This window comes from Pleurodeles waltl, chromosome 5 (assembly GCF_031143425.1).
Source record: "Pleurodeles waltl isolate 20211129_DDA chromosome 5, aPleWal1.hap1.20221129, whole genome shotgun sequence".
Classification (NCBI taxonomy): domain Eukaryota; kingdom Metazoa; phylum Chordata; class Amphibia; order Caudata; family Salamandridae; genus Pleurodeles; species Pleurodeles waltl.
The window spans coordinates 174,257,789-174,546,146 of NC_090444.1; the positions used below are offsets into that span (position 1 = coordinate 174,257,789).

The following is a 288,358-nucleotide window of genomic DNA, read 5'->3' on the forward strand; positions in this document are numbered from 1 at the left end:
TGTGGGTAGGCTAGCCAGATCAAGCTCCATGGTTCCCTAGCTTTGTGTCAACAAAAAACTTTTTTCAAAAATTAGAAACAAGAATTTAGAAAAATCACAAAAATTCAATAATTAAAATTGATCGAAATTAAAAATTAAAAACTATTTTTGCAAAGGATTTTTAATTTGCTTTACTTAAAACTGTAATGTGATACTGAACACAAGTACAGGATCCCACCACTGCATACCAAAATTGTTGGCAAATAGGTTATTGGTAAGGGCAGGTAAATACCTACACTTAGCAATAGGCCACCAACCTCCACTTAGGTCCAGTTACGTCTCAATAAATTAAACCCAGCTCAACCCTTGGTAGCTTGGCAACGAGCGACAAGGCTTAACTTAGGAGACAGAGTGTAAAGCATTCAAATATCACAAAACAGTAATTAAACAAAACACAGGAAACAGTTTAAAAATCCAAAATCAATTTATAAAAATAGATTATATTTTTATCTTTAAAATTACACACAATTTAATAAAATCGGATAAGGGGAACCGGAGATATGAATTTTTAAAGAATTATTGTTTTCTAGCGCATAGAAACAAAAAGCGCCAATCTGGTCGCACCTCGACCGGGGCAAAGTCAAAGTTTAAGGTGAACGCAATGGATCCCGGCTCGGCTACAGCCTGCGGGAGGCCTCGGTCAAAAGTTTACCTTAGGACTTAGTCATTTTTTAAAAGATTTTCTTCAGCGGGATGAACCTGCCAGTCCAATCTGACCTCCTGGAACTCTTCCTTGGATACGTGTCGCGGGAGCCCTCTGTGGAGAATTTTACCTTTGGACTTAATCATTTTTTCGAGGTGAAAATCCTTCGACCGGGGCAAACCTGGATCTTGATCTGACGTCCTTAGAGCCCTCCTCGGATACGCTGGCTGGGAGGTTCCGGTCAACTTCCTACATTCGGACTTAGTCTCTTTTTTGGAGATTTTCTTCACCAGGACAAACCTGCAAGTCAGGCTGGGTCGGGGTTGAGGCAAGCCGGCTAGAGTTGCCACGGCGGGTCGGTCGCTCTATGGAGATTTTTTCCAAAAGTTCTCCAAACTTCTGGATCTTCTTCCAGATGTTCCTTTAAGGTTCTTTTCGGGTCCACAGCTCACCCCAAGGTTCCAGAAGCTCTGAGATGCTCCTTGGTGGGTGTGGACTACAACTCCCAGAATGCACCTGGTGCAAACTTCTTTTTTGCCACTGGACAGTGGTCAGCTGGTTGGTTTCTTCAGGAGTTGGTGCAGGGGACTCTGGTTAGCAATTTTTCACCTGTAGCAAACAGGGAGTCCCTCCTTGAACCAGTTGAAGCCAGGCAAAGTCCTTCTTGTGGTGAAGCCCAAGTATGCAGCTAGTGCAGTCCTTCAGAGTGCAGTGTTAAGGTGCAGGCCAGGGGTCCAGCAGGGCAGTCCTTCTTCTCCTGTAGTTCTTCCTTGTTGGAATCTGATGGGGATCTGAGGTGTGGGTGTAGGTCTGCCAGTTTTATCCCTGCTCCTGGGTGAAAAACAGGGGGGTCTGGTTCTCCAATCAGGTGCAGAGTCATCCCCCCTGTGATGACCACTTCCTGAGAAGGGTGGCAAAAATCAATCCCAGGGAGCAACATTCCTCAAAAATCCATCATGGCTAAAAGTGATTTTTGGAGGTTACATCTGAATGAGCCCACCCACTGGTGTGGCTAAAAATCCTAAACACACCCCTCTCCTGCCCTCTCCTAATCTAATCAAGGGGGCACCTAATTATCTGGGTTTGCAGGATGTGAGGGTGTTGCTGGGTTGCTCCAAATGTCCTTCTCTGCCTTTGAAGACCAATTTGGCAGCCCTCCCCCTTCCTGCTTCACCATCTGCTGAGGCGAGATCTCCTCCCACATGCACATCTCTTTGAGTGGAGCCAGGCCACTTCACACCTCATCAAGGCAGCCTGGCCAGGCTTCCAGAGCCTGGCCAATCAGGTCACAGCAGCAAAAACACTGCAGGGCTGAAGTTGGCAACTTTTCAGGTAAAGTTTAAAACTCTTTACCTGAACAAGTTATATTAAATCAAACAACTGGAAGTTGTGGGATTTATTATAACAATTAATTTGATACCAAACTTCTGCCATCTGTTACTTAAGGGGACTTTAAAATAAAATCTCCCCAGTCTAGCCTATGGAGGCCATTCACTACAATGAGGGAAAAACGAATTTGGCTGTTTTACCTCACCAGGGCTTATAAAACTATTTTTATAAGGTCCCTGCTTATAGTTACATGGCACCCATCCCTAGGGGCACATAGGGCACACCTTAGGGGTGACTTATATGTACAAATAAGGTAGTTTAAGACTTTGGAACTACTTTTAATTCCAAACTCGAATTTGCATATAACTTTAATTTAAAAGCAGCCAGCAATGCAGGCCTGCCTTTAAAATGACAGTGGGCACCTCAGCAGTGCACCTATGGGGGCACTACCTATGCTGGGGTCCCTAAATCTCCATGCCCTACCATATACTAAGAAGTTATAGGTAGGTTGACTTAGCCAATTATAATTAGCCTAATCTGCATACTGATTTTACACAGAGAACAGGCCCGGGGACTGGTTAGCAGTACCCAGGGCACCATCAGAGCCAGGAAAACAGCAGCAAAAAGTGGAAAATGGCGGCAAAAAGTTAGGGGGCCTCTGCAATCAGCCCTGTTCTCTCACACCATCCATATTGAGAAGTCTCACCTCACTCATGCTCAGATGTTGACGTTTATTGAGGCTGTGCTCAACACCACCCTTTCCACCTTCTGATTCAAGTTGGATCTTCTCCCTGCAGGTCTTTCACCTATTAGGCCTCGTATATCATCTGTGTCTCTCATGTGCCAGCGCGCCTGGTCCTTAGTATGTAAACTTACAAGGGGACGCGTATAGGCCAATGAACCTTTCGGATTGCATGGAGTATCCTAGCCATGTGGTGACCAGTGTCATCAATAATCAATGACCACTAAAAGAATCATTAAACATTAGACGATAAATCAACAATTCATGAATAACCACAACTCATTAAACGTTTTAACAATTTTTATTTCCTTATTAGTTACAATTATAAACCATTGGATTAATTCAAAACTTTATTCAATTATATCAGAGTTTATCCATTAGTGACCACCAATAACATAATCTAATCAGAACTTGGGAAAACATATGCTCTAATGCTTCAGCGCAAGCTAACAAAGATGAATATATTGACATTAATAGCCTAGTTCAGCAATCAGTTCGTCAATCATTTGTCACTGTCAACGTCACCTAAAGGAACCCTACCTAACCCAGATTAGCATGTGGGACTTCATGTGAAAACAATTTAGAACACGAATATAGAAAACATCTAGCTAAAAGAAAAACTATTTAAACAGCGCAGTTGGTACCTAGAAAGAAAGGCACAAAAAGTTAAGTCACAGTGTCATAGCTACCTATCCACAGAATGGATCAGCAAGAAAGTCAATCTTCATCCTCAGATCATCAATCGATCAGCAACGCATCAGGCTCTCAAGAGCACGAGCCCAGTGACAGAATCTCGAATTGCATCTTCTGACATCTAATATCTGCATCACCTATCCCCTCGCATCATCTGAAGTTTTTACCCTTTGTCATGACTTTTTATTAAGGTTTTCCAGTCCATCCCCTTAGTTCCTAATTGGTTAGTCAATCACCAGTTATTACTCTACCCAATAATATTAATTTCACAAATCTGTGAATTCTAATATTACGCCGTTTTTAGTTCGTTGATTGGTTCACTGTACGATGTCCTCATCATCCGGTCTCACCAGGTATCGAAAATGTTGCATCTTCTTCTCCAGTCAGTGTTTCTATTGTTCAAGTTCTGGGAAAGTACATTGAGTCTGTCTTACACCAAAATTGTTACATGTCTAGTTCCATCATCTCCTGTCCGTAAATTCTAGCTAAGCAGATTTTGTCACCATGCCCGGTTCATGGTCAGTTCAATGCACCAGCTTCTCTACAGTGCACTAGTAATTCAGCTTCTGCATGAGACCTGGTAACTAGGCCACAACTTTGGCTTAGTTAACTCTACAATATAATGCAAAACATAGGTTATAGATCTTAATATGACATATTACTACATTATTAATACCCTTTTTCACATTTTTAATCATTTTAATACAAGTTTGTTTAATCTGGCTGTCACTCTCCATGGGCACATTTTCAATCATGCACGTTAATTTCTCTACATTTAATTTTTGAATCGACTTCTTGTTAATCAAAACGCATAGACATTCATTAATTTCTAATTAGCATATCTGAGTCAGCACATGCAAGATGGTCGAATAGAGCACTCCACTGGTGTTTGGGGAGCCATTGGCTGCAACACCAAGGATGTCTCTTGGCTCAGGAGCATATTTTCCTGTGAGTCCACCAGGATCTGCACTGGTTGATGAACATCCCCAAGCTTCTAATGAGTTGCCTTGTTACCCCTCCGCCTCTGGCTATTGTGTTCCTAGATACGTCCCGGCTGGGCTGGGGTGGTCATCTAGGCAGCATGATGGCACATGCCCTTTGGTCTGTGACGGAGCAGTGTTTGCTCATACATATGCTTGAGCTGTAGGCTGTCCACATTACCTTGAAGGCCCTTCTCCCTTCAATCTCTGGGAGCAATAATCATATTCTCTCACACAATCCTTCTATCATCCATTATGGCAACAGTCAGGGTGATGTGGAATTTGTGTCCTATGCAGCAATTCACACATGAAAGTGTGCTCAGCATGAGGTCTAACACTCAGTGAAATCCACTGGAAGAACATGAGTAGAAGTTGCTCCCTGAAGTGAATGAAGTCTTTTTTTCCAGATTGAGGTTTCCACTCATGAATATCTTAGCCACATTCCGGAACAGGAAGTGGCCTCACTTCTGCACTTGGTTTTAATGCCTGGTGTATGTAGTTCTTCATATCCAACTCCAGTCATAAGACTGCGGAAGGTGCTAGATAATCAGGTGCATTGTGGATTATGATTGCCCCATACTGGGTGAAGAAAATCTGGTACTAGGACCTGTAGCCATTCAGCATTTGGTCGCCACGTCCTCTCCCTTGCGGAGGGTGCCTGCTGTGGTAGCAGGATGGTCAGGTCCTCCACCTCCGTTCCCAAACAATGCCGCTAAATGCATTGGAGATTTAGGGGTGCCTTTCATTATCCTAGTGAAGCTTAGGTTTTCTTGGTATGCAGTAAGCCTTCTACTAAATCCATCTATGCAAGCAGCAGAAGTAAGTTTATTCAATACTACCTACCTGAAGACTTCCTGTTAGTATTGTCCATTTTCTCAGCATGCCCTGCCATTGGATACTGTTAAAAGGTATCTGGTAGACTTGTTTGCTTTCAAATATCTTCTTCATAGACATATGAATGTTGTTTCGACATTCTTGAAAAAGAGTTTTGAGCCAAACTATAGTGGACCAGTTCGTATCTTTACTCTGAAAACAGTTTTATTGGTGGTGATTATTTCTGTTTGCAGGGTAGGAATACTTCGGGCCCTATCAGTTCGTACTTCTTTCACAGTTTTTCACTTGAATGAGTTGGTTCTTTGTGCCTGGCCATCCTTCTTACTAAAGGTGTTTTCTGCATTCCTTATTGAACAGATTGTTGCTCTTTCATATTTCATCCCTGCTCAACATCCTACTAAGATGATTCCTTGCTGCCAATTTTTCCTGCAGGTGGACCATCCTATTCCTTTAAAAAAGTGGCCAGGTGCTTCCAAATATTTAGGTGGGAGTGTACCTCATCCTCTTTCAGAAACATCTCAAGGAACTTATCCACACGCAATCCATACACTTCTTGATTTTCCATATTCCCCTTCCCCCTGTTAATCGGTTCCAGGTCATCTTGTTTTCCAGTAAGGGCCACATTTGGGCGGCAAGGTCAGATGATTGAAATTTCATAGGTGCGGATAGCGTGATCGCTGGCCAAAGTCATACATACTTCAAATTTGCATATAAGGTGAAAATGGGGCACCGACACCCAGATTTAGTCAAGGGTAGCCATTCTAAAGACCGAGGAGTGAGTGTAGGCCGCTGGGATGTCTGGTGCTACTTTGCCATTCATGATGCAAAGGCCCAGTTGATTTAATTGCACTGCCAGCTCTTTGCCTTGTTAGTCGCTCCTTTGATATTAATCGGTGGCTGAATGTCCCAGAGCTCATCAATGAATTATATCGGGCTCCTGTTCGGCTCTTCTGGCATTAAGTTGTAGTTGAAGTCTCTCATAATTATCCACAACTTCTCTGAGTAGGAGCTGCGAAGATCCCGCACAATTGAGAGCAATAGCATTAAAGATGCGTCTCTTCTTGGCCTGGAGGGCTGTAGATATATACTGCCCACAATAAGGGTTTTACTTGGACTCAAGCGCCTGCTACAAGTAAGGCTTATTTCAACATTAATGTAGTGCCCATGCCGTGCTTTTAGTACCTTCGTTGTTGCCAGTAGCTAACTTTTTACAAAGATTGATATCTCCCAGAGGCATGGCCCCCTACTTGTGAGGCCCTTGCAGGGGGTTCATGTACGATGAAGTCAGTCCAGGGAGAGGTGTTTATTGCCCATGTTTCTTGAAGAGCAATAATATTGTATTACCGCAATTCTTCAGTCATTTTTCCCTTGACTGTATAATTAGTTAGCCCTCCTATGTTCCATCAGCTTATTTTCAGGCCATGCGCACCTTGGAGTCTTTTATTCTTTTGGGGCCCGGTGCTAAGTGTTGGAATGTAATGCGCCTGGTGGCCACGCCCACTCCTTTGGGGCCTGCTGCTGAAATATGCATAGCAGCTCTTCCTCCGAGCACCTTGTCGAGATTGTTAGTTTCTTATCTGCGTGTTCCCTCATCCAGCGTCCCCTTGTAGTGCCTCGAAATACAGAGCCTGTGGCCAACACATTCCTGGTGTTTAAGTTATCCCTATGACCTGCTGCTTTATTCAAGCGGGCGTCTGGGTCCAAGAAGCATACGGTACTTGTTTGCCACGGACTAGATTCGTTTTATGCCCCATTGTTCAAACTGCATTTTGCATTCCGCTGTGCCTTAACGAAACTTGGGCTTTTGAACGTGATTTCAGTGCGCTCATTATTCTTGCCCCATCCTCGGGAGATGAAGGCTACACCTTCGATATCAGAAGAGCAGATTTGTTCCAGGCCTGCTACGTTTGCACATAGTTTCAGGACGTTTCCCCTATTGATGGTAACCCATATACCCCTTGAGGCATATTCTTGGTAGAGGATTATTGATTGTTCTCTTCCAGTTTTAGGGCCATATTTATACTTTTTTAGCGCCCAATTTGCGTCATTTTTTGACGCAGAAGTGGCGCAAAGTTACAAAATAGAATTGCATTTTATACGTTTTTGCCGCTATTGCATCACAAAGTGGCGCAAAAAAAGTATAAATATGAGCCTTAATTTTTTCTGCTTCTGGGATATGAGGATTCCTAGACAAGCTCTCATTGGGTTCCCCTGCCCATCTGATCACTCTGAGGCCGAAGCCCTCTCGCAGTGGGTGTGCCATCCCTCCCTGGTTCTTGTCACTGACTGTTAAGTCCCTCCCACTTGCTGAAGGGTGTGTTGTGGCAGCTGGAAAATCGTTGGCTCACCTATGCTTCCTGGGCATCCCTGGCCTTCAGCAGTTGGCATTAACTGCATTGTTTGGGACCCTATTGAGAGTCTTTGGGGGGAGCCGAGCTCGTTATCTTCGGCTGCGTTGCTTGATTCGGTTGCCATAATTGAGATTCAAGCACTTGCTTTGGTAGATTTGTTATTGCTCCATCTTTTCTTAAAATTACAGGTGCAGTTGGTGGTTTTGCAGACTCTTGTGGTTTCTCTGGGGCCGGGACCCCTGTGTCTGCACCGCCCCAATCCTGTGGGGGTTTACCTTTAACTTTGCTCTTTCGCGCCTCTGCGGGTTCTGCTCCTAACCATTGAAGGAGAGTTGACCTTCTGTTATTCTTATTTTTGTTTAATTTCCTGTCTTTTCTTGTTTTTTTTCTAGACAGGTGAGATAACCTGTTTGTGATGACATTGTTTCATTCTTTAAATCATTGTTCTTTGGTTGCGGAGACCCCTGTACAAGACTGATCTGATTCACAGTGCTGGCAGACACGGGCGAAGCATTGTCCTCCTCTAGGGTAGCCCCCCCAGGCATGTGATTGCACTTGTCGTTCCTATTCCCCCAGTGATTTGCGATATGCCCTTGTCTGCCTGTGTTTGCTCGTGGGCTGGCCTAAGATTCTTGATTCTTGCTTCGGGTCATCCTTTATATCAAGATCTAATATGCCCTAGCCATGAAAGTTCATCTGCACTGCATTCATGCCCATTCCACCTACAGCATAGCTGCTTCCAAAGCCCTTTCCAGAGGCAAGTTGGTTGCTGACATCTGCCAGTTAGGTACTTGGTCATCCTTGTTCACTTTTGCAAAGCACCACTGCCTAATGTTGAAGACTCGTAGTGGTGGACACTTGACCCAAGCTGTATTGTATGGTTTCTTTGGCTAATTGGCACTAATCGTTTATACCTTCCACAAAAGTACTACTCTGGAGCTCATTCATAAGGTGAGGAATGTAATATTGGGTAGTGACATTTTTTGTGGATAGTCAGTTTTTGTGAAGATTCCCCACAGCCCTTTGGAGCATGTGCTGAGTAGTAAGATCCAAAGCGATGCATGTTAATGGCTGTATTTGTCATAGTCCAGGATCTGCTGGTTCCTCGCTGCACACCTCAGTAGGGAGAATAAATAATATGTTTCTAACATCAGTCTGCCAGTTCGTGCCTAATATATGTCACAAGGTAATATAGCAACTAGAGCTGTAGAACGCCACCTAGCTGTGCTGGAGAGTCATTGGTGGGGAAAGGTGTCTCTGACCGGTTATGAAGCCTGGAAGGATTCATAAGGTGAGATATCTGCAGGAAGCTTATCTATCCATCGGCATTAATGTTACCAAAGGCAAGTAACTTTTTAGCATGTCCCTGACTCATTATAAGAAGAACATTTCTGTGTTACTTTGGTTTTGGGGCTTTTATTCCCTGGCAAAGCATTACTATGGGACATTATTTCTACTACACAGACAGCACTGTGCACAATACTACACAGAGTGGGATGTGTGTTAGCCCCTTCCTCATAAACTGATGACTTTCTAGTTTATTTCAATTTCTTGCTCTTTATGTAATGGTTTCTTGTGTTTGTTTTCGCTCCTGGAGCATTTCTTCGTTGCCCTGGCTTTGGACTGGATAAGGTGTATCCTTCCAATGCTAATATAATGGAACTAATTTTTTTCTTCTTTAGTTAATTTCTTATTTAGCACTCCATGGAAGTGCATGGCCTGCTCCTTCTTCTCTTGTTTCTACAGTGAGAACAAGCTAGCGCACCTTCCCTTGCTCTCTGCACCTGTATCACCCTGCCTCTTCCTTACCACATGTGGTCTTGCAGTGCTCCTCCAGGTCTTTCCATGTGCTGGCTGGGGGTCTTGACAATACCCTGTGAGTTGTTCCTTAGTCCCAAAACTCGCCCATCCCTGTCTCTTATCTCATCTTCCCTTCCAGTACTATTCTACAGTGCACAGGCACAGAATGACTGTCTTGGTTGTTATACGGTTCCCACTAAAAGGCAGGGCTGCATATTTGTGCAGCAGAACTTCAGAACGAGGGTATTGAGTCCTTCTACACCACCAGTAACTGCTGACCCAATTCCTAGCTAGCTCACAGTGCTTTACCTGGTCCCCAACCTTCCCAGGGTGACAGATGATTACAGCAACCTCGAACCTGACACAAACTCCCAAGGAAGTCTTAGGAAAAGATCTTTCATTTTTTACTCATTCATGCTCAGGGTAACCATAAGAATTATACAAATAAAGGTTTTCAAATATTTATTGAAACAACCGTATTCTTGCATAGAGAGAATGAGCTGCGATAATTAGACAGATGAAACAAAGCATTGTAACCAGCATTACTAACATGATAAAGAGAATAAACAATCCAACCATGATGATCTTGGATCTATATACTCCTACCTAGCGTTATCTACAATATGAGAGCATAGCGGGTGTACCCTCTGCCTAATCTAGGAGGATGCCCTGAGACCCACATACATGGAAAGCTGAGCCAGGGTGTTGGTCTAGAATGGAGTTGGCAATCCTTCGCTGCCAGATGGAAGTTCAGCAGAGCTGCATGTCGAACACAGCATTTGTTCCAGGACAGTAGTGGCCGGAGTGCTCCTCTGACCCCTTTGGGGCAGTGCATTGTTTATATAATCAAAACTACCCTGTGTTAGAGGCACAACTCTGATGCAATTATATTTTATAGATGTTAGAAGCTGTCTTTGAACGGGCAATGCAAGCATTAGGATATCTTGTACTGTGTTGCTAGTTTTGAACAAAGCGTACAGATTACATGGTGAGAAAGGCTAACTAAAAACAAGCAGCATGTACAATGTATTCTCGGAATAATATTGTGCAAGCATAAAATGTGTAAAATGTCGTTGGTAAAAAGAGGTCAGCCTAAAATGTGTAAAATGTAAAACTAAACTAAAATGGAGAACCAACGTTGGCCCAAGAAGGCCTTAAGACATGGTGAGCCTCTGGATGTTGTCCCACAGCATTTTACTTGACTCTTGATGCTCATATTTCTTAATCTTCTTTCCCTCCTCCACGACCCCTCACCCACTCCACAGCAAACTCGGCTATTGCCTTTGTGGCATGCTTTTAAAATGAAAAAGCATTGGCAAAACCAGGAATGTCAACCAGCTATCCTGAAAGTATAGAAAACATTGTTTTTGTGCTTTTAAGATAGCCACCAGGTTGCATGATGCAAAGGGATGATGCGGTAAGGTGTTCAACAGAAACAGGCCTGTATTTTCATGGTATATCACAGTGCCTACTAGGTCCAAAATGGATCCAGGAGAACGTGATTCCACACAGCCATCTTGGAAGTATAGAAAACATGCTTCATTCAGTCATTGTTTTTTACACTTTCATGATGGCCTCCACATTGTATTGTGATCCGTCATGTAATCTTAGCAATCATGATGGTATATGAACTTCGTTTTCTTGACTCTTAATTATAGAACGCAATTCATTTTTGCAATTTTAAGATGGCCAGTCCCTGCCATTGATTTTCCCAATGCAGTGGTTTATTAAAAGCATTCAGCACTGGCAAAGTCCAGGCAGTGACCATTGAAGATTACCAAGAAAAGCCAGACTGCCAATGCTAGTGCTTGTTTATTTTGCAATTCACCCAGTATGCTTGATACCATTACTCTGGCTGTCCATCAATGTTTCAGAACAACAGACATTAGGGGAATTTTAAGCAGTTCTAATGTTGTATTGTGCTAATGATTCTGATGCACTGCTTGAAATTGTGAAGTAATAAATGGTTTCTTGAAACCTTTATCAAACTTGCATTCATTTTCAAGTTTTTGTGCGAGTACTGATAGGGCAGAAAAGTATCCCCCATCACCAATAAAATTATGCAAACAATTTACCTCAATCCAGGTGACAATGGCAAATGAACCTTCTTCCTTTTTGACGGATCTTCTTTGAATTGTAGGCTGGGAAAAGGTAAAAGATTAACAGATTGAGGCAGAGAGAAAAATGTTTAATTAACCCCTGTATTCCCTGCATTTTCATCCACACCGCAATAAATTTGTTTTCTGGATGTGCCAAACTGATGAGAAGGTTTTAATTCTGTGGTGAAAGAATATCAAGATAGACATTGTCAATCAGTAGTCAAGTTGAGAGACCCTTATACATTTCACATGTTTACAGGCTCTGTCACTAGTGAAGGTTTAGAATCAGTTTACCTAGCCAGTTGTGTCTTAAAACAAACCATCATAAGTTGTGGAAATTAATTTAGTTGGATACAGGTCCTGTGGTAAAGCACGATGGAGCCTGCACAGAGTCATCATTTTAGATTGCACATTTTGGCTTGGTATCTTTTTCTGATGGTGACTTTTTACATGGTTTTACACCCATGTAATAATGTACTGAGAAAACACTGTACATGCAGCCTATTTCTCGTCAGCGCTGCTGCCATTCAGTCTGTATACTGCATCCAAGGCTAGGCACACAGAAGGCAATGCCCTGGTATCATTTTTGTCCATTGGACATATCATAGCATCAGCTGTGCACCTCTGAGACAGTGCAATATGAACATTGCTTTCATTAGAACATCTGCCTCTGTGCTGCATTCAGCAGAAGAGCACTTCTGCTGGAATTATCATGCATGCATGCAGTACACCAGACTGGGTCCCTAGCTTTCTGGAACATCATACCCAAGCATAGGGAGGGTTAGGCTATCCCAATCAGTCTGACAGAGGGTACTCTCCCTATGCCCTTGATAGTGTAGGTAGTAGCAGATAGGAGTGTAACAACACAGTAACATGGGTGAACAGTATATCTTTTTCACCGTTATTATAATGCTGGTTGCCACACTTTGTTTCATCTGCCAAATAATCACAGCTCATGCTTTCGATGCAAGAATACAATTGTTGCAATAACTGTTTGAAAAAACATTTTCATATATTTCATGTATCTTACCTTGGGCATGCAAAGTGACAACAATAAAGGTAGATGTATTTCACGATTTCCTTGGGATTCCAAGTAGTCATGTTCGAGGTTGCAGGTACCATCTGGTACCCTGATAAGTTTAGGCATTCAGATAGGGCACTGTGAGCTAGCTAGGTAATGTGTCAACATTCCTGATGGTATAGACTGGCTGATTCCCTATATCCTGAAGTCTATTTTGACCCAATACACAATAATACTTAATTTATAGGAACTGTATAACGGTTCAATTTTGTGGAAAATGTGCTATCTCTAAATGACAGCACCCGATTACACCATGCTTCCGATGCATACATCTAACCACAAATTCCTCACCTTTAGAATATTCCCTAGGCTGCACATTGAATTAATTAATTGATTGAATTAATTAAACTTTTTATAGCAATGCTCCTGCATGCCCATAGGAGGCCCTGTGTGACTCTGCATAGGATTTGTTCTGTCCTGGAAGAGACCGAGCGGGCCACATAAAAGCATGATTCACGCGTGCCATCACCTGCTTTCTTGCTGCACCAACAAATGGGAGCTCTGTTTCCACTTTCATCGATTTTTGATGAGCTCCAAAATCAAATCCAGTGTGCAAGGAAACGATTCTTCCACCTAAATCTAAAGGATTCAAACCATGCCATGAATTCAGAAAACAGATGTTGGTCATTGACCCGCATGAGGAGTGCCTCTGGGGTTTGGGACACAACTAAAAGTCATGCAATGAGTGCACCCTTATGCACCCAAGGACGAACCGGGATTGCAAAGCTGTATGTTGACAAACAAGGGAAGAAATCACGGTCTTTCACTTCTGAGACCACTCTGGCAAGAAGTTGTCTTCACATTTAAGTCTTTATGTAAATCAAAGTCCAAGGAGAAGCACAAGAAAGTGCAGCAGGACAACCCTATCCCACCACTCTTTCACATGAGACGTCTCTAAGGTATAAAGGTGACAATTGATCTCGCTCCTGAACTCTGACTGAGAGCCAATTCTGCAGTTGATCCCAGTGTGCCCCAAGTTCCATGGGTCATCAGCGATGCTGCAGCAGGTCGAGGCCTTCAAGGAGGCCAAGCTGTGTATGTTTCACACTTTTCTGGCTCCCTCCGAGCGCATCTTCGGGCCCCAAGGATCCACAGGGGCTTTTAGTCATATTACTGCCGGATGAGCCATCTTCAATGAAGCCTTAACCCGTTGGCTCGCTCTCTGGGCTCAACACCGACTCTGGTGCAGACTTGCACTCTGGGTCTGATACACAGGTCTATCCCTTCTTCATAAGTGCCGACACCACCATTGCTGGTGTAGAAGTAGGTACAGGCTGGGCATCAGCTCAGTTCTGACTGAGGTCACGCTTCAAACTCACTACTGTGCACCCAGTCCCAGTATAGCCTGGATCTGATCCTATACTACCACTACTGCAGAGGCTATGATTCTGGCCAGAGTTTACCACCTCTCAAATATGACAACGATGGGGATGAATTAACCCCCCACTATGATGATGACAGCCTTTAGATGGAGTTACAGCAGACCAGTGAGCTTGATAGTTCTCCCGATACAGAGCTGAATTTGACTGTTGGGCCCTAATGGGAGGGACTGCTTACTTTGCTTTGGTAATTAGATAAGAATCAGTGGTCCTGGATCAACAACGTCCTTCAGTAAAAGTTAAGATAAATAAGAAAAATGTCCTTACTGAAGTGCTACAACCTGGGCTAGCCTCATCTGAGCCCTTGCTACTATTCAATGAAGCCCTTACTGATATCCTAGTTGAAACCCTTTTGTGCCTGTCAGTGAATAGGCAGGTGGCCAGATGCCATAGGCCAGCCTCTGGTGCTCCAGACAGTCTGGTGGTTCAGGCTTCCACCAGCAAGAGAAACCCCAATTCACTCCTTTTCGCCCTGCACAGTGTTAAAGAGAATTCAGGTTTTCAGGAAACTAAAGTTCTCCTCAACCAGCCAACAGTGAGGTCCGTCAACGCTTTGAGGTGATGAGTGCACACCTTATGGGAGCAGTGAAATCTGGCAGGCCGTACCGGAAGAACTTAGGGCCTCCTTAGCTCAAACCATTCAAGATGGTCTGAATACGACCAAATATATAATTCATGCTATCCTCAATATTACTGCCTGTCCGTCGCCATGTGTCCATGCAGCTCACAACTTTCTCAGCTGATGCACAGAACTTTCTTATGAATATGATTTTTGATGGCTCGTGTCTGTTCAGCGACAGAGCTGATACGGGCCTAGAAACACAGAGATCTCTGGGTCTTTTGACACCTGCCAGATGGTTTCCTCAGCAGTTCAGTAAATTCTGAGGCTACTCCAAGGAGTCAGTGTATAGCCACACCTGTCTCCCCAGCTCCCTCTGCAGTCACTTCAGTCCTTTCATGGACGAGGACATGCATCCAGCAAGTACTGCGCAGGTCATTCATTAATTAATTCATGAGACCTTCGAGTCCTTCTCCACTGCAGCAACAGCCTGTGAGCTGCTTTAATTTTCTGTTTGCAGCCACAACCATCGTCTTAGATGCATAATGCAGTACTTTAACCCAGGGTGGTTATCCATCACCTTTGACACACGGGTCCTCCAGATCGTTCCAATTGGTTCTGCACTACTGTTTCTTTCTGACCCACCACCCTTCCCTGCCACACTACATAGGCTCTCAAAGTTGCAGCTGTCCATTATAAAGCAAGAGTGCCAAGCTTTACTTTCTAAAGGTGCCATTGAGAGGGTTCCAGTCTCAGAAATAGGGATGGATTGCTACTCTCGCTATTTCCTCGTGATCGAGAAGGATAGAGGCTTTTGGCCCATTTTAGGTCTTTGCCCTGTATGGTGGCCTTTGACCTGCAGCAAATGTATTTCCATAAACAGGTCCTGCTGTCACAAAGATGTTACTTGCAGTTCAAGGTTGGCCAGGAGCATTTTCAGTTTGCTGTGCTCCTCTTCTTCCTCACTAATGCCCCTCGGGTGTTCACTAAAGGGAGATTGTGGTCTCCACCCATTTAAAGATGTTAGGGATACCAGTTTTCCCCTACCTCGATGACTGGCCAACTAATTTTTGTAAACATTTTGCTGTGCTCATGCCTCTGAGTACATATTCAAAAGTAACCCTAGCTTTCTATCGACTCTAGTCCACTAAGGGTGACTACGCTACAATTATAAACTAATGCAGAACAATCTCAGTGCAAAATTAATCGGAATATGCGCTGCATGTTTTCAAACTGGCTTTTCCTTTCGTGTATGGTGACTTATTTCTACCTGATAACGTTACCCATCATTGCCCCCGCAAATACAAAATCATATCCTGTATTTTGGTTTTCTCATTAATGTTGGAGGTGTGCTAGAAATAATGTGCATTTATCTATGCTTTTTACTCAGTTTTGACCAACTTGTTCAGTGACTTCATCCAGATTGGAATGGGAATGAAAACATTCTCCTCAGAGAAAGAGCATCTATCAGTTTATCAGTTAACTGTTTTGTCGATAAGCCGCTCCTCTTTTTTTTGCGGAAAAAGTTAAATAGGCTTGGTGTTCTTTACGGTAAAATCATTTCTGCTTCAATTTTTTTATTTGTTTCTCTAAATATTTTCCAGAATTTAGTGAATTCTGATTTTCATTGTTTTCATTTTGCTGTGCTCCTCAGCGTCACTTTTTATTTTGTTTGTCTTAATAATCGTCACAAATGGACTTTCTCCTGAGAAAGCAGCCTCGTCTGATCTAGTGTGCAGACGTAATAAGATTGCACTATCTTCATTTGCTGTAAAATTATGCAATAATGTGTTTTTTTACTTGCGTAACAACCTTGCTCAAACTTTCTCTTAAACTCTTCTCTATGGGAATTTTCTCATGTTATATTTACACATAGGAAACTATTTTTCAGTAACATTGGAATGAAAGATCGCATTTATATTTTTCAGTGATAGCGCTAAATAATAAATCCCTACTAAATCTATTATAATTAACTGTGACTGAAACACCAAATTTGCAAATGAGGAACAATGTGAATGTTTGAGTTAAAACGTGGTGTTTTCTCACAGCAGATACGATTGCTGGACCCTCATGCTATAGAACAACGTGCATGACCTTTGGCCATGTGCAGCTTGCACAGTACCTATAGGAGCTCCCAGAACCCACTGCACACAAGCCAAGCATGTGCTCATTGGCTCTGAGGATACAAAGGCCACACACCCAGAGCCTGATGTCCTATCTATCTATCTGTCTTCTGTAAAAAACCAAAAAAACCAAAAAAAAAACAGTAAAAGGCTATAGTTCACTGAATCCAGAGCCGAAGTTCGCCAGATATGGTATGCATTCCATAACATAACGTACACTACTGATACAATGCAAAATACATAATATAAAGATATATATATATATATATATATATTCACTTAAACAACCAAAGGTTACATGGAATTTATAGTTAGGCTCATATTTTAATCGTATCAAACCGTAGAAATTCACCAATTACAGTTAGAGTTACATCAAATAACTGTAACTTGTGCCTAAGGTAACTATAACTCGTGCCCCAGCCATGCACAGTTTTTTTGGCAAAAATTTTACAGCAAATATTATCTTTATATTATCAATGATATTATGAAAGATGGCATAATTGCCGTAATTTGTGGGGTAATTGGAAGTGCGTGGCAAGGGCACGAGTTACAGTTACCTTAGGGCATGAGATATAGTTACTTGAGGTAGGGCTTACTATAATGGGTGAATCTCTATGGTTTGGTGTGGTTAAAATCTGAGCCTAACTATAATGTCCTTGTAACCTTTGGTTTTTAAATAAATTTCTATGTTTTTTTAAAAATTCTGTTGCCTAAATATAACGTCCCTGTAACCTTTGTTTTTTTCAAGGAGTTTCAATGTTTTTTAACATATTGTAATTTTAATTGCTATACGTTGATCCAACCACTGCCGCGCACGGCGGTTGGCCACAGGGCCTGCCGTGCGGCCAAGCCCTGAGACCAACTCCCTACAAGCACCCAACCTTGCATCGTGCACAGCCTTCATCCGTGCGCAGTGGAGGTTGCCCGCAAGACGTAGCCTGCAGCCAGTCCCTGCGGCTAACAGCCCCTAACCACCCAAAAGCATGATGTGCACAGCACTTAGGCCGTGCACGGCCGTAGTTGGCCGCGGCTTCTCTGGGTGTGAGAATAGGTGTGAGAAGGTGTATCAGGGGGTGAGCATGGCTGTCAGATTGTCTGTCTGGGTGTTTTAGTGGGTGCGTCAGTGTGTGTGCGAGTCTGTGAGTGGGTGCATGAGAGCGTCTGTAAGTGTGTGCATGAGTGTCTGAGTGGGTCTGTGAGTGGGTGCGTAAGTTTCTGAGTGGGTGTGTGAGTAGGAGAAATTGATTGAAAGAGAGACAGAAAAAGAAAGTGAGAGGGAAAGAGATAGAGGTTTTTTACACTTTAATATCTCATATACTTGAAATGAGATATTTGTGCTAGATTTAAAATAAAAAAAGATTTATTATAAAAAACAATATTTTTTTTTATTTAAAAAAAAAAAGATGGGAAATTAGTCCAGCTGGACTCGAACCCCCAAAGCTTAGTGTGAAGGTCTGTGACCTTCACACTGAGCTATGGGTTTTTTGGGGGGTTTTGTAAACCCCTTATGGGCTACCTGGGATCGCGAGGGAGACCTCAAGGGCTCCCATGCACTCCCTGTATATTTATTTGTGTGTTTTTCTTTTAAGAAAACAGTTTTAATAAAAATCCCTTACGGGCTACCTGCCACTGCGGGGGAAGCCTTAAGACCTGACAGCCTTAGGGTGGTCATCCCCCAACTTTTTGCCTGTGTTAGCGCGTCTGACCTTAATAAGTAAACTTACAAGGGGACGAGAATAGGTCGATGAACCTTTTGATTCGCAATTAAGATGTTCTTACCATAGCTCCAGTACATAATCAATAACCAATACACAATAGTCAGTAATTAATAACATCAATGATAAATGGAGTCAGTAATTGTCACACACCATGACCTTTCAGTCATGAATAACCACACCTTTAGTAAAATTTAGAATGTTTATTTCCCTATATCAACAATGCTAAGGTCATGTTAATTAATCTCAAAATCAAATGAAACACATACAGAGCCAATACTGGTTGACCAAAGTGGCGGAAGAAACGTAATCTAATCAAAGCTTGAACAATAACATTCTAAAGTTATGGAGCAAATCAGTAGCAAACTTAACTGCGTCAATGAAATGAAGTGCATGAAGTTTAGCAGAGAAAATTGGTCTGGCATTAGTCGCTGTTATCATAATTCAATTAGTGAGTATCCTTAACTAACATCAAATTAGCATCAGCATGTTGGGCTTCATGCAAAACAATTTAGTAACAAGAAATTGGAAAACATCTAACTATTTCTCTATCAAACAGCGCAGTTGGTACCTAGCAAACAAAAAGCAACTATGCATGATAATTACAGTTTTGGATATACCTATTCTCCGAGTGGATCAGCAAAGCAGAGTCAGTCTTCATCCTCAGGACATCAGTCGATCAGCAAGGCATCAGGCTTCAGCATCAGAGTTCAGGAAGGGCAAAGTCTTTAAGCATTAAAGTTAAGCACGTCTCTTGCCAAGATGCATAGGAAAGTAATAACCTCTCGGTCAGGAAAATTGTGCAGTGAGCTGTCTTCTCTCAGAATGACTCTCTTCCCTCTAATATTTCTCTGTTCACATATCGTTGATTGGTTCATCTAGCGATGTCCTCATCATCCGGTAAGTCAGATAACAATATTGTTGCAACTTCTACTCTAATCAGTATCTTCATTGTTCTTATCCTGGGAAAGCCAGTCTCACACACATTACATATAAAATGTTGCATTAGCAAGAACATCTCCTAGCAGTCGGTTCATACGAGAAGCATCTGTTATGAGCACATTTAAACAATACAATAGAAATTCACTGTTTAACTTTCTTGGTCAGCTATTTCATTAAACGCTAAGAAATACAGCTTTTACATGAGGCCTTGCAAGTAGGCTTAAGGCTTATAATTAATAAAGCTAAAGCTTAATTCATAACCCTTAATATGACTTATTGCTGCATTAGTCTAACGTATAATCAACATTTCATACCATTTAATCATTGATTAGTACACTTCGTTAACATTGGTGGCCATTCTTCAAAATCACATTTTCAAATGCGTGCATTATTTTTTCTACGGTATTTCATTTTCTACATAAACTCATTACTCAAAATACATACAGTCATTAATCATTTTTATTAAAACACCTGTGCTAGCACCTGCCTCCCTCCACTTCTCTGACACTGTTATTGCTGGTTTTAGAACTCTGAGCATGTTACCACTGCTAACCAGTGCTAAAGTGCATATGCTCTCTCCCATAAACATGGTAACATTGGTTCATACCCAATTGGCATATTTGATTTACTTAACAGTCCCTAGTAAAGTGCACTACCAGTGATCAGGGTCTGTAAATTAAATGGTACTAGTGGGCCTGCAGCACTGATTGTGCCCTCCCCATAAGTAGCCCCTTAACCATGTCTCAGGCCTGCTATTGCAAGGCCAGTGTGTGAAGTTTCACTGCCACTTCGAATTGGCATTTAAAAGTACTTGCCAAGCCCTAAACTCCCCTTTTTCTACATATAAGTCACCCCTAAGGTAGGCCCTAGGTAACCGATAGGGCAGGGTGCTATGTGTTTTATATGTCCTGGTAGTGAAAAACTACTAAATTTGTTTTCCACTACTGTGAAACCTGCTCCTTTCCTAGACTAGCATTAGAACTGCTCTCATATACTTTTTGAGTGGTAGATTCTGATCTGAAAGGGGTAACCAGGTCATGTTTAGTATGGCCAGAACGGTAATAAAAACAATCCTGCCTATTGGTGAGGTTGGAGTTTATATTACTATTTTAGAAATGCCAGTTTTAGAAAGTGAGCATCTCTTTGTACTTAAAAACTGTCTGCCTTACAGCCTGTCTCCAATCAACGTCTGGGCTGGGCTGGTTGACAGCTCCCTTGTGCATTTCACCCAGACAACCACAAACACAGGACACTCAGTCACCCCTGCACTCATCTGCATATTGAATGGGTCTTCCTGAGCTGGAAGGGTTGAGGGCCTGACGCTTACATTTCAAAGGCTAGTGGCCTGCCCTCACATAATGGACTGCCAAACCCCCTATTGGGACCCTAGCAGACAGGACTGCACTGAAAGGGGAACTTGTGCACTTCAAAACCACTCTTTGAGGTCTCCTCCACTTCAAAGGCATTTTTGGTATATAAACTGAGTCTCTGACCCCACCAGCTCAGACACTTCTGGACCTGCACATGAACTTTGTCAGTAGACCTGCCTGGCTGCCAAAAGGACTCTCTGGACTGCTTTGCTGCAAAGGGCTGCTGCCCTGCTGGCCCCTGACTGTGCTGGAAAGATTCTGCCTTACCTCCAAAGTGCTCTCCAAGGGCTTGGATTGAGCTTGCCTCTTGTTCTGAGGTCTCAGCTTTTTGCTAGTAAACCAACTTCAGCAACTTCGGAATTACTTCAGCAACGCCAGAGACACCGCAGCCTGCTCCCGCTCTCTGGACCTCTCTGCTCGCACCGACTTCTGTCTGCAATGCAAGTACGACATTGCCGCAACTCCGGTGACGTCACTCAGGGTCATTGCGACACTGCGAAGTTGACACATCACATCCTGACGGACCGGAACCAGCGACCCCACAGGGTCACCAGGGATCGATGCATCGCTGATGACGCATCATCATCTCCCCCTGCTTCCGGACGGAGCTGACACCGCACCTCCTCCTGCTGATTTGTTCCCCATTCTGTCCATCATCAGTTGTTTTTGCATTTGTTGCCCCCAGTGGGAAGGGCATGCCACCAGATTCAAACTATACTCACACAAAATTAGCAGGAAATTTTGTGTGAGTATTGTTAAGTTGGTATCCTAAGCAGGTAAGGGTTATAGGATACTCCCCCCTCTTTTTTTCACCAGATTCAAACTAGCCTGGCTGTTGAAGGGTGATACTCAAACCGGTCCCAGGATGCTTTTTTTCTGGTCCAGGGAGGATCTGGCCTGGCGGTTCGGGCTGAACTGTTCTCATGGGGAACAGGGTCAAGACTTATTTGCATATGGCTTGGTCCAAACTGGAATGGCATGGCAAGCAAAAAAACTGATGGATTAAACGCAGGTCTGTGACTGGGGTAAATGTTTGATTTGCTCTGCATTCCGTCCATTATGTGTTGTTTTTTAATTCATCCACAGAGGCACAAGTTATTGTCCAGTCAAATAAACTCTTTTGTAGTGTAAAATGTGTCTGCATATATTCCATTAAACCACATCTGTGAGCAACATACTCAGCCCTCACTGAGCTAGTGTTGGCTTCACGGGACAGGCTTCCCTCAATAAATACAGCACCGAAGTCTCCTGTCATTACCAGCACTCAGCCTGGCCTGTCTGGGTTAAAAGCCTTTTATCTTCAATTAAAATTAAAGCATTTCTGCCGTCCACACATTTCGACCCTTCACAGGTCTTTTTCAAGACAGAACATATTAGGAAACTATGGAAATGTTGTCACAATCATTGATGAATACCAAAGAAATATGTCCTGTTTGACAATCATAGAAATTGTCTTGCAACTTATCGACAGTGAAATATGCATCATACTGCGTCATCATTAAAGTGGACAACATCTCTGTCAAATCAATGCTTGATATATGTAGTATCTGAATAAGAATTTAAGACTGGTAGAATTATGGATAAAAGTGCTTTCTTTTTTAACCATCTTGTGTAATGTGCATTTTATTTTGGCTCACATGAGCAGCCTTCCGTAAAAGTACAGTAGGGCATAAAGAGAGTCTCAAATGTCTGAACAGCCCAACCCCCATACATCCATCGTTTACTCTGGATAAGGAGGAAGGATTATTTCAGCCCAGCGGGTCTCAAGTCTCCTTCATTGGATTGTTCCTGAAGTAACACAGGTGTGTTTCTAGCCAGTGAGTTAATAATCATCTCGTAAGATGAAAGACTTAAAATTCTTTAAAATATGAAAATCAAACTCGAAAATTGGACAGTAGAAAAGCAGTTTATTTGACACTGCTACATGAAACTGTGTTCGTATTCAGCTAGTGAACAAATGCCCTCTACAGAATTTAGACATTGTGTTATGGTTCAGGAAATACCCCACAGGTATATTCTGATGCCCTTTGGGGTCCCCAATGCCTTTAGCCACATTGGAACTCACATCGAACACCCATTGTGGGGTTCATTTTTTCCTCAGACCTTATTCGGGGCAATTTAAAACCCATTATATGAATACATTGACTGGGGAAAACGGATTCAGGTATCACAGTGGGGACATCCGAACTTAAGATGTAATACTAATGCATCTCATGACCAAAAGGCACTAAAAATAGATTTTGATATACGCCTTGAGAAAGAGGGTCTCCTCGAATAATGTACTGTCAACAATGCGTGAACTTTCTGTTTGATGATAATAACCAATCCTTGTGCCTCCAGTAGAACCAATTTGTAACTACTAACAAACTGGGAAGTACTGGTTTAGGGAAGCAGGTGTCAGGGTTGGTGCTGAATTTGAGATGGTGGGGGGAACCAGCACCTTTTTCACACATCCGATATTTACTGAGTGCAAGAGAGGGAAAGCACACAGATTGCAATGAAGAAGGAAGAGAAAAACAGCAAAACAATCAGAAAGAGACAAAGCAGGACCCCGCAAGAGCGAGAAAATTGGAGAGTATTTGATAGTGGACCAGTCTTGCTGTTCAGCGCACTGATGTTTAATTGCTCTGGCTGCAGGCTTCGGTCAGAGCTTTGGGCCCTAGCACTCCAGCTAAATCAAACTACGCGCTGGCCAGACTGTGCATCCCTATATCCCAACCGTGTGATGTGGAAGGGTGTGTGTTTACTATTAATAGGCCCTACACAAGCAAATGTGCAATCCACGAAGATGCCCCTTACTACAAAACGTCCATTGGACTAGGGCTCAGGTGCCCTATGCCACTGATAAAGGAAATAGGTTGTTCTCAAACAAAGTTCTTGACGCTGGTTACTGTAAAACGACCCATAGGGGTTTGGACAGTGATGGAAAGTAGGAGAGAGCAGATAGTAACAGGAAATAGACAAAACAGGAAGGACTAACTGATGGACTAAGTGGGGAGGAAGCAGGACAAAAGAGTCCAGAACCCCTTGGGATCTTATGAGGATGTAAGAATGAAAAGACAGAAGCAGCAAATGGGTGGGATATAGGGAAATATGGAGCACAGTGGAACCGAAGTAATCTTGAACAGGATGGAGAAGGAGAAGGGTGGGACATGTTGATGGGAGTACAGCAAAAGGTGATTGAAGGAGAATTCATAAGGTTTCCCCTTCATACCATTTTATCACTGTCCATGCATGTCAACACAATCATGTTGTTTATGTAGGGATCCACATGCCTCTCTCTGGATGTCTCCGAACCTGCAATAAGCTCTGTGAAGCAAACCAATCTGTTTTTTTCTCCTAAAGAAAGAATAGCATAACTTTCAGCAAAGATTGAAATGACACAACTAAGGTAGCAGGCATTAATAGGCCCGAACTGTATATGAAATTGAAAGCAGAGTTGGGTATGTCACTTAGGTACCAAACAATGGATGTGTAGTTAAAAAAAATAGATCTTCAAGGGGTCCTCTAACTGACATCCATCCTCTCAAGCTCCCTCCTCATTCTGCCTTTTAGTTCATTCCTTTTCAACATAAACAAATATAGAAGTATAGATGGCGAATAATGTGAATGGTTTTCACCAAGGGGTTCAGAGTGACATCAGATAGACAACGAGAGCAAGAAGTATTGCCCTCAAAGTAATGTTCCTTTGCTTTCAACTACTACACAGGGGCAGAAGAGTAACATGAGGTTATACATAACATGGGTTCTCCCCCCAGTCCCAAATGTAAAAAAAAAACAAGAAAAGAAAAAAAAAACTGACCTTAAGCCACCCATCTCACCACCCTCTGTGCCACCCCACACCCTCCCCCTCCGGAGCTGTGCCCTCCGTCACAGCAGAAAGCCAATCTGGCTGTCAGGCTCTTGGACAGGCCTGTTAGAGTAAACTGTAATGCCTTTATTTCGTAGCCACAGTTGATAACAACTTTTGTAACCCACTGTTGCTAGATCATAGCAGCGAATAACCAGATTTAGAATCTGATGTTGACGCTAGTTGCTCTTCGTGAGAGCCATACATAACATAGACAATCGTACCTTCTGCATCTTTCAGTCACTCCCTCTGCACACCTGACAATAAATGACAGGGGAAAAATGGGTGTGTGAACCCTCAGGCACTTTGGTATTATAGAGGGGATTGCAAACGCTTGTTTGGCCCCTTTTGTAATACTTATAGCGCTGGTGCCCATGTAGCACCAGTGCTTTCGTGAGCGGTTGTTCCCCCCAAGCAAATGAGGGAATCACTTTGCTTCTGCGCCGGCGCTGTATTAGCAATGCAGGTGCAGAGGCAAATACGCCTCTAGGAGGAGCAGTGAGAGTTTGCCACAAAAAGTGGTGCGTAGTCATTGTGCCCCCTCACATCCTCCTGCGGGCAACCCTCCAGACATCCCCCTACAGGCGGGTGCAGTCACTCACTGCACCCGCCTGCAAGAGGATCTGTGATGTCTCCTCAAAGTGCAGGCGGGATGCCCAGAAAAACATGGCGCAGCTTTAGCCACTCCGAATTTCCCTTGAATTTCCGTACTTTTGCGGCTTTCCCTAGGGAACATAACAGGGCTCACGTTCCCTGTTTTTAACAGGCACACCTGTGTAAAAGTGCGCAGTGACGCAAACAGGGATTGTGCACACTATTTGTAATAAGAGCCCATTTGCCTAAACCATGCAAATATTCAAAATGCATCAGGGGGCAATGATTATCTCGTATTTATTACATTATTTATTAGAGAATCTTGAAAAGTTGTCCTGTGGCCATACAGGGAGATGAGCGGGAGAGACGAGAGTTGTGATAGGCTTACTACATTACAGTGTGTTTTTATTCAAATCATTGTCATTTTCTCCTTCGGTTAATACACTATTATTCTATTCCCAGTTTATATCTATTTGCGGATGTCTGTATGTGTATTTGAAAAAAACGTATGCCATATAAGTGGTTGAAGAGGATTTTAAGTCCTTGAAGGTTTTTACTTTGTTATTTTCTGTAGGTGATATCTCCGTCAGTGGGTGGCAGAACCTGGTGGCAGGCCATGGCGCTATTCAGTGAGTGCGAGTAATTTGAAGGTATCAAGAAGGCTACGCGTTCAGAGAAGACACTGGGCCACAAACAGAGGGTGCTTTGTCAATAAATAAACATGTACGCTGTCAAAACACACACGATATATTGTAAAATAACGGTGGATTGCGCTTGCTTTAATTACCCTACCAACAACTTTATTATTTTACTGCGTCATAAAAAAATATTTTGAAATGGAATGCACACCGGCTGTCTCAGTATAAGAAGACAGTTGCAGAGGTGGCATGTCAATCCTCAGCTGCTTGTGATAGGGCTCAGGCAAGTCTGAGAAAAGAGACAAAAAGTCTGAGAAAAGAGACACAATGGGTCGGTACACCGGCAGGAGCGGTCGCCTGGTCCTCATGTGTTTTGTGAGCGCCATATTGTTTGTGGTCGAGATGGCAGTGGGGTACATCGGCAACTCCCTGTCCTTGGCTTCGGATGCCTTTGCTGTGTTGTCCCACCTCATCTCCATGGTCATTGGTCTAGTGGGAGTCCGCTACAGCCGGGTTGAGTGGCACAAGCGAAACACATTTGGCTTCCCAAGAGCAGATGTAGTCGGGGCCTTTGGGAATTCGGTCTTCGCCACGGCTCTGATGTTCAGCATCCTAGTGGAGGCCATCAAGAGGTTCGTAGGACCACAGAAGACGGAAGAGGCTCTGCTCGTTCTCATTGTCGGTCTCATAGGCCTACTTCTGAACTTCGTCAACTACGTGATATTTCTAGACTGTTGTTACTGTGATGCGACTAGCCTGGAAGAAGAGGTAATTGGAGGTAAGTCAAGCTCTTCTCGTGTAGGCCTGAATTCTTCTGATTTCATCTTTTTTGGTAAGTAATATTTCTTCCAGGCCTGAAGTTGCCCGTTGGCCTACTTTTAAGGTTTTTACTTTTTTCTTGAGTCACCCGCTATAGTTTGCAATTGAGATTTCAGTTCCTCCTAAGTTACTTCAATATTTTACTATTTTTTAAAGGATTTTCATACATCATAATGTGAAGTCTTTTTTGTTTTATTTTTTTAAGTGACTTAGCTATGGTACCGATAAGTCATATTTTGAATTTGCAAATATTATTGTTTGCTTTAGTAGATGAATAGTTCCTGTGGCGGCCTGGGGGTGCTTTGAAGGGAAACTCCGGTAGAAACCTTTACTCTTTCTGTGAGTCTTCTTGAAAAGCACATTGTCAAGAATGTGAAATATTAACCAGCAGTGCTTGGGGTCGAGACCGGGTCAGAAGCAGCATGTTTGCCCTGTCCTGTTAGTAAAACATTAACACCAAGAAGAAAACAATATTATTGGAAATTATACCAGTTCCACCGTGGAGTGTGTGATTTCTTTGCTACAACCCCAATGTAGTGTATTTTGAAGATAGTCTAAAAAAATGCTTCCTCTGTGGTGTAGACATACGTGTATGTCAAGCTCACCAATGAGGGTTCTGCTCAGATCTCTGTATAATGTAACAGTACCACTGAAAAGGCTATGAGAATATTATTTATTAGAACAGTTTTGTGTGGCATTTTGGTGTTAGAATTATAAACTGTAGAAATATAAAAAGAGTAAATTCAACAAAAAAATACAAATCTGACTTTAACTAACAAAAAAGGATGATGCTTAAAAACCTTGGACCAAAGAGAAATATCTGCCAAGAAGCAGAGAGCCAATGCAGATGAGTCCAACACAGTAGGGTCAGAACTGCGAAGGCCATGCCAGGTGCCTCTAAAGTGCGGGACAGAAAAGAGAAGTAATGCTTTAAGCTCTCTTATGGTAATTGTTTTCGCTCAGAAACTTTGCAAAAAATGTGGGTAGAGTTGAATGAATCATGGCTGTTCTCTATAGTGGTGGTGGAAATAGCAACAGAGTGGCCCTAAGGTCTGCAACTAGAGATGTCTCAAATTACAGAAAAATGAGTACGCCTCACAACATTCTTGCTAAAATAACACAGTATATGAAGTCTGATTTTTTTAAACAATGGGTGGAAAAACAAAGTTGCAAATGTAGATTTTTCAGGCAAACAAACTGCAAACTGACTTTTTGTTGGGTCATTGTTTTGTTTTTGGTAAAACATACATATTAAGGGGTTTTCCATGCATTTTGATTTCAATAGAGGTATACATGGATCTCTCTGTAAACAATTTGTAGTTCTATGAAATGTAAAATTCTGAACTGCGCAGTAGGATGAGCAACATCACTGACCTAGTCAATGAACTGATCTGCCTCCTCGTAGCTCCACTGGCAAGTGGAGCCCTTCGTTCCTCTGAACTCTGTCAGGAGTTCGAGGCCCTCCTCCACCCACAGGCTTCTGCCTGTGCCTTATCCCTGGTGCCTAGTGGGAGAGCTCTGCTCTTTTGCTAGGCTGCCCTCTGCCTCTTTTTCTCGTTTTTTCCTCTTTTTTCCTCTGTTCTGTTTCCTTTGGTGTTCCTTTTGTGTCCTTTGCTTTTCACACTTTTTCTCTCCCTCGCCTTCTCCCCTCACTCCGCTCTCTCTCTCCCTGCTCACACCCCCCTCTCTCTCTTACCCGCCGCTGCTGCCCCTGGAGCCCCGCCCCCTCCTCTCTCTCACACCATGCAAAACCGCCACTTCTCCACTCTGACCGCCAGGGTGGTAAAGACCGCTGGGCTGGAGACTTCGGTCTCCAGCCCAACGGCCGTCACTACACCGCCGGCAGTATCACAACCCCGCATACCACCATGGATTTGGTGGGGTTCTTTACTGCCACGCAATCCATGGCGGTAGACACTATCAGTGCCAGGGAATACGTTCCCTGGCACTAATAGGGGTTCCCCCCACCCCTCCCCCTCCCCAGAGTCCTCCCCCCAAACCCACGACCCCCCTCCCTACCCCCCCACATTGACACCCCCCCCACACGCACGCTCACACGACACCTCAACATACACGCACACATACACACAGACATACACACAGACATTTTCCATACACACAACACCCCGCATGCATACAGGCACTCACACACCCTCTCTACACACTCACACGCACACACCCATGCACTCACACAACACCTCCCCACCCTCCTACCCCCCTCCCCTAACGGACGATCACCTTACCTTGTCTGGTGATCCGCCGGGAGGAAATGGGATCCATGGGGACTGCTCCGCCGCCAGCTCCCCGTCACCAGAACACGGCCACACCGAATCATGGGACGTGATTCGGTGGGCAGTGTTCTGATGACGTGGCAGTGAAGTGGAGGCTGCTCCACCTCCACCGCCAGCATGGCTGCTGGCAGCTCTCTGTCCGAAAAAGGGCAGAGGGCTGCCAGCAGTCATAATACACTGTGCAGAAAACCGCCTGCACTGACGGTCTTCAGCACGGCGATACCTCGGCAATCTTGTCAAAAGACCGCCAAGGTGGAAATGGGCCCTATGACTTCCCATGGCAGGGGTGTAACAGGAGAATTGTTGCACATCGGGATATCTAATTTGCCATATGTCTCTTAGGTGGAGTTCTCTCATAAGATCTCTTAATGCCGTAGTCGTGTGTGGTTTGGTGTGGAGACGTTGTGGGAGATGATACCCTGTACCCTTCCAAAACACAGTTGTAGTCCCCTGCCATTATCACATTTGCAGCCAAATATGGGGAGGCAGCCGGTACAACCTCTGTAAAAAAACGTCAGGCAGTCATTGTTAGGGGAATAATCATTGACAAGGCAGACCTCCCTCCCATCCAGTGCACCATATAACATCACATAACGGCCCTCAGGGTCCAGTACGCAATGTCTATGCTGTAAGGGTACTCCGAGTGGCACCCAAATCAGAACTCCTTGAGCATAACCAGAAAAGGACGTAGCATAAAGCTGGCCCCTCCAGTGTCTCCTGAGAGAAAGAATGCAGCCACCCTAAATATGAGTCTCCTGGAAAAATGCAATAGATATTTTATAACATCTTAGATAGGCATGAGCCCTCCTCCGTTTCTCTAACTGGGCAACACTGTGGACATTCCACGTCATTAATTTAACTATAAAGTCAGTCATTATGTAGGTCTGTCTCCCTAACACTAGGGATTTAAGTAGTACGTGCCCACTTCTGTCAAGTAAGGCATTCTCTTGGATAAGATTCAATGTCACAATACAGAAGAGAAGACTATAACCTTTGAACAGTGTCAAATTCAGTAAAACCAACATTTGTTTCCAACTCCCCCCCACCCCTTGGGCAGTTGTGCTATATCCTCCCACCCAGTGTGCTTGCTGTTGGGGGATGGCAGCAGCAGCCCCATTTCCCAATATACCTAAAAGCAAACTTTAAACAGGGAAAAACATATACAATTTAAACAATACTTAAATGTGTTAGAGCCATGTGCAAGATATAGGGAACGAGGTAGTGCCCCTCAATCTTCCTGTCACTCCCACACTACTCTGTCCTATAGCCCCCTTTGGTCAATTGAGACTTAGTATTAACAGTGAAACCATATGTATATATTGGAGCCATCTAATAAATGTTAAGAAATATTGGATAATGTAGCTTGTGTGTTCTACATCAAAAGTTCCTCCAAGAGAGTGGGGCGACCACTATCCACAACCCAGCAAAGTCAAACAGCATTCTAAAGATACTCAGGGAAGGCAGGGCATCATATTCGAGGACTACCAAGTGATACCTTCCTTTATTCCATCTCTGAGTCGCCGCTAGCTGTCCCAGGTCTGGAGCCACTGTCCCGGAGCTGATCTCCATCGCCTAAAGTTGCATCTGCTGCCTGCAGCGTTCCATCTGGGCCTACTGTAATCTTGTCCACCTGTGAGACTGCTTCCCCACCATCTTTCCCCTTCTTCCCCTGTCAACCAGATTGGAGAGTCGGTCCCCGTTTCTGGTGGGATTGTCGAGTAGGGAGTTCACCAGTGTTCTGAGGTAAGGTGTCCATTCACTCATTTGCCTCGGCTTGAGTGTAAAAGAACCAGGCCGTTCCCCCATGCTGGACCCAGAGTTTAGCAGGGAAAAGGAGGCTTTTTTGAAAGTTGTAGTTTTGTAGCCTCTTTTTAACTGCCATAACTGTTTTCCTCTGTTCTTTTTTCGGATGGGTATAATCAGGAAAAATTGAAATACGCTTACCCTTATACGATGGAGTGTCCTGTGCCCTGGTGCATTACAATATAGCATCTCGGTCTTGGAAATTTAGAAAGTGGGCTTCTATGGCCTTCAGTGGCGCCCAGGCCACGGCATGGGTGCCAGTGCTGTATGGGCCCTTTCAATGGTAAAGAGGTTCGAGAGCCATTTTGGTTTAAGGGATGTTGTAATACACTCCTTCAAGAAAAGTTCAACAGAGGGCCCTTCCGCCTTCTCCTGAAAGCCCACAAAACTGAGGTTGTTTTTTCTAGATTGGCCTGGGAGTCTTCAAGGCAGTCATTCAAATGGCCTGTCAGTTTTTGTAAGTCCAAGACAGTGGCCCAGAGTGTGTGAACCTCCTGCTGCCCTACTGCAACATTTTCCTCTGCATTTATCACCCTTTTTGACACTTTGCATAGATCAGTCTGCACTGAGGTAACGTCTATTGCCACTGCCTCTATTTTATTGACAAGTTCAGTTTTAGAGTCTTGGATTTCCATCATTAAATCCACCAACAATGGGATGGCAGGTGCCACGCCCCCCTCGCCGGTCTTCCCCATTCTCTGGGTGGGTGGGGGGTGAGTGTGGTTGATTATCTTGTTTGTCTTAGCTGCCTTCAAATTCGTCGTTAACCATAATGCCCAAAGTTGTATTGTTCCCTTGACATCACTATTTTACAAGCTCTGACAGTAACAAAGCGGCGGTCTTCACTCTGAGTGCCCGGGTAACTAGAACTGGTAGAACAGGGTCATCAGCTGTGGGTCATCCCATAAAGAGACACATCTGAAACTGAGTAACAGCAGCAACAGGGACAACCAAGCGCAAAGATGGAAAGCCTTCCAACTGTCAGGGTGGTCTCGCTCCTATCCCTCCTCATATGCAGTGAGCACCAGACAGGTCCCCCTTCATTTGCCACAGATTATATTGGAGTATGAGTCAGGGGCCCTCCACAAGGCATCACTCCTGCAAGTCACTTGGTAGCACTAGGAGTTCATCAGCCCCAACTCCAGAAGTATTTACCAGATCCAGGCGGCCAGGAAAAGCCCCGCTCCCAAGGGCTGGGCCTCGCCACCGGATCCCACCTCAGTCCTTGGCCATAGCTGCAGCTTCGCTCCCCGCACTAAGATCCCTGGGCAGGGAGCGACTGCGCCCAGGGACTAGCAGCACCGGCCGATCCACCACCGCTCGCCGTTCCGCCTCCTCAGCCCCCCCTTTGGGCTCACAGGAATCCTCAGGCCCAGCAGGTAAAGGACCCCCTCCTGTCAGGGCTCAGCTGAGTCTGGCAGTGCAAGTGTTGTCTCATGTTTGTCAGCACCAAGAGCTCCGCCAGATGCCACTCACAGCTGCACCAAGCCTTGCTGGTCCACTCACAATTTATCGCTGTCTGCAGGTCCCCATCAGTGGAAATAGGCCACCCTCTATTGGTACGGTACAGGGGGACACCGCTGAGGTGTAGATGGCAGATAAAACCGAAGGATGTTGGCAGGATGTTTACTGTGGAATGGGAGCTGTAAAAGGCACATCTAGCCAGCCATCTTTCCTGGCCATGCCCCCGGCTTTTAACTTAGGTTCGAGTTTTATTAAGTAATTGCATTAAATAGGAAAAGGCTGGCGTTCCTTTCGTCTTCTGGTGTGTGTTACTCACACTCAGTCAAAATCTCGAAGGTAGGCAGAGAGGCCTTTGTGCATCATGCTGCGTTTGTGGTCACTACAAACATTTGTGTGAAAACACTATATTATAGTGACCCGATTGGCCTGTTGACTATTGTTTTTTTGCCAACCATGTAATTTTGCCTATTATTGTTCATGTGTATATATATCAAATTAAGTTGAGTTGTGCTTCACATACTAAATGCTGTAGTGTCTTTGATTGTTGCAAATTAAGCAGACATTGAAGTGGTTTATAAATTATAATGGATACTGTTAGGTCATTATTAGCTTGCAGCCTGATAGGTGGTCAATGTGATTTGGGTTGGTGGCTTCATTCATCATCACATTTAGTTAGTGGCATCCACCCACCCATCCTCCCTCATTTCCTGGCTTCCTCTCTTCCATGAGAGAGCAAACATGGCCCAAGATCATATACAAAGAACATAATCACAAGTGAGAGACCATACACTTAGTTAAAATCTAATATATTAAAACAGTACCAGTGTGTGACAATATAGTGGGAAGATAAGCAAAATGTAGTTTAGATTACAACTGAAGAATTGCGGGGCTATCAGCAAAGTAAAAACAAGTACAAATATAGTCAGACAAGAGCAGTGTGATCAGATCCTGACATTGGTGGGACAGAGATTTTATGGCACTAAAAGAAGACAACTTCCTGTTCTTTTCTGAATGTAGATTAATAATAGTGTGCATGTCTAGGGGACACAAGTTCCACAGTCTTGATATTCTTCCAGAGAAAGATTAAGGCACAGATATGCCATCATGAACATGGTGGATTTCCCCTCCGTTGCAATATAAGTGCAATATAACCTATAAGGCCCATCATTTTTTTTTGTTTGAATAGTGGTCAGGCTAGCACTGAATTAGAGCTGCATAGGGTACGTTGACCACCTGAGAATGTCAGCTTTTCAGTCAGATAGTTCCAGGTCGCTGCTTGTAGGGCTTTGTAGGGCTTTGTAGGTCATGCATGCTAACATGAAATGAGCTCTGGTTTCAACTGATTGTCCTTGTAGGGCTAAAAATACGGGAGTTATATGACCGAACATCTTGATTCTGGAGACAAATGGAGCTGCAGCATTCAATACTTCTGTGAGAGGGGCAAAGCGGACTCTGGATATAACTGTGAGCATAGAGTTGGTGTAATCCAGACTAGAGAAAACGAGAAGAAAACCTTTGGGTGTATCTGAATGTCATCAGCATATTGGTGATACAGGGTACTGTACTGGAGTTTTTGAAGGTGACAGCAAGATATTTTATCTGTCTTTCTGTGTATCTAGCTTGAATTTGAATCCTGACTCTCAGCTGCATCAGAGTGGTAGAACGGGGAAAAATATTTATGTAAACTTGCATGCAAAGCATGTATGTAAACTTTTCCTTTAGTTTTTCTTGTTTTTCTCCAATCTCACTAAATTGAGAAGACATTGGTTTAAATGCGTAACTATCTCTGATTCACGAAGGCATGCCCAACAGGTAAGCTTGCCCCGACCGTAGGGATGCAGTGGATGAGCATCATTGTAATTAAAGAAAACCTCTACATTATTAGGCTTAGAATTAAGAAGCACAGATTTCAGCTCTTTGAGGCCCATCCAATCCTCATCAGGAGACCCATGCCAATGAAACCAGAGCTCACAAAATATGCAGCATGTGTACAATCAATAAGTTATGTATGGAGGGCATCACTGCAACAGATGCACTTTCTCCAAGGCCTGGGCAGGGTTTCCACAAGAACCAGAAACACGTGCTAAGCCAAACTCTCTCAGACATGGGAGGTGAGGGCAAACTCATCACTTGAATTTACTCATTGTTGATACCACAGACAACTAAACGTAGAACTACAATTGAGTTAAGGGAAGGGGACTGAACATCTCTACTGGGTAACTGCAGGAGAGTCACATGGAATTCAAGATTGAAACGTAAACATTATAAATGCGTACATAAGAATTACATCACACCACAGTGGCTGTACAGACTAGATCCCTCAAGCTCAGAACAGTGCCCCAAATGCAGAATAACAAAGAGAACCAATATTACATGTGGTGGACATTCCCTGGTGTAAGTGTTTATTGGGGCGAAGTAATTAAAACTTTAAGAATGCTAAGCAAATTGCAAATTCAGCCAATGATACAGGTGTGCTTACTTGGGCTATTCACCCGCAATAAACACACTAAATACACGGAGAAGATACTCGATGTAGGCCTCACTGTAGCAAAGAAGTGAATAGCAATAAGATGGATGTCCAAACGACTGTCCACACGAAAGCAATGGTTAAGGGAATTCGCGAGGGGGGTACGAGCTGAATGTGGGGTACGTCACAGGTTGGTTTACAATGGAGTAGGACAGTGAGGAAGAAGGGAATGGGACCTAGTAGAAGTCTGGATACAACAGGAAATACGAGATCCTTATTTGGAAGGGGAGAGTTGATTAATACTCTTTGGGTACGTCCGTAATGCTGATCTGCTGTAATTTGATGCAGTAGTACCAATTATGCGGCTTAAGGGATCCAATGTTATGAATGGATTTATATTTATATGCACACTGTGTTACCCACAACTCTCTCCTTGTTTAGCGGATAGGGGGAGGGTGGATGGGGCAAGTTAATGAATTGTAATGTTATTTTGTTTTTTAAATCAACCAATAAAAAGTAATATGAAAGTGTATTAAAAAAAGGCAGGCCAATACCTAAGGGACAAAGGGGATGTAGTGGAGGCCTGTGGGCTCAGGAGAGGGGTTGCACCTATTATATATGTATTAACAATGGCATGGAAATTGGAGATTGTCAAATCTGCTGGTTGTGGTGTGTTTACTTTTTGTAAAAGTATTGTAATGATTAATAAAAACAGATTCTAAAAAAGAAAAAAAACTAGAGGTGAGGCATGAAATGTAACTTAATACTGACACAATGATACTTTAATTGTTCATTTATAGTTTTTATGTTTAGTAAGTGTTTCTTCTTGGATGCCTTCTTCCCTCGTTAAGATGCAGTACTATTCACCAATCACTCATGTGTGTTTTTTTTTTACTTTGCTGTCATTATAACATGTTGTTGGATTTACAAAGTATGTACATAGGCTTAATTAGGGGTACAGCATAACTATTTGCCCTTTGACAAAAGCATCTACTAAGTAATAATTTTCTGTGTTTACCCTATACATTTACAATTTAACATGCAAGCTGTATCTACTGACTTCGTCTGAACTTTCACATTTCCGAAAATCTTCTATGAGTGCTGGGTCAACATATGCACAAAAACATTACGACCTCCTTGGTAGGGGTCGGGGAAATGAGAGGTTGAGTTTGGACTGGCTTAATATGCGTCCTCCCGAACCACAGTATATACTAATATAAGAACAGATGAGACCAAAATGTCAGTGGTTATTCCCTCTGGAGTTTTTTCTAACTACTTGTGGCCAGACCTGCAGCCCTGTGTGTTTCTCTACATTAAATGACTAGGGATTCACACCGAACTGTATGGCATGGCTTTACATTCCCACCTGGGTGTCATGCTTCATCATGGGCCAGCCACACTCTCCAGTGAACGCACCAGTGGCAAATGATCTCCCTGCAGGTACCATGGAGTACTTTGTTGCAATAGTGGAATGTGGAATCCAGCATGTAGGTGTATAAAAATCACTGGCCCCTTCCCACTTAATTACATTTATTGAAAGGCACAAGAGATGGTTTAAATAATCTTGGTAATGCTTGGGCTATCCCAGCATCTGCCAGGTCGTCTTGTTTCAGTCCTTTCTCTTCCACATAATGGTGTCCCTGGCTTTCTTCAGGACCAGGATCCCTCTTGTACTAATTTAGTTTCAAACCACATTCATCCAGCACACAGACTTACAGTACCCACTTGTGTTTGTCAGCTGGGAATAGTTGGTAGTCGTCCTGGAGCACGTACACAAAGCCAGTTGAAAATCAAAATATGTAGTTGCAAAGGCATGACAGGACCTATATAAACATGCATATAGTGGAGTTGTGCCACTGCACTCACCACATGTGTAGGGAAACACTGCAAATGTCATAGTGAGTTTGATTCAAAATGTGTACAAAATATGCATGCCACATACAATACCCTTCGCTTACCCTAAACTAAATGAAGCGGGCCCATGAGTAGGCTCACAGGAGGGAGCTTGTGGTCACACACTGAGGAAAAAGGTACTATAATTAGAGAAATCCTTCAGTACACTAAAACAGGAGAGTATGTTTCTGTTCGGCTAAACCTCCCAATTCCCCCATACTTACTTCATCAAAGGTTCTCCCTAGTTAGAAACCTGTAAGTATCTGCGAACTCTCAGGGCCTTGCTGGCCTGTTTGTTAACTTACAGTCATCTGCGCTGTCATTGTGCCTGGTATGCCATGTGTCACTTGCCCCTGCTGGCAAATGTAGTTAACTGCAGATCTGTTCCATGGAGATATGGGCCACAGGCTCATGGCCGTACCTAAGTGAGAGCCTAGTAAGCATGGGGCGTGCATTACCTCTTGTCTGTTAGGAAGTGAAGTTCCTGACTGCATGAGCTGTTCAAGCTCACGATGAATTAAGTAGTGCTAGAACTGTAGTGCCATGAGTGTTGTTAATCACTCACTATCCTCATAATTGATTAGAGTACCACAACCATCACAATGTCAAGCGGTCTACTGAGCGGGTAATGTGGGTGGTCTGCTGTCCTAATTAGGTTAATAGGGTCCCTCATAATTACCATACATCTCATTAATGTGCTGTTTTTACAGAAAATATGTCATAGTGAGCAGAGGATAGCATCATTAATTACTTGGAGCCAAGGTATGTCATAATTGAGTCATTCAGTATGGTATGTAGACGGTATACCCATCTTTGGTCTTCTTTTAGTACCGTCTATAGTGTGCTGGTTTGTGGATCAGGCATGATCTTTTCAAGTACTATCCATTTGAGGATGTTTTCTGAGCGGTTAATTTCTACGTAGTGATTTGTCATTTTGGTGGTGTTCTTGCATCGTATTGTAGTGCTATGCTCATTAATCCTAAAGCACACTTTTTGTGACATCATTCCTATGTATCTGTGCTCACACAGGTATGTGGTCATATAGATACATTTTCGCAGTTGAAGTTGGTATGACATTTAATGATCCATGGTCAGTTTGCTCAGATGTCTATCTCTCTGGTAGTGGTTGTCAACAGGCATACATAGCATCTCCTGCATGGGTAATGCCCTGTGACTGCTGGCAAAGTCAACAAGGTATTAGTGGGTATTTGTGCAGATAGATCAGTTTTGTAAAGGAGGACAGAGAAGGCAATCAAATGCTGTCTTTATTTTGTAAAATATGGCAATGTCTCAAGATAATTTTCTTCACTGTATTAGACACCGTGGAGCAGGTAGAGCACAGGTTATGTCTGCCAGAGACAGGTCTAGGGTGGTTCTCAAGGAGACATTTCCTGTTGTTATTAAGTCTCCTTTTCATACTCTTTTTCGTAATCTTCCTAGGATATAAACGTGATATTAGTTTATATGTCAGGACTTCAGATTGTTCTTTGTTCGACAAATGTAGTAGTGTCAGAACAAGCTCTGTGTATACACGGATTGATCCAGGGGCAGGTTCTCCTGGAGGGATCGCGGATGAGAACTGTCATAACGGAGGATGACATTTTTGTCTGTTAGTTTCCCTCATACTTTTATAATTTTTGATCTCCAGCTCTTAATCAAGGAACGTAATTTGCTCCTTGCTCCAGACGTTGGTACTCCTACAGTTAAGATGGCGTCTGTATCTCTGCGCCACAATAAGGTCTGGTCTTTATATGAGAAGGTGCCAGAGTACATGTTGTCGCATTCAAACTGGTGGACTTTAAAGCAGGCCGGACATGAGGCGCAAGTGCTCCCCATGCAAGTGCCTGGATTTGATAGTAGAGTTTCTCATTGTGCTCAGACTATTTTTCATTGAGTGCCCTCCTAACACAATCCATTACAAAATGCACTAGGGTGATGGAATCCCTCTTGGTGTTCCTTAATATTGTTTCAATAACTGCAGGGTTCATTCTTGGGGGTGGAGGGGGTACATGTGTATTACGCCTCTGTGTCCAATGTGATAAGGAGATCCACTTCAGGGTTAACAAAGAGGCCTTTCAGGAAGCTATGAACATCCTGTGTATCCAGAAGTACAAAGGAATTTTAGTGACGAGATCTGAGGAACCAGTCACAAAATTGTGACAATGGCTCCAAATCAGAATTTTTATCTGAGACAATAGGTCTGCGGGGGAAGGAAATTAACAACATATACAGTCACCCTGCCATTACCAAACACTTCCACTAACAAAAAGCCAGCCATACTGTCTGTGTCAATACTTGTTTACCCATGTGATTTTTAAAATAAAACTTGTTTTCATTCCGTCAATGGCTAGTAGATGCAGCTATAAATCATCCAGTTAAAGTTCCTCTTCTTATATACCACTTTTCTTGGCCCGCATGAATCCCAAATTCCAGTCCCTTTTTTAAGTACTGTTTTGGATAGATTTATGTCACTGATGTCTTTGCATGCCATTACACTATGAATTGCATACATTATGCAAGGCCTATCCAATGGACCATGAAGGGCATTCTAATAAGGAAATAAACCTTAAAAACTATGTTTATTGTGACAACTGTTTACCTTCTCAACCTCATCAGCATTAAATGCTAGGCCTGGGAAAACATTATGAAACTTTATGAAGCTTGATTGACAGCTTACATTGTTTTATTTAAGATAAGTTATTGCACAATTAACCTTTAAATTAATTTGGTTTATGATAATTGCTCTTTAACCAGATTACCCTACGTTTCAATGCCTATGAAACGTATATAAACGTTTGTCTATCCATTGATAGCAGCTGTTTTAAGAGTTCATGCTGCAAGTTCTGAGTTAATATCAGTCGTCTGTCTTGGGACAAAAATGCCTCCTGGACAGGTGACTGTGATAAAGAGCCTCCACCTTGTGTGTTCTGACCTGCACTGCTTTTTTTTGCCCAGTGACCTCAAACGTCGGACCCACTGGTGAATGCCTCACAGTGATTTTGTTTCTTTTGTAGCTGAGGGATCGACTTTGCTGGACTGGGGGCACAACGAAGTGTAACCACACCATAGCAGAGGTTCAATAATCTCCTCCCGTCTGAGCCTAAGGAAACTATTGCTTGGCGGCTGCTCTTGGTAGGAAATGCACTAGATTTTTGCTGGCACCCCAGGGAGAGTTTTATAATATTTCTTTCAGAAAATCTGTGAGGTCACATGTAGCCTTGGCTCTTTGTTTCCACATGGTAGTGTATTGTGATTGTGTCTGTGTAAGGAGAATGAAGTTTCTGATCATTTTGAATGGGTCCAACAAAGGCAACCAGCACATAATGGTGGTTCCCTACATAGCTGTAGGGCCATTCTGATATCCCTACCCTTGCAATATCCTCTGAGACTACCTCAGTGAGCCTGTTGTAGGTTTGCCATTGTCTAGTTTATAGGTGCTATTCAAATTCACGCCAGATCTCTCTCAGGTACCAAAAGAGCAACCTGAATTGACTTACCTATTCAACTTTTCAAATCGGTGCCTTCTGGAGTATAAAGCCCTTTGACCACTTGATGCCCGCTCAATCCCTTTCTTCATAGAAATGACAATGACTAGCAACATGAACCCCGCACTAGATTGACAAAAGGTATGTTGTTTTAATGTTGTGCAACTTTAAATTGCCCGTTGTGTCCGACCAGTGTATTCCAAAACTGGATGCGCACTGGCCTTTGTACACCCATTTGTTCTATTTGCCTTGGAATCAAAGGTAGCTCTGTAGCTCCACACATAGATGGTGTGTTACCAGAACAAATAAAACCCACATTACTGGACTCAAAGGACACTGTTAGTTTAGCACGGAACAAGACCCTCACCAGAACTTGGAAACCCCCACACAACTGTACCCCACCAAGGCTAGGGCCAAGTCTAGGATACAAAATATATCCTGTGTGTTTGACTTCATGCTGCCCAGGCACAATGTCGTCATTCAGACAGAATATCGTTGTCATCAGTACAACTAGTGGGCCAATATGTAATATTTATAAATAAATAATTATTTTTTCTTTTTCATACCTTTTCTTTCATTTTCTTTTGTGAGTGCCCAATAGTTTCCCCAAACCTTTAACTTCGCACTTGTTGCAGCTTACAGTGTGCCACATCCTTTATTGGCACTATTAGTGGCCACCATCTTGGAAATGTTTTAAACATACAAAAAATACATTCAAACATGGCCACCCATGAGTGTGCATGCTATGGATGCACGAGCAGTCATCTTTGATTTGTTTTTCTTACACTTTTATTAAAAGCCATTCAAGGAAGAAGGTCAGCAGTGTATTGGTGGGCATCTTTAAATGTGCTGTATAGAGATGACCACACACACAGGTTGCCATATTTGAAAGTTTTTTAGTACAGTATAACAAAACAATTTATTACATGTCGAGCCTCTGTGTCCACATGCATGTTCACTCACGGGTGGCCATCTTTGAATGTTTTATCGTATACTTTCTGAAAAAGCCATTCAGAGTTAACAAATACTGGCACAGCTAATAGCTCATCAGCTAATACCAAACCTATTGACTTTTCAAAAGCTTGTTCCTTTTAGGCTGTTAATTTAAGAAAAATAGTTTATTAATTTGAGAAGGGGATACCTTTCCAAACTAATAAACACAATCTGGTTCGACCATAACACAGTTCTTAAGATACTCTCTGCTTGACCTCGGGTGGCTATGGCACAAGGTATAGGCAATCTCCAGAGGAGTGCATACTAAGTTCGTGTACGGGCAAAGTGTAAGTCGGGTACAAAACGGAAACAGAAAATCGCTGCATCGCCGCCCGTCAGGCACAGGCTCCCAGCCTGTCCTGCGGCCAATCTTAATGCTGCTCTCATGCTGCTGGAACCACCCCTCTCCCTCCCTGCCTGTCATCCCCAAGGCCCCACCCTCTTGAAAAATACAATGATAATAAATACAGTTTACTATCATTTTATTTTACAAGTTTTGCAGCTGCTGGTGGGGGGTGACGCCATAGCGGAGGAGCTGCTGCTGCTTTAAAGAGAAGAAAATGAAATTAAATTCCCACGACAATTTAGAAAAAATAGAGAACCGGTAATAAGCAGAAAGACATCAAATTGATTAAAAACTGATGAGGGGAACTGAAGTTATTATTTGTAACAATTTTAAGCCAAAAAGAGCCTATGGAAAAAGCACGTCTGAAAAATATAATTTCCCAGTTGACCAGGACATAGACATGACTTCAGGCTTATCAAGTGGAGGTCGAATACACCAAGTAGGTTATCCCGGTCAGCGTTTGTTTCTTCAGAATGAAACTTTTTTTTTCTGGAAATCTGGTACTTCCAGTGGGGCAGATCAAAGGATGAAGCTCAGGAGGGTTCCTTGAAGTCAAATACATTACTGCCGAACTCCCACTGAATACATTGGTTTTGATGCCAAAAGCTATGTTTGTGGCAAAGTTGGATTCCGTAGCCGATGGTTGCTTCTTTGCTTGGGTGGATTGTCACCTTGTCCCAGTCCAAGGTTTTACCTTTGGACTTAAGTTCCTATTTTGGATCTCAATATACTTCCGCGTGGCAAGCCTGGAAGCTGTAGCTGGGCTGCCTGAAGCTTTATGCCCTTACTGTGAAGTTCCACTGATACTGTTTTCAGTGTGGCAAAAAGATCTGAGCTGGACAAACCTGTTTTTGTTGCTTGCCTTGCATGTGCCATCCCTGGGCAAGCATCACAATCACAGTCCCTGTCAGAGTCGTCTGCCGGTGGAAGGTATTACAAAGGCCCACTTTTCTCTAACTGATGTGGACATTTTTTCTGGCCACTCCTGCATCCTCTAGATCCTGAGGGCAAGTTCCTAGATACTAAGGGGCATATTTATGAAACGTGGCGCTGCACCTAGTGCAGCGCCTCTTTTCTTGCGCCCCTTAGCAACCCCTAACACCACCATCCGCGTGGCGTATTTAATATACAGCACACCATGGCGGTAATTAGGGAACTAGCGTCAGAATTTTACTAGTTTTGTGCTTTGCAGGATTACCAGGAAAAAATTTGACACTAATCCTGCAAAACACAGAGGCCCATTGTAACCAATGAGATCCTCCTTTTAACGCCTGATCAGAGCAGGCGGTAAAAATGCCGAAAAAAATGACGGAAATAAATCTCTTAGATGTCTCTGCACCATATTTTCGCCCCCCCTAACAGGGGAACACCCCCTTTGCATACATTAAGCTAGGCGCAGGCATAATGTAGCGCAAAGCGCCACTTTGTAAATATGTTGCTGCAATTTTGACCATCTATCAACACATTAGCTTAAAAAATGATGCTAATGTGTCACTAAAATGTCGCTAGGCCCTTCCAACATCTTTTGCAACAGGACCTTCTCCTTACGAAATGTTCAGAGGAGCTGGTGATGTGGTTCCAGGTTTATTTTATGCACCAACCAGTGATTGGAGATTTTTTTCCTTCCTTCCTTTGGTGTCTGGAAGTGCTTGTAAGTCTAGAAGGACCCTGTGGGTAAATGAGAGCACATGCTTTCAGCCCCATTTGGCATCTACAACTCAAATGTGGTAGTATCTTGCAGGGCCCGCTTTAGGACTGGTGGCGCCCTGTGCGACAGCTTATTGTGGCGCCCCCCCAACCCTTGACCTCCTGCTCGGTTTCACTCACTACCACCCTGCAAATGTGCCCCTCATCTCTCCATCGCTCCCCTTTCACATACATTCATGTGTTTTAAAGCACTTGTAAAGGCTGGCTTTACTAATCCACTCAGCTAGCCACATAAAACATAGGGGCATATTTAAGAGTCCCTAGCGGCATTCTAACGCCACACTAGCTTCATTTTTTTACGCTAATGTGGCGTTAGAAGGCCAGAAACGCCATGCAATATTTTCAATTTTTTGCAAAGCGCAGAACTAGCGTGAAAAAATATGATGCTAGTACCCCTAACTACCACCATGTTGCGCCGTATTTTAAATACGGCGCATACATGGAGGCATTAGGAGGGTGCTAAGGGACGCAAGAAAAGTGGCGCTGCCCTAGGTGCAGTGCAGCTTTTCATTAATCTGCCCTACACTGTTTAAATTTGGCCTCGTGTTTATACCGTTGCTGTCATCGCCATTAATACATACTGCATCTTTTTAACAATGAAAACATCTTTTGCCAATTGCACAGGCTCTGCACATCTGACGTGTATAATCACAAGAAGTCCAATCATAATCAGGCACAAAACTGGACACCTCCTTGCTTCCTCTCTCAAAGATGACTCCCACACCTGACAAGCACAGGGCACCGTGGATGCGGAAGGGCATGAAAAGCTGCAGCTTTTAAATCGTAAAAGATCTTACACAATGAATGATTCACTTAAATGCATATTGTTGGACTTTTGCTTATGCAGGGTCATCCCCAGTCTTTTTTGCCTCCTGCCTCCTATTTTTTTCTGACATGTTGCTGTTGGCTTTTCAACTCTGAGCACTTTACCACTGCTAACCAGTGCTAAAGTGCATATGCTCTCCTGTTTAAATTGTATGTAAGTGGTTTATCCATGATTGGCATATTTGATTTACTAGTAAGTCCCTAGTAAGGTGCACTAGAGGTGCCAGGGCCTGTAAATCAAATGCTACTAGTGGGCCTGCAGCACTGGTTGTGCCACCCACATAAGTAGCTCTGTAATCATGTCTCAGACCTGCCACTGCAGTGTCTGTATGTGTATTTTTACACTGTAAATTCGACTTGGCAAGTGTACCCACTTGCCAGGCCTAAACCTTCCCTTTCCTTACATGTAAGGCACCCCTAAGGTAGGCCCTAGGTAGCCCCAAGGGCAGGGTGCAGTGTATGGATAAGGTAGGACATATAGTAATGTGGTTTATATGTCCTGACAGTGAAAATACTGCCAATTTCGTTTTCACTGTTGCAAGGTCTGTCTCTCTCTCATAGGATAATATGGGGGCTACCTTTAAATATGATTAAAGTGTAGATTCCCCTAGAGAGTAGATGGACATGTGGAGTTTGGGATCCCTGAACTCACAATTTAAAAATACATCTTTTAGTAAAGTTGATTTTAAGATTGTGCGTGTGGAAATGCCACTTTTAGAAAGTGAGCATTTTCTTGCTTAAACCATTCTGTGACTCTGCCTTGTTTGTGGATTCCCTGTCTGGGTCAGTTTGACAGTTGGGTTGTTTTTCACCTCACACCAGACAGTGACACAAAGGGAGCTGGGGTGTGATCTGCATTTCCTGATTAGCTATCTCTGCTAGGAGGGAGGGGTGGAGTGGTCACTCTCATCTGAAAGGACTGTGCCTGCCTCTGACAATGCTGTCTCCAGCCCCCTGGTGTGTGTCTGAGGCCTTGCCTGGGCAAGGCAGGATTTCACAAGAAGGTGTGAGTCCCCTTTGAAGAAAGGTGACTTCAAAGACTAAAATGGGTATAAGAAGGGCACCCAAACTTACAAACTTTAGAAACACTTCTGGAACCAAGAGGAACCTCTGCCTGGAGAAGAGCTGATAGCTGAGGAAAAAGTGCTGCCCTGCCTGTGACTGTGCTTTGTGGAGCTTTCCTGCAGTGCTGCTTCTGCCAGAGTAAGAGGGCAAAGACTGGACTTTGTGTGCCTTCCATCTTGAAGAAGAAATCTCCAAGGGCTTGATGTAGAGCTTGCCTCCTGTTGTTGAAGTCTCAGGGATAGCAAAGACTTCTTCCTGCCAGCACCTGGAGTCTCTGGAGAGACCCCTACTCTGCTCTGTGGTGCCCTTCCAGTTCCTGGGACCCTGAAAGGAGAGGCTGGCAGCCTAAGGACAAAAATACACGCACCGAGCGCCGTGCGGAGAAAAGATCGACGCGAATCCGATCGCGGCTGAGAAAACGACGCGACGCCGGTTCCGCAGCTGAGAAACGACGCCGCAGGAAACGCGACCGAAAAACCGACGCCCGGAGCAGGAGAAACGACGCGCAGCATCGCTGACGGAGGCTGAGAGATCGCACCCTGCGCCGCGGGACTTTCGGATCGTCGTGTGGCTGGCTTTTTCAACACGCACCGCCGTGCCGAGTTGTTTTCGACGCACACAGCCGTGCAGGGTTACTTTCGACGCACACCGCCCGTGCGGGGTTATTTTTGACGCAAACCAGGTACATTTTCACGCTAACAGCGCTAGTGTGGTGTTACAACTACCTAAAGACTCTTTTTATTTTAAACCTTTAAAAAATCATAACTTGACTTGTGTATGTTGGATTTTTGTCGTTTTGGTCTTGTTTTGTCTAGATAAATATTTCCTATTTTTCTAAACTGGTGTTGTGTCATTTTGTAGTGTTTTCATTGAGTTACTGTGTGTGTTGGTACAAATACTTTACACCTAGCACTCTGAGGTTAAGCCTACTGCTCTGCCAAGCTACCAAGGGGGTAAGCAGGGGTTAGCTGAGGGTGATTCTCTTTTATCCTAACTAGAGTGAGGGTCCTTGCTTGAACAGGGGGTAACCGGACTGTCAACCAAAGACCCCATTTCTAACACATATTATTAAACCATAATTTTAAAAAGTGAGGACAGACATACTATGTATTTTCCACTCGGCCCTCTTAGACAGACCTTCAAAATACTTCATTTAGGCCCCTGCCTAATTTGGGCTGGTATTTCAAGGTGGGGCCCACCACAGTCATTTAAAGGGACTTGGGTCCATATTTATACTTTTTGACGCAAAACTGCGCTAATGTAGTTTTGCGTCAAAAAAATTAGCGCCGGCTAACGCCATTCTGAAGCGCCATGCGGGCGCCGTATTTATTCAATGGCGTTAGCCGCCGGCGCTGCCTGGTGTGTGTGAAAAAAAATTACGTACACCAGGCACCGCCGGCGTAGGGGAATATGGAGCTTGGGCGCCAAAAAATGGGGCAAGTCAGGCTGAGGCAAATTTTTCGCCTCAACCCGATTTGCGCCATTTTTTTCGACTCCCAACCCCCATTGAAATGACTCCTGTCTTAGCAAAGACAGGAGTCATGCCCCCTTGCCCAGTGGCCATGCCCAGGGGACTTCTGTCCCCTGGGCATGGTCATTGGGCATAGTGGCATGTAGGGGGGCACAAATCAGGCCCCCCTATGCCACAATAAAATTAAAAAAAAAGACTTACCTGAACTTACCTTAATGTCCCTGGGATGGGTCCCTCCATCCTTGGGTGTCCTCCTGGGGTGGGCAAGGGTGGCAGGGGGTGTCCCTGGGGGCATGGGAGGGCACCTCTGGGCTCCTTCCGAGCCCACAGGTCCCTTAACGCCTGCCTTGTCCAGGCGCTAAAAAACAGCGCAAAAGCGGCTGGACGTCATTTTTTTTGACCTGCCCACTCCCGGGCGTGAATTTTGCCCGGGAGTGTAAATACGGCGCACATGCCTCGGAGTCAGTTTTTTAGACGGGAACGCCTACCTTGCATATCATTAACCCAAAGTAGGTGTCCACGCTAAAAAATGACGCAAACTCCATGGACTTTGGCGCTAGACGCGTCTAACGCCAAAGTATAAATATGGAGTTAGTTTTGCGTCGGAATTGCGTAAAAAAAAACGACGCAATTCCGGCACAAACAGAGTAATATGCCCCTTATTTTTCCACATCAGACCTTGACTTAGAGATAGAGAGAGAAAACACAAAAGAGGGAAAGAAAGAGGAAGAGAACAAAGAAACACACAATGACAAAGAAATAGAGACGGTTAAAAAAAGAGGAGTGGGATGAAGAGCTAGGGTGTGTCTGAGTGGATGAAAGAGGGATGGGGTGGAATTAAGACTGCGTAGCCTTGAAACAAACGATGTACTGGAGCCCCGATTTCTGGTCAAACCACACATTTATTTCTAAGTAAACTGGCTGCAGAGATAATAATCCTGGCGCATTTCGGCATTACTGCCTTGTTCACAGGTGAGTTGGTCACAGGTGAGGGATTGAGTATTAGACAGGTGCTTTAAATCCATTTTGATCACGTGCCATTATTACATAATACTTTAGTTCCTACAATACCTTAATATCATCACGATCTTCAAAACAGTGGCACAGTCTTTTAATAGTGCCTAATAGCGTCACCTCATCCAAGTTTCTTAATTTATATTCCTTATTTCGGTGCATGATTTTTCAAAATTAAAGTTTCTTTTTTCAATGCTGCCACACGAATTTATATTGTCTCTCACACGTGTGAAATATCCAAAAATGTGAAGGAGAGGTAAATTTCTCCCTTTCTCACCTCTATATCCATTATTTAAGGATGAATCCTTTCTATCATACAGAGGCGAGCGAGTCATGCCCCATTACACATGTCCACACTGCAGTCTCCATCAAAAGGAGGCCTCCAAGAACACTGAAAAGAGTATGAGACCAGACCCAGGAACACATGGAAGACTTAAAGCGGCAGTGGACACAAGGGGAGGGGGGAGGGATTAAGGGGAGGCTCCAGAGCAGAAGTATCTTCCTATATGACCATAAACATTACAGATCAGGGCCGGCTTTTGGGCGGTGCGACCGCACCTGGCGCTGACCTCAGGGGGGCGCTGTGTTTATCAGTAACTTCCGAAACTTGTGATTTAAAAGCACCTGCTGAAAAGTTCATTGTGCGTTTAGCCTTCAAGAAACAATTAAAATGTCAAGATGCCTCTTGTCATTAATGCTCCTGCTAGGGAGAGAGATGGGAGTTGTGCCTAGTGGCAGCTTTAACTCAACATAAAGTAGCATACAGGATTAATATGCCTGCTGCAAAAAAACAGAACTATGGGCATATTTAAGAAAAGTCGCTCTGTACACAGCGCTGCGCCACTTTTCTTGCACCCCTTAGCACCCCCCTAACGCCACCATGTGTGCGTCATTTTCAAATACAGTGCACCATGGCGGTAGTTAGGGGACCAGCATCTGACTTTTTTACACAAGTCCGGAGCTTTACAGGATTAGCATAAAAAATGTTGACGCTAATCTTGCAAAGCACCCAGAGGCCCATTGTAACCACTGGGAGCCTCCTTTTAATGCCTGCTCTGAGCAGGTTTTAAAAGTGCCGGAAAATAATGACGCAAAGAAATCTAACAGATTTCATTGCGTCATTTGTTTGGCCCCGCTCACGGGGAATGCCCCCTTTGCATACATTATGCCTGGCGCAGGCATAATGTGGCGCAAATGGTTACAAAGTGGAGCAATGCATGCATTGCGCCTCTTTGTATATATTGGGCAGCGATTTTGGCCTTCTAACACCCCATTAGTGTAAAACAATAATACTAATGTGGTGTTAGAATGGCACCACTGGGCTCTTAAATATACCCCTATGGCAGTGCTTAATTTGTGCTTGTTGTTTCCAGCGTGGAGCACCAGAACTTATTTTTGAGGGTCAGCGCGTATTTTTCTGCCTCAAGCATTTACTACGAGAAAAAGACACATTTGGGAAAGATGGAGGAAGAGAAAAACGAAAAAGCGTCACAATGGGAAAAAGCTGAAATCTGCAAGAGTGAGCTGAAGAGGCAGGGAGTTCCTGTAAATGGATTGAAGAGGCCCGAGATGGCTTCAGGATTACACTGCCTCTGTATTCCGTGTTCACACATTTAATTGCAGCAGCTGCATGTTTAAGAGGAGCGCTTTGGGCACCGGCATCTCTTTATTTACAAATTAAGCACTGCCCTATGGGGCATATTTGAAAAAAGTGGCGCTGCACACAGTGCTGCGCCACTTTTCTTGCGCCCTTTAGCACCCTCCCCTAACACCACCATGTGTGCATCATATTTAAAATATGGTGCACCATGGCGGTTAGCTAGGGGACTAGCGTCAGAATTTTTTATGCTAGTCCGGCACTTTGCAGGATAAGCATCAAAAATGTTGATGCTAATCCTGCAAAACACCCAGAGGCCCACTGTAACCAATGGAAGCCTCTTTTTAATGCCTGCAGTGAGCAGGCATTAAAAGTGCTGGAAAAAAATTACGCAAAGAAATCTGTCAGATTTCTTTGCGCCATTTTTTTGCCTCCCCCTAGCGGGGGATGCCCCCTTTGCATACATTATGCCTGGCGCAGGCATAATGTAGCGCAAAAGGTTACAAAGTGGCACAATGCATGCATTGTGCCACTTTGTAAATATGGCGCAGCATTTTTGGCCTTCTAACACCACATTAGCTTAAAAAAAACTTACACTAATGCGGTGTTCGAATGGCACTAGGGGCTCTAAAATATGCCCCTATTGGGCATATTTGAAAAAAGTGGCACTGCACACCACTTTTCTGGCGCCCCTTAGCGCTCCCCTAACGCCACCATGTGTGCGCTGTATTTAAGATATGGTGCAACATGGCAGTAGTTAGGGGACTAGTGTCAGAATGTTTGACGCTAGTCCGGTGATTTGTAGGATTAGCGTAAAAAATGTTGATGATAATCCTGCAAAGCACCCAGACGCCCATTATAACCAACAGACACATCCTTTTAACGCCTGTTCTGAGCAAGTGTTACAAGTGCCAGAAAAAAATGGCACAAAGAAATCTGTCAGATTTTTTTGCGCCATTTTTTGGGCCCTCCCTAATGGGGGAATCCCACCTTTGCATACATTATGTGCATGCATTGCGCCACTTTGTAACTATGGCTCTGTGTTTTTAGCCTCCTAGCGCCACATTAGCGTAAAAAAATGGCACTAATTTGGTGTTTGAATAGCTCAAGGCCCTCTTAAATCTGGGCCTTTGAGTTTTGTTTTGTGCATTAAATGTTAAATTGGAGTTGGAATCTTTTCTAAGTTCCAGCATCATAGCAGAGAATGCATTGGGTAAAAAAACAAGGTAGTTACTATGTTACGTCAGATGATGATCATTAATTTTCTGAATGTCTTTTGTAAACTGTGATCAACCCAGTAGTACATTATCACATTATAGAATATTGGAGGGTGTAATCCTTTTTTAAAGTGATGTGACTTATTTTACTTTTATAGGTACCTTGTGATGGTAGGACATGCTTGTAATAGGAAGAAGACGTCTTATTACAGACAAAGAAAGTAGTGATGCTGCACACACCTTTCACAGCTCATATTTCAGGGCTTGGGGCGGGGAGGTATAAGTTTAGTGTTGGAGCAGGGGGTGCACAGAGGACTGTTTTTAGTGTTTAGGGCAGGGAAAACCTTAACCACGTATATGCATTTACCATACAACGAAATGTGTTGTAAAAGCATGCGTGGTAAATGCATATTTATGGTTAGATATGCTGGGTCAGGTTATGTTGGGTGATAGCATTCGTGTTGTAACGCATGTGTGGTAAAGGCATGCATTGTAATGGAATGTGTTGGTCTGTCATACAACTAAAGTTATATATTATAAAGAATACAATAAATATTATTGTATATTTTGCAGTGGTGGTTTGCGGTGTAGAAGGGGTGGGGCGGTGCATGGAGGGTGGGGGTGGGGAATAAAAATGAAATTTAAAAAATTAAGAAAAAAAAAAGTACCTCCTCCGTCATGCTGCGCCGCTCCTCTGCCTCCTCCCGTCTCGCTGGTGCTGCAAGCACAGTCTCCGAGCCTGCCCTGTGGTCAATCGTGACGCTGCTTAAAGCAGCGTCAGGATTGTCTGGGAGCACCCAGCCAGGGTACTTCCAGACAGACTGGGAACCTGTGCAGGCTCTGAGAGAGCCATGCACACTTGTGTTTGGCCAGCCTGATAGCGCCGGCCAAACATACATGCGCAGTGAGAGGGAGTGCTGTGCACTCCCCCTCAGTGCACGTCACCCTCGTGGTCCCGCCCCTTTCAAAGAAAAGGATAATAAATATAGTTTATTATCTTTTTGTTTGAAAGTGTTTGCAGCTGCCGCTGCTGGCTGGGGAGGCGACACTCCTCCGCTCTAATGGAGGAGCCGCCTCTGATATTTTATGGGTATTGCAAGTCATTTCAGCGTTTTGCGACCTCAAAAAGGCACCCTTGGCCTTTTATAATTACAGAAATCTTACGGTACTGTTGCTATCCATTTTTCTAGCACTGTCAGACAGATCTAATAAAAACAAAACACTGTAATAGAATTAAAAAGGTTGCCGGAAGGTAATACACCAATAATTTAAACATCAAAATGAATTGCTTTTTCTAGCAAAGTTCAATAAATTCACCTATAACCTGTAACTTGCCAATAAATTCACCTAATCTTTAAAACCATGCTTTTTGTTCACATTGTTTTGATGAGAGTATTTGATTTTGACGAAAAATATTAAGTATGTCAGTGAACGCCGTAAGTTTAGTGGATTTGCCTAGATGTGGGTTGCAAGTCTGTTGTGATACAGGGACTTAGGGCCTTATTCACAAAGGTAAATGTACCCCTGTAGATGTACTTGTGTAACCCTACTACTGCACCTACGGGTACATCTATACTTGTTGGCTATTCACCATTTCTGAGTGTATATTTACACCTAGTTTAGACTTACTTGTCTCCATCCCCTGGTAGAGCCTCCTACAATAGGATGTATGAGTGAAAAGTTGCTGCTAGTAAGTTTTCACACATAAGTGGAGCTCTCTGTCACTGTGGCAGCAATTTCCCAATTTAAACATTTTGGGGAAATTTTAAAGTATTATTCTTTAACATAAATATAAACTGAAGAAGAACATAGAACTACTAAAATAAAATGTTACAGAATGGGGTGGGGGTGCAGTTTGCCGGGCGAAGAAAATGGTTTCATAAACTGAGTGCTGTACTGGCCGAGGAGTAAATCCTGCAAGATCCTGGCATCCTAGATGTGTGAAAGCACTCAAAGGCTCCTGAAATCCTTACTAGGACCGTTAGACCCCCAAAGTGGACTGTTAGCCCCCCCAGTTGCCGCTTCGGAACTGAGGGCAGTCGACGGGGCCTGGTTGGCAGCGAGACCACAGTGCTGAGGGAAGGGCTGACAGGGTGTCAGCGGGACCAATCGTGGCCCTGTGGATTGGCCTCCTGCAAAGAGCTAAGGTGGAGGCTGTAGGGGGCGGCGTGCTCCGGGGGCCCTCTGATACTGTTTGATGATGTGCAGGCCTACAGGGGTGGATTGTGGAATGGTGGTGACTGGTGCGGGAGGCCAAGCATGCAGAGGTGAGGGGGGGAGATGCACGCTGGGAGAGGCAGTGCAGGCCCTGAGTGAGGACTGCTTCCCATCATCACTGCTGTTCTTGTTCCGTGGCTGGCACCCCGGGGTGGTGCTTTCCAGAGCGGCACAACACCTGACTGGCTGCAGCAGGGACCCCAGCACATGCTGGCAATAAGGACTGGAGGACTGGGCTAGGCCCACTTGGACAGTAGGTACCACGTGCGGTGGTATGCGCGTATGGCCCAGTGTCCATGGGAGTGCTGCCGTCTAAGGGAGTGCGAGGCATGCCATACGCACAGCAGCGATATGTGGCTGTCTAGCACAGTTGTGCTGAGGGACCGGTGCACCTACCTTGCTGCCACACAGCGCTTTGAGTAATGAACTAGAGGGAGTCCCCATTGCTGAATCACATCACCTGCTCCAGAAGTGCAGGGGTTATCAAGCATACAGAACCTGATGCTGAATAATTTCTGTACCCACCCTGCTGCTGTGAATCACACAAGAAGGTCTTGGCACATGTCTGGGAGCTGATTGTAAAGACCCCAGCACAGCACAAGGCCGTGGAGTGCCTTGAGATAGTGCGCACGCTAAGAGTGTGCAGTTATGGGGAAAGCTGACAGAGTCCAAACTAAGCTGCGGTTCGACCAGCAGAAGACCCCAAAGACTTGTGGTGAATGTATGCAGACATCTGAGGAGATACAGGAGGGGGCCACTGTGGAATCAGATGTAGATTTAAAGCAGATCCTGGTCTCAATGCAGCACAGCATCTTGAAGATTGACGGGTGGATTGATGCTCTAATATATAGGATGGATTGTATGTCCAAGAGGCTTGACAAGCAGGTGTAGTGGCTCAACCTAGTGGAGTGGAGGGTGTCTGAGGCCGAGGGTGAGCAGAGTGCACCAGCAATGGCACAGAAAAAGGTAGACAGGCTACTTCTTGCGCTGCAGTCTAAAACAGGGGACCTGGAAGCGTGCTCCCGTAGGAATATTGTACGGATTGTGGGGGTAGCGGAATCCACCCACATTGACAATATGGAACGATACGTGGAACAATTGCTGATTGACTTTCTGGACAGAGAGTTTTTAGGCAACATTTTTGGTGGAACAAGAGCACCGCTCCTTGACGCTGTGCCCAGTCCCCCGGGCCCTTTTGCATCCCATAATTGCAAGATTACTCAACTACCGAGACTGTGATGCGGCCATCTGGACGGCTCACAAGTTGGGGACTCGGAGGCATGAGGGCATGTAGATCTTGCTAATCCCGGATTTCACTCAGCAGGTACATGAGGTGAGGCAATTTCTGCAGGGCAAGCCGCGACTCCAGGAGCTACAGATTGAATATAACATGCACTACCCGGCACATCTTAGAGTGATGGCAGACGGCAAAGCCCTGATTTTCACTGACGCTAAGAAGCTGCAACAGTTCATTGTGAGGAAAGAGGCACAAGAGCAGCAGCAGCATCTGCCATCACCTGGTGGAGGAGGGTCAGACGCTGTCATGGGGGTTTTGGAGTAATACTGTCGATGAACATGGGAGGGGGCACTCTGTATGCTTCCCCTGACTTATGGGGGGGTGATGGTGATTGGTGCCTTTCGTCTGTTCTGAGTTACTGCTGGGACCGCGGACCTCCTGGTCCTGGCTCGTCTGCACTTAGGCCATTATGTTCAGTGGGACCAGTCGTACTTACATTGTGCAGCAACATAAGGAGACTTATCGCTACTGAATAGCGCTCTCTCTGGTTGCACTGTGGGAGGGGTTTATTGGCCCAGGAGCCATTCACTACAAACAAACTAAACTTGATATTACTTACGAAGCAAAATAAATAATTTGGTGTTATTTTGGCCATTGTAGCATCTATGAATCACAGCACATGCTTGGCATATCGGTCCCCCAGTGTGACCCACCTGTTTGGCATATATAGTTATTGTAGAGTTTTTAGGGAGGGTTGAGGGAGGTGCTTTCCAATCTGCACAAGTTGGGGGGTAATGCAGTGTGGGTGGGGGGAAGTTGTTTGGGTTATTGGGGTTCAGCAACATGTTTGGCAGCATTATTTGTTCAGCACACACTGTCTATTAATTGACATATGGCGCTGATTCCATGAACTGCTAGTTAGCTTGGGGGTAGGAGCTCATGGGTTGTCACAGAGGAACTAGGTTAAAAAGACTACTCACTTGGGATGTTTGGGGGCTTAATGACAATCTGAAACTTCGGAGGGTGGTGGCCTATTTGCGCAGGCACAAGGTGGATGTTGCCATACTCCAGGACACGCACCTCACTCCGGACTGACATGAGTAGTTGCTACGCAGAGTGCAGGGACAGATTTGTGCGGCTGGAAATACCTCACACACAAGGAAGGTACTTGTTTGGGTTAGAAAGGGAGTGGGGTTCCATTTGTAGGAGATGTTAGTCGACACGGATGGTCCCTATATATTTCATGGATAGCCTCACGATACTGTTAGTGGGCAAATACGGTCCTAACTACGGTGAGCCAAATTTCTACCATACACTTAACGCTAAGCTCCAACAAAGTGGTAACCTGCCGCAGATATGGGGAGGGGACATCAATCCTGAATGGCATAGATCAAAGGGCCCCCTGTGGCTGCCCGAGCCATTATTGAGATCATACCATGCGAGGGAATGATAGATGTCTGGCCCCACAGGTACCCCACAGGCCCCACAGGATCACTCTCCTATCCTCCTGGGTCTGGATCTTTGCACTCCTCCCCCACCCGCCTTTTTGTGGTGGTTTTCTCCAAACTCAGTGTTAGATAAGGCTTTCAGAGCTGAGCTGGGCCAGGACATCGAGAAATGATTTACATTAAATACAGGTACAGTGGCAAAGTTCGCCACGGTCTGGGAAGTCCTTAAAGTATATATTCGAGCCGTGAAGATGGTGAAGCATGCCGGAGTGCTGCGGTCCCTGCGAACCCATCTTCGTCAATTAGAAGTCAAAATTGCAGACTGGGAGTCCAGTCTAGAGGCAGGAAGGGAGAAGACCGGTTTGAGCTCTCTTAAGAGAAAGTTGGTAGATTTCCAGGAGACAGCCCAAAGTGAAGTGATGCATATCGGGAAATACGCAGTGGCGCGGGTTTATGGAGGGGCCAGGAGCTACGCTGGCAACATTGTTGCACCCCAAATAAGGAACATTATGTGATTTTACAAGTACAGGATGACGCTGGCCGGGTTTTAAATGGTGCTGAGGCAGTGGTGGAGCACTTCTGTGGCCATGCGGATCTTTATAAATCACGCCTGCAGTTTGAAGAAGCCACAGTCACTGATTAACTCACTCATATCTCTGTGTCCTAGCTCACCAGTGAACATAGTGAACGATTAATGCCCCTGCTAGATCCATCTGAAATTAAAGACACACTAAAAGACATGCCGTCCGGCAAGGCGCCAGGCACTGATGGATTGGCTGTGGCCTTTTACAAAGCCTATCAGGAGGTACTGATCCCTCACCTCACTGCCTTGTTCAAGGACATGGCAGCTAAAGGGGGTATGCCGCCCACCATGCGTGAGGCGATGTTGACCATCCTATTGAAACTGGGCAAACTGGCAGACCAGTGTTAATTGTATAGACCACTGTCTCTAATGAACTTAGACACAAAACTATTAGCGAAAATACAGGCAAACAGGCTGGCTCCCCTATTGCCTGGGCTGATGGGAATGGAGCAAACAGGATTCGTTCCAGGGCAAAATGTGTCCTTTAATCTCTGAACCCTCTTTGGTGCAATACAGCACATGGATCCAGAGATTCAGGCGGTTGCGTGCTTTCTCGACATAGAGAAGACCTTTGACTCTGTGAATGGGGTTTTATGCAGGCGGTCCTGTATCGTGTTGACGTCGGAGACATGTTTCTCTAATTGGTCAAGGTACTATATACAGGCCGTGGCATGCCTCCGACTGAATTGCTTGGTTAACTCCCCTATTCCCAATGAGAGAGGGACTAGGCAGGGATGCCCCCTTGCCCCCTTCTATATCCCCTGGTTGCTGGGCCTCTGGACCGCATGCTGCGAGAATACCACTCTCATCGTGGGCTAAGATTCCCATTATACACTCTCATTGTGTCAGCCTCTGCAGACGATATGCTGCTTTATGTTTAGGATCCTGAGCGTAACTTGGCTCCGCTCCTGTAGGAGGTGGTGCTGTTTGGGAGTTATACTGGGCTCTTGGTCAACTGGGCCAAATCTATGATGCTCCCTCTCACTCCTGTTACTAAACCGATTCAAATAGAGTACCACCTGCAGTGGACTGAGGACCTGGTCTTTGGTACTAATCAATACGAATCCAGAAATAGTGTTGCAAGACAATTATGGGAAAATGATACAAGGCGTACCTGGAGCACTGGATCCAGCTGCCCCTCTCACTTGCGAGACGGTTGGCTATTATGAAGATGGTGGTGTTACCCAGCTTGTTATTCCTATTTCTGAACATCCCGATAATACTTACCCGGGCAGCTTTTCATAGATTGCGTGCCCTCATGTGTTGCCTAGTGTGGGTGGCCAGACTGCCAAGAGTGGACTGGCAAACCCTGTCTCTCGCATATGATATGGAGGGCTTTGGTGCCACCGATCTGAAGTTATACAACCTGGTCGCACAATCTGTTTGCGCATTACTGGGTGCACGGCCTGCTGGAACTATTGCACGTGCAGGTGGAGGGTGGGATGGCAGCACCACGCAGGCTGCCATGGCTTCTCTTCGAACTCCTGGTTCAGCGCAACAGGGTGTTTGACTCCCCAAATCTGACGTTATTTGCCTGGCACAGGCTCCTGGACTAGCAGGAAGGTTCACTACTTTACTGCCCAGCGGTGCCTCTAACCTGGTGCAAGTGGCTTCTGCTGATGCAAGAAGAGGGTGCTATAGTGGTACTACAAACTTTGGGAATTCATGTACTGGGGACCTCTTGGGGAATCGCATGTATGGTTGAGAGGAAGTACAAGAGCATGTACTGCGTGCTTCCCAGTGCTTAATTTGTACTTGTTGTTTCCGGTGCTGAGCACCGGCACTTATTTTTGAGGGCCGGCGCTTATACTTCTGCGTCAAGCATTTGCTGCGAGCAAAAGACACATATGGTAAAGACGGAGGAAGAGAAAAACGAAAAAGCGTCACAAAGGTAGAAAGCAGAAAGCTGCAAAGTGAACTGAAGGGGCAGGGAGTAGCTTTATATGGATTGAAGAGGCCCGAGATGGCTTAGGGATTACGCTGCCTCAGTTTCGGTGTTCCCACACTCAATTGCAGCAGCCGCGTGGTTAACAGGAGGGCTTTGAGCACCGGCACGTTTTTATTTACAAATTAAGCACTGGTGCTTCCCCATTGATGCAATTCTATTATCACAGGCTGTGGGCTGGGCGGCGCGCTCTTCTGGGGGAGGAGTTGCTTGAGGCTCCTGCTGTCCCTGCCGTGACTTCACTTTTGCAAACACTTACACCTTGCTGTATCATAGCAAGACACTATGCATTTGTGCAGGACGCACGTTGGCTGGGAGTGTTGCAGGCCCCTCTCGCATGGCGTCCTAGATATAATTATAGAAGATAAAAAATGGACGTACTGTTGTCTAGTGACAAAGACAATTTCCGTCAATAGCAGACACAGACATTCATTTCAGATATCTTATCCGGCGTATTACACCCCAGCCCGTTTGTACAATTGCGGGCTCCGGGATAGTGCAACATGCCTGTGATGCTCAGAGGAAGGGGCAGGCTTCTTACCTCTGGCTTTGTGCTGCCCGGGCATGCACAGTTTTTTGCAGGCGGTGTTCAAGGAGCTGAGTACCATTGTAGATGAATCACTAGATCCTGACCCCCAGTTGGCATTACTTGGTTATGACAGGAAGGTACGGACAACGGTTTGCTGCATGACAGCGATAGGTCTACTGATAGCGAAACGAGGGGTGGCTATGCGCAGGGGGAGGGTCCCCTTTCCGATGCTTAAAGAATGGGTCAGAGATATGACATACTGCAATGTACAATCCGCCACATATTGTTAACTTCTCTCCAGCTGTAGCTGTTTCAGGGGTATTTGGGGTCCATTTCAGACTTACCTGGTTGGGGTGGGAGCAGGGGAATGGTGAGGTCTCTTAGTGGACAGCCGACACCGTGAGAGTGTGGGGTGCCCTGCCCTGATGGTGGGGGTCGGCTGTGCAGGGGTCACTGACTGTTAGATGGGATCTGACATTGCACTGAACTTCTTTGTTAGCCCTAATGTGATTCCATAAATGATACGAATCCTGAAAGTACTGTGATGCTGAAATGAAGAATTGCTAATGTATACTGCCGCTTGTGAAATACTGGCTGATTTTGTTTGTCTAACTGTTTATAACATGTTCAAAACTAAATAAATAAAATAAAAAATAAATAAAATACAATGTTACAGAATATTAGAACATTGGAATGTTGAGCGCTCTATTAAAGACAGTGGACTAGCTCCGGGCACATAATGGCTGGGGCCCGAGCTCCAACATTCCAATCTCTTTATGTTCCTCCCTTTTAATTTAGAACATGCTATCTTCAGTGGGTGGAATGTTGTAATGGCCTTTTAGCCCTTCTGCCTTAGGCTACACCAGTTGTTAAAGGCCCTCTTCTGTGTTATATACAACTCTGATTCAGGGCTTTTAACCACCGGTACAGCCCTCGGCAGCAAGCTATAAGGCTTTATTAACTTCTTTCATTAACGTGTTTTAAAAAATTAATTAAAATATACTTATTTAATTGATCAATAATATTTTATAGAATAATTAAAAATTCCCACCCAAAGTAACATTATTGTTTAATGTAGCCTTATAGCCCACCGTAGCGGGTTATACCAGCCATTAATTACTCGCTCCAACGTTTAACAATGGAGCTGGCATTAAATGGCTGGTGTAGACCTTCTAGGGCAGGCTTTAAGCCTTTAAGAACATTCCACCCATTGAGGGCAGAATGGTCTAATTAAAAAGTACAAAGGCATCTCAGAGCCCGAGGGGGTTGAAGCTCCCCGCGGGCTCCGAAGCCTTTGATTCACAACTGTTGCTGTGAATGTTCTATAGCAAACAGCCAGGCACAGGCTGCTAGCTATTGAACATTCACAGAAGGAGCTGTGAAAGGGGGCTGACGTCAGCCCCTGTTTCTCTCCAGCTTGGATAAACTACTTTTTTTCATACAGCTGAGCCAGGGAAACCCAGAAGCTGAGAAGCACACCCCTCCCTCCGAAGCTCCAATGACTGAACTATGGAGGAGAGAGGGGAAAGGCTCTTGTGTGCCCTGCATTACAGCCTCTGCCTTTCGCTTTCCCCTGCCCACTCCATGTACAGGGAGTGCAGAATTATTAGGCAAGTTGTATTTTTGAGGATTAATTTTATTATTGAACAACAACCATGTTCTCAATGAACCCAAAAAACTCATTAATATCAAAGCTGAAATTTTTGGAAGTAGTTTTTAGTTTGTTTTTAGTTTTAGCTATGTTAGGGGGATATCTGTGTGTGCAGGTGACTATTACTGTGCATAATTATTAGGCAACTTAACAAAAAAATATATATACCCATTTCAATTATTTATTATTACCAGTGAAACCAATATAACATCTCAACATTCACAAATATACATTTCTGACATTCAAAAACAAAACAAAAACAAATCAGTGACCAATATAGCCACCTTTCTTTGCAAGGACACTCAAAAGCCTGCCATCCATGGATTCTGTCAGTGTTTTGATCTGTTCACCATCAACATTGCGTGCAGCAGCAACCACAGCCTCCCAGACACTGTTCAGAGAAGTGTACTGTTTTCCCTCCTTGTAAATCTCACATTTGATGATGGACCACAGGTTCTCAATGGGGTTCAGATCAGGTGAACAAGGAGGCCATGTCATTAGATTTCCTTCTTTTATACCCTTTCTTGCCAGCCACGCTGTGGAGTACTTGGACGCGTGTGATGGAGCATTGTCCTGCATGAAAATCATGTTTTTCTTGAAGGATGCAGACTTCTTCCTGTACCACTGCTTGAAAAAGGTGTCTTCCAGGAACTGGCAGTAGGACTGGGAGTTGAGCTTGACTCCATCCTCAACCCGAAAAGGCCCCACAAGCTCATCTTTGATGATACCAGCCCAAACCAGTACTCCACCTCCACCTTGCTGGCGTCTGAGTCGGACTGGAGCTCTCTGCCCTTTACCAATCCAGCCACGGGCCCATCCATCTGGCCCATCAAGACTCACTCTCATTTCATCAGTCCATAAAACCTTAGAAAAATCAGTCTTGAGATATTTCTTGGCCCAGTCTTGACGTTTCAGCTTGTGTGTCTTGTTCAGTGGTGGTCGTCTTTCAGCCTTTCTTACCTTGGCCATGTCTCTGAGTATTGCACACCTTGTGCTTTTGGGCACTCCAGTGATGTTGCAGCTCTGAAATATGGCCAAACTGGTGGCAAGTGGCATCGTGGCAGCTGCACGCTTGACTTTTCTCAGTTCATGGGCAGTTAATTTGCGCCTTGGTTTTTCCACACGCTTCTTGCGACCCTGTTGACTATTTTGAATGAAACGCTTGATTGTTCGATGATCACGCTTCAGAAGCTTTGCAATTTTAAGAGTGCTGCATCCCTCTGCAAGATATCTCACTATTTTTGACTTTTCTGAGCCTGTCAAGTCCTTCTTTTGACCCATTTTGCCAAAGGAAAGGAAGTTGCCTAATAATTATGCACACCTGATATAGGGTGTTGATGTCATTAGACCACACCCCTTCTCATTACAGAGATGCACATCACCTAATATGCTTAATTGGTAGTAGGCTTTCGAGCCTATACAGCTTGGAGTAAGACAACATGCATAAAGAGGATGATGTGGTCAAAACACTCATTTGCCTAATAATTCTGCACGCCCTGTATTTTGGAAGGGCAAGGGAAAGAGAAAGGCAGAGGCTGTTTATTAGGACATTGAATTGTTGAGTGCAGCGGGCATAACTTAGTTTACTTAGGTCACTGCTGCTTCATTGTTTTCAGTGGAGCTCTCAGCATTCCAATGGTCTAAAATGTACTACATTTTGTTAAGTTATGTGTACAATTAATTTAAAATATTTGACCCATCCCTGAACCATGAAAACTCCTTAGCACCCCCGAAAACTAGCCATCATCGAACTCTAAAAACTCTTTTCCACCCCACAAACCTTACTATCCCTGAACATTAATATCACCTTACCTCTCCTAAAAATGACCTAACCATAAAACCTGAAAACACATTACCACCCCTAAAGATGTCCTGTCGATGAACCTTAACAAATCCATCCTAGAAATCTTAGGGTGCTGTTGCTACTGTTGACGTGGATCCAAGCGGCAACAGCAATGATGTGATTGGCTGGCTGCAACCTGAAAGAAAAGGTGCGGCTGCAATTTTGTGAATCGGGACACGGTACCCAGGGGGGAGGGGAATAAATAGGATATAAGGGGTCAGGGTAGACTACACCAAAACACATACATATACTATACAATGTTATAGTTAAGTTATTTAAAGCTTTAAAAATTAAACTTCTGACTGGTAAAGTAAATGTTCAAAAACGTAGCTACAATTTAATGACTCCTGATGTAACTCCCATTATGTAATGATGTGCAATGTATGGCTTGTGAAGTTACAGTAACACACCACATTTTCTATTCACAATCCCTCCCTCTTGTGCTATTCTTTTAACAATATGTATTATTAAGTTTTACCATAAACAGAGAAGCCTAATGGGACCGCATAGGGCCCAACATTCAATACTATACCTACGAATTTGCCAAAGAGTTTATCGGTGATACATAGAGCAAGCACTTTCCCTCTCACACCATGTTTACTAATGTGCGGCCATCCCCCATGACCAACCATAACAGGATCAGACACTTCCCGCATTTTTAATTCCACACTTTTGTCTGCATGAAGCTCAGAAAGAGCATTTTACCCATCAGATTTAGTGCCCCAATAATTTCTGTGCTTGGATCCCACACACTGTCAGTGGCCCCTTGCTGTTCCAGTATTGATGCCTACACAATGCCCTTGGCGTGCACATCTGACTTGTTGTGCTGTTCTAGACCAGTGACCTAATCACAAGGTAACCAGTGCACCCTAGTACTGGTGTGGAAGGATCCCTTGCTTGTTTGCATCTCTGTGAACATCTCTCCCAGTTTTCCTCCATCTTGACCTGTGAGATCCCAAACACCGCGTGCCAAATGCTCTGTGATGCTGCTGGGCAGCATCACTACTATTCCATTGTTGAAACCCCACACAGAAATACAAACACACTTCAGATATGGTGGGCACCACTTATGATATTCTAGTACAGACAAGTGAGCCCACCTCTGTCAGTTCTGTTGGTGCTCTGTCTATGTACTTCAAACATCACATGCAGCACTCCTACCCTACAGTTACTGGCATCAGCAGACAGCTCTTGCAGATTACTTCAATCGTAACCTGCAGAGCACACCCTGCCCTTCTTGTACTCAGACCTACATCCAGAAGCATGGGCAATGCTCTCTAACTCCACCCGCCACATCTATGCCGGTCCTTCTATCCTCAAATGTTTATGACACGCAATTATTAAAGAAACTATGGTCCCTGATTAAGAGATAAAAAATAAATACATACGCATACGGAAGAACAATCATATGCACAGTCCAGTCAACACAATATAAATTTTATTAGTTACATTACACAAAGAAAGGTAAGTGGGAAAACATGTTCAATAATAACAGACTTCTATTAGGTCCTGTAAGAAAACAATGTTATATTTGCGGTTGTAATTAATGGACATAGTATGTGTTGCTATGTATTATTTTATCTTATCAGCTGTAAAAGCCATAAACCTTTCTGGCAAAGGATTATCTAATATGTTGAGCTGAGTGCCCTATTTGTATCTCTTACACACTGGCACCTATTTTTAGAGGTATGATATTTATTACGTGAATTGTGTGTTTTGAATGATGTGTCTTTTTATTGAACTGTTTCTTTTTTATGGATCATTGTTTATCTTGTGATTGACTTTTTAATTCTGTGATATTGTTAATAAAGGTATTGTGCAGTTAATGACTTTTTATGGCCTGTCTAGCTAAAATAAAGTTTTATTGATTGATTGATTGAACAGACTCAGGCAAATTTGTGACAAAAGTAAATACATCTGATAAGTCGCAATTCTACAAAGAAACAACTTAGCCCTTATACATGAAATGAGCAAGGGCTATGTTGGTGTCAAAGTCAACAACGTTTCCATCCTTCTAGAAAAACTAGGATTATCATCAGGACTAAAATAAAAATAAGCCTGAGGGCACTAAACATAAAAATGAAATAAAGGGTGGGAAAAAAGGAGGGAGAAAAGAGGAGGGAAAAAGTAGAGGATAAAAAGGAGAGGTAAAAGGAGGGACAAAGAAGAAGAGAAAAAGAAAGAGAGAAAAAGAAAATAACTTAAATCAGTTAAATTAAATGGACAACAAATCACTAAAATAAAAGTGCAAAAAGTAGTACCAAAAACAAATAGGAAAAAAACATAAAAAACACAATGCCTAAATTGTGAGCACCAACATGTGTGAAATTGTGGTTTAAAATATAATGAAAAAGAGAGTATATACCTGAACATTGAAGCGAAACTACATATATATGGGCTGATAATGAGTAGTAAAAAGTTCAAAAAGCACTGCTACTTGTTACATAAAACCCAAGAGAAAAAGAATAATAGGGTACAACTTATTGCTATAAAAAATTGGAGGTACTCCAACCAAATGTAGTCCCACATGCACCATAATAGAGGACATGACCAATAAACTTAATAGAAGGACTGTGGTGAAATTAACGCCGTCATGTCAAACCATGAGCTAGGGGAATAAAGGGCCAAAAGAACTGGTGAGCAGCCTTACAACAATAAGAAATCAAAAATATTGATTGGAATAAGGAAGTATACTTACCAGAATCGGGCATTGGTCAATGCTGTTGTTAACAGGCTAGGTGATCAGAGAAAATGCCGACTGCAAGTGTGCTCCATACATAGATTATGGAAATCAAAAAAGGACTACTAAAAAAAAGAGAGGGGGCAAAAAGAATTACTATGGTGGCCATATTTGAATGGAGTTAAATTACATAATCTATGCTGATTGAACAGAAAAGGAGGAAGAAGAAAATGAAGCAAGAAAGGGAGAGGGAAGAGGGGGAGGGGGAGGCCCCCAACCAGTAATACTCTGCAATATCAAGAGCAGTTGGACAGCCAACCAATACCACATTATATAATGAAAATGAAAAAGAATATACCTTAAAGCAAAAGAATTCCCTCTAAAGGATGTGAAAAAATAATTTGGAAAACTATTTCAAATCACACATATATTTTATGAGAAAATAGTTTCCAGCAACCCTGAGAACATAACAGGAAGACCTATTGCTAAAAACTTGCCAAACCATATATACACATACTGGAGGCAGCACAACATAACCAATGGCCATAATAAAGAAGTCCAGTCCTCTTTTCTGTTCAGACCCATGTGTAAGCTTTTTGTGCGAATAATCAATTTTAGTTCTTCTTATTTAAGAATTTTCGAAATGTCACCTCTTCTTGCTGTTGGTTTCACAACAGAGATAACTTGGTAGCAAAGATCATTCTCATTGTGTCCAAATTCAGAGAAGTGTTCATGAAGAGGGGCATTGGTAACCTTACATCGCAGTCGGCTTCTGTGTTGACAAATCCAGATGCAGACTTTTTGTGTGGTTTGGCAAATATACACACAGTTGCGAGGTCAAAAAAATAGCATGATCAGTTTGCTGGTGTTACAATTTGAAAACTGTTGTAAGGTCATCTTTACATCATAGTAAACAAATTCTTTGGTATCAAAAGTCAAATCACAAACACTGCAATTTCCGTATTTAAAATGACCAGTCAAAGGGGCGGGTGCTCAAATAGGTTTTTTTGGGGCCTAATTGGAGAAATACCAGCCCTGGCTAAGTAAACCTTGAGGCTACGACTTTTACGAAATGCAAAAAGTGGTCATCCAAGAGTGACCTCTCATGCATTTAAAGCACCCCAGTGTTTCAGGATACTTTTTTGACCAAATTAGAGATGAGAGAGAAAGTAGTGACAAAACTAATCTGTCACTATTAGTTTTTTCTTTTAGTGTCAAAAGGACCTCTTTGGGGCAATACCAGGCTCTCTTCACTGATCTTTTTAATAATGTACGTGGATACCCTCTGACAATAAGTCTGTTCATTAACGAGGCTGCCTCACTAAAAAAATCTTCTTTAAAGAAACAAATCCTCCTAACCCTTAAAAACTGAGACTAAGGAAGTGAATCTCTTAGTGCTCTAAGATGATGATTCATGTAAGCCAATAATTTGTTTCTTTCTGTGGGCTTCCTGTATAATGATGTACATTTCTGCATCCTTGATTCTGATCATAAGATCGAGGAAAGGGATCTCTAATTTGCTATATGTGAGAGTGAACCTAAGGCCCTTAAAACTGACGTTAAGGCACCCTTGGAATTCCAGCAGGTTGTCAATAGACCCATACCAAATAAAAAATATGTCATCAATAAACCGTTTTCGTATAACAATAATGTTGTGGAATGGATTGATGTTAGAAGGAATAGCTGCATTCTCAAGATCATCCATAAACAGTATTGCCAAATTGGGAACAAAAACTATAGATGTACCTTTGATTTGCTGATAATCACCATTAAACTCAAAGAAGTTACGGGTTAGTGCTAGAGTCGGCAATTCTATAACAAATGATACAGGTATCACATGAGGGCGCTCGCTTTAAGAATTTTCCGTATAAATAAAGTACTATCTTGCTGGGGAACATTGGTATAGAGGGACTTAATGTCCATAGTGTATTAAAAACAATCACTTGAGTCAAAGGGAAAATGTTCAACCTGATTTATTAAGTCCATTCTATCCCTTACATAACACGATGTAAGGGGAACAATGTCCTTAACAAAAAATCAAAATGCCTTCCTAAAGGTTCAAAAATAGACCCACAGCCAGATACAGTTGGTCTCCCATGGGGATGTTCTTGGTTCTTGTGTTTTTTTGGGAAGTGTATAAATGACTTGAGTACGAGGTGTGTTAGTGTTGAGAAATGCAACTTCATTGGGACTCAAAAAGCCTTCATTTTTACCTTTTTTTTAGTGATCTTAAGAATAGGATCCTGTAATTATCTGGTAGGGTCGGTATTAAGTTTAAGATAGTGTGTACTATTCAAAGGTTAACTTAAGATCTCATGCTTGTGTTGCTCTAAATCCTGAATAACCATGCTGCCACCTTTGTCAGCAGGTTTGATAATGAGGGACTGATTACATTTAAGATCAGAAAGAGCACACTACTCTTCTTTCGTAATTTTAAATGGAATTCTGACATGCTGCACCTATGCAATGGCAGGACTGGCACCACACTGACCTCTATCAATGCATTCCAAACCTGACATACAGCAACTACTAGTGTGCTAGTACTGGATACGCCCTAGAGGAGCAGCTCAATCCAGGCCACTGGTACTCATCCCATTCCAATACTGTGATCCACACACAGCACTTCCACTGCACCTTAGCACTGACAAACTATACCCTCTCATTGTGTCTCATTGTTGTGTTGCAGGACTCAGTCACGTCCTTGGCAATGCACTTGAGTATTGACCACAAGGATCCTGTGGCACTTTCCAATGGAGACACCATGCACCTCTCAATCAGCGCACCTCCACCCTTAACTGCTGCACCCCTGATTTTCAAGTACTGAGAACATATACCTCTTCAAATATGCCTCCATCCTTGCCCTCAGCTCTCACAGTACTAGGGTGCACACATAGCGTGCAGGTACACATTAATCTTGGCTGGCTGCCTGAACACTTCTCCATGGCAAGGTGAAGGCCAGGCCTTGTTATCTTTTTATGTGAGATGCTTATCTGATGCTCAGGAGATGCATACCACGCTGGAGAGGGGAGGGGCTAGGTCAATCACCTTAGCTAACCCTTCCATATGATGATCCTGCTCCTATGTGGCATCTCCAAGAGAGCAATAGGATAAGGTCTACGTGGCCTATGTCTAGAGATGGCTGTTTCAGTCTCACAAGCAAAGAGTAGCACTGCCCTTCTGTACAAGCCCAGGAAGGCAAGACTTATCTTCAAAGGATGGTCCCCTATCCACCAAATTGTCTCTGGATGTCAGCTGTGGGTGGAAGGCCCTTTTGTAGGGAGATACCACATTTGAATATTGAATTTCCTCAGATAGAGAACATCACACTAGAATCGAGTGTTTGAAGGAAAGATCCCACGACCCTTAAATTTAGGACATTGAGCCATTCATAAACACCTATTGGTCTGTTTGCAATTCTTGTGCAAGAATTAGAAAACCTTCCAACATGTTTCTAAAGCTGAAATTAGCCTTCTAGTCCATTGGTACGGTTTCATACTGTGTAAGGCTTAGACAGAATTAAAGAGAGTTATCTCCTGCCTGAGTCCAGTTGGGGTCCAGGAAGCTACCACAATTCCTCTGTCGAAGGTGAGAGATGAAGGAGAAATTACCTTTTCCCTGTCACTCTTCTCAGGTTGTGCACCCTGAATATCGACCCCAGATTATCAGTGGGACAAAATATTGAGGACAAAGTATAAAACAAATATTGACAGGTCGGTATGTCTAGATTTTCTATACCTAACTCCACCTATATGTACCTGTGTGGATAGAGCTCTTATTTACTTGAGGCGAAGCACCTCCACCTTTCTGCCAGCCTGGAACCGGACTTCGGTTGTGCACCCTTCCCCAGCCGCTCAAGTCAGATGAGCACGACTGGGATCGCCTACAGTCACCTGAGGCGAAGCACCTCCAAAACTCACCAACCCCTTGAAGGAGCCAGGCTCGGATGGGTATACACTTGCCAGCCACTCCAGAAAAGAGAGCACGGCCAGGAGGAATTACCATATTACTCCAAAGTAAAGTGCTTCAGCAATTATTTCTACAACCCCATGAATGTGTCTGTCACTCTGCTAATTAAATTATTATCGTGTTGCACCTCCTAAAGTACTGCTCAATTGAATTGTGATCCAATTACATATTCTAAATGTAAGGAAATGCCTCCTTGGCATGGTTGCCCCCTGACTTTTTGCCTTTGCTGATGCTATGTTTACAATTGAAAGTGTGCTGAGGCCTGCTAACCAGGCCCCAGCACCAGTGTTCTTTCCCTAACCTGTACTTTTGTATCCACAATTGGCAGACCCTGGCATCCAGATAAGTCCCTTGTAACTGGTACTTCTAGTACCAAGGGCCCTGATGCCAAGGAAGGTCTCTAAGGGCTGCAGCATGTCTTATGCCACCCTGGAGACCTCTCACTCAGCACAGACACACTGCTTGCCAGCTTGTGTGTGCTAGTGAGGACAAAACGAGTAAGTCGACATGGCACTCCCCTCAGGGTGCCATGCCAGCCTCTCACTGCCTATGCAGTATAGGTAAGACACCCCTCTAGCAGGCCTTACAGCCCTAAGGCAGGGTGCACTATACCATAGGTGAGGGTACCAGTGCATGAGCATGGTACCCCTACAGTGTCTAAACAAAACCTTAGACATTGTAAGTGCAGGGTAGCCATAAGAGTATATGGTCTGGGAGTCCGTCAAGCACGAACTCCACAGCACCATAATGGCTACACTGAAAACTGGGAAGTTTGGTATCAAACTTCTCAGCACAATAAATGCACACTGATGCCAGTGTACATTTTATTGTAAAATACACCACAGAGGGCACCTTAGAGGTGCCCCCTGAAACTTAACCGACTATCTGTGTAGGCTGACTAGTTTTAGCAGCCTGCCACAAACCGAGACATGTTGCTGGCCCCATGGGGAGAGTGCCTTTGTCACTCTGAGGCCAGTAACAAAGCCTGCACTGGGTGGAGATGCTAACACCTCCCCCAGGCAGGAATTGTCACACCTGGCGGTGAGCCTCAAAGGCTCACCTCCTTTGTGCCAACCCAGCAGGACACTCCAGCTAGTGGAGTTGCCTGCCCCCTCCGGCCAGGCCCCACTTTTGGCGGCAAGGCCGGAGAAAATAATGAGAAAAACAAGGAGGAGTCACTGGCCAGTCAGGACAGCCCCTAAGGTGTCCTGAGCTGAAGTGACTCTAACTTTTAGAAATCCTCCATCTTGCAGATGGAGGATTCCCCCAATAGGGTTAGGATTGTGACCCCCTCCCCTTGGGAGGAGGCACAAAGAGGGTGTACCCACCCTCAGGGCTAGTAGCCATTGGCTACTAACCCCCCAGACCTAAACACACCCTTAAATTTAGTATTTAAGGGCTACCCTGAACCCTAGAAAATTAGATTCCTGCAACTACAAGAAGAAGGACTGCCTAGCTGAAAACCCCTGCAGCGGAAGACCAGAAGACGACAACTGCCTTGGCTCCAGAAACTCACCGGCCTGTCTCCTGCCTTCCAAAGATCCTGCTCCAGCGACGCCTTCCAAAGGGACCAGCGACCTCGACATCCTCTGAGGACTGCCCCTGCTTTGAAAAGACAAGAAACTCCCGAGGACAGCGGACCTGCTCCAAGAAAAGCTGCAACTTTGTTTCCAGCAGCTTTAAAGATCCCTGCAAGCTCCCCGCAAGAAGCGTGAGACTTGCAACACTGCACACGGCGACCCCGACTCGGCTGGTGGCGATCCAACACCTCAGGAGGGACCCCAGGACTACTCTAAGACTGTGAGTACAAAAACCTGTCCCCCCTGAGCCCCCACAGCGCCGCCTGCAGAGGGAATCCCGAGGCTTCCCCTGACCGCGACTCTTTGAATCCTAAGTCCCGACACCTGGGAGAGACCCTGCACCCGCAGCCCCCAGGACCTGAAGGACCGGACTTTCACTCGAGGAGTGACCCCCAGGAGTCCCTCTCCCTTGATCAAGTGGAGGTTTCCCCGAGGAACCCCCCCCTTGCCTGCCTGCAGCGCTGAAGAGATCCAGAGATCTCTCATAGACTAACATTGCGAACCCGACGCTTGTTTCTACACTGCACCCGGCCGCCCCCGCGCCGCTGAGGGTGAAATTTCTGTGTGGGCTTGTGTCCCCCCCGGTGCCCTACAAAACCCCCCTGGTCTGCCCTCCGAAGACGCGGGTACTTACCTGCAAGCAGACCGGAACCGGGGCACCCCCCTTCTCTCCATTCTAGCCTATGTGTTTTGGGCACCACTTTGAACTCTGCACCTGACCGGCCCTGAGCTGCTGGTGTGGTGACTTTGGGGTTGCTCTGAACCCCCAACGGTGGGCTACCTTGGACCAAGAACTAAGCCCTGTAAGTGTCTTACTTACCTGGTTAATCTAACAAATAATTACCTCCCCTAGGAACTGTGAAAATTGCACTGTGTCCACTTTTAAAACAGCTATTTGTCAATAACTTGAAAAGTATACATGCAATTTTGATGATTTGAAGTTCCTAAAGTACTTACCTGCAATACCTTTCGAATGAGATATTACATGTAGAATTTGAACCTGTGGTTCTTAAAATAAACTAAGAAAAGATATTTTTCTATATAAAAACCTATTGGCTGGATTTGTCTCTGAGTGTGTGTACCTCATTTATTGTCTATGTGTATGTACAACAAATGCTTAACACTACTCCTTGGAAAAGCCTACTGCTCGACCACACTACCACAAAATAGAGCATTAGTATTATCTCTTTTTGCCACTATCTTACCTCTAAGGGGAACCCTTGGACTCTGTGCATGCTATTCCTTACTTTGAAATAGCACATACAGAGCCAACTTCCTACATTGGTGGATCAGCGGTGGGGTACAAGACTTTGCATTTGCTGGACTACTCAGCCAATACCTGATCACACGACAAATTCCAAAATTGTCATTAGAAATTCATTTTTGCAATTTGAAATTTTTCTAAATTCTTAAAAGTCCTGCTAGGGCCTTGTGTGTTAAGTCCCTGTTTAGCATTGTCTTTTAGAGTTTAAAAGTTTGTTAAAAGTTTGAAATTAGATTCTAGAAACAGTTTTAGATTCTTTAAAAAGTCTTCCAACTCTTAGCAAAATAATGTCTGATACAGAGATGAATGTGGTGGAACTCGACACCACACCTTACCTCCATCTTAAGATGAGGGAGCTAAGGTCTCTCTGTAATATCAAAAAAATAACCATTGGCTCCAGACCTACCAAAATTCAGCTCCAGGAGCTGTTGGCAGAGTTTGAAAAAGCCAACCCCTCTGATGATGACCTCACAGAGGAAGAAATTAGTGACTTGGAGGCCAATGTCCCTCCTGCAGTCCTAAATAGGGAGAACAGGACCCCTCAAGTCCTGTCTCCAACTGTGTTAGTCAGAAATAGTGAGTCCCTCACAGGAGGGTCCCACATTTCTGAAATCACTGAGGATGCTCTCAGTGAAGATGACCTCCTGTTAGCCAGGATGGCCAAAAGATTGGCTTTAGAGAGACAGCTCCTAGCCATAGAAAGGGAAAGACAAGAGATGGGCCTAGGACCCATCAATGGTGGCAGCAATATAAATAGGGTCAGAAATTCTCCTGACATGTTAAAAATCCCCAAAGGGATTGTGACAAAATTTGAAGATGGTGATGACATCACCAAGTGGTTCACAGCTTTTGAGAGGGCTTGTGTAACCAGAAAAGTGAACAGATCTCACTGGGGTGCTCTCCTTTGGGAAATGTTCACTGGAAAGTGTAGGGATAGACTCCTCACACTCTCTGGAAAAGATGCAGAATCTTATGACCTCATGAAGGGTACCCTGATTGAGGGCTTTGGATTCTCCACTGAGGAGTACAGGATTAGGTTCAGGGGGGCTCAAAAATCCTCGAGCCAGACCTGGGTTGACTTTGTTGACTACTCAGTGAAAACACTAGATGGTTGGATTCAAGGCAGTGGTGTAAGTAATTATGATGGGCTGTACAATTTATTTGTGAAAGAACACCTGTTAAGTAATTGTTTCAATGATAAACTGCATCAGCATCTGGTAGACCTAGGACCAATTTCTCCCCAAGAATTGGGAAAGAAGGCGGACCATTGGGTCAAGACAAGGGTGTCCAAGACTTCAACAGGGGGTGACCAAAAGAAAGGGGTCACAAAGACTCCCCAGGGGAAGGGTGATGAGACAACCAAAACTAAAAATAGTAAAGAGTCTTCTACAGGCCACCAAAAACCTACACAGGAGGGTGGGCCCAGAGCCTCTTCACAAAACAATGGGTACAAGGGTAAAAACTTTGATCCCAAAAAGGCCTGGTGTCATAGCTGTAAACAGCATGGACACCAAACTGGAGACAAGGCCTGTCCCAAGAAAGGTTCCACTCCAAACTCCCATCCAGGTAACACTGGTATGGCTAGTCTCCAAGTGGGATCAACAGTGTGCCCAGAGCAAATCAGGGTCCACACTGAAGCTACTCTAGTTTCTGAGGGTGGGGTGGATTTAGCCACACTAGCTGTCTGGCCGCCTAACATGCAAAAATACAGACAGCAACTCTTAATTAATGGGACTAGAATAGAGGGCCTGAGGGATACAGGTGCCAGTGTCACCATGGTGACAGAGAAACTGGTTTCCCCTGGCCAATACCTGACTGGAAAAACTTACACAGTCACCAACGCTGACTATCAGAGAAAAGTACATCCCATGGCAATGGTTACTTTAGAATGGGGAGGGGTCAATGGCCTGAAACAGGTGGTGGTCTCCTCAAATATCCCAGTGGACTGTCTGCTTGGAAATGACCTGGAGTCCTCAGCATGGGCTGAGGTAGAACTAAAAACCCATGCAGCAATGCTGGGCATCCCTGAACTGGTGTGTGTGAAAACAAGAGCACAATGCAAGGCACAGGGTGAACAAGTAGAGCTGGAGTCTGGAAGAATGGCCCAGCCTACCAAGAGAACAGGAAAGTCAGTTGGGAAACCAACTACAACACAGCAAAAGAAAGGGAACCTCTCTTCTCAGGAAGAAGTTCTGCCCTCTGAGGGAACTGAGCCTTTGGAGCTTGAACCTTATCAGGTTGAGCTCTTAGGCCCAGGGGGACCCTCAAGGGAGGAGCTGTGTAAGGGACAAGAAACCTGTCCCTCTCTTGAAGGCCTTAGGCAGCAAGCTGCTGAAGAGTCCAAAGGCAAGAAAAATGGAACGCATAGGGTCTATTGGGAAGATGGACTCCTGTACACTGAGGCCAGAGACCCCAAACCTGGTGCCACTAGGAGAGTGGTAGTGCCTCAGCTGTTCAGGAAGTTCATCCTAACATTGGCCCATGACATTCCCCTTGCTGGGCATTTGGGACAAACCAAGACGTGGGAGAGGTTAGTCAACCACTTCTACTGGCCCAATATGTCCCAGAAGGTTAAGGAGTTTTGCCTCTCCTGCCCCACCTGTCAATCCAGTGGTAAGACAGGTGGGCACCCAAAGGCCCCCCTCATTCCACTTCCAGTGGTGGGGGTCCCCTTTGAAAGAGTGGGTGTGGACATAGTTGGTCCACTGGAATCTCCCACAGCCTCAGGAAATATGTACATCCTAGTAGTAGTGGATCATGCTACTAGGTATCCTGAAGCTATTCCCCTTAGGTCGACTACTGCCCCTGCAGTAGCCAAGGCCCTCATTGGTATCTTTACCAGAGTGGGTTTCCCTAAGGAGGTGGTGTCTGACAGAGGTACCAACTTCATGTCAGCATACCTCAAACACATGTGGAATGAGTGTGGAGTGACTTACAAATTCACTACACCATACCATCCACAAACTAATGGCTTAGTTGAGAGATTCAACAAGACATTAAAAGGCATGATCATGGGGCTCCCAGAAAAACTCAAAAGGAGATGGGATGTCCTCTTGCCATGTCTGCTTTTTGCTTACAGAGAGGTGCCACAGAAGGGAGTAGGATTCTCACCCTTTGAACTTCTGTTTGGCCACCCTGTAAGGGGACCACTTGCTCTTGTTAAAGAAGGCTGGGAGAGACCTCTTCATGAGCCTAAACAAGACATAGTGGACTATGTACTTGGCCTTCGCTCTAGAATGGCAGAGTACATGGAAAAGGCAACCAAAAACCTTGAGGCCAGCCAACAGCTCCAGAAGTTTTGGTATGACCAAAAGGCTGCACTGGTTGAATTCCAACCAGGGCAGAAAGTCTGGGTTCTGGAGCCTGTGGCTCCCAGGGCACTCCAGGACAAATGGAGTGGCCCTTACCCAGTGCTAGAAAGGAAGAGTCAGGTCACCTACCTGGTGGACCTGGGCACAAGCAGGAGCCCCAAGAGGGTGATCCATGTGAACCGCCTTAAGCTCTTCCATGACAGGGCTGATGTGAATCTGTTGATGGTAACAGATGAGGATCAGGAGGCAGAGAGTGAACCTCTCCCTGATCTTCTGTCATCAGACCCAAAAGATGGTTCAGTAGATGGAGTGATCTACTCAGACACCCTCTCTGGCCAACAGCAAGCTGATTGTAGGAGAGTCCTACAACAGTTTCCTGAACTCTTCTCCTTAACCCCTGGTCAAACACACCTGTGTACCCATGATGTGGACACAGGAGACAGCATGCCTGTCAAAAACAAAATCTTTAGACAGTCTGACCATGTTAAGGAAAGCATTAAGGTGGAAGTCCACAAGATGCTGGAATTGGGAGTAATTGAGCGCTCTGACAGCCCCTGGGCTAGCCCAGTGGTCTTAGTCCCCAAACCTCACACCAAAGATGGAAAGAAAGAGATGAGGTTTTGTGTGGACTACAGAGGGCTCAATTCTGTCACCAAGACAGATGCTCATCCAATTCCTAGAGCTGATGAGCTCATAGATAAATTAGGTGCTGCCAAATTCTTAAGTACCTTTGACTTGACAGCAGGGTACTGGCAAATAAAAATGGCACCTGGAGCAAAAGAGAAAACAGCATTCTCCACACCTGATGGGCATTACCAGTTTACTGTTATGCCCTTTGGTTTAAAGAATGCCCCTGCCACCTTCCAAAGGTTGGTGAATCAAGTCCTTGCTGGCTTGGAGTCCTTTAGCACAGCTTATCTTGATGATATTGCTGTCTTTAGCTCCACCTGGCAGGATCACCTGGTCCACCTGAAGAAGGTTTTGAAGGCTCTGCAATCTGCAGGCCTCTCTATCAAGGCATCCAAATGCCAGATAGGGCAGGGAACTGTGGTTTACTTGGGCCACCTTGTAGGTGGAGGCCAAGTTCAGCCACTCCAACCCAAGATCCAGACTATTCTGGACTGGGTAGCTCCAAAAACCCAGACTCAAGTCAGGGCATTCCTTGGCTTGACTGGGTATTACAGGAGGTTTGTGAAGGGATATGGATCCATTGTGACAGCCCTCACTGAACTCACCTCCAAGAAAATGCCCAAGAAAGTGAACTGGACTGTGGAATGCCAACAGGCCTTTGACACCCTGAAACAAGCAATGTGCTCAGCACCAGTTCTAAAAGCTCCAGATTATTCTAAGCAGTTCATTGTGCAGACAGATGCCTCTGAACATGGGATAGGGGCAGTTTTGTCCCAAACAAATGATGATGGCCTTGACCAGCCTGTTGCTTTCATTAGCAGGAGGTTACTCCCCAGGGAGCAGCGTTGGAGTGCCATTGAGAGGGAGGCCTTTGCTGTGGTTTGGTCCCTGAAGAAGCTGAGACCATACCTCTTTGGGACTCACTTCCTAGTTCAAACTGACCACAGACCTCTCAAATGGCTGATGCAAATGAAAGGTGAAAATCCTAAACTGTTGAGGTGGTCCATCTCCCTACAGGGAATGGACTTTATAGTGGAACACAGACCTGGGACTGCCCATGCCAATGCAGATGGCCTTTCCAGGTTCTTCCACTTAGAAAATGAAGACTCTCTTGGGAAAGGTTAGTCTCATCCTCTTTCGTTTGGGGGGGGGTTGTGTAAGGAAATGCCTCCTTGGCATGGTTGCCCCCTGACTTTTTGCCTTTGCTGATGCTATGTTTACAATTGAAAGTGTGCTGAGGCCTGCTAACCAGGCCCCAGCACCAGTGTTCTTTCCCTAACCTGTACTTTTGTATCCACAATTGGCAGACCCTGGCATCCAGATAAGTCCCTTGTAACTGGTACTTCTAGTACCAAGGGCCCTGATGCCAAGGAAGGTCTCTAAGGGCTGCAGCATGTCTTATGCCACCCTGGAGACCTCTCACTCAGCACAGACACACTGCTTGCCAGCTTGTGTGTGCTAGTGAGAACAAAACGAGTAAGTCGTCATGGCACTCCCCTCAGGGTGCCATGCCAGCCTCTCACTGCCTATGCAAGTATAGGTCAGTCACCCCTCTAGCAGGCCTTACAGCCCTAAGGCAGGGTGCACTATACCATAGGTGAGGGTACCAGTGCATGAGCATGGTACCCCTACAGTGTCTAAACAAAACCTTAGACATTGTAAGTGCAGGGTAGCCATAAGAGTATATGGTCTGGGAGTCTGTCAAACACGAACTCCACAGCACCATAATGGCTACACTGAAAACTGGGAAGTTTGGTATCAAACTTCTCAGCACAATAAATGCACACTGATGCCAGTGTACATTTTATTGCAAAATACACCCCAGAGGGCACCTTAGAGGTGCCCCCTGAAACTTAACCGACTGTCTGTGTAGGCTGTGTCCAGCAGCCTGCCACACTAGAGACATGTTGCTGGCCCCATGGGGAGAGTGCCTTTGTCACTCTGAGGCCAATAACAAAGCCTGCACTGGGTGGAGATGCTAACACCTCCCCCAGGCAGGAGCTGTAACACCTGGCGGTGAGCCTCAAAGGCTCACCCCTTTGTCACAGCCCAGCAGGGCACTCCAGCTTAGTGGAGTTGCCCGCCCCCTCCGGCCACGGCCCCCACTTTTGGCGGCAAGGCTGGAGGGAACAAAGAAAGCAACAAGGAGGAGTCACTGGCCAGTCAGGACAGCCCCTAAGGTGTCCTGAGCTGAAGTGACTCTAACTTTTAGAAATCCTCCATCTTGCAGATGGAGGATTCCCCCAATAGGGTTAGGATTGTGACCCCCTCCCCTTGGGAGGAGGCACAAAGAGGGTGTACCCACCCTCAGGGCTAGTAGCCATTGGCTACTAACCCCCCAGACCTAAAACACGCCCTTAAATTTAGTATTTAAGGGCTACCCTGAACCCTAGAAAATTAGATTCCTGCAAACTACAAGAAGAAGGACTGCCTAGCTGAAACCCCTGCAGGGGAAGACCAGAAGACGACAACTGCCTTGGCTCCAGAAACTCACCGGCCTGTCTCCTGCCTTCCAAAGAACTCTGCTCCAGCGACGCCTTCCAAGGGACCAGCGACCTCTGAATCCTCTGAGGACTGCCCTGCTTCGAAAAAGACAAGAAACTCCCGAGGACAGCGGACCTGCTCCAAAAAGACTGCAACTTTGTTTCAAGGAGCAGCTTTAAAGACCCTGCAATCTCCCCGCAAGAAGCGTGAGACTTGCAACACTGCACCCGGCGACCCCGACTCGGCTGGTGGAGAACCAACACCTCAGGGAGGACCCCCGGACTACTCTACGACTGTGAGTACCAAAACCTGTCCCCCCTGAGCCCCCACAGCGCCGCCTGCAGAGGGAATCCCTAGGCTTCCCCTGACCGCGACTCTCTGAAACCTAAGTCCCGACGCCTGGAAAAGACCCTGCACCCGCAGCCCCCAGGACCTGAAGGACCAGACTTTCACTGTAGGAGTGACCCCCAGGAGTCCCTCTCCCTTGCCCAAGTGGAGGATTCCCCGAGGAACCCCCCCCTTGCCTGCCTGCAGCGCTGAAGAGATCCCTTGATCTCTCATAGACTAACATTGCAAACCCGACGCTTGTTTCTACACTGCACCCGGCCGCCCCCGCGCTGCTGAGGGTGAAATTTCTGTGTGGGCTTGTGTCCCCCCCGGTGCCCTACAAAACCCCCCTGGTCTGCCCTCCGAAGACGCGGGTACTTACCTGCAAGCAGACCGGAACCGGGGCACCCCCTTCTCTCCATTCTAGCCTATGCGTTTTGGGCACCACTTTGAACTCTGCACCTGACCGGCCCTGAGCTGCTGGTGTGGTGACTTTGGGGTTGCTCTGAACCCCCAACGGTGGGCTACCTTGGACCAAGAACTGAACCCTGTAAGTGTCTTACTTACCTGGTAAAACTAACAAAAACTTACCTCCCCCAGGAACTGTGAAAATTGCACTGTGTCCACTTTTGAAACAGCTATTTGTGAATAACTTGAAAAGTATACATGCAATTGAAATGATTCAAAGTTCCTAATGTACTTACCTGCAATACCTTTCAAACAAGATATTACATGTTAAATTTGAACCTGTGGTTCTTAAAATAAACTAAGAAAATATATTTTTCTATAACAAAACCTATTGGCTGGATTTGTCTCTGAGTGTGTGTACCTCATTTATTGTCTATGTGTATGTACAACAAATGCTTAACACTACTCCTTGGATAAGCCTACTGCTCGACCACACTACCACAAAATAGAGCATTAGTATTATCTATTTTTACCACTATTTTACCTCTAAGGGGAACCCTTGGACTCTGTGCATGCTATTCCTTACTTTGAAATAGCACATACAGAGCCAACTTCCTACACTAAAGTACTACCAACTGGATTATTATTGTTTTGAATATTCTAAGCACATAAAGATTCAAAATATTTTTTATAACACTGTGTGGGGTCCTATTTGTGGTGCTTACATTGTGTCACTGTGGGGGGCAGAATTGCACAACTACTTTACACATTACCTACTAAGTTAAGCCTGTCTGCTTTGAGCACAGGCCAAGTTAGTTGTGTATCTGAGTTACCCTGATTAGAGTGGGTGGATTCTGCTTGACTGAGGTACATACCCTAGTCAACCAGGGACCCCACTTCTAACATGGTGTCAAATAATGTATTTAAATGTCCTCTTTTTTCTAAATTGGTATGGGATTTTTCTTGTGTTGTGTTTCCACTTTATTACTGTTTGCATGCTGCATATTTACTTTACACATTGCCTCTAAGTTCAACGTAACTGCTTTTATGCCACGCTACCAGAGGGGTAAGCGCAGGTTAATTTAGCGACTTGTGGTTCATCCTGACAGGGATTGTGGCTGTTGCTCGAGCAGGGTTAACACCCCATTCAACCAACAACCCAGTTTCTCACAGAAGCATATTTAATTATACTCACGCTGGATCAAATTATTTGATCTAGTCTGGAAGCTTTGGTTTCAGCCCAGGATTTCAAGTCTTGCTGTCTGCAGAAGAGTCACCCCCTCCTGTCTTTACGTTTACTGTAAAAAGCAATGCTTTGTGTAGAGTTGTGTTTCAAGAGCATAATGAGTAAACTCTGTTCAGTAAGTTAAATGAAACCAATATGGTTAATAAATCAGATTGAATCACATACTATATCTACCTTGCACAGTAAAGACTAGATGGTGAGTTTGATGGATGAAGTACAGAGTACATTACCTCTGTCATCCTGACATACTATTGTCTGTCAAATTTACAGAAGACCTTCAGCCCAGCGGCTATCTCTGTACATTGAAAAAAAATGTGAACCTGATGTTCCTTTTGATGCACAAAATGTTTGGTGGCCAGTCTCCATATGTTTTGACCAAATACTACTGGTACCAAGCATGCTACAGGTGCACCTACGGTAGACCCTGGGACTCAGTTCGATGTAAGACCCCATGGCAGGTTTAATAGACAGATCAGGGGTTGCTGCTGGTAGCAACAACCTGGAAAGAAAGGCCACAATAACAAGCCAAGCCGAGGTGCACTGTGGCCTCCTGTCTTAAAACAGAGGGGCATATTTACAAAATAATGATGCAGCCCGGCGTCGCAAGCCATCTTGAAGCACCGAGCTGTGACATTAGGAAACTGCAGAGATTTATCATATTTGCAGCATTACAATGTATCCCTGTACTTTCCTCAGCGCTAGCCCAAAATTGACAGCCTAGTGCCAACGCAGGCAGCCTTGCACCATGGTGCAAAGGGGCCTGCGTTGCTGAGATGATTGTTTATATGCAGGAAGGGACACCGTCCTGCACATAAACAATCATTAGTGACATTTTCCTCCTTCTGTGTGCTGCAGTATGCAGCACACATAGAAAGACAAAAAAACAAGGAGAAATACAGATATTTCTCCTCATTGCGCCACTTTTATGCCACCCCTGGGGTGGCGCAGGAATCTGATGCATTCCTAGCCATATAAATCTGGGAATGCGTCAGATTGCTTGGGAGTTGTGTGGGAACACCCATGGAACACCCCTTTCATGTAGAGTAATGTGTGAAAGGGGGCCATATTTACAAGGCCATCAAAAGCCACGCAAGGTGGCTTTGCGTGGCCTTGTAAATATGGGCTGGTACACTGCACCACTGGAGTGTAAAAAAAGTGACGCTCCGGTGGCGCCAGGGGCTTGTAAATATGCCCCAGAGTTCAATCAACATTAGGTAACAAATAAAACCAGGAAAGCTTAAACACATCTAACCTCATTGTATCGAATCACCCTGAGTGGAGGAGCTAGAGATTTTGAAGGGGCAGGTTCACTAAATCTGGCCTTGGGAGAGATCGCTGAAAGTGTGATGACACTGGATTTTAGGGGGCATAGTGACCATTGTGGAGCTCCATGCAGGAAAGAAAAATGGACAAGAGAGGCATTACTGATGGGAGAAACATGTGAAGCCTTGCAGAGAGTATTTGTCCTGTGTGCTTCAAAACCCAGGAGGCTAAGAGGTATGTGCAGTACCCAACTGATCTGGTGGACTCGATATCTCCTTGTCGCTGTCAAATTAGAACCAATTTCACCAATACCTCTGGTAGCATTGTAAAGACGAAGAAGAGTGATAAGCTCTCTTTGCCAGCTACTTTAACCCTAAGGAGAAAAGACAAACATTGGCAAAACCAGTAGGCACGGCCTATGCAAATTATTCTCTTTGAAAATGTTTTAGGCATTTTGTACAGTAATGTGGTTGCTGTGCTCCCTGGCTGTAAGTGGAAAACGAAAGTGCTATGTTGTGTTATCCGCCCCCCCCCCTCCTGTCTGGTTACCCGCTTCTGTGTTACCTCCTGCTCTCCCTCCTGACAGCAATAGAAAACAAGCATTTGCATTGCAATGGGTTTCGCATTTGCTCAAGTTAGAGCTATTAGTTTTGTAAACTCCTAACCGGACTTTTCTTGCTACATAAACTGAAAATGAAAAGTAAAACAGTTTCACATAAGCGAGCCAACGGCCACCATGAGTGTGAAGGAGACACACAAAAGGAAACAGAAGTTTGCTTGCAGTCAAAAGTATCAGTAAAAGTGCAATTATCCATGTAACCTGCAAAAGTGCAATTATCCATTCAACAGGGTCGATGTCATGCAAATCGCTCGACTACTGCCCAGCGAGATTGCGCTGTGTAGGAACTAAAAATAAAAAGTAGTCAAGAAGCCATGGGGAAAACATGGCGCCTCCTATGTTTTAAGTAGTTTACCGGTGTTCTCGAGGAGGGCTATACACTGGAAAAGGCATGACGTATGCATGCCTTTCACTAATGAAATCAAGCAAATTTTAAAAGCCAATCCCAGAAACCAGCCAACCTGATTGGCTTGACATGAGCGTGGATAAAAGCCCACAGAGAGATTACAACAGGGGCCAGAGCGCTTGTGCGCTCGACCCTAAAAAGAGCTATGATACAACCAGTGTTGTCTGTGTCATAGCATTAAAAAAAAAAAAAAACAGCCAGGCTGCATAGCAGCAGCAAAGCAGTATAACATGGCTAAAACATTGACAAAGCCAATACCTCCCTTAGGCCGGATCTATTGGCTTTGCCAATGCTTGTTACACCTACCAGTCATATTACAGTATATGAAGTTGTGTTTGAAGCCTCCATCTTCCACTGTGTTTCGTTGTACATGCTGTTCTGTTACAGATATTTCCTGCAATTCTCTACTAGCGGGATGGGCACATTAAAATTCATCTTTCAAATTGAGTATTCGCATCATGAATTGAGTTTTTCATTGCTGTTAAAGTCGTTGTTTAATTAATATCATTATCTGCTTTTGAAAAATAGTTCTGAATATTGAAGATTTCCAGAAGTCCTCCTCTGCGACCCTCTGGTGAGGGGAGGCACAGCTCTGGTAAGAACCCCGGGAGAGGATGTAATGCTACGGTCAGAGCTGCCAACTTTGGAACGGCGTCAGCTCAACATTCTGTGATATTGGGCAAATCACGTACCCTGTCTGTGCTATAAAAAAATATGTGACCTTCTGTAATGTAACTTGTGGTCATTTAAAGTGCTCCAGTGCCCTTGGACCGAGTTTGTACCCTATAAAAATGTTGTATGGCCATAAACACACTTAGATTCCTTTAGATGCTTGATTGATTGTGTTATTGATGAAGTTAAACTCTACCTGTGCTCTGCTTGTCAAAGTTTATTGCCCCCTAATTTGCAATTAGAGGCGGTCTGCTCTGGCTTAATGAATTGCAAATTGCTCATGGAGACGTTTTGTAACTGTGCAGTCTAGTTTTGCTATTGCTGGGGGGCAGCAGACGCTTTGAAGCGGCCAACAGTGTCTAGCGTTTTTAGGTTGCAAAAGATTTCTTGGGGGCATTCTGAAAGCTGAACTAGGAATGTATACCATCCATTGCTTACCATTGGCTTTTTGTTTTTTTATTCACTTTTGTTTACTTTTTATTTTCCAGCCTTTGTTTCTTTTAACCCATCTGGTTTGTGTTAACCCACCTATAGAGCATAGCCTTTTGCCATTTCTCTGATTGGCTGCTTCTGTGCATTTCTGCCAAAAACAATCCACATTTTTTGGGAGTGGTGAGGACTTTTGTGTTCCTCGTCCTGTTTGTTTAGTGCAGTCCAGTCGAGCTTGGGGCTTTACGGCACTCAGTCCAATCCGATTGCATATATTTATTTTTGCTGCTCTAAATAGCAAACTCGACCCGAAGGTACTGGAGCAGTTACTTTACAAAATGCTGCATTAATTTTTTTGTGTTGAGCATAGAGAGATTGATTTGCCTAAAATCACAGGATTTTGAGCCAACACCAAGACTCAAACCTGGTTCCTCAGTTCCAAAGTTAGCAGCTCCAGCTGTAACATCCTCTCCCTCATGTGAATGCACTGCGAGTCTCGATCTGTGAGGCTGAAGCATCCACAGTGCAGGAGCACAGCCAAACTATCTAACTGTTATGGACTTTAACTTGTTCTTATATTTCTTTTGGCTAGTTCTGTGTTCTCCAGTTCCCATTTGCACCAGCAAAGACGTGCGTCCTGTGCTTGGGATGGATCTCTGCATCAATTTTTACCGGATGGAAACCTAAACGCTAAGGCCCATATTTATACTTTTTGACGCTAAACTGCGCTAACGCAGTTTAGCGTCAAAAAGTTTTGCGCCGTCTAACGCCATTCTGAAGCGCCATGCGGGCGCCGTATTTATGGAATGGCGTTAGACGGCGCAATGAGACCGGCGCTGCCTGGTTTGCGTGGGAAAAAACCACGTAGACCAGACAGCGCCGGCGTAGGGGGAAAATGGCGTATGGGCGTCTTAAAATGGGGCAAGTCAGGTTACGTCGAAAAAATCGTCTTAACCCGACTTGCGCCATTTATTTTCGACGCCCATCCCCCATCAACATGACTCCTATCATTGTAAAGATAGGAGTCATGCCCCCTTGCCCAATGGCCATGCCCAGGGGACTTCTGTCCCCTGGGCATGGTCATTGGGCATAGTGGCATGTAGGGGGGCACAAATCAGGCCCCCCTATGCCACAAAAAATTATTAAAAAAAAAAAAAAAAATACTTACCTGAACTTACCTGGGGTGGGTCCCTCCAGCCTTGGGTGTCCTCCTGGGGTGGGCAAGGGTGGCAGGGGGGGTCCCTGGGGGCAGGGGAGGGCACTGTGGGCTCATTTTGAGCCCACTTGTCCCTTAATGCCATGCCTGACCCAGGCGTTAAAAAGCGGCGCAAATGCGCCGTTTTTAGCCACGCCCACTCCCGGGCGTCTCTTTTGCCCGGGAGTATAAATACCACGTAAAGGCCTGGGAGTCATTTTTTAGACGGGAACGCCTCCCTTGCATATCATTAACGCAAGGAAGGGGTTCACGCTAAAAAATGACGCACATTCCGGGAACTTTGGCGCTATTCGCCTCTAACGCCATAGTATAAATATGGCGTTAGTTTGCGTTAGTTTTGCGTCGAAATTGCGTAAAAAAAAACGACGCAATTTCGGCGCAAACGGAGTATAAATATGCCCCTTAATATTTTGAAGCTCATGAGGGAAGACTTGTGTGAGGGATGAAAGAGTGAGTAAACCTCCCACAACACTTACTCCCCTGCTGGCATTCCCCATTTCCCAGTCCTTGAGACCAAGGGCCATATGTATAAAAACAGTGGTCGCAATTGGCCATGTAACAATATTGCGATTCGGAAATAGCGATTTCTTAAAAATCGCTATTTGTGATTTGCGAGGCCCATTTACAGAATCGCAATTTGCATTTTCGCAAATAGCGATTTTTTTGCGATTCGGTAAAAAATCGCACATTTCGAGAAAGTTCGAGAAAGCACACCTGGAGGAGCCTGATGACATCACCAACAGGAAATGAGTCATCCCAGGCAGTTTCAGGTGCCACACCAAAACCAGCATCCTTAGAGAGAGCAGCCCAGCCACACAGAGCAGCACTCAGAAGGAGCCAGCACACCTGAGCAAGGATGGATACCCCAGGCCAAGCACAGGAGAAGGGTGAAAGAAAGCGCAAGCTGAAATTCAGCGACCAGGAGCTTGAGGTGCTGACTGAGGAGGTGGTCAGGAGCCATGACCGCCTTTTTGGAAAAAGCTCACTCCAGGTGCCTGAGAGTAAGAAGAGTAGACTATGGATGGACATACAGTCAAAAATCTGCGCAATTGGAGTGGCACAGCGCTCCATCGAAGAAATCAAGAAAAGGTGGTATGACCTGCGGTCCTGTGCAAAGGAGAGGGTGGCAAGGCCAGGGGCACAGGAGGCGGTCCACCCACAGAGGCACCATCAACACCACTGGAGGACCTAGTCGAGTCCACACTCCTCCCTGAAGCTGTGACTGGGGTCACACAGATCAACACCTCCGGCACACCAAGTACCAGCCAAGGTAAGTGCAATATTGATTTATAACCCCATATGTGTATGCACAAAAGACCCTTAGGAATTAGCAAGTAATGTTATACAGTGTGAGAAGTAGTCCAGTCCACATCTTAGATGCAGCAAAACAATGCATTATGGGAGTGTCAGTCCACAACCCAGAACTGAAAGTAGCACAAACAATGTATTTAAGTAGAGTGACATCCAGAGGAACACAACACACACAACACCATGTAGAGAAGTACCTGTACCTTTATTACCATTGTCTGACCGTAAATGTGACATACATAACTGACCTGCTGCATATTGTTGTTGCAGGTGGGCCAGGCCCAGCAGCCACAGCATCAGCACGGGTAGGCGAGACAGACACCCATCTGGCCTCCGATTGAAACACCAGTGGGTCCCTCAACATTGCGACTGTACGACGCAGGCCCAGGGCACTGCCACTGCCAGAGCTCAGCAACGACTCCGATGAGCAGCAGGAAGGGCCAAGTACCCCATCAGCAACAGGCAGGCATAGCCAGATACAGGAGGTCAGGTGTCATCAGACCACGCAGGATGGCGATAGATTCCTGGGCACAGCAGCATAAGGCAGGTGAGGGTCCCTCCTTATTTGGTGGCCTGGAAGCTGCTATGTTGCAGCAGCAGCGTCTACAAAATAAGCTGATCCTCGCATTAGATAAGAACTTGCGCAAACGTAACCGCAACATGATGGGCCTGTATCGCCAACTTGACTCCCTCAATAATCACTGCGTGAGGGACAGGTGCAGGCATCACAGGACACCAGGGACCTCACAAGTGCTGTCCGTGAACTCTGCCAGGAGCTGCGCCATGAGAGGGTGAGCCAGTGCAGATTTCGTAACATGTTTGGCAGCTTCTGTCGTTCCTCTAACAGGGTGGCAAATTCAACAGCACTGATTGCCCGTCGTGCAGTGGCTGCGCAAATGGAGGCAGCACACAGCAGCAGGGACATTGTAAATGGACTTGTGCAGATCATCAATGTGAACGAAACATTATGGGACCAAGGTCAGCCACTCCGAGTGAGCTAGCACTGGGGGACACTGAGGACAGTTCCAGCCTCGCAGTGTTGCTGTACCAGCAGCGGACACCAGACGGTGCAGTGCCAGGCACAGCACTGCCACTGAGGGTGACAGTAGAGGTGCCAGTGATGTAACTGGGCACCCGAGTGGTGTGCGTGGGCGCAAAAAATGACTCTAGCTGCCAGTGGACTGCTGTTGACACTATGAAGTAATAGTGCATTACTCTGGTCCTTCATTGTTTTGCGTTTATCACATTACCTGTTTTTTGTTATTACTCACACATACATTACCTGACTTAAGGTAATAAATGTATTTCACTACAGGTACAGTTGTCAGAGGATTTGTGTCATTTATACTCACGTCTGAAATGGTTGTGTGTGATGTCGGCACGCCTTTGCCTTCCCTCTGCTGCACTGGTCCTGTCTGCTGGCTGTAGGGGTGGTATGGGATCCTCATCCTCATCTGATTCAGATTCACATATTTCTACAGGTATGCCCCTGGTGGTAGCTATATTGTGCAAGATTGCACAAGTAGCCACTATTCTACATGTCGTCTCTGGGCTGTACTGTAGTGCCTCTCCACTTTTGTGGAGGCACTGGAAGCGACTCTTCAGCAGTCCAAATGTGCGCTCCACCACATTGCGGGTTGCCCTGTGTGCTGCATTGTATCTCCGTTCAGCAGGTGTTGCAGGATTGAGGTAGGGCGTCATCATGTAGGTGCGCACTGCGTAAGCACTGTCTCCTGGAAGGGACAGAGGGTATGATGAGTAACTGAGTCATCTGACATCGGCACGCCATCAATGCGCCAGTGTACAGAGGGACAATACCTAGTAGATATCCTTCACCAAACTCCCCAGCTAGCAGTCGTGTGTGAATCCCTCTTTGGCGAAAGATGTAAGAATCATGTGTGCTCTCTGGGTACCTGGCCACAAGATCAGTAATGATGTAGGAGGCATTGCATATCACCTGTATATTCATGGAATGTTGGTATTTCCTGTTGCGGTACACATACTCTGTGGCTGATGGTGGACAGATTGCCACATGTGTGCCATCTATGGCACCTAGGACGTGGGGGACTGTGCTATCTGGTAAAACTCTATTTTTGTCTGCTGTAATTCCTGTGGGGTGTGGGGGAATCTGATGTACTGTTGTAGTTTGCTCAGCATGGCGTTGATGAATGCATTGAAAAATCTAGCTGCTGCTGCTATGACCCCTTGATAGCTCCCTGAGGCGAGTAGGTGGAGGGAGCATAATACCTGCACATGGGTGGGTATGTTGTGAGTCCTTAGTGTTCTGCGCTGCAGTATGGGTTGTAGCTCAGCTATCAGATCAAGTATCATAGCTGAGTTCAACCTATACCTCTCATATATTTCCTCCTCTGTCAGGTTAAAAAGTGTAATGCGCACTCTGAAAATGCGCTCCTGACTCCTCCTCCCTCTCCTCAAACCTGATAAGATACTCATCCTCCTCGCCATGACGTAGAGTGCAGCCATTGTTGAAAAGAGTTTGAGGCATTCTGGGCCTCTTTATATAGGTTGCACCTGGTTACCACCTGGTTTCAGTTCATGGTATTTTGCATGTGCAAAATGCCATTCTGCGAATAATCGCAATTTGTGATTGTTTGATGCATCTCTTTGCGACTTGGATTTTGCGACTCGCAATTTGCGCCTTGCAATTTCCTACTGGAAATACCGAATCGCAAATTGCGAGTCGCAAAACCAGGTTGCAATGCAAAAAATCACAAATTTTGCGATTTCTTATTTTTGGTCTGCGAATGACTTTCAAGAATCGCAGACCACTTTTTTGCACTCGCAAACGGCCAATTTTTGCGATTCGCACCGTTTGCGAGTGCAAAAAAGTTTCATACATCTGGCCCCAAATCCCCTTCATATTCCGAATCATGATTATTTACCAAAAACCTGTTAACTGTAAACCTTCATGAACTAGTGGCAAAGGGCTGTTTCTATGTTCAGTTTATTTACGCTGTTAGAACCACTGTTGCATTAAGTGTGTGCTTTCACAGTTACGACAGACCTTGTATGTTTAGTTTTCCCAGCTACTATTCTCTTTACCTGTTGCTCTCCGAATGGCAGCCTGTGGATCCTTACTATGCAACTTATGCAAGGAAGTAGCCAGAAAACTAAAATACACCCTCTTTGAATTAAAACTCTGATTGCACCGCAGAAACAAAGCAAGTGAGCCCTACCCTCCCTTCAGGAGCTCCCTTGTCTCTTCCATCCAAGCATTCTATCCATTCATCCTTTCACCCTTTCATCCACATGCTGCTTCCTTTTACCCTTCCATCCACTATTTCACTTTTACATTCTGTCATCAATTCATTCTTTCATCCATCATTCTACCATCTATCTTTCCATCCACTCTGCCATCCATCCACCCACTCTACCGTTGATCGATTGTTTGATCAATCCACTCTTTCATCCATCCATCCAACAATCCAGCACAGTGGGTCACCGGGTGTTGTCCCAGAGAGAGACGTTTCCGGAAATGATCACTTATGTCTTGTCTGTTATCTATTCATTCTTTCATCCATCATTCTGCCATCTATCTTTCCATCAATCCACTCTGCCATCCATCCACCCACTCTGCCATTGGTTGATTGATTGATCCATCAACTCCGTCATCGATCTATCCAACAACCCAGCACAGTGGGTCACCAGGTGTCATCCCAGAGGGAGACTTTTCCGAAAATGATCACTTCTGTCTTGTCTGTGTTCAGTTTCAGGCAGTTGGATCTCATCCACTTGGCAACATTGGTCATGGCATTGCTAAAACTTGCTTTGGGAGGTGGTGAGGTCCTCATAGAGGGAGAGGATGAGTTGCGTGTCATCGGCATATGAGAAGATGTTGAGTCCGTGGGTGCGGACGATCTCGACTAATGGTGTCATGTAGGTGCTGAAGAGGGTGGGGCTGAGTGAGGGCCTCTAGTGGATGTTGCAGGTGATGTTCTTTGGCTTTGAGGTAAAAGGAGGTAAGCGGATTCTCTGGGTGTGTCCTGTTAGGAAGTCATCATTGCACTTGAGGGGTGGTTCCTGATACTGATGTGGTGGAGTCGGTGATGAGGGTGTGATGGGAGATGGTGTTGAATGCCAATAAAAGGTCAATGAGGATTAGGGCTACTTTTACTCCACGGTCAAGGAGGGTTCTGATGTCGTCCGTTGTGGTGTTTAGGGTGGTCTCAGTGCTGTGGTTGGTGGGAAAACCAGTTGGGGGGGTCTCCAGTAGATTGTGTTTTTCCAGGTGTTTGGAGAGCTGTAGGTTAGTAGCTCTTTCAAGAACTTTGGTGGGGAAAGGTAGCAGTGAGATCGGGCAGTAGTTTTTGAGTTTGCTGTGGTTGGTGGATGGTTTCTTCAGGAGCAGTTTTACTTCTGCGTGTTTCAAAGCATTTGGGATGGTGGCAGAAGTGATGGAGGCGTTAAGGATGGGAGTAAGGGCGCTGATGATTTCCCTCTGTCACAGGTTGAAGATGTAGTGGGGGCATAAGTCGCTGGGTGATCTGGAGATGGTCGAGCTCATGAACGCTGCTGTTTCCCGAGTTAATAGCAGCTTCCAGTCGTTGATCACGTGGAGGAGGGTGGCATCTATTGGGGTCAGAAGTTGGTCGATGCAGGTGGGTTGAAGGTCGAAGTTGTTGCAGATGGCTGTAATTTTGTCATGGAAGTAGTTTGCCAATGTGCCCCAGGATCTGGGAGGGTTGTATTGTGTTCTCAGTGGCTGCCAGGTGGGAGAACTCTCTGACAATGCTGAGGAGCTCCTTGTAGCAGTTGGAACGTTACTTAATGTGGCCGAGCAGAGGGTCTTTTTTGCTATCCTGAGGTTGTGATGTTGTTTGTTGAGGGCTGCTTTGAGAGTGGTGTGGTCTGCTAGATTTTTGCTTGTGCGCCATCATCTTTCTAGTCATTTGCATTCTCTCTTTAGTGAGTGGAGTTTGGGTGTGAACCAGCAGGAGGGCTTACCAGAGCTTCTGGGGAGGGGGTTCCTTGCGGGAGCGACCTAGTCGGTGCAGTCGACAATCAATTTGCAGAAGTTGCGGGCATCTTGCTTGAGGCTGCTGAAGGGGTTGGGTCTGTTAGAGTTTAGAGCAGTAGGCTATTGGGTGTCGATGATTTTTTCCCACCTCCGGGGGGGGGGCGATGGTGCAAGTGCCGCGGTTGAGGTTCTCGTGACCAGCCCCTCGCCGTCTGGCTGCCTCCCTGCAGTGCCCCTGAGCTCTGGCATAGCACCGCAGTATTCCTGCTGACTACTGTAGTGGATAGCTGCAGCCCTCCCAGGCAGTTGCTTGTCATGCTAGTAATACTGTCCATTTTGCTGTTTCCCCTGTTTTTCTCTTGTGTCCTTCTGTCTATGGCCTGTTCTGCTGCCTGTGTCTGTTGCCTGTTGTCCTTCTGTCTCCCCACTCCTGTATTTATTGGTTTCTTCTTTCTCGAGGGTCCTGTTTCCTTGAGGCCGTGTCCTCATCAGCCCCCGCATCGCCTGCTGTTTTCTCGCCATTTTTCCAGCCCCACCACCAGCCTGCCCACTGCTACCCAGCAACCCTCCCTTCCGAGGACCCACTTAACGGAGGCTGCAGCACCAGGAACCCTGGCTCTTCCACCATCCGCAGATACACAGCCTCCGAACTCCGGGAACAGGCTCCCAGGAATCGAGACAACAACATCTGTAGCGCATCCCCTGGACCACAGTAGGACTGTTCACCTGCCACCAATGCCATTTCACCTACAACACTGAAGCCACAGCCAGCCGCACACAGCTGTCCACCCATCCTGAGAAACAACTCCTTTGCTTACTGCTCAATGCCATATCCCTCTGCAAACACGGCAAAGGGATATGGGACACTATAACCACCCTCAAACTGGACCTGTTGTTCATCACCAAGGCCTGGCTCACCTCCGCATTAGCACCGGACATCAACTGCACAATCCCTCAGGGCTGCAGACTGATCCATAGAGACTCCCACAACAAGCACGGAGGAGACATTGACATCATCCACAAGGACAACCTCCTATGCACCACCGTCATTCATAATGATGCCAAAACCACCATCTGAGGTTCCCTTGCTTATTGGCCCCCTCCCTGCTTTCTACAAAGCTATTGCAAAGTGAATCTCCTCCTGGCTGTCGACTCCAGGCACTACGTCTTCCTGGGAGGAGTTCAATTTCCACCTCAACGACCCCAGTGACAGCAAGTCTACCAACCTTCTGGGCAACTTAGCCAACATCGGACTGAAACAACTAGTCACCAGCCCCACTCACAATGCAGGAGATACCCTGGACCCCATTTTTACAGCCAGCGACAGGATGTGATTTTCCCACACAATGGAGATAACATGGACTGACCACCACCTCGTACGCTTCTGCATAGCAAGCACACCAGAACCTTCAACTGCAGTAACTACTAAAACAGGGGTTCACAACATCGCTGCCTCCCATCTTTTCCTGTTCTGTTTACTCATAATTTGTTCTTTCCTGCTCATCTTCATTTTGACGCTGTATTCCTTTATATCAACGATTATAAACTTTTGTCTGCAGAGTGGCAGACAGAAGAGGCCCATGAAAACCCCCACCGCCTGTGTAGCTGCCAAAGCGGGGGGGATCAAGACGCCCCTGAAAATATGTGTATGTAGATTGCAGTTTTTGTTAGTGTATCATGCATTTTGCAGCGATGTGCGTGCTTGTTAACTGGGCTCACCAATCAGTTCAAAACAAAATTGCAAAAAGCTTCCAAGAAGAACATGTTGTATTTCCACTCTGAAATTGTTGAAGTGTTCACCTATGTGCTTTGAAAACAAGTATTGGCAAATTCAATAGGTGTTGACTAGCCAACAGCTATTTAGTTTGGTTGTCAGCACTGGCAGTGTCAGAATGCTTTTTATTTTTACTTTATGCATGCTACACAACATGGCTAAAACAAATCGACAAAACCAATTGCTCCTGCAAAGGTGAGACTTACTGGCTTTGACAATGTTTATTTTCTATTGTTATGGTGGGTGGGCAAACAGATAACATAGGGATGGTGGAACTGGAAGGAGGCAACAAGGAGGGTGGGATGGGCAAGCAACAACCTAGAGTAGGCAAATAACAACAAAGAGGGGGCAAGCAGTGTGGACAGCGGATGGAGGCAGATAGCAAAGTGGGACAGAAGCATGCAGGTGAGAGAGAGCAACACAGAGTTGGGGAGGGGGCACATGAGGGAAACAGCTCACAAACTTACACACATGCACTGAGTGCTTCAGCAAAAGAAAAAAAGTAGGCAGTGAGCAGTAGGATGACACAAGTACTTGGACCATGCTCCAGGGAAGGGTCCAACAGAAGAAAAGTATGTGAAGCCCTCAAGAGCTGACCAAAATTAAGTACGCAAATGTGAGTAATGGTAATGATGAGGGCAACCAATGATATGCCATGGGTGGGCTCTGAGCCCATTGAAAGCTAACAAAATGTCTCACAGTGGACAGTGCATGCTCTGTCTCTTGCAAGACCTATAAAAGAGTCTGTTATTAGGACTGCCACAGAAGGCACAAATGTGAGCATATACTCATTGTAAACTGGGACAACCCTTGTTACTTAACATGGCTACAGGTCACTAGTATATGGTTTAGCAGATGCACTGAGGGCTGGGCAGTTAAATGTCACTTGTGGACTGCAGCATTATTTCTGCCATCCACAGGGTGGGTCTTGAAAACGTGACTTCAGGCCTATTTGTGTAGATTTAAACCTTCAGTCAAAATACGTTTTTTGTGATAGGTGGGACCCTGCTTTTAAATATTAATATAATAATGTAACATTTCTACTAGTATGAGAGATATAAATGTATTTTTTATATAGGAGTATTGTAACTGGTGTATTTAAATCTGCCTCATACTTTCTGTTATTTATATATGTTACACCAGAGAGGTAGCTGGTGATTTTGGGTTCACCTGTTGCCGGACATTTCACTTTATTTTTTACCTCATTAGTGGAGTAATTAGTGGAGTATTTTCGCCATAGTGTTTGTAATTACAGAATATTGCTGAACTCTACTAGGTTGTTTTGCTCTCATATTGTTGACTATTCTTATTTACACCATGACTATTTATCCGCCCTGAGGAATCTCAATAGGAGTCAAAGAGTTGAGACTGTGAATCCTCAGTGTACGGATGTCATCGGGTCTCTCCTGCTTACCTATGAAGAGGAAGGAGCAAGCCCAGTGGCACATTTGGATACCAAGACTCCAGCATACAAATATTCTAAATCTGCAGAGAGGGCATTTGAAACACAAACATTCCTTTGATGCTCAGTGAAGTAGAGCTCCTTGCACAAAGATGCTGACATTAACAAGACATGGGGTATGAGAAAGAAATCTTGAAAATAATATCATGGTTCTCTGCAAAGAGACTATGGGCCAGATGTACAACCTTTTGTTTCGCAACTCGCAATTTGCGATCTGTTTGGGAGTCTCAAATTGTGAGTCGCAAAACAAAATGTACAACAGTGTTAAGTACACTATGATGCCCAATGGGGTTGCAAATGACCTACCTCATCAATATTCATGATGTAGGTTGCAATTCGCGACCCCATTGGGAATGGCCGCACTCACAGGGATGGTGGCCTGCTCGGGACAGCAAACAACCATGTCTGTGACTGCTTTTTAAAGAAAGTGGTTTTTTTTTTTTTTTTTAATGCAGCCCGTTTTCCTTAAAGGAAAACGGGATGCATTTCAAGAATTAAAATGAAATGTTTCTGTTTCATTTTTCAGAGCAGGCAATGGTCCGTTGGACTACTGCCAGCTCTGAAAAAATGTTTGCGTCCCCTTCCCGTTTGCGAATGGGTTAACACCAATTTGAAATTGGTGTTAACTGCGATTGTTTTGTGACCACGTTCATGGTCACAAAACAATCATACATACCATTCAGATTTGGTATTAGCAAAGGACGCCCTGAACACACTCCTTACTAATACCGAATTGCAAAACCCAAACTGTGATTCAGTAACAAGTTACCGATTTGCAATTTGGGCTTTGTACATCCCAAAAAGCATTTTTATAGTCACAAACGGGCTGATTCAGAGAATCAGCTCCTTTGCAACTAGGAAAATGCTTTGTACATGTAGCCCTTTGTGTACGAAAGAACTCCTGATCGCACCATACTTACTTTCAGGCTTCTGTGATGTACAAATTAAATCAGGTAAAATTAGTTACTATAAAGTTAAGGAACTCCTCAGTGGCTTGACACAACCTGATCATGTACAACAAAGGTGTCACTTACTCTTTATGGTACATTTGCACATGAAGAACTATACGAGTATCAAGAAGTGTTCTGAATGGAGAAGCAGATTCAAGCGAGGATGGTGAGCAACAATCTTGTACCCCTTGCAGTTGGTGAGCAACAGTCATGAAGCTTAGTGAGTAACTGTCGTGTAAAGTGAGGCTTGTGAGCAACAATCATGGAGTAAAAAAAAACTGGTCATGGAGGCCGGTAAGCAACAGGTATGGTTGGTGGTCAACTGAGTGATCACCGCCAAATGGGTAGGTATTTGAGAAAAAACACATGGGCAGATCTTGGATGGTCCAGGTGAACAATTAGTAGGAGACCATTGGTCCATCCTTTCATGGAAAGAGGAACCAAGTAACAGAGAAGTTTAGTGTAAGAAAAATGAAGCATTTCACACAGAGAGTCAGCTGCACAGTAGAATCTACCACAGGAAACACACAATCTGCTTTGGGTATGTACTGATTCAGGGTACAGTAGGTTCCATAGTACAGACATAATGTGCTTTGAGACACACACAAAAAGGTGAATTAATCTTCGCCTCCCTGATGAGAATGTTCATCCCAGTAAACATTGCGACTCCATTCTTCCATCTTCGTAATGTGTAGTTTCAGCTAGTGAGATGAAAGCCCTTTCACTGCTGCGGCCTACACACCAAGACCTACCAAAGGAGGAAAAAAATAGAACCAGAAGAAGAAAGAGGAGAAGGAGGAGAAGAGTGTGCAGGTGGTGTCCCCTGTGTCCAGTGCTTCAGGCCCAGCCGCTCTGACAGCACGTCAGAGGAGATTGAGGGACTTTGGCTATGAACTCATTGTTAAGTGAACTGTACCACTTTTGAGAAGCATGGGCCACGTTACTACACAGCTGAATCCCAATGCCAGGAAATACAAAATCACATGAATTTCATCAGGAGAAGAACATTCCTTTGCATAGAGCTCCTCACTTGCTGAATTCCCTAACAATTTGATTCACCTCACATTCTAGATACTACATGGACTGCCAAAGGCCCATGTGACCTGGGGTCAGGGCACCCTCATGTGATCACAGATGTTGCTGGACTGATTGCTAATGGCATGTGTGTATAAAGCAAAGCAGTATAAAGGTTGGACCCTGTCAGATGGAAGTCACTGAAGTTTGGAGACGTCACAGAGCTGTTGGTGTCCAGAGAAGCAGTCTTGGGAAGGAATATAGGCCCTCATTCTGACCTTGGCGGTCGGCGGAGAGGCGGCGGTCGGACCGCGAACAGACCGGCGGTATTAAAAATGGCATTCTGACCGCGGCGGTCACCGCCGCGACCGACCGCCACTTCCCCACTCCGACAGCCACGGCGGTCATGACCGACGGGCTGCAGTCTGCGCACTCCGGTCCGGCGGTCGACCCAAGACCGCCAACGGTATCATGACCCTGCTTACCGCCGCGGTTTCTGGCGTTCGGGAACCGCCATGCGAACCATGGCGGTAGGCACTATCGGGGCCAGGGAATTCCTTCCCTGGCACTGATAGGGGTCTCCCCCACCCCCCACTGCCCCCCCGAGTCCTCCCCCCACACCCTCCACCCCCCTGCCACCCCCCAGAGGTGGTACGAACCCCCTCCCCACCCCCACCCCGACATGCACATACACGCACCCCGACATGCACACACCCCCAACATGCACATATACACACCCCCTACACACACACATACACAACGGGGACACATACCCGCACACATACATGCCGACATGCGCACCCGCCGAACTACACACATTGCCCATAGGCACAGCAGCACTCCCCGCCCGCATGCACGCACTCACACACCCCCTCTACACACTCACACGCACACCCCCATGCACGCACACATCACACAACACCCCCCCACCCCCTCCCCTCACGGACGATCAACTTACCTTGTGCGTTGGTCCTCCGGGAGGTGACAGGAGCCATGGGGAGGTGACCGCCAACAGAAGACCGCCAACAGAAGACCGCCACACAGAAATGTGGGTCGTAATTCTGTGGGCGGTGTTCTGCTGGCGTGGCGGTGGAGGTTGACCAGTCTCCACTTTCCCGCCGACCGCCAGTGTGGCTGCTGGCGGTTTTCCGGCGGAACGCTCCCAGCGGTCAGAATGCGCACAGCGGCATACCGCCGCGGTCGGCGGTCTTCACCGCGGCGGTAACTCGGCGGTCTTGCGAAAAGACCGCCAAGGTCAGAATGACCCCCATAGTCCGTTAATCAGATACTCAAGAAACCACCACAGACCCTACTGCTCAAAAGCCTACAGGCTAGTGACTAAGAGAGCTTCTGGGCAACCTGCCTACACAAGCACCACTGTCAGTGTCGGCCAGATGGTGGCTGTTGTTGATAGATGAACACTCAACTGCATGTTTGTTATAGAGAAGTCTTTTCCTATCAAATGAATGTCATATGGAGGGTAGATTAACATATTTATTTCCAATAGGGTAAAAATATGCAATTTGCTCATGTGCAACATGGAAACTATTCTATTAAGTGAAATACTCAAACTTGGCACATCTTGGATGGAACAGTGAAATTTGTCTATCTGCAATACTAAATGAAATGGGCAAAAAAAGGCAAGTCAAATGAGGGGGCAACCCCAAAAGAAACACATAGCTGAAATTCAGGTGTTGGTGGATTACCTGTGGTTGCCTGTGAGTGTGAAAATACTACAGACCTTTTAATATAACTGGGGAACAAGACACACCCACTCTGTCTTGATTTGTGGATGTGTAGGAGGCTGGTCTGGCTTGTAGTGAGTACCAAGGGGTACTTGCACCTTGCACCAGGCCCGGTTATCCCTTATTAGTGTATAGGGTGTCTAGCAGCTTAGGCTGATAGATAATGGTAGCTTAGCAGAGCAGCTTAGGCTGAACTAGGAGACGTGTGAAGCTACTACAGTACCACAAGTGTCACTTGCACAATATCATAAGAAAACACAATACACAGTTATACTAAAAATAAAGGTACTTTATTTTTATGACAATATGCCAAAGTATCTTAGAGTGTACCCTCAGTGAGAGGATAGGAAATATACACAAGATATATGTACACAATACCAAAAATATGCAGTATAGTCTTAGAAAACAGTGCAAACAATGTATAGTTACAATAGGATGCAATGGGGACACATAGGGATAGGGGCAACACAAACCATGTACTCCAAAAGTGGAATGCGAACCACGAATGGACCCCAAACCTATGTGACCTTGTAGAGGGTCGCTGGGACTATTAGAAAATAGTGAGAGTTAGAAAAATAACCCTCCCCAAGACCCTGAAAAGTGAGTGCAAAGTGCACTAAAGTTCCCCCAAGGACAAAGAAGTCGTGATAGAGGAATAATGCAGGAAAGACACAAACCAACAATGCAACAACGATGGATTTCCAATCTAGGGTACCTGTGGAACAAGGGGACCAAGTCCAAAAGTCACAAGCAAGTCGGAGATGGGCATATGCCCAGGAAATGCCAGCTGTGGATGCAAAGAAGCTTCTACTGGACAGAAGAAGCTGAGGTTTCTGCAGGAACGAAAAGGGCTAGAGACTTTCCCTTTGGTGGACGGATCCCTCTCGCCGTGGAGAGTCGTGCAGAAGTGTTTTCCCGCCGAAAGAACGCCAACAAGCCTTGCTAGCTGCAAATCGTGCGGTTAGTGTTTTTGGACGCTGCTGTGGCCCAGGAAGGACCAGGATATCGCAAATTGCGTCAGGAGGTAGAGGGGACGTCGAGCAAGACAAAGAGCCCTCTCAGCAGCAGGTAGCACCTGGAGAAGTGCCAGAAACAGGCACTACGAGGATGCGTGAAACGGTGCTCACCCGAAGTTACACAAAGGAGTCCCACATCGCCGGAGACCAACTTAGAAAGTCGTGCAATGCAGGTTAGAGTGCCGTGGACCCAGGCTTGGCTGTGCACAAAGGATTTCCGCCGGAAGTGCACAGGGGCCGGAGTAGCTACAAAAGTCGCGGTTCCCAACAATGCAGTCTAGCGAGGTGAGGCAAGGACTTACCTCCACCAAACTTGGACTGAAGAGTCACTGGACTGTGGGAGTCACTTGGACAGAGTTGCTGGATTCGAGGGACCTCGCTCGTCGTGCTGAGAGGAGACCCAAGGGACCGGTAATGCAGCTTTTTGGTGCCTGCGGTTGCAGGGGGAAGATTCCGTCGACCCACGGTAGATTTCTTCGGAGCTTCTAGTGCAGAGAGGAGGCAGACTACCCCCACAGCATGCACCACCAGGAAAACAGTCGAGAAGGCGGCAGGATCAGCGTTACAGAGTTGCAGTAGTCATCTTAGCTACTATGTTGCAGTTTTGCAGGCTTCCAGCGCGGTCAGCAGTCGATTCCTTGGCAGAGGTGAAGAGAGAGATGCAGAGGAACTCTGATGAGCTCTTGCATTCGTTATCTAAAGTTTCCCCAGAGACCCTAAATAGCCAGAAAAGAGGGTTTGGCTACCTAAGAGAGAGGATAGGCTAGCAACACCTGAAGGAGCCTATCAGAAGGAGTCTCTGACGTCACTTGGTGGCACTGGCCACTCAGAGCAGTCCAGTGTGCCAGCAACACCTCTGTTTCCAAGATGGCAGAGGTCTGGAGCACACTGGAGGAGCTCTGGACACCTCCCAGGGGAGGTGCAGGTCAGGGGAGTGGTCACTCCCCTTTCCTTTGTCCAGTTTCGCGCCAGAGCAGGGCTAAGTGGTCCCCTGAACCGGTGTAGACTGGCTTATGCAGAATTGGGCACATCTGTTCTCAAGAAAGCATTTCCAGAGGCTCGGGGAGGCTACTCCTCCCCTGCCTTCACACCATTTTCCAAAGGGAGAGGGTGTAACACCCTCTCTCAGAGGAAGTCCTTTGTTCTGCCATCCTGGGACAAGCCTGGCTTGACCCCAGGAGGGCAGATACCTGTCTGAGGGGTTGGCAGCAGCAACAGCTGCAGTGAAACCCCAGGAAAGGCAGTTTGGCAGTACCAGGGTCTGTGCTACAGACCACTGGGATCATGGGATTGTGGCAACTATGCCAGGATGGCATAGAGGGGGCAATTCCATGATCATAGACATGTTACATGGCCATATTCGGAGTTACCATTGTGAAGCTACATATAGGTAGTGACCTATATGTAGTGCACGCATGTAATGGTGTCCCCGCACTCACAAAGTCCGGGGAATTGGCCCTGAACAATGTGGGGGCACCTTGGCTAGTGCCAGGGTGCCCTCACACTAAGTAACTTTGCACCTAACCTTTACCAGGTAAAGGTTAGACATATAGGTGACTTATAAGTTACTTAAATTCAGTGTAAAATGGCTGTGAAATAACATGGACGTTATTTCACTCAGGCTGCAGTGGCAGGCCTGTGTAAGAATTGTCAGAGCTCCCTATGGGTGGCAAAAGAAATGCTGCAGCCCATAGGGATCTCCTGGAACCTCAATACCCTGGGTACCTCAGTACCATATACTAGGGATTTATAAGGGTGTTCCAGTAAGCCAATGTAAATTGGTAACATTGGTCACTAGCCTGTTAGTGACAATTTGGAAAGAAATGAGAGAGCATAACCACTGAGGTTCTGGTTAGCAGAGCCTCAGTGAGACAGTTGGGCATCACACAGGGAACACATACCTATAGGTCACAAACTTATGAGCACTGGGGTCCTGACTAGCAGGGTCCCAGTGACACATAACAAACATACTGAAAACATAGGGTTTTCACTATGAGCACTGGGCCCTGGCTGGCAGGATCCCAGTGAGACAGTGAAAACACTCTGACATACACTCACAAACAAGCCTAAAGTGGGGGTAACAAGGCTAGAAAGAGGCTACTTTCTCACAGGATGTTACTGCATAGAAGAAACTGTGAAGTTCTCTTTTAGGACATCAGTGGTAAACTACAGTATAGACTAGGGGTATCCAACCTTTTTTGTAGCAAGAGCTACTTCTGATCAGTGAAAATCATTGTGAGCTACCAAAAGCTAAACAGTTTGTGCATTATTACTAGACACCCCCACGCCCAGCTTCCTTGACTCCAAGCCTAATGTCTATGGAGCCTGATACTATGGTTTGAACAAAATACTTTGACTAGGGGCACTATGGCAGGGTTGACGTGTGTCAGTGAGAGTGTGGTCTTTGAGGATGTTTGAACTTGTGAGCAACTGAATAGGATATATGTGTATGAGTAACTGAGAGCCTAAGTTGTATGTACTTGTGGCACAGGACATACCTTTCGACATATGTGGCAGCATTACATGTGTACACAAATATACAATCATTTTTTAAATGGGAGAAATTTAAAGTGCAGAAATTTCGTAATGTGGAACATTTTTCTGTACTTTAAATTTCTTCCATTTAAAAATGTCTATTTTTTCAGTTAGAATATGTCACAGTGGTCTACTGGACACTGGGAGCAAGACGCCTGCTGTTTGTAAACACTTTGAAAAAAATTGAGAAAATTACAATGAAAAGGTAACTTTATAAGAAGGTAACTTTTAATTTTAATTTTATTTGATTTCAAAGCACTTAGAAACTTCATTTTGTTCTCATCTCCAATACTGAGTTGACAAGGACTTTTTAACAGTTAAATACCTTAGTGATTCACTTCTTGTCCTCTGCACCTCACCATGGGTCATAAATCTGACTCCAGCACTGCTCTTTATCAGGCCCTGCTATCTGCAGCCTGATGATCATAATGTAAAATAAACACAGCCTTCCCTCAACTTTAAAAGAAAAATGTGAACTTGTGCATATCTAAACATGAACTCCAGGCTGTGAGCTACTCTGAAGGGGTCTGGAAAATACTAGTAGCTGGTGATCAACTGGTTTGAGACAGCTGGTATTGTAATTGTATTTATAAAGCAGTTGTTACTCCGATCAGGCATCAAAGCACTTTCAGTGAGTAACATGCTACTCTGGAACACAAAGGATTAGTAGTGGAGTAGTATAGGGAAATATAAGTTAATTTGAGCAGTTGACATGTGTGTCAGTTAGTTGGATTAAATAGAATAATTGAGGGATAAAAGAGGGAAGAATCGAGAGTGTGTTAGTTGGGAGATCATAGTAGTAAGATGAGTTTTGGGATGAATAAAATGAGAGGTGGAAGAGTCTGTAGAAAAGGATTAGGGAGATCATAGTAGTAAAATGAGTTTTGGGATGGGTCAACAGAGAAACACATGAGGGAAGAATTTAGTAGGGTTGTTTAGGAGATCATAGTAGTAAATTGTGGTTTGGGGTGAGCCAGGAGGGATAGAGGAGGGAAAGATCTATGAAGGGTTATTTCAGAGATCATAGTAGTAGAATGAGGTTTGGGATAAGTCAGAGAGTGGAGATAGAGGATAGATTGAGAGAGCTCTAGGGAGAGACAGAGTAGTGCATTGGAGAGTGTTTTTTCTCTTGTACAGTAGGACTAAGGTAATAAACATATAGATACACAATTACATAGAAAGGGAATATATGTATAAGGAAGATAATCTATGGAGATTGAACGTTGTGTTGTATAAATGCTTACTTTCAAGTGTTGCAGTATTTGAAGGTCATTTATTTGTGTATTTTATAACAATCTTTTTTTATTTTTTTAAATGTTATCTCTTCCTCAATATTTCAATACTGAAGTGCTTGTAGATAAATAGTTATGATAATATTTACCTATTGTGATAGATAGATAAAACAGAGACCCATAAGCATCTAATCAATCAACTTATAAAATAAAACTATACAATGACCTATGAATGTGTTAAGCATATAATTATATACATGTATGTATGCATATATATATATATATATATATATATATATATATATATATATATATATTTATATGTTTAACCACCATAAGTACACTTGTTAAGCAGGCCTAAACAGTATCTATATATTTTAAACCATAGTTATTATACATAGTTGTACAAAGAAATACACATATCTAAATATATACATATAATTAAAATATAAAAAAGTTTACATACTCAAGGATATGCTATACATTTATTGTTTGAGTATGGTGGTTATGTTGGAAAGAGCCAACTCTTGAGTAGTCTACTCACTACCTAAGATAGGTATCCATGGATCTTATATTTGGGGGTGATGAATTCCATAGTTTGGCTGTTTGAGCAGAGAAAGATGTACCTCCTTTTCTATTTTTCTTGTATGGTGGGGTTTTGAGGCAAGGTGCCAACCTTGAGCGGAGATTCCTTTGTTGAATGTATTTGGTGATTTTATTCCTGATGAAAAGTGGTCCGATTTAACGTATTGCTTTGTGGGCGATACAAAGCAGCTTGAAGGTGGATCTTCTGGCAACCAGTAACCAATGTAGGGCCCTCAAGGCAGGGGAGATGAGGGCTTGTGCCTTTACATGTAGGAGTAGTTTGGCAGCAGAGTTCTGAATCTGCTGTTGTCTTTTCCTAGTTGATAGAGATGATCTGTGGTAGAAGCCATTGGCGTAATCCAGTTTCAATAGTACAAGAGAGATAGTAGCCTGGACCTTGTGTGGAAATCCTGGGGGGGAAGATGTGTCGCAGAGTTTTCATTGTGAAGAAGTTTTGTCTTGCTAACTTGTCCACTTGGGCATTCATATATATATATATATATATATATATACATATATATATATATATATATATATATATATATATGTATATATATATATATATATATATATATATATATATATATATATATATATATGTATATATATATATATATATATATATATATATATACATACATACATACACACTGTATGCTCCCCAGTAAATTCTTGCTGCTGCCACGGTCCCCAAAAAAAGGCATCACAGCACCCAACCTAAGTATTACCTACTATTATTATATTGAAGAAAAACAGTAACAGTTAATGGTACAATTATGGAGTTTTAAAGCGTCATTGGCCTTAAAAGGAATTCAAATCTGGATGACTGATTACAATCATGAAAACAGCTCTCAAAAAACTGAAATCATTTTTAACCTCCTCAAAGCCTTGTGACTTCCCAGTCCAATCCTGACTGAATACCTTGAAGGCTATCAACATTGTTTTGACAATCACTGCTACTGGAAAATGTTGTGCCCCCCTCCATTGTCACATCCTGCTTGGTTACTGGCACATTGCATAACTAATTAAGTCACTGCATTGCTGACTCCCCTCGAACAGCTTGCTACCAATGCTAGATGCAAATTAGCTTCTGCATACATGCTCTTTGAAATGCTATTTGTCATGCATATTTATTTTAACTAAAAGTATCAAAACAAAATCAGGATACAAGGGATATGTGCACTAAGGTAAAACCACATTGAAGAGGCTTCACGACTATCAGGAGAGTTGTTTCCCATGTGCAGTAATCGTTACATGCAATCTGTAAGGCAGTTAACAGTGTTTTTCTCAAGTCAGTTTTACTGTATTGTGGTAATAAACTGGAATTTGACTTTTTGCTGTAGCAATAAATGTGTGAATGTGTGTTTATTAGCACAGTCGTTCAAAATAACATATGTTATTGGGACCCATCTACTATCACTGCCATGGCATGAATACACACACACAGTGATTAAAATATTATGTGAATGTAATAACAAACTTAATTAAAAAAATACAATATAAAATGTAAAACGTTAATTAAATATGTAACTTTTAACCATATTTACCAAATAATACATGAAAAAAAGAATGTTTGTGAGGGGGATTATTTTCTTTTAAAATTATTGTTTAAAAATAATATGTATAAAGTAAATTATTATATTCAAATTATTTTATCATTTAATTTACATTTAGTTTGAGGATTTAGAGAGCTGTACAATTTTATTGTATTATTTCCAGGCTAATAACACATATTGTAAATTATTTTACATTTGACTGATACAGTAATATATGTCCACAATAAATGGTCAACAAATCACGGCGCACTCTGCTGTTGGTGCAGACGCATGGGGGTTGACCAACCCCATAAATATTAAAACTCCAAAAGAAACACTGCACTCCCAGGAACAAACATTTCCAAACATTTAATGGCAGTTGTTATCCAAATAAAAACAAACACCACTACCCACGCATTTTGACAGGTTCAGTCTTGTTCACTTTGGTTTTTGGCAGGTAAGTCATTACTCTCAATTCAGCAGTTTATATCCTCCATCCAAAATGAAACATTATGGGAACTTTTGTCCTGTATAAATGCTGACATTAAACTTATTTGCAAAACATTGACATGTTCCAAATCAGCGTGAAATATGCACTGGTAAATTGTCTCAAATTATATACAGATCATCACAGCTCAGTGCTCTAAAACTTTGATATCATAGTTAATCGACGACAAAGACTAACCTTTGTTCTTGTTCACTCTGTATACTCAAATGACATTGCGATCTTTAACACTTTTGTCTCTCATTTATTCATCTATGAATCTATATTTCTGTACTATGATGTAAATATTGCTAATATAAATGTATTGCTTTACTTGTAAGTTAATTACTTTGACCACTATGGTAGAAAAGCGTTCCTGGCCCCACCTACTGATTATCACTCAAGTGATGGGCTACATCGATCCATAGGATACAAATGCTCCTGAAATTATGGAGCTATTCGAATTACGTAATTGGAGTCCATGTCAAACCAGACTTCATCTCTATAGGTACACTAAAGCAATAGAGGCAAGTGTAGCACAAAAATGTACACTTAAATAAAATAAAATAAATGAAATGAAAAAATATGGCTTTAGGCACAGCAGACACTTATATAAAGAACACTTTATAAATGGTAAACAATATAAAAAAATAACAAAAAATACAGTCAGATAAATTTAGACATTCCAAACATACTTCCATATAACAGATAAACATACCAAATTACAAAGATATAAATTGATAATAAATTATAAAGAAGATGCAACTCATCTCACATCTCACACCACTCTACTCCTGCTCAAAGACACATCATAACACACTGCACAGCCCAAAAAGGCACACACATATCACTCAGCACAACGGTAGCAGATGTGTAGCATCCACAATGTCTTGCAAGAAGGGGGAAGAGGGCAGAGATCATGGTGTGGGCTCCATTTATGTACTTCAATTAGTAGCATTTGTAAGGTGTGCAGTATTTTCCACAGGTTATTCCTGTTTCCCTATTATTTTCAATTCATAGTTTTATATAGTGTAGTTGAAGATCTCCCTAAGATACATAGATTACATTTGTCAGATTAATGACTAAAATAGTTCTATAAAATGACTAGTAGTAACTTTACGGGTGTATTTTGAGTTTACCTGTCCCCACTTCCTCATGTAAGTCTGGCCAGTGTTTCTGAATAGCATCTATACACACACATTCTCCGGTGTAGGTTTACATCTTTGTCGCACAGTTTTCTGTCCGTAGGCTTACTTTTGTGAACTGGGTCCTTTATAAGACTCTCTTGTGTACTACCCATATTTTCCCAACCGCTGAATTGTAAATAATGCTTCAAGTTTCTTGATTTGCTGATCTTTATGTGTAAAAACATACAGAAAACAGCCAGTTTTCCGCTTCTAATAATTCTATGAGAGTGTCTCTATAATCTGTCAGTTGTGTGTCAAGTGAATACCTTAAACAAGTATAGAGGGTTTTAAAAAATGATGCGATTTCCTGACAAACCTTAAATAGCTGCAGATGTCCACATGTGCTAATACTAAAAGACTAAAGTTTTCAATAAATCTTATTTTGCATATGGCTGCTTTGTGTCCAGTGTATTTTCATGAGTTAAATAAGTGCACAATCTACAACTTAATTTTTTCACCCACAGAAAAATACATACGGATAAACACTGATAAGTTGAGATATAAATATAAATGAATGTGAATGAACATGTAAATATATAAAAACAATAAGTCCTGTGTTTCACTGAAAATGAAAAAGATAAATAAATGGGAAATAAATAAAACACAATGCACTGACACAATAAAACCAACCAAATACATAACACCCATCTCATGTAACTAAAATATGGTAATAGATGGCAATGTCATTTTTCACAGGAGTTATAAAATAGGTCAATACCAGATGCAGCTTTCACAGAAGCATTGGCAATGACCATTTGAAAAAATCAAGCGAACATTTAGTAAAAAAAAAAAAAAAAAATAGTAATAAAAGTTGAAATACACTAGGAGGATCATCTTTTCATAATTTCGCACTTACATATCAGAGAACGGCTGCACTTCGGTGGACATATTAAGGATATTTTGCAATGGTGTAAAAATCTGGGAAAATTAATTTGCACCAATATTGGCATTTGGAGCACGGAAAAACATGGTCAAACATATTTAATGTTAATTTGCTGAGCTTATATATTAAGGAATTGAGAAAAATAGTATGTCCGCTTATTTTTCAATTGTGAAAGATTGGAATGAGTTTGAAAAAATATCTGTTGAATTTTTCTCCAATACTACAATTAATTTAAACAAAATGTACTTATGGACTAGGATTTCTTTGTAAAGAAAATCTCCCCTATAAACATAAAATAGTTTAAAAGAAAGAAGTGTCATATATACATTCAGCAATGTTTACAGAGTCCATTTTGTCCATTTTGTACTGGTGAAAGACACCTTTTATCAAATGAATAGAGGCAAAATTTGTTTGCTCCATTCCGTCAAATGTCTGTATAATGGAAAATGTGAAATGGTGCAAAGTTTTCTCTCTTGCACAATGTTTCACTCATATAGCATTTAAGATTAATAGGGTTGTATTGTGCGTTTGAAACGAATCTACCATAAAGAGGCCCTGTCCCTAACTACCTTTATACAAACAATACCCAGAATTTTTAAAGAGAGCTTTATGAACGCTTCCTTCTGCAGACTAAGACTTTTGCAAGAGGGCGCCCGCCCTTTGCACGATGAGTGCTCTTGCATATACCAGTGATTGCACTGTCATTAAGATAACACTGTGTCAGTGATCTCTTTCACAGAACACCATCCATGGTTCATTGAGTTGGTGCTGGCAGCATTTTGAGGTAACTGAGTTTAAACAAACGGATCCATGTTTTAATGACAATCATTTCCCCTTTGTTGATAAGACTGGAAGTCAGAATGTAAGAAAGTCAGCATTTATGTAAGGGCTGACTGTGCAAAATGAGTCCCTGCTCTTTGCCGACGATACCCTTAAATATGGGCACATTCAGAGGCCCATGGAGGCCTCCTCGCATTGCTGGAGTAGCGTAATTTTTTACGCTAGTCCAGCTAAGCATGAGATTAGTGCCAACCGACGCATCTGAATTTCTGATGCCTCTGTGAAAACGTGCGCCATGGGGTTCTGTATTGTAAATACAGTGTATCCATGGCATCATCATGGGATCACAAGGGCTCATAAATAGGCACTGATCTGTAGTCTGTAGCATATAACGTGGCACAACTATGTCCATAGATGCGGCATAATGCTGGCTACATTACGCAACAGATTGATGATAAAATTATTTGCAGCAGGATAGGCATGTTCTGCAGCACTACCATAGTTAATTGCACACATATAGACTTATTTCGTGACACTGTCGTTGGCAAATTCTTTGATACGTAAGCATGCTCCTTAGAACTTCGATTGAAATATTCCATGGCACAACATTGAGCATATTCTTCTGCAGTACAATGGACCTGTTCTGTAGCATAACACCTGGTGTATTCAGCAGCATTATACAATCATATACTGTGGCACAAAATGTCATACTCTGCAGCACTGTGTTCTGTACATTTAGCAGACAATTGTGCATATTTTACATCATTATGAATGGTACACTCTAGAGTATACCAATCTGCATATGCTTTGGCACTATAGCTGTCATATTTTTGGGACAATTTCATGATCTTGCTGTTTATTTACTTTTGCCTTATATAGTGCATACAAAGTCAGGACGATGTAGAATGCTTAACAATTTACAAGAACAAAAAATAAACATTATGAAAACAAGTTGGTATTAATATATACGTATTTTGTTGTATAATTTCCATACAGGTCTGAATATTGTTTCTAGCATGAGATTTTACAGCTCAGGGTAATAATTATAATAGTATAATTTTATCCGTAGCTAATGAATGCCTCCATAAAAGAGATCTAACCAGCTTTCCACCACAATAGCAGCAAAATCCAGAATATCAAAAACTATTTGAGAAAATCCAAACCTCCCTTTCCCAACTTTACTCTCCTCAATAAAGAAACTATGGGCTGCAAATATGCCAATATGAAGTCAAAAACAACTTCATGAAAGAACTAACCAGCTATACTCTGAAGAATACACGCTCTGTTCTGGCAAAGGATAACAAACTCTTCTTCACGGGTGACCTCAGTATTAATGCCACTGTCAGGAAAATATGAGGACATTCTTACATTTACTCCAATAAAATAACTATCATAAGGAACAAAATTAAGCCTCCCAGTTGAAAGTGCGCTCACCTCCACCAAAACTAAATATTTTCAAGCCAGTTTAATCTGAAGACCTCCCAGCAATCAGTTAAAAGCTGAAACCCAGAAATTAGCATGACAACATATATTCCTCCATTTGGACAGAGAACCTTCACATCTTTGAGCCCATCTGGTCCAGGATGATCAACCTGTCCCTATCACAAGGCATTTTGGCATATCTTTTAAAATAGGACAAACAACACCTACCTTACAAAACCCTACCACCCAGTGTCCAATCTAGAAGAGTTGGGTAAAGCAATTACACAATGTGTTGCTATTTAACCTAGTGAGCGCATGGACAAGGAATACTTATTGCAGCTTATCAGTCAGGATATTGACATTCCCACAGCATTCAACCAGTAACTATAATATGAGCCCACAAAAATATTATGGTGCAAACATATCATTACAAAAACTCTCATTGAACAAATATTGACTTTTTTAAATATCCTATACAAACAACAAAAATATTGACCCATAAAATATCACTTTATACAGTATATTTCAAACAACAACATTAAGTAAAACAATAAAGGATCAGAACTATCAAAATGTGGAAATGAATTTAAATAGTCAATATATTGTGAACAAAAATAACAATAACCTAAATATTGTTATTATTTCATACAGAAACACATAATTACGCATATTACAACATAGCAAAATAAATATATTATTATGAAAAGTTGAAAACAATCTTAGGAGCAGATACGGCAGTACAATTAATGCCTACTTCAAGACGTACAGTCAAACAAAAAGGTTTAAAACTGAAACACTGACCAATAACATTCAAAAGTAGAAAATTTAGAAATTGAAAATGACAATCAACTATAGGTATGAATATAGGAAATGGCAAACAGTCAAACGCAGCTCAGTTGCCTAAGAAGAAAGAAGAGAACATATCCTCCAGCTCCAGGAAACCTCACTCTGCCCAAGAAAACCACCTTCTTCTACCCAAAAAAAAAGGGGCATATTTACAAGGAATTGGTGTTGGGTATTGCCGCAAATATTTTAGCTGCCCTACACCAATTCAAAAGGGCAATAATGCACCATACTTACATGATATGGTGCATTTCTGGCCAAGCGCACAAATTGCTGCCTAGCGCCAATGCAGGCATCCTTGCACCATGCAGAATGCAGCACACATAGAAAGAGGAAAAAACAAGGAGAACTAAAGATATTTCTCCTCATTGCACCTCCCCTGGGAAGGTGTACAGTTTTGTCGCATTCTCAGGTTTAGAGATCCTTGTAAATTTGGGAACGCATCAAAACCCATGGATGTTGCATGGGAACACCCACCACAACACCCATGGAACACCTATCTGACGTAGTGTAAGCCAACGCAGCGACTTGCGATACATTGCCTTACACCGTATTTATGAGTCCATGAAAAGCAAAGTGGCTTTGCCTGGCCTTGTAGATATGGGTCTGCACTATGGGCCACCCGTGTGTCACAAAAAGTGATGCACCACCAGCAAAATGTGCTTGTAAATATGCCCCTATGTGCATAAATGTTTTTAAAACGAATTTTATGTTTTTCAAATAAAATAAAAGATCCTAACACATTCAAAAGTGAACACATCATAAAAAGTAAAGGAACATGCAAGCATTATAACATGTCTGTTAAAACATTAAAGTAGTCTGCTTTCTCACAGTATTTGTAACAAATAAACTAAAAATAAAATAATCTTTTCTACATTTATGTCATTCACAAGTTCAACCAATTAAGGTACCCATTGGAAATGTATAAAATATTATTCAAGTGGACATTATGGTTGAGCTAAAACAGTAAACGACGATGTAGAAAATAGAAGAGAGCAACCCATCTGCCAAATATGGCTGAAACAGAGATTATAAATATTGTTCAAAACGTAAAGACGAATCAACAAATGTCTTTGCACCAACAGAAACACTAAATAAAGACTACATGCCAAATATCCCTGTACACGTCATAGGACAGATGGCTGCTATGCCTCATTTTAATAGGACAATACTCTGAACAGGAAGAGCAGAAAGAGATGATTATGCCTGGCTCTAGAAGACTTGCAGTTATAGACATTCCAACACACCTTAGATAAACATATATCAAAGAAGATTTTATTTTGGGGCAAAATTTAAACAATGATTGAAGGATAATAGTTTTCAGCATATCTGACTATCTACTAATTCTAACATAATGTAACATTTAGCTTATGGGTGGTACATTTAAATCCTAACTGATGTGATTTCGCCAGATACATACCACGCAGGGACAATTACAAAGCAATAACTTGCCATCAACCTATGTACGTTCCCATAATTAACAAATTAACACATCACAAATTTCTCTCTATGATATATGAATAAATAATTATTTCCCTTCCTAGACCTGGCATTCTTGGTGTGGTTTTCCCCCAAACATTTTGCCTTCAACCTTCCTTTGCTGACTTAGTTTTGCTGGCTGTAGGATTCTGCACACTTTACCACTGCTAATCAGTGCCAAAGTGCTTGTGCTCTTTCCTTACAACATGGTAAAATTGGCTTACATCCAGTTGGGTAACTTTTAAGTCCCTAGTAAAGTAGGCCTGCAGCCCTGGTTGTACCACCCACTTAAGTGTCTCAGTCCTGCCATTGCAGGCTGTGTGTGAGGTTTAAACTGACATTTCGACCTGGCAAAATAAACCTTTAGCCAGATCAAACAGTCCTTTTTAATACATATATGTCACCCGTAGAGTAGGCCCTGCACAATTCAGAGAGCAGGGTGCAATGTATTTCAAACGTAAGACATGCGCTTTTAGGTTTTACATGTCATGGTAGAGGAAAACCTATTTAATTCATTTTTCACTACTGCAGGGCCTACTGCTCCAATAGGATAGCATTGGAGTTACCCTGTTACATTTAATAAGCTGTAATTTCCAAATGGGAGAAGTTAACTAGTTGATGTTTGGTGTATTTGGAATTGTGATGAAAAAAAATCCCAACTTATGGTGAAGTCAGATTTTAAATTAAAAATTTGAAAATGCCACTTTTAAAATGTGTCACTTAAAAATGCTCCTAGAGGAATTGTTTAGATATAATTTGTGTACATAAGATCCAGTCTTCAATTAATGAATAAGACAACTCCATACTGTTCAAATCCAAAATATTAATCAATAGGTTTCAGGAAGTTAAAAAAAAGTGCAACAAATACAACAAATGTCCGTCCCATGGAGAACAGCACAGTATATAAGCTCCCTAGACCACAAAATTGTATCCCAACAGAAGATCCAAGACGGAGTTATAACCCTTCTCTTGACACAGTCCTGCACAATTATTGCCTGGCCTTCAGTCCCAGTTCAAGCAATATTCATGGTCTTTCAATTCAGCTTGCCAAATGAGAAGGCAATGTCGTCGTTTCGGTCTGTTGTGGCAGTCAGAGGTCCATCAGACCATCCTCAGGGCTCAGTGTTGTAAAATAATACAAATAAATAAGGTGCACTGTTCCAAAGGGGTGAACACAGGTTGAAAAGGCACTACTAAAAGTAAAAGTCAGTGCCCTCACACACCCAATGGGTGTCATGCTTCATCATATGGCCTGCTCCTCATCGAGCTGGCGCTGCAATGCCCGACGGGCCCCTGTGGGGGGCTCTTTGCCAGAGATCTTTTAAATGTGTGCTGTGGTTAGCTGCAGGAGTAGATTCAGACCTACAAGGAGACGTGAAAAGCTGCAGAGGGTACACTAAAATTGGCTCTAGACCCTACCATCAGTGTGTTTATTCTTAGCGAGGGATCTAGGTCAAGGTTAAAAAACATGAATAGGTATAGACCCTCCTATATTAGGGAATGGGCCCCTTGGGATAATGCGAGCCGAGGGGCTACCATAGCAAGTTGCAAACTGTAGTCCTCGCGCCGAGACTTACCCGGCGGCCGCAAACCTGGAAGTAAAATTATACAACAGGTTGCAAAAATAGACTCTAGCAACACACAAGGGGACTTCAACCTTCTAAATATGAGACCGCTAGCATCTGTCTCTATCCACATTTGCTCAACCTATGCGAGTCAGAATTAGAATGCTGGCATTTTCCTGCCTTAGCCATTTGGTGCCTGCAGCCTGTCCTGGATTTCATGACTGGGTGTAGTTGACAGTTGGGCTTTGTATATTGCTCCTAGACACACACAAAGGGATGGACCATCAGTGGCAGGATGAGAGGGAGGAGCTGGGCACAGCCCTATTACACTTTTTCCACAAAAAGGACTGAATACCTCCTGTAGTTAGTCTGGAGCCAGGGCCATGAAGACAGGGCACCTGTGCACTTCACAGGCAAGCATCTAGAAACTTCTCCCCACTTCAAAAGCACAACTGGTTGTAAATATTGGACCTCAGACACAAACTTCAGTGCAGTCCTGCTCAAAGGCCTGCCCTTCTGCTGGACTCCTGCTCTGAAGGACTGCTGAACTCCTGTGCTGGCCTGCTGTCCTCTTGCCTGAGTTAGAAGGACTGGACCTACATCTGTGGAACCCAGGACCCCAAAGTGACTCTAAAGGCTAGGTGGCTGGCCTCCTGACTTGATCCTCAGGTGCAGCGGGGCCCAAAAACGTTCGCCCTCAGCACTTGGCCTTTGATCTCTTTGAGTCTACCCTGCCTAGTGGTGCCACCCCAGTCGTGGAAAATAGGAAGTGGACCTAAGGTGCTCAACTAGCCTCTGTGGATCTATCAGTACTGATGCATCCCCTCTGCTGTGCAGCACAAACCCCAAGCAGAACAGACACATCACCTCTGTGCATGGTTCTTATCCATCGCAAAGACCTGCCTCGCCCTCGCAACCCACAGCCTAATTGGAAACACCGCTGCACGATGCATCCTTGCCACATTCCTCATCAACGGCAGCCTCAACCATGACAACAGATTCTGCATCACAGCCCCTCTGCTCCTCAGAACCGACACATCCTTAAAGCAGGCTTCTGCAATGCAAGCCCTCCTAGACAGGATCCTTGACAACAATGCAGGCCCTTGCTCACAGCCATGCCGGCTGCATTGCATCCAGCATGCCAATGATTTCAGGCACATCACAAATAGCAGGAGTGACAATGAGTACCCCTGTCAAGTTCCTTTCCCCAGCTTAAATGTTACTGACTGTTGCATTGGGTTCTGCCTGTTCAGTACACCCAGATTGTTTGCTTTTTTGATCACCTGGTTTTGGACTTTTGTACTGTGGGTGAGTCTCACTAACAGTGTCTCGCCCACAGTAATCACCTGGCAAATGTAGAGTATGTGTTTACCCCCAGTCCAGCCCGAACTGCCAGGCCAGGACTTCCCTAGACCAGAAAAAAGCATACTGGGACCGGTTTCAGGGTATCACCCTTCATCAGCCAGGCTAGTTGGAATCTGGTAGCATAGCAAGCACAGGACCCACGACTGGGCATACTCCTGGCACTTGGGGCAACAAATGCAAAAACAACAGATGATGGACGGAATGTAGAACAAATCAAACATTCACCCCCAGTCACAGATCTGGGTTTAATCCATACGTTTTTTTGCTTGTCATGCCATTCCAGTTTAGACCCAGCCATATGCAAATCAGTCTTGAACCTGTTCCCTATGGAAACAGTCCAGCCCGAACTGCCAGGCCAGGTCTTCCCTGGACCAGAAACAAGCATCCTGGGACCAGTTTCAGGGTCTCACCCTTCATCAGCCAGGCTAGCTTGAATCTGGTGCCATAGCAAGCACAGGACCCACGTCTGGGCATACCCTTCCCACTTGGGGCGACAAATGCAAAAATAACAGATGATGGACGGAATGCAGAACAAATCAAACATTCACCCCCAGTCACAGATCTGGGTTTAATACATCAAGACCATCTCCAGGCTCATCCTCCTGCAGAAAAGGCACCTGGCGTCTCAAGGTCAGGTTGTGCAACATGCAACGATGATGTGGCACACCTTCTTTGGTGAGTAGAACAGGGATCCACCTGTCAGATGGAGGCACCAGAACCTGGCCTTCAGGAGGCCAAAGGTTCGTTCAATGATCCTCCTTGTTCGCCCATGTGCCTCATTGTAAAGTTCCTCTGCTCTTGTCCTGGCATTCCTCACTGGGGTCAGTAGCCATGAGAGGTTGGGGTAACCAGAGTCACCTTCAAATATCGAGGGATATCTGTTAGACACACACTAACCCTTAGGGACAACCACATACCCAGACACAGACTTATACTGGGTGGTGACCTTGGGCTCACCTATTAGACACACCCGGTGCCTCTGGAGTTGGCCCATAACATATGGGATGCTGCTATTTCTCAAGATAAAGGCATCATGCACAGAGCCAGGAAACTTGGCATTCACAAGGGAGATGTACTGGTCTGCCAGAGATGTACTGCACATTCATAGAGTTATAGCTTTTTCTATTCCTGAACACTTGTTCATTTCTCCGGGGTGGGACAAATGCTACATGTGTACCATCTATGGCACCAATGATGTTGGGGATATGTCCCAGGGCATAAAAGTCAGCTTTCACTGAGGCTAAATCCTCCAGCTGGGGTAATACAATGTAGCTGCGCATGTGTTTCAGCAGGGCTGGCAACACTCTGGTCAACACGTTTGAGAACATTGTCTGAGACATCCCTGATGCCATGGCCACTGTTGTTTGGAAGGAACCACTTGCAGGAAATGGAGCACTGACAGGACCTGCACTAGAGGGGGGATACCTGTGGGCTGGCGGATAGCTAACATCAGATCTGGCTCCAATTGGGCACACAGTTCTTGGATTGTGGCCCGATCAAGTCTGTAGGTTGGGAATAATGTGTCTGTCCTCCATAGTTGCAAGGTCCATCAGGGGTCTGTCGCCATCTCATATTCATCCTCAGCGGAAGAAGCTTATGTAGGAAAACGGTGAGCAGAGGGTCTTATTCACACATCAATTGAAATAATAATGCAGCTTTTACTTTACAGAACCTGTATGTGAATCTGAGTGTCAGTTGCTGTGCCAATGTCTGGTGTGACGCAGTTAGGTGCCATTGCCTGTGCCCCCCTGAAATGGCGACTGCCTGACCTGTGAAGATGGACAAGTGGAAATGAGGTAATTCCGATGGCGTTGTGCGCAGTTGCTGTAGGCGGTAAACGACCGCAGCACAACTTTGCATTGGTTATCATTGGGCCCTATGGGTTCCAGGAGCCAATGGCGATGCACGCTGGCGTTGACGGTACGCACCGGCGTGGATATGACCGCATTTTCTATCTGTTCACTCACTTTCTACCTGACCTTCAACAGGAGAGGACCTATAATGCAAGTGCTGCTGTGACCTGTGTCTGGAAGCGACAATGGCTCATGTGTCTGGGGAAAGGGTCCCTGCCTTCACTGCGGAGGAGTTGGAGAAACTGGTGGATGGGGTCCTACCCCAGTACACGTTACTCTACGGTCCTCCAGACAAACAGGTGAGTAGACTGTGAGCTGGCCTCCCAATGAGGAAGGGGTACCTGTCGTATCCTGACCCCCCTGACGTTCCGCATCCTGGTGGTGGCCTATCCGGAGTTGGATGGGCGCTTGAAGGCATCACAGCAGCCACAAGGGGTTGAGTAGAAATTCAGATTCATGACTGTGCGCACGTTAAGGTTTACCTGGGTGGGGGATGTGGGCTGTGGGTGCCCCTAGGCCAGGGAAAACATGGCAGGATAGGTCCCTTGTTGGGAAAGCTCTGAAGCACTCCACCCCCAATAGTGTTAGTGGGCATCTACTACTGGGCAGGGTCCTGTGGGTTTCAGGTGTGCAGCTAATGGCATTAGGCATTGTACCCCATGGGCTGGTGACTATCTTAGTAACTGGTAGTGCATGGCCTAGTGCATAGGGCTGCTCCCTGTGAGTTGTCTACACCAATGGTAGTGTTGTTGCAGGCATTGACCAAGTGTATCCTCTGTCTCTCCCCCCCCTTTTTGTTTTGTTTCCCTGACCTTGTGTGCATTAGCATCATCTGGTGGAGGAGCAGAGGCACCAGCGATGGAGGGAGCTGCATCCCACATGGTCCTGGAGGCCGAATCCACCGACGGTGAGGGCACCAGTGGGACGAAGGGCGAGGGGAGCACCACGACGGGGACAGGAGGGGACACCACAGACAGTGACTCCTCCTCCGATGGAAGCTCCCTGGCAGTGGTGGACACCTCTGTGCCCACCCCAACAACAGGTACAGCCGCCACCCCCTACTAGCACCGCCCTCCCAGCAGCCCCTCAGCGTGTTTCCTGTGCCCGTTCACTCAGGAGGCTGGGCGTCTCCTTGCCTTGCCTCAGGCCTTGCCCCAGTCAGCCCTGCTACCCTCAGTGAGGAGGCTATTGACCTCCTGAGATCCCTCACTGTTGGGCAGTCAACCATACTGAATGCCATCCAGGGTGTTGAGAGGCATTTGGAACAAACAAATGCATACCTGGAGGGCATTCACTCTGGTGTGGCGGCCCTACAGAGAGCATTTCAGGCTCTGGCCTCAGCACTGATGGCAGCCATTGTCCCTGTCTCAAGCCTCCCTCCTCCAACTTCCTGTACCCAGTCCCAATCCCCTCAGCCTATCCCAAGCACACCTTCAGACCAGCATTCACCCAAATCACCACACAAAAGTGGCTCAGGCAAACACAAGCACCACACTTCATCTCACAGGCACTCACACAAGCACCATCCCCATGCAGACACACCAACATCCACTGCCTCCACTGTGTCGCCTTCCTCCTCGTCATCCACCTCCCTCCCAGTAGTGTCTCCACTCACACCTGCATGCACTACATCCTCATCCACTACTTCCATCACCAGCACGCCCATCATAACACACCCCTCACAGGCAGTCACCATCCCCACATCCATGCACACCTCCCCTGTGTCCTCTCACAGTGTGTCTGTGACCCCTCCTCCCAAAGTACACAAACGCAAGCACCCACCCGCCCAACAGCCATCCACCTCACAACAGCATCCAGCCCATGCACCTGCACCCAAACTAAGCAGACAGACACCTCCTACAAATACTCCCTCTTCCTCCACTCCCAAACCCTCTCCCTCTTCCCCCCCAAGTGTCACTAAGAAGCTTTTCCTAGCAAACATTGACCTCTTCCCTACCCCTCTCCCCCATCCTTCCCCTCGGGCCAGGGTGGCCAGAACCCAGCCCAGCACCTCAGCCACCTACTGTGCCTAGTTAATTGCATTTCTCTCCAACATGAGGAACAAAGGCTGCCCCACACAAAAGGAGCAATTAACAGCACTTCTCCTAGCTCCTGAGGAGGAAAAGGGTGGGGCAAAATAATCTGTATCCATCACTTAGCTGTCACATTGCCCAAGGATAGATCTGCCCAACTACCTGAACAAAGGAGAGTGTCCAGACAGCTGGAACCAACACAGAAGGGGGGCTCTCTATGAACTTCTGGTGTGTAAGTCCATGGATGTGATGTTAGTGAGGGGTGCAGCTGAGCCCCCAGGAGCTGATGACGTCAGTGACTCCTGGGTGAAGCCATTTTGGGTTGTCCCAGCATGCTGTGCAGATGGGTTGGGATAGGGGTGGAGAGTTGCCATGGCACCCAAGATTGGCCAAGGTGCCTGACTTCTGGACTTTTAAAAACTCTTGCACAAGGGGGGGGCTATCTGTTGCCTAGTGAATTCTCTACACCTCATAGCAGGACCCTGTGGCCGCTATGGACAACTAGAAGGAAGAACTCCTTATTGTCCACCAAGGACTTTGGTCTTTGCCCAGTTGACGCCAGGACCAGTGGGTCTCCTCAAGTGCCATTGAGGCTGGCCCTCTTATGCCCCCTGAGGACCAGTTAGGGGAACGTCCTGCACTTCTCTGCACCCAGAAGCCAAGTTCAGGGGGGAGCTCATGCAGGGAATCTGGAGAATCAGTACTATGAGGGCTGCACCACTTTGGAAGTGAGACTGGTTGCAACTGCCACTGGTGGCAGAAGCAAAATTAGCCCAGGATTGTCCAAATCGGCCCAACGGGGCCCAACTTATGGCTTTTAAAATTTGGTGAACTTTTTTCTGCCTCAGATTGCGTGGGGCTGTGCTGCCCTGTCGGTAAAATTCCCCCAGGGTAGCCAGGACCTGGGGGTGGGGCACAAAGGAATTTTCTTGATCTTGAAGGAAGGGGGGCATGCCTGTGGCCTCATCCCTCAGGTTTTTTCTGTTCTGGAGGGGTCCGGACCCCACCCCTGGACCCCCAATGCCACCAGGAAAATACAGTGGGAGAGTGCCATTGAGCTACCCCACTATGGAGGGAAGGGCCCCAGACACCATCCCAGGGCCCGAGCATAAAAGAGATAGGGAGGAGCACCGCCATACTCTTCCCACGTGGCTGGCTTGCTCCGCTCTCCATGCCTGTGACTGGGGTGAGTGGGAGCCCAGCCAAAGCCATTCGCATCAGCCTGAAGGAGCAGGCAGGCCAGAAGAGTGCTGCCGGCTCCCATGGCAGCACACTGGAGTGTTGCCAGTGCAGGCGCTGGTGAGGATAGCTGGGGGTGGGCTTCCCAAGCTGTCCCCCTATGTGGGACTTTGCATGCGGATCCTTGGGTGGGACCAGGCACTCTGAAATAAGACACGCGGCAGGGCCCCAAATTAAAAACAAAAACAGAACAAAGGAAAAAGCATCATGATTCTATCGGTTCAGCAGGAGAGCCGATACTTCAATACTCACTGGTCCTAAAGAAGGGCCATATAACGCCCTGTGGAGCCTGGTGAGTTTTTTTACCTTTTTTTCTATGTTTCGTCTTTTGTTGTGGTCTCAGGATGACGAGGACACCACCAACGAATTTAGGAGGATGCACCCTTTTCCCTTAAAGAATTTCGGGATCCTCCATGCTATGTTGGTTGGGACTCTAAAAAGATAACTCCCCCAAAATGTTCTCATGTTTTCAGGTACTCCCAAGGTAGTAGCTTTTGCTCTGCAGCTGGGAGTATGCTCTCTAGGGGCCAAGTGTATGGTTGCAATGTAATGTCATTACAACCTGTTGCTCTCGAGGGGCTGCTTTTATAAGTGCAGTTTGATGGTGAAAGATGTATAGAAAGTACAGAGACACAGGTTGTACTCATTCTAAATGCTTTATTGGTTCACCATAATGACGTCAATGATTTCTGCTCACAGTATATTTGTTTTATCAATAATAATACGTGCATTCATGCTGGAGCATTATTTTTGATAACTGCATTTAAGTATACACAATGATGATTTTAACATGTGGATTGTTGCCTTTAAACCTTGACAAAACCAATAGGCTCACTTGACAGGTTTGTGTGACCCCTTGTCATATGTGGTATTTTCCATCTGCCAATATACATATTTGTAAATATGTGTAAATTATTGCACAGTATTTAGTAGTGTGTGTAATAAATGTACTTTTCCTTTCTCTAAAGAAAACGTGATGACTGGACAATCATTTATTGAGTGTTATTACTGTGTACCAGTGAATGGCGATTACTAGACCTCACCATGACCCTTGAGTAGACATTGGGCTGCTCTGCCTCTCTGCCCTGAGAGAATCAAGCACTACAATTGAGTGCTTGGTTGCCAGTAAGGACAATTGCAGGCACAGGCCACACAGCTAATATCCCAATGTCCTACACTGACAATTTGCCGTTCACCATCACCACTGTCATGGGTGCTCTATACAATAAGGCCACTCAGACGCAAAACTTAGGCCAGAAGCTAAATCTCCTCAGGTCCACCTCCAATTATCACCAACCAGTGGAATCAAATGCCTTTTTGGCAATCATTTTGGTACTGCTCTATGACTGCCTCTAATTGTAAGTACTTTGTTAGATTCTCAGTTTGTACCCAGAGATTCTCAAAATTGAGGCGGTATCACTGTAGTTGTTGGTTGTGGCATCAGTTTGGTGAATTTTTCTAGTTCCCCTTGCTTGGGGGGCCTGTATCTTTCATTATCTTACTGTTCTACTCTGGCTTGTGACTCAGGATCCAGCAAGCCCTCTACCTATACTGTCTGGGGTAGGCAGCATGGGCAGCCAGATTTAGTATGTTTCCACCTGGTTGGCTAGAGGTCCCCAATGGTGCCCCCATCATGGGCCCTGCTGGCTGTGGCGCTGCCCTTCAGGTCTTCTCTATTTGTTTTGAGTGTGTCCCTACAGCCCACTTGCTCGCCAGTCTTTCTCACTCACCTTGTGGCAGAGCAGCAGTAATCACCCCCTGATATAGCACATTTGGGGTTCAGGTGGGCTACCCACTTTGCTGCTCTAGGTCGCCTCTTGGAAAGCAGGTCAAGTGTGACACAATGCATCACAGACTGGCAGGGACCCAGGGCAGTTTTGCAGCTCATTGTATCAGTCAGCTGGGCTCCCTCCTCCCAGCACTGGGAGGTTGCACCGCGGCGATCCTGCACTTGTATTAGCACTCCATGGTCTAGGGAGGTTGTTTTATTCCTTCGTTGTTTTATTCCTGGTTGTCTCCAGTCCTGCAGTTCCTTCTTGTGGAAGGGGAGGCTTAAGGCTCCCACCTTCGCCTGATGCACCCAGGACTTGGGGCAACTCAGAGAAAAGACTCCGATGCCCAATCTGGCCTGTGCCAGCTATCTTTTCTGAAAGGCAGCCCCCTGGTGGGTGAGCACCTACTTTATGATGTACCAGGGAAAGGGGATGTTATGTGTCTCCGACTGCACTACTTGCAGCTTGGCTTCTCAGCCTGCAGAGTCCGTTCAGGGTGGGTGGAGACCCTTTTCCTCTCCCCAATCACTTTCCACCGGCTCTGTCGTCAGACTCTGAAGTGGCCGCCGGGCTGTTCTCCCTGCTTGGCCACCATCGTAGCCATCTGTCTGATCTTGTCTCCAGAGGTCTGGCCCGCCTATTTCTCCTCAATGGTTTCTCATCTGTTGTCTCTGCAGCTCCACACAGCCTAGGTTGTGTCTTGGTGTGAGGATTCACTCATCAGCGCCAGAATAATGGAGGATGTTCAGTGCGGATGTGGGAGTGGTACAGCTGCCATTGGGGGCGGCCAAACCAAGCCCCCTCCAAATTTGTTATTCTTCTTAAAAAAACGATTTTTAATTAAACTATGAATGTAAATTAATGTTATTTATTTATTTTTGATTGAAAAATAATACAATAAAATGGTACAGCAAATTAATTAAATAAAATGTGTATTACATAAATATTATAAATAATACTTTTTAAACAATAATTTAAAAAAATCCACCATTACTAACATTGTGATCTTTTTAATATGTGGTAAATGTTGTTTAAATTATACATTTAAATAATTTAGATTACTTTTTAACTATTAAAAATAAATTTAAAGTGGGATCTGTTTTTAAGTTAAGTTTATTAATAACTTTTGAAATAATAAAACAACTAATTAAAAATGACATATTTCCCATCCTTAAAAAATTTATATTCATAATTTTTAAATGTTAGAATTATTTAATTAATTTAACAGTTGTTCCTATAAGGTGTTAATTAATTTCCCTGTCTGCTGTTTTCTATGGCAGTGTGTTGCCCTACCTGCGAGTAGCCATATGTGGTGCTTAAATTATTATTGGAGTATGTTAACACTTGTTGTGACACCTTTAAGGCTATAGTACATTTAGAATTCTAGTTTATGAATAGCAGTTATCTTACTTATGGGTGTGCGCTTTCTATTAGTATGTCTCTCCCTAAATCCCTCCTTAAATTTCATAAACCCTTCACATTTAGTAGTAAGTATTCCCCACTCTCCAAAACGTTGCCTTGTTTCTCCCACATTCACCACCAAAACATATGCCTATGTGTGTGCAGATCTTAGCCACTTTTGCCGAAATGTCCACAAAGAAATATATGAGAGGCAGACGTCTCACTTCGGAGGCTGTGAAAAACAATTTATAGTACGTGAGGAATGCGACTATCAGGGGCGTAGCTTGGTCAGTAAGATCGGGGAGGATGTGAGCTTCAGATTTTCCAACAACCACGCTGGCTTCTAATATTAAAATACATTATGCAACAAGCAGGGTGTGTGAGAGGAGCTTAAGCAGCAGTGGAAGGGGATAGGAGCATGGATTGGTAGGGTAGTAAGTGAGAGAAAACAATATTTTGACAATAACTAACATTTTTTAGGACGTCCAAAACAGAGAGGAGTATGTGTGTGCGTTTTTATCTTCATTTATGTAAACATTCCTGGTGAAATCTGACAGACACCTCACCGTACCCTATTAAAAGCCCCTCTACCCAACTATTTATCAGAAAATACATTAATTAGGGGGGTGTAACACCCCAAAGACGCCACTCAGGGCTTTAAGTGGGCCAGGTCCTGCCGATGCTGAGCACCGGAAGTTCTAAAAAGCAGGTGCTGAGACAGGTCTCTATCAGGCTCTCCATTTTTGCCCTCATCCTCAGGGTGAAAAAAACTTAGGGCCTCATTACGAGGTTGGAGGGTCGACCACTGGCCCGCCAGCCCTGGGGGGAGGAGACCACTGCGAAGCTGGCAGTCTCCCCTCTGGCCCTATTACGATGTTTCCACTGGGCTGACTTGCAGAAACCTCAATACTAGAAGATTTCCATTGGCTAGCCCAGTGAAAACTGTGCAGCTGCATTGGCCTCTGCTCCTCATGGAACTGAGGCCAATGCTGTTGCACAGAGGGGGTCCCCAGCACCCTTGGAATAGTAGACAATGCGCATTCCAAGGGTGCTGGGAAGGGGGGCTGCACTGGCCGCAACATGGTCGTGGGCAGTGCAGGGGCCCCCCTAAAGCCCCCATCACTGCCTTTCTTCTAGCCTTTTCATGGCGGGGACCCCGCCATGAAAAGTCTGGCTTAAAGGGGACTTGTGATCAGCACGGCAGCGCTAAACTCAGTGCCGCCATGGCTGACCACAACTCTGACCGCATCCACCCAATCGGGAAGCATGTTCCTGGCGGTGGCGCCAGTCCCCTGTCTGTCCAACCGCCAGGGTCATAGTCTGGTAGTTGGACCAACAGGAGTGCAGCAGTCTGACCGCTACTGCAGGTCTGGCAGTCTGAGACCCCCAGAATCATAACGAGGCCCTAAATCCAGCAGCAGTACCACCCGTCATTGCTTTATATGTAACTTCAAGGAGAATCGTTATAGTTATTTCACATTCTCATCGTTTCAGAAATCATTTTCAATATTATATACAATAAAGCCATTGTTGTTACTTTCTATTTAATGCAACTAACAACCATTAATAAAGCCAATAGTTCTAGCTTGTTTTATGAGTAATGTCGCTCATATTAAATATCTGGATGCCTTAACAGAAGCTCTGGCCAGACCTCTGGCTCAGCTGTGCCTTGGCTAGCCCACTTCCAAGGCCCCCTATCAATGCTGCATATACTTGACTCCTGGGTGGTCTACCAGTTTTCACGTGCTGCTTCCCAGCAGCTATATTGCAAGGCCCTCTTGTGAGGGTGAGTAGAGAGGAGCCAAGGATTTGACACTCGCGGCTTGGGAGTTGATGGGCAGCAAAAGCTAAGGTGAGTTGTGCTCTTGTGGCAGTGCGAAGCGCGTGGATGAACTTCACTTCAGAGACTCAGTGGGTGAGCAGTTGGTGACTGTATTATCCAGAGGCCCGCTAGGTAGAGGCATAGCTTGGGAGGGGGGTGGTTGGGGTTTTACACTCCCTCCATAAATGTATTTTACTTAGGAATAGTTGGGTACAGGTGCTTTCCGTCGGGTATGGGAAGGTATCTGTCTAATTTCACCTGGTATTTTTTCATGCACACACTGACAAACACATTCACACACACACACATTCTCTCATCTGTTTTGAAAGATTTAAAAAGGTTGATTATTTTCCAAAATATTGTGTTTTTCTCACTAAGTACCCCAACCAATGCACATTTATCTCCTGTTCCACTGCCTTTTAAGGCCCCCCTTTGTGCCCTGCTTGTCATATAATGCATTTTAACATTACATGCCAGAGTGATTGTCAGCAATTCTGAAGCTTACTGCCTCCCCCACCCCCCCCAATCCTACTGGCCAAGCTATGCCTCTAACGCTACGCGACCTGTAGGGGCCTGTGTGCAGATATGGGGATTCACACTAGCATGCAAGGGAGTGCTTCCACATGCATAGCAGTGGTGCCCAAACCCTCATTTCATCTGCCCCCTACTCCTGCTTGAATCATGGTGACAAAGCTATTTCTTCGGAACTCCAAACAGACCTTACCAGACCTGGGTGGGTATTCTCAACCCTGGACCCGGAGCCACTGCAAGGGCAACTACACTCCTGGACATTAATTGAAACTCTGAACATTTTCAAATAGTTTGTAACAGAAGTACATTGTGATTATTTAACCACTCGGGTGCCTTGGACGAGGTCACCTCGTGCTACACCCGGGAACCGGGGGGAGCGCTAGCGCTCCCCCCATGTGCACCCCACCCACCCCCCCAAGGCAATGATGGAAGGGGAAGCCCTTCCCCTTCCACCCCTGACCCCCCCCCCCAACCCCCCTGTGACGTCGCTGACAAACACAGAGGGCCTCCTCCCATCGCGATGGAAGCTCAGCTTCCAGCGCAATCAAAAGAGAAATGCTTTGCATTTCTCTTTCGATCACGTGGGGGAGGCCTGGAGAGGCTTCAAAGGGAAGGAAAGGAATTTCCTTCCCTTTGAAGTCTCTCTGAGCGTTTCAAAAGCCGGCTTTTGAAACCCACTAGACACCAGGGATTTTTTTTGTTTTTTCCTGAAATTGGCACAAGGGAGCAACCCCTTGGGCAAGGGTCCCTCCCAGAGGGGGCATTTTTTTGGAAGGCCTTTTCTGTCCCCCCTGGGGACAGATTGGCCTATTATTAGGCCGATCTGCCCCCAGGGGGGGCAGAAACCTCTTAGGCACCAGGGATCATTTTTTTTTGTTTTGTTTTGTTTTGTTTTTTTGCAGGTGAGGAGCGACCCCTTAGGCAAGGGTCGCTCCCCTGGGGGGCAAATTGTATTTAGACCATTTCTGCCCCCCTCAGGGGCAGATCTGCCGATTTTAGGTCAATCTGCCCCCAAGGGGGCAGAAACCACTAGGCACCGGCGATTTTTTTTTTTTGCGCCAATGTCACGTAGGGGGAGCAACCCTGTAGGCAAGGGTCGCTCCCGGGGGCGAGGTTGGGGGGTGAGGGGGCAAATTTATTTTAGGCCATTTCTGCCCCCCCTGGGGGAAGATCGGCATATTGTAATTAGGCCGATCTGTCCCCAGGGGGGGCAGAAACCTCTAGGCGACAGGGCAAATTTTTTTGTGTGTTTTTTTTTGTTTGTTTTTTTAGAGATGGGGAGCGACCCATTAGGCAAGGGTCGCTCCCCTGTGGGGCAAATTGTATTTAGACCATTTCTGCCCCCCTTGGGGGCAGATCGGCCGATTTTAGGTCAATCTGCCCCCAAGGGGGCAGAAACCACTAGGCACCGGGGATTTTTTTTTTGCGCCAATGTCACACAAGGGGAGCAACCCCGTAGGCAAGGGTCGCTCCCGGGGGAGGGGTTGGGGGGCAAATTTATTTTAGGCCATTTCTGCCCCCTCTGGGGCCGGCTGAGGTAGAGGCCAAAATCCACAGGTAGGCACTTTGCAAAAAAGGCCTACCCACACAAGTGAGGTATCATTTTTATCGGGAGACTTGGGGGAACGCTGGGTGGAAGGAAATTTGTGGCTCCTCTCAGATTCCAGAACTTTCGGTCACCGAAATGAGAGGAAAAAGTGTTTTTTTAGCCACATTTTGAGGTTTGCAAAGGATTCTGGGTAACAGAACCTGGTCAGAGCCCCACAAGTCACCCCATCTTGGATTCCCCTAGGTCTCTAGTTTTCAAAAATGCACAGGTTTGGTAGGTTTCCCTAGGTGCCGGCTGAGCTAGAGGCCAAAATCTACAGGTAGGCACTTTGCAAAAAACACCTCTGTTTTCTTTCAAAAAATGTGATGTGTCCACGTTGTGTTTTGGGGCATTTCCTGTCGCGGGCGCTAGGCCTACCCACACAAGTGAGGTATCATTTTTATCGGGAGACTTGAGGGAACATAGAATAGCAAAACAAGTGTTATTGCCCCTTGTCTTTCCCTACATTTTTTCCTTCCAAATATAAGAGAGTGTGTAAAAAAGACCTCTATTTGAGAAATGCCCTGTAATTCACATGCTAGTATGGTCACCCCGGAATTCAGAGATGTGCAAATAACCACTGCTCCTCAACACCTTATCTTGTGCCTATTTTGGAAATACAAAGGTTTTCTTGATAGCTATTTTTCATTCTTTATATTTCAGCAAATGAATTGCTGTATACCCGGTATAGAATGAAAACGCACTGCAGGGAATTTATTGGCTCTGGGTACCTAGGGTTCTTGATTAACCTACAAGCCCTATATATCCCCGCAACCAGAAGTCCAGCAGACGTAACGGTATATTGCTTTCAAAAATCTGACATTGCAGGAAAAAGTTACAGAGTATAACGTAGAGAAAAATTGCTGTTTTTTTCACCTCAATTTCAATATTTTTCTTTTTCAGTTGTTATTTTCTGTAGGAAACCCTTGTAGGATCTACACAAATGACCCCTTGCTGAATTCAGAATTTTGTCTACATTTCAGAAATGTTTAGGTTTCTGGGATCCAGTATTGGTTTCATGCCCATTTTTGTCACTGACTGGAAGGAGGCTGAAAACACAAAAAATTGTAAAAATGGGGTATGTCCCAGTAAAATGCCAAATTTGTGTTGAAAAATTGGGTTTTCTGATTCAAGTCTGCCTGTTCCTGAAAGCTGGGAAGCCGGTAATTTTAGCACCACAAACCCTTTGTTGATGCCATTTTCAAGGAAAAAAACACAAGCCTTCTTCTGCAGCCACTTTTTCCCATTTTTTTGAAAAAAACGAAATTTTCACTGTATTTTGGCTAATTTCTTGGCCTCCTTCAGGGGAACCCACAAAGTCTGGGTACCTCTAGAATCCCTAGGATGTTGGAAAAAAAGGACACAAATTTGGCTTGGCTAGCCTATGTGGACAAAAAAGTTATGAGGGCCTAAGCGCGAACTGCCCCAAATAGCCAAAAAAAGGCCTGGCACAGGAGGGGGAAAAGGCCTGGCAGCGAAGGGGTTAATAGATTACACAATTAACATTTTCAGGTGGATTGCTACTGTACTAGAGATAATTAAGACCATCAGTCGAAGTGCATTAACAAAAAGTATGGGAACTGTGATATTGCATACAGTGGGGCGGGGTCATTGAGCGTGGGGTTAGGGTCAAAGGTGTGGCTAAAAGAAATAAAATATTCTTTGTTTTTTTGGTTTTTCACCGTCAAGTAGCTAAATAGAAAATTATCTGCAGCCTAATTTAAAAATAAATTTGAAAAGGTTGTTACTCATTGGGAAATGCACAATAATACCTTATGAAACCTCTCTTAGTTAATGCACTGCAGAGGTCTGGGTGTAACAAGACAGCCACCGAATTAAGTCTTGGTTGGTGCAGTGGAGAAAAGTGACTTGTGTAGTATTAGTGCTACGAGGTTACAGCCTGTGACAGAAAGCACTGTGAATATGTATTTTGTTATTTCAAACTTGCATTATTAACATTATAAGATGGACTGCTACAAAATGTGCAAAATGTTTAATATAAAATGGTGCTTCCAAAGTATATATTTTAGTAATATCCAGAGTATGCACTGCATTTTTTTACATTACTGTCCCTTCAACACCTTCAGGTGTAGTACGCGTGATAAAGAAATACGATTACAATTAAAAGCACTTCACCGCCCATTTGTTAACTCTTTGCAGTACCATTCAAAAAGAATACATCTTTGTCACCGCAAAGCTTTGAGTGATTGGGTCAAATAAAGCCAGTATGGGCTCCAAACAGGAGTGACTCACGGGTGGGGCTGGGTGGGGTGGGGGATGCACGGAGGGCGCGGGAAATAATTAAAAGATAATTTTAAAAAACCCACTTACCAGCTTGGCTCCGCGCCGCTCCTCTCCCGTTGCTGCTGCAGGCACAGGCTCCCAGCCTGCACTGCGCCAATCCTAACACTGCTCAGAGCAGACTTGGGAGCCTGGGCAGGGTCTTTCCAGCTCAGCAACCGTATTACTGGGCTGGAGAGAGCCCTGTGCGCATGTGTGTTTGGCCAGCCCGAGGCAGCCGGTGAAACACACATGCGCTCTGAGGGGAGTGCACAGTGCTCTCACCTCAGCTTGTGACCCCCAATACCCCGCCCCTTGTACATGGAAAGAATAAGAAACAGAGTTCATTATCCTTTTCATGTAAATGGATTAGCAGCAGTTGCTGCTGGCGGCGGGGAGACGCTTCTCCGCCCATACGGAGGAGCCGCACCTGGCTCCAAAGCATCCTTTACTTCTTCAGATGAACTCCTAGCGCGCATTTGTATTCCTTTCAGGCAATCAGGCAATCAGGCACCCTGGCAAGAAGGCTTGTTTAGCTATTTGCTCCCCTTCGGTTTCACTGGAGACTCACTGAATGATACTTCACCTGAGGCATTTAAACTGTCTTAACCCTCCCGGGACGGTTGTGTTTTTACTACAAGTAGAGGAACGGTATTTCATAAATCATAAAAGTACGGGCACTTCGTGCTTCTGCCATCCCGCCCACTAGGACCACTGATTAAGACATCAATTATTCTGTTAGATTTACAAGTTCGATATTCAAAATTATCATTTGAAAGCATAAAACGTTTCTTATATAGCTTTAAATACATAATCTGTACTCTGTTTAAAGGAACACATGTAAGAGTTATTAATGATAGGTGCGCATCTTTGGCTGTGACAGCAAACTGAGTCTAATGTCTCGAGTGCCATCTAGAGGCATTCTAGGAGATAGCACCTATGTGTCTTTCCAACAGTGGTCAGTGTGTACAGTTCGCTGGTAAATTTGGATTTCAAACATTAGCCATTTTCGTATAATCCTGCAACTGTAACTGTGTTCGTGGTCCCTCTCCAAATGTCATTTTTCAGTGAAGATCACTATCTCTCCTGGCTTTCAAGACAATGTGCAGCTGTGGAATATTTTGTTTTGTGCTTCAGTAGTTGTGACATGTTCCGAATCCACAGTTTCATATGACTTTATCATACATGCACCGGTTACAGCTGGATGGTGCTTCTTTCTTGAGTTCATGGAAGATGCGAGAGAATAGTTTAGTAGTAAAAAATGTATTGTGTTAATCAAATCGTTTACAATAAAGATAGCCACTCCACAATCATCAGAATAAACTTTGTTAACAAAATTACAAAACTGTGTGAACACATATTAATTATAATTACTTAGCGTGTTATAAGTTAAATCTACAACATCGAGGTTTTTTATATTAAAAAAGTATTTAACTGCCTCCAAAATTGATTTTATATTGGCATAGTTAAAAAGAGTCTGCAGATAACATGTCCATAGGGGCAGAAGTTTTGGGCAAATACATAATAAGTGACCAAGGGTTTCCTCTTTGTAGACTCACTAGTTAGGGTGACCAGGCGTCCCCCAGGCGTCCCGGATTTCCCCGGAGAGTCCCGGTTTTTAGAGGACTGTCCCGGTGTCCCGACGCTTCTCTTCATTTTAAATAAATGTCCCGGTTTTTGGGACAAAGGTCAGATTATTAAATACATGTCCCGGTTTTTGGGACAAAGGTCAGATCATCTAGGGAAGCATAAGTTAAAGACGCCTACAAAGTATTCAATAATTAAAGTATTTTATCTGTTACTGTCAGGCAACACAGCCCTCTGTGTGCTCCAAGCAGAGAGATGGCGTGGGGAGCAGGGAGAGGTGGGTGGGGGCGGGTTGGGGTGCAGGGTGGGAGGTCAAGCCATAGCTAATTTTATATATGCAGTCTTGTGTTTGTATGTGTATGTGTGTGTATATATATATATCACACACATGTATAGGCACACATTCACATAGCTACGCAAAAAACGGGACAGGCCAGATATAAAAGTGAGAGTAAAGTCTTTAGTCCTTCTTTTATGTCTGACCCGTCCCGGTTTTTTGCTCCCCAAAACCTGGTCACCTTACCACTAGTTATAATTGGTCGTGGAGGGGGGTTTTACGCACGTCTGGGCCGCGACAGATTGCTACACGACATGCGCGACTGTCGAGAGATGATAGCTTTTCTAAGTGAAGACTTGGCAGGCGGGGGCGGAGGGGTCGTTCGCAGTGGTCGATCCTTAGCTGTGCCGTTCAGGCGGCAGGGTGGAGCTGGAGGGCTCGATACCCCCGGGGTGTGTCTGTCTGTGGCCCGTGCCCGGAGCCCCCAGGTGGGTTATCTGTAAATTTGAACGCTGTTTGTAGCAGATGATAGTACATTCACGTGTGTGATTTTTGTGCAGCCTGATATAATTTTGGTTGATCATAAAATAATAGGAGCTGTTTCAAATACATATGTACATATGTTATGTGTATGCTTAAAATGTTTAAATCGGCGCTTCCATGCGTGGGTGTAATTCTACTATATATTTTCAGATGTATATACATATATACAAACAGGCTGAGAAAGTCAGATTTAAACATTTAAACAACTATGTGGGCGCTGCATTTCCCCAAACAAACAATGCTTCGAGGTGAATGGTAGATGGGTAACTAAATGTGGATGGCAAGGTGCAGTGTGTGTCTTTGCTGTGTTGCATCTTGGCACGTTCAACAGCTGCGTCGGTGGGGCCTAGGAGGGCCAGGGCAAACACAGCTGAGGCGTGGGGCCATGGGCGTAGGAAGTGTGGGGGATGCGGGGGATGTATCCCCCCCAGATTTTGGAGGGTGGGGGATACGGGGGACGAAGGTGGGGGGGACAAGGGGACACAATAATTTCCCCTCTCACATCTGTTATTCAGAGGGCCATTAGCGCACAAAAGCGCTACTTACGATAGCCCTGTACAGACAAATCCTCCAAGCTGATGGTAACCAAATGAAGGTGTCAGGAGGCCCCCTGCGCCCACTGCCCTTTTGTCCTGTTCTAAGGGTGCTCATAAGAACAAAGGGCACAGGAGGAGAAAAGAGTTTTGGATGATTACTGTCACCTGCTGCCCTGAAGAGGAGCACTGCAGGATGCCTCCAAGAGAAGCTGCAAAACAATGAGGAAGATCTAAAGAGAGAACAGAGTCCCACTCACCGTGATGCCTGCAGGCTAGAAAGGAGACTCTGTGAAACACAATATTTGTATTTGCCTAAGATCACACCAGTTGGTGAAACAGTGAAGTCGAGATTGATGCCAGATTTTACATTTTTACACAACAATTTAGCTATTAGAAGGGTATATTTTTCTAACATTTATGTTTAATGTTTTCTTTTCTAGGTAATGAAGTGCTTGATTACAGCGTGGCTAACAGGGAGAAGCCATATTTCATTTTGGGCCGTTATGCCTAGCGTTATTATTTATGTTGTTGTTATCATTACATACTTCTGCATATTGAAGTATATTATCTTTTCTCTATCTTTTCTTCACTCTACTCTGAAACAATCTACCCTTTGCCACTGCACCCTACACCACTTTTCTCCACTCAGTGCCACTCTACGCCACTGCAATCTCTGCTGTACCACTCCACTCTACACTACTGCAATCTATGCTATTCTACTCAAACCATTGTACACTACACCCCTGCACTCTGCCAGTGCACTATTCACCACTTTACTCAAAACCAATGCACTCTATCCCACTGCACTCTATGCCAATCTACTCTGCACCACAGCACTCTATTCCACTGCTTTCAATGCCACTGTACTCTACACCACAGCACTCTATGCAACTGCACTCCGTCACTCTACAATACACCACTGTACTCTGCAACCCTCCAATCTGCAACATTGCACTTTCTGCCACTGAACTCCACGCCACTCTACTTTGCACCACTGCACTCAATGCCACTGTGCTCTGTCCCACTGCACTCTTTTCTGCACCACTGGACTGTAATCTACTCTACACCACTCCACTGTAGGGCACTTCACTCTACTTTGAAATCATCTCCTCTATGCCACTGCAATCTGCGCAACTCTACTCTATGCCAGTCTAATCTATCTTGCACCACACCAATGTACCCTGCACCACTCCAATCTGCTCTGCACCGCTCTATGCTACTGCACTCTACATCACTATGCTCCACTCTGCAACGATCTACTCTTCACCACTATACTGTACTCTGCAGCAATCTACTCTATGCCACGGCACTCTATGCAACTCTAATCTACTCTGCACCTCTGTACTCTAAGCCACTCTTCTCTACTCTGCATCACTGCCCTTTATGACACTCTACTCTGCAACACTGCACTCTGCCACTGAACTATACTCCTCTCTACTCTTCACCACAGCACTCTACTCTGCACCGCTCAACTATATGCCACTCTACAGCACTCTACACCAGCGTACTATATGCCACTACACTCTATGCCCCTCTACTCTGCATCACTGCACTCCACCACTGCACTCTACACTAGTCTACTCTACTGTGTCATAGAGTGATGCGGTGCATGGTAGAGTGGAGTGGTGCAAGGTACTCTGAACCACTGCAATCTATTCTGTGCTCCCCTCTACTCTTCACCACTCTACGCTACTGCACTGTACGCTAAACCAGTGCAGTATTCGCCAATGCACTCTACACCAATCTAGTTTGCACCACTGTACTCTATGCCACTTCACTCTAGACCACCCAACTCCACTCTGACACTTCACTATGACATTACACTCCATGATACTAGACTCTGACACTCTATTCCATTAAACTCGAACACTTTCTCCACTCTGTAACTCCCTACACAACTCCCTATACGCCACTCCATTCCACTTTACTCCACTGTATGCCACTCCACACCACTCTATGCCACTTCAATCTACGATACTCTGCTCAATGCCACTGCACAACCCTCTACGCCACTCCAATATACAACAATGTACTGTGCTCAACAACACTCTACCCAACTTTTTCTATGCTAGTTCAAGTTACTTTACTTCACTCTACTCCATTTCACTCTTCTTTATGCCTTTCCACTCTACGACACTCTGCCACTCCACTCTATGACACTGTGACACTACGCCACTCTACTACTACTTTATGGCATTGGCGCTTGTTTAGAGATTCAGATCTCAATTGATTGCCTTCTAACTCATATGAGACATGAGTCAGATTTATCTTTGCCGTTTTGGTTACAAGCACTCTGTAACCATTTTAACTCAAGCTTAACGAAGGCTTAGGATAATCCTGATACTTGTCTAGGGCATCAAAATATTGTCGGCCAAAGTACCTTGACTTGAATTTGTGATATTGTCCATAAGTTGGCATTAGCATAGGTACTATGAGCTAATGACTTCTTGATTCACTATTTGAGTCATTCATGTAAAAGTCGGTGTATAAAAGCTTGTGAATCATTGTTGTGGATGTTAACCTTGTAGGAAAGTAGCCTCTTTCTAGCTTGGTTACCCCCACATTTGGCCTGTTTGCCAGTGTGTTTGCGTGTGTCTACTGGGATCCTGCTAATCAGGACCCCAGTAGTTATGCTCTCTCCCTTAAATTATGGTTTTTGCATACTGGTAACCCAGTATTTCACCCAAAATTGGCATATTGGTGCCCCCTTATAAGTCCCTAGTACATGGTACTTAGGTACCCAGGGCATTGGGGTTCCAGGAGATCCCTATGGGCTGCAGCATTTCTTTTGCCACCCATAGGGAGCCCATGCAAAGGCTTCTGCAGGACTGCCATTGCAGCCTGCGTGAAAAGGTGCATGCACCCTTTCACTGCCAGTTTCACTGCACCAGGTCACTTATAAGTCACCCCTATAGCAGGCCCTCCAGCCCTGAGGGCAGGGTGCAGAGTAACTGTGAGTGAGGGCACCCCTGCACTAGCAGAGGTGCCCCCACGACCTCCAGGACCATTTTCCCAGACTTCCTGAGTGCGGGATGCCATTTTACACATGTACTTGAAATAGGTCACCACCTATTCCCATCTACATAATGGTAACTCAGAACATAGGTATGTTTAGTATCAAACATGTTGGAATCATAACTCAAGGCTTTTGCAAGCATTGGTTGTATGATTTTATGCACTCTGGGGGCTCCTTAGAGGACCCCCAGTATTGCCAGTCCAGCTTTCTGAGGTTTTCCAGGCAGGCCTAGCTGCTGCCACCTCTCGGACAGGTTTCTGCCCTCCTGTTGCTTGAGAAGCTCAAGCCCATGAAGGCAGAACAAAGGATTTCCTTTGGGAGAGGGGTGTTACACCCTCTCCCTTTGGAAATAGGAGTTACAGGCTTGGGAGGGGTAGCTTCCTTCCCCAGGCCACTGGAAATGCTTTGAAGGGCACATTTGGTGCCCTCCTTGCATAATCCAGTCTACACCGGTTCAGGTACCCCCCAGTCCCTGCTCTGGCATGAAACTGGACAAAGGAAAGGGGAGTGACCACTCCCCTGTCCATCACCACCCCAGGTGTGGTGCTCAGAGCACCTCCAGAGGGTCCCTGTGTTTTGCCATCTTGGATTCCAAGTTGGCAGTGAACTCTGAGAGCATCTGAGTGGGCAGTGCCAGCAGGTGGTGTCTGAGCCGTCCCCTGATAGGTGCTTACCTGTTTAGCTGACCAATCCCCCTTTCATGGCTATTTAGGGTATCTCCTTTGGGAGGTTCTTCAGATTCGGATTGCAAGACTCCAGCAGGAATCCTCTGCATCCTTTACTTCACCTTCTCACTGAAGAAACTGCATCTGGACCCTCCAGGAACTCCACAAACGGCAACAACGAAGCAAAGACGACTTCTGCAACATTGTATCTTCAGCTCTTGCCAGCATATGCAACTGTTTCCCGGTCGTGCATCCTCAGAGGACAGCCTGTCTTCAGCCTGCACCAGAAGAATGAACTAATCTCTCTTGGAGTGAAGGAGTCACTCCCCTGCTTCAGCAGGCACCTCTCTGCAACAACGACCATCTGCTTGGGTCCCCTCTCCTGTTGAGTTGCATGGATCCTACATCACGGGTCGTGGACTGAAGTGTTCCCGATGGTCCTGACGTCCTACTGTCAAACTTTGGTGGAGGTAAGAGCTTGCCTTCCCACGCAAGACAGTAATCCTGTTCACCACGTGTTTTTCAGTTGCCAAGGCTTGTTGGCATCCTTCTATGAAATTCTTTGTGCACAATGTAACTCTGGCCCCCAGCACTCCTTCCGGCAATGCACAGCTTCCTGAGTGGTTCTCTGGCGGTGTGGGATCCTTTGTTTTTATGCTGCGTGGGCCTCCTTTTACAACTCCTTTGTCCCTGTGCTGGAGGACTACTGTGTGCACTGGCTGGTCTTCTGTGGGCTCTCTGAGTTGCTGAGAGCCCCATCTGACTCTTCCTCCAGGATAGAGTCCACCAGGTCCCTCCTGGTCACAGGCAGTGCCATTTTCCGCTAACCGTGAGCTTTGCGTGTACCAAGGTTTGTTGGCAGAATCCAGCAACGCAACCAGACTGCAATCATCCATCCGGTGTGGGATATCATCTGCACCAACCAGGAACCTGCATTAATCTTCTTGGGTGCAGTACTGACTGTTGTTCTTCACCAGTGGTTCTTCTTTTGCACCTTGATTCGGGTTAGCAGGGGCTCCTGTCCTCCCTGGATTCTTCTGTGCTTCTTGGACCTAGTCCCATTCTTCCACAGGTCTTTAGGTCCAGGAATCCACCCATTGTGTCTTGAAGTATCTTCTGGTTCTTGCATTATCTTCTTTCTCGTGTTCTTGTGTGTTCTAGGAAAGTTACTGTGATATACTCATGCTTTCATGGGCTCTGGGGTGGGTTCTATTACTTACCTTTGGTGTTTTCTAATACTCCCAGCGCCCCTCTACACGCCACACTTGCCTAGGTGGGAAACTGACATTCGCATTCCACTTAGTACATAGTTTGTGTTTGCCCTAGGCCCATTTCTAACCATTGTGATTTTCACTAATTGCACTGTTTTCTAACTGTTTTTATTGCTATTTCTGCATACTAGTATATATAATTGGTGTATTACTTACCTCCTAAGGGAGTACAGTCTCTATGGTATTTTTGGCATTTGTGTCACTAAAATAAAGTACCTTTATTTTTGTAACACTGAGTGTTTGCTTTCATGTGTGTGAGTACCATGTGACTACAGTGGTATTGCATGAGCTTTGCACGTCTCCTAGATAAGCCTTGGCTGCTCATCCACAGCTACCCCTAGAGAGCCTGGCTTCTAGACACTGCCTACATTTCACTAATAAGGGATAACTGGACCTGGTATAAGGTGTAAGTACCATAGGTACCCAATACAAACCAGGCCAGCCTCCTCTAAACCACTGAACTATATAGGTTACTTTTTACATTTTTCTTGTAATTGGTGACATTGGGTCATCCAGATAACTTGTGTAATGCCCGAATACCAGTCTTTCTCGATTTCCTCTGTTGATGTTTTCCCACTACATTTGATCTTTTATATTTTGATTGAATAAATGTATGAAACAATCCATTTGCATACTACTTTAATATCATTGTTTATGGGAGTGGTGTTGCATTTTATTCAAGGGACCCCTGTTCCTTTCAAGTTAGTTTACTGCTCCATTTTAGGACACTCTACTTACTCCATGACACTACACCACACCAGTCGATGACACATCATTCTCCTTTATGCCATTAACTTTGAGCCATGCTGAATAGTAGTCTCACTAGTGTACAGCATGGCTAAAACACATTGGCAAAGGCAATAGAACTTGCATAGGTGAGACCTATTGGCTTTGCCAATGCTTGTTTATAAGGTATGAACTTCAAGGTGACTTGCAATATCCTTATGTACGCAGGGGGGTATTTTACCCCATATAATACATGGTCACACCACCAACTTTCCCACAAACCACTTAAAACCTTAGTGCATAGCTTCTGACATTCAAAGCTATGAAAGTAGAGCAGAAGGAAGAAAAGCAACATTCCATTTTTTGATTTAAACAGCTGCATTAATTATGCTCTGTGACCTGGTCTGCCTTTTACCTTGGCTGCTAGCTCTGGCAGAAGGCATTGTAATGTCAGAACTCGACTGTAATAACCCTATCATAGTCATTTTCCGATGTCTTTTCTTTATAATCAGTGAATGCCTTTTCTTTACACGCAGTGGCTTGGTGCATCACAAACAGCCTTTTCTAGAGAAATGAGTGACTGCAGTTTATACAGAGATTAGAGAATCCATGTTTATATAGCCTGTAACTGCAAGAGCTTCTTCAGTTGAAATGCTTCTAGTTATGACTGATGTGGAGCTGAGCTGCCCAAGATCACACACAGGAGTAGAAGTGTTATTAGAACTATGGTTTCGGAGCACAGTTTACAGCTATTGTACCTGATCGCTTTTGATATCTCCAGTGCGGTTCCAATTGGCATGAGGCGAAGAGCATGGTGGGTGTGGGGTGCAAAGGGTATGTTCTTCCTTTTTACCCTCCTACCTTTATTTGCTTGGTGCATGAAGATGCAAGGTTAATCAACATGTTATTTTCACATTTTAGCCAATTACTTTGGGAATGTAAATAACAATTAAAGATACTTTCAGACTGTGAAAACATGCCTTCCTTTCTCTTCCAATATATATATATATATATATATATATATATATATATATATTTATATATATATATATGATTGTGTATATTTATCGGAGCCTGCAGTTCGTAAACAACGAGCGATTTGTATAGGGTTGATTGAAAGTCCCCAAGGCTGTCCCTGTCCCCCCCAGAAATGTATTGTCTCCTACGCCCCTGCGTGGGGCCCATCTGGCCCTCTCTAGATATGCCATTGCCTGAGGCTGACGGACATGCCTCTGGAAAAAGTCAACGACTTTGAATACACTCATCTGGTGTATGAGGTGAGGTTTCCCACATCCCCTCCCAAAGGGTGACCTTGGGGCCGTACTGACTGATCACCACTTTCTATGTGGCACATGGATGTGGGAGATGAGACCTGCAAGTTTCAATCTCTCCTTAAGAGGAAGCGCGAGAGTATGTACCTTTATGCAGCTTAATATGAGAAGGAATGAGTCTGATTCTCTTTTCAGTGGCCCGCCATGTCATCTTGAAGATCAGCCGAGCGCGCAGCATGAGCCATAGTGAGGTTGTATCCAGACCCCTAGGGTCTCGCAGAGCGCGAGGACACCCCAGCGGCAGTTATTTCAGATGTCAAAGTTTCAGCTGTACTCTGTTCCGGCTGTGTAGGAACGAAACTTGAGGGGGGCCCCTGCACAGTACATGGAGGGCCCCCCTCTCTGGAGTCACTCGGGAGCTTTCAGACCAGAGTACTGTGTGAGGGGGGTCCCTGGGGCTCGCCCTGCCCCCGCACTGCGGGGGCTGCGGCGGCCTTTGTTACGCCACTATGTTCCGGATTTCAGACGCGCTTTCAAGAGCGCCACAAACGCATCCATTGATTCAACAGAGCACCGAGGCACGGAATGGACATGTATCTTTTATAATCATAATTTTGCTGCCGTCAAAATTCATGAATGAATGAACGAACGAATGAATGAGTGATTTATAAAGCGTGCGGCTACTCTAAGGAGTGATGGGCACTAGAGGAAGGGGCCTATGTTACGAACCCAGAAAACAAGACCTTACTGTCGAAAGTATTTCATAAGTTAGTCCTCGAGGACTTCATATGCGTCAGCGTCTGAGGGTGGCAGTTCAAAGACAGTATAGTGCATTAGTAGCGCTACACCCCCATACCAAAGTTTCTTCTAGTGCCTCTACACATATCTTAAGACCTAGAGTTTACCATACGACCTCTTTCTTTGCCTGTTCCCCAGCGGATGCCACATCCTAGCATCTCTACCTCTACCTTAGTGCCTCTACCAATGTCTAAGCTCTAGAATGTATCTGCCTGTACCCTAGTACCTCTGAGTTTTCCCAATAACCTGCTACTTGTACTCCTGTGTATACACTCACACATCTAGTCCTGCCATTACTCTAGTAATTTTATCACAAGCTATACCCTAGTACTTCTCCCCATCACTAGGGTTATTTTTCTCTCCCTTCTTTGTTACTCCTGCCTTTTTTCTCCATGTGCCTGTTTTCCTGTGCTGGTTTCTTGTGTGTCTTTTTTGCACATTTTTCTAGGCAAAGCGTTTTCTTCCTTTGGGATTCTCACCAAAATGAATTTGACCAGTGTGAGGTTGTCAGACTGGTTTTCTTCACTCCCCCCTCCAAAATGAGGTCGATGCAGCGTTGCAGTGAGCGGCCACTGAAGTCCACGTGGAGGCCATCTCGAGACGGGGGGCATCGAGGAATCACAGGGATCCTCCAGCTGGCCAGGCCCAACCTGACACCAGAGGGCACGCTTCGCCCTCTGCCACAGCGACGCATCATTGAAAGCATCCTTCATGACGGCTCTGGCATCTTGATGTCAGTGGCACATTTGACTACACTGCAGCTCCATAAATTATTGTTCATTTTTAACTTCTCTGGTGTTGCTTTACAGTAACCTTCATCTGCTCCTAAAGGAAGCCTGTGCTTGTCTGGCTGCTGCCTTTATGAGGCTTTGTAACTATGGAGCAGTCCTTGATCTGAGCCACATTTTAGTGGGACTCCTGAGCAAGAGTTAACAAAGGAAGAACCCTTATACCCAGGGGCGTAGCTTGGTCAGTAAGACTGGGGGTTTGGGGGTGGGGGGGCTAGCTTCAGATTTCCATAATCACGCTGGCACATGATGTTGAAATACATTATAGACAAGCAGGGCGCACAAGAGGGGCTTAAGAGGCAGTGGAAAGGGAGAGGAATGCGGAGTGGTAGGTTCACTAAGTGAGAGAAAGCACATTATTTTGTGAAATAGCCAACATTTTTTAAGTCTTTCCAAACAGATTGAGGGAGACAGTGTGCGTCCGTTTTCAGTCTGTATTTGTAAAGATCCCAGGTGAAATCCGAAAGACACCTCACCATACCCGACCGAAAGCACCTGTACCCAACTATTTATCACAAAATACGTTTATTAGGGGGTGTAACACCCCACGCTCCCCCTGAAGTTTTGCCCCTGCTTATACTTCTTGTGACAGAAGGCAAGGAAACCCTAACAGGGACGGGCTATTCTGGTAAACACAGTTTATACTTCTAACCCAATCGAATTTCTTGTTGAACGGGATCGTATTTCCTTGAACTTTTCAAAACGTATGGAGCTGTGCGAAGGGAGCTGTTTGCCTGATGGTGTTCTTCAGATAGCCAATGGCAAACAACAGTTCCCTTGCTCATTTAATCCATTAGATATAGATATGAACCGTTCTGCATGGTCACTGTGACACAAAGCAGGCACACCCAGCAGCTGGATTTATTATGGCATATACTGTTTTTCTTTGAGGTACTTAACTTCACGCTGCTCCTGTTGAACTACAGCGCAAGGTCTCCTTATAGGAAAAGTCTAATTAGAAATGACTCAAAAGACTACACCCTTTCATTATCTCCATTATAATAATACTTTATGGCCCTGGTGATGAGTACCTAAGAGATGGGTGTGATAGTTGTTACATAATGAAATCCGAGGGCTCAAATATCAGAATGTATCAGGTGTGATAAATAGCACTTATTACGGTTTGTGGCTGAAAAACGGTGCCTAACAAGACGATTTTGATACTTATTGCATCAAAATCCACACACGTTCCGGAATTTACGATGCATTTTCCCCCAGTAAATTTTGGCAAGTTAGAGCTGCCGAAATTTACCTGTGGAAAATTGCTGGGGTGCAGTCTTTGCTGCGAAGTTCATAATCTGGATATGCGTGGTACTCGGAGTTACCACACATTTCAGGCCAGATGTAGGTACATATCAAATTGCGAGTTGCAATTTGCGAGTCAAAGCAACTCGGAAATTGCAACTCGCAATACGAGATGCAGAAAGGTGTCTCAGACACCTTCTGCGACTCGCTATGGGGTCGCAAAGACCCACCTCATGAATATTCATGAGGTGGGTCGCAGAGTCTAGCGAGTCTAGGCACTCACGGGGATGGTGGCCTGCTGGAGACAGCAGACCACCATGTCCGTGACTGCTTTTTGAATAAAGCAGTTTTTTTTTCTCTTTGCAGCCCGTTTTCCTTAAAGGAAAACGAACTGCAAAAAGAAAAAAATCCGAAACCATTTGGTTTCAGTTTTTTCAGAGTAGGCAGTGGTCCATAGTCCCACTCTGAAAAAATATTTTTGTGGGCATTCACAAAGGGGAAGGGGTCCCATTGGGACCCCTTCCCTTTTGCGAATGAGTTACCATCCACTTCAAGTGGATGGTAACTGCGAGTTGATTTGCGACCGCTTTCGCGGTCACAAAGCAACTCTACATCGCGATGCGGTCGCAAATAGGAAGGAAACATCCCTTCCTATTTGCGAGTCGGAATCACATTTTGCGAGTCGGTACCGACTCGCAAAATGTGACTCTGCATCGCGGAAGGCCTTTTGCGCCTCGCAAACTGCGTTTATCGCCGTTTGCGAGGCGCAAAAGGCTTCCTACGTCTCGCCCTAAATTTCTAACAGTGGCGCTCTTGACTGGGGCCTAAGACAGTGAGCTAGTTCAGTGGACTACTGTATCCATTGTAGACATTTGTGTGCAACCCTGGAGTAAGTGGTTTCATATCCTACATGGCCCTCTCAACCTTTTACCCTTCTCAGGCTGAGCACCCTTTAATAGCGAGTGCTTAGAAGCGAAACAATTTGTACAGTGTGCTATTCAAGTGCGCTAAATAGGTTCATATGTGGTCTGTTGGCCATTGGCACCAATGCAAAAAATCATCATAGTTGAGGCAGTTTAATGTGATCTGGCTCATAGATGAAAAGGTGGAATTTATGTCAGGCTGTTGCTACCAGTGTGGGTTTACTCAGGTTAATGGGTTTCGCAGCAGGACTGAGGCAAAAATACATACTGCAAGACCTCCATAGAGGTCATAAAGGGGCGTTATAGGAAAAGCAACAAGTCCAGGGATTTGAGCTGGTCAGATGAGATGCTGTTAATCTAAATTCTGACTTGCCACTGTGAGTAAGCCCAGTCAAAATATTTCAGACACCTATATATTTGCGATATTTCCACTCTTTGGATACCGGTTTGAGCAGAAAATGTGTGATGGGGACCGAGGGGCATATTTATGAGTCCCTTGAGTTGCCGGAGCATCAGTTTTTGTGATGCTCCGGCAGCGCAAACTACAAAACCATATCTATGAGGCCATGCAAAGCTACTTTGCGTGGCTTTGAATGGCCCCATAGATATGGAGTAAGTCAAGGCAGCACAAATCGCTGCGCAACACACATGGATTTTGACACTTGCCCTGATTTACAAAACCATGTAAATTTGGGGATGTGCCAAAACCTTACGCCTCCACAGGTGAGGCGTAATGAGCAGAAATAACTTTAACTCAATTTTTCCTCTTTGCATGTGTGCTTCATTCTGCGACATATATAGAGACAGGAAAACGCCTCTCAGGATTGTTTTTGTTCAGGAAGGTGCCCCTTCCTGCAAAAAAATAAAATAAATCCAGCTGACAACTGCGGCTCCCGTGCACCATGGTGCAAGGGTGCCTGCCATGGTGCTAGGCTGCTGAAATGGCGCAAGCGCAGTGGGGAAAGGTCAGGAATGCATCTTATTGGACAAATACAGTGCATTCCTGACCTTTCACTTTGGTGAAAGATGCCCTACGTCAAATCCCCGTAAATGAGGGCCTGAATGTGTACCATGGCCGCATAGGCTGCGCTACCCACATTCATCTCATGGCTGTAAAAACTCTGTGTGACTTTTGTGTGTGAGGGTATACATTTCGTACAGTTTTCATGCAGGAGATCGCCAAGACAATTTTTCATAATATAAATTTTTATGTTTAAAACATATACTCAATTTCATCCAGTATTAGTGTTTGCTATTTTAGAATGAAGGGTTAGAGTCCTGAAGCCACAGATGAAAAACAGTTCAATGTAATAAACAGAATAAAATTGAATTAAAATCAGATGCAACCAAATGAACCACTGGAAAGGGTTGCTGCCAAACCTATTCAGCCAACTCATTTTCCTGTGTTTTGTTATAAACGTATTAGGCAGCCCCTATGCAAAGTAGTATATTGATGCGTGGTCCCACACCGGGAATTGGACAAAGGTTGATATTTGTAGGGGCATCTGGTACCCCTTCATTTTATTGCCCCCACCACTTTAGTATGTTGCAGGTTGCCCACCTGCTGCATGTGCTTTGATTTTGGAAAGACAAACCAGTAACACACAGGGGGCGTGCCGAGCCTGTTCTAGACATGTGTATTGGGAAAGTTTTCTGAAATCTAAAGCAACAAACGCCTACACACTCTAAGAGTCTGATTGACAAAGTGGGTTTTAAAAAGATCATATCTACCAGCATAGGTTTCCAAATATGCGTATCCTGAAGCTCTGGGGAGTCACAAAAATCCCAGAGGGCTCCTGGAAGGCTACAACAGTAGCAGGTTTCCATAACTTTTACTGGGCAAAATGTACTCACAACATATTTACCATATACTCCCCCATTACGAGTATCCTGGAAAATGGGCCAGGTTTTCCTCATCTCCTGAGTTACTGATGCTGCGGGCACCAGTGACTCTGGGAGTGGGAAATATCTGGCACATTACTGAGTTGGACTCTGAGGGTCCAATAAGAAATGAGGAATCACAGGGGAATGTGTAATTCCAGGTCTGATTCCCCCCAGTAATTCCTCATTTTCCCCTGACTTTCACACAGGCATTTCTGTTGCTCTCAGCAGACAAAAGCTCCAGGTGAAAGTGAAAAACGTATAATTCTGATGGGGCTGATAACTGCTATTACCGGCCCATTCAGAAATTTGAGGTTACCTGTAATGGGGTTCCTACAGGAAAAACCAGTTGACACAGAAAAGTGTCTTTGCGCATGAGTTATGTATTATTTCTACAGAGAAAACATTTTTCCTGTGTAGATGTTCCATTCCCTATTATTCGTCCGAACTAAAGTATGTTTATGTACATTTCTAGGGTGGGAATCTACGTACCCAAATCTAGGTAGATTTTTTTTTTAATTAAAAAAATGAGGAGACTCAAAATTAGAAAATAGAAGTGAGAAACCAATATTTGGAATATTATTGCAGTCTGTGTATTTGCCAATTAGTATGAAAGCCAAAAGTTCGAAAGGTTGTTAATTTTTCTCATATTTTTCATAGGATCTAACTCATGCTATGAGGCACACTAACCTGCATACCTCACCAGTAGTGCTAATGCTATACCCATTACTTACCTCATATTGTTATGTACCCTAAATGTAACCCAGGTCTGCTAACATTAACTTCATCCCTAACATAATGCCTAACCCTAAACCAACCTGTCGCCCTGTTCCTAATTCTAACCCTATTCGTAACATTATCCGTATTCCTTAACTTATCTCTTGCAGTTACCCTTACCTCATCTCTTAACTTTAACCCTGTCACTAAGCCTAACCCAGTTAATCTGTCCTTAACCATAACAGTATAAATACCCGTAAGTGTACCCTTACCCTAACCTTGACTGTAAACACTCTTCACAACCGTAACCATATCTCTAACTTTTCCCTGTGCCCTAATCCTACCCCTAACTCTAGTGCTAACCCTAGTACACACCCTTTCCCTTAATCTAACCCTTAGCCTTAAACTACCCCCATCCCTATCAGTTACGCCTTTTCTTGTTATTTCCTGGTTTTTACTAACTTTTTTCTGACTTATTCTAGTTTTTTTTTGTTTTCTCTCTTTTTATTTTGAAATTTACACCTAATATTTCCTGCCCAAACCCTAATTTATGCTTGGAAAATTGCTATGCTGGCACCTTTTTTATCATCACACTGCACTGTAGGATCATAATGGTCACCAAATTCTGATTCAGTGAATTAGGATGTGACATTCACTACTGCAATTTCAGTTTGTGGCCCTAAAGTTAATCACGGGAGTGTGCAATATTTTCTATCTAAGGGGTTCTCTTGAGTGTTGGGCCGTTCTGCGGTGCAATAAAACATTACAAACAATGCACACTTTACAATTAATCGACCAACCAGTGAAACATTGAATGTATTAATAAATATCATATAAACCCTTTTAGATGAGGAACTGGCAAAACAGCTAAGGACTTGGGTGGATTTCCGGTGATATGACTCAACTGCAGCTGGACAGGAACAGGATTATAGCTCTACATAACTTGTGCTATGTGGTGACCCATCAACAACGGCATTCGAATCAGTACATGCAGTCACTGGCAGCTAAAGAACACATACTCCCCACTGTCAGGTAGAAGGGTATCTTGAGGGTGCCCCATGGACAAAAGGACCGAAGTGGTTAGAAGGGATCTGTGGGGATAGTGTGTAGTGGGGTAGATTTTGCAGGAGTAAACCATGGAAGCATTGGTAGCCTTCACAAAACAGATTACGAATGTAACCCTGTAGAAAATGTCTGGTAATCTGAAAATTTAGGGGCATATTTATAATCTGTTTGCGCCGGAATAGCGTCGTTTTTTTTTACGCAATTCCGACGCAAATCTAACTCCATATTTATACTTTGGCGTTAGACGCGTCTAGCGACAAAGTCCATGGAGTTTGCGTCATTTTTTAGCGTGGACACCTACTTTGCGTTAATGATATGCAAGGTAGGCGTTCCCGTCTAAAAAATTGACTCTGTGACATGTGCGCCGTATTTACACTCCCGGGCAAAACTCATGCCCGGGAGTGGGCGGGTCAAAAAAAATGACGTCCAGCCGCTTTTGCGTCGTTTTTTAGCGCCTGGTCAGGGCAGGCGTTAAGGGACCTGTGGGCTCGGAAGGAGCCCAGAGGTGCCCTCCCATGCCCCCAGGGACCCCCCCTGTCACCCTTGCCCACCCCAGGAGGACGCCTAAGGATGGAGGGACCCATCCCAGGGAACATAAGGTAAGTTCAGGTAAGTAATAATTTTTCTTTTTTTTTGTGGCATAGGGGGGCCTGATTTGTGCCCCCTACATGCCACTATGCCCAATGACCATGCCCAGGGGACAGAAGTCCCCTGGGCATGGCCATTGGGCAAGGGGGCATGACTCCTGTCTTTGCTAAGACAGGAGTCATTTCAATGGGGGTTGGGAGTCGAAAAAAATGGCGCAAATCGGGTTGAGGCGAAAAATTTGCCTCAGCCTGACTTGCCCCATTTTTTGGCGCCCAAGCTCCATATTCCCCTACGCCGGCGCTGCCTGGTGTACGTCATTTTTTTTCACGCACACCAGGCAGCGGCGGCGGCTAACGCCGGCTAACGTCATTGAATAAATACGGCGCCCGCATGGTGCTTCAGAATGGCGTTAGCCGGCGCTAATTTTTTTGACGCAAAAATGCGTTAGCGCAGTTTTGCGTCAAAAAGTATAAATATGGCCCTTAGTGTTTCCACCTTTTTTTCCAACTCAGGGACAAATGAAATAGGCCTATAGTTGCTTAGTATTAAAGGATCCATATTGGATTTTTTTCAGAAGTGGGAACACCGATCCCCCTTTCCAGGCTGCTTAAACAGTTCCAAGCTCCTGAGACAGATTAAATAAGGAATTATTCTCATTGTTGAGAGAGGCATCTGCCCGGGTCAGAATTTATGGTGGGCAAACATCTATGGGAGAGCCTGATCTTATGTTTTTGAGTATTAAGTTTGGACTCCGCTAGTGAAATCCTCACAAATGAGGCTAACAAGGATCCCTCATTCTCAAGCCGGACCTGCTTAATATAAGGTTCAGCTTGGGAACTGTGAAAACTGGAATAGATATTAACCACTTTTATGTGGAAAAACACAAATAGATTATCAACGAGCAGCTGAGAGGCAGGAATAACCTGTAAATAAAATTTAAACCTAATTTAACTATTTTAAAAATAGTTCTACGAGCATTATTAGCTGCTGCAAATTGTTTGTCAGAGAAGCCTGCTATATGCTCGCTAAGCCATACAACATAAACAGCAAAATAAATATGTGTGTGTGAAAATGAACTCTCCTGCTGGCTCTGTCTGAGATTATCCCAGCATGGTACCTCATTTGCAAGAGATGTCACAAAGAGCACACCTCTACTGGTGCCTATTAATATTCTATGCAGTGCAAACATGCTGGCCTGGTCTCAGGCGGGGTGTGATGGATGCGAGACACCATGCTCAGGCTGGGACATGGTGACATAGCGATGAGTCCACTTTGTCAAGAACCCTTCAGGTCGCCCCATGTGTTCCTACAGGACCCTGGCTATGGAAATATTAAAAAATCCTAAACACTGCTGTTCATCCGAAGAGATACCAATTTCAGGTAGATTCAATATGAGTCTAAAGAAGTGTCTGTTAACGTATCCCAATGGACTCCGAAGTGGAGCAATGCGAATGGCTTGATTGTTAAAATGGTGCTAATACGCTAAACGTGGTCCACCCAGGAATTCTAGTCAATCGACAAGACGCGACAGCTGGCTACAGCACCACTGACTGGAAGTTGCGACATGAGCAGTAAGATGCCAACTAAAAGCAACCTGGCAACACCAATATGGAGCTGGTATTCTGTATTTATTGCCTGAGCACCCGTCGGACATGAACAACAGCATAAAGAAACAACTAACACTTCACAAGAGCCTTTTCATTGAATCAGTTGTTTTACATGAGAATCAACACTTAGGATTACATTTACTTAAAACAAAAATGACGCTAATGTGGCTATATATGGCACAAGGGGCTCTTAAATATGCTCCTTGTTCTTTTAGCATAAAGTAGAAGCTGCGTCAGGCACACGACTAGCCGGGTAAAGGGGCATCATCAAACAAAGTAAGGTATACTTGGATGGGCCAAGGCTTTGCTAGTGTATGTCGTGCCCGGGTGTCGGGATAGAGTGAGTGCCAACACGAGCCATTTTACACAGGATGACATCATGCGGTAAGCCTGGATCCACGGCCCTGGTTACTCTGCCTTTCTGATGCTGCTTTTATGGTCCATGGGGCCAGGGTAGGGTGACCTCAGGTCCCAAAGAGTAAGCTTAAGGGTACCCCTAGGTACAGCTGAATGAATTGTTCATGGTGTTGCCACACACTTGTGAAACCCTGACACAGTTGGGCCCCATTTCTCCAAGTTTATTTAAACTCTCATCTAGTAATGTATGCCTAAAGAATTTACACAACTGCACCACCCACTCAAGTTTTAAAGGGTCTAAGAATACTTAAAATGTAGGTGTTCTTCTCCAGGCCACAGATAAAGGGCACCATGCTACAAGCAGTGCTTAATTTGCGCAGGTGGCGGCAGGAGGCGGGCACTGGCACATTTTTAGGTACTGGGACCTACTGTTCATCATCGCCATTCACCTAGAGCAAGAGAGAGAAAGGAAGAAAAGAGGATGAAGCGAAAAATAGGAAAACAGTGGGAAAGGGATAAAGCGGGATGAAAAGGTACCTTCAAGAGAGATATAGAGAGAAGAATTGCAGGAAGGTGGAGGGAAAGGAAGTTAGAGCAGCCTTGTTGTTGTCTTCACATGTTCTAGTTCCAGCAGCGAACTTCTAAGAAAAACTGTGGGCCCGGGTTCTTATTTATTCATGTGTTAATATTTTCCACGCGACGCCCAGGTTATACGTAAACGTAACGCGACTGGGCATGACTCAGCAGAAAATTCAATTTGCAAACCCGGCTGCCTCTGGAGAGACTAGAAATCAGATCTGAGGGCGGAGGACTGCAGATTGGAAATAGATGGAAACCATGGGCACCTGGACACGGAGGGTTTGCGAATCCCCTCGAGCATTGCACTGCCGTCCGGAGATGCTGCCGCGGCTGCGTGCACCGATGCACGTCGGCAGATCCATTACTAAATGGGCACCAAGAAGGTGACATTGGCAGAGTGCGGCTCTGCAGTGGTAAAACAGGTGTGACGGCGTTGGACAAATACGTGCCTAAAGCATTCCTGTAGGGTAAATACATGAAGTATAGGAACACTAAATAGCAAAACAGAGCATCGCGAGGCGTAGCAGTATTTTCTATAACACAGATGTAAAGTAGGAGCATAAGATATATGGGTTCGTTCTATAATTTTCATGTTTCTGTTATCTGATAAACATTGCAGGTATGTATATCCTTTAATAACCTAAACAGCAGGACATTTTTTTCAGCATTTTTAACGCCTGTTTAGAGCAGGTGTTAAAAGGGGGCACACCATTATTTATAATGGGCCCCTATGTACTGTTCAGGGTTAGCGTCAAAATTATGGCGCTAACCCTGAACAGTGCGTACATCTTTTTTTACTCTGCTGCCCCCTACCCGGTGCTATTGTGCGCTGTGTTCTAAATACGGCGCACACATGGTGGCGGTAGGGTGGCGCTAAGGTGCGCAAGGAAAGTGGCGCTGCACTGGGTGCAGCACCTTATCTTAAATATGCCCCTAAATATTTACTAAATCTCGGCACCTAAAATGAATTTAAGATATTTTTTCCTGAAAGGGTGGCCAGCTATCAACATTCCATTGGGGTGGATGCAACATTAACGTTTCTAGGTGCCAGATGTACTATTATACTGGTCCTAAAAACTTGCAAATTGTGCACCATAGTGCGACCTGTAATTTATTTTGCGAATGAAACTACGTACTCATAGGCCGGTTCACAAAATAAAGAATTAAAGGGGGTTATAGACAACATGCCTAATTATTTTTTATTAGGCGGGTCGAAAATTGCAGCTCCCTCCGACTGGCTACTTTCATATCGATGGTGGCCTGCAAGGGACAGCAGACCATCGTACCTGTGGAAGTATTTATTTTATTTTATTTTTAAATCAGCCCGAGTTTCTTAACAGAAATGGGGCTGCTTTAAAAAAATGTTTTCCATTTTGAAAACCTTCTGTTAGAGCGGGCAGTCATCACTAGGACCACTGCCTACTCTGCGTGAAGCTGCCACCATCAACCCTAAAGGGAAAGGGGACCAACGTGTACCCCTTTTTCCTTTGTGAATAAGTTACAAACTCAACTTGGTAGTCGGAAACTAGTCAATGGTTTTCAACTGGAATTACAGTCACAAACCACTGATACGTAGGTTATCAATTCACAATTTGGAAGAGATGCCTATTCCCGCTCCTTATAAATTGCAAATCAGTAATCATTTCCAAACCCATTTAGCGATTCAGGATATCCCTAAATTAGTTTAATACATTGGAAAAATGTTTTTCTGATCCCTTCCCTTTTAGGGAACTGGAGGGTTTGTGACTGATAAAAACCTTAGGACAACTGGCCCTTGCTCTGCAAAGTTTATAGGCAGTTGAAAAGGGGCGCGAAGTCGCACATTAGGGGCTTCTTAAACAAGGGCGCTGACTAAGTAAGCAGGACAAGTTTCTTTGGAAAAGTAGGGCCTTCAGATTGAGAGGGAGTGGGAGTTGGACCAGGAGATTGCAGAATATAGTTATGAGGAAATTGCGGTTGAGGGGAACAGTTGTTAACCCCTTCGCTGCCAGGCCTTTTCCCCCTCCTGTGCCAGGCCTTTTTTTGCCTATTTGGGGCAGTTCGCGCTTAGGCCCTCATAACTTTTTGTCCACATAAGCTAACCAAGCCAAATTTGCGTCCTTTTTTTCCAACATCCTAGGGATTCTAGAGGTACCCAGACTTTGTGGGTTCCCTTGAAGGAGGCCAAGAAATTGGCCAAAATACAGTGAAAATTTCGTTTTTTCAAAAAAATTGGAAAAAGTGGCTGCAGAAAAATGCTTGTGGTTTTTCCCCTGAAAATGGCATCAACAAAGGGTTTGCGGTGCTAAACTCAGCAGCTTCCCAGCTTTCAGGAACAGGCAGACTTGAATCAGAAAACCCAATTTTTCAACACAATTTTGGCATTTTACTGGGACATACCCCATTTTTGCAGTTTTTTGTGCTTTCAGCCTCCTTCCAGTCAGTGACAGAAATGGGCATGAAACCAATGCTGGATCCCAGACACCTAAACATTTCTGAAAAGTAGACAAAATTCTGAATTCAGCAAGGGGTCATTTGTGTAGATCCTACAAGGGTTTCCTACAGAAAATAACAACTGAAAAAGAAAAATATTGAAATTGAGGTGAAAAAAACATAAATGTTTCTCTACGTTTTACTCTGTAACTTTTCCCTGCAATGTCAGATTATCGAAAGCAATATACCGTTACGTCTGCTGGACTCCTCTGGTTGCGGGGATACATAGGGCTTGTAGGTTCATCAAGAACCCAAGGAACCCAGAGCCAATAAATGAGCTGCAGCCTGACGTGCGTTTTCATTCTATACCGGGTATAAAGCAATTCATTTGCTGAAATATAAAGAGTAAAAAATTGCTATCAAGAAAACCTTTGTATTTCCAAAAAGGGCACAAGATAATGTGTTGAGGAGCAGTGGTTATTTGCACATATCTGAATTCCGGGGTGACCAAACTAGCATGTGAATTACAGGGCATTTCTCAAATAGATGTCTTTTTTACACACTCTCCTATATTTGGAAGGAAAAAATGTAGAGAAAGACAAGGGGCAATAGCACTTGTTTTGCTAATCTATGTTCCCCCAAGTCTCCCGATAAAAATGATACCTCACTTGTGTGGGTAGGCCTAGCGCCCGCGACAGGAAACGCCTCAAAGCGCAACGTGGACACATCCAAAATTTTGGGAGAAAACAGAGGTGTTTTTTTGCGAAGTGCCTACCTGTAGATTTTGGCCTCTAGCTCAGCCGGCACCTAGGGAAACCTACCAAACCTGTGCATTTCTGAAAACTAGAGACCTAGGGGAATCCAAGGAGGGGTGACTTGCGGGGCTCGGACCAGGTTCTGTTACCCAGAATCCTTTGCAAACCTCAAAATTTGGCTAAAAAAACACATGTCCCTCACATTTCTGTGGCAGAAAGTTCTGGAATCTGAGAGGAGCCACAAATTTCCTTCCACCCAGCGTTCCCCCAAGTCTCCCGATAAAAATGATACCTCACTTGCGTGGGTAGGCCTAGCGCCGGCGAAAGGAAACACCCCAAAGCGCAACGTGGACACATCCTAAATTTTGGGGAAAAACAGAGGTGTTTTTTGCGAAGTGCCTACCTGTAGATTTTGGCCTCTAGCTCAGCCGGCACCTAGGGAAACCTACCAAACCTGTGCATTTCTGAAAACTAGAGACCTAGGGGAATCCAAGGAGGGGTGACTTGCGGGGCTCGGACCAGGTTCTGTTACCCAGAATCCTTTGCAAACCTCAAAATTTGGCTAAAAAAACACATGTCCCTCCCATTTCTGTGGCAGAAAGTTCTGGAATCTGAGAGGAGCTACAAATTTCCTTCCACCCAGCGTTCCCCCAAGTCTCCCGATAAAAATGAAACCTCACTTGCGTGGGTAGGCCTAGCGCCGGCGACAGGAAACACCCCAAAGCGCAACGTGGACACATCCTAAATTTTGGGAAAAAACAGAGGTGTTTTTTGCGAAGTGCATACCTGTAGATTTTGGCCTCTAGCTCAGCCGGCACCTAGGGAAACCTACCAAACCTGTGCATTTCTGAAAACTAGAGACCTAGGGGAATCCAAGGAGGGGTGACTTGCGGGGCTCGGACCAGGTTCTGTTACCCAGAATCCTTTGCAAACCTCAAAATTTGGCTAAAAAAACACATGTCCCTCATATTTCTGTGGCAGAAAGTTCTGGAATCTGAGAGGAGCCACAAATTTCCTTCCACCCAGCGTTCCCCCAAGTCTCCCGATAAAAATGATACCTCACTAGCGTGGGTAGGCCTAGCGCCGGCGACAGGAAACACCCCAAAGCGCAACGTGGACACATCCTAAATTTGGGGAAAAAACAGAGGTGTTTTTTGCGAAGTGCCTACCTGTAGATTTTGGCCTCTAGCTCAGCCGGCACCTAGGGAAACCTACCAAACCTGTGCATTTCTGAAAACTAGAGACCTTGGGGAATCCAAGGAGGGGTGACTTGCGGGGCTCGGACCAGGTTCTGTTACCCAGAATCCTTTGCAAACCTCAAAATTTGGCTAAAAAAACACATGTCCCTCACATTTCTGTGGCAGAAAGTTCTGGAATCTGAGAGGAGCTACAAATTTCCTTCCACCCAGCGTTCCCCCAAGTCTCCCGATAAAAATGATACCTCACTTGAGTGGGTAGCCCTAGCGCCGGCGACAGGAAACACCCCAAAGCGCAACGTGGACACATCCTAAATTTGGGGAAAAAACAGAGGTGTTTTTTGCGAAGTGCCTACCTGTAGATTTTGGCCTCCAGCTCAGCCGGCACCTAGGGAAACCTACCAAACCTGTGCATTTCTGAAAACTAGAGACCTAGGGGAATCCAAGGAGGGGTGACTTGCGTGGCTCGGACCAGGTTCTGTTACCCAGAATCCTTTGCAAACCTCAAAATTTGGCTAAAAAAACACATGTCCCTCACATTTCTGTGGCAGAAAGTTCTGGAATCTGAGAGGAGCCACAAATTTCCTTCCACCCAGCGTTCCCCCAAGTCTCCCGATAAAAATGATACCTCACTTGCGTGGGTAGGCCTAGCGCCGGCGACAGGAAACACCCCAAAGCGCAACGTGGACACATCCTAAATTTTGGGAAAAAACAGAGGTGTTTTTTGCGAAGTGCCTACCTGTAGATTTTGGCCTCTAGCTCAGCCGGCACCTAGGGAAACCTACCAAACCTGTGCATTTCTGAAAACTAGAGACCTAGGGGAATCCAAGGAGGGGTGACTTGCGGGGCTCGGACCAGGTTCTGTTACCCAGAATCCTTTGCAAACCTCAGAATTTGGCTAAAAAAACACATGTCCCTCACATTTCTGTGGCAGAAAGTTCTGGAATCTGAGAGGAGCCACAAATTTCCTTCCACCCAGCGTTCCCCCAAGTCTCCCGATAAAAATGATACCTCACTAGCGTGGGTAGGCCTAGCGCCGGCGACAGGAAACACCCCAAAGCGCAACGTGGACACATCCTAAATTTGGGGAAAAAACAGAGGTGTTTTTTGCGAAGTGCCTACCTGTAGATTTTGGCCTCTAGCTCAGCCGGCACCTAGGGAAACCTACCAAACCTGTGCATTTCTGAAACTAGAGACCTTGGGGAATCCAAGGAGGGGTGACTTGCGGGGCTCGGACCAGGTTCTGTTACCCAGAATCCTTTGCAAACCTCAAAATTTGGCTAAAAAACACATGTCCCTCACATTTCTGTGGCAGAAAGTTCTGGAATCTGAGAGGAGCTACAAATTTCCTTCCACCCAGCGTTCCCCCAAGTCTCCCGATAAAAATGATACCTCACTTGAGTGGGTAGCCCTAGCGCCGGCGACAGGAAACACCCCAAAGCGCAACGTGGACACATCCTAAATTTGGGGAAAAAACAGAGGTGTTTTTTGCGAAGTGCCTACCTGTAGATTTTGGCCTCCAGCTCAGCCGGCACCTAGGGAAACCTACCAAACCTGTGCATTTCTGAAAACTAGAGACCTAGGGGAATCCAAGGAGGGGTGACTTGCGTGGCTCGGACCAGGTTCTGTTACCCAGAATCCTTTGCAAACCTCAAAATTTGGCTAAAAAAACACATGTCCCTCACATTTCTGTGGCAGAAAGTTCTGGAATCTGAGAGGAGCCACAAATTTCCTTCCACCCAGCGTTCCCCCAAGTCTCCCGATAAAAATGATACCTCACTTGCCTGGGTAGGCCTAGCGCCGGCGACAGGAAACACCCCAAAGCGCAACGTGGACACATCCTAAATTTTGGGAAAAAACAGAGGTGTTTTTTGCGAAGTGCCTACCTGTAGATTTTGGCCTCTAGCTCAGCCGGCACCTAGGGAAACCTACCAAACCTGTGCATTTCTGAAAACTAGAGACCTAGGGGAATCCAAGGAGGGGTGACTTGCGGGGCTCGGACCAGGTTCTGTTACCCAGAATCCTTTGCAAACCTCAAAATTTGGCTAAAAAAACACATGTCCCTCACATTTCTGTGGCAGAAAGTTCTGGAATCTGAGAGGAGCCACAAATTTCCTTCCACCCAGCGTTCCCCCAAGTCTCCCGATAAAAATGATACCTCACTTGCGTGGGTAGGCCTAGCGCCGGCGACAGGAAACACCCCAAAGCGCAACGTGGACACATCCTAAATTTTTGGAAAAAACAGAGGTGTTTTTTGCGAAGTGCCTACCTGTAGATTTTGGCCTCTAGCTCAGCCGGCACCTAGGGAAACCTACCAAACCTGTGCATTTCTGAAAACTAGAGACCTTGGGGAATCCAAGGAGGGGTGACTTGCGGGGCTCGGACCAGGTTCTGTTACCCAGAATCCTTTGCAAACCTCAAAATTTGGCTAAAAAAACACATGTCCCTCACATTTCTGTGGCAAAAAGTTCTGGAATCTGAGAGGACCTACAAATTTCCTTCCACCCAGCGTTCCCCCAAGTCTCCCGATAAAAATGATACCTCACTTGCGTGGGTAGGCCTAGCGCCGGCGAAAGGAAACACCCCAAAGCGCAACGTGGACACATCCTAAATTTGGGGAAAAAACAGAGGTGTTTTTTGCGAAGTGCCTACCTGTAGATTTTGGCCTCTAGCTCAGCCGGCACCTAGGGAAACCTACCAAACCTGTGCATTTCTGAAAACTAGAGACCTAGGGGAATCCAAGGAGGGGTGACTTGCGGGGCTCGGACCAGGTTCTGTTACCCAGAATCCTTTGCAAACCTCAAAATTTGGCTAAAAAAACACATGTTCCTCACATTTCTGTGGCAGAAAGTTCTGGAATCTGAGAGGAGCCACAAATTTCCTTCCACCCAGCGTTCCCCCAAGTCTCCCGATAAAAATGATACCTCACTTGCGTGGGTAGGCCTAGCGCCGGCGAAAGGAAACACCCCAAAGCGCAACGTGGACACATCCTAAATTTTGGGGAAAAACAGAGGTGTTTTTTGCGAAGTGCCTACCTGTAGATTTTGGCCTCTAGCTCAGCCGGCACCTAGGGAAACCTACCAAACCTGTGCATTTCTGAAAACTAGAGACCTAGGGGAATCCAAGGAGGGGTGACTTGCGGGGCTCGGACCAGGTTCTGTTACCCAGAATCCTTTGCAAACCTCAAAATTTGGCTAAAAAAACACATGTCCCTCCCATTTCTGTGGCAGAAAGTTCTGGAATCTGAGAGGAGCTACAAATTTCCTTCCACCCAGCGTTCCCCCAAGTCTCCCGATAAAAATGAAACCTCACTTGCGTGGGTAGGCCTAGCGCCGGCGACAGGAAACACCCCAAAGCGCAACGTGGACACATCCTAAATTTTGGGAAAAAACAGAGGTGTTTTTTGCGAAGTGCATACCTGTAGATTTTGGCCTCTAGCTCAGCCGGCACCTAGGGAAACCTACCAAACCTGTGCATTTCTGAAAACTAGAGACCTAGGGGAATCCAAGGAGGGGTGACTTGCGGGGCTCGGACCAGGTTCTGTTACCCAGAATCCTTTGCAAACCTCAAAATTTGGCTAAAAAAACACATGTCCCTCATATTTCTGTGGCAGAAAGTTCTGGAATCTGAGAGGAGCCACAAATTTCCTTCCACCCAGCGTTCCCCCAAGTCTCCCGATAAAAATGATACCTCACTAGCGTGGGTAGGCCTAGCGCCGGCGACAGGAAACACCCCAAAGCGCAACGTGGACACATCCTAAATTTGGGGAAAAAACAGAGGTGTTTTTTGCGAAGTGCCTACCTGTAGATTTTGGCCTCTAGCTCAGCCGGCACCTAGGGAAACCTACCAAACCTGTGCATTTCTGAAAACTAGAGACCTTGGGGAATCCAAGGAGGGGTGACTTGCGGGGCTCGGACCAGGTTCTGTTACCCAGAATCCTTTGCAAACCTCAAAATTTGGCTAAAAAAACACATGTCCCTCACATTTCTGTGGCAGAAAGTTCTGGAATCTGAGAGGAGCTACAAATTTCCTTCCACCCAGCGTTCCCCCAAGTCTCCCGATAAAAATGATACCTCACTTGAGTGGGTAGCCCTAGCGCCGGCGACAGGAAACACCCCAAAGCGCAACGTGGACACATCCTAAATTTGGGGAAAAAACAGAGGTGTTTTTTGCGAAGTGCCTACCTGTAGATTTTGGCCTCCAGCTCAGCCGGCACCTAGGGAAACCTACCAAACCTGTGCATTTCTGAAAACTAGAGACCTAGGGGAATCCAAGGAGGGGTGACTTGCGTGGCTCGGACCAGGTTCTGTTACCCAGAATCCTTTGCAAACCTCAAAATTTGGCTAAAAAAACACATGTCCCTCACATTTCTGTGGCAGAAAGTTCTGGAATCTGAGAGGAGCCACAAATTTCCTTCCACCCAGCGTTCCCCCAAGTCTCCCGATAAAAATGATACCTCACTTGCGTGGGTAGGCCTAGCGCCGGCGACAGGAAACACCCCAAAGCGCAACGTGGACACATCCTAAATTTTGGGAAAAAACAGAGGTGTTTTTTGCGAAGTGCCTACCTGTAGATTTTGGCCTCTAGCTCAGCCGGCACCTAGGGAAACCTACCAAACCTGTGCATTTCTGAAAACTAGAGACCTAGGGGAATCCAAGGAGGGGTGACTTGCGGGGCTCGGACCAGGTTCTGTTACCCAGAATCCTTTGCAAACCTCAGAATTTGGCTAAAAAAACACATGTCCCTCACATTTCTGTGGCAGAAAGTTCTGGAATCTGAGAGGAGCCACAAATTTCCTTCCACCCAGCGTTCCCCCAAGTCTCCCGATAAAAATGATACCTCACTAGCGTGGGTAGGCCTAGCGCCGGCGACAGGAAACACCCCAAAGCGCAACGTGGACACATCCTAAATTTGGGGAAAAAACAGAGGTGTTTTTTGCGAAGTGCCTACCTGTAGATTTTGGCCTCTAGCTCAGCCGGCACCTAGGGAAACCTACCAAACCTGTGCATTTCTGAAACTAGAGACCTTGGGGAATCCAAGGAGGGGTGACTTGCGGGGCTCGGACCAGGTTCTGTTACCCAGAATCCTTTGCAAACCTCAAAATTTGGCTAAAAAACACATGTCCCTCACATTTCTGTGGCAGAAAGTTCTGGAATCTGAGAGGAGCTACAAATTTCCTTCCACCCAGCGTTCCCCCAAGTCTCCCGATAAAAATGATACCTCACTTGAGTGGGTAGCCCTAGCGCCGGCGACAGGAAACACCCCAAAGCGCAACGTGGACACATCCTAAATTTGGGGAAAAAACAGAGGTGTTTTTTGCGAAGTGCCTACCTGTAGATTTTGGCCTCCAGCTCAGCCGGCACCTAGGGAAACCTACCAAACCTGTGCATTTCTGAAAACTAGAGACCTAGGGGAATCCAAGGAGGGGTGACTTGCGTGGCTCGGACCAGGTTCTGTTACCCAGAATCCTTTGCAAACCTCAAAATTTGGCTAAAAAAACACATGTCCCTCACATTTCTGTGGCAGAAAGTTCTGGAATCTGAGAGGAGCCACAAATTTCCTTCCACCCAGCGTTCCCCCAAGTCTCCCGATAAAAATGATACCTCACTTGCCTGGGTAGGCCTAGCGCCGGCGACAGGAAACACCCCAAAGCGCAACGTGGACACATCCTAAATTTTGGGAAAAAACAGAGGTGTTTTTTGCGAAGTGCCTACCTGTAGATTTTGGCCTCTAGCTCAGCCGGCACCTAGGGAAACCTACCAAACCTGTGCATTTCTGAAAACTAGAGACCTAGGGGAATCCAAGGAGGGGTGACTTGCGGGGCTCGGACCAGGTTCTGTTACCCAGAATCCTTTGCAAACCTCAAAATTTGGCTAAAAAAACACATGTCCCTCACATTTCTGTGGCAGAAAGTTCTGGAATCTGAGAGGAGCCACAAATTTCCTTCCACCCAGCGTTCCCCCAAGTCTCCCGATAAAAATGATACCTCACTTGCGTGGGTAGGCCTAGCGCCGGCGACAGGAAACACCCCAAAGCGCAACGTGGACACATCCTAAATTTTTGGAAAAAACAGAGGTGTTTTTTGCGAAGTGCCTACCTGTAGATTTTGGCCTCTAGCTCAGCCGGCACCTAGGGAAACCTACCAAACCTGTGCATTTCTGAAAACTAGAGACCTTGGGGAATCCAAGGAGGGGTGACTTGCGGGGCTCGGACCAGGTTCTGTTACCCAGAATCCTTTGCAAACCTCAAAATTTGGCTAAAAAAACACATGTCCCTCACATTTCTGTGGCAAAAAGTTCTGGAATCTGAGAGGAGCTACAAATTTCCTTCCACCCAGCGTTCCCCCAAGTCTCCCGATAAAAATGATACCTCACTTGCGTGGGTAGGCCTAGCGCCGGCGAAAGGAAACACCCCAAAGCGCAACGTGGACACATCCTAAATTTGGGGAAAAAACAGAGGTGTTTTTTGCGAAGTGCCTACCTGTAGATTTTGGCCTCTAGCTCAGCCGGCACCTAGGGAAACCTACCAAACCTGTGCATTTCTGAAAACTAGAGACCTAGGGAAATCCAAGGAGGGGTGACTTGCGGGGCTCGGACCAGGTTCTGTTACCCAGAATCCTTTGCAAACCTCAAAATTTGGCTAAAAAAACACATGTCCCTCACATTTCTGTGGCAGAAAGTTCTGGAATCTGAGAGGAGCCACAAATTTCCTTCCACCCAGCGTTCCCCCAAGTCTCCCGATAAAAATGATACCTCACTTGCGTGGGTAGGCCTAGCGCCGGCGACAGGAAACACCCTAAAGCGCAACGTGGACACATCCTAAATTTTGGGAAAAAACAGAGGTGTTTTTTGCGAAGTGCCTACCTGTAGATTTTGGCCTCTAGCTCAGCCGGCACCTAGGGAAACCTACCAAACCTGTGCATTTCTGAAAACTAGAGACCTAGGGGAATCCAAGGAGGGGTGACTTGCGGGGCTCGGACCAGGTTCTGTTACCCAGAATCCTTTGCAAACCTCAAAATTTGGCTAAAAAAACACATGTCCCTCACATTTCTGTGGCAGAAAGTTCTGGAATCTGAGAGGAGCCACAAATTTCCTTCCACCCAGCGTTCCCCCAAGTCTCCCGATAAAAATGATACCTCACTTGCGTGGGTAGGCCTAGCGCCGGCGACAGGAAACACCCCAAAGCGCAACGTGGACACATCCTAAATTTGGGGAAAAAACAGAGGTGTTTTTTGTGAAGTGCCTACCTGTAGATTTTGGCCTCCAGCTCAGCTGGCACCTAGGGAAACCTACCAAACCTGTGCATTTCTGAAAACTAGAGACCTAGGGGAATCCAAGGAGGGGTGACTTGCGTGGCTCGGACCAGGTTCTGTTACCCAGAATCCTTTGCAAACCTCAAAATTTGGCTAAAAAAACACATGTCCCTCACATTTCTGTGGCAGAAAGTTCTGGAATCTGAGAGGAGCCACAAATTTCCTTCCACCCAGCGTTCCCCCAAGTCTCCCGATAAAAATGATACCTCACTTGCGTGGGTAGGCCTAGCGCCGGCGTCAGGAAACACCCCAAAACGCAACGTGGACACATCCCGTTTTTTGAAAGAAAACAGTGCCTACCTGTGGATTTTGGCCTGTAGCTCACCTGGCACCTAGGGAAACCTACCAAACCTGTGCATTTCTGAAAACTAGAGACCTAGGGGAATCCAAGATTGGGTGACTTGCGGGGCTCGGACCAGGTTCTGTTACCCAGAATCCTTTGCAAACCTCAAAATTTGGCTAAAATAACAAGTTTTCCTCACATTTCGGTGACAGAAAGTTCTGGAATCTGAGAGGAGCCACAAATTTCCTTCCACCCAGCGTTCCCCCAAGTCTCCCGATAAAAATGATACCTCACTTGTGTGGGTGGGCCAGGTGCCTGGAACAGAATAAGGCCCAAAACCTGAAGGGATAGAAGGGATAGTTGGGGGAGCTACGCAAGCCACACCTCCCTGGACTCCTTGGGGTGCCTATTTTTAAAAACTTTCTGGGTTTTGTAGGTTTCCCTACATGACAGCCGCACCCTGGACCAAAAACATAGGTGGGCCCTCCCCCCCCAAACACAGGCATTTTTGGAATATATCAATTTGATGTGTGCACATACGTCTGTGATGTGCCAAACACTAAAATTGTGAAAAGAAACACACTTAGGTTATGTGAAGAAGACCCCTCACCCACCAACCAAGTTGGTGGCATGCTTCATCATCGGGGTCCCACCCGAGGCACCTAGCGTGTCACAGGTGTGCTGCGACGCCTGATTACAGCGGAGCAGGTTTTGTCTTTTTGTACAACACATACTGGTTGGATTTGGCACGAGGGTGAGTGATGGTTCAGTGGATCAAATTTTATTAACAAGAGATTTCACAAAAATGAAATGCACTGCTAATAACTGAAAGGCAAAAAAGTGAACCAATGACTCACAGCTCGTGAGCTGTAAAGCCGCGACAAGGCACCAACCGCTTTACAGGCCATTCACACACCTTTCATACATGACACGCACAAGACCATTCACACCGCCAGCCACGGGCCCAGCACATTACAACACTCACATCGACAGACCGCGCCACTCAAGGGCCCATCACTTACATACGCCCACATGCCTGATACAAGAATCACACCAGCTGATGGGAGTGTGGACTGCCGTTCGGCTGGCACCGCCAGCCAAGCGCCACCCCACGCACACCGCCAGCCAAGCGCCACCCCACGCACACCGCCAGCCAAGCGCCACCCCACGCACACCGCAATCACTTTTTTTTATTAAGAAACTACTAATTATAAAATAAGCACAAAACTACAAACACAAAAGCTCTAACTAAATACACAACAGATGCCAACCGTGAAACATATGAAAATATAAAACAGACAGCTTACGCTCACGGTATTTCCCAAAAGTTTTTCCTTGTGTGGTAACTTCTAAAACAGCTGGGCACACACAGCCCAGGCTTTGAAGGGCATTCGGGGCAGTACATCCGGCTCTCCCTCCGGATTGATCTCCGGGCACATACTCTACATTTCTTTGTGGGCATGTCTTTTTTGGGAGTGGGAGGAATGTGATCTGGAAAGTGCCGATCTTTCAATCTAGCCACATCCTCCACCACTTCTACTCTAGGAACTCTTGCCGGTTCCACCACAATAAGGCTTTCTATCACCGACTCCTGAAATTTAACAAATGTCATCCTTGACTCGGGTGAACAATCCTTGTATACAATAAAGGCATTAAAAGTTGCCAAATGAAATAAATGTAGGGCCAACTTTTTATACCACACATATGACTTACGAAGAGCAGTGTAAGGTTCTAACCTCTGATCTACTCTATCAACACCACCCATGTGCCTATTGTAGTCCAAAATGCACGCAGGTTTGCGCACTTCCGCAACCTGACCCCAAACAGCCACAGGGGAAGTACTCTCATCATGGATGGTCGATAGAATGTACACATCCCTCCTGTCTGAAAATTTCAGAGCTAGCAGCTCATTATTCCGCAAGGCACTGCACTGTCCCCTCTCAAGTTTTTTACAGACAAGCTCCCTTGGATAGCCTTTCCGGTTAGAACGGATTGTGCCACAAGCAACAGTGTCCACCCTAAACAACTCCTTGAACAACTGCACTCCAGTGTAGAAATTATCTACGTACAAATGGTGACCTTTGTTAAACAGCCGTCTAGCAAGTTCCCACACAATTTTTTCGCTAACTCCAAAAGTGGCCGGACAACCAGGAGGGTCAATACTGGAATCCCTACCAGTGTAGACCCGGAAATTATACACATATCCTGTACTGCTTTCTGACAGCAGATACAATTTAATCCCATACCGTGCCGTCTTACTAGGAATGTACTGCTTAAAAACTAAACGCCCCTTGAAAAGGACCAAAGACTCGTCCACACTTATCTCTTTGCCTGGGACATAGACCTCTGAAAACCGATCCACAAAATGATCAAGGACAGGCCTAATCTTAAAAAGGCGGTCACAATCAGGGTGATCTCGTGGCAAGGCTAAAGCATTGTCTACAAAATGCAGCATACGAAGAAGAAGCAAATACCGATTACGTGTCATAGTTGCAGGAAATATAGCAGTTGCCATCAAGGGACTAGTAGACCAATAAGAAGCCAGTGACGGCTTCCTGATCAACCCCATCAAAAAAGACAAACCTAAAAACCTTTTCATCTCTTCCAGATATGTGGGAACCCAATGAGTAGCTCTAGACTGAGGTTTAAGTCTGGCAGCGTTGTCCCGCAAATATTGCTCTGCATACACATTTGTCTGCTCCACAATCTCTTCCAAAAATACATCGTCCATAAACAAGTGAAAGAAATGGACAGGCAGAAAGTTTTCCGTATTAACTCTACACCCTGGGAGACCAGTAAATGCAGGTAACTGTGGCTGCTCCATGTTTGGGGCAATCCAGGTGTCAGGTCTTCCAATGGGAAACCCTGCAGCCCCAGGCTGCTGCACTCTTGGCACATCAATGTCCTCCTCTAACACAGGCCCTTCATCTGCACTGAGAGTAGCTTCCTCATCAGAAGAATACTCTCGGACAGAAAACTCACTTCCAGAATCTCCTGCTTCCTCCTCTGCCTCAGATGCAGAGTCAGTGTCGTAATCATGGTCTGAAGACGACTCAAAGAGCATGCGAACAACCTGCTAAGCGGTCACTTTGCGGCTAGCCATGATCCTAACAACAAATGGATTGCCAACAACAACTAGCACTAAAATAAGTAATAAACAAAGTGTAGCTTTATCACAAAGAGTTATGTACTACAAAAAACAATACTACACAGTTGCCTGAAATAGCTACTCACCAAGCAACTACTCTGCAATCACCAATGATATCCTACTAAAAAGAAAAAAGAAAAAATAAATTTAGACATATGACAACACAAACACCACTGTGCTCAAATCTAAGGACAATGTCAAACACACAATACTGCATTTAGTACACCACCTACAAACATGTCAACAATACTCCTTTGGAGTAAATTGCGTTCACTTACCTAAAACATGCAACTATGCAAACCGCAGGACAACTACTGCCAAAACCGCAAAGATCCACAGCAAAGGAAGCAAAAGCGTTGAACTAGAAGAAAAAGAAGAAATAAATTGTTATAATCACAAATACAAATACTTTGCCAGTTGACAAACACCCCACCACCAAGAACTTAGCAGTTGTCCCTGGTACCTAAGTGGATCCTGCCCCCCTCGGGGTAGATGGGCGTAAAAGATTTGGCCAATCTGACCCCAAGGGGGACAGAAATGGGCAACACCTCTGTGCCCCCTTTCAGGTGGCGACCCTTCCCCAAGGGGGCACCCCCAGCACAACACAAAACAAAAAAATCCCTGCCCTCCTTGGGGGCAGATGGCCCTACAAAATTACGGGCAGAGATGGGCAATACAAATTTTCCCCACCTTAGGGGGGCGACCGTTGCCCAAGGGGTGCCCCCAAACACACACCAAACACAATCCCTGGCACCTAGTGTGCTTCCACCCCCCCCCCCCCGGGCCAGATCGTCCAAAAAATGTCTGGTCTGCCATCGGGGGGGGGGGGGGGAAACAGAAAAAAAAAGCTCCCCAGGGGAGCGACCCTTGCCACAGGAGTTGCCCCCAAAATAAACAATAAAAACAAAATCCCTGGTGTCTAGTGGTTTTCCCCCCCCCCCGGGGGGCAGATCAGCCCAAAAATCGGCTGATCTGCCCCCGGGGGTGGGGGGGGGCAAAATACAAATAAAAATTGCCCCCGGGGGGGAGGGCGACCCTTGCCCAAGGGGTCGCCCCCAAAAACACACATAAACAAAGATATCCCTGGTGTCTAGTGGTTTTCGCCCCCCCCTGGGGGCAGATCCGCCGAAAAATCGGCGGATCTGCCCCCAGGAGGGGGCGAAATACAAATAAAAATTGCCCCCGGGGGGGAGGGCGACCCTTGCCCAAGGGGTCTCCCCCAAAAACACACATAAACAAAGATATCCCTGGTGTCTAGTGGTTTTCGCCCCCCCCTGGGGGCATATCCGCCGAAAAATCGGCGGATCTGCCCCCAGGGGGGGGGGGCGAAATACAAATAAAAATTGCCCCCGGGGGGGGGGGGGCGACCCTTGCCCAAGGGGTCGCCCCGAAAAACACACATAAAAAAAATATCCCTGGTGTCTAGTGGTTTTCGCCCCCCCCTGGGGGCAGATCCGCCGAAAAAACGGCCGATCTGCCCCCAGGGGGGGGCGAAATACAAATAAAAATTGCCCCCGGGGGGGGCGACCCTTGCCCAAGGGGTCGCCCCCAAAAACAAACATAAAAAAATGTATCCCTGGTGTCTAGTGGTTTTCGCCCCCCCCTGGGGGCAGAGCCGCCGAAAAATCGGCGGATCTGCCCCCAGGGGGGGGCGAAATCCAAATAAAAATTGCCCAAGGGGTCGCCCCCAAATTTAGGCACAAAGAAAATCCCTGGTGGCTAGTGGAGATTCCTGCTCCACGATCGCGGGCCCTGCCCGCGATCGTGGAGCAGGAATCTTGAGAAAACAGACACAGGGGGAAAGGAAAAACCCTTTCCTTTCCCCCCAGGTCTGTTTTCTCAACCCCCCCGCCCCCCAAAAACGGAGAGGACTCACCTGTGAGCTCCTGCTCCGAAGACGCGCTGGAAGCAAATGGCTTCCAGCGCGCCGGCAACACTAGATGACGTCAGCGCGCTGCGCGCGCGCTGACGTCATCGGATTGCCATGGGGGGGGCGGGGGTGGAAGGGGAAGGTCTTCCCCTTCCATCCCCGCCTGGGGGGGGAAAGGGGGTGCACGGGGGGGCGCGCTAGCGCGCCCCCAAGTTCCCCTGTGCCTAGGACGAGATGATCTCGTCCAAGGCACAGGGGAACTGTAGCCTTGGACGAGATCATCTCGTCCAAGGCACAGAAGGGGTTAAAGACCAGGTTTAGGAAGTTGGCTCTGTATATACTATTTCAAAGTAAGAAATAGTGTGCACAGAGTCCAAGGGTTCGCCTTAGAGGTAAGATAGTGGCAAAAGTAGATCATTCTAATGCTCTATTTTGTGGTAGTGTGGTCGAGCAGTAAGCTTACCAGAGGGTGGTGTTAAGCATTTGTTGTACACACACAGGCAATAAATGAGGAACACATACTCAAAGTCTTACTCCAGGTCAATAGGTTTTTATATTGAAAAATGTATTTTCTTAGTTTATTTTAAGAACCATAGGTTCAAGATTTACAGTTAATACTTTAAATGTAAGGTACTTCACTTAGATACTTTAGGAACTTTGAATGAAAACAATATCATGTACAGTCTTTGTAAAAATGGCAATAAGCTATTTTCAAAGTGGACAGTGCAAAAATCAACAGTTCCTGGGGGAGGTAAGTAAAGGTTAGATTAGGAGGTAAGTAAAACACTTACAAGTCTCAGTCCTGGGGCATAGGCAGCCCATCGTTGGGGGTTCAAGGCAACCCTAAAGTTACCACACCAGCAGCTCAGGGCCGGTCAGGTGCAGAGGTCAAAGAGGTGACCAAAACAGATAGGCACCTATGGAGAACAGGGGTGGTCCGGTTCCAGTCTGCCAGCAGGTAAGTACCTGCATCCTCGGGGGGCAGACCAGCGGGGTTTTGTAGATCACCGGGGGACACGAGAAGGCACACAAAGTACACCCTCAGCGGCACAGGCGCGGCCGGGTGCAGAGAGCAAAGCAGGCATCGGGTTTTAGATAGGAATCAATGGAGGGACCCGGGGGTCACTCTAGCGGTGCAGGCAGGCACGGGGGCTTCTCGGGACAGCCACCACCTGGGCTAGGCAGAGGGTCGCCTGGGGGTCACTCCTGCGTTGAAGTTCAGCTCCTTCAGGTCCTGGGGGCTGCGGGTGCAGTGTTGGTTCCAGGCGTTGGGTCCCTTGTTACAGGCAGTCGCGGTCCGGGGGAGCCTCTGGATTCTCTCTGCAGACGTCGCTATGGGGGGTCAGGGGGGTCATCTCTGGTTACTCACATGCTCGCAGTCGCTGGGGAATCCTCCCTGAGGTGCTGGTTTTCTGCAGGTCGAGCCGGGGTCATCGGATGCAGAGTGTAGAGTCTTACGCTTCCGGCGGGACACGTGAAGTCCTTGGAAGTTGCTTCTTTGTTGCAAAGAAGTTGCAGATTTTGAACAGGGCTGCTGTTCACGGGAGTTTCTTGGTCCTGTAGTCCAGGCAGTCCTCTGAGGCTTCAGAGGTCACTGGTCCCTGTCGGATGCGTCGCTGGAGCAGGTTTTCGAAGTTGGAGACAGGCGAGTAGGGCTGGGGCCAAATCAGTTGTCGTCTTCCTCCTTCTCTGCAGGCTTGTATGTCAGCAGTCCTTCTTTCTTCAGGTTGCAGGAATCTGATTTCCTGGGTTCTTGGGTGCCCCTAAATACTAAATTTAGGGGGGTGTTTAAGTCTGGGAGGGCAGTAGCCAATGGCTACTGTCCTTGAGGGTGGCCACACCCTCTTTGTGCCTCCTCCCTGTGGGAAGGGGGGCACATCCCTAATCCTTTTGGGGGAATCCTCCAAAATCAAGATGGAGGATTTCTAAAGGCAGGGGTCACCTCAGCTCAGGACACCTTAGGGGCAGACCTGACTGGTGAGTGACTCCTCCTTGTTTTTCTCATTATCTCCCCTGGACCTGCCGCCAAAAGTGGGGGTTGTGTCCAGGGGGTGGGTATCTCCACTAGCTGGAGTGCCCTGGGGCATTGTAACACAAAGCTTGAGCCTTTGAGGCTCACTGCTAGGTGTTACAGTTCCTGCAGGGGGAAGGTGTTAAGCATCTCCACCCAGTGCAGGCTTTGTTTCTGGCCTCAGAAACTCGTCTCTCAGCAGCAGGCTGGCACAGACCAGTCAGTCCTGTACTGAAGGATTGGGTAAAATACAGGGGGCATCTCTAAGATTCCCTCTGTGTGCATTTTTCAATAAATCCAACACTGGCATCAGTGTGGGTTTATTATTCTGAGAAGTGTGATACCAAACCTCCCAGTATTCAGTGTAGCCATTATGGAGCTGTGGAGTTCGTTTTTGACAAACTCCCAGACCATATACTTAATATGGCCACACTGTACTTACAATGTCTAAGAATAGACTTAGACACTGTAGGGGCATATTGCTCATGCAGCTATGCCCTCACCTGTGGTATAGTGCACCCTGCCTTAGGGCTGTAAGGCCTGCTAGAGGAGTGACTTACCTATGCCACAGGCAACATTTTTTGTGCATGGCATCCTGAGGGGGATGCCATGTCGACTTTGCCTTTTTCTCCCCACAAACACACACAATCTGCAATGGCAGTGTGCATGTGTTAGGCGAGGGGTCCCTTAGGGTGGCACAACATATGCTGCAGCCCTTAGGGACCTTACCTGGTCACAGGGCCCTTGGTACCACTGGTACCTTTTACAAGGGACTTATCTGTGTGCCAGGGGTGTGCCAATTGTGGGAACAATGGTACATTTTAGGTAAAATAACACTGGTGCTGGGGCCTGGTTAGCAGGATCCCAGCACACTTCTCAGTCAAGTCAGCATCAGTATCAGGCAAAACATGGGGGGTAACTGTAACAGGGAGCCATTTCCTTACACCAGGGATTCAACTTTCTTTTGGGCCTACAACTTTGGCATATAACTAGTACGTGTGGTATATGCTACACCCTTTGTTGAAGAATGGTCATTCATGGCTGAAATAGAACAGTGTTCCCTATATGTTCTGAAAAATGAAGGGGAGCTGCTATCAGCACTGTCTCAAGGTTTTTATTTGCACATGTTAGGGAACTGGGAATTATACGGTGTAGGAAGAGGAAACTATAGTATAACAGTTTAATACTAAAACGTATATTTTGAAAGTGTACGAGGACAAATTAGGTACATAAAAAAAAAGAAAAAAGGCATCTCTAAAAGGAAAATCATAACTTTTCCTTAGTTGCCTATCACTTAGGGCCTGATTTAAAAAAAGTGGTGCTGCACCCAGTGCAGCGCCACTTTTCTTGCACCCCTTAGCGCCCCCCAGCGCCACCATGTGTGTGCCGTACCTAAGATACGGCGCACCATGGCAGTAGTTAGTGGAAGTAGCATCAACATTTTTGATGCTAGTTCAGAGCTTTGCAGGATTAGCGTAAAAAAGTTTGACGCTAATCCTGCAAAGCCCATTGAGGCCCATTGTAAGCAATTATGTGCCTCCTTTTAAGGCCTGCTCTGAGCAGACGTTAAAAGTGCTGAAACAAAATGACACAAGAAATCTCTTAGATTTCTTTCCCCCATTTTGTCGCCCCCCTAACAGGGGAATGCCCCATTTGCATTAATTATACCTGGCGCAGGCATAATGTAGCTTAAAGGGTTACGAAGTGGAGCAATGCATACCTCCTGCCAAATTCTAAATAAGACACTTGGGCCTAATTTATATCTTGGCTGTATAGATACTCCATCACAACAGCGACAAAGTATCTATGCTGCCTTGACTGTGGTCCACCCACAAATTTATATGCGAGCTGTACTTTAATCACAGCGGACACTACTCTGTCTCTACCATAGTGAAACTCCTCCAACGACCTTAAGGAGAAATGAGCATAGGAGGCAGACCTCTAATTCTGCCCACCTTATTTAGATGGGTAGAATAAGAGGTTAGTTTTTACTTCCTGTCAGTGCCAGGGAAGCCTTTGGTTTGGTTCCTGCCAATGCCATAGAAATTACCCTGAACTTGTGTACCCTTTCTAAATTTGGTGGGTGAAATTGTACTAGCCTGGCACACGTTAAGTCCTCTGCAAGTTCAGTCGTTGCCTGGCCCTTGCAACACAGTGGGTGACGCAAGTGCAAAGCGATACTTTGATAAATTTGGCCCTGGATCTCGCTCTGTCTAGTCACTGTATCAAGACTTTCCTAAAAGTCTGAATGCTGTGGAAGAGACCAAGAGTGACTTTTACAGCATCTTCCAAAAGAGAGTCTTTGCCTTTTTGTCCTCTGGAAAACTGGACAAGGCACTGACTCGCCCCAAGAAAGGTGCAATGTTACCAGTTATAGACAAGGTTTGCCTGTCTGGAACTTTTTCTAGTGAAGTTTAAGGCTACTACTGGAATGCTGAAAATAAATTACCAATGCCATAAAACTCTTGTTGACTACAAACTCCTGCCTTCCCAAACTAAAAAATATGAGAACTCAAAAAAAGAGTACATGACTTAGGACTTGGAACCAAGGCACAGTGATGAAATAATGCCATCGGCAAAGTGATCTTTGAAACCACATTATCTGGTTTTAATTCATTTTGAGAAGTCTAATCTTGAACACAGACTCAGCATATCTGACTTAAAGAGACCATCACTGTCTTCTGTTTTCTGACTTACTCCTCTGAAAGAATTTAACTTCTAGAAACAATACTAGGTTCCAAAGTGAACCTTTTGACTGGTATGACCCGCAAGGCTCATCTGACTTTGGTTCTATCAGATTTGGCCAGAAACGGTGCGTATGTCATGATGAGGCCTGACGCTTTATGGTATTTATTTTTTTGACATTATCAGGTATAACAGGAATAAACCTATTTATCATCAACACTTTCTTGGTGAACCTTCTATAAATAAGTAGACAACTAATTTCATCATTACACTAGTGACAAGGATGAGACCAAAGCTTTTGCTGGTGAACGCTTCTCTAAAAGGTTTGTGATTAGTCTGGATTACCTGCTTCCCCAGAGAAATATCCAGAAAAACTGCCTTCATCATTACACTGGTGACAAATGTGGAGAAGGACTTGTGTGGTTTCATAAAGAACACGTTGTGATTATATTGACCAGCTAAAATAATCTGGAAAATCTTTTAGGCCTCCACACCAAAGTGAGATGCACACTGTGTTTGGATTTTGTCTAAATATTGCCATAGCCTTTGAGGTACATGTTGGGATGGAAGAGTCCTTCGCATGGTGATGGGCGTGCACCCCTGCCATGAGTGCCTCAACTGTAATGACATCTGGATCCCTGATGCTGATTTTTGTGGTCATGGGCATACATAGTCCATGCGTATGTGCCATGACATGTGCCTATCTTGAGGATTGTGGTCTTTTTGGACTAGGAGGGGCACCAAAAGCGCTATCCTCATAGTTGTGAAAGGCTACTGGTGAACTCATATGTCAGAGGGGGCCACCAGGACAAGTCAAGGAGCATGGTCTTGTCAAGACCATCATTGTGAAGAGGAGGCTGCCAATGTGAACTGAGTCAAGTAACAACAAAGGACCAGATCCAGCAACATTGCACCCCTTGCCTCTCCCAACTGTGATGAGGTTCCCAGGAACTTACTAGCATTGAAGGAGCATCGAGGACCACCAGGCAAATGCTTGTGAGGAACTCAAGGACACTCAACCGTCCCTGGGGGAACCTGCCTGCCATAGAGCGCTAATGCATGGGAACACCTTTGACTTTATTAAAGAGTTAGAGTGGCACACCTGAGACTCAGATTACTAGTGGGGCTTGTCCTAAATACCACTGTAGTGAATGGGGAGTAACCACAACTGCTACCGAGAGGGAAATGGGACTCAGGAATACACCTGTAAAACACTTGAGTCATGAACTGAGGGGGCTGTGTGTATTGTTAGTGAATCCATATTTTACTTGTGTTTGTATATAAATCCTCATTTCTTTAGTAAAGCAAGTATTAGAATCATTTATTGCTGCTGGACATATTTTGCTTGGTGAGCCTGTGTTCACCCCCCTGGTTCTATCTTCCCCCAAGAAGCCTTGGACTGTTTAACCCATGCTAGCACTGAGAGTCAGGTGCTGAATGGATACTTGGCCTAGTCGCTCCATAGTTAGTCAGGCCCGGACATCAGGAATAAAAGGACTCAGCTGTCAAGGTTGGGCCCAGTAACTCCTGCTTGCCCCGTAGTCCTCTCAACAGAGTTCTGGCAGTATTCTAATACCACCACTAGCTGTAACTGTGTTTGTGGTTTTACAACTAATTCACCCTAACCTTCTTCTGTATTCCTCATGGCCGCTTGCTGGAGTGACTTTCAGGGGTTGAATATGCAATTGTTACTGAAGGCTATTTTCTAACAAAGCCATTAATGGAACTTTTACCATGTGGCAAAGACACAGCCCCCTCCTGTTTTAAATATGCTCCTCTGGGAAAATTATTAAAATTTGGATTAGGTCTACTGAGAGGCATTTTATCCGCTCCTTCACACTTTTTGCTTTTCGCTGTTCACCCTACCAACACCATAAAGCCATAAAGCCTCTGTAAAGCCATACATAGAGGATCTTCTTCTGTTCATTTGGAAGAGTTGTAGCCAACTCCACTACAACACATGTTATTGGTGTGAGGAGGAACCCGGTGATGAAGGTTGCCACCTAAGGGTGGGTAAGGGGCTTCGTCCTAAAAATATATTTATTTCCATCTGTTTCTGACCTCTCAGAGTCCTAGACCTGGGAAGCACGACTATTTAGTCTGCTGTTTCAACAGACCCTTGTGTCTATTTTGTGTGGCATTTGTAATTGGGAGTCACATTGTTTGGGTATTTAAATAGAGTCTGTGTTTGTTACTTTTACTACTTTACCATCCCATAATGTGGAGAATGAGGCATTTCCCTGCAAGATCATGAGAAACAAAAATGAAACGCGAGACATGACTCCATTGTGTCCAGAGTGATGTTGCAATCCACATAATTGCGATGTGATGTGCAACATCATGTCTCAGGCCTTGATTTGCAAGACGCATGTGGAGACTGTAAGCGCTGTGAAGGAACAGTTTAGTCACCTTGTTGCAGCTCAATTCCACACTGATAACTCGCTTTGTAAGACCAATCTAAATATGGAAAGCACACTGAGAGGAGATCAATATTAAGGAAGGAAAATGATTCAATCAGCTAGAAGCAGTGAGAAAAAAACTTGTAATTAGGAGGACGTGGTGAGTAAATAGTGTACCAGATTTATATTTTAAAACATTCCTCTGAATTGGGTGTATGACTTGAACTTGTGTTACAGCTGATGCTTATGCCAGCACTAGTACTCTAAGTGTAGCCTAAGTGTACTACTGAACATCCTGTGGACACTGGATCCTAAGTTTTTCTTGTTATGAAATTATTGCATGTTTTGAGAAGTTTGAGAGTGGTTATAGTTTTGTACAGGTCTTAGATACTCTATTGAATATTAGAGTTACTGGTGCACTTTCACCATAGACAATTTGCAACCTTAATTGACTTGCATGTACAATATTTCTAACTTGGTACTATGTTTTTTTTTAATACTCTACCTACTACTTTTGTTGCCATCACTTAGTAGGTAGTGTTGAGTTGAGGCAGTATGAAGAATGTTACAGCTCTTTTTCACTGTGCACCACAATAAAAAGGGTGAAGTGGAAGAAGGTTTTTGGACAATATAAGAGGGTGTGTGATACCTCACTCATTGAGCATGGAGAAGAAAACATCACTTCTTCTTCACTGTCTTGGCTCAGAAGGTCAATAATTTTTCTGAACAGACCAATGATGAGGTTCTGTGCCTCAACGAGTAGGAGGTCTTCACTAGGGTGTTTGAAGTACACCATTTTGGAAGAAGAGTAAAGAAGAGGGATGGGAATATAGAAAGTTTTTTTTTTTTAAATATATTTTTATTAACATTTCACTGTTTTACATTTCACAAGTATATTTATGGGAACATCTAATTTTTGTCGTACACAGTGTCCAAATGGATACATTATTCTACATAAGTTCACATATTTCTCGTGTCATGGTTTAACGTACCTCTTGATCCTTATCTAAATTCTGTCCCCTGCTAGTATTAGGACTCTAGTGTCACTTTCTCTGAGGGTCTTGCTCATTGTCGTTCTATTGTTACCCATTCATTTTATATGCTCCCATAACAGCTTTAACTGGAAATTTAACTATGTACACACTTGGTGGCCTTTTGTGGGTGGTTTTGGTGTTGGGTAGTAGGGGTCATTCCCTAGGGTCGCTATACTTGGGGGGATATCTATTCATCCTTATATATTTTCCTACTGCCTTTTTCAAGAGAGTGTGACCCACCCCGCGCTGCCCCTGTGGCTTATTGTGAGCTGTCGGTGCCCTCGTCTGACTGTTTCATTGGTGTTTTTCTCTCCCCCACAGGTGGTATTGTTGGGCGTATCCCTTATCACATTTCTGTAATCATTCAGGACTCTGCTACTATTGGTGTTGTATTGGGAGTTAATGGCCCTTTCCCTCTACTTTCCCAGTTCATCATGAATTCTTCCCACCCCAGAGCTATGGGGGTCTGACGGACACCCCTTGCTTCTTCAGCTTTTAAGACCTGTAATTCCGCCCTGGCCCACCTCGCGACGTCACTTTTCCATTCTGCGAGTGAGGGGTGGCTAGGAGCCTTCCAACCCTCATAATCAATCTCTTGTAGAGGGCCAGCGCAAGATCCAGGAATCGACTTTTAACCTTCTCTCGTAGGGTGTCCGTCATTAGGCCCAGCAGACATATATCGGGGGTAAACGGCAGCTCCGTGTCATATAGCTCTGACATGAGCTCCATCATTGCCCTCCAGCCAGCCTGTATCACTGTGCATTTCCACATCATGTGGTCAAAGTCTGCCTCGCCCTCCCCACATCTGGGGCACGTCCTAGGGGTCCCCCCATATATACGGAACAGTCGGTGAGGAGTAAGATACGTTCTATGCAGGTAGTTATATTGGATGTATTGTAAGCGGGTATTACGTGAGATCTTCCGGGGATAAGCCAGAGCTCTGTTCCAATCTGTCTCGGACAATACATGTCCGATCGTTTTCTCCCACCTCTCCCTCAATGAGTGCATGGGATCCAATGTAGCCTCTATCTGGGCTCGGTATATTTTCCTAATCAAGTGGGGTTCTTCCCCCGATGTCAGTAGGAGGTGTAACACACCGTGGACCCTGGGCTCCGCATTAATCGTATCCCAATGGTCTTTCAGAGTATGCACCAACCTCCTGTACATCAAAAATTGACCCTGAGGTACCCCTTTTCCTACCAAGTCGACGAAGCTCTGCAGTACCCCCTCCTTAAAAAGCTTTCCCACCGCCGTCATTCCTGCACCCGTCCATGGGCCTAGCCCTCGGCCTCCGGAGCTGGTTCCCTTTGGGTCCACTACTAAGATCGAGAGCAGTAGCGCCGGAGAGTAGGGTGGACTGACTCCGGTCCTACTCATACATCTTTTCCAGCAGGACGTCGCAGTGTTAGTCATTAAGTTGTCTCCGGGGAGGAGTACCCTCTTCCCTATCATACGTGCTATCATTCGGTCTATATTCAGCAAACCATGGGAAGTAATCAAGTCCAGTTGTCCTTTGCCCACCATCCAGCCGGCCACCCACTGCAGTTGGGATGCTAAGTAATATGCCTCAAAGTCAGGATCCCCCAGTCCACCCGCATGCGTCGGTCTGCACATAGTAGTCTGTGCGCCTACGACCCTCGTCCCATATCAATTCCTGAAGCAGAGCGTTCAATTCACGGAACCACGCGGGGGGATCCACAACAGTAGGTTAGCAAAGAAGTAGAGGAGGCGGGGAAGCATCACCATTTTACACAATGCTACTCTGGCCATTGTTGTTAGTTTCAGTGATCGCCAGAACCCAATCGAGGAGCGCAGAGAACGGAGCGCCCTACCCAAGTTGCCATCTCGGAGGTCACCCAGCTCATGGAATATTTGGATCCCCAAATATTTAAAGGTCCGTGGGGCCCAGTTCATATCTCCTGGGCACGTTTCGGGGCACTTGTAGTTTGGTAGCATGGGGAATACAAATGTTTTGCCTCGGTTTAGGCGAAGTCCCAAAAGTTCCCCAAAGCCCTCTAGAATCCTCAGGACCCACGGGAGACCACTGGTTCCATCTTTCAGGTACACCAAAATATCGTCCGCGTATAGGGAGATAATATGCTTGTTTAGACCCCAATTAATTCCTTTGCCGACTCCCTCTTGTCACAACTGGGCCGCCAGAGGCTCGACTGCCAGGGCAAATAGAAGCGGGGATAGGGGACATCCCTGCCTGGTTCCTCGATATACCGGATATGTATTAGAGATCGTTCTGCCCGTCTTCACCCTAGCTAGCGGGGAGGAATACAGCAGGTCCACCCATTTCACCCAGTTTTCGCCTAAACCCATCTTTAGCATCACAGCTCTAAGGTAGTCCCACCTAATCGAGTCGAAGGCCTTTTCGAAGTCCACTGCTAACAAGACCCCCGTAGGAGGTTTCTCTACTACTGGCATGTGTAAGATAGCAAAAATCCGCCTTAAATTCAGCGATGTGCTGCGGCCAGGGACAAAACCATTCTGGTTTGCATGCACCAGTGTGGTCATTTGGGGGAGCAGGCTGTTAGCCATGACCTTACTGAGGATCTTGAAGACGCTGTTCAGCATTGACAAAGGACGGAAGTCGGTCACTGGTGCTTCCCTGTTTTTTGTTTTAGGTAGTGGCACCACCAGAGCCTCGCGAAATGTGACTGGTAGCTCTCCTCGGCGCAGTGCCTCCGCATATACCTCAGCCAGCTGGGGCACCAACAATGTCCTATATTTTTTGTAAAAGTCCATTGGGAGGCCATCGGTACTGGGAGTCTTTCCGGGAGCTAACTGCGATATGGCCTAGCCTATCTCCTCCGCTGACACGGGACCCCCTAGGCTATCCCTCCCTTCTGGGTTCAGAGCCGGGAGAGTGATTTGCTGAAGGAAATTCCGGAAGGTCTCCACCCCCAGGTCGCTGGGTTTCCTGTACAGGTGCTTGTAATATTCCTTAAACTCTTCATTAATTGGGCCTGGGCTTCGCCTGCAAAGTCCCTCTTTGTCTTGTACGCTTTTGATGGGTTCTCCCCCCCTGTCTGGGCGCACCAGCCAAGCCAGTAGTCTCCCTGACCTACCCTCCTCTGATTGTACTGATGCCAAGTATTTTTGTGTGTTGTGGCACCTGAGCTGCGCCTCGATCCGGGAGTGTTCTCTTCGGGCTCGTTTATATTCCTCGTTCTCCTGGGCTCCAGAGTCCTGTCTCGTTTCCCCCACGTGTATTTGCTTCTCTAAGGAGGTCAATTCCCTTTCAAGTGTGCGTTTCACCCCCACCGATTGACCCAGGCAGAAGCCCCTCACTACCACCTTAAGTGTTTCCCACTCTGTGGCTCTAGACGTGGTGGACTCACTATTAATCCTTATATGTTCTGTCAGGTGGCAGCGAAGGGCCTCTCTATACGACTGATCCTCCAACGCAGTGGGGGACAGTCTCCATGATGGAATTGGGGGTCTGTCCTCTAAAATATTTAGTGTCAACAGCAAGGGATTATGGTCTGCCAGTGTGCGGCCAAGATACTCTGAGTGGGTCACATATCGCGCAAGGCCCGCCGTGCATGTCATTCTATCAATTCTAGTGTGCAGCCGGCGGAGGCCTGAGTAATACGAGTAGTCACTGTCTTTTGGATGTTGTTCCCGCCAAATATCCACAAGCCCCCAGGTATCCAGCCATTCACAGAGTTTTTTTAGCTATTCTGGTGGACACTGCGCCCTGCAGCGGCGGGGTCGATCTGTCCATGTTAATGTCTAATATTGCATTGAAGTCCCCCCCACTAGCAATTCTCCTGTGCATTGGCGGGTAAGGTGACTCGATAATTTAGTCAGGAAGGGGACTTGGTCTTGATTGGGAGCATAAATGCAACTCATGACAATTGAAATACCATGCAGTCTCCCCTCCAACACCACAAACCTGCCCTCCCGATCTATATCAGATGAATCTATTGTCAGTGGGACCCCTGCCCTGACCCATATCAATGCTCCCCTCGCATAAGCTGAGTACTCTGTGGCAAACACCTGTCCCCTCCATCTACGTCTCAGTTTCTCCACCTCCCCTGCTATTAAGTGGGTCTCTTGCAGCATTGCCACCTGCACCCCTCTTCTCTTCAAGTAGGAGAGGATTCTGTGTCTTTTGGCCGGAGTGCTCATCCCCCTGACATTCCATGTTAAGAGATTGTAGTCTGCCATATAATTAATATAGTAATTTGATAATAGCGCCCCTGGCGACCCCAGAATTCCGGTCTATCCCTACCCATGCTCAAACCTTTACTACCATCGTGCATCACCACCCATTTAGCCAAGTTAACTGGTAACTGTAAACCCCAACTCCCCCACCCCAGGGCGCCCACTAACCTGCAGGTAGCCCAGAAAATCACGCAACAGTGCAACTTGTTCAAACATATAGCTACAGTTCTCGCCAGGCGAGCTAGACCAGTGAGGTACTGGTTCGAGGGGGCGGCCAAGTCCAGAGGGGCCTCATGTTCTCCTGTTGTGCTGTGTCGCCAGGTCCTTTCGTGCCAAGCTTATCCGAGCTCATCAGCTGTTTGCGGCGTCACCTTGGGAGCACGTGTCGAACAGCCTGAGTCCCCAGCCGAGGACACCACCGTGTCATCCGAGTCCTCTCCCGAGCCCTCCGGGGGGGACGCTCCACCACCAACTCGGGCCGCCGCCTCCAGAGCCGCCCTCTTGCCTTTTTCCTTTTGCGTTTGTGTTGGTGCCAGTCTTGGTCGATTCCCGGGCCTCCGCGCCCCGGCGAACCTGCCCGCAGCCGCGTTCTCACCGACGGATCGCCCCGCCTGGGGCCCCCGCTTCTCGAGCCATTCCCATGCCTCCTCCAGGGTTTGGAGGAAAGTGGTTTTCCCTTCCAGTATCACTCTCAGTCTGGCCGGATACAACAATGAATATTAAATCCCTTCGTCTCTGAGGGCCCTTTTGACTGTTAGGAATGAGGTTCACCTATTCTGAACATCTAAAGTGTAGTCCGGGAATAGCGTCACCTCACCGTTAGCTACTTTAAATGGACCCATCTCTCTGGCCTTCTGTATAAGAGTGTCTCTGTCTTTGTGATGCAGCAATTTGGCAATCACTACTCGGGGTGGCCTACCAGGGGCGAGAGGCCTTGACGGCATTCGGTGCGCCCGCTCCAGCGTGTAGAAGGGCGTTAGGCATCCAGGCGCCACCGTTGTACTAAACCATTTCTCCAAGAAGTCCATCATGTTGGCTCCTTCGGCCCCCTCAGGAAGGCCCACCACACGCACATTGTTCCTCCTGTTTCTACCCTCCGCATCCTCAGCCCTTTGTTCAAGTCGTGTTACTCTAGCAGCCAGGGAAGTCACCTCGGCCGCTAGATCTTTCTGCTTCGGTCCGACGATTTCTAATGTAGATTCCGTTTCCTTGACCCTGTCTGCCAGTTTATGATGGTCTGCCCTTAGGAGGCCTACTTTGACCGCTACTTGGTTGATATTGTGTTGTAGTGTTGTCCTTGTGTCTTCAATCGCCCATAGTATTCTGTCCAGTGTTTCCTGCACGTTGAATTGTGGGTGGGATTGTTGTTCCATTTCTTTGCGTGCTGGTGGCGACGCGGGGTCCATGATTTTCTTCTTGTGACGGGCCTTGGATGGCATCGGCCAGGATGAGCGGGGCGGGCCGCACCCCCAAGGTGCAAGCCCAAGTCTATTCACAGGCCCTCCTTCCCTTGTAGCCTCGCACAAGCCCGGTCTCAGTCCCCGGGCAGAGCCGCTCCGGTCCCACCAGGCGTCCCCAGCTGTCCGTCACAGCATCAGGAGAATCCGCACCATTCGCCAGTAGTTGGTCTCTGTTTTCCTTCGTTCTGGACTTTTCATAGTTGCCACAGTGCGTGACGTCCCGGCTGCTCCTGCTCAGTGGAGGTACTGCTTTGTGCTGCTGTTTCAGCTACTCCAGGGGGCCACAGCTCCAGAGCCACCCGTCTTCCTCCGCCCAGGCGCCAGCACGGCCGGGGCCGCCTTACTTCTGATTTCCCCTTTCGTGTTTTTTTTTTTCTTTTTTCCTTCTTTTTTGGTTATTCCTTTCTTCTTTTTTTATTATATTAATTTTCTTTTGTATTTTTCTTGCCCCCCCGGGGGTGTTGTCTCGTTGGGGGGATCCTCTGGGCTCCCCAGCTGCTCTGCGCCTCGTTCTGCACCCCACAAGGTCAGTCCTTGGAGCTCCGGTCCTCCGTCGGGCGAGAGGCCAGCCCCGTGTCACTCCCTCCAAGCCCTGCCGGCCCGCTCCGCTCTTCAGGAGACCGGGCGCTACCCAATCACACCTCCGCCTCTCTCCGGAGGTCCGATGGTCCGGCCTCCCGCCTCGGGGGGTCAACCGGCCGAGACCGGTGCGAGCCGGTCGCGGCCGTCCGGCGGCGGCCCTCGGCCTCACCCGAGGCCCCGGCTCTCCGCAACGGAGCAGGCCGCAGGTCCAGTCCGCAGTCAGCCACCCGGATCCGCCCCCCGCTCGCTTCAGTGCCAGGACGGCGGCCCGGCCGCCTCCAGGGCCGGCCCCCTGTTCACCGCTCGGTTCTGGACATCAGACCGCCGGGGGATGGCACGCTTACAGGCAACAAATGAGTCGGCCCCTCCGGAGCGAGGGGATTAAGCGTGCGCCATCTCCCGGCAGATGGCCACGCCCCCGTGGGAGTATAGAAAGTTAAGGTGCTGATTTACATAAGCCCGCTTACTCATGCAAGTTTGACATGACTCTGGAAGAAAGAATAAAGATCAGTTCAGGTGCAGCACAGAGGAGGTGAGCTGTGGCAAAGTTATGATCCCAATTCCAATGAAGTGTTGATCATAACAGAGAAGAGAACCCTTATCTGTTTGCACTGAAGAGATTAAAAAAGATAATGAACATGCAGACATGATACAAAGAGTTCATCTAAAGAGATATCTAGACAATCCTTAGAAAGGCTTTTCAGGGACATGTTAAAGATGCTGCAGCATGGGCCACATAGCTATCAAGGAAGAGTGTCCGGCACGGAAAGTTATGTACAACATGTGTGGAAGGAGGAGTCACTATGCAAAAAGTTGTAGATTCCAAAGAAAGTCAAAGAAGCTGTTTTAGAAAAAGGTACCTTCAGTAAGATAATTAGACTGGGGTGAGATAGTTTTGCAGGTTGATGATTGGAAGGAGGATGGACGCACAGATGTTGTGAAAGTATGTGAAGCTGATGTATGCATGGTCCTTGATTCAGGGTCCAAGCTAACACTAGTTCCTAAAGACTATTTCCATGGTAAATTGAAATAAAAAATTAAGTTATTAAGCCCCATCAGATTAATGGCCTAGGGAGTGAGCCAATAAAACTGTAGGGATATTTTTACAGTGATCTTGAGTATAGTGGAAGGTTATCATCAGGGAAAATTTATGAATCCACTCAAAGAAAAAGCATTATTAGTATTTTGCACTGTCTATAAGTATTTGAATATGTAAATTGGTATCATCTCTCCTTCAGCTTTCCAGCAAGGAATGGAGATGGTACTGAAAAGCATCCCGAGTAAAGACATATCAAGATGATATATTGGTTTTGGTACATCTAATACCGAACATGAATATAGACATGTAGACTTGGACAGATGCAAGCTAGGCTTAGAGACAGTCTTCTCACCCTGAAAAGATCCAAGTGCATGTTTAGCACAGTGGAGGGTATCAAGCCAAATGATGTTAGTAAAAGTAAAACTGATTGTGTCTGTTCCAGGAAATAAGAACAAATTGGAGAAGTGTCTTGGCATTATGGAGTATTGTGCTTTTCTGGTCACACAAAAGCATGAGCTTGCTTTTGAAAAAAGGTGTTGAATTTAAGTGTTCGGAGGGTTGCAGTGACAAGCTGGCAAACATTAAGACGAGTATGGTTCATGCACCAGATCTTCAAAATGTTGATCTTTGGTCTAGGTATACATGATATTGAAAGTTAGCTTTATAGGCCTGTGTGACATTTTGAGACAAAGAGATCGCGACAGCGATAAAACTATAATGTTTCTATCATGAGGATAGAGAGTACCGGAGATAAACAAATCAGTCATTGAAAATTAAGCTGTGTGTATATTCTGTGGTGTGAGGGAGTTAAGGAGGTTTTTCTGGATCAGGTTTGTCATTGTGGGAAATTAATTGGTTGAGGGGTGTGTGAGCCCTTCTCAAGCAACAGCCTCAAAGCTTGTCATGGTGAACCACAAAAGTCACTAAATTAACCTATGCTTAACCCTCTGCTAGCTTGGCACAAAAGCAGTCAGGCTTAATATAGAGGCAATGTGTAAAGTACATACTCAGCACTCAAGCAGCATTAAAGTGGAAATGAAGAGCCCAAAACTTCAGGCATTCTCCTTTACTTCAAGGAGCAACTCAACTAATTCAACACCAAGGGTCAAGGACCTGGGAGACACCTCTTTGGGATCAGCTACCCACTCCAGCAGGGTTCAGGCATGTCCAGTTGCAGGTGTAGTGCAGTAGGTTCAGGTGGGCAGTTGCAGAGATGCCTCTAGAGCGTGTTGTAACCCCGTAGCTCAGAACAGGCTGTCAGTCAGCTGACCATTGGAATCATTTCAGCCGGGGATGAAGGGTGCAGGTCCAGTCTTCCTTGCTAGACAGCAAAGCAGGCCTTAAGTAGCAGGGCAGTCCTTCTTCTGTAGTATTGGCGGCTCCAGGAGTGCACTGAACAGTGGGCCTCAGGGTTACCTTTTTATACATGGTGCCCACTTTGAAGTGGAAGAAACTTCTTGAGCCATCCCACTACAGAAGTGCATGGAATTTCCTACCTCCCTGTCCTGGTCCCAGTCTGTCTGCAGGCACCAGAGATTAGTGTGAAGTCCTGTGTGTAAGCTTAGGCAACATCTTCAAGGTGCGAGTGCGACAGGTGACAGCTCCGCCCCTCTCATAAAGTCCCATAAATAAATAAATGAAAGATGAATTTGAGAATTTGTCACTGCCAGGACATGTAAAACTTAAAAGAACATGTCCACATTTTTAAATACACTGCATCAAAGTCCTAAAAGGCAACAAAAACAGGTTCCGAAACAGGAGAGGTGAAGGCAAAACATTTGCAGGTGAGAGGGCGAGGTTCAAAAGCTATCAACACCAATCACAAACCCTTGAGAGAAGTGCTCTCCAGCAAAGGCAGTGGGGCTAAATGATTTATCATCTTGAGTTTGCATCTGTGTTTTACTAAGTGCAGTTGGAATGACAATCAAGGTATTCTATGGATTTTTTCTCTCCAGTGGGTACCTTCCAATATTGTCGGATGCCTTTTGGGTTAGCTTCAGCAGCCTTTGTCCTTCATCTCATAATGCACCAAATGTTCAAAGGTGTTCAGAGTGTGGCAGTTTTTCAAGACAATGTTATATCATGGTTTCATCTTAGAGATTTGAGCATTTTGCAGGAACATGGAGTAGTGGTAAAACAGGGTGAATGTTTGAGGAAATAAACCTCTTTCTGGATTAGTTAGGCCTATTGTTAAAGCCGATCCCTCTACAAAGACAAGGACAGTCTAAAGTATTTTCTGAGTTTGTTTTATTCATGGCTTATATCAGCTACAAATCACGCATGAGTTGTTTGGCAAATATGTTTCAAAAAAGTCGCTTTTCAGTGATATTGGAATGTCAAGGCACGTTTCAGTGGGTGAAAACCCATACACTTGTAGTGAAAGCTCTTAAGCCTTAGAATCCTGCTTTGCCCTGTTGCACCATGGTAGATGCAAGCAGCTGTGGTCTTGCATCTTTCATCAATCAGAGGAATGGTCAAAGTGAGCTCACAGTGGATTTTGCATCTTGGATCATGAGGGAAGCAGACCTGCACTATTCTGTAATGCTGATGGGCTATGGTGATTTTTCAGATCTATTTGTGGGAAACATGTTTACCATTAAAACCGACCACAAGCAAAATGTAGTAATCCAGTTAACCAGAGGTGGTTTTAGGAACTTTATTTTCATGTAATGCAGAAAAAGAAATGAGCCACCAATGAAATCCACAGGCAACCGATGATTAACAAACTGCCACACTTCCTGATAAACCCGTATTGTATTACCTATTCCATAGACCCTATCTTGAGAACAGTTCTACAACACAGGTACATATTATCAAAAAATTCAGTGTAAATTTAATTTCTACATATAGCCTATTAATATGAGATACTAACTCTTCCTAGCTCCTAAATTTCAAGAATATCTTTGGTTGGGGCAAAAGAGGGTTGCTGTGCTCCATAAAGAAACTTTTGCACAGAGCATTATTGTGTGGACAAAGCAATTCCATAGGCAGTGCAGGCTAGGCTTGTAAAAGTCTACGTTTAAAACTTCAGCAAGGAGTATTAAAAAAACAAAACTTGATTGAAAGTCCAATTTTAATGTTTATTAAAATTCTAGTTCAGTGGTGAAGGTAGACGTTTGAGTTCAGTATGTTAGAATGTACATGTCAAGACACTAACTGCATCTTGAGCTAGCAGCAGTGCAGGATAACACACAGATGAGGCTAAAAGTAGCTGAAGAGTAACTGAACAACATAACATAAATAGCATTACAATACTCATTGCCACCCTTTGGGCTGCTAGATTGTGCTGCAGAGAGCTGCATGTGAGAACCTGAAGAAGACGTGGGATGCCAGTGCCTCCATCGAACCTCTGTGCTGCTTCAAAGCATCAGCTGGAGTGTGGCATTAGGACCTGTGTTGCATTCAAGGGTGCCACTAACATGTATTATTGCTCTGCCTGCCACACACGGATCCCGTGCCCACCATATAGGCATCCTGCCTACAGGGGACACCTCAGAACTCCAGTGCATTGATCCCTGCCATGCTTTGAGTGCTTTCCTCTTTTCGAGGATGTGGCTTGGACAGAAAGTGAAAGCTGTGAAGGGGGCAGCCCAGGCCGATACGGCCCATGTGTATGTCTATGTGCAAGCTCCCTCTGGCAATGCAGTAACCATTACATTAAAAAGCATGATTAGTTACTGCAATTACTGTATATTTTAAGCATATTTTTTGTTTGGATGATGAGCTGCAATCTGCAGCATTACTGAAAAGCACAAGGCATGTTAATGCTGAAAGCAGACATATAAGTGAGTTAATTCAATTTTTTGGTGAGGAAGTCATCAAATTCCGTATCCAAAATGTTGGGATTTTTTCCACATTTTTTAAGAGCAAATATTTTCATGCCTACAACTTGTAGAAGAAAATAACTTCCACAATAAAGAAAATTGAGTTTTAAGAGGTGAAGTGCCAGGCTGAATTTGTATAATTTACATTTTTAGGCTGAAACTAAGTTTGCTAGGTTAGCTAATACATCTTGGAGATATTCATAAAGCTTCCCGGGAATGCATTTTGCCCATTGCTTACTACTGGTTTTGTGGTTTGTACCTTGCATTTCCTTGCTTTCTATTTGCTGGATCTGTTTGTTTTAGGCTGTCCAGCTTGAGTTTGTCCCTGCCCTTGCCCAAAGCTTATTCCAAGATCTCACTTTTTGTAAATAAGCCTGTAAATCCTTTTCTTATCTTATCTTGTCACAGTTGCTGTGCATTTAGGCACAAAGATCAAATGTCAGACTCCTGAGAGAGCTTGATGTTTACTTTTCATTCTGTGACTTCAAAGTGAAAGCATCTATGGGAAAGCAAGAGGAATGCAGATTACTCTCCCCATAGAGCCTGCCCGTGCCCCTCCTGTGCTCCAGTTTAGGACGCTGTAACCCTTAAAACAGGCCTGCAGGGAACAGGTGATCACACTTTCTGTGGCAACAAAATTCATGTTGAAGTTCTTCTATCAAAGCACTATTGGTTTTTGATTACTGCTTTTCAGAAAACTACAAACAGGAGCCAGGAAGCAACTACATTATATACACTACAGCCTTAAACATGCCTATGTCAAAATTTAGTTTTTATACTATTTATTAGATGCATGTGTTGTCAACAATGAAATATGTGAACCAACAACAGCCTACCACCAGGGCTGGCCTTAGCACTGCTACTGTCTGGTGCAACACTCTACTCCACTTCACTTAATGCCTCTCTGTTCTACTCTGCACCACTCAATTCTATGCAAGTACATTCTACCATGCACCAATGCACTTTATATCATTCAAGTCTTTCACCATTCACTCCACTCTTTGCCAATCCATTCTATGCTTCTCTACCCAGCACCACTGCAGTCTATGCCACTGAGCTCTAACCTGCACCACTTCACTCTACGCCACTTCACTGTACTCTGAAACAATCTACCCTAAGCCACTGCACTCTATGTCACTCTACTCCACTCTATGTGACTCTAGGCACCGACTCTATGCTACTGCACTCTACTCTCCATCACTCCACTCAAAAACAATCTATGCCACACAATTACACTCTGCACCAATGTACTCTACTTCATGCCACTGCCCTTTATGCCATTCTACTCTAAGCCACTGCACTTTGCAGCAATGCACTCAATACCACTTTACTCAGAACCAATGAACTCTTCTCCACTGCATGTCATGCCACTCTATTCTACTCGGCACCACTCTACTCTGCAAGACAGACCTCTAGTTACTGAACTCAACAGCACTCTACTCTGCACCACTGCACTCTATGCCACTATACGCTTCACTACTGCAAGCTACACCACTCTACTCCATTGCAGTTTATATCACTGCACTTTATACCACTCTGTTCTACTCTGCACCACGCTACTCTATGCCACTGAACTTAACACAACTCAACCCTGCACCATTGTACTCTTCACCATTGCGCTCAGTCACTACATTATACACTACTCTATTCTACTCTGCACCGCTGTACTCTACGCCTCTGCCCCGCTCTACTCTGCGCCACTCTACTCTATGCCAGTCTACTGCACTCTACGTAGCTACACTCTGCATCACTCCACAACAGTCTAATCTATTGTGTACCACTGCACTCTGTGCCACTGTACTCTACACCTCCGCACTCCACTCTGAACCACTGCACTCTGTGCCACTTCTCCTCTGAAACAATCTACTCTACGCTACTGCACCCCATTCTCCACCACTGCACTCTGCACCACTTTACTCTACTAGACTGCACTCTCAGCCACTCTATTCTGCACTACTATATTTTACATCAATCTACTTTGTGCCAATCTAGACTGCACCATTACACTCTACAACACTCTTCTCTGCCAGACTGCAGTCTCTGCCACTGAACTCAACACCTCTCTACTCTGCACCACTGCACTCTACACCATTGTGCTCTGTCTCACTGCACTCTACACCAATCTACAATGCACCACTGTACTTTACGCAACTTCACTCTAGGCCACTCTACAACTCTGCAATCTACGATACCCCACTCTATGGCATTCTACTCCATTAAACTCTACTCCAGTCTACAATGCTCTACTTGACTCTACAACACTACTCTACCCTACATTGCACAACATGACTCCCTCTGTGCCATTTCAAGCCACTTGGCACTTCACTCCACACTATTCTATGATACTCTACTCTATGCCTCTCCAATCTAGTCTTCCCGCTCCACTCTACCACACTCTATTCTGTGCAAATACCCCTCTATGACACTCTACTCTACACCACCCCACTGTTTGCCACTCAACTCCATTGTATGCCACTCCACACCAATCCACTCTATTCTGTGCCAATCAAATCAACATTCAACTTCACTCTTTGCCATTCCACTCTCCTGCACTACTCCACTGTATGCCACACCACTCAACAAGCTACTCTGCTTTTCAACACTCTACTACACCCACTATGCAATGCCACTCTGCTCTACACCACTCCACAGCACCCCATGCCACTCCAAGACACTCTACTCCACTCTGATGCTGTACGCCACTCCACTCCATAACACTCTATTCTACTTCACTTTACGCCACTCCACTCTACACCACTTTCCTTTCCTCACTAACTTTTAGCCATGCTGAACAGCAACCACACTGGTGTGCCACATGGCTAAAACTTATTGGGAAAGCCAGTACCTTTTGCATTGGCTTTTTTAGTTTTCCGTTTCTCTTGTTCAAAATAATTGTATTGAATTTTACGATAAACAGAGAGACAATACAAAAAAAGAGCACCGAAAAGGTACACATTGGAATTGCAAAATATTATTAATATGATAGAAATACTATGGCCCTCATTATGATATTGGTGGTAAATCCCACTTACCGCCAAGCCGACTGCCGCCAACATACTGCCACGGCGGCGTTTATCCGCTAACCATATTATGACGCACACACCAATCCATCACTATTCAGACACACACAAATCCATCAGCCCAAAGGTCAGTGATAAAGTGGCGGAAGCAAAACCCACACTGTTACGCCAACAGAACAACACCCACAACATTATGACCCATGAATCACCACAGCAGACATTCAATGGCGGTAAACCATTGGCAATACATACCGTTGTGCTTAAAATACACACACAAACTAACAAAATAGCACCACATTGGACAATTCAAACTACACACACCTGACACCCAAACACATACCACACCCACACACACCACTATAAAACACACACCCACAGTACCCATAAACTTTACGACTACAAACCATTGCCAACAGACTGATATCATGACTACTGACATGACCAGACACACACCACCATCACCTATACACCACCCACGCACCTTACAACACACACCCCAGCACATCACCCTCACACACACCACTCACACTACACTCATGGCACCACAATGACACCCCAGATTCTCTGAGGAGGAGCTGAGGGTCATGGTGGGGGAAATCATCCGGGTAGAGCCACAGCTATTTGGATCACAGGTGCAGCAGATATCCATTGCAAGGAACATGGAGCTATGGCGGAGAATCGTGGACAGTGTCAACGCCGTGGGACAGCACCCCAGAACAAGGGATGATATCAGGAAGAGGTGGAACGACCTTTGGAGGCAGGTATGTTCCATTGCAGCAAGACACCAACTCGCTGTACAGAGGACTGGCGGTGGACCCCCATCTCCTCCCCCACAACAACATGGGAGGAGCAAGTCGTGGCAATCAGGCCTCCTGAGGACTGGACTCTGGTAAGTCATTTCTATCACCCCCCCCTACCTGCATGCCATCACATACCCCCACCCTCACTCCCATCACTCCACCACCTCCCACACACCCCTCCATCACAGCTCAATCATCCCACTGCCAAGCCCTGCATGCTCTACCAATGCACGGACACCCCTCACAGCCCTGCATGGACACCCATCACTAAAGCATGCACACTAGAGACAATCAGCTAGCCCACCAAATAACAACTCACACAAGGCAAAGCTGCCAGGGCAATAACAACCATAAAGGGCACCCACCCATGCACAATATGTCACACTCAGAAACAATAACACTGCATTTACATCCCCACAGGTATCCCAGCCAAAGTCACCAGAGAAGAGGTGCCAGCAACATCCAGTCTCCCCACAGAAGAGGCACACAGTGATGACAGCAGCTCTGCTCGCCTGGATCTGGATGAGCAACCTGGCCCATTAGGGACTTCTGGACAGTCGGTTACCCAGCCACAGTCTCACAACACCACAGAGCCTCTCCCCTAAGGAAACACCACTACAGCCCCCACCCAGTGGGCCCATACCTCTGTCCCCAGGACACGTCAATCAGCAGTGTGTCCACCACCACAGGGACCCTAGGGCACCCCATAAACCCAGGACAATCAGGGATCTGGGGTCAGTGGCAGTGGGCACACAGCTCAAGGGACAGAGGCACAGGACAGCAGGGAAGCTGGGAGGACTGCTGTGCGACAGGGAGAGGATAGGCCCAGGGAACTGATCCTCCAGGAGGCACTCACCGCAATCCTGGGAGCCTACCAACATTTCCAGGATACACTGGGTCAGATTCTGGACAAGATGCAGGAGAACATGCGGCTGCAGGAGGGACAGTACCTGGGGATCAGGGAGGACTTGAAGTCCAATAACACCACCCTGGTCTCCATTGAAGGGGTGCTGACAGACATGGCCAACAGTATGAGGGAGGCAGTGGCACACCTTTGGGCCCCTGACACCAGCCTGACTACTGAACAGCCCTCCACCTCCGCTGCTGCTAGGGGACAGGAGGCCCTGCCACAGGACCAACAGACCACCAGCACCCCTCCCCCTGCAGAAGGTGAACCACCCCGCAAATGTTCCCTGCGATCCACGCAGAAACCAGAGACTATTGCCAAGACCCCCGCCAGGAAATAAGACTCTCCTGATTGTCACCCTTGTGTCCCACTCTGTCACCCTGTCCACCTTGAACTGCCATTGCTCCCCTTCCTATGCCTCCTTGGACTTTCCTCCATCATCAACCCAGCCCATTGCACTACCCCCTCTTCTTCAGAGCACTGCAATAAACACACTTTGAAAAAATACAAGTATTGTGTATGTCAAATAATTCCAAAATCTATTCGTTTAACAAGGTTCAAACATTACAATTTAACTGTACAGTAATGTTTACGTAGGAAAAACTTGTAGTTGGCTGCACTGAACACACCAGGAGCAATAGTGGGGCACCAACATCTGCAAACAGAGATGCCAAAGGGTACAGTGTGGGCATAGAAGTAGGAATTCACAGCCTGCCAGTGACAATGTTGCACATCAAACTGTAAATGAAATGTGAAGTTACACAGTCTTACCTGTGTGTCATTGGAAGTATTGACGAATGACTGCACTTCTCTTGTCCTCATCCTCATCCTCTGCCTCCTCATCTTTACTGTCCACAGGGTCCACTGCTGCCGCACGGCCATCTCCAGCCTCCTCCTCCTACAGAAAAGGCACATGGCGGCGCAAGGCAAGGTTTGCAACATACAGCATGCCACAATGATCTGGCAGACCTTCTTGGGTGAATAGCACAGGAATCCACCTGTTAGATGGCGGCAACAAAACCTGCCCTTTAGGATGCCGAATGTCCTTTCTATTATCCTTCTTGTTCGCCCACGTGCCTCATTGTAACGTTCCTCTACCCTTGTCCTAGGATTCCTCACAGGGGTCAGTTGCCATTAGAGGTTGGGGTAACCAGAGTCACCTGCAAATATCGAGGGACAAGTGTTAGCCACACACTCACCCTTAGGGCCCAAAACATACCCATACACCAACATCCACTGGGTGGGAACCAGTGCTCACCTATTAGCCACACCCTGTACCTCTGGAGTTGGACCATCACATTTGGGATGCTGCTATTCCTCAGGATAAAAACATGATGCACAGACCCAGGATACTTAGCATTGACATGGGAGATGTACTGGTCCGCCAGGCACACCATCTGGACATTCATGGAGTGAAAACTCTGTTGATTTCTGAAGACCGGTTCATTCTGCTGGGGTGGGGGGAACAAATGCAATATGTGTTCCAATAATTGCCCCAATGATGTTGGGGATATGCCCCATTGCATAGAAGTCAGCTTTCACTGTGGCCAAATCCTCCACCTGGGGGAAAACAATGTAGCTGCACATGTGTTTAATCAGGGCAGCCAACACACTGGTCAGCACTATTGAGAACATTGGCTGTGACATTCCTGCTGCCAAGCCCACTGTCACTTGGAAAGAACCAGTTGCCAGGAAATGGAGCACAGCACTTGCACAAGAGGGGGGATCACGGTGGGGTGATGGATAGCAGATATTAGGTCAGGCTGCAATTGGGCACACAGCTCCGTTATTGTGGCCCGTCAAGTCTATAGGTGAGGATAATGTGCCTGTCCTCCATTGTTGCCAAGTCCACCAGGCGTCTGTACACAGGGGTATGTCTCCATCTCCTATTCATCTGCAGCGGTTGCAATCTATGTGGCAAAAGAGTGAGCAGCCGGTCATTATCTGTACATAGCAACCACTACAGTTCTATGCATATTGTGATTGTTACATTATTTAGGTGTGATAGGTCTAAAATGTGAATTTGTGTAATGTGACTCAGTTAGGATCCATGGCCTGCATCTGTCCCTGAAATGGCGTCCGCCTGTCCAGTATGGAGAGACAGGTGAAAGTGAGGTAATTCCGCTGACGTTGTGCTCCTTTGCGGGAGGTGGTCGAGAACCGCCATGCAACTCCTCATCGGTTGTCACTGGGCCCTATGGGGTACAGTGGCCAATGGTGATGTATGCCGGCAGTGACGGTACGCACCGCCGTGGACGTGACCGCCATTTTCTATCTGTTCACTCACTTACTACCTGACCTTCAACAGGAGAGGACCTACACTCTATGTGCTGCTGTGACCTGTGTCTGGAACCAACCATGGCTCGTGTGACTGGGGAAAGGGCCCCTGCCTTCACCTCGGCGGAGTTGGAGAGACTGGTGGATGGGCTCCTACCCCAGTACCGATTGCTATATGGACCTCTAGGCCAACAGGTGAGTACACAGGGAGTACTATGCATGGGCCATGAATGCATGGAGTGCTGTGTGTGAAGGCCTGTGTAGGGGGGGGAGGTTGGTGGATGGGCCCTGGGCAGCATGTATGCTGGGCCATGTCTGTGCTAATTGGGATGGGAAGGGGCATGGTGGGCCATAAGTGTAACAGGCAGGACGGTCGGACTAATACCTTTTCCTGTGTGTATTTCTCTGCAGGTCAGCACCCATCAAAAGAAGGGTCTATGGTGTGCCATCACCATGGACATGTGGACCCTGGAGCTCTGCGGCAGGTAGAGCACCCACTGTTGGAAACGGGGGGAGGACCTGAGACGCTGGGCACGGAAGACGGCGGAGGCCCAGCTGGGGATGGCCTCCTGAGGAAGGGGTGCCCGTCGAACCCTGACCCCACCCGATGGCCCGCATACTGGCAGTGGCCTATCCGGAGCTGGATGGGTACTTGGGGGAATCAGAGCAGCAACAAGGGGGTGAGTACAGTGCCCTTCATTACCAGTTACGCCTGGTGGGGTGGTATCCGGGTGGGGGAGGTGGGCCTTGTGGGTGCCCCTAGGCCAGGCCTGACATTGCTGAGTAGGTCCCATGTTGGGCAGGGTTCTGATTTGAAGGTCCTCCAACTAAGCTAGTAGGCATCCACTACTGGGCAGGGGTATGTGGGTCTCAGGTATGCTGCAGTTGGTATTAGGTGTCCCTATCCATGGGCTGGTGACAAGCATTGTGACTGGTAGTGTGTTGTGTACGCCAACGGTGGTTTGGTGCCGCCATTGACCAAGTGTATCCTTTGTCTCTCCCCCCTTTTTGTTTTGTCACCCTGTCCTTGTGTGCATTAGCATCATCTGGCGGAGGAGCAGAGGCACCAGTGACAAAGGGAGCTGCATCCCACAGGACCCTGGAGGCCGAATCCACGGACGGCGAAGGCACCAGTGGGACGGATGGCAAGGGGAGCCCTACGGCGGAGACTGCAGGGGACAGTTCGGACACGAGTACTTCCTCCGATGGAAGCTCCCTGGTGGTGGTGGACACCCCTGTGCCCACCCTAGCTACAGGTACAGCCGCCACCCCCCATATGGAGCAACGCCCTCCCAGCAGCCCCTCTGCGGGTTGCCCATGCCTACTCACCCAGGAGGGTGGGCAAACCCTTCGCCCCAGGCACCTCAGGCCCTGCCCCAGTGAGCCCTGCTGCCCTGAGTGAGGAGGCTATTACCCTCCTGCGATCCATCTCTGTTGGGCAGTCAACCATTGTGAATGCCATACAGGGGCTGGCAGCACAAATGCAACAGACCAGTGCATTTCTGGACGGCATTCAAACTGGCTTGGTGGACGAACAGAGATCAATCCAGGCTCTGGCCTCCTCTCTGATGGCAGCCATTGTCCCTGTTTCCACCCTCCCCCCTCCAACTTCCTCCACCCAATCCCATTCATCTCAACCCCAATCTATCCCAAGCACACAGGTAGACGAGCATGCACACAGGACAACACACAATAGTGGACATTCCAAACACAAGCACCACACTTCCTCCCATAGGCACTCACACAAACACCATCTAGATACAGACATACCAACATCTACTGCCTCCACTGTGGCCCCCTCTTCCTCGTCATCCACCTCCCTCCCAGTATCATCCCCACTCACACCTACATGCACTATTATCCTCATCCATTACCACCATCACCCCACACCTATCAGTACACACCCCTCACTGGCAGTCACCACCCCCACATCCATGCACACGTTCCCTGTGTCCTCCCCCACTGTGTCTGTGCCCCCTCCTCCCAAAATACACAAACGCAAGCACTCAGACACCCAACAGCCATCCACCTCACAACAGCATCCAGCCCATGCACCTGCACCCAAACACAGCAGACTAACACCTCCTACAACCATTCCCTCTTCCTCTACTCCCAAACCTTCTCCCTCTTCCCACTCCAATGTCCCAAAGAAGTTTTTCCTCTCCGAAATTGACCTCTTCCCAGGCACGCACCTCAGCCACCCAGTCCACGGGCACAGTATTGTCCCTAGCAACTCCAGGTGGGAAAGGATCCCGGCCACCAGCCAGCAAGACGGAAAGGGTGCCTGCCCCAAGTGCTTCAAGCAAGGGCAAGGAGCTAGCCCCAGCTACAGGAAGGAAGGGCAACGAGCCAGGCCCAGCTGCTGCCAAAAGGGGCAAGGAGCCAGCCCCAGCTGCTGCCAGGAAGGGTAAGGGGCCTGCACCAGCAGGCAGTAAGGACAAGGGGCCTGGTGCTAGGACTCAGTCGGAGCCTCCACCACCAACCATGGTGGTGCAGCTGTCCGAGGCTGTAGGGGATGGGCTGGAGCCTCCCCCCACCACCACCAGAAGCACCGCCACCACCAGCCCCAGTGGGCAGCCATCTGAGGCTGCAGGGGATGGGATGGAGCCTCCCCCCACCACCACCATCAGCAGCACTGTCACCACCACCAGCAGCAGCCCCTGTGGGCAACCGTCCAAGGCTGCAGGGGATGGGCTGAAGCCTCCCCCCCACCACCACCAGCAGTAGCAGCCCCAGTGAGCCTCCCCCCACCACCACCATCAGCAGCACTGTCACCACCACCAGCAGCAGCCCCTGTGGGCAACCATCCGAGGCTACAGGGGATGGGCTGGAGCCTCCCCCCACCACCATCAGCAGCACCGCCGCCGCCACCACCAGCAGCAGCCGTAGTGGGCAGCCGTCCGAGGTTGCAGGGGATGGGCTGGAGCCCCCCCCCCACCACCACCACCAGCAGCCCCAGTGGGCAGCCGTCTGAGGCTGCAGGGGATGGGCTGGAGCCTCCCCCCATCCCTACCAGCAGCACCACCACCACTGCCACCACTGAGTAGCGGTGTGTAGTCCTGCATCCATGGGCTATTGTGCGGCCTGGCCACTGCAAATCCTGTGGGTATGATACCCAGCTGAGAGACTGTGAGACTGTGACCTTGCACTCCCCAAGATCTGCATCACTGGGCAAGATGTCCCATCCAGAACCAGTGGAGAAGCCATCCACTCACCCTATCCTCCCCAGGATGAAGCTCACTGGGCACGATGCCCCCTTCCAGAACCAGTGGAAAAGCCATCCACTCACCCCATCCTCCCCAGGATGAAGCTCACTGGGCACGATGTCCCCTCCAGAACAAGTGGAGAAGCCATCCACTCACCCCATCCTCCCCCAGGATGAAGCTCACTGCGCACCATGCCCACTCCAGAACCAGTGGAGAAGTCATCCACTCGAGCGACTGTGGCCTTTAACTCCCCAGGACAGAGCAAATGGCATGTTGCCCCCTCCAGGACCAGTGGCGTTGTACCATCATCTGGCTAAGGTGCCCCCCCTTTTCCCCATCCCCTGAGGTGCCTGCCTATTTTCGACCTGATGCCCCTGCAGTGTTCTCTCCCTGTTTTTGCAGGAGTGAGGTGGGGCCTTGGAATTTGTGATGTGGCCCTGTGGCCCACAAACATTGAGGACTGGGCAGTGTCCTTTGATTTGTACATATGTATATACTTTTTTATTTGGATGCACGTATTACTACTTTCTTTATCGTATTACACTCTATTTAATCTATTGGAGTTGTCCTTGCATTATTCCTGAGGGTTACGGGGTCAATATGTTATGTTACTGCATCTGCTTGTGTGTATGGTGGTGGGGGTGTTCCGTGTGTGTGTCACTCTCCCCCCCGTGTGCTAGGCGGCTGTACTCACCGTGGTCGTCTTCGGCGTTGTTGGTGTTCATAGTGAAGCAGCACATAGAAGAGCATGGGGAAGAAATGCAACTTGGGCTCCATGGCGGCGTGGTTCTTCCCAGAGTCTCCACAGGTGAGTCGTTTCCCTTCTGTGCAGTGTTTCCACCAGGCTTTTGATGTCGTTGGTACCACCCTAGAAAAGGTGTCGGATTGGCATGTCTTACTACATTGGGCGGAACATTGTCTTCCGCCTGGCTGTAGGCGGTTACCGCCGTGGTGCCTGTTGTTTCCGCCCTGGCGGTCGGTGTGTTAAAGTGGCTGCCTGTCTGAGCTGTTTCCGCCGTGGTCATAATTTGGCGCTAATTACTGCCAGCCTGTTGCCGGTATTAACGCCATTATCACCGACCACCAAGGTTGTAATGAGGGCCTATATATGGAAACATTGCTATGCATTACTATATAAAAATAGAAAACAAACTTGAATGGATATTTACTGACTAGAGATGAGCTACTCAGTTACCATTTAAATCTCTAAAGGAAACTAGTTATAAAACAAATTATGAAAACTATCTATAAATACTGTGCTATATAATCATCAATTGTTTTCTCAAATTAATTATATTTAGATAAATTAGGAATAACACCCAAAAGAGTTAAATTTGCTCCTTGTCCAGTAAAAATTATGGATGACCAACATGAGTGGATTGATAATGCTGAAGCATCCTTCCAATTAGTAGTAATCAAGTTTAAAGCAACAGATATAAGAAAGTCTAGTAATTTATTTAAATCAGACATTTCTACTAAAAGAGGGTTAGATTTTCAAATCAACATGTCATAACAAAGAATATCAGAAATATTAAATACCGCTGTAGTAATATCCCAAACTTCTTTCCAATAATTTGAAATAATATTACATTCATATAACAAAAGCCCAAAAGAACCAGAAGTAGGATTGCAATGCCAAACATTTGGGGAATTTAAATGTTTTGCATTAAACAACCACAAAGGAGTCCATAAATAATTAAATAGTATAAATTAGTTATTTTGGTACAGCGAAACAGGAAGTTAGCCAGAAATATTACACAACCATATTTTCTTCCATATATGTTGAGATTGAGCGATACAAACTGTTCCAAAACATCGAAAGATTGTTCATTTTTTATATAATTTTGTAATAGCATGTGGAGATGCAGCTACTGTTTGAATATAAATTTGTAGATCAGAGGTGTCACTTAACAGTAAATTATTAGAAAATGAATAAAGAATAGAATTACACAAAAGTTCATATATAAAACGTTACGAATGGGGTACGTAATATTGCTGCTGCAATTCATCAAAGGATAAAAAGGAATTGTTATGATATACATCTTTTAAGTATATAATACCAGCCTTCATCCAAGATTGCCAAAACATTGCTGTACAAACCAGTTTGATTAAAGGGTTATACTATGGTGACATAACTGAGGTGAGGTAAATCAGGTCTGAAAAAGAGAATCTAAGTTTTGCAAAATTAGTTTAGTAGACTTAGGAATGGTTGATGATTTAAGAAAGATTTTACAGTTGGTATGGTTAACAGTGCTGGTAAAGAGAAGGGTGAATATAAAGACATTCATACTTGGCTATTTGCTTGCCTAGTTCTTTAAGTTTAGAATTAAATACCTTATTCTCATGAGCCATAATAGAGGTGGTACCCCTGATATACGCTTTGAATGCAACCCACGATTTATAACAGAGGTAGAATCTTCTTTACTAAAAGTAAAATAATCGTGTAAAGCAGATAATAGCTTTGTTTTGTTTTTTCATTTAAGGCAATGTTAACATTCATACACCATCTATGTTGTGATTGCTTAGTGGAGTCAAGTTGTAAAATAAAAGAAATAAGTGCATGATCCACAATATAAATATTATGAATAATGGGGTCAGAGGCAAAATTAATGAATTGGTGGGACCTTATTAAATAATCTAGTCTGGAGTAAGAATCATGAGGATTTGAGAAAAAGGTAAAATTGGGATCTGTAGGGTAGTGCCAAATATCTACTAGTTTGGTAGACTTAAAAAAAGATTTAAGAGAATAAAATGCTTTAGGAAGACGATATTTATTTAAAGATGTTCTGTCCAGCAATGGATCACATATTAGATTAAAATCCCCACCAATAATAATTGGAACATTGCCTAATTTGAGTATTTCTGATGTAAGAAGGGACCAAAATTGTGGATAATCTTTAGTCGGACCATAAACATTAATTAATTGTAGAACAGCATTATCAACTTTTATTTTGGCTATAAGATAACGAACTTCTGCATCAGAATATTTATTATTTGGAGAGGAGGTGTTTTGGCAAACAGAATAGCAACTCAATTGTTAACCACAGGGGAAGAAATAACGTTACCCACCCATTTCCTATTCATATATTGTAAAAATGTATCATCTATATGAGCCTCTTGGAGTAAACAAATATCTGCTGTATGTCTTGCTAAATAATCTAAACTTTTTACACATTTTACAGGGTGTTTTAAACCTATTACATTAAAAGAAACAATTTTAATTGTATTAACAGTGGTCATATTGATAAAAGAAATAAATGAGTGTAAAATGTAAAAGGACAGACAAAAAGTAGCGTTGATAATGAATACAGAGACAAAGAAAAGGAAAGACAAAGACAAACATAGATAACACAAAAAAACATAAATACTGTGATGGAATCACACGCATGCTCAAAAATGACCCGCAGAGACAATGCCGTAATGGAGAACATTATAAAGTAGGCAAGATAGAATAAGAAAATACTAGGAAAAAAAAAGTATTCAGGTGTTGATTTCTTTAACTTCCATGGAGAGCAGAGAATGTTGGTCCAAAAATGTACAAAGTTCTTCATGGCATTGAAATGGCTTGAAAAACCCATGCTTCCAAATTCTCATAGTGGATGGTTCGAAGAGGCCATATAAAAATGCAGAGCTTTTTAGACGAGGTCGAAGTGCTGTAAATTCTTTAAGAATATTAACTGTTTCCTTTGTGTATAAAAACTTGATGTCTTGAAGTATTTATTGCCATTAACCAATAAGGATGGAATCTCTTTTGCGGCCTGCTGTATCATTACCAAATGATGAGGACACAGTACTTTAAAAATCATTTGACGTTGTTTAGTATGGCTTGGATTACAGTGGGAAGTAATTCTATGGGCATTATCAATTTTCAAATTTTTCTCTGAATTTTAAGCGAGGAAGACCAGGTAGTACGCTTTCCAGATAAAGTCACAGTTATTGCCTTCAATATCCTTTCACAATTTTCTAAATCCAGTAATTGATTACTCTTTGGAATAACATTTGCCATATTGAGTAGAATACTGCCACTTTTTGATTATCTCGATTTTTTATTGAAACCTTCATAGAGAGACTTGCCATATCTTTATGAATATTTCAATTTCTGTTGCAATGTTATCTATATTTGCATGTACAGCTTGCAATTCTTCCAATAATGTTGATAATGAAGACTCATTAGTATTCACTATTTGGGACTTGATGGGAGGAGGAGAAGTAGTTTTGTTTGCATTTATTGTTCATGACAGGCACATTTCCTTCTATATTAATAGAGTATTGAATTTTAGGCAAGAAACTAAAGTCACATTAATGAACAGGAGGTGCAGCAGCTAAAACTAGCTGTGGGTGTATTCTAAGCCTCAGCCTCGCCCTTTCCTTGCAGTAACTTGACACTCCTGACAGGAAACTTTAGTGGCAGACTTAGTGAGAGACCGGTGAAGGGCTCCAGAAGAAACACTTAGAGGGAAAAGTCAGCCAAACTCCCTGCAAAGACACTCTCCAGAGTTTCAGGCACCAGAACAGGAGAAAGTCAAACCAATTCTATACCTAATTGTTGCAGGAAGATCGTTGATAATGCAGACATTTTCTGAGAGCTACTGGGAGGCGGCCATTTTGCTTTGCACGCTTGCTTGCATAACCCTTGCATTGGCTTTTTCATTTATGACACCATACCACAGAATGAAGAGGAGGCAGGATTCATTAAAGTACCAACCTGGGTACAGTTGCTAGAGGAATAAGAGCAATGCGACAATTAACAGAAAAGACTTAAGGACACTGGACAGTTAACGAATATGCCTGAGGCTCTAAACTTGGAACTCCTAGTTAAACACACAGTAATCTATGAAAGTATTTGACACCCTGGCTCATATTTGAGAAGATTGTTGGTTCCTCATGGTTATAAAACATCCAGAAAGAAAGGAAGTAAGCAAAGCATTGGTCTGGTAGACTACCTTAGTCAACACAAGTGAGAAAATTGAAAAAAGACTAATGGATGTACTGCAGCATGCCAATGACACAGTATACAGTGGTGCCAATAAGAAAATACAAGACGCGAACCACAGACTGCAAAGAGCGCTAGCTAATGGGTAGACGGCGAATCTTTCCTTCTGGCTTCCCCACCTCCTGCACCAAGGAAATGGATGACCAGAACATGATTGCTAGATCCAGAGCAAGATTTGAATCGTTCTCCCCAAAAAATGCCCTCCATTTCTTCATATTCTGTGGAAAGGACCAGAGCTGGTCCTTGGCTAGCATGTTGTGAAAAATTCTTTGTTTTCATGTTTTTCAACATGACACTTCAGCCTCTATTTACTTTAAAATGAATTTCTGAATAGTTTGAATAGGTCTAAATTACTTTTCACCCAATTTCGTCTTTGTATTTCTTGTTTCAAGTTTATATTTTAAAGGAGGATACCTGTTTTTAATGATTTTGCCTATGTTTTACCATCATTAACATCAAAATACCGGCCAGGCAAGTAAACAACTGGACAGATGGAACCACTAATTGTAAATCATCGGCTTTGCCAGTATGTGATATTGTCAAGAGTCGTCCAGAACTGTTTCACAACTTGTTACTATGTATATCTGTGCCTATAACTCATTCATCAGGTCCAGGAACCCTACATACACTATAGCCTTATAGCTTGCTGTAGCTGGCCATCCTGGCCATTAAAGACCCGAGCCGAAGGCGAGGGTTCTTTAACAAAGGAGTCGACTTTAATGCTGGTCTAACCCCGGAGGGCTATAAGACTATTGGAACATTCCTCACCAAAGGGCAGAATGTTCTAATCAATAAAATAAAGGCCTCATAGAGCTCGAGGGGATTAAAATCCAACATGGTAGACTCTGTGCCACTCTCTGGTCTATACTAGCGCACCCAGGAGAGCTCGGCTACACAGGGGGCTAACACGGGGCACCTTGCTGGCTTACCAGGAATTAATCAATCCACAGGTATACACAGAGAGGGGCACAACAACCACCTGCGGAGCTGGGTTTTACACAATGGTCAAACTCATTCAGCCGAACATACTTTCCCTCCCTGGTAACCTTCAGCTACAATGGAATTGGGCAGTACTCTGTCCTGATGTGACTGGATCTCCCTTGGGACTGGACACCACCACCTGAGGCAATCATATGGGTCTTCTCTACTCACTCACCCAGAGTGCACCGTCAAGTTCTGAAGGGACCAGAAGAGAGGGTCATATGAGCTGGTGTGATGGTCTATATGTTGTGAGCTGTGTGTGTGTGCCAAACAGTCAGCTATGACTTGTGTTTGTAACTGGAAAACTATGGTTTGAAGCTTAGTTGTGCTGTGGGATGAGGAGTGAAGGATAGTGAATGGGAGGTGATGGGTGCGGGATAGGAATATGCGGCCGTTGTAAAATGGATGCTGCCTTACATAATGTAAGGAGAGTGGTTCTGAAGCTTGGTTTAAGAGGCAGTTCAGTGTGTCCCGCTGGGCACATAATTTGCATGGAATGGCCAAGAGAGTGCACAAGAGACTAATGCTAAGACAGCATCAAGTGTGACTTTCTCTCACAGGTTGTCCACCTTGATGGGAGGGGGGCTCTGTATTCAAGACATTTTGATGTGCATTCAATAATGAAATTGTAACTCTCTAAAGTGATTCAATGCCAGCACGTTGCTACATGTTCAGCTAAGATAACATAAAAAGCACAAAATCAAGCAGGCCCTGCAGATGTTGCCTGCACAGGATGTGTAGGGAGTTGGTTTCAAGTTGCAGTACCCCCCTACACTTTTTGCCTGGTTTTAGATGCAACTTTGACTGAAGTGCACTGGGTTCCTGCTAACCAGGACCCCAGTGCCAGTGTTCCTTCTCTATAACAAGACATCTGGTCACTTGAGCCCCAAATGACCAGGCCCTTCAGCCCCTCTATAAGTCTCTAGTAAATGGTACCACTAGTACCTAGGGCATGGGTACTGAAGAGGGCCCCTCAAGGCTGCACCACACCTTGTACCACTCTGAGGTACCCGGCCCCAATATTATGTAGACTGCCATCGCAGGCTGTGTGGCAAGGTGCTTCCAAAATTGAAAACACAACATGGCACAGATTTGTGTGGCATGTGCCCTAAAAAACTGCTTGTAATATCTGCAAGTTACTCCTACAGCAGGCCTTCAGCCCTACGGCAGGGTACTATAACAAGTGAGGGCATATATGCATGAACAAATATGCCTCTACTATGTCTCGGTCGATCCTTAGGCATCATAAGTGTGCAGAGAAGTCATTTTAATACATGTTCTGGGCACTGATCAATACAAGTTCCCAATCTATATGATGGCTTCTCTGAACCTAGGGATGTTTGGTATCAAACACCTCATAATAATAAACCCTCACTGATTCCAGTGATGGATTTGTAAATACCTGCACCCAGAGGGCACCTTAAAGGGACCTTCTGAAAAATCTGCCAACTGCTGGTGAGCTCACTGTCTGGTTTTGGCTAGCCTGCCACAAACAGATGAGAATCTGACCTCCCAGGGTGAAAACCTCTCGGGAGGTCAGAAAAAAAAGCTTGTCTGGGGTGTTACACACCCCTCCCCACAGGATGACCTGCATTCCAAGGGCGGAGCATTAAAGAAGCTCACCGCCTTTGGTATGCAGATCTGGCTTTCCTCAGAGGAAGATGCCCCTGGCACCTGGACAGGTGGGAAAATTAGCTATGCAGGAGTTGTGTCACACAATATAGGAAATTCTGCCATCTTGCATGTGGTGGAATTTAGGAACTGTGGACAGGGGGATGCCCACTCCCCACAGGAAGTGGTCATCCAGGGGGTTTAGTGACCCCAAGGGTAAGTAGCCCAGTGGCTACTACCCTTCACTCCCCTTAATGCCCAGTAAATTAAGTATTTAGGGAACCCCCTGATACCAGATCCTCGTATCCCCACTGGCCTGAAGGAGACACCAGAGACGCAAAAGGCAAGAACTAAAGAGCCATGATGGACTCAGCACCAACACTGCCAGCCTGCTCGTGGATTTTGACAAGTGCAAGAAAGACACCTTGTCTTCCAGCTGCTGAAACTTACAAAAACCGGGGAAGACTGCCAGCCCTCACCCCAGCACAAAGAACTCCCATAAAGTAGCGGAGCTGCTCTCCTGCAACCTTGCAGGCACCCAAGAACCTCTGAAGAGGACCCGGGACCACCAAAACCTCCGCTGGATAGCACCACTGCACCCAAGCCTCCCAGCCTGTGTTGAAGTGGGTCAACTGTGCCACTCTGGTCCCCATTCCCTCCAGAGACAATGTCCAGCGTGGGTTTTCCTACTGCGACCTTCATTCCCATGTCTGCCGGCTCTTTGTGCAGGCCCCCCTCAAGAGGACCACTGGTGTCCGTATGTCCCCTAGGCTCATAAGACCCCAGCCCACCTGTTGGTTTGGCTGGACTGGCCTGTCTATGCCTGCAGCCTATTTCTGTGGGACCCCTGCACCGAGACCCCCTCCATTAAACCAGATGGTCCAAACTACCTCTGCACCTGGACATTCTCGACCGAGGAGAACAGAACTACTGGTGTACCTATGTCCCCAAGCATCGCAAGAACTGAACTCCCTTGGTGGTTCACCCGGATTTGACTCTCAGTCCACCCTTGCAGCAACTATGTGACCGGATCATACCCATAGACTTACAGAGAACATTCAATGCTGAACTGCACTACTGCACCCGGCCGCCTCTGTGCTGCCCGAGGTGGACTGTTGGTGTGGTCTTGGACCTTGCCCATACTGACCCCAAGTCCAGGAGATTGGTCCCGTAATTCACTCTATCATACCTATATGCAGTGCTTGTTCTTCCTCCATAGGAGAACATTACCGCATCTGAAAAGTCCACAATCTACTTTTTAAAACTCTCAAAATTCATAACTCGAAAAGTGCTCACCTGACTCCTGTGATCTTGTTATCAAACTTTAAATAAAACTACGTTATTTTTATAAATTGGTGTCAAATTGCTTTATTTAATGTGACTCCCTTACTGGATAAGTGTTTACCTTGCATATTTAGCACTACCCTCTGATATGCCTAACTGTTTGACCACACTACCCAAAAAGAGAGTATTTGGGATGCCACTTGTGATTCTGTGGTACGACTGGAGGATTACTTGGACTCTTTGCACAGTGTACCTCATTTTGGTCCACTATATAAAGAGCCAGCTTTCTACAGGGTGGAATCCTGTTACCTCTCGGTTTGACTTTCTTCTGGTGGTCTACTGTTTTCTAAACACACCTTTGCACCTCCTTAATAAAAATTGTGTTCCTATTAGGTACAGAGTGGTTCATTCTAGCTTTATTGCATCACATTCTTCTCTGTCAATCTAATGAACTCCACACCTGTTGGGTGGAACAAATGATTTTCTCCTAAAGGGATCATGAGCAAACTTTCCTGCTGCATCAGTTTATCTAATTTGTGTATCATTTGCAGTTGTAGCATGTTCCACTTTTCTAACTCTCATTTTCATTAGCAAACATCTCCACCACACACCCACAAAACTAAAACATCATAGAATTCCTTCCCCCAAAATCCGTAATGGCCTTCTACCCAGCTGAATCCTTGCTTACTGTACTACAGATACTATTAGAAACAAAAATGTGCCAAAGTTCTTTGGGCTTAGCCCACTCTTTCAAAATTTTCTTCACCGCCATTTTTTTAAAACTGCCTGATCTTCATGAATGAAGGTCTTAACCCTTCTAACTCCTACATAATCACAAAATGCTTGTATTGCTCACAAGACTATCATGATTTTCCCAGTTCAACTGCTATTCTATTCACTTTGTGATCTATTTCGTTCTTCTCACTGTACAGTCAAACTCTGCCAGATCCTGCATTCCACTCCTGTCTCTCAACCAGAGAATTCCTTTGCACTCAATCTTTTCTAAAACCCTAAAAACCTGCAAAAAAGTCATTGAAAAGTACGCTTTGAAAAGGACCCCTTTCCTGTTGGCTGAGCAAACATATTGGCTTTCGCTTGTTCTTTGTCCTCCAGTTCATCTTGGTCCTAACCTTTAAAAATCCCCCCACTACCCATTTGGTTTGTTTTATAAAAACAACTTCCCTTGAAAAGACGCTCCACCCAGTACTGTTAAGAGTTCTAAGCCTTTCTCTATTAATGCCATCAAGAATGTCACAATATCATCCCTTCTGCGTTCCATTTTACTACTTTCCTACCTCTCTTTTTCACCAGACTTCTTGTGGTCAAGGTGCCTGCGACCGAGACTTCCAGTGATACCGGATGAGGCCCTCTCTGCGAACACTGGAGAGATCCACTTGAAATACAGCTTGCCACATAAGTAGAGAAAACAAAACCTAAACGCATCAGGGACAACTGTGACATATTTTGTCACAGATCCCATACCTCGAGTGGTGTTCCTCAGGAATAATAGAAGACATGAACTTCAGAATGGTCCCTCTGACTCAGGGTGATCTTTTAAATTTGGACATGTAGAAGAACTTGAGTACCTCTGTGGCCAACACCGACATGATAACAGTAAAAATGGAAACTTATCTTGGAGACTTTAGGGACCAATTTGGAGTTCAGCGGACAGATGACTCTGTCACAAACGTGACAGATACTCTGCCTGACGTATTACAAGTGCACTTGGATATAATGCACTCTTAATACAGCAGATAGGATATCCACTGGTGATGGGGGGTCCGACCACCCACCTCTAAATCAGTTCCTCAGTCTCAAGAATCATAAGCATGGATAACAGAGGCGGAGCACCCTAGGAGAGGATGACAATGGTAGAGCCACGGGCACACATGTGTCCCGGGAAAGTGCAACATATTGTAGCATTCACAGAGAATGTTGTGGCTGCCATGATGGAAATGGAGTCCAAGGCTGAGAGTATTGAAAAAAGACAGAATTAATAGGTTTACATCACTGGATGTTCCACCTTTGAAAGATGGGTACGATATTACGCCCCTGGTTTTTAATTTTCTAAAAACAGAGATGCTTTCGGACACAATGAACACTGAACTAATTGTCAACAAAGTCACTTGAATCCATACAAGGGGTGCACATAACAGACTGACACAGGGCTGTGCTATCATTGTAGAACTGGGTACTAGTTACCTGTGCAGCAACAATGCTGAACAAGCTTATGTTCTAAGCTAGTTAGATACTGTTACAAATGGGGTCTCTAGTTGGCAGTGGTTTGCACCCTGTCCAAATAGGGACCCTCACTCTAGTCAGGGTAAGGGAGTGACACAGCTAAGATAACCCCTGCTCATACCCTTTGTACGAGCAGGCAGGCTTATCTCAGAGGCAGTGTGTAAAGTATTTGTATACACACTCACACACACTGTAACACAGTGAAAACACTTCAAAAAAATATTTATATGAGTTGGACAAGACCAAAATGACAAAACTCCAACATACACAAGTAAAGATATCACTTTTTAACAGTGGAAACGGGTCTTAATCCATAAGAATCAATGGTTGTATTTTTTTAGCACAAAGTACCTGGAATACGTAAAAAAAAAAGGCAATGTGGGCTACAGGGGAGGTGATGCATTGATTTTTTCCATTGCAGGAGAGGCTTTTTTCCATGGCAGGGGAGGTGATGCGTTGATTCTTTCCTAACAGGAAAGGCTATGCATTGATTTCCCGACACGCAGCCTCGCTTCCTTACTGCTGTGCGGGGTCGATCAGAAATTGACTCCCCAGGGATGATGCGTGGAAAATCTAGACGCGCTGTGGTGATGGAACAGCGGGGAAACAGGCGATTCCGCACCCACGGGGTAGGTGCTACATCGATTTTCCTGCTGCAGCACGTCGGTGCATGGATTTTCTTCTTCATGTTACCAGCTTACACTTCCAAGGGCCCAGGGAGTAGACCTGGCAACACTTGGCCAGTCAGGACTGTCAGCAAAAGAGCCCAGGCACTGGGAGATGAAGTATTTAAAGTCCCTGAGACTTCTTAGCAGGAGTCAAGCTCAATTCAAGTCCTTAAAGAACCTTGGAAAGCAGGAAGTAGAAAGCAAAGTCCGGTCCTTTCACTCCCAGGACAAAAGCATCAAACAGCACAGCAAAGAAACAGGCAGAGTGGCAGTCCCTCCTACAGCATCCGGTGCTTCTTCCTGGCAGAATGTCCTCAGTCCAGAAGTGTTCTAACTTTGTGGGGTCGAAGGTCCAGTACTTATGCCCATTTCTGCCTTTAAAGTAGGCAAACTTCAAAGAGAAGTCTTTGTAGTGTACAAGACCCTGCATTTCCTGCCCCAGACACACTCCAGGGGGTTGGAGACTGCTTTGTGTAAGGACAGGCACAGCCCTATTTAGGTGCAAGTGTCAAGTCGTCCCACCACTGTAGCTCAGGAAGACCCATCAAGATATGTAGGGCATACCTCAGCTCCCTTTGTGTGACTATCTAGACTGAATTCACAAACAGCCCAACAGTCATCCTCACCCAGACGTGTATGCCACATCTAGTCAGAGGCACAGAATGGTTAAGCAAGAAAATGCCCACTTTCTAAAAGCGACATTTTCAAGCTTACAATGTAAAACCAACTTCACCAAAAGATATATTTTTAAATTGTGATTTCAGAGACCTCAATCTCTATCTGCTCCCAATGGGAAATTATACATAAAAGATATTTCAAGGTAATTCCCATGTTACTCTATTGGAGAGGTAGGCCTTGCAACAGTGAAAAATCAATTTAGCAGTATTTCACTATCAGGACATGTAAAACACACCAGTACGTCTTGCCTTTTAAATGCACTCTGGACTGCCTTGGAGCTATCTTAGGGGTGACTTACATGTAGTAAAAGGAGAGGTTTGGGCTTGGAAAGTGGGTGCACTGGCCATGCCGAACCTGCAGTTCAAAACTGCACACAGACACTGCAGTGGCAGGTCTGAGACATGTTAGAATGCTACTCATGTGGGTGGCTCAGTGCTGTAGGCCCACCAGTAGCATTTGAATTATAGGCCCTGGGCACACATGGTACACTATAGTACGGACTTACTAGGAAATCACATATGCTAATCATGGATAAGCCAATCACCAGTTCCAGTTAGAAAGGAAGCACATGCACTTTAGCACTGGTCAGCAGTGGTAAAGTGCCCAGAGTCCTAAAGCCAGCAAAAACGAAAGTCAACACAGATTAAAAACAGGAGGTCAGAAGCCAAAAAGACCGGGGAAAGCAAGCCAAGAGACGACGGGTCTAACAGATACCAATTGTATGCATGGGACCTGTGACATTGTGTTCAGTACAAATAGTTAAACCTTCTGTCTCCTCTGCTTTACTTAGTTACCCTGTCTTCCTCTGCATTCTCAAGTATCTTCATGTTTTCTTGTCTAACCTACCACTGCTTTGCTCCTCACATTTTGAAATGTCTCCCTTCACTTTTGCCCTTCTGAAATACCCCCTCAACATTTAATTCCTGCTCACTCATGTTCCACCTGTTGCCTGGACTTTAAAACTTGCTGTGGTTTTCTGTTTCTGGCAAAGAGTCCTTTAAAACGCTGTGTGTTGTCCCTGCCCTCTACCATATTTACCTGCCCCCTTCTCAGGGTACAATCCCAAATATCCACCTTCTCCGCCTCTCGGTTTCCTTACTTTAGCTTCATAGCCAGAGTGCTGTTCTCATCCCTTCCCGCCTTATACTTAATCAGGGTGCCATTGATACTGTCCACAGTGTAGCATTTACCTATAACTTTTTTTCCCTCTCCATTTCCAAGCATTCTTCTTTCACTGCTCTTGCTGTAACATTCACCTTTTACCCGTTTAGGTCATCTTGACTGAACACAGCACCCCCTCCACGTTCACTGTGTTCTCAATCAACCGTCGAATTGGAATCTTACCTGTTCTCTGTATTTGCTAATTTTCTTGATCACTGCTTAACAAAGCTGAATGCTCCTATGAGTCCCTTTACAATGTCATAGGGAGGCTGTGCAGTTGGGTGGAGATCTCCGCATGGTGAAGTATACAGAAAAATAAAAATATTTGCTTAGCTCAAAAATGTATATTAGAAATGCTTTATGTTAAATATAAATTCACTTTACTAAATATCAAACAAAATAAAAAAGCCACATTGCTAGTAAATTCGTTTTGAATTTTAAGTTTGAATAATGATAATATATTACATTAAAATTAGTTTCTCGATGCTTACATTTAAACAAATTCCCACCTAAAGATATAAATGTTTAATACACCTTCATTCTCAAAAGTGATGAATGTAATTATTTAAAATCAGTCTTATGATTTTTCCCAAAAGTCTAATATTACATTAGATTTTAAATTCCAATTAGGTTATTAAAATATTTTACAATCAAAAAAATAAAAGGGTAATATTTTTTATATATTTAAAACAATAATTTATATTGTTAACTATTTAAAATAATGTCATTCAAATGTATTTCATATGGGGTTTTATTTTAAGTTCCTACCTCTATTATTTTCTATTGGAGGGTGTTGCAGTATCAGTAGTTGACCAAGTGTAGTGCTGGGCCTATGGTTGGTTTTTTTACTAGTAACTTACTCCCAGAGTTTGAAAATACCAAAAAGTAGCAAACTTACTCAAAAACATAAGTTACCTTTGTGAATCAGACGCTTTGTTTTTTGCCTTACTAACACATTGGACCCTGTGTTCCCACTGAAACATGTGAGGCGTTGTTAGTGTGTAAATAACTATACTACAGTGACTTTCTTGTATTCCTCCTATATTGCTTGGGTACAGTAGGATGGGTTCAGGGTCAGAAGGATGCCTAGCTTTGTGGTTACCTGGCAGTCCACAAACTAGGGCTTAAGGGTATGCAATACACTTGCAGAAAGAAGTCTTCAGGCTAACACAGATCTACAAGTATTGCCACCACAGCTGTTTTGTCACAGCATGTTTTAACTTAGCTATTGATTTAAAGTCATCGATGGGACTCTGCATTATCTTAATGCGAATTTCCAGGTTGGCCCTTGGGAAGTAACTATGGCTAATAGTGACGTCAATAGGACTGCAGGAAGGATTAGTGTTTCAGTCTGTGTATGAGGGTATCTGTGAGGGAGTAATTTTCCTTTTTGTCCTTCTAAAGCCTACACACTCAACAAGGTTTTGCTGTAAATACAAGGATATTTTTTGTAGTTTAACCACATTATTTCCAATCCCACCACCAGCAGTACCTGCTTCCACTCCTCCTGTTCCCCTACCAGATCCAACATGCCTTTAAATTCCAAACCTTAGATAAAACCTAACACTTCACACTCACAAATAAATGCCACACAAGGGTGCAGGAGACACTAAATTTCTGAGGTTGTACACAGAGATCCTTGTGGTTAGCCAATCAGGGTCTGGCTTGGCTCTAACAAAATAAGAATAACCAACCTTCTATAATGGTTCAGAGAATACGGAATCCCCAAATATGAATAAAACTAATCAAACCAAAATCCTAAATGTACGTGCATATCCATATGTTTTACAGCAATTTATTCTATATCCATTCATTATACTATGAACATCTTATTTATTTCAATATTATATAAATGTATATACATAATGCAAACAAATCCTATAACTCCTGGGCGAAAACAGAAGAATAAAAAATAAAGAACCTCACATTCATACGATCACAATCATACTATTAAAAACTACAAGGCCAGCATATATAAAATATTATAAGGAAACTTCACAACCCTCCACAAAAAGAAAAAGGGGAAAAAGACAGATAGATTTTCACAGCAAATACCCATCAATCAATCAATCAATCAATCAAATAATTTCTTAAGTGCACTATTCACCCTGTAGGGTCTCAAGGCGCTGGGGGGGGGGTTGCCGGTTACTGCTCAAAAGCCATGTTTTAAGGTGCTTTCTGAAGGTTAGGAGGTCCTGGGTCTTGCGTATGTTGGTGGGGAGGGAGTTCCAGGTCTTGGCGTCGAGGTGGGAGAAGGATTTGCCGCCGGAGGTGGTGTGTTGGATGCGGGGGACTGTAGCGAGGGTGAGGTCTGCGGAGCGGAGCTGTCGAGCTGGTATGTGGAAGTTTACTCGTTTGTTGAGATAGGCCGGTCCAGTGTCATGGAGGGCTTTGTGAGCGTGGACGAGGACTTTGAAAATGATCCTTTTGTTGATGGGCAGCAAGTGTAGGGATGGATGAGGATGAGACGTGTGGCTGCGTTCTGGATTCGCTGGAGTTTTCTTTGAAGCTTGGCTGTGGTCCATGCGTAGAGGGCGTTGCCGTAGTCCAGTCTGCTGCTAATGAGGGCGTAGGTGACTGTTCTTCTTGTTTCTAAAGGAATCCATTAGAAAGTCTTGCGTAGTATGCAAAGGATGTTGAAGCAGGAAGATGATATGGCGTTGATTTGCTGAGTCATGGAGAGAGATGAGTCTAGAATGATGCCAAGGTTGCATGCGTGGGTGGTGGGTGTTGGGGGTGGTCCGAGGGTGTTGGGCCACCAGGAGTCATTCCAAGCTGTCTTGTTGGGCCGAAGATGATGATCTCTTCTTTGTTTGAGTTTATTTTGAGGTGATCCCTTTGTGTTTACAAACAGTGTCACTTGATTTGTTGGTCCTCAATGTTGAAGGACTATATATTCATGCTAATATCTCTGCTCCTGTCTAAATGCATATGCACCGTGATCATTATTGTTTGTAAATAGAGGCTGGTATCCTTAGGTCCATAGGTAGCAGGAGATATTTGTGAAGAGGGGGGGTTTAAATCCAATAGACAGTCCTTGTCCTTAACGGTGGTGCTGGTGCGCATTTTGGTGAAAAAGTGACCAAAAGAGGTCACACCTTCATAAGGGCACACAACAAATTGTAAAATTATATAGGATTAAATAGAACCTGCTCAGGAGAAGTTGTGGCATTTATAGGCCCTATACTGCTGTATAAGAAACTCATAGGTCTACGAACCCTCAGAAAAAGTATGATTTCTCCTCTGTAGTCATCTTAGAAAAGGGAATCTACTTTATAGGAGAGTCAAGGGGCTTCAAACTCTAATGAAATAGGTAATTTCTCCTCTGTTTTCATCTTGGAAAAGGGAATCTTTAAGACAACGGTATTTCTCTGAAATATGTCAGGCGGGAGTACCCACAAGTCAAATACGGAAGGCGAAGTCGAAGAGTGGCGTCTGAGCCGTGAGTCAGGGAAACAGGCCTGGCTATAACCCGATAATTACCAGGAGTGGTAAACTCCACACTGTTTGGAAATCCAAACCCTGGGCCTGATGTACAAATCCATTTTCATTCACTAAGCCTGCAAGTTGCAAAATTACAGTGTGCGGCCGAAAAATAACTTTTGAAATCTACTAACCCTATTTTGTAATTCAGTAACAGGCTATTGCGGTGCAAAACGGGTTTTGAAAGGCATACAAATCACTGTTTGAAAGGGGAGTTTTTAGGGATTACCTTCCAAATAGCAATTCATTATAGAATGTATCAACAACTGTAATCCTGCTGCAATCATTGAAACGTTGGTGACTCACAAGTTGGGTTGGTAAAATTTGCAAAAGGGAATGAGTTCTTTGGGACCTCTTCCTCGTAAGTTACTTAGTTTGCTGGGGTCAGGCAGTGGACCAGGAGACTAGCAGACTATTACCATCTATGAAACAACATTTTTAAAAAGAAGCTTTCTTTTTAATCACAGCCCTGTTTCCTTTAAAGAAAACGAGCTGCATTTGAAAACAAAAAAAGGTTTCTTTTATCAGAATGCTATCACTGACATGGAGGTCTCCTGAACCTAGCAGGCCTCAGTTTCTGTGATGACATCCAATACACAGTGACACTTTTAAGACCTACCTTATGAATAATGGTGAGGCAGGCCAGATGTGAACTGACCTAGTACGAAAGATCAGTTTGCAAAATTATTTTACGTTTTCAAAGAGTTGGGGCCTGGTGTACAAAACTATTTAGCAGCCGCAAACGGCTAATTCTATGCTAAATGGCCTTGTGCCATGTACAGCCCTATTTTGCGAGTTGGTAACCTACAGGGAGTGCAGAATTATTAGGCAAATTAGTATTTTGACCACATCATCCTCTTTATGCATGTTGTCTTACTCCAAGCTGTATAGGCTTGAAAGCCTACTACCAATTAAGCATATTAGGTGATGTGCATCTCTGTAATGAGAAGGGGTGTGGTCTAATGACATCAACACCCTATATCAGGTGTGCATAATTATTAGGCAACTTCCTTTCCTTTGGCAAAATGGGTCAAAAGAAGGACTTGACAGGCTCAGAAAAGTCAAAAATAGTGAGATATCTTGCAGAGGGATGCAGCACTCTTAAAATTGCAAAGCTTCTGAAGCGTGATCATCGAACAATCAAGCGTTTCATTCAAAATAGTCAACAGGGTCGCAAGAAGCGTGTGGAAAAACCAAGGCGCAAAATAACTGCCCATGAACTGAGAAAAGTCAAGCGTGCAGCTGCCACGATGCCACTTGCCACCAGTTTGGCCATATTTCAGAGCTGCAACATCACTGGAGTGCCCAAAAGCACAAGGTGTGCAATACTCAGAGACATGGCCAAGGTAAGAAAGGCTGAAAGACGACCACCACTGAACAAGACACACAAGCTGAAACGTCAAGACTGGGCCAAGAAATATCTCAAGACTGATTTTTCTAAGGTTTTATGGACTGATGAAATGAGAGTGAGTCTTGATGGGCCAGATGGATGGGCCCGTGGCTGGATTGGTAAAGGGCAGAGAGCTCCAGTCCCACTCAGACGCCAGCAAGGTGGAGGTGGAGTACTGGTTTGGGCTGGTATCATCAAAGATGAGCTTGTGGGGCCTTTTCGGGTTGAGGATGGAGTCAAGCTCAACTCCCAGTCCTACTGCCAGTTCCTGGAAGACACCTTCTTCAAGCAGTGGTACAGGAAGAAGTCTGCATCCTTCAGGAAAAACATGATTTTCATGCAGGACAATGCTCCATCACACGCGTCCAAGTACTCCACAGCGTGGCTGGCAAGAAAGGGTATAAAAGAAGGAAATCTAATGACATGGCCTCCTTGTTCACCTGATCTGAACCCCATTGAGAACCTGTGGTCTATCATCAAATGTGAGATTTACAAGGAGGGAAAACAGTACACCTCTCTGAACAGTGTCTGGGAGGCTGTGGTTGCTGCTGCACGCAATGTTGATGGTGAACAGATCAAAACACTGACAGAATCCATGGATGGCAGGCTTTTGAGTGTCCTTGCAAAGAAAGGTGGCTATATTGGTCACTGATTTGTTTTTGTTTTGTTTTTGAATGTCAGAAATGTATATTTGTGAATGTTGAGATGTTATATTGGTTTCACTGGTAATAATAAATAATTGAAATGGGTATATATTTGTTTTTTGTTAAGTTGCCTAATAATTATGCACAGTAATAGTCACCTGCACACACAGATATCCCCCTAACATAGCTAAAACTAAAAACAAACTAAAAACTACTTCCAAAAATATTCAGCTTTGATATTAATGAGTTTTTTTGGTTCATTGAGAACATGGTTGTTGTTCAATAATAAAATTAATCCTCAAAAATACAACTTGCCTAATAATTCTGCACTCCCTGTATTATCGACTCACAAAATAGGGTTTGCGAGTCGCTATTAGAAAGATGCATGCCAAGAGTGTCATAGCGAGTTGCACTGTTATGTAGGAATGTTTTGTGACCGAGGTAACAAAACAATCGCAGTTACCGACAACTTCAAGTTGATAGTAAGCCATTTGAAAATGGGAAAGTGTTCTCAAGGGACCCCCTCCCCTTTGCAAATGGGGGTGTGACATTTTTTTTTAAATGCCTACACTTAAAAATCCAAAGAAAACCTTTCAGGAAAACAGGCAGCATTAGAAAAAAATAAATTGCTTTATTGAAAAAGCAATGACAGACATGGTGGTCTGCTGACCCCAGCAGGCCACCATCCCTGTGACTGTAACCATTCACGGTGGGCCACAAATTGCGACCTGCCTCATGAATATTGATGAGGCAGGTCCATATGCGACCTACTGGGGATTGCTAACGATGTTGAACACACTGTAGTGCATCGCAGTTTGCGATTACCTGTTACTAATTCGGTATTAGGAAATAGCAAAGCGCTTTTTGTACATCTGGCCCCTGTTGCGCAATTTGCACCCACCTTTTGCGCATGGAAATTTCGTACATCAGGCCCTGTAATCCGAATTTTACGGCCCTATTGTTATCTGGGCCATGTGAGCGTGCCTACGTGATGCCCTATGAGTCACCGTAAAGCACACCACGTCTCCTGGGACCTTGTGAACACAGCAGATTCTCTTCCCCTCCGCCCGTTGCTAGGCGCCTAGGGTTGGGCGCGGCTGAGGGAGGCTGAACCTGGCACCCGGGCCCCTTATCGCCACCAGTTAAAAGGGCATCGCTGAGGCTGCAGAAGCTCTTAGTGCGTCGGCAGAGCGAGCGGGCGAGAAGAAAAGCGGCGACTGCGGAGGGCACAATTACTCCAGCGGAGGGCAGGAGAAGTGGGTTTATGTTTACCAGGGCGGGAGAAGGGCATTTATCGTCGAGAAGGGGGCATTCACTGTAAAGCAAGGCAGGGGAGGAGGTACTTCCTGTAAAACAGTTTAGGGGAAAGGGTACATTGTAAAGTCGGGCGCTGCCAGGGGCGCTCAATGAAAGCAGGATAAGGGGCGGGGCGTAAACTAAGAGGGGAATTCACTGTAAAGCGGGGCAGAAGAAAGGGGCATCCATGGTAAAACAGGAGAGAAGATCTCTGCAGGGCAGCGCTGGCGACAAAGAGATCTATTGCAAAGAAGACTTCTATGAGCAGGGCATCCACCTGAAGGTAGGGTATTACAAAAGGGGCATTCGGTGCCAGGTGTTGCTTTAAAAGCGGCATTCGCTGCACGCAGTACAGAGCGGTGCAGGTAGAACTGCATAAGAATGCACTTATCGGGGAGCAGTGCGAAGCTCGCCTGAGAGCCACCGGCTGCTCGGGGTGGGCATCGCACTTGCGGGTCTGATGATCAGGGCACTGCCGTGGGCAGCTGAGAAGCAGAACACAAAGTTCCTGTGATCAGGGTTTCAGATGAACAGGGTGGGTACTGCACTTGGGAAAGTGAGAAGTCCGGCAGAGCACTGAAAGGTTTGGGGAGCGTTTGCAGTCTGGGGGTACACACGGGTCTGAGGAGCAGACAGGACACCGCACTGGGGGGCAGGATAGGACACACACAAGTCAGGGGAGCAGATAGGACACCGCAGGATAGGACACACACAGTCAGGGGAGCAGATAGGACACCGCTATTCGGGGGGGCAGGGGTAGGATAGGGCACACACAGTCAGAGGAGCGGACGGGTCACCGCCCCGGGGAGCAGGACAGGGCGCGCACAGGTCAGGGCAGTAGGCAGCACACCGCACTGCCCGGCCTAGGGAGCAGGTCACAGCCCCGAGGAGCAGCACGCTGCACCGACAGGTGTCCTGTTGCACCAGTAAGTCTTGGCTGCGGCGCATAGCACAGCCCGCGGGGCTGGGGTTGCAGCGTCAGTCTCCGCACAGGCAGGGGGTACACTGCTCGGCAGAAGGTAGGGAGCGGGGCGTAAGGCGCGCAGCTCCGGGGCCATGGGGCGCTACACGGGCCGGATGTGCCGGCTGATCTTCATGCTGGTGATCACCGCCGGCTTCTTCGTGGTGGAGCTGGTGGTGGGCTACCTGGGCAACTCGATCGCGCTGGTCTCGGACTCGTTCAACATGCTGTCCGACCTGATCTCGCTGTGCGTGGGCATCACGGCGTCGTGGGTGTCCCGCCGAGCGCTTCGAAGCCCCGCCGCCTCCTACGGCTACTCGCGGGCCGAGGTGGTGGGCGCGCTGAGCAACGCCGTCTTCCTGACCGCGCTCTGCTTCACCATCCTGGTGGAGGCCGTGCTGCGCCTGGCGCGGCCCGAGATCATCGCCGAGCCCGGCCTGGTGCTCGTCGTGGGCGCCCTCGGCCTGGGCGTCAACATCGTGGGGCTGCTGGTCTTCCAGGACTACGGCCGCTGCCGCCGGCTGCTGTGCGGGGCCCGCGCCCGGGGCGCCGCCTCCAGGGGCCTGCAGGTGGCTCCGGGGACAGCGAGGCCGGCGGAGGAGGAGCCGCGGGGGGCGGCCCGCAGGGAGTCCGACGGAGCAGGTGCTTTTAAGTTTTTCACCACAGGAACCTTCTATCCCCTCCGTTTCTGCCCCCACCCATTACCCCATACCTTCACTCTCACCCTCGTTCTTCCTACTGCCTGCCAGATGGCCGTCCCTTTTCTCGGTTCCTCCTATTCTCTTCTCTAATGCCCGCTGTCCACGTCTCTTTTCATCACCCGTCGCCCCTCCTTTCCGCATCTCATCTTTTTGGCATCCCTCCTCTAGCGCCTTCTTTCACCCCCCACGCTCTTTCTCCGCTCCCCCATACAGACGCTCCTTCACCCACTCTCCCAGGGTCCTCTTTTATTTGCTGTCCTGTAATCACCTCCTCTCGCTCATTACTTCCTGTCTCCCTCTCTTCATATAGCCATGTGCACATTTATTTTCTTCCCAGCACCTGCTGCCAAGCCCCCCCATGCGAAACTTTATTCCTTGAGGCAGTTCTGGCCTCCAGTTCAACCCACAACAGTGCTTTGCATGCTGGGAGTTTTGAACATACTCCTTGAGTTAAAAGTCTAACTAAAAGTCACAGAGTGCAACCTTTTATTGGCTAAAACAAAAACAAACAAACAAAAAACAGGCCTGGCTTACCTTCTCACAGATTGAGTAAACGTTGCTTCACTTACAGAGAAAATAACAACACATGTTGACATCAACAAATAGTGGTGGCTGCCTCACCAGACTAAACACAGTGTTGAGTGTTTAGTATAGCAAAGGCTGTGCATGCAACTTGGTTTTTACACTGCTGTAGTTTGTTCTGAGGAACTTAATGTTCTGATAAAATCTGGATCTACCTATGGAAGTTTCGGTTGGCTCTGGTGTAACGAATACGTCTAGAATTAAAATGAGTGGTAAGAAGTGGTATCTTGGTAGGATGTTGATGCTGATGCGTTGTGAATGACAAATACATGTTTCTATAAAGCTGGGATGAAAAAGAACAGTCTCTGTAGTTTAGAAGCAAGAGACCAGATCTGCTAACCCGTGCAGAAATGAATGCACAGTCCGGACTTGCAGATGTTATGTGCTCCAGGCAACCTCTCAAGGGAGCTTGTCTGATGAGGTCTGATCGGTGAGTGAGGTGGCTTTGACAGAAGAGACCGGAGTTCTTGTTTTGATTTCCCCAACAGCCTAAGTTCCATGAACTTATGCGAATTCTCTCGGGCAATCTTATCTGCTCAACCCGAGAGCGCTTAGAGGCAGTTTTAAGCACCCATTGACAGAATAAACACCCACCGACAAAATAGGCAATGTTTGTTAGGGCTAGTCCTGATAGAAATTATAATTCTCATAATTACACATTTTTACCACCTCAGGTGGAACATGTTTTTTTCGGATTTGAGTTTTACAAATGTTATGTCGGGTGCATCAGTAAAGCGCACTATCACCTGTCGAGGTGTAATCACAACAATACATCAACATGGGGGGTGATCAGGCTGGGTGAGTCGGTGTTTCCAGCCGCTGGAAAAGAAAGGGCCTAAATAACTCCTTTGCTCGTTTTTATGGCGAGAGATGCTGGTGGTGGATGCTTGCTTACTTCTGGCCTGCTCATCATCTCAACGCCTAATGGCCAATCAGGAGGCCGACCATTGTGTGAGTGTAGAATGCGTTGTCTAACAGCAGCATTGCTGCCTTTGTAAACCCTCCAGCCAATAGGTGCCTTGATTGCGTACTGGGTATTGAACATTTCTTATAAGGAAGTCGTGGTATCCGGGTATGAGGTATTTACTGTGTGAGTGGAGCATGCTTGACCCGAAGTGGAATGTGTGCTGCAATGTTCTGAGTATGTTTGTATTGCACCAGGAGTCAGTGAGGGAGCTCACTAGGAGAACGACTGAGCTCACATTAAGGGCTATCTCTGCCAGGCCTGCACATACACCGAACTAATAGAAGATCCTATCTGATCTTGTAAGTAGTTATATCCACTCGATGAGTGGAACAGCCCAGCGGGTGGACAGTGAATCCCGCAAAAGTACATTGGGACAGCCAAAGGAAGTTTTTGTCCTGAATAAACGCCAGACTCTTGCAAGCCTGTTTGTTTAAACTTAGTGCTGGCAGGCAGTGTTTGGTGTTGCATAATCATATGTTTGACAGTGAATTGATTTTCGAGTTCAGCATTGTCGTGCATCTGTAACAGTGCAAGTCACGTGCTTGTGGGTGCAAGCTGTTTGCCAAGCAGCATACAGTGCAGTGTCTGTTTGCTGTTGGCATACATATTCTGTTTCTGAAGTATGTGACTGAAGCATGTTTCTCAAATGTTTGTGGTCTCCTGAATGGGGGGCGCGGAAGGACGAAGAGCGATGCACATGGCCGGAATGGCAATTCTACCGCCCTGGCATTTTTCCAGTAGACTGCCGGCTAGGGCGTTTCCAGAGCTGGATAACCCAATCATTAAAGTCCCAATACCCTCTTCTAATTGTGGACTCCTGAGCGTGGAGCTGGTTTGAACATTTTCACCAGGTTCAAGTTTTGTTTGCAGTCCATCCCTGGCCATGCGGGCCATGTATAAATTGGCAATTGCATCTAAAGCTGTGCCATGCGATTCAACAGGGAGTCTGGAACAGGTTATTCCACCTCTGCAAGCCTCCTGCAGGCGTCTGTGCAGCAGGATAGAGTTATTACAGTGTCACGTGTCCTGGCTAGATCCAAGAGGCACAGGAGATGTCTCCTTGGGCTCGCCCCCTCTATATTAACATAGCATAGCTCAGGGTTCGGAAGGCATTTTGGTGAAAGATCGATTTGTGACAGTGGTTTGCGCAAGTAATTGGGGACTGATTTAAGTGAATTCTTTTTGGCTTAGCTTTGTGACTCTATTTGTTAGGACTAGTTGTTTTACCTGTGAGGGTGCAGCGGAGTCCATTAATGACTTCTGTTTCTGAAGATTTTGGGTCACAGATCAGGATGGATTAGAGCATCCATCTCCTTCTGGAGAGCACTTAGAGAGTCACTGAGACACTAACATCAATTTCACGGAGCCTGTTAGGAATTTCATGGACTTTGTTTAGGACGTCACTGGGGGCACAGCTCGGAGAATTCTGAATTGTATTGTTTCATGATCACTTTAGTCTAGAACCCTGAACAAGGGTTTTGAGAATGAGTATTCAGATCAAGTCTCTTGTGCTTCCTTAGTTTGGGTTGGAATCAACATTATTGCAGAAGAACTAACGGATAAGCTGTATTAAGGATTTTAACTGTTGTAGGTGGCAAACTCTGAGAAGTGATGGCTGTTTGTTGACTTTACGCATGTGCCTTTACACAGGTGTAGTGAGAGATTACTGGAGGCCATAAGTGTAGAGCAGATGTGGGATGTCGAAGGGACACAGTTGTAAGTATTTTAATGCTGCCTGATGGCGACACCTTCGTCTGTTGGACCATAATCCAGAGAAGAGCTTTGGGACCAGTACGTTGGAGATGTAGGAGGAGGAACGCAGTGATTTTTATATTACAGAAAGTAAATCACTGATGTGGTTTGCAATTTCCGAGCTATGTGCTGGATGTGATTGTTCAAAGATGAAATAACCGCGAGGGAGGAAGCAAGACAGATGGTGGTTTGGAGATGCTTTTTTTCTGGTTTGATGGTGAGGCTGTCGTAAGAAGTCGGGTGAAAATACTAGGGTGGGGAGGCATATATCCAGAGCATTATAAATAAACCATAGCACTTGATCGTTTCTGACCAGGAAATTGAAGAATTTAGCAGAGGTCACTTCTCCAGTGTAAGAGGTAGCAAGGTATACCATGCCTCTTTCTTCCAAAGACAAAGTTGATTCACCTGCTCCTTTTGTTCCCCTGTCTCTTACATTTTTACATTCATTATTTATTTTTCTCAGTAATAGTTTTTAAAATATTTGTTCTCTTAATTACATTTTTTTTGTACTTCTTCGGAGACCTCCCGTTCTCCCTTGTTATATGGTGTCGCACTTTTTTTTTGTTTTACATTTTTGTTGTTTAAAGTTTATATCTGATGAAAACTGCCGTAATACAGAGACAAAACCGCTGGATGAGTAGTAGATCAACTGTATACCCCGCAATTCCATTTATGAATCCTCAAGCATGTTTTGCCTTCTTGTATGATTGACTGTGCTCTTTTATCTTGGGTCTGTCCCTTTATTCACCTAACTCTCTTTCCCACATTTTTGGGTTTTGCAAATGCAGTTTCCTAACTTTCTACTGTTTATGCTCCTTCAGTTTCGTAGAACTCAGTTTCACCACTTGAAGAAAACCTTTTTTCTAAAGAACACTTTGAGAAAAATGGTATTTTTTTGTTTGTAGAACTTATACACAACACCAGATTTCTTCTTTGGCTACAGGTGACACACTGAACATCGAAGATGGATCTGATGATGAAGAAAGCAAAAAAGAGGTCAGCAAGGCAGCCGCCTTGAACATCAGAGGTATGATAACAATTGACACGTTTTTAAAATTAAAAGCTGGCTAGTTATCTTTTTATTGGGTTTCGTGGAAGTCGGATGTGTGATACTTACACATTTAAAACATCTTCTCTACGTACCTAGAGTTATTAATCTCCATTGTATTCCCATGTGATTTTGTTTTTCAGAATACATTTTATTGAGTTGTTTTTTGTAACTTTTGTATGGGGAACAGATTACATCATACCTTGTTTTATATATATATATATATATATATATATAAAACAGCCAACGCACATAGTCTACAGCGTGTACCTACATTGTGTAACAGGTGAGGAGTTCCAAATTGTACATTCACATGGAGTCAGTTAATGAAGGATTGAAACGTAAGCATTTCAGGCACTCAGGAGGAACAAATGCAGATGACAGGGAAGTGAGAAAAGAAACTTCTCTCGTTAACAGGATCAACAGGGAAGTTGGGGTTGAATGTGAAATGTAAGAAGTAACTAAGGGAAGGGACGCGAGCGAGGTATCAGGCGAGCATTGAGCAGGGAAGAAGGGGATATAGGCTAGGGGCACAAGGGGCTGGAGGTGTTGGCTATAAAAGCTCTCGGGCCCTCCCTCCTAGCAGCGTGGCTGGGGTGGGGGGACAGAAGGAGAGGGGCGAGGCATTAGGCCATTGCTGGGACCAACCAGGGGCACTGGGCTAGGAGGGAGGCAGGCAATGGGGAGGGATATCAGTAGTCAGCTCTTTGAATTGGGTACGCATGGTGCATCCAGGCTGTTGCTATAGGACATTTTCAAAGGATTCGGGCTTCTTCTCGGAGTAGTGCAGTACTCTCTACCTCCCCCAATGGAGGAGTGCCTTGTGCCATTGGGGAGGAGTTGGGGGCTCTCGGGCCCTCCAGTGTATGGTAAGGAGTTGTTTAGCTAGCACAAGGGCAAGGTTTGCAAATCGTTCTTGCACCTTATGAGTCACCCCCCCCCCCCAATAGGAAAGAAATCTAGGACCGTGGCCTCCTAGGAATTCATCCTTTCGAGTTCCATAACCATTACCAGTGTGGTGTGTATTGCATGCCAGTAGCTACCTATGCTAGGGCAGGACCATAGCATGTGTTGAAGGTCAGCCGCAGGTGCCTGGCATGTGGTTCAAACGAGATGGTGTGAGATACGCCCTGTGTAACACTATATACTGAATCTTTTTAAACCGTGCGCTTCTCGATACAACCTGGGGGGGACTCCAGAGCTTTGGACCATTCAGCATCACAAAGGGGTCTTGCCAGGTCCTCCTACCAGACACGAGAAAGGGAATTAGGGGAGTCCCCACGTATTTTCTGGTTGGTTTGTAGAACCATGTGACTAGGTGGCACTCTCTCCCACCTGTGTGTAAGATGTGTGTATCAGCGTGGGTAGGATGTTCTTCATCTACTATGCATCATAGAGACCGAATCGTCACCAGTAGCTGCCTATGTAACAGCAATTGGCCAGGGGGAATGCCATGTTCCTTTTTGTAACTGGTCATACGTGAGAAGATGAGTGTCCTGGAAGAGTACAGACCGTATCAAGAGATCGCTCATGCCACGCTGTAACGTATTCCTACTGTGATAATCAGGCAGTAGGAAAATAGTTTTAAGTGGTGGTAAAAGATGACCATTCGCACAATGCGACCAACAGGTACTAAATCAAAAGAAGGCAACCTTCACCAAAGGCACCCATTCTCCTAATTGCTACAGTTTTCTAAAGCACACCACATTCTAACCCTGAATTTACTGACCTCCGATACACACACTGAACCTTTTAGTCACAGCCCAAGTGGCTAACTCGTATCACACTCTAATCCAGAACTTACTGAGCTCACACACAGGGACTGAAGATTCCATTCACCTCCCCAAGCGTCTAACATGCATTAGATTCCAACCCAGAAGTTACTGACCTGACATACATGGACTAAACCTTCCATTCACCCTCAAGTGTCTAACACATACCACATGGTGACCCAGAATATACTGACCTTATATACACACACACAAACACACGCACACCCCCCACTTCCGTTCACTCCCAAATGTCTAACACACAGTGCATTGTAACCGAGAACTTACTGACCTTCCATACTCATACTGGACTTTTTATTCACACCCCAAATGTATAATACCCAGTCCATTCTAATTCAGAATTTACTGACCCTCCATGCACATACTGAATCTTCTGTTCACACCCCAAGTGCCTAACACACCACACATTCTAACCGAGAACTTACAGACCTCAAATATACAGACTGAAACTCCTATTTACTTTCCCAAGAGTCTAACACATCACATTCTAACCTAGAATTAACTGACCTCCCATACACACACTGAAAATGTTGTTCATACCCAGGTGTCTAACCCACCACTTTCTAACCTAGAACATACTGACCTCCCATACACATACTGGACCTTTTATTCATACCCCAAGTCTAACACACACCACATTCTAACCTAGAACTTACTGACCTTCCATACACACATTGAACCTTCTATTCACACGCCAAACGTCGAACAAACACTGCCATATTCCAATCACATACACGGACGTAAGGTTCCATTCACCTTCCCAAGTGTCTAATGTACCACATTCTAACCTAAAACTCATTGACCTAACATACACACACTGACTCTTTTGTTCACACCCCGAGTGTCTAAAACACACTATGCTCTAAGCCAGGGCATTACTGGCCTCCCATTCACACACTTAACCTTTTATTCATGCCATATGTCTAACACACAGCACGTTCTAACCCGAACTTTCTGGTCTCACATACACACATTGAACCATTTATTCACATCCCTAGTGTCTAACACACATCACGTTCTAACCCACAACCTACTGACTTCATATTCTCAGAGTGAAGATTCCATTTACCTCCCCAAGCTTCTAACACCCATCACATTCAAACCCAGAGCTTACTGACCTCTCACACATTGACTGAATCTTCCATTCATCCATCTAACATATACCAGATTCTAAGGCAGAACTTACTGACCTCACTTACACACACTGAACCTTCTATTCACACCCGAGCTTCTAACCGACAACACAATCTGACCTAGCAATAACTGCCCTTGGATGCCTGCTCTGAACTTTCCATCCACCTCCCCAAGTATCTAACACACACCACATTCTAACATAGAACTTACTTGCCTTAGCTACATCAACTGAACCTTCATTCAATTCAGTGCTAAGCTTTTAACACTCCACTGTCTAACCCCAAGCTTACTTACCTGACATAGAAACACTAAACCTTCCATTCACCTCCCCACAAAATCTGACACACACACCTTTCCAACCTATATCTTGCTGGATTCTGGTATAAACACTGAACATTCCATTCACCTCTCCAATCTTCTAACACACATCACATTATAAATCAGAACTTACTCATCTCGCATAAACAGAAAGAAGGTTTAACTCACCTCCCCAACATTCTAACACACCATATTCTAACCTAGAACCTACTGACCCACCTAACATACCACATTCTAACCCAGAATTTTCTGACCTCCCATATACGCATTGTACTTTCTGTCCCCCCCGCTAAGCATCTAACCCAGAACCTGTTGACCTTACATGCACATACTGAAACATCTATTCACATCCAGGCAACGAAGACACACCAGCTTCAAAAATAGAATGTACTGACCTCACATACATGCACTGCAGCTTCTCTTCACCCCAAGCTTTTAACACACATCACATCATAACACAAAACTTCCTCACCTCCCAAACACATACGCAACCATCCATTCACTTCCCCTAGCACCTAACACACAACACATTCAACTGAATGACCTCAGGTACATGCAGTAGAGCCTCTTTCCACACCCCAAGTGCCTCACAGAAATCATATTCTAACCCTGACCTCGTATACAGACCCTGAACCTTATATTCACTCTCGAGCTTTTAACACACATCACATTCAATCCCAGAATCTACTGACCTCCCACACTTCTAGTGAAGCTTCAATTCTTGCCTATTGCATATAATACAACATTATAACCTAGGAGTTACTGGCTTCAGATACATGCATGAACCTTTCATTCATTCATCCCTCACATGTGTAACATAATCCACAGTCTAACCCAGAACTATTTGCCTCAGTTACACAGAATGAACATTCTTTTCACAGCCAAATTGTTTAGCACACGCCGTTCTAACTCAGAACTTAATGACCTTCCGTACACGCACTGAATCTTTTATTCACATCGTGTGTCTGACACAATACATTCTAACCCTGAACCTACTGACCTCCCATACACGCTCTGAACATTTTATTCACTCCCCAGATGTCTAATTCAAACTATCTTCTCACCTACAACTGTGTCACTAAAACCACAATCATGCAAAGGTCACGAAGCTTGTGTAGGCACACAGATGTTCCTATCAGCTTTTGACACATTGATGCTGCATTATCTACAAGTATTCCCGCTTCTTCAGTACTGCCATTCTTTTGTTTGTGTATATAAGTCAGCAGCGGAGCAATTTCTAGTCCTTCTCGGTACAGTATGTCTGAGGCGTTCTGGGCACAGCCAGAGGGTCAGATCCCCCAACACCCAATTCTCACCAGATACAAACAATTTAATAAACAAATAACTATGAAACATTTCTACTGTACAGCACAGATCCACTTCTATGACCATCCTCTATTTAATTCAAAAGCCCTCTGTCAATGTTAGCAACTGGACATCTGCGTTCAATCTGACACCGGTTTGATTATCTGTATTTTTGTTCCATTCGTGGAATACCATTGGATTCCAGATACCACTTGTTACACTGGAGCTACCTGTAGAAAAAACAATAGGATTACATAATTAGGACTTTACTGTGATTAGGTTTTGTACCTTGATCAAATTGGTACCTTCACACCGCTTACATGAATAATAATGATAGCGAAACGTTGCGTTCCGAATTTCAAAGCTTGGCATGATTCGGGCATCTGCTTCCCGACATGTCCACTGTGAACGCAAGGGAGGGTGATGATACAGGTGAAAACTAACCTCCTTGTGCTATTTTTAGGGGTTCTTCTGCACGTCATGGGAGATGCGCTTGGATCGGTCATAGTGGTGATCACAGCCACCATCTTTTACATCAAACCCCTGCCAAGCGCCGACCAATGCAACTGGCAGTGCTACATTGACCCCAGCCTGACGTTGGTCATGGTCATCATCATTTTGGCCTCCGCTTTCCCGCTCATCAAAGAAACAGCTACAATTTTGCTACAGATGGTTCCAAAAGGGGTAGATGTACAAGAGATTGGTAAGATTTTTGGTCATATTTCTTATTTCATCAGAAGTACAATATGTAAATGCTGTTTTTTTAAAGAATCTTTTGGATTTTCTTCATGCCTCTCTTTTTTCACAACACAAATAATTCCAAACACCAAAATACTTTTTCTTTAACTGTTACATTAACCGTAGGCCCAATCCACTTAGAGATTCAGGACAGTGTATATGATATGAATATAGTTAACCTGCAAAGGTTTTAAATGGAGGCCATTTCCATACATGGAAAATACTTCAAATACTCCAGGATTATAAGTGAGTAAAATTAGCATAGCTCGAATGGTGTAAAAGTACAGCAGTTTATATTCTCATGCTAAAAAGAATAGTAATATGAGCATTATTAATATCATGACAGGGCTTAATTTGAGCAGGTGGTTCCTGATGCTCAGCACCGCACTGGCACTTATGACAATCTGCCACATGGTGGTGTTGTTTATCGAACTTAGAGATAAGCACAACACATTGGTTACTAATTCTATTTACATTGAAAATTATTATTACCTGTCACCCAATCTATTCTTGTAGCTTTTAGGGGCCTGGAATGGCCTGAATTGTTGCACTTGTTGGAGTGTGATGGTTTGTAGTTGTTTAGGTGGTGTCATTATCAGCGCTGGCAGGGGCATCGGGTGGTGTAGGCTGCATTGGCCTCCTGACACGGGCCCTGGCACTTATTTTTTTACATATAAAGCACTGCATCATCAAACATCCTAACCCTAGGATTAGTTCACAGCTCTTGAATCAGATCATCTTCTGAAGCCAAGCCTTTTGCCATTTGAGCTAAAATAAGTATACAGGTGTATTTCAGCTTTTCTCTTAACAAAATCAAACCGATTGTGTTCTCTAACTGAGTTTTCTGACAAATATTGTCAGTGCTACAAATAATAGATATATCATCCCCATTATTTCCTACACAGAATAAAGTAGTTGATGCCACATTAAGGTTATTGTTCTTGAGTCATTTGCATACTATAAGATGTGGGTTATATGAAGGATCAAAGGCTTCAACACATGATGCCCAAAACAGAGTTTAATATCTAATATCTTATGTTTTTATGTAGCAGCAGTTCCTCTTCTGTTTTTTAATTTTACAAAGGTTCTCGAAATGCTTGGCCCCTAAGTATATGATCTTTATTATTTTGCAAATAGCCTGTTTGATACATAGATGTTTTAATGAATGTAGAAATTCAAACACATTTTTGCCTACATGGTTAGTTATCAAGGTTTTGTTTGCTGGCAAGATTTCTTATTGAGAGTAGTAATTGTAAACTGTCCCCACGGGTTTAAGTCTATTCTCTTTTGTCCTAGGTGAAAAAATAAAAATTGTGCCAGGAGTTGGCAGCATTCACGAGGTGCATGTCTGGGAACTTGCAGGTGGCAGGAATGTTGCTTCGCTTCATGTCAAGTGCAAAGACCCATCCGACTACCAAACATCCACTAAGCAAATGCGAAAGGTTTTCCACGATGCCGGTATCCACTCTGTGACTATCCAACCAGAGTTCACAGATCTGAAAGACATTTCCACAAAGTGCAACTCTGCTTGCATCTCCAGCAACTGCGACTCCCAGCTGTGCTGTAGTCAGAAGGAAATGGAAGATGTTGAATGCAATGGCCACGTTGATGGCAGTAGCCACAATACTGATTTTCAATATAAAATGAATGGGATAAAAAAAGGGGACATTGAACCTTCAGTTGGATACTTATGTGAGGGGGGTGTGAGTGAAAAGGGTAAGGAAGAGCAAGCAGAGGTGGAAATCCTATACGGGCATAAGTTTTAAATGGTGGTCATCCTCACTTTAGGGGACTGAACAAAGAATGGCTGAAAGTTTTGTGTGTTGTATTAATCAGTTACTGTCAGGTTGGTGGTGTATAGTGCTCTGCAGATAAACCAAAGCACACTCAGGTTTTTAATCATTACTCAGACAATGTGTCCTTTTAATATGATTGGCATGAACAGTGTCACGTGACCCTGTCACTGCAAGCTGCTACTGTGGGCTGAGGGGTTGGCAAACATCATTAACATCAAGTGCCCATTTGTAGATAACGGGCTTCACCTAAAGTGACACTGAAAGCGGCTTCCCTTCCAAGACCACTAGGAATCCAGGTAGATTTATAGAAATGCTTTCTTTTCCTACCGTATTCGTCATTCAATTGTTTTTCTATCACCAAAATAATATTCTTTTTTATAATAGCTCCCACATATTCAATGTCTGTTGCTACTTCTCTAGTGAATCGTGTTTTAAGTACTTAGAACACGCTTTTTTTTCTACTTGGATGAAGAGCCCAACCATAACGTGTATGGCACAGTTTTTGATTACCTTTATAGCATTACTTGGGTATGTTTGAAGTAGTTGAAACTACAATGCTACTGCACTCCATTGACCAACTTGCTTTCTGTATTGAAGGTGTAAACTGTAAAAAGCCCTTGTTCTCTTAACTACTGATTTGGCCGGAACCACCCTACTTTGCAAGTGAGAAGTATAGATGTACTACTGGTACTCGTCTGGCGTCTGATAGTATGGCTGGTTGGTGGAGAGTTTTTCATATACATTAAGATGCTGCATCAGAAGGTTAACGTTGCAGTGCTTTTTAATAACAAACAGCTCACAAAAATCATGTAAGCAACTGGTGATAAGACACGTGACTTCCGGTTAGTGTGTGATAATGCATGAGGTGCAGGATATCTTGTTGCTTGAAAACAAAAGTGCGAATAACTACGTAACTAAGGGCCATATGTACGAACACATTTTCCCATAGACACAGAATAGGCAAAACTGCTTGCTACATCTGGACCCAAATGGCTAATCCACCCTCTTCACTACAAAATTATCACCTTGAACCTCGATGGACCGAGACTATCCAAATGACATATAAAGCATACAGCATTTGCAGGGAGGGTGTAGGTTGTTCAGAAGATCCAGTTGGTTCCTCCCAAGTACCCAGGAGTTTGCTGCTCATACATCCCCTTCCTTATCATTATGTTTGTGAAAGAACAACTTTTTTATGCAGTGTAATCACTAAAACTGCTTTTGGGATTCTAGTTTTCTAACCTGTGAGAATATTTCAAGTTAATCAATGCTGCTGTTTTCTACTACCAACGGGGCAGTGATTGTGTCCTTGTGTTTAGTGCTGTCTTGTATGATGTGTCGAGAGCAGCACTGGAAAGCAGTGACATTCAGAGCGGGTGCGTCCTGTGGCTCTTCTCTCCATGAAAGTTGATCGGACTCTTTGTGGAAGAGTGGAGGTGCACATGCAGGCCAGAGGTTGGTGGCTGTAGTTGGGAAGGCCTAAACAAAGACAAAGTGGCTATGAATTGACTAGAGGTGACTCCCATGGAAGACGTACCCAAAAAAGATGTAAAAGCCTCTGTCCTCCTGGAGGCTCTTTTTGTGCAAGTCAAGCCAGTGCCTTATTCCTACTTGAACATATGAACTATTGCCCTGCCAGGGACCCAGTCCATGTATCTCAATAAATGTATTACAATGAATCACGGGACTACAATATGTACACAATCTCAGAATTTTGCACAATGATATATAGGCACATGCAAAACATACATTTTAAGTTACTCTAATTTCGATGTAGTTGTTGACTCCTGTTGCCATTGTTAAGATGTAATACCTGCGATGCAAACGTCTGTGATGTTGTGGCTTCAATGTAATGCTCTGCACAGGAGTGGTGCTTATTTTTCATTTAAATCAATTAATTTCTGGCCAGAACAGAGGCACTTTAAGGATAACGTCCGCCTTTTGCTCACCTGTTTTAAGCCTTAGTGATAAGGCTCAGGTTGCTAAAGAAAGGATGCAATCCATGATGCTTTTATTGCAAATACTTTGTCTAAATCATGGAGAAAAGCCACAAGCTTTCAAACCGTTAAAGTGATACTAAAATGTTGACATTTGATTGCGAACAATTAAAATCCATTCTGTATTAGACCGAAGATGATCTTGTGTCTTAAATTCAAGATGGCGAACATGACCAATAAAGATATTCAGAGGCCTGGACCATGCTCTTTGCTGTCTTGTTTGACAAGTGGTTGTTTTAATGTCTGTAGCCTTGTGAGATGGAGATCCTAGACATGCTCTTAACACTTCTAACAAAGTCAGAGAGCTCATTCGTGAGTGCCACTTGAGAGATACATGGGTCACTCCGACCACATCTTACATGTACGCTAAGTCTCACACGATTCCAGTCTGCCTTCCGCAAGCAAAATCTTCACCTGTTGTTGACTTTCCCTCTTTCCATTCTTTCTAATTCAGCTATGCATTCATTGATATTATCCTTGTAATGCACTGTATTCTGGTGCCCTCTTGGATGGTGAATTGAGAAGATGACATATTCCAACATTGGTGAAAATATAAGAACCATGAGTATGATGTCAATTAAGAGTAGTCATGGGTAGCTGCTGCTACGCCTGAAGTGCGATTAGTTACCCCTGGCTAAGTCTCTGTTACTCCTAGTATTAGGGTCATGAAAGCAGTGGTAGATACAGAAGAATATCACTTTGCTGCATTCTCCTCAGCAAACAAGAGGTTGTTAGTGGGCCTAGAGGTGGGCAGGGGGCCCAACATCAGGAGTCAAATGGTGCATTATATGTCATTTCCACTACTCCTTGCTGTTTGGTGAACCATGTCTCTACTCTGTTTTTGGACATGCCTTGCCATGTTGTAAATACTTAGCTTCACTGTTATTCGTCCATGTATGATCTGCTGTTATAGGGTAATTTTGAACTGCACTTTAATTACTCAGGTCTGTACATGGTTCTTTTGTGACAATGTTTTTTTAAGCTCTTAAAACTTCTTAAGTTGTTTTTTTCACCCGAACAAGTTTACTACTCAGGATTAATTTCTTGTACATTATTGTGTTACTCAGACATACATTCTAGTTTAGCCCCCAGGGAGCAATATGTGGCACTTTCCCGTGTTTGTGCGAGATTCACAATAAGGAAACTGTTTATAAGTTAAACGTTTATTTTGTAATATGAACTAATCCCCACATTTTCGGATTTTCTTTGTAAATTGAAATGTATATGTTTTTAAAGCTGAGGGTCTCGTTTCAGTTTTGTATGTTTTCCTAAAAGGGGCTACTGTGAACATTGTACTTCATGTTTCACAGTGGGATAACACGTTCTTTTAACAGATTAACTTTAAAAGAAACTTTATTAAAATTCTTTTCAAAATTTGGTCTGTGGTTATGTTTTTTGTTTCAGTTTTTTGTCTTCCGAAGGGTTTTATTCTACTAAAAAGCCTATCACCAAAGGCCCTTGATACAGGAACGTTAGTAGCACATAATAAATGAAACACGGTTCCGGTGAGATTTTTAGGTATGGCTAGGATGAGTTTGCTGTTAGCCAGCCTTATGTCATTATCACAGCAAGGGTTAGGCAATGGTGTGTTTGTTAGCCCCTTTCAGCCATTGCCTGTTTATAGTATCTTTCACATTTTGGCTCAGCCCATAGGAGCATTGCGCAGGTTTACCTTTTGCAGTGGAGACTGGAAAAGGAGTCTATCTTGGGATCGTAGCAACTCTTCATGGAGCTGGAATCTGTCTTCACCTCCTACTGTAGTTCCTTCATGGCTTGTGTGCCATCCTATCTTGTCTTCTTTTCTAGACTGGTGTGGAATTCTGTGAGTCAAGTGGAATGTGTGAGCTATCCCTGCCACTTGGAGTTTCTGTTTACAGCTGGGGGCTGAGCTCGTTAGCTCCTGGTAGAGTTGCCTTACTTGTAACCTGTTGTTTAAAACAGTATCTGTTGCTGTACCTACCTGCCTCTCTCTTGGGTCTTCTCACCAGCGTGCATCTTCAAAAATGTAACAGGACGACAAGTGAAAATTAAAGGTATTTGCAGGAGACCAAAGTGGAGATCCACGTTACGGCCAAGCTGGATTAGTTTGCGGGTGCGGAAGGGGCGGTACGGCGCGGCGCGCTGGGGGGAATGGGGTGGAATAAACACGTTTATTACATAAAAAAAAAACACTTAACTTCTCCGCCGCTGCGCCGCTCATCTGTCCGTCATCGCCCCGGGCTGCAGGCACAGGCTCCCAGCCTGCTCTGCGGCCAATACTGACGCTGCTCAGAGCAGCATCAGGATTGGCTGGGAGCGCCCAGCCAGGGCACTCCCAGGCAGACTGAGACTGAGAACCTGTGCAGGGTCTCTCCAGCCCGGCAACTGTGTTGCTGGGCTGGAGAGAGCACACTGCTGTTCACTCCCCCTCACTGAACGTCACCTCTGTGGCCCGCCCCTTTAAAAGTAAGCAATAATAAACAAAGTTTATTATCCTTTTCTTTTAAAGGTTTTGCCGCTGCTGGCGGGAGGGGGAGGCACGCTCCTTCACCCAAATGGAGGAGCCACCCCTGCTGCCAAGCTGAAAAAGGAACCCCGCCAGGCGGGCTAGACCTGGCAAGAGCACAGAACTGCAGCTGTATGATAAGTGTGGCGCAGGAGTGAGCTCTAAGGAGAAGTGCTGATTAAGAAAGATACACTAGATTGCTTAGCTAAGTGCTGCATGCAGGGGGGGTTGGTTGCCAGTCTAGTTTAAGTGATGCATTGTGACTGCAAAAGGCACAGCATCGCAGCAGTGCTGACAAGTTCTGATTCAGGAGGACTGGGAAGGTGTTTGTTACGGCAGCTTTTGGAATTTGGAATGCCTGACCCTCTTCTGCCTAGTGTCACAAGGGGCGTCAGCACAGTGTCGTGATCGTGAGCAGCGCTGTGGGGCGGGGAGCTTATCTGGTAATGGTGCACAGTGAACGTGGCGCTGAACTGAGAGAAAAGTGTCCACAAAAAGCCGGCTGTACAATATTTAAACAAAAGCACACTGTAGCATGAAAGGAGGTCGTTCAGCAAGCTCTCTGATGTACTTTTTCAGTGTAAGAGTGTGGCCCTGTGGGATTTTGGTTTCACTTTGTTATTTGGTGGCCTGGGTAGTTGTAAGTGGCCTAATTGAAAAAAGCAGCGTCAGCGAGTGCATGTAATTGCAGAATGAGCACAACGTCACCTAGGGCCAGATGTAGCAAGGCTTTTGCACCTCGCAAAGAGGCGCAAAAGCCCTCACGCTATGCAGAAATGCCTTTTGCGAGTCGGAACCGACTCACAAAATGCGTTTCCGACTCGCAAATAGGAAGGAGTGTTCCCTTCCTATTTGCGACTCGCAACGCGATGTAAGTTGATTGTGGATGGTAACTCATTCGCAAACGGGAAGGGGTCCCCAGGGGACCCCTTCCCCTTTGTGAATGATCACAAAAATATTTTTTCAGAGCAGGCAGTGGTCCTATGGACCACTGCCTGCTCTGAAAAAAACCGAAACAAAAGGTTTCGGTATTTTTTTCTAAGTGCAGCTCGTTTTCCTTTAAGGAAAACGCGCTGCAGATGGAAAAAAAAAACTGCTTTATTGAAAAAGCAGTCACGGGCATGGAGGTCTGCCGTCTCCAGCAGGCCACCATCCCTGTGAGTGCCCATACTCGCAATGGGGTCGCAAACTGCGACCCACCTCATTAATATTAATGAGGTGGGTCTTTGCGACCTCATTGCAGGTTGCAGAAAGAAGGTGTCTGAGACACCTTTCTGCATCGTGAATTGCGAGTTGCAATTTGCGAGTCGCTCGGACTCGCAAATTGCAACTCGCAATTTGCCACCCACCTACATCTGGCCCCTAGTGAGGTTGGTGTTTGAATAAGTGCTGCACTTTGTGCGCTCAACTCAGTAACAAGTCAGTTTGGCATTTTTGCTTAGTGTAGTCAGACACCACTTGTATTGTCATTGTCAATGTTCTAATTAAAATAATTAAGGGGGTCGAGACGTAGGATCGGACTGAGTCTTCATAAGGCTAAGTCCAATGCAAATACACAAAATCTCTGCAAAACAAGAATTCAAGCCAAAACCATAAGTATGTATAAAAAAATAAGTTCATTACAGAAGGGAAACATTGTTAATTAAATTATGGGGAATCAGCAATCATAAGTCAAAATCACATCATTTAAGAGAATTAACATACAGTAAATTTCTAAAGAAAGTATCAGCCAGAACCAAATTATAGTTAAGCAAGAGAACCATCATAGAGTCTGCCATCAAAAAGGCTTGTATATATCCCACAACTATCATCTTTTATCGAGTTTTAGGTAGAGAAACCACACATTCAGAATGGTCTTGGTGTATAATAGTGCTGGATTAACAAAGATACATTCATGCAAACCAATTGTTATTCAAATACACAAGCTATGTCAAATAAGATACATCTAGTAAGTACTGCTTTGCTGCATATTGATAAAGAAGTGAGCATAGGGGATGAATAGATATTTATATACTATAGAAGTACAATAGATAGTCCAGCTACTGAATGGTCCCTAGAAAAGGCTAGAGAAAATTACCTTGAATGTTGCAAAGACAGGAACATCTTGGGCATGGCTTCCTCTTGAGAAAGGCACAATAATACAATAATATAGTTAAGATCATTGTATTAAGAGCACCACAAATGAGGCTTCTATTTTGTTGATTTTCTGAAATGGAAAAAAGTATGCAAAGGTACACATGCACATGAAGAATGCTCCTTCACTTAAAATAAAAGAACACTTCCTTTCTGTGAATTTTTTTCAGCGCACACTGGCTAAGGTGTAGTCAGGCTAGCACAAAACCATCTAAGTTGAGCATTATTTTGTAATGACTAATAACGCTTCTACAATTCTCTCCACTGATGATTACTACATACTACGCTATACTATGCTACAATGCACTTCATTCCAGTGGCTGCTGGCTCGTATTTACAATGTTTATTACCATTTCATTCTTCCGTTCTGGTGGCATTTATTTGGCAGGGTGACGCTCCTCCACCCACGTGGAGGGGACGCCCGTGCTTCATTCATCAATTATGCTTTCAAGGATGACTTCTCCTTCAAGATTTTTATCAAGTTTAGCCTCCTTATTTGTCTGGTCATCTTTTTGTCACAGCAAAATTTTAAGCCTCCCTTAAAACAAATAACTTCCAAAAATTGTAATATTAGTACTAGGCCCAATATGCTTAATATTATAATTGTTAACAGGGTTAGAATTTTCTTAAGTAAACCACCACCAATCAATCTAAACTATTCCCCCACCTTACCGAATTCCTCACCAATTTTACTAAACCATGAACCCATAATTGCTCATATACCAGTTTCTCCCAAAGAATGGACCTCTTTCGCAGTAATAGTTATATTATCAATATATTTATTAAAGGCCCTGCTATAATCTGGGATAAAAGAACAACACTGCAAATTTTAAATTACATTGCACACTGCACCTTCTTTAGCCAGAAGCAAATCTAAATCTAGGGAGTTTTGGATCACCATGGCTCAAATTGCAATCATGCCTCCGTTAATTTTAGTTAAGGCTCCTGTAGCATTAGTAGACAAAAGCTTCATTAAAGTAGACAACATTCTAATATTCACATCATTCAATGCCTAATCAGTATGAGGAATCGATATACCAAACACATCCATAAGCACTCAACCAATCCACATTTCACTATTGTGTAATGCACTTCATTCATTTAGGTCAACTTACTTGCATGAGGGATTTTAGAGGGAAACTAATGCTAAATAACATACCCAGTTACTAAATTGGGGGTGGGGGTATGGAATAAAAGTTAAATGATAAGAGGGGTCAGGGTATAGGTAACCTGACCCCATGGGACTGATGGAGGGGTCTGTGAGGGATCCCTCACAGGCAAGAAATTGCCCAAAAATGTTTTTGGGGGTGTGTGAGGATCTGCAGATTCTCCGTGATATTTAGCATGGCCCCCATGTGAATCGGTGACAGACCTGTCGATCTAGAGCCCAATTAAAATAAAAACACCCACTCACATACTAACACACACACCCACACACAGACATACAGAACCACTACCACACCAAGTCACAGACCCATGTAGCCACTCACACTCTCACCCACCCACTTATACACCTACTCACCCACCCATACAGCCACTTACACGCACTCACAAACCCACAAAACTACTCACACACCCAGTCAGACATACCCAGCCATTCATACACCCACTTTCACACCCACTCACACACCCAGGCACAGACCCAGGCACAGATCCACAAAACCACTACCACACCCAGTCACACACCCATTCACACTCCCACTTATACACTCACACAACCACTCACACACCCACTCACATCCATACAGCCACACACACAGTCACAGATCCACAAAACCACTCACACAGTCACTCACAGACCCACACAGCCACTCATGCACTCACACATCCACTCAGACATCCACATACACAACCGCACACAGCCAGTCACACACACATACAGCCACTCACCCACCCACAAACAGGCCCACAGTGTGGGATAGGCTGTATGCGGGGGTTGGCGCACCCACTCACAGACCCACACAGCCATTCATACTCCGACAGCCACTCACACATCCACGTATACACCCATACAACCACTTACACACCCATACAACCACTTACACACCCACTCACACATCCCTACAACCGCTCACACATCGACTCACGGACCCACGAAACCACTCTCACACCCACTCACAGATCCACAAGCCACTCGCCGTCTCACACACCCACTCAAACACTTGCGCACTCACATACACACCCACACAAACAATCACACCCACCCAGTCACATACCAGTACACCCACTCACAGACCCACAGTGTGGGGTTTGCTGCATGCAGGGGGTTGACTGCCGGGCCTGGCCTGTGGTCAGACCCTGCGGACAACCCCCTGCCACGCACGGCCGCTGTTGGATTAATGTTTGGTAATTTAATATTACTTTACATTAAAAAAAAAAAACCTTGAAACTCACTGGAAAAAAACAAAGGTTGCAGGAACGTTATAGTTAGGAAATAGAATTTAAAAAACCCTTGGAAATGTACTAAAAAAAACAAACGTTACAGGGACATTATAGTTAGGTTCAGATTTTACACACACAAAACCATAGAAATTCAGTAGTTATAGTTATACTTATCTCGAGAAATTACAACTTGTGCCCTGAAGTAGCTATGATATGGGCCCTCGACATGCACAGCTAATTATCCCACATATTACATCAGTCATGACATCTTCTACTGTATGACATCATTGATAATATCACTGCTACATGTGCAATAAAAGTATTGATGAGAAAACTGTGCATGGATGGGACACAACTTGTATTTACCTTGGGGCACGAATTATGAATACATGAAGCTGCCTTCTTTCTATAAAAACAGCTTCTTAATAAAGTCTCAGTCTAAAATAAATTACAAAATTCTACAAAAAATGTAGATGGTGTATGCAACAAATATGGGGAAATCTTGCAGGCGTTAGTTAACTAGCCCTTCAGAATTGTTGATGTGAGCAGAAAATAAAATGGAGGTGGGCATATAACTCAGCAGCTGTTATACTGGCATGGGAAACAGTTCATTGTAGTGCGCAATTCCATTCATATGTTCACAAGACGTTTGCAGGCAAGAAATAAAGTTCAGTTTAATTGTTCATAAAGGCCTATGCATCACAAATCTATTTTCAGCTGGATATCTTAGTAGGAACAAAAATAGTCTTCTAGGAACAAGGACATACTCTTATTATGCAGGCAAACAATCCTATCTAAGAGAGTTATGCATTTATGCTTGTAAACATTTAAAAACGTTGTTCCATTATTTCACCACGAGATTATTTAATGTTAATCATCTTCATTCTTGTTCATGTGTCAATTTAGGGAAGTGCTTCAAAAAGAAATTGATAAATCAATGTCTCTTTCTTCTGGTTCAATCTTGTAAGGTATGCCCATTCCAGAGCTATGTACTTGTTTGGCACTTTATTGATCTTCTGACTTCAGATGTTTCTGACACTTTGTCATTTAGATCTGTCCCTGCATCAGCTGGTATTTCTTTTTCTTCATTTCTCTTTAGGCTGGTGAACCTTGCAATGCTCTTTCTTTCTCAGACAACTTTAGACAATTAAGCCTGTATCAAGCTTTAAGCTTCAGTTTAATTTGCTTCACCAGCCATATTTTCATGTTCTTTTACTTCTTGATTTGCAAGACCTGCAACTGGAAACATTTGATTTACTCTCATGGTTTGGATTGCTTCTTGTTGAGAAGTTTAAGTGTGGACAGAGATTTGAATGTGAGGATCAGTTCAGCATTCAATTTTAAAAGTTGGATTTTCTTCTTCTTCTCTTTCTCGAACTCTCTGTTCTTCCACCTATAGATCCACGTAGCAAACTCAAACTGGACTCTGTTAATCAGCAGCTTGTATCACTGCTTCTCCATCTGCAGTCCTTACTTCACCAGGGCCACCAAGGCCCTAGCAGGTGTTTTAAATTTGCTTTTTCCCATCAACCCAGTCTCCGGGCTTTAGGACATGGCATGGTTCATTGTTCATCTGTAATATTCACAAGAGCAGCTGAAGGAATACCAGAAATCCTCATGACTCTCCCCAGTAACATCTCATGTGGTGTTAATCCTGTGCCTTTATTTGGGATGCTTCTGAGGCCAAATAGTACTACAGTAGAAGTAGACTAGAAAGAGTTCCCACATTCCCCGGCACATTCCCCGACATTTGTCTGAATCATTACTGCAATCTAGGTCAGAAATTCTCTTTGCCGACAATATCCAGTCTGTATGGTGGGGGAAATTTAGATATCCAATTGATACATATTTCCCTGAGGGCTATAATCACCAGGTAAAAGATAAGATGTGCCTGAAGCTTCTCCGGCTTGTCAAGTGAGCTCCTCCCAGACCCCTCTTGCAGTCCAAATACGATCACTGATAGGCTTACCTCTATTCACCTGTTCGTAATGTTTGAAATCTTCTTACTGACTTTGTACCAGGAAGTTTGAATTTCTTGACACCGCCACCAAAAATTTATGTCATCCGCATCTTCAAAGGCGCACTTAAGCACAGTTACTCTTCCTATGGAGTCCAATTTTAGCTAACTTTCTGGGAGTTCAGTAGGCCCTATATACAGCAAACAGATGATTCCTCCTTAGGGGTGCAGATTTCACAACAGACCAAAGTGTGCGCATTAGGCCCTATATAGTGTAAACAGATGATTACTCCCTAGGGGTGCAGATTTCAAAACAGACCAAAGTGTGCGCATTGATACTTGCCAATGATGAGAGAGGTCAAGGGCCGGCAGATCCGATTTCCAAACATCTTCCGGTAGTGGAAGAGAAGCGTCTTCTGCTTGTATTAGTGACCAACCCATTTTGAAACTTTTTTCTTTAATTTCTGAGTGTCTATTATTGCATTTTCCCAGTCCGTGACGAGCCCTACCTCAGGTTCTCCTTGTAGCGAACTTTTGATTTGTAGATATTTAAACCTAGCTAGCGTGCCATTTGTCACGTCTGATAGGGAATCCCATGAGATTGCAGAACCCCCCATGACCACTTATCCCCATCGTGAGATTCCCACCTCTATTAATGGGGTTGCCAGTGCATCCTGCAAACATATTGGTGTGCCGGGCGAATCCCAAATTGGAGCCATCTAGCTGTAGTACGGAATTCCTAATTTTCTTCTCACTAGAAACCATATCCTACAGGCAGGGTTACTTTTTTGTAGTAACATGGATGACCAAATTTATCAAGAAAATAAGAACCCTGCTCCCGGAAACCTCCTATTAAAGCCCAGAATCGGGAGGATGTATATTCCATAGACAACAGCAGTCTGATGTTTTTCACTTGAAAAGCCCAACAATATAACTGAAAGTCTGGGAGTGCAATAATCCAATCTAGCTTCTTTTTCCTCAGTTTTTTCCAAGCAATTCTTGGATTTTTATGTGACCAAATAAAACTGATTATCTCCCCCTGCAGTTTCCGTAGCCAATCAACTTTAAAGAATAGGGGCAAAGCATTACAGATAAAGGTAAATTTAGGCAGAACCACCATTTTTATTGTTTTTTTTACCTAAAATGGTGAGTTGTTAAAGTCTCTTTGTTTTCCTCAAAAGATTTGAAAAGTTCGCCTGAGCCATCTCTACCAAATTCTTGACCACCGTTAACCCCTAGATATCGAATTTCATCTTTCTATAAAGGATTGTCCTGTGGGCAATACCAGGTCATCTAACCTGACTTGTCAGTACTGACTAAATAGCCAGAGATTTTCCCAAAGCCTGTTATGATTTCTAGAGCTGCTGGGAAAGACCTTTGAAAGTCCTGTGTATAAATCAGAAGATCATCTGCATACAGGGCTTCCTTCTTAATCCAACTTTGATACTGAAAGGCTACTATTCTCTGATCTTGTCTAATTCTCCTAGCCAACGGTTCGGTATATAAGCTAAAGAGGAGTGGAGAGAGTGGACATCCCTGTCGTGTTCTTCGTTCAATTTGAAAGTGTGGCGAAAGATTACCATTAACAAGAATCCTGGCCATGAGTGTTTTGTAAATTGCTTTAATAGCCTGAAGGAAATTGTCTTCTAGATTATTTTGCTTCATTACTGCCTGCAAAAAAGGCCAGCTCACTCTTTCGAACGCCTTTGTAGCATCAATTGTCATTATGGCGAGAGGAGAGTGAGCTGGCCTTTTGCAGACACCAGGTCATGTGTCAAATCTCCTAAGTACCTATCTCTCATAAAACCTTTCTGATTGCTATTTACCAGGCCACCAACCACTTTATCCAACCTCCTGGTGAGCACTTGTGCGAAGATTTTGTAATCATTGTTAAGCAATGAGATAGGTCTATACGACTCACATCTTCTAGCATCTTTCTGTGGTTTTAATATTAGCATTATAGTAGCTTTGTTCCATGAAGCCGGGACCGAGGAAGTCTCTATGAACACCGAGTTCATCAACTGAGTTGAAACTGGAGTAAGTTCTTTTTTCAGGACTTTATATATTTCGGGTGGTATACCATCTGGAACCGGTGCCTTCCCATTTTTTAATCCAGCAATAATGTTATCTACTTCCACTGTTTGGATTCGTTGATTGAGGATCTGATTCTTGTCTGGTTCTAGCCTGGGAAGAAAATCTTCCCTCAACCAGTTTTCAATTTCCTCCTCCGAGGCAGATATGTCTTCTCTGTAGACCTCTTAAAAAAGTTAACAAAGGCCCCTTCAATGTCTAAATCTTCTAGATAAGTACTACCAGACTCGTTGATCATTATTTTTAAAAATAATATTTCTGGTGTTGTCAGACTTGGATTTCCAAGCTAGTAGCCTCCCACAACCCTCACCATACTTAAAATGAGCTAGTTTACTGGCTTCCCATTTGCTCCTTATTATTGACTCCAGAAATACCTCAAGTGAGTTTTTAACTTCCTGAATATGATTCTGTAGATCCACTTGTACTATCGGATCCTTAGACATATCAATACGACCCTGTAATTTACAGAGCTTACCCTTCAGGGTCTCCACTGTGGTTTTGGTCCTTTTTGCTCTAAAAGCTGTATAGCTGATCATCTTCCCACGGATAAAGGCCTTATATGTTTCCCAAACCATACTTATCGAAGCCGAACATTCATTAAGCTCAAAGAAGTCCTTTGTGTCTCTTTTTAACAGTCTTATAATCTCTTCCTCGCCCAAAAGTGACCTGTCAAGTGTCCATCTGGTACGCGCATGAGAGCCAGTCAATGAAAGCTCGACTTATACTGCTGAGTGATCCGAAAGGTGACTTGGCTGGTGGGTGGCCCCTAGTAGCCTATTTCGAAGCTTTGCATCTATCAAAAAGAAGTTCATCCTAGAAGTATGTCCATATTTTTTATTTTGAAAAAGTGAACTCCTTAGTCTGTCCCACTCTAGTTCGCCAGGGGTCTATCAGCCCCAGGTTCTTCATTATATTGTGTATACAATTTCTCATCTTGATTGTGCTAAATGTCGGTCTGGAGGTGGACCTATCTAGGGTAGGATTTAGCAGAACATTAAAGTCTCCCTCAACTATTATCCTAGTCTCTTACAACTGATTATAAAGTTCTGTAAGTGGGCCTAGGTCATCCATGTTAGGACCATAATAAGGGACCAGAGTGTACTCAACCCCTTCTAGTCTAATGTTCGCAATTAACCACCTACCCCTGTGATCTGCCTTTAATCAGTCAAGTAACCTTGAACCATGTTCTTTACAATAATTGCCACTCCTTTCACATTACAGGTTTGGTTTGTACAGGCAAACTGGATAATCCATCTTTGCCCCTTGAGTATGTTTGCCCACTCCTCGTGTCTTAAATGTGTCTCTTGCAGGAAAATAACCCGATTGTCTGAAAGTCTTAAAAACTCTAAAATTCTCCTTCTCCTGCTACCTACCCTAAGTCCATTTACATTCCAGGTGAGAATTTTAGGCTTAGAATCGACCCCATGCCCTTCATCCTATTCCTGTTTCTAGTGTTTGCTTCCTGTTCAACAGAAAAATTGTGCTTAAACATGAGGATTCTTTTTTCATTTTTTCCCACATGCTCCCCACCTTGTGAAAACTTAACCAAGAAAACCAATTCATTCTACTTCCTGCTCCTCTACCCCAAGCTACCCTTCCCCTAACCCTCCCTGGGGAACCCTCCTTTTAACCAGACTGGGTAGTCCATCCTGCCCTTGAGCCCTGACTCTCTGAAGCCAGCTAGTTCTCCCGTTGTATCTGCTCAATTAAGGCCACAACTTCTTGGGGATCCCTAATATTATGTGCTTTATTACTCCACATTACTCTCAGGGTATTGGGAAATTTCAGTTGCGGGGTAGCACCTAAAGACTTAAGCTCCTGCATGTACTTCCCCACCTCCCATTGTCTATCTTGAGTTGCCCTGGAAATGTCTGATCTTATTAAAAAAGTCCAGGCCTTGTGCTTAAAGCTCCTCACTTTAAGAGCTTCGTGAGGATCTGCTCTTTTACTCGATATGAAGCAAAATTGACCAGAACCTTCCTAGGTTTATCTCTATTAGGATTCCTCCTGAAGGGATCCCGATGGACTCTCTGTATTTCCAGATCAAGGCTGATGGGGGCTACCGTAGGGATATGTTCTTTAATTAAAGTTATGACAAAGTCTTTGATATTATCACCTTCTACTCCTGGGATATTCAAGAATCTAAGGTTATTCCACCTACAGTTATTTTCCAGGGATTCTAGTTTGTCTCTCAAGTCTTTCTCACTTCGCTTTAAAGCTTGAACTTTGTGCCTATTATATTTCACCTCTGCCTGCTATGATTCAAGGGAGGATTCCAGAGCCCCTAATCTCTCCATCAGGCTAGTAATGTTTGCTTCAAGGCTATCACAGACCCCCTGGATTTTAGCTTGGTTAGATTCTGATGTTGCAAACTTATCCCTCATCTCTTCTAATAATGACTGTAGTATGATGTTGGTGTGGGTTATGGTGCTCTGCACATTACCTGCCTCATGTGGTAACACAGGAACCCCCTCCCAGTTACCCGGGGTCTTACTTCCTGGCTAACAGAACTCTGTAATAGATCCAGTGGTGTTGAAAATACCCCTGCTGAAGTAGACTCCATATTTGGAGTGGAGGTTGACATGTCCTGCTGGTTAGGGGGCCTAATATGCTCTTGAATATTTTGTATCTTGAAGAAAGATCTAAGTGAAGGGGTTATTTTCACCCTCTCAGTAGTAGGTATTGTGGTAACCCCTATTTCCTTGTTAGCCTTATTGAAAGTTATTGCTTACTTTGAGAAAGGGCCCCTCCCTCGTGGTGTGATGGTGATATTATTTCCAGTAATTAAATGCCATTCTTTAAGCCACAAACATGTATGCATGCCTTGGTCCAATAGCATTTCATGAGCGGGTGTAACAACTGAAGGCTCTGCCTTTCCTCTATTAGTGGGAATCTTTGGCTTATCGAGGACCGAACCCATTGTAATTTCATCCAGGTGTCTCTAAAACACTAAATAATTAAGAGGGTGAGATGTAGTAATGAGACTGCCTGAGTCATCAAAAGATTAAGTCCAGTGCCAACAAATAAAACCTGCACAAGACAAGAATTGAAGCCAAAACCATAGGGTTTATTCAAAATTAACATGATTACAGAGGGCAAAAAATTGTTAGTTAATTCTTTGGGAATCAGCAATCGTAAGTCAACATCAAATAATGCAAGATAATTAACATAGGGTCACCTTTAAAGCATGTTTCAGCCAGAATCAAAGTTTAGCTAGGCAAGAGCATGAACATAAAGTTTGCCTCCAAAGAGCGCATCAAAAAGACTGGAACATATCCCAAAAACATAGGGCCTGATTACAACTTTGGAGGAAGGTGTTAATCCGTCCCAAATGTGACAGATATACCACCAGCCGTATTACGAATCCATTATAACCTATGGAACTCGTAATACAGCTGGTGGTATATCCGTCACATTTGGGACGGATTAACACCTCCTCCAAAGTTGTAATCAGGCCCATAATCTTTTATAGAGTTTTAGACAGAAAAAAACACATACTCAGTATTGTCTGACATGGCATAATAGGGTTGGATAAACAAAGATACATTCACATAAACCAATCATTATTCAAATACACACAATACATCAAATAAGATAAATCTACTAAACACCTACTTTGGTGCATAATAATAAAGAGGTGTGGTTAGGAAATGACAGACACAACATCACATTTATGTAATATAGAAATACAATAGACTGTTCAGCTAATGAAGGGTCCCTAGAAAAGACTTGAGCAAGGAAGTTGAATGTTATAAAGGCAGTGTGGTATGCTGGTGCCTGCCCTCAAGTGTTTGTTATTGTGCCGCTGCGATCGTACTGGTGTTCGTACCTCTGAGCAGCGCTACTCACTAACATTGTATTTCAAAGTTTCACTCACAGATCAAACACAATTTCCTCACAAGTAAAAAGTAGACAACCACAACAAATGTTTGATTACAACCACAATGTAGATACTGGTGGCCTTCTCACATATCTTTAATCCTCCTTCGGGAGTACAAAATGAGAGGCAGTAACAATATTTTAAAAAGAAGCAATATACTTTCCCTACTAGCACATATACCAGCCTTACCTATACAAACCATCCATTATATCATTAGTATTTGTTTTCTTTCTCATCCTTCATGTTCTCATTCTGAAGTTACACAAGTTCTATGAAGATCATCTGTAATTACTGAAAAGATATATAAAGCCAAAGCCAGTTTTGAGACCTGGGACATTAACATTATTAGAAATGAAAAAGAAAAATACCCTGAAATTCTCTCCTGTAGAATGCATCAAAGCTCCTCAATTGCTTCTCAACGTTCAACATTGAAAGTTTGCTTAGGGTCCACAAACTCCTCTTAGATCATTAATAGGGCTATGTAGATTACTTTAGGGAAAGATACAGGCCGCTCCTGTCAAATCCAGAGCACATTTTCATTGAAGAGATCCAAGAGATCCACATCATCCTTACAGGAAGTAATCTTTCTATCCTGGAATATAGCTGGTCCACATAGAATATTAAATTATCCACACAGTTTTTGACTAAGTGGGTGTAATTTGTATCCAAGAAACGTGGAGTAAATAGCTTGTTCACTTAAACCATTATCAGGAATTTTCTAAGCCCATTTTAAGTGGCGCATCTGGCAGACCATTGGGTGGCTTTCCCATCTATGTGACCACTACCTTGAAAATCAGAGCAACTCCAATATAAACTGTTAGTAATTGTATTCACACAATTGCCCTTGATAACTTAAGCACTAGAGAGCTACCTCAGAGAGTTCTCCTCATTAATAGTTACATAAATATTCACAACAAATCTATAAAGTGATTGTGAAGGAATTTATCGAAGACCTGGAAGAATTACATCTCTCTCTTCCAGGGCCCAACTTGATTATAAAAGGGGACTTTACTTTAATCCTAATAGGTGATAGCTGATACATTTTGCAACGAGCAGCATATCAGGAACCAATAAGGACTCTGCCAATAAGAAAAGCCCGACTAGGGAAGCTAATGATCACTTTCCTGCTGCCATAACACTTACTCTCTAAACTTCTTGTGTTGAACATGTCTCATTAATAGGTACTATTGATAATCTGACACATCCGAGGAGAATAACATGCAACGCTCCCACTTTAGATAATCTCAAATACTGGCAAAATAAATAAAAAAAGTTCGAAATTATGTACCATGTTAGATACCTTGACTTTACCTAATGCTCTATTAATATGGCCAAGAGTAGTTAAACTCCTTCAAGAAACCTTTCTCAAAGTGTCAAAATATCTAGCATCACCACCATGGCACCAATTCCGAGAAATAGATGGTACACTACAGCACTAAGATCTCCTAGGTCAGGAAAATGAAATGTTCCATCATCAAAAAGGGCAAAGACCCTCTTATTGTTGCTAAATTAGATAAGCTGACCAGAGACTATAGAAAGACATTTTGGGAAGAGAAAAAGAAGTTCTCTGAACATCAATGGCAAATTATTTTCAAACCCAAGGATCACAAGCATTTCTGGAACTTTATAAACAACTTGGACACCAGTCATAATCCCAGAATAGAAAATGTAGAAAACTCTCCTGATTGGGAACACCATGCCGCCTCACTGTATTTGGATAGTGATACATTTGAAACCACTTCAGTATTATCTTCAGCTGAACAGAAAGAATGGGGACCAAGCTCCCCAAAAAATTGAGCAAGATTGGCATCAGTACATTAACAGCCAAAGTACAAACTTTGTGCTGAATCAGTCTCACTCCGGAGATCCCCAGGACCCAATGGAATGCCAGGCTCCCTATTTTAGTCTGACCCAGACTATTGGGCAGACTGGCTAACTCCACTTTATATAGGATCATACCTATAAGCCTCTGTTCCTGATTCTTGTCATAGCTCAATACTCTGCCCTCTATTTAAGGTTAAGGTGACCTCATGCATCCATCATACTACTAGTTAATAATTCTCCTGGGTGCTGAAAGAAAAGCATATACCAGACTGATGCTTACGGAAATTGAAGCCTGGACTGAAGCGAGTCACATTCCTTTGTTTCCAAAATGGTTCCAGACCGGGGTGCAGCAACACTGATAATATTGCGGCCGTATTGTATCTGCCACAACAAGCCATTTCACATAAAGATAGTCTCCTTTTTACTTGTTTCATAGACTATTCTGCTGACTTTGACAAAGTGGATAGTCCCATCCTGTGGAAAAAGTTATCAGATTGGGTCTTTCCCACCCTTTACTGAAAGCAATCATGTTATTATAGTAAGACACATGGATCAAAGTGAAGGTAGGAAGAAATGTCAGTGTCACTTAAATAAATAACACAAACCAAGGTCTTAAACAAGGATGCATTTTGGCCCTGTCCTCTTCAGCCTTTTATGGCAGATATTGGAGGAAAAACTAGGAAGCACAAGATCATTTCTACTTAAAATAAGGAAAAACTGGATTTAAATCTTGCAGTATATGGAAAATATAGTCTTTTTTTTCTTTTTACCAAACCTCTATTAGCTTACAAAGTACCTTAAACAAATTCAATCTTCCCAATAAGTTGGAGCTTGATGAACAAAAGTAAAAAATAATGATCTTTTTGAAATTATGCAAATAAATCCAAGAATATCTGGAGCTGTGCAGCTGAAATCTTGTGATACACCGCCTCTTATAGCTATCTCAACATTTGGTTAGCAGAAAAGTGATCCCCATAATTGCACTTAATATACATAAAGGACTTCTACTTCTTTTGTTCTATGCAGGCTGTAATCAAAACTACATACCCTGTCCGCAGGCCATTTTTTAGAAGTAGCAGCAGCCAAACTTCTTCCTGCCCGACCTAACGACGATCATGGAAATCCAGGGAGACTCGCCTGCACCCTGAATCAGATCCAATGCAATGCTTACAGAGAGCTGTTTTACCTAATTACTCTTCTTGGGTTCAAGTGTGTTTTGAGTTTGGTCTCCTCCAACAGGATTTGTCCTGCAAAGTTGATTTCTTAAAGTATTGTTATCAAATAATTAATTCCAAGGCAGGCAGTCTGAAAAATGTCATCAAGCCACTTATTGATGGAAAGTCTAATAACAGAAATCCATGGTCCTGTTACCTGGAGGATGCTAAGCAAGCCTTGCATCTGAGCAGCACTTGGGATGTAAACCAACAAGAGTGACTCTAATCTGCAATTAAATCTCAAATAACCCTATTGAGCCACACCAAAGATACTTGAATTTTCTAAAAGGAAATTTTCCTTTGCAATCATGGACTCTGATGCTGAATGCTCAATATTAATTATTGACTAAATACACAAGTTAACAGGACAGAAAATAATTAGAATGCAGCTCATGCTTTTTCCAATCAAAGAATTCAGATTAACTTGGAGTTCAGAATCTTTCACACATCCACATTGCATGCTTTGTGAGTACATACAAGAGTACCTAGCCCACCTTCAGTGCTGCTGTCTGGTGGTGCAGTACGAATGATGAACATATAAAAAACAGATTATGCTTAAAACAGATTGACAGGTGCAATGTAGTTATTGATCATTGCTTAATTACCAAAGACATATCTGAATTTTGTCGCTATGCAAAATGTTTACAATCTGTTTATAAAAGGCTTTTATATTTGATCTAACTTTAAAATCTGTACTTTAACTGTTAGTGACTACTTTTTATAAGTATGGAATTCCTAGGTTACTTTTATTTAATATGTTTTATTCAATTTTTCAAAACTTACAATAACATACTAACAGAAAACAACAACATGAATGAGGCTTCTATTTAGCTGATTTTCTGAGATGGAAAAGAGACACAGAAAAAAACATGTATGTGGAGAATGCTTGTTCATGTCAAATAAATGTTCATTTCTGCAATGATGTCAATGCAAGCTCATTAAAGACTAGTCAGGGCAATTTAAACACATCTAAATTAAGCATTATTGTCTTCTTTATGTTTACGATGTGCTTTATTATAAGTAAACAATCATAAAAGTGAATTACAATAACAATAGATGTACATAAAACAAAGATTCTTGTATAATGTGATAAAAATGAAAAAGAAGCTGTTTAGGTTTTTGAAGTTTGTAATTTTGTATGGGGATAAAAGGGAAGGGAGAGGAGGAATTAATAAATGGTGGGGGCGGGAGGGAATACATCAGTATTAAAGACCGAACAATAATGTTAAATATACACTGTAAAACACTAATATCTGAGATGTATGGTTGATAAAATAACTAGATACTAGGGGAGTCATTACAACCCAGGCGGACGGTGTTAAAGCGGCGGTAAGACAGCAAACAGGCCGGCGAAAAAAAAAAGGGAATTATGACTGTGGCGGAAACCGCCAACAAAGACAGCCACTTTAACACTCCGACCGCCACGGTGGTAAAGACAAACAGTGCGGCGGTCACCGCCAACAGACAGGCGGGAGACAAAGTACCGCCCACAGTATCACAACCTACCAATCCGCCACCTTTTCCGGGGCGGATTCACCGTGGATAAAAACACGGCGGAAACAGCCATTACAATGGGAAAACGCTCACCTCTACACACTCCACAAGGAAGGAGGACACCATGGAGCCGGAACTCCAAATACTCCCTGCGATAGTCTTCCTGCTCCTGTACGAACATCAGCAACGCCGGCGCCGAAGACAACGGTGAGGACTGCACCTACGACTTAGGGGAGGGAGGAGGCAAAAGTCAGGGACACACACACGCAACACCCCCACACCCACCCCGACCCTCACCCACTACAACACACACCAATGCATATCCAAACATTACAGTAACAACCCCCAAACCCCCCGGAAGAATGCAAAGACAAAAGGAAATGAGTGCAACCATTGTAATATATCAAAATACAATAACCAAATATATACAGATATATATACACATTCAACAAAATATACATCTCGATTAGTAGTGCAGGTAATGCACCATTCAATGTCCGTGGACCACTGGGCCCAAAATGCATGGGCGAGGCCCACACACGATACCTGAGCAAAACGGAGAGAACACTGCTGGGGCATCAGATAGAAATACAACAGGCACCTCAGGGGGAAGGCAAGGGGGGGCACCTCAGCCAGATGACAGCACCACGCCAGATCCGCGAGGGGGCTCCATGCCCATTGATGTATCCTGGGGAGTGCAAAGCCACAGTCTCTCAAGTCTCTACAGTGGGTGGTTTGCCCACTGTTACATCCTGGGGAGTGCAAAGCCACAGTCTCTCAAGTCTCTACAGTGGGTGGTTTGCCCACTTTTCAATCCTGGGGAGTGCAAAGCCACAGTCTCTCAAGTCTCTACAGTGGGTGGCTTGCACACTGCTCAATCCTGGGGAGTGCAAAGCCACAGTCTCTCAAGTCGATAACAGTCTCCACTGGTTCTGGAGGGGGACTGGTGCCCAGAGTGCTTCATCCTGTTAAGGACAGATGGAGTGGATGCTGTTCTCCACTGGTTCTGGAGGGGGACTGGTGCCCAGAGTGCTTCATCCTGTTAAGGACAGACGGAGTGGATGCTGTTCTCCACTGGTTCTGGAGGGGGACTGGTGCCCAGAGTGCATCACTCTCCCCGTGACGGTCCCAGTTCCGTCACTGCCCCTGCCGCTCATGGGCTAGTGGTGCTTGAGTTGGCGGTGCTTGCCCTGTTCAGCGGTGCTTACCCTGTTCAGCTGTGCTTGACTTTGCTGTCTCTGACCTGTTCAGCGGTGCTTGCCATGGCGGTCTTTGCCCTGTTCAGTGGTGCTTGCCATGGCGGTCTTTGCCCTGTTCAGCGGCGCTTGCCCTGTTCAGCGGTGCTTGACTTTGCTGACTCTGACCTGTTCAGCAGTGCTTGCCATGGCGGTCTTTGCCCTGTTCAGCGGTGCTTGCCCTGTTCAGCGGTGCTTGACTTTGCTGTCTCTGACCTGTTCAGCGGTGTTTGCCATGGTGTTGGGCCCTCCTGGGCACTGACTCTGGCGGTGGCCTCCTGGCCAGTGACGATGGGACTGGCGGTGGCCTCCTGGCCAGTGACGATGGGACTGCCCTCCTGGGCACTGACTCTGGCGGTGGCCTCCTGGCCACTGACGATGGGACTGCCCTCCTGGGCACTGACTCTGGTGGTGGCCTCCTGGCCAGTGACGATGGGGCTGACGGTGGCCTCCTGGGCAGCGGGGATGATGGTGGGTTTCTCCGCCGTGCTGCTCTTCCCAGACTTTGGCGCTTTCTTCTGCCCCTTCCCCACCTTGGGAGGAGTCACAGCTGAGTGGACACTCCCCCCGGGACCCTTGTGAGCGGCTTTGCCGGCTGGAGTCTTCCCCCTATCCCGTCGGGCACTGTCCAACTTCTGGTGCTTCACAGGGGGGGGACTGGCTGTGCTGTGGCTCCGTGTCACACTGGCTGCCCTGGTGCCTGGCGCACTCCACATACCTCTAACAGGCACCACTGGTACCGGACATATTTTGGCTGAGGTGCTAGTACGGGACCTATGAATTGGAGGGGGGGAGTGGTGGGAAAGAGGTCAGGGTTGCTCAGGAAAAGTTTCTGACGAACACTGGGACGGGTAGCTGGAGGGGGTCTGGGAGTGGAGGAAGAGGAGGTGGTTGTAGGAGGTGTAACTTTTGTTGATTTGGGTGCAGGTGCATGCGCTGGAGGCTGTCGTGAGGTGGATGGATGTTGGGTGGGTGTGTGCCCGCGTGTGTGTACTTTGGGAGGGGGCGTCACAGACACACTGGGAGAGGACACAGGGGACGTGTAAATGGTAGTGGGGGTGGTGAGTGCAGGTGAGCGGGGTGTGGTGGTGGGTGTGCTGGTGCGGGACGTAGTGGCTGTAGTGGTAGTGCATGCAGGTGAGAGTGTAGACAAGACTGGGAGGGAGGAGGGAGACGAGGAGGAGTGGGAAACAGTGGAGGCAGTGGATGTTGCTGTGTCTGTATGTGTGTGATGCTTGCGTGAGTGCCTGTGGGATGTGTGGTGCTTATGTTTGCCTGAGCTTCCCTTGTGTGTTGACGTGTGTGCAGGCTGGTCTGATGGTGTGCTTGGGTTAGGCTGGGGTGCAGGGGATTGGGTTTGGGTGGAGGAAGTTGGAGGGGGGAGGCTAGACACAGGGACAATGGCTGCCATCAGTGCTGAGGCCAGAGATTGCAGGGTTCGATGAAGGGCAGCCTGACCAGAATGAATGCCCTCCAGGAATGCATTACTGTGTTGCAACTCCCTTTCTACACCCTGGATGGCATTCACAATGGTAGACTGCCCAACAGTGAGTGACCTGAGGAGGTCAATGGCCTCCTCACTGAGGGCAGCAGAAGTGACAGGGGCAGGGGCTGAGGTGCCTGGGGCAAAGGTGATGCCCACCCTCCTGGGTGAGCGGGCACGGGGCAAAGGCTGAGGGGCTGCTGGGAGGGCGGTGCTGGTAGGGGGGTGGCGGCTGTACCTGTAGAAGTGGGGGGCACAGATTTTGCTGCCACCACAAGGGAGCTCCCATCGGAGGACGAGTCCGTGTCGCTGGTTGCTGATCCTGTCCCCGCCATGAAGCTCCCCTCGCCTTCCGTCCCACTGGGGTATTCAGCGTCTGTGGTGTGGCCATGTGGGATGCAGCTCCCTCGTGCTCTGGTGCCACTGAACCTCCGCCTGATGATGCTGATGCACAAAAGAACAGGGAGAGCACAAAAAGGAGGGGGGGACGACAGAAGAAAGACAGCTTGAGTGCATGGCTTACCGCTACCGTTGGCGGACAATACAGACACAGCAGCCCCCTGCACTACGCCGCGCTGTTGGGCTCTACTGATGCAGTTCCTGGGATATGGCCTACATGGCTATGGTGGACATCAGCACACATAGATGACACAGGGGCATGTATACCTGTACTTGGCACTCTACAGAGGTGGGGTGGAGTGCCACATGGCCTGCATTACGGAGGGGCATAGCCTACGGAACTCGCCCTGGCCTAGGGAAACCCACAGCCCTCCTCCCCCACCCAGACACCTTCACTGCACGCAAAGTCCGCTGAATGAGAGTGTACTCACCCCCTTGTGTCTGCTGTGATGCCCTCAAGCGCCCATCCAACTCAGGGTAGGCCACCGCCAGGATCCGGACCATCAGGGGGGTCATGGTGCGACGGGCACCCCTCTCACTTTGGGAGGCCATCCCCAGCTGAGCCTCCGCCGTCTTCTTGCTCCAGCGGCGAATGTCCTCCCATCTTTTACGGCAGTGGGTGCTCCGTCTCTGGTGGACCCCCAGGGTCCGGACATCATTGGCGATGGCACGCCAAATATCCTTCTTCTGGTGGGCGCTGACCTACATGACATGTACAGGGGAAGAAGAGAAGTCATTACTAACTGCACCGTCGAAGTGAGTGGCCCACATCCCTACCCTTGCCATGTGGCACATGCATTCACAGTCCTTCATGCTCGCAGAACTCTGCCCCCTTCCTTCTTACAACCAGCCCTCTCCACCCAGGCATAGCCCATACAACTTGCTCCCTGTGTACTCACCTGTAGGTCTGGAGGACCGTAGAGTAGCGTGTACTGGGGGAGGACCCCGTCCACGAGCTTCTCCAACTCCTGTGCAGTGAAGGCAGGGGCCCTTCCCCAGATGCACGAGCCATTGTCTCTTCCAGACCGAGGTCACAGCAGCACTTGCAGTATAGGTCCTCTCCTGTCGAAGATCAGGTATTGAGTGATTCAACAGATAGAAAATGGCGGTCACGACCTCCGGCGCACTTCGTCATTGGCTCCTGGGACCCATAGGGTCCAATGTTAACCAATGCAGCATTGCGCAGCGGTTTTCGACCGCCTACCACGAAGGTGTACAACGCCAGCGCAGTTACCTCACATCCCATTGTCCCAGTTTAGAGGTCAGGCAGCTGCCATTTCAGGTGCCTACATGGCTTCTTTTTGAACTGCGTCACACATACCTAGGCCTGGACTCAACACACATACAGACAACTTTTTGGATTATGTTTCGTGTTCTGTGTAGCTGTGGGTACATACCTCTGAGTTGCTTGACTCCGTGGTCGCTGTTGTCCTTCCTAGGCACCGTCAGCTGGGACATGTGAGGAGATGGTGGAATCCTCCGGTGTACCGACCGCTGGTGGACCTGTTGACAATGGAGGAGCGACATTTAATCATCACCTACAGGTTTGACCGTGCCACAATCCAGGAACTGTGTACCCAGTTGGAGCCTGACCTGATGTCAGCTATCCGCCATCCCACAGGGATCCCCCCTCAAGTGCAGGTGCTATCAGTGCTCCATTTCCTTGCAAGTGGGTCTTTTCAAACAACAGTGGCCATGGCATCAGGGATGTCCCAGCCTATCTTTTCCAACGTGTTGTCCAGAGTGTTGTCTGCCCTGCTGAAACACATGAGGAGCTACATCGTTTTCCCTCAGGTGGATGATTTGGCTCCTGTTAAAGGTGACTTCTATGCCCTTGGACATATCCCCAACATCATAGGTGCCATTGATGGGACACATGTGGCTTTGGTCCCCCCCCCACAGGAGTGAACAGGTGTACAGGAACCGGAAGAGTTATCATTCAATGAATGTACAGATGGTATGTTTGGCAGACCAGTACATCTCCCAGGTAAATGCTATGTTCCCTGGCTCTGTGCATGACGCCTACATCCTGCCGAATAGCAGCATCCCTTATGTGATGGATCAACTCCAGAGGCACCGTGTGTGGCTATTAGGGGACTCTGGTTACCCCAACCTGTCATGGCTACTGACCCCAGTGAGGAATCCCAGGACAAGGGCAGAGGAACGCTACAATGAGGCCCATGGGCGGACTAGGAGGGTGATCGAACGCACCTTCGGCCTCCTGAAGGCCAGGTTCAGGTGCCTCCATATGACAGGTGGTTCCCTATTCTACTCATCAAGGAAGGTGTGCCAGATCATCATCGCCTGCTGTATGCTTCACAATCTTGCTTTGCAATGCCAGGTGCCTTTTCTGCAGGAGGATGGTCCAGATGACGGTGTTGTGGCAGCTGTGGAGCCTGTGGACAGTGATGAGGAGGAAGCAGAGGAAGAAGACATTGACAACAGGGACTCAGTCATCCAGCAATATTTCCAGTGACACACAGGTGAGAACACATTCTTGCCTACTACAAGTACTTTCACACTTCTACCTCTATCCTGTCTGTCAATTTCAAGCAGTATTTGGTAACTGAGTTGTACATTTCCATTACGGTTTCACAGGTGTGGTTACCAACGTGTGTCATCTGCTTGCATTCTTTATGGACTTGTGATGTGTGACATAGGTATGTTGACATTACATTTGAGAACGGATTTTGTCACTGTCATAGCTAATACACATTTTCAAAATCACAGAATGACTCCAGATTGTTTTGTGCTTCAAGGGTGTTTATTGAATTGCTAAATATTGGAGGGGGTGGTAAAATGGTGAGGGGTGATGGTGGAGGAATGTCCATGGCAGAGTCCAGTCTATTAGTCTCACAGGTGCACTGCCCATATGGGCATAGGAAGTGGAGCTGGGGCAGTTCCAATATGTACAGGGTTACAAAGTGGGACAGTGGGATGACAATCAGGGTGATCTAATTTCTTGGCTGGGGTCTTGCCATCGTGCTCTGTCCTGTTCCTGGATCTCAGGGACCGCTTGCGGGGTGGTTCTTCGTCTGCAGGGGGTGGGGTGCTGGTGTGGTGGACCTGTGGCGGGGCATCCGTTCCACTAGCGCCGGCAGAGGTGGTGGGCAGTTCATCGTCCATGCTAGTGTCAGGGGCCCCTTGGAGTGCCACGGTGTCCCTCATGGTGTTCAGTACCCTACGATGGTGCCCAGGGCGGAGCTGATGGTTCTGAGTTCCTCCCTAAACCCCAAATACTAGTCCTCCTGCATGCGCTGGGTCTCCTGAAACTTGGCCAGGACCGTAGCCATCGTCTCCTGGGAGTGGTGGTATTCTACCATGATGGAGGAGAGGGCCTCGTGGAGAGTGAGTTCCCTTGTCCTGTCCGCCCCCTGTCGCACAGCATCCCTCCCAGTTCCCCTGTGTTCCTGTGCCTCCGTCCCCTGGACCGTGTGCCCACTACCACTGCCCCCAGGTCCCTGTTGTTGTTGGGGTGGTGGGTTATCCTGGGTTTCCTGTAGTGGTGGACACACAGCTGATTGACGTGTCCTGGGTACGGAGGTATGGGCCCGCTGGGTGGGTGCTGTGCTGGTGTTTCCAGAGGGTGGAAGGTCTGAGTTGGGCTGTGACTGGGTGTGGGGAACTGAATGTCCTGAGGCCCACGATGGTCCGGGCTAGTCATCTGGATCCAGTTGGCCAGAGCTGCTGTCATCACTGTGGGCCTCTTCTGTGGGTGGGGTAGAGATGTCTGGACCCTCCTGTCTGGTGATGTTGGGTAGTGGTCCTGCAGGGGTGTAAAAGCATGATTATTGCCAGTCCGCTGTACCGCGATGTTGTGTCTTGAGACCACGGAACGCACCTTCCCCCGTAGGTCGTTCCACCTCTTCCTGATGTCGTCCCGAGTTCTTGGCTGCTGTCCCACTGCGTTGACCCAGTCGACTGTTCTTCGCCATAGCTCCATCTTCCTAGCTATGGAGGTGTGCTGCACCTGTGATCCAAATAGCTGTGGCTTTACCCAGACGATTTCCTCCACCATGACCCTGAGCTCCTCCTTGGAGAACCTGGGGTGTCTTTGCCGTGCCATGGGGTGGTGTAGGTGATGTGTGGGGTGGTGTATGTGGTGATGAGTGTGGTGATGTGTAGTGGTGTGTGGTGTTTTGTGCGTGGATGTTGTGTGGGTGATGGTGTTGTGTGCCTCTGTGTGGTGGGGTTGTCTATGCTGTGCAGTCTCTCTGGCCTTCGTCAATAATTTTTGGTCGTAGGGGTTTGTGGGTGATGTAGGTGTGTGTTTTATATTGTGTTGGGTGTGTGGGAGTGGTGTTTGTATGTGTATCAGGTGTGTGTATTTGGAATTGTCCAATGTGGCGGTGATCTGAAGATGTGTGTGCATTTTGAGCGCGGCGGTGTGTACCGCCAATGGAATACCGCGGTTGAAAGACCGCCGCGTGGATTCGTGGGTTGTGATAGCATGGGCGTGTTTCTGTTGGCGTGACGGTGGAGGATTTGTTTTCGCCAGTTTATCACTGACCTTTGGTGTGGCGGACTTGTGTGGGTGTCTGAATTTCGGCGTATTCCGAGATGTGGGTCATAATAGCTGTGGCGGTGTATTGGCGGTCTTCTGCACGGCGGTAAGCGGCTTTTACCGCCAATGTTGTAATGACCCCCTAGGAGTATGAAGAGAATAAAACAAATTATGGTGGTTTAAAGTTTTCTAATGATTTATAGTTAATTTGTTACTGAACAGTATTATGTAAAAATCATTAGCGGTAACCAAAACTAATTTCTATTAAAACATGGGAGATATAAAGAAGCAAACGCTGTATTTAATCTATGATGATGACAAACATTATACCACCAGGCTTTTTATGAAATATTAGAAGAATATTTCCAGTTAATTGTAATTTGTTGGAATGCTAAGGCCATCAAAAGGTCTAACAATTTATTATGAATACCTAAACCAATATTTCAATATTTTCATAGAGACGTCCTAAGAAAAGTATTAAAGGTGTACTAGAACATTGTATATTTAAATTTATTTTGAGGTGAGATCCTGGACAATAAAAAAACAAGTACATAAGATCAGCATTAGGGTTACTACACAACCTGAAAGCATTTTATTGTTCTTGGAGAATTTGTCCATGGAAATAGATTGAGTAGTGTTAGCTGCTCTGGATACCTTATGAAGTCTAAACCATATCTTATTCCAAAAGGAAATAGGCCAAGCACATCCCAAACCCGATTTTCAACTAAGTTCTGCCTTAGCTTTCGCTCTGGACATATCTGGAGACAAAAGTATTTGTAAATAGAGAAAGCTTTAGGAGTGGAGGGTAAAATGGTAATTAAGGAAGATTCAGCTGAGGAAGGAGAGGGCTCTACCAGAAACAAATGAAAAGAGAAAATGTATACACAAATGTGCGAGCGAATTAAAGGATATATGAAATTACGAGAAGGAATGTGGTGTAACACCATCAAATAAATCATGAATCCACATTAGATGCTTTTTCCTCCAAGACATCCAAAACAGGGATCTGTTATTGATAGGGATAAGATGATTATACCATATTGAAGACTATAAAAAAAGATTTTTGAGAAAGAATCTTCAGATGATACCAGGGCTTTAGTAAGAAGCAAGTATGTTTGAACAATGGTGAAGATGTGATGGTATTCTTTGAGGAAAAAGAGAGAACTTCTCTGGGAGAAAAAGGAGCCAGTAGGGAAGATTAAGTATGAAACCATAATGGTGTAACTGAGGAAGGTATCATGGAAATCCACTTTAAAGCTTGTCCCAAACAGAAGGCTTTATGATAAGTCTGAAAGTCCAGAAAGTTAGTGCCACCCTCCACCTTTGTCTTCTTTAAATGCTTCAAGACAATTCTAATTTTGTTTACACCATAGACATTTGGACAGTGTAGAGTCACAGTTCTAAAATATGAAAAAGGTGCATCTACTGGATTTATCGACAACATACAAAGCAGAGTGGGTGTAATCATTTTGATGAAATCAAGACAACCCCACCAAGGTAAGAACTATGGGTTCAAAAAGGATATAAGTTTGTCTGTTTTATTCATTTCTTCCTTTAAGTTTTATTACCACAGACTGTTTAATAGATTTGGTGAACCAAATGCCTAAATATTTAATCTAAGAATTATTCCAATACAAACCTGTAGGATCAAAGACCTGTTTAAGACAGCATTTGGTCCTGTCAAAGTTTTGTTTTTTCGCTTCAAATTAATGTTATATTCTGACATGAGAGAGAATTCTGAGATTTCATGAAGCAAATCTGAACAGTATGTTCGGGGTTGGAAAGAAAAAGAAGAATATCATCCACATAAGCGGAAAGAGTCAAGTGTTTGTCCCCATATTTGAAACCTGTTATGAGAGTGTTGTTGCGAATTTGGGAAAATAAGGGTTTGTGAGCTAAAACAAATAAAAGGGGAGATAAATGACATCCTTGTCGAAGTCCTTGTTTTAATTGAAAGTGTTGGGAAACTTTCCCATTAACCAGGACAGCACCTTTTGAAGAGTTATAAAGAAGAGAAATAAGCAAGATAATATTCAGACCAAATCCATGCCGAGCAAGGGATTTAAGCAAAAAAGCTCAATCAGTTCTATCAAATGCCTTTTCCGCATTAATAGCGACAGCTGCCAGTGGATACAATAGGGAAGAAGTACTGAAAAACAATCCTCCTTCAGAAAAAGGTTCCTAAAGTAAGGAATCCCATAAATTAACAAAGTAAGAGAAAGAGAGAATGAAGACAAAACAGAGCAAAGACCAAATAAAAGAGGAAACACAGAAATAGATACATAAAAGAGTGAAAATGTACCACTAATAAAAAACAGAAAAAGCCAACGAACCTAATCATTCGTAACCTCAACAATGATCTAACCATTTAGATATTTATTTCAAATTTCCTTCATGTGTATCAACATTTAATCTATAAAGATAATATGAAACTTATTTATATATATCCTGGGAAAACCACATAAAAAAAACAATGTACAATCACACCAAACAGTCATACAAGTTAAAAAAAAAAGCCCAGACAACTAATACACAGCAAGGACAGGGAGTACCATCCCTAAATATATCCCTTAATTACAAACCTTTCCCCAGTCAAACATACTATCCAATGTTATAATCACAATGGGAATTTCCCATAACAATATAATGATATCCATACAATGAATATTGATGATGTCTTTTCAGTCTTGATTCACTAAATAATGTCTGTATAACAGGAGGGAGAATTCTTCTAATCTGGAGGAATTATTACAGTCTGATCTTCCTTATTGGCAATAGGATGGCAAACAAAAACAAACATTTGCAATGCAACGGGTCTCACGTTTGCTCATGTTAGAGCTATTGGGGCTATTCGAGCTGAAATGTAAGACAGGGTGCTCCCTTTTTGGATTGTGTATTTAACGGCTCCCGTGAGCCTTTGAGCTGACAAGCTCTGGTGAAGCACCTGTGCGCCTACTGAGTGGTACAAAAACCTGAGAATACATTTAGGCGGCATTTCAAGCAACCCCGTCTGCCACACTCTGCTCTCTTCTGATGACGGCCGGAAACCAGAAACACGTGTCTGGAGATACGGCAATCGCCGCACCAACTTATGGTGAAAAACTTTCTACAACATTACAGCACTTGCTGCACCCATTTATGGTGAAAGATTTTTGAAAGATTATTCTAATTCATTCTAATGACTGCATTTACCATGATGCTTTGGGGCTATTTGAGCTGAAATGTAAGACAGGGTGCTCCCTTTTTGGATTGTGTATTTAACGGCTCCCGTGAGCCTTTGAGCTGACGAGCTCTGGTGAAGCACCTGTGCGCCTACTGAGTGGTACAAAAACCTGAGAATACGTTTAGGCGGCATTTCAAGCAACCCCGTCTGCCACACTCTGCTCTCTGCTGATGACGGCCGAAAGCCAGAAACACGTGTCCGGAGATACGGCACTCGCCGCACCAACTTATGGTGAAAAACTTTCTACAACATTACAGCACTTGCTGCACCCATTTATGGTGAAAGACTTTTGAAAGATTATTCTAATTCATTCTAATGACTGCATTTACCATGATGCTTTGGGGCTATTTGAGCTGAAATGTAAGACAGGGTGCTCCCTTTTTGGATTGTGTGTCTGTGTGTGCAGTTTCTAAGTGCCAGTTCGACCTGGCAAGTGTACCCACTTGCAAGGCCCAAACCTTCCGTTTTTATACATGTAAGGCACCCCTAGGGTAGGCCCTAGGTAGCCCTATGGGCACGGTGCAGTGTATGTTAAAGATGTGTTTTACATGCCCTAACAGTGAAATTCTGCCAAATTCGTTTTTCACTGTTGAAGGCCTATGTCTCTCTTAGGTTAACATGGGGGCTGCCTTTAAATATCTTTTAAGTGCAGTTTCCCTTTGGGAGCAAATAGTGATCTAGGGTTTGGGGGTCTCTGAACTCACAATTCAAAAATACATCTTTTGGTACAGTTGATTTTTAAATTGTCTGTTTGAAAATGCCACTTTTAGAAAGTGGGTGTTTTCTTGCTTAAACCGTTCTGTGACTCTGCCTGCTTGTGTATTCCCTGTCTGGGTCAGACTGACAGTTGGGCTGATTGTGAATCCCCTCTAGAAAGTGACACAAAGGGAGCTGTGGTGTAGCCTGCATAACCTGATGAGCCACCTGGGCTGGAGTGAAGGGAGGAGTGGTCACTTACACATTAATGGCCGGTGCCTGCTCTCAAACAGTGCTGTCTCCAACCCCCTGGTGTGTGTCTGGGCAAGGCAGGTTCTTGTGAACAACAGAGACTTTCCTTTGAAGTTTGCTTCAAAGGCAGAAAGGAGTATAAGTAGTGGACCCAAACCCCTAGATTTTTAGATCACTTCTGGAACCAAGAGGAACCTCTGCCAAGGAGAAGAGCTGAAGAGCTGGAGGAGGAGTACTGCCTCTTTGCCTGTGACTGTGCTTTGCTGGGTTGGCCTGCAGTAGCTGCTTCTGCCTGAAAGAGGATAAAGACTGGACTTTGGGCAGCTTTATTTTTGATGTAAACTAGGTACTTTGTGTAAACTCAATGTTTCCATTGTTTTCTATGGAGTAAGACTCTTTTTACTTTAAAAATTCATATCTTGACTTGTGTATGTTGGATTTTTGTCGTTATGGTCTTGTTTGATTTAGATAAATATCACCTATGTTTCTAAACCGGTGTGGTGTCCATAGTGTTTTCACTGTATTACTCTGTGTGTTGGTACAAATACTTTACATGTTGCCTTTGAGATAAGCCTGACTGCTTGTGCCAAGCTTCCGAGGGGGCAAGCAGGGGTTGTCTTAGGAGTGTAACTCCCTTCCCCTCACTAGAGTGAGGGTCCCTGCTTGGGCAGAGTGCAAACTGACTGCCAACCAGAGACCCCATTTCTAACAGTAAGTAAAACTCCTCTGTAAACCTATTCAGGTCCTGGAGTATTGCCTTTTTGAAGAGAGTGGAGTGCTTTAAAGATTTCTGAGAGGGATATGTCATTCTCAAGAGGAGCAAAATTAAGACTCTCATAATTAGGAGGAATGACATCTTTCAAATATGCATAAATAAGAAGGTTTGTCAGAAGTCTCCGGCTTGTATAGACTCTGATAGAATGTCATAAAATCCTTGAAAATATCATGGTTTTTAAGGAGCCGATGTCCTGAAGAGGATTCAATAGACTCTACATTAGTACGTTGTTTACGAACCTTTAAATAATTAGCAAGAAGCTTTTCCACATTATTTCATCCTCCATAATAGCGTGCACTGCAACGAAGTACAACGGATGAAGCACTATCTGTAGTTATTTTGTTTTACAGTCTTTATTTTATTTGTTTTGCATAGAAACCACATACAGTGTTATAGAGCAATTACACATTGCCATGAAATAGTTCCACCATACAAGGAGAGGTGAAGTGCTAAGTCACCTAACCCTTGAAAATTATATGATAACAGGTATATCCTCCTAAGGTTCAATGCCATCATCTTGAATGAAATTGGCACCTTATTCACACATGGGATAAATCTGCTAGCCAAGCCAGTCCTCTCATTAGGCCACCAGAGGCTTATACTCATTTGGTCATCTCCATTGCTACACAGATAGCCTCCCGTGCCGCCCCTCACCTTCCGCAGGAGAATCTGAGCTGGAGCCCTCACCCTCTGTAAAACTCTTGAGTAGTTGTCCCCAAGCGAAAACTTCAGCTGTTGTCCCCTCATCTGTGTGCACCAACCGCATATGTTGTTCCTCCACAGCCCCCATTCCATCAAATCCTTTATCCACGGCTGTAGGAGGAGACTCCGAGTTCCCATCCACCCAATAGCCACTCTCCTCTTTGCTAACAGCAGAGCCAGTTGGGCCATCTTATATTGTATCTTCCACCCTTTAGGTCTAGTAATTATCTAGTGTGTGAGAGTCGTCCCAGTAGCAGCCATTATTTTAGAGACCACTTCTTTTCAAGCCTGAACCCCATCACACGTCAAGGCCAAATGTAAAATGTAGCCCTCAGTGCTCTGCAGCGCCCACATCCGGCCTTCCTGATTGGATTTAATTTATTCAGTATGTGTAGCATCATTTATGTATGGTGCAAGTAATTAAAATGCATTAATTTAAACCTATTGTTGCAGGAGACAGTGCGCACCAGTTCCGAGGCCATTCTCCATTCATTATCAGAAAATCCCTCCCCCATGTCTCTTTTCCATGCGCTCCGTGCTGCACACTCTGTGGATGGCTTGTCACACGTAAGTGCTTTGTAGAACAATGAAATCAGATGCTGCCCGTCGGATAATCTACCGGCTCCCATATAGAGCCCATGTAGAGCCCATGACCTTCACCAGGTATGGGATCGGATGTTCCGATCTGCCCTCCTTCATCAGAAATTGCGGTAGTGTGTCCCCATCCAGCATGTGCCCCGAAAACATCTCTCCTCCCACCTGATTGAATCCGCTATCCAGTTGGCCGCATGTTGTATCTGTGATGCATAATAATAGAGAAGTATATCGGGGACTGCCAACCCTCTGCCTTCCACATTTTTCTTACATATGGAGAGGGAGACTCTTCTACATCAGCCCGCCCAAATCAACAAGACCATGAATCTATCCAGCTTAGGAAAGAAGTGGGGAGCGAGTGGGAATAAAGTGTTCTGAATCAGCTTGAGACAACAAGGAAGAAGCACAATTTTTGCAATCGCTGTCCTACCCCTCGTAGAAAGAGGAAGTCTATTCCAAAAAGCAACAGAGCTTACCAGGCTATTAACTAAACGATTGTGAGCCTCCTCTGTGAGAGTAATCCATATGCCCAGGTTATCAAAACCCCTCCAACTCCCATCTCAGCACCACCTCAGGCAGTTGGCTTACTCGTCTAACGCTAAGACCCCCCAGGGGAAATAGCAATGACTTTCGGGCATTAATCTTGAGTCCTGAAAAATTACCAAACACTGTCAGCAGCCACATCAGCACTGGTACCGATTCCTCTGGTGACCTACGATAAATCAGTGTGTCATCTGCGTATAGTGAGACCACATGGGAATGCGTCCCTATTTGTATCGCATATCGTGATTGATTCATATCACGGTGCAATTACGTTCCAAGAGGCTCAGTCACCAGTGTGAATAGGAGCGGTGACAGAGGACATCCTTGCCTCGTACCCCTGCCCGCCACCCATGCCTCAGAAAGCTGGCCCCCTACTTGAATACAAGTAGTAGGGTCTGTGTAAAGGAGGCACACCCCTGCACAAAACTGCGTCCCAAAGATAATGCTGCATAAGACTGTCCACAAGTAATTTCACTCAAAAGTGCCAAATGCCTTTTCCAAATCTAGGGACACTAAGGCGAACCCCTGGGTAGCCTCAGAGGTCTCATACAAAACATGTGCAACACGCCACAGATAAAGGGCAGTGCTGGGCGTCAGCATAAATCCACATTGAACCTCATGGTTCAGGTCTCAAACCACTCCCCTCAGTATGGTTGCCAGGACCTTGCAAAGGATTTTAACATCTGAATTTAACATAGTTAGGGGTCTGCAATCTGAGGGATTTGTTGCATCTCCTCCTGGTTTACACATAAGGCATACTATCCCTTCACACAATGATGCCAGCAGTGTTCCCCTGTCCCTCGCCTCCAAGAATACCTCTAGCAGGAGTGTGGTCTTAAAGTTCTGATAGAGTTTCATCAGGAACCCCTCCCCTCTCAGTGATCTAGCTTTGTTCATTGCTTTACTGGCCTCTTCTAGCTCTTCAAGTGATATGTCCTCCTCCAGTCTCTGTCGCTGTTCAGCATTCAGCCTGGGAAGACTGGCCCCTCTCACAAAATTATTGAGGCCCCATTCCAAACCAGGGGGACCCGCTCTATATACTGTCTTGCAATACTTAGCAAAGACAGCCAGAATCTCGTCTCTACTAGAGACTCCCCACCCAATGTCTCTAATATATAGAATAGGGGCAGACTCAGTCTCCCTCGGAAGTATTCAGGCCAGGAGGCATCCCAACTTATCCCTCTATCAACCTCTTACGATAGGCTCATAGAGTCATCTTATCAAGTCTATTCCAGACCTCATTCATGTCCCTGTGTGCCTTTAACAATTCCCCATGCGTGTCGCCAGAGCGTGTCTCCTCCCCCTGTAGATCTGCCAATTTATTCTCTAGTGTCTTAAGTTCTGCCTCCAGCTGTCACCTCATTCCACATATAGTACTCATGCATGTTCCCTGAGTGACCGCCTTCGAGGCCTCCCATTCCACTGCTCTGTTCTGCATGGTGCCCCAATTAAGCTCTAAATCATCCCCTAATGAGGATGTGACTGCTTCCTGGCCTACAGTATCCCCAACAAATTCCAGGGGCATTCGCCATGTCTGCCACCCTCCCCGCCTGAGTCCCCACTGTAAGGTTAACAACACTGGCGCATGATCTGAAAGGAATAGACCCAAGTGCTTAACTGCAGACATGGGTGTGGCAGTGATTCCCACTGGGAGAAAATGGTCTAAACAGCTGTATGTGTTGTGTGTCCTCAAATGACATGTGAATTCCAGCTTCTTGGAGTGCAGCTCCCTCACACCACCTAGAAGCCCAAGACTGTCCATTACCCCCTTGAGTGATCTCACCATGATTGTTTTTGTACCGTGTCTTGGGGACAGTGGTCCTTGTCACCATCCAGCACACAATTAAAGTCTCCAGCCCAGATCAGGGGAGCACTCACCACATCTTCAAGCAAATCTAGCATTTTGTCATAGAACATAAGGTCATCGGAGTTGGTTGCATATGTGTTTAGGATCGTTACCTGTTTCCCAATGACCATGCCCTGTATCAGTATGTAGTGACCCTCCACACCGGCTTCACTGTAAGTGTGCCTAAATGGAACCTCAGGTGCCACCCATATGGCTACACCCCGAGCATAGGAGGAGTATGTGGATGTAAATAATTGCCCCCTCCCTTTGTTCCCCAAATTTGGATTTCCTTGCTTATTAGATGTAGTTCTTCGTGACAAGCAATCTGCACTCCCTAGCTATGGAGAAATAAGTGGACCCTACATCGTGTAGTATATCTTTTGAGCCCCCTGACATTCCAAGATATTACCTTCAGAAATTCTACCATAGGCCTGCATATCTCCCAGTCCACCTGAAGACCTTCCCCCTGGATATCTTATTCTGCAAATAGGGAATCCTCCATACCTGCCTCCTGCACTGGCAGCACTTCATGTACACTGTATTAACAAACCTAAACATGATTTCAACTGTTCTCAAACCGTAACTGAAAATCCCCAGTGCCCCTCAACCCCTGGATGAGCAGTGACACAACAAACATATTTTCTGCAAATCCAATATAACTGCTGTCGGGACACCCAGCCTAACACCAACATCCCCAACCATAACTACCACCTATGTAGAAGTGGCTGACATCAAACCGCTTACAAGGTAATATTCCATGTTGGCTTTTTAGGGAAACATTAATAGAAATCTCAGCAATTATGTTCCAGAAGGATATACATTCAGCATGCTGAGGGTGGCTGATCTGAACAAATACAGTTTCAGAGTTTTGTTTTAGATATTTTTAAAGCAGAAAGCAATCATGGTCACAACTTCCCAGAGTCTGCCAGAGGAACCACCCAGTGGAAGTCAAGGGGACTAACACCCAGTCATCCCCTCCCGATCAGGAGTGTGTGAACTTTCCTCCAGTGGTGTCATCCGCCCAGATGAGGTGACCGCCATCGTGGCATCATATTGAATAACCACTCTCCTGGGCTCATCCACCAACAAAGAGGGCCATCCACCAATATAGTGCCATCATTGTGCTTCTGAGCGGATTCCCTCATCTCAGCTGTACCAGGAGACCTCAAGCTCCCAAGACTTTTCCAGTTCCTGGGCACCTTGTCCCAGATTTCAAGCCACTGCCAGACCTCTTGTGGCGTGCCCCCAGAGATCACACAAAGCCTGATGGGGTACAACAGCATATATCATACCCTCATGGTTCTCAGTTTGACCTTGACTTCCAGGAAACCCTTCCTGGAAGTTTGCACCTTGCTGGTATATTCAGGGTAAATAGAAATCTTGTTGTTCTCAAAGCAAGCAGAGTTAGTCTACCTGGAAGATCATAGAACACAGTCACAATCTTTAAAATTCAAGATACAGGCGATAATAGCTCAAGGAGGAGCTCCTGGCTTAGGGGGCACCACAAGAGCACAATGTGCTCTCTTGATGATGAACATAGACCAGAGTACCTTCGGCTGCAAGGTGGAGTGGATCCAGTTTCCTATAAATTGCTCAGTGGATGCCCCCTCCACCCTGTCCGGAAAACATAGAAGACGGACATTATTGCAGTGAAATCTACCCTCGGCATCTTCGATCTGCACCTCAAGTGCTCCATTTTTGGATGTGACCACCTCCACTTGCCTCCAACTGTAGTTCCTTCTACAATTTGCACTTTGTCAAAGACCTTTCACAGATCGGCGCGCAGAAAGTTAATCTCTATCGTCACTGACTCAATCTTTACTTTCAATGCTTCCATAGAACCTTGTATAGGAGCCAGCAGCTCTGCCCTTGAGGGTTCTTCCACAGGCTCACCAGCTTTCTTGTCTGACGTCAGCCTCGATGATCGATGCGCTGTCGCATAGTGATCTGTGGAGTTGCCCTGGAATGTCCCGGCCTGTCTATGCTTTCCCATTATTGGTGTTGCTCCCCAACCAGACAAGCCAGATGTTCGATTAACTGGGGCTTGGAAGCTGCCAAAGTACTATGTCCCAGTCACAGGAACCAAATTCACCCTTATAAGGCCTCCAACTGCCACCGCACAGAGGCTGCCTCCCTGGTCGCTAGGATCCCCAGCATAATTCCATGTTGCCGCTCCCACGCTCCGCTAGGATACCCCAACACTCACCTCCATCACTTTCAGATGTCAACTCTGTCCAGTGTGCCTGAGTAGCCCGAGTGGTCCGGGAGGGGTAGGGCTTTGGAGTCCCTCCCTATGCAGCATCCCGGGAAAGCCCTACAGCAGGATCCCAGCAAAATCGATCCGGGTGAGCCTTGTCCCCAGGCTACTATCCAACAGAGAGGCCCACCTTCCTACTTCAATTTCTCTCACCGGGTGCCCCACTGCTGATCCTCCTCTGTGGGGCCTGTACTCTCTTACTGTGGTCCCTATGAAGCAGCCTGGACTCCACCGAGGCTGCCCACCGTCCCACGGCAGTACGCAGCTGTCAGGCCTCCATACTTACTTACAGGGATCTTTTCAGGGGAGAAGGGCCCACCCTGCTTCAGGTCACAGGCTGCTCTAGCCTGGCCATAAAATGCCAACGAGGCCGTGCCACTCCTAGGCTCGGAACAGCCACGTCAGTTTGGGGACCCAACCAGACAGGCAGCCGGCAGGGATCCTCGGCCGATCTCCTCTCTTACTCCCCCAACCTTCAAGCCCTGTTTGGGGTGGCTGGGGACCAGTAGTCTTCACCAGGCCCAGAACACACGTCGGCTGGGTGGGCAGCCGGCACCGTCAGCCTATCTTGTGGAGGACTCGCGCCCGGACCCTCTGACGAGTGGATCCAGTGACTTTTGGCCAGCGATGGCCAGGATATTACAGGATTTTCCTCGGTCAGTCGGGAGCCTCTTTGGAGTGCGTCCCACCAGCCATCTTGGTTAGGCCACACTCTTCCCCCTTAGTTATTTTATTAAAATTAAATTTAGCCTGACTCAATTCTTGTTATTACAGTAGAGAGTAATGATTTCTGATGTTTGTCAAATTGCTTCCTTTTTTTTAAAACAAAGTCAATGATATAATATCGAGCTGAAGCCATAAAAGTATTCCATAATAATACAGGAGATGTATCGGAATCAGCATGGATTGCAAAAGACTCATCAGTGAAGGATCTAAAGGAGGAAGAGAAGACCCGATCAAGTAAGAGAAAATTATTGAACCTCCATCTGCTGGATTTGGGATGTGCTGGGAGCAGCGTTGATAAGCTTCTGGTAAAGAGGTTTACTAACAAAAATGTAATTGAGTCCAGTGAGGGATCCATGAGACAGGGAGTAAAAAGAAAACTCCCTAGTAGAGGGACTACAGAGTCTCCATGCATCTACCAGCTGTCTTTGGGAAAAAGGTGACTGGAATTGCTTATGAGTTTTATGTGGAACAAATCTGAGCTGATATTGTGATCTGTGAAAGAGTCCATAACTTTATTTCAATCTCCTCCTAAAATGAAAAATTCCTTGCTATATTGAAGGCATTTCCTAAAGAGTAGTCTGGTTGTATAGGACCATAAACATTAAAGAGAATTAAAGGAATATCATTAATAAGCATTTTAACAATAAGCCATCTACCTTCCGTATCAGCCTCTTGGGTTAACATAAAACAGTTCAGTTTTATGTGACATAGGATAATTAATCAGTTTTTCTTATTAGACATTGTTGATATAAAAACTGTAACCCACCCAACTATGTTTAAGCTTTGAGGCCTCCAATTCTGTGAAGAAGTAAGTTTGGATTGTAATTGGCCAAATGAGGTAAAACTCTCTGCCTTTTTACTGGGTTAACAACCTTTTACACTTCAAGAAATAACTATGAATGTTATAAATGACAAAAAGACATAAACCCAAATAGTCCATAATAATGACAAGGTGTAACTTACAAAATCAAAAAAATAGGATGGGAAGAAGCGAGGAAGTATCATATTTGAAGGAGTTATAAACAAAAGGGCGGGTGAGAGAAAAATAGGGAAGAAAGGGAAAAGAAGAAAAAATAGAAACTAGATCAATAGAAGATGGTACATGTCAGGGACTGACAACTGAGAACACGTACCTTAATGTGTAACAAGAAAGATATTGGGTTGGTGACAACACACATGAAGAGGACACAACCAACAAGGGACAAAACTTCACAATGTAGGAAGAATGAAAAGCTGAAAGAATTCTTGATGACCTGCAAGGGGAAACAGAAAGAAAAAGAGATTGAACAAACAAGCAACACCTGATGAAATACATCCTGTCAGAAAAATCAATAAACAGAAGCAATGTAAGACAATTGCAAATAGTATTAGCATGGAGAGGGACCAGCTGTGTCCATTGTATCCACTGTGTGAGAGTTTATACATTTTCTGAGTTCAGACAGGTCTTCAAACAAAGTAGTTTTAGTTTGATATGTGACTTTGAAGAGTCAAGGATGAAAAAGGCCATAGCGAGCTCCTAAAGGTCGTAGCGCCGGACGAAATGTAAAAAAATCTTTCCGTCTATTAGCTGTAGCTGAGGACCCATTCCATGAGATGGAATTCTTCCTGCCCAACCACAAAGCTGCTTTTAGGATTTAGCTGCATTTAGGACTTTCTACAGGTCTGTGAACTGCAAAAATAAAATAATCACTCCTCGAGATTTGGTAGGTGGAATAGAAGAAGATGGACGATAACCCAGTCTATGCACATGTTGAATGTTTAGGTAATGTTTAGGTAACCCAGTCTGTGGGCACATTGAATGTTTAGGTTCATAGATGGATGTAAGTCAACTAGTTGTGGCAAAAACAAAGTAAAAGAGTACAGGGTCCTCACCTTCTACAGTATATCTTCAGGAAGATCTTAAATGTGTAGATTGTTGCACCTGTTTCTGTTCTCTAAACCTCCTTCTCCAAAACAGCAATTTCATTGGTTTCATTCTGTATATCACTGACACACTGTTCAACCGAGGCCACCTGTGTCTCTATAATTGACCATTTGTCGTCAAGATTCTGGATCCACTTGTTTGTTTCCTCAAGAAACATTTGTAAGGCTCGAATTTCTTCCAAAAGGGTATCTAAAGAAATAGGAGAAGGTGATTTTTTCATGAGGGGGAGGATCTTGTTTGAGCCTTTTATTAGTACAAGAGGGTGACTGTGATTTCAATGAGATTATTGTTGTAGTTGCAGAGTGAGGAGTGACAGAATGTGTCAGAGGAGATGTAACTGTCCATCAATGGCTCCCTAGAAAATAGACCTGAATCTGTTATGATGATAGGCTGCACTATGTAAGTAAAAGTAAGGCCCAGATTTATATTTTTTGACGCAAAACTCCGCTAACGCAGTTTTGTGTTAAAAACATTTAGCACTAGATAGTGCAATTTTTTAACGCCACCCAAGCGTCATATTTATACTATGACGCTGGGTGGCACTAAAATAGGTTAGAATCAATTTATTTGACGTTAACCAGTGCGCCTTGTCACAAGGCAAAATGACGTTAACGCCGGAAAAATGACTATAACCCATTTTACGACATGTAAACATGTCGCAAAATGGAAATGCATGATTTTTACCCACATTAGTGTCAAATACAGGTGCTATAGGGGAAAACAGTGCCAAGGAGAGGAAAAATGGACCCAGAAAGCCAGGAGAGACCCCCGCGGGATCCTAATCAACCAGGAACTAGCCAGGAGGACACAGACAAAACCCAGGGGAGGGAGAAGAAAAAGAGAAAGTGTTGTTTCAGTGCGGGGGGAGCATGAAATACTGGTGAGAGAGGTGACGGAGCATCAACATCAACTCTGCGTCACCTCCAAAGTGCCAATTGGAAGTAGAGAGGCAATTTGGCAGCAGATAGTAGACAATATTAACAGTGTGGCAGAGGTCAGGAGAACCGTAACAGAGTGCAAGAAATGCTGGCATGATTGTAAGCGAAGGAAAAAATGGCAAGGAACAGGAAGGCAGCACTGCAAACTGGAGGTGGGAGTCCAGCACCACAAGAGGACTTGGACGAGATGGAGGAGATGGTTGCAGCGGTCATCCCGGAGGAACTGGTCACTGGAATCGCATGACAGGACAACGCAGACTACCAGGAAACACCACAAATGCAGGGTAAGTTGCATGGGGGAAATAAATGCAACATTTTCAAGTGTAGAAGGGGGAGAAACAGGGGACTCACACAATGTATGTCAAATGAGCGCAGAGGGACACATTGCACATTTAGCAAGTTGCACCATGCTGAAAAAGCTACACATGTAGCTATGCCTTTGTAGTGCCATGCACCATAACACATACACAACCTGGACACATGTCAATCTCCAGGCCTAATACCTACATGTACAAATGCAGCACGTGGGATGGATGGCATGTATAAGGACTGTGCCTCTGGTTGTGTCATCACAACATCTCTTGCATACAGTCATATTAACCCTACCAACATGACCAAGACTTCGGAGACTGGGTAGCCAGTCAATGCCATACCTGGGGTCATGCCTCGGTGGTGTCCCTTGCAGTAACACCTTGCAACTGCTTTGCATTCTTGCCCAAACACATGTGTGCTGCACCTCACAGCACACAATTCATTGCAACTGTTCCAGACATGTACCAGGAGCACCACCACCCGCACATTGACAACACTTCCACATAAGGCAGCCACCACTCCATCATGCAGTGGGGATGCCCCCTGGGTGCAGGGAACAATAATCTGAGCAAGCGCTGGGGGAATAACAGGCTGGTCCTGTATCACTAGAAACATTCCACCACCCAGACCAACTAAACTGGTTACTGTGGAACCACACATCTTGATGCCGAACAGAAATGTGCCACTACAGAAAATATGTACCACAGATAGCAAACTGTAGGTCACAACAGTTACAGGCAAAACTACTCTGACACAACCATGCCAGACATATAAGAATGGGGAAAGAAACACACACACACAACACATGGGGTATGACTGTGTACATAATGGTGTATCATTCCACATTGACAGGTGGGGGATGGTGCATGGCAAAGTCTGATATTGGTAAGACTGCCAGTCCAGTGTAACCTTTGCGGCTGGCATGATTAGTCACTTGTTGGGATGGCGGGTGGAACGCTGTCTGCCCATGGTAGCTCTGTGGGGCACTTAGAACAAAATTGTTGATGGATCAAATTGAGTCAGTGCCAGTCTTGGGGTGCATTGGGTGTGAGAGGACACGCTGCACTTAGCTCTGCAAACCAGGCAGTGGAAAGGGCAAAGGGACAGGGCATGGGACCCCCTGCACTGCCCATGCCAGGCGTATGGGCTGTGCCTTGGCTGGGCCTGGGCACCCAGAGGCACACCAGACCACATTGCCACCAACCTTTGCATGGGGGATTCACCGCCATGCAAAAGCTGGTGGAAATGCGGGAACAGACCTGGAATGTAGCGTTGAACATAATACTGTTCTGGTGTCACAAGACAGGTGCCATTGCCAGTCTGTGAGATGCTGGAAACCTGAAAGTGATGGACCATTGGCCCATGGGGCATTCCCTATTGACAACAGTTGCCACTACCACCTGTGCTGTTGGGGGTGGTCATATAGACAATGGTAGTCAGGTGGTCATAGGACTGCCGCACTTGAAATGAGGGACCAGTATGACTACCTGCAGAATCACCATCAAACTAGCTTGAGGCCCTGACCTACGTTAAACTCCAGTTAACTGGCCATGTCCATTAACTCATTTACCATCAGGCACTGTCACACACATAATAATGTATACAGCTAAAATATGATACCCATGCTGGCCATCCTTGGGTCCCCCCTTGTGCATGTGTCAAATTAGCTGAACTGCCACCATGCTGCATCTCATGGATCATGGTGCAAGGATGGCTGTATTGAGCGGGAGATAATAGGTGTGTAGGAAGGTGCACCTACCTGCACAGATAGAAGATGAAATTGAACTCAGCTAGGTCTATGTGTGCTCTGCAATGTACCACACATGCACCTGCTTCCCCATGGAGAGCTATCAATGGTTGCAAGAGCATAGTGTCCTGGCAATGCCAACCCTGGGGTGGTGGAAGGTTACAGTACCACATGGGTGTAAGTGAAACGTGTAAGACTGGGACAGCAACATATTGACATGTGTGGTGCTGTGGCTTGAGCACTGCAACACCCATTGCAAGGCCTCACCATGCAAATGGATGCATAGGGAGGGTTGACAATGATAAGATGTGTCAAGCCACAGAAGGGATATAGATCACACCTAGTACATATGGAGCAGCAAATTGCCCCACCGGAGCGTCCCCTCATGTGACACTCAGGTGGGGCAAATAGATGATAGACTGCAACCATGAATTACAGGAACAATGTTTGGGAACTGATATGAGAATGAGCCTCCAATAGCAAGTCAGTGACGTGACATATCAACTGCCACAACACAGAAAGGTTGATTTTGAACAATCTCATTGCAGAGGATCATGGCTCACCTGCTGATCTGCCTGTACTGGAGTACCCCGATGACCTGGATGACCAGTTGACAGCCATCAGCCAAGAGACCCTCCAAGAAGTCCTTGTATCCCTCCAGATACCACCTCCAGTCGCAAGGACGAGTAATGATATAGCAGCCATCCCAAATGCCCCACCCAACACCCCAATATTAAAACCTGCCAGCACCGACAAAGCTTAGGACTCCAAGGACCCAGGGACCAGCTTTGAGAGGACAGTGATAGGAGTTTAGCAGGAGCTGGCTCAGGAGGTGTGCGTAGGGATGCAGACTATGGCAGCCAGCCTAGAGGGTATGCGCATGTGCATCGTTACAGCCACTGAACTGACTGCAGCGAGGCACACACTCCCCAGTGTCTGGGGGACATAGCTGCTGCCATGAGGGAGAGGCCACAACAACTGCCCTCCCAAACTGACAGCAGCGTGCTTAAGAACAAGATGGACTGCATGCACCTGGAACTGGTCACCCTCAGGGCAGACATGGCTGCCTACCACAGGAATGTTACTGCTATACTAAAAAAATCAGCAGTTCCTCCTTGGTGCAGTGATGCCATATGTTGTTCCACAGATGGCAGCTGCTGGGAATTAGGAGTCCACATCTACAACCACTGAAGTGTGTGTGGCTCCCTTTACCTCCCCACCACCAGCATCAAGGGTAGAGGAGACACCACAAACATAGGAGGATGAAGATGTTGAACAGATCATCTTCAGCCGTAAGAGTTCCCGGTAGCACCAGCCCATGCCAAATGGGCAGTGTTTTCCTTTGTCCTGTGCTTGAGCTCATGCCAGTGGAAGCACAGTTGGATATGTGCACTCTTCAAAGACACACTGTTGACCTGTCTGCGATGGACTGGCATCGTCTGTCACCTACAACTTGGCAAATCATGTTCCTCTGCACTTAATGACACTTCACCAAAGCACATCCCATGACATGTCCCTCAACCCTCGACTTGTGTTGTGTCACAATTGTATGGATTTCACTAATGGGGTCACAGATCTGGACACTGTAAATATTGCACTACGACACTTGTAAATAAACACCACCTACACAATCAGCATGCCTTTGTGTACTGCGACACATCTACTACGCTTAGGAATTATGATGTGTGTAACATGTCTTTAGTCACAGAGTGTCAGTACAAGAGTGCAGGAATATGCGGGCACATATCTAGCACAAGGGTCCTACATGATGAATGACAATGCTGGTCTCATCCCCTACAAACAATTCACTGAGTATGTCAAAAATGTAGAACAAATGTATGCTTCACCCACTACATACAGCAGGAATGGCTGTGAAACAGTTCTAGGGCAATATTGTCAGCTGGGAGCACCAGTAGAACACATTGGTGTGAAACAGAGGTACTTAACCTCATCTGTAATTGCCATTGGTCATTTTAGCACAATGTTGTGCCACAGTGCTCAACATTCCTCCATGGGACCCAAACAATGACAGCTGAATTACCACACCAACCTATCCATTACAAAGTTAACATAGTCACCTTGAGTGGTGGGTACAGTGGATGGCAGATGCATAGACAAGTAGATGTGTTGTAGCTGCCAATGTGACAGCTCAGTTGTAATCAGGTTATGAACATGTCAATAGAGGGATTTGGAGGCAGGACGTAATCCCTAGGCCAACACACAATTTTTACTGTTCACTCATGGGAAGACTCTGAGACACAAGCATATGACACATGAAGTAAGGGAGTACCCAAAGATTTGTAATAACAATGAAACTAAACTAATAAGAATGATGAAAATCTATCCTAACCTAACCTAACCTATCCTAACTATACCAAACCAACACCTAACCCTAACTTACCTATGCTACACTTACCTAACACATTTAACAACACACTCTAAACATTGGCCCCCCCATCCCCTTTATGTTACGAGACACATACAGGACAACATATACTAAACTACACATATACTAACTATATCTAAACAAACATATATCTTTTGGTATTTTTTTTTTATTTTTTTTTTAACACATATATGCCCCAACATTACCTCCAACCCACCCATCCACAAAGTAATATGTAAAAAGTAGAAAACCCACCCCCAAACGCACTTATCCTAACTAAACTACAAACCTACTCTAACCTAACACTAATCCTTAAAACCCACTATAAAACATTAAAACAAATGAGGAGGGAGGGGACAGAACGGGGGGGTGAGAGTTCCAAAGCCAATCACAGCTTTGCCCTCTTGAGTTTTTTGTTGTTGTACTTCAGTCTATTGGTATTTGCTGCTACTTCCTTCTCCAAACTGTCCACCCTTTTCAGAACTAGTGTCACGTCCCTCTGAAGATCATGGATCATTTTCTGGTCCATGGCAGCAGGTGGTGTGGACTGTGGAACTGATGTGGACGGTGTTGCAGCTGGGGTTGTAGTTGTGGTGGCAGCTGTGCCCCCTGCACAGCTGTGGAGCTTGGTTTCCTCTGTGTGGCCACTGCCAGTGTGGGGCCCACTTGGGTGAATGGCCACAATTCCCCGGTTGATCTCCCTGTGTGATAGTGGCATGCCATCATCCGGAACCCAGATTCCACTGCCAGGATATGTCTATAGCAGACTGCTCTCTTATGGAATGCTCGCAGTTCCTCAGTGCTCATGTTGACAGCTGGTAAATTGAGACAGGCAACCATCAGTGTCAGCATTGTGTGGAGTATGTACAGATTATTGGCCTACACTCTACATCTAATTGCACATGCACTCCAATTCACATTCAGGAAAAGACAATGGCCCTGATAAATGCAATGACAACGCTGCCTTAGCATCATTTCATTGACACCAAAGTGACACACAACTGGATTAGGAACCAAACCAAATGAGGTGTGCATTGCTTTTGTGCTAAATGTAATAATTCAAAAGCAGCGTAAACGTCACATAGATCAGGCCCAAATTTCCTCATCATCTGTGTCAGTTTTCAATCATATATCACCAGTAACTTGAATATGTTATTAGGAGGATGGGATGCAGTTGGTAACCATAAGGGGTCAGTGCTGATAGGTACACATGCAAGCCTGATAAATATGACTGTTATCTACACTGGGAGCATCACATGTATCTAAAAAATGTGGTATTTCTCTTACCCGTGCCTAATAGGGGATGGCCATGCAATCCATCATCTCAACTGTCCTGGTCATCCACCAAGGCATGCCCACACATACATGGAGTCAGGGAGTGGACCATATGTTAGGAGGGCTGACAACTAGGAAGCTGGTATCCATAGGTCTATCACATCTACAAGCATGTGTCACGGCGTAGACACCCATCAATACCTGATCTGCCAATACAATTCCTTACACACAAATATCCATGCCAGCACATGTCTGGCCTTGACCTGCATGCACACCTATTACATTCCACATAAGTGTTACGTACATGGAGTGCAAAATATGGAGTACCATGCTCGGGGATAATTGCCCACCCAGTCCTCCATATACATTACAATTCAGGGATGCACCAAATTGGGTTCAAAATGGTGCATCCCTGTGTTGTGAGAATGACAGAGTGCCCCAGTGCCAATATTCTCACAGCATTGCACTTCTTAGTCACATATGGCCCTACATGTGGCTTGTCATCACCTTGTTTACACAATGCTGCCCATTGAGCACTGCGAGCCTCACAAGATATGACCCTCTGCTCTTGAATGGGGAACCATTAAATGGGACACAATGTCACCATCCAGCCTACTTTGATATCTGATCATTTGACAGCTTATCACATCTAGCACATGACTCACTCACACCAAACCCTGGATTACTTCACAGGACACACATTATTACACTTACTAGATACATCTGGATCCTCAAATCTAGCCACTTTGCCAATAATGTAGGGAGCCGGTCCACCTGTAAGATATGGATGGAAAACCATGCTTTGGGGGTCATTCCAGGGCCAACGACCGCGGGAGCACCGCCAACAGGCTGGCGGTGCTCCCATGGCATTATGACCGCGGCGGTACAGCCGCGGTCAGATACGGGTAACTGGCGGTGTACTGCCGGTTTCCCGCTGCCCAAGGGAATCCTCCATGGCGGCGCTGCAAGCAGCGCCGCCATGGGGATTCCGACCCCCTTACCGCCAGCCTTGTTCTGGCGGTTTTGACCGCCAGAACCTGGCTGGCGGTAACGGGTGTCGTGGGGCCCCCTAACAGGGCCCCACCAAGATTTTCAGTGTCTGCCAGGCAGACACTGAAAATCGCGACGGGTGTAACTGCACCCGTCGCACCCCTTCCACTCCGCCGGCTCTTTTGACCGTCTTTTGACCGCGCAGCGGTATTCTGCCAGCGGGACTTTGGCGGGCGGCCTCCGCCGCCCGCCAAAGTCAGAATGACCCCCTTAGTGTCATATCACTGTCACGACTACTCAACAACAAATTACAGCGTGTACTATTTTAGAGGAGTGAGTTAGTTATCCTTGTGTAAAACAATACAACAGACACACCACTACAAACTCACTATGACACTGGCACTCAGGTGAGGGAGAGCCTCACATCTGCACATTTACACTGGCCTGAGACTCAGTGCTACACCCTGCAACAACCATATGTGGCCACTCTATAGAAGATGGAACTCCATGGTATGAGAGAGAGCTATGTGACAAATACATGAAACTACCCTGGTGCTTTGCAAGACAATTGACTCAGGTATTCAAGCTTGTCCTACAAGACATCCAGAGGCACATTGTGATGGACATGCAGCTCCATTATTAGTCTGCCATGATCATGCATTGAGTAGTTCAAGACTGATGTGGAAAAGGTGTCTGATGGCATCAAATGCCCCATTTACATTGCCTAACATGGGTAAGCCCCCTTTGCTAACATAATGGCAGGGATCATGTGTGTGAAATGATGACAATGTAGAGCTATACGTGTGTTGCCCTACTTTGCTGACACAATCCAGGTGAATATTGTAGGCTGGTGGTGTCTTGGTGTATAATACAACACTGTGCTGGGGCATAGGTGTCTCCATGGCCTCTGAAATGTGTGACTTAGTGATGGTTGTGCATGACTCACCAGACATCTGGCCTGCATTGGTATAATAGTAGGACATGTGAACTCCATGTCTAGACTGGCGCAGTTACACTTCATTCTGGTTGCGTGCAACCTGTCCACAAGCATTGCATGCAGCATTTCAACACATCTGCTACTGTCATTCAAGAGCGGTGAACAGTAAATAGTATGCCAATGGGAGACTCACCAACAGGGTCACCTGTCTCCACACCAAGATGATCAACTAGATCCTACTCCCTGGCCACCAGATCTGCCAAGCAATGCTTCAGCTGGTGCTCATTCCTGGTGCTCCGAAATACCCTCTTCAGGTGGTGGAGCACCTTGCAGCACCGCAGCCACCTCGCCTCGGTGCGGTAACCTTGTATTACCTGACCCCCAATCTCCAACATCAATGGCAGGTAGTGGACTACGAGCCACACAAAGCCACCCAACTCCTCCTCTCCCATCCTGGTCAACCTCCCCCTACCAGATTATAATATCACAGTACAGGTTGACCACAAGGATTTAAGTAAAAAATATAAAATGAGTATAAAGGAAACTTAAGCCCAATAACAAATCCCAACTAACCCAATTTAACAACTGTCCTGGATAGACACCCCACAGTACAAGTACAATTATATTAAAAAACACACAAATTTACAAACACTGGGACAAAGTACAGACAATAATTGAAAAAAGATGACAGGAGAGACACCACAAGATACAAAACACAGGAAAATCACACCACCGACTCCAGAACACAATCACACAGTCAAAAGAGGCAGAGGCACAGACTGTAAAGAGAAAGTGAAACTACACCCACTCTACCATGCTTGTAAACAGGATTTCCTACTACATCACTTCCTGTCCCCGTGCGTCACGTTTTCTGTTTTGCGTGTATTTATATGATGCATGTAATATTTGTGTGGGTATTTGAGACGCATGACGCACATGCGTCATTTTTATTGACGCATTACCTTTATGCGTCTAATTCACTGAAACTCAGCATTGAGCAGAGTGCGAAGGTGGAATTCATGCTAAGGGCCCATGTGTCATATACTTAGCGGATATTTAAGATGCATTTTCATCAATTTTATCGACTCAATTCCTGATTACATGTTTTTGTTCCATTGTCTATGGATACACCCTGTATTAACATCCAAATGACATGGGCTGTGCCTCAATGTGGCATATTGTGTATGGCCACATGTAGTAGTCCATGCAACAATGTGATGAGGATGTGATTGGTATGTTACACCGATGCATGTGTTACAGAGTCAACAGCATGCAAATAGTTGCACGTCGCGCATATGTATGCATGTGTGACAATGGTGTATCCACATATGTATGGCAGTCAGTACAATGCAATAGTTCTGGTTTGTGATTGTGAATTGTGTTTACTTATGTGATGTGTGAAGTTGTCTTACAGAGCATAATATTTAAAACAACATATACAGCTCAGGAATCGTTGATGATGGCTGAACAATGCTACGTAGGAAATGTCATCCGACAACTGTCTCCGTATGTAGATTTGGAGTTTATGATGACTTGTGTGTGGCCTACACATATGTCTCACATGTGTACAACTAAGGCTCCATACTGTGTATGACACACTCTGCCTCTATTCCACCCAGATTATGTTTTGACCACAAATGTTTTATTAAACGCATTACATTTAGCAATGGCTGTTTTTTTTGTGTCGTGGACCTGCAGCCCCAGTCTCATATTTTCTCATCCATACTGATGTGCATTCCGCAGACGTGTCAGTGCAAAGTGTGAGGTCATGTGTACCCTGTGTCAGGATTGGGCCCCATGGCAGTGGCAGGACTGATTACCATGGATGTACCACACAGGCACAACGTCTTCAATTGCTTGTCATACTTGGGCTAATTATGATGGCCATTGTTACCAATGATGTCCCCCCCCTTATCACACATGCTCCATGCAGCCATTGCAAATCTCAAACTGAGTTGTGACAGTGTTCTGTTCCAACATTACTGTCTTTCAAATTTTTGACATCCACTACCTCATGTGTGGGCCCCTTGCTTACTTCCTATTTGGACATTCTGTAGTTGTGTGTGATGAGTTATTGATGAACAAGTTGGCAACGTGGATGTCATTCACATGTTGTGGACCATAGATTGTGTCCTTCAGTTGTGACATTCAAGTGATGAGGCTATTTGTGATGTGTGTGAGGGTAGCAGTACAATCTAACACATCACATGTGATGTTGCAACAGTACTTTTCAGATTAATATTTGTAACATGCTCCCCGAGGTTAGACTTAGACTCCTAAGGTATATGTTATGGAGATTGAAGAGACCAAAGCAGGATTGTTTGAATAAGTAAGGTGTTTATTTACAAAATGTACAAGGTGAGTTAAGTGATTTTTAAATGAGAAAGTTATCAATTATGTGCTGTCTGCAGCGTATCCCACAAGCTGTGTTGTGCTGTTCCCCCTCATTTTCTTCGCCACCATCCTCCTCCTCCTCCTCAGGTAGGTCATCAACCTACTCATACAAGGGGGTGTTCATCCGCACACATATGTTGTGCATGATAGCGCATGTCATTATGATCTTGCAGACATTGTGTGGGGCATATCGGAGGCTGTCTCCTGTGAAGTCCAGACACCTGAATCTTGACTTAAGGATGCCAAATGTCCTCTCCACGATATTCAGTGTCTTCCGATGTCCCTCATTATATGCACGCTTTGCTGTTGTGCTTGGGTTGGCAAATGGGGTCATAATCCATGGCTGTATGCCATAACCCTGATACACTGCAAAAGATTAAAGGAGTAAGTTGTTGTAAAGGCTCGCAACAGGTTTGTCATGTAGCATGGCAGTTGATATTTTGAGTTGGCTATGACTCATATGTGTTAGTGGTATGGTGTGAGGTCCTGGCCTTGTGTAAGGCCTTCTCAGCACTGGCTTGTTGGACATGATAATCTTGAGTTTGGCTCAAGGACCTGGGACATATGATTTGGATTCCTAACTGATGGTCAGTATGTACATACCATGCGTTGTGTAGTGCACCTTTGTATCACTGTGCTATCACTAGAGGGGACATGACACAGCCTCACAACACAATGGGGTCAGATGTGGTGGTAGCATGGCAGCACTACAGAGCCTGGACATCCCATCCATTACAGATGATGAGCAAAATGTAGGCCCATTGAAATGAGTAAGTGACAATGCATAACACGTCTCCAACATTGGCAGCACTGTCCTGAAACATTTTGACTATGCAAGAATGCCCCATGTGTGACATGTTACTAGGCAAACCTTTGTTGTCCCCTGCGCCAGTAGCTAATATGCAGCCGTGAACCTACACTACCAACCTTGCCCAGGGTACCTGGCTAGCTGTCCTGTGGAGGTGGGTGTATCTGTGCAGGAAGAGACACCGCCCTATACATATGCTGTTTTGATGGACAATTGGCTCTTTCTGTGTGTGCAGCAGTATGCAGCATGCATTGGTGGCACATTCATATGAGTTAATATGAGTTCAAAGCACAGTCTATTTCCTTAAAGCAACCTGAAAATGTCACCTCTGGGATGCTGTTTGATGTTGGCACTTCCTGGGTTTAGGTGACACCTACATCTGAGTCAGCATCATCATGCTATGTATCTTGTGGTGACGGACCTGCAGCAACACACATTGCACGCCTCTTCCATGCTACATACTGCATGGGAGGGTGGCCGATTTACAATGTGGCTTCAAGTCACAAAAAAGTGTCATCTGCCAAGTTGTACATATAGTACAGGAAATGGCAATGGCACTGGGGGCTTTTACATAGGTACCTTAGAGATACTGAGTGGCAGCTAATGTTTGTGGCAGCAATTAGGTGTCCAAGGGTGTGTATCCCATTGTTTCAGGATGATCAACATAACTACCAGTGTCTCTCCTATCTTCCAACACATTATTCAGCATTTATACTGTCAAAACATGAACATGCAGGCTATGGGATTGAGCTCAGCTACTTAGCAAATGTGTCCCTTGGCACAGTGCATGTGAGGTCAGTTATGTCCTGTATTCTCCTACATGGTCCCACTATGGCACCCATGTTCTGCACTGTCTAACAGTGACTCTGCCCATCGTGGGCCTTTTATTGTTTATGGTACAGATATGATGGTGTTGTGGGTCAGTAAGTGGTACATGTGAGGTGGCCCTCCAGTAGGTGTTGTGCCACTTCTCACAAATCTGGCACGTGGTATGTGATGGGCATTGATTTTGTATTCCTATGTGTGCGAGCCAATGCGTCAGGCAGATGTCTGTGGACACCACAGGTAAGTCAGGTATGTGTTTATAAGATGTATTTGGTATTGGCAGCAGTTGTCTGGCATTTGATGTTGCATGGCATGATTTGAGGGATCCGTGCCTATATGAGACTTATGTAACATGAGCATGGTGTATGCCATTGACATGGTTGTGCTATTCTTAGTTTGGTGTACTGTGTGTGACGTGTACGTAGTAGGCATCCTGTGGGCACTTGTAGTGGTCTCTGTAGTTCTTCTATTAGCAAAGGGTACATATCTGCACCTGTCCTTCACGAGGTGTGCCTGTCAAGTTGTGGGGGTATTACGTACATGTGGGTGTATGTGTTTGTGGTGTGCACTGATTGTGCCGCACTACAGCATGGTGCGTATGTGTTGTTACCTGCACATCTGTGTTACCCTGGCCATGTGTTTATATAGTGGTGTATGTATTGGTGTGTTGTGTGTATGCTAGGTTTGTTGACTTAACCACAAGTAGGCCATTTCCATATTTTCCAGCCAGGAATTGTTCATTTGATTGTTCATTGATCCTTCTGTCCCGGAATATGAAGGCGTCATGGACACTCCCAGGATACTTGGCCAAAATGTTTATGAATAGTCCCCAGTGGTCCACTATGCCCTGCACATTAATGGAATGCGTGTGCTTGCGATTCAAGTATAAGTGCTCTGTTGCTGCAGGTGGTAGGAGCCAGACATGGATGCAGTCTATTGCACCGAGCACATGCAGGAAGCCATGGATTTGGCAGAACCCCTGTTTTGTCTCCTGCTGCTTTTGCTGGGTATTGGGGAAGCTGATGTGGCGGGATGTCAGGGAGATTATAGCATCTAACATCTTTGGCAAGAATGCAGAGAATGACGGCTGTGAGACACCAGCAACCAGGGCACCTGTTGTTTGGAATGAGCTACTTGCCAGCATGTGCATGACAGCTAGCAGCTTTGTCACGGATGGTATGTTGTGTGGAGTCTGCAGGCTGGCTGTGATTTGTGGCTCAATGTGGTGCAGCAGGTGTAGTATGGCTTGCCGGTTCAATCTGTAGGTCCTTATGATGTCCTTGTCCATGAGGTCTGAAGACCGTCTCCTGCCTTTTGCGCTGCCTTTGTGGGCCATGTTGTGGTGGTGGTGATTGCTGTAGTTGCTGCTGTCCTCTGCATTGTCTTGCAAGGTGGATCAGTAGCACCTCCATCCTCTCTTGTTGGTTGGTAATGTTGCTTCTGTTTGTTTTCCTTAAGTAGTGAGGAGTGTGCCTCATTTTAATGCCTGCTCTGCCCCAGGCGTTAAAATTTGACCAAATCGAGTTAACATCAGTTTTTGGGCTTGCCTCCCACCGTGTGTCTTTTTTGCCCAGGTGGATAAATATGGTGCTAGGGAGTTAGAGTGATTTTTTGGATGGGGACGCCTACCTTGCATCTCATTGACGCAAGGAGGTTTCATGCACCCAAAAAATGACGTTAACACCAATATTTTGACACTAGATGGGACTAGCATCAAAATATAAGTATGGCGCTACCTTTGCGCTGATTTAGCGTAAAAAATGTCGCTAATTCAGCGCAAATAGAGTATAAATAAGCCCCTAGGTTCCTTTAGTTTCTTCATACATTCATTAAGAGCAATGTCTCTCAGAGAAATAGCAGCAAAGGAGATTGTGAATAATAATTGCAGCTGCAATATCACCAATAATACCAGCAATACCAACAATGCCCCAGCAGCAAATGAGGAAAGCAAGTGTTTCCAAAATGCTCACTAGAGGGTGCCTGGTGCTTATTTTGGGGGGAATTAAGCGTTCACTGTGAAGAGAAATTATTTATGTAAAATAGTGCTCACTTTTGAGGGAATTAAGTGGCCATTGTGAAGAGAAATTATATATGCAGCTCCACGAAGTGAGAAAATAGCGCTCGCTTTTGAGGGAATTAAGTGGCCAAAGTGAAGAGAAATTATATATGCAGCTCCAAATAGTTAAACACACAGACAAAAAAGAAAAGTAACTTCTGTGTGCATAAAAGAGATGAAGAGACACTCTCATACATGCCTCACTGCTTCTCACTGGAATTGGCCAACACAATAGATACCTAAAATGGTGGTCATTTCGAGATGAACAGCACTGTCGTCATTAGCAGGATTGTGTCATCTCTGCCATATGACTCTTGTTGTTCTAACAAGACTGCTGAATTAGGAGTGACAGCACCAACGCTTGTGGGCAACAGTCATTCCCACACCAGTTGGCGGCTGTCATCTCAACACTTCCGGCTTGCTACTAGCACCTCCCCCAACCTAGAAAGGAAGAGTGATTTGTGGCAGGCTATTGCATGACACTCTGGTGACCTCAGGGAAGTCAAGGTGAATGGATCGTACCCCTTTCTTTCGTTAGCAAAAGGTCTCATACACACGCAGGCAATAAAGAGATGTAGGATGGTTTTCAATAGATTTACTGAAAATACTGGAATCTACAATAAAATATATGAGCTGCAATTATTAGGATGATTAGACAAAACAAAACCAGGATTGTGATAATTACTGAGAAAAGAATGAATAACCCCAACATATTGCATAAACATACATGTAAAAATTCCTGTCTCATGTCTAGCATCTAACTTCTTAGCAAGAGCTCGGCAGCAGTAGCTCGATCTGTCCGTACATAGTCCATGAGAGGAGCACCCACCCCCATTACCTTAGAATCAAGGTCTGCCTTCGTCTCTTCAGCGGGCTGGCAGAGACAAGGCAGAGATCAGCTGTAAAATAGCGTGCAGCATAGATGGGAATCCTGGCCGGAATTACCCCTCTCAGCCCTCTTTTGGCCCACATGGTGTTTTTTATAAGAACACATGTATTGTATGTATTGTTCTGAGAAATAGGCCTAATGTGGGCATGTACCTAACGGCTAGATTGTCTGTGCATTCTTGTAGAGGCAATACCAAACATTATCTCATGCTGTTCTTGTACTGTTCCCTGTCAACCCTGGGCAAGGAACATGATGAGAAAATGTTGTGCATAATAATAACACGCTCACAAAATAATAGCTGATCAGGAAAAATAAAATCTCCCCACTAAAAGCAAGCTATTCTAAAATGAATAAATAAAAATAGAGCACATTATCTGGGTAAAAAGGCACAGGCCGCTGGCCTAAGCTAAAATCTACATGCCCAGGCTAGGTGCTAAAACGAATCCATGACACCTTCCCCATTGGCGGAAAAAGAGTGCTAGTCAAAACGTTAAACTATAAAATGCTCTAAACTAAAATACTAAAAGCATTATCAAATATGCCTCATGTAGATTAAAATGTCGAAGATGACAAGACAGTCAGGCCAACAGGCAACCCAAATTAAAAAAAACAATTTGAATATACGTTTAGAATTTAGAAGAAATGCCAATGATCAAATGTCAATAATAACTATGATCCTGTAAAAAATCTTCGATGTCAGCAATGGTAACAGAAGCCAAGAAGGACTCAACTTCGGCAGGTGATAACTTGACTAGCACATTGGCTGGAGGATCCACTGAGCAATAGTGTGTAGAGGCCTCAGGCTCAGATGAATTTGAGGAAGAAGGATCCGTCAATGTGCCAGATGTCAAAGGAGCAAGCAAGTTCACAAGTGGCTGCTCATAAGATACCTCTCGTATTAACATCAGTCTCAATGGGCATGTCTGTGAATGAATCCTCATCAAGAACTTTAGCATCTAAAGAAAACACTGGCTGTACAGCAAGACACACT

The 288,358-nt window shown here is 45.2% G+C and overlaps 1 protein-coding gene across 2 annotated transcripts; it reads left to right on the forward strand.

Moving 5' to 3' along the window:
- The first annotated feature begins 26,027 nt into the window (after positions 1-26,027).
- On the forward strand, positions 26,028-231,390 carry SLC30A10 (solute carrier family 30 member 10). 2 transcript variants are annotated; one of them, XM_069233878.1, is made up of 4 exons: positions 26,028-26,539; positions 222,009-222,092; positions 227,124-227,363; positions 228,695-231,390. In XM_069233878.1, exons 1-4 carry the CDS (start codon positions 26,089-26,091, stop codon positions 229,162-229,164), a joined length of 1,245 nt encoding a protein of 414 aa, XP_069089979.1. In that variant the 5' UTR covers positions 26,028-26,088; the 3' UTR covers positions 229,165-231,390. The 2 variants fall into 2 exon arrangements, with proteins under 2 accessions (XP_069089979.1, XP_069089978.1); XM_069233877.1 differs by lacking the exon at positions 26,028-26,539 and adding an exon at positions 216,066-217,702.
- The last annotated feature ends 56,968 nt before the right edge of the window (positions 231,391-288,358 follow it).

What these genes read in the sequence shown, in the direction of transcription:
- SLC30A10 (XM_069233877.1), top strand. Translation starts at nt 217,156, where the DNA reads ATGGGGCGCTACACGGGCCGGATGTGCCGGCTGATCTTCATGCTGGTG. An exon ending in CAGGGAGTCCGACGGAGCAG is followed by an intron (nt 217,703 to 222,008) that starts GTGCTTTTAAGT and finishes CTTTGGCTACAG; the next exon opens with GTGACACACTGAACATCGAA. An exon ending in GGTAGATGTACAAGAGATTG is followed by an intron (nt 227,364 to 228,694) that starts GTAAGATTTTTG and finishes CTTTTGTCCTAG; the next exon opens with GTGAAAAAATAAAAATTGTG.